This window comes from Lates calcarifer, linkage group LG3 (assembly GCF_001640805.2).
Source record: "Lates calcarifer isolate ASB-BC8 linkage group LG3, TLL_Latcal_v3, whole genome shotgun sequence".
In the NCBI taxonomy this organism is placed as follows: domain Eukaryota; kingdom Metazoa; phylum Chordata; class Actinopteri; family Centropomidae; genus Lates; species Lates calcarifer.
Window position 1 is genome coordinate 9,926,473 of NC_066835.1, and position 211,834 is coordinate 10,138,306.

The 211,834-nt window shown below is 40.9% G+C and overlaps 2 protein-coding genes and 1 long non-coding RNA gene across 4 annotated transcripts; 2 read left to right on the plus strand and 1 right to left on the minus strand.

The window, feature by feature from the left end:
• Positions 1–6,756: 6,756 nt before the first annotated feature.
• On the plus strand, positions 6,757–30,145 carry elp2 (elongator acetyltransferase complex subunit 2). Its single transcript, XM_018697577.1, is given in 23 exon segments — positions 6,757–6,779; positions 7,305–7,376; positions 7,472–7,616; positions 8,824–8,901; positions 9,209–9,273; positions 9,371–9,437; positions 11,863–12,009; positions 12,308–12,369; positions 12,371–12,404; positions 13,616–13,716; positions 19,247–19,378; positions 19,949–20,098; positions 21,056–21,247; positions 21,487–21,556; positions 21,738–21,833; positions 23,390–23,447; positions 24,463–24,535; positions 25,104–25,232; positions 25,234–25,297; positions 27,835–27,956; positions 28,095–28,237; positions 28,951–29,064; positions 29,449–30,145. Coding segments are annotated over 20 exon segments (2,076 nt in total). The 5' UTR covers positions 6,757–6,779; positions 7,305–7,376; positions 7,472–7,616; positions 8,824–8,840; the 3' UTR covers positions 29,645–30,145.
• A 6,506-nt stretch (positions 30,146–36,651) lies between these two features.
• gabbr2 (gamma-aminobutyric acid (GABA) B receptor, 2) lies at positions 36,652–211,550 on the minus strand. 2 transcript variants are annotated; one of them, XM_018697593.1, is made up of 20 exons: positions 211,381–211,550; positions 209,824–209,891; positions 155,090–155,227; positions 118,062–118,232; positions 109,102–109,203; positions 102,505–102,570; positions 101,905–102,093; positions 100,915–101,157; positions 96,140–96,200; positions 89,744–89,824; positions 88,764–88,914; positions 88,275–88,407; positions 86,415–86,522; positions 82,997–83,119; positions 51,364–51,474; positions 48,899–49,123; positions 48,484–48,666; positions 47,671–47,800; positions 43,030–43,147; positions 36,652–40,561 (listed from the first exon to the last, which is right to left on the minus strand). In XM_018697593.1, the coding sequence occupies exons 3-20, from the start codon at positions 155,162–155,164 to the stop codon at positions 40,396–40,398; spliced, it is 2,436 nt and encodes an 811-aa protein (XP_018553109.1). In that variant the 5' UTR covers positions 155,165–155,227; positions 209,824–209,891; positions 211,381–211,550; the 3' UTR covers positions 36,652–40,395. The 2 variants fall into 2 exon arrangements, with proteins under 2 accessions (XP_018553109.1, XP_018553108.1); XM_018697592.2 differs by lacking the exons at positions 209,824–209,891; positions 211,381–211,550 and adding an exon at positions 202,991–204,069.
• LOC108897805 (uncharacterized) lies at positions 43,173–82,942 on the plus strand. Its single transcript, XR_001963353.2, has 6 exons — positions 43,173–43,472; positions 47,245–47,336; positions 47,561–47,604; positions 75,934–76,064; positions 77,940–78,075; positions 78,171–82,942. It is a non-coding gene; the product is annotated as an uncharacterized LOC108897805 (long non-coding RNA).
• Positions 211,551–211,834: the final 284 nt, after the last annotated feature.

Below are 211,834 nucleotides of genomic sequence, written 5' to 3' on the forward strand. Positions count from 1 at the left end.
GATCATCCCTCCATCCATGCAGATTTCAGCAGGACTGTGCATCCAGTGCCCTCAAGAGAGAGGAGCGATGCTTTCCTCACAGCGCAGCTCCTGGTTTGATCCCCGAGACAAAAAATCCCATATTATCCCCCAGAGTCTGAGAATCCCTTATCATCCTCTCCAAATACACACCAGATATGCCAATCAAAGCCGGCTGCACTAAGCCACATGGGACAGCTGCACTGACTGGAATACAGTGCTTATCCTGAAAAAGTTGCCAACTTTTACCTTTTGTTTGTCTGAAGAAGGCTTTAATTCTCACAATCTTACAATCTGAGGTGCTGCAGTTTACCCGTGGCCCAAAAACTGTGGAAGAGGCCCATAAATATCTTTGTGTGAATTTAGGATTTCGCACTGCTCCAGTTTATGCTGAAATCAGTAAAACTGCAAACAAAAGTTGCCGAAAACACAACAGAGTAGCTGCTGTTGTTTTGTTATCTAAAACAATCTGGAGCAGACAGATCTGGCTGAAGTCTTTGTGCTCAGACTAACAGAAAATGATCCTCCACAGACACATTTTGAATAGATGACTGGTGTTGAAAATGCTTACAAAAGCCTAGCATGAAACCATCAATAAAACCTATCATTTCAATTAAGGGTGTGTGTTTGAGATGTAGACTTTTTTTTTTTGGCAGGATTTGATGCGTGAATACACAGGAGCATAAATCCTCCTTTCCCTATTTACCTGTTACCAACAGCTTACACACCCCCACATCTCTCCCAAATTCCCAAAACTACTTTCGCAAGAGAGATCTCAAGATAAGAAGATGCCAAAAGGGATAAACAAAAAACATCAGCAATACAATAGATCCATCAGTCTGTGTTGATATAAGTCTTTGATGCATGAATAAGATTTTGCAAACAGGTTTATTTCTGCTTAAGATTATAATGTTCCCGAGGGGAATGATGGGATGACATTTCTTTTTAAACAAACTGACAGACTTGCAGGCCAAGATGACTCACATGGATGTTATTTCTAGATGGAATAATTTTTTGTGGGAATGAGAAGATCCAGCATCCCCTGCACAGCAGATATTGTTGGGTATTATCTGTATTTGGGGTCCTTAATCTGTATAATATGTCTGTGTCATAGGTTTTTTCAATCTCAAGGATCAAAAGTTTTATCCTAACAATTCATTGCGCCTCTTATTATTCTGTGACCCAGTGACTTGAATCCATAATATAGCTCAGTGTACTTTATTGCTGTCTGGATCTGAGCCTGACCCAACTATCGCCAAATTCTTTGTATCCTCAAGTGGCTCCAGTAGCTATTTCTAACTTTTACAAGTGCGACCACTGGATGACAAGCGGTGAGTAACACTTCATATTACAAACACAGCAGATGGCTGAGAGCAGATATGGTTCATAAGCACTGTGGCACTGTTACTGAGGGCTTTTGCTGCCTGCTTTATCATCAACTACGGTGGCTGGCTAGCTCTCTGTGTCAGCAATGGAGACAATGGCTGTGTGTGTGTGTGTGTGTGTGTGCATGTGTGTGTGTGTGTGTTAAGACTGTCTGCCGCTCTCAGGCCCAGCCAGTATTTATTTAAAACCCCAAAGCTATGCTTTAGTTTAACCCTCCCTGTTTACATAGGTTTCAGTCCACACACACACACAGACATGAACGCACACAAGCACACACATACTTACACTGCATCATTATGAAGGCATGCAAGCAGTTTGGCTGCTATGAGTGGACAGGGTTGTGTTCCACTTTGATGAATGGCTTTACTACTAACCAGATAATATCTGTGTGTTTTTTGTTAATCTGCTCTGAGGGTCTTTTCCAAGTGATAAGATGATAACAAACTCCTACTCTGGCTACTTGCACTGTGCTGTATCAACTTGTGTTGGCTGAAATGATTCTGGTCACAGTAGATAATGCAAGAGGCAGAATGAGATAAGAAATGTGATCTATCCTGTAACTTTTCAGTGGAAATAGTTTAGTTATCATCTGGACAAATAGCTTCCAATCCACACGCTTAAACAAACACAATAGTGTGCAAATTCTCACCGAGTTTGTCAGTGGCATACTCTTAGCTGTGAAACGGGCTTGTTTTTCTAAACAGTATCTCATTTGTTCTGGAATATTCAATATTTGCTTCTCTGCTTCTAATCTCTTTTAGGCACATTGCATTTTGACAATTTGCCTGAAAACCCGTACAAGCAGGAAGTCCCTTTTGTGTATACTCATCTGCACAGTCCAAGGGTATTACTCATTAAATAAAAGATGCTTATGCATGGTGTGATTGTGTTGCTAACAGCTGCTACTGTCTCTCTCTGTGCTTTTAGAAGTGCTGACTTCTCCTCTCTGTCTTCTTCTCTCTCTCTCTCTCTCTGTGGATCGTTCCTTCTGGCTGTGCAGCTCTTGGGACAGGAACTGCTGAGCCTAAAGAGATAGTGATTTTGCACACTGTAAGATGTAAAATGAGTGCACTCAGTCATATTCCCCTGTTGGATGAGTACATCGAAAATTTGGGATTCAAAGAAAGGATTGTGGTGGAATGTTGAAGGATTTTTCCCCCCCCTGCATTTTAAAGTGATAGAGAATTTCCAGTTCAAGAAAACAATTCAAGTCTATATGAAAAAGTCTGCTTTTAATGCACATATAGTGTTCTTACATGATTGTGGCCCTCCTTATACATAAGCTGGTATTCAGTGGTTATTTTCACACCACAATTCACACACTCTCATTTGCCTCTAGGGCAACTGTAATAACCCTAAGCCTCCTCATCAGGTAAGCATGTTTGGAAGAAATATCACTCTGAATGCTTTCATGTTCAGCTACTGTGGCCTTGACAGAGACCTGCAGCTGAACTCAACCCTCTTAGCGTGATACAGTGACCCAGGAGTCCTCTGCGAAGGAGTGGAGGTCAAACTGAGGTGATTTGCCCTGGTCGGATGCTTAGTTGGCTGCTCTGACTGACCCTGAATAGTTTTACAGTTTAAAGCTTTGGGAGATGTTTATAATTTTAGATGAGTTTAATCCTGACTGGTTTACAGGTGTTTATGTCAATATGGAGTCTTGTCAGGAAAAAATTTCACTGCTTCCAGGGCCAATAATACACACAACAGAATTAGAAACTGGATAGAAATCAGACATTTTAATATGCTGAAATAATTAAAGAAAAAAGCAGCAGCGCTAATAAGGAGCAGGTCATCTGTCTGTCATTTGCAGCTCTCCTTCTGCCAAGTAGGCACCCTCAGGGACAAGGCTAATTTAATTCCACGTAAACACAACCAAGCAGCAGCAAAGTGCCATGCAGACACCCAGCCCAGCAATCTTGGCTTTTCTGTGTCTCCATTTCTGCTGTTACATAATTGCGGACACCTCGCATGCACTCATTATCATTCAGTTTCCATCCAGCACTTCCTTTGTCTGAAGGCTGCCTCATTTGTCAGAGACGCTCTCTGCAGTTTGAAATAACAGCATGTGTAAACACACAGGAATGTGCAGAGATGAAATACATAAATGGACACTTAATGCATGAGCATATTTCTACATATGTAGGCGTGCAAAGATAACACACGGTCACTACTGATTGTGAAAATGTGTCCATGTACACCAGAGAAATGAATATAATATGTAAGCAACATGTAAAGTCAGTGCTGGTGTCTTTTCACCATACTGACATGGATACATACATAACAGATGCGTGTCAGGAAATATTATCTACAAAAGATATAGCTATTTACCTTATTTTATTTTGTAGTTTGAGCATTCACCAAATTAAATCCAGTTTTTATACACTGCTCAGACAAAGTATACACAGTGAATTGTTTAAAAATAATGTTCTCACCTGAAGTCTTAGAGGTGTAATAGTATAATTATAGAGTCATTACACACACTGTTTCAGCCCCTTTTAACCACAGTGTTAAAAATGCTTATTTGTATGTGAATGAGAAAATGGCTTTGAATGAGACAGACAGTGTAAACACCTGAGGAATATTAAGGCATTAAAAGAAAAGTGGAAGGTCTCTCTATCATCCCTCAGCCCCTTAAGTATGAAGTTCATTATAGTGATTCCCCTAAATTACTATCCACTCTCCCAAGGAGGTTTCAGAGCTCCTCCGGCACAATGAGTTATTGAGCACTTGGTAGCGACATATGGCACAATGAAATGAATGAATAAAACATTTAAGGATATTATCTACACTGTAAAACACATTTAATTTTCTGCTTTCATAAATTCAAAATTAATAAGGTAGTGGGGTGGATTTTCTCTCGTAGGCATTACAAAGGACAGAGTGTCTCCATTTTGGGATCAGGATTACACTCAGGGTCACGATATTAAATTAAAAAATAATGGGAATACAATAGAATTATGTCACACTTTCTGGACTAACAAACTGAGCTTCCCCCCATACTTTAATAGAAATAAAGATATGCCATTCTGTATATTCAAAGTAACACAACTTTCAGAAAAGATTATGAAACCCAGATTTATACATCTTATATTCACTGTATCAACAAACACAGATGCTATAGCCTAATTACTTATCACAAGTCCATACATAAATAATGCATAAATCTATTGGCTAATTGAAGTGTTTTCCTCGTATGACCCCATCATTGCTGGGTTTTACAGACACTGTTAAAGAATGTGAATAGCAAGGGCCTTTATCACCCTGGTGCAAAGACATGTCCACAAAATGTCTCACACAAAGGTCCAGTGAAAATAGGGCAGGATCTTTCATAAATCAACGTCCTCTTTCCTGCAGTGACCTATTACATTTGATCAAATTAATCCTGCGTTATGTAAGCAGGTACAGAGATTTCACCACAAGAGAATGATAAATGCTTAGTCAAAGCGGTACAAAGATAATAGAGATGTGTTTTTTCCACAGATGCAGCTGTTTGGCTGCATCCCAGCTATCGCCTAGCTGCCATTCTTGAGATGAGAGCCATAGATGCATGGGTATCCTCCGCAGAAAGGTCGTCTCACCCTGCCAAGTCTGCCTGAATCCTGTCTCACTGAGACTAAGCGAGGAGGGACAACAATAGCTAGACGATCACACAATCTATTTTTTACCCAAGTGTTGGTGACAATGTGTCTGCTTTGTCTTCGTCATGCACATATACCACAAGTCAGCACGGTCAGAGGCGACCCAGGCACCCCTCCTTCCCCTCTCTATCCCCTCTCACTTCCTCTTTGGCACTATCCCTGTTTGTCTTTGCTACATTGTCATTTATCATATCGTCTCAAGGGCTCACAGATGCCATCACATTTTTCCCCGTGATCATGTCAAGTAGGTGCTTGGAAACTCCTTGTGACAAAAGTGTCGCCTCAACCTTTGAAATCCAAAAGGCCCAAGGGCTTTTTTTTTTAACAAGCAAGGCTGTCTGGCTGGCAGCTAGCTCAGCTGTGACCAGTCACCCTCAGTCAACACTTGGCACAGGGATAATACAGTGTGACATAGATGTGTGTGTATACTGTGGCATCTTGATTTTTGTTGGAGCAATTTCAAAATAATGCAAAATCTGGAAATGGGTTTATAATCACTGCAATTTCTCCTAGCTTGATCAGACCAATGTGAAACACAAAGAGAAGAGAGAGAAGAGAATTATGTTCTCAGACCCTTCAAAGAAACAAAGTCTAGTTATCAACTAAAGGCAATATTGCCATTTCCTGTTTGTTCACAGTTCAGTAAATGCATGTTTTGTCTTCAGTGCAACTTACACTAGACAGATGCAGCAGGGTGGCTTAATGAATGTGGGGACCAAGCTTGAGCCAGAAGACCAGTGTTCAAATCTCCACACATCCATTCTGTTGAAAGCACTGCTTTAGTCACAGAATAAAAGACTCTAAATCCCCAAATCCCCCGTTATGACCTGACCTTTGAATTCCTGCAGGAGGGGAAGGGAAAAATATATATAGACAAATAAATGATTATACCAATATTACTCTTTTTTACTTTATTTTTCAGAGTGAATTCAGATACATTAAAATTATAAAATTAAATACTACAATCTACTTTAATTCCACCAGGTATTTTACAGTAGGATTCTTACAGTGCTGTCCAATTATGTTCTTAAACAAGTTCAACCGCAGGGTTTGTAAAATATTAATAAGAGAGAAATGGGTAATCGATAAAGCCCTTGTAAACCTTTTTAAAATGGAGTAGCCTTTCTAATTTTGTGATTGACTTACGCCATCTAGCGGACAATACACAACAGTGCACTTTAGTGAGTTAAAATACTTTGGTGTTTGCTTTAAAACATGCTAAATAAAACAATAAAATGATTGCTTTGAATATTGTGTGTGTATGAACACGTTTATGAAACAATATCATAATCAAGGTTTGTTGAACTGTAGACCGCTGAGAGCGGAACCTTTGTTCGCGCGGATTAGTTTAACTACAGCCACAATTACAGTAACACCCCAGTTTCAGCTTCCAAGATGGCGGCGCCTGTGATTGAAACATGCCATGTTGCCTGTTGTGCCAACAGGACACCAAATGTTGTTTCTTGGAGTCGTGGAGGGATCATCGCTTTTGGAACATGTAACTCAGTGGCTCTGTACCACCCACAGGTAGTAAAGTCTATCTAAGGTCTCCTGTCAAGTTGTCACAGCTAACAATAACCGAGCGTCCTGTAACTGTAAATAAACGCAAATATTGTTCGTTAATTTAATAAACATATCATTTGCTGGTTATTTAGGAAAGAAGAGTTGTCGCTGTGCTGAATGGACACACAGGCAGAGTGAACGCAGTCCAGTGGGTTCACAGAGAAGACTGTGGTGAGTGTGGAGAGGGAGCAAAGAGATGTGGACCTGTCAAACATCAGACTCACACCTGTTTATCAGTCACGACCATTTAATCTGTCACTAAAACAAGTGTACAGAGGCGTGTGTATGATATGTTTTACTAAGAGTTCTAGCGATCTAAAAGTGAGTCACTTGTGAAAAGTCTTCATCAAGTCTTCTTCATTATGCTCTGAAAACGCTTAGTAGTGTCACTTACAGGCCTTGTAATTGTACCGTACATACACTACATTGCCAAATATATGGACATCTTCAACAGCACCAGCGAGGTTGGATGCTCCCCAAAATGTGTTGGATGGGGTAAGGTCAGGTCTCTGTGCAGGCATGTCTATGTGGAGCTCAGAGAACCTCCCCTAAACAGTTGCCACAAAGATTTATCTTAACTGTAACTAAGTGGTATAGGCCAAGCCATGAAAAACTTTTCTTCCAATAGTGCACAAGAGTACAGTATGCCATATGTGTGGTGTATCTGTAGGTAAACCGTTGTTTTTGTTGTCACAGCTCTGGAGAGTCATCTTGTCTCAGGAGGCTCAGACAATCGACTCATCCTCTGGGAGGCTTCAAAATGACGAGGTAAGCCACCTGCTGTGCAAATTTGTGTTTCTGATTCAAAGTTTTCCGCTTCTCTTCACAGATATATGCTCTAAAATGGTCTCCGCTGTCTCCAGTTTAGGCAGTCAGTGGAGTGTAAGGGCCACACTGGTCCACTTTGTGCTGTGGATGCCATCTATGTGGAGGGCTCAAAGATTCTGGTGGCCTCCTCAGCATCGGACTCCACAGTCAGACTGTGGCTCTGCAATGAAAACAAAGAAGGTACGAGACAAACAAAAAATAGCAAATACATTTTAGTGTCCATCAGTCCAAAGTGTGTTACTTTGTTGCCATAAGAATGTTGGAAATGGTACAGAAGATCAGTGTTTTAAAGTAGTAAGTAGCAGTAGTTGTAATTTGGGATTGGCTGTTGGTTTGTTGGTTGTTCTCAGATTTTTTTGTTTGTGTCTGTGCCCAAGAAATCATTTCATGACCTTATAAATTTATTTTGTGACTGCCTTGAGGAGTTCACACAGCCAAGTTAGAAACCTCTGTAGGATGTGGTCAGTAATTTGTTTTAAAAAAAGTTTCTTGAAAAGCCAGCTTTACAAGAACAAAGACTGCTTAATATCCCCACCTGGCACCCTCCATTTTTTTATTTTGGCATTTTTGAGATGTGAGACACCTAATGTATCCAGAAAGTAGAAGAGCCACAATATTACTTGACAAGTAAATAGTCAATTCAGTCCTTTATCCACTCACAGTGCAATTTTCTGCCCCCTAGTGGCTGCTAGAGGGCATGGCAGTGTTTACAAACAACATGATCACTTGCTTCACCTCTGCAGTGGTGCAGAGTTGTTAAGTTTGCATCACATCTATTACGTTACTTCTGTATTTTTACATACACTTGCAATATACTGCCTAATTTAAGGATGACCCAAAATGTTCCATACGTGGAAGTCAAAACAATCTGATGTGTTATTTGGACAGAAATACGACGTAATCTCTTCCATTTTTATTCCTGAACCCTGTAAATTGTCAGGTTCACAACAACTGTGCTAACTGTAATGTTGCTTTAATTTCCTCATGTAGTCTAATATCACTGTTGTTCCAAGTTGTTATCCATATCTTTTTCTTTTTCTTTTTTTAAATCAAGCTGTCACCCGTAACAGCTTCACATTGTTGAAAGTTTATGTCCACCTGTCAGTACAGATCAACACTGATGCTGTTTGACAGTCACAGAGAACAACTGTGTGTGCGCGCTGGACATAACCTTGAGGAGCATTCCCTGATAATAATACTAGCCGTATTATATTTGTGCATGTGTACAGATTGTGGCAGCTTGATAGACCCCTGGCCTCTACCTATGAGTGGAGGCAGAGGAAAAAATGTATCTTGTGGCGAATATTGCAATATATATATTTTTTGAATTGAGTAATGTAACTTAGTGTCTGAGGAGTTTAATTCCTTGTACATTTGTGTTCCTCAGTGGAGTGCCTCCATATCATGTCATTTGGCAGCGGTTTCATGATGGATGTCTCTCTGGCACTGTTGCCAGGCAGCAGAGGTAAGCCTAAGCTGTTCCTACATAGACATCCTTTAAGTTGTGAGCCGCACACACTCACTCTCTCTCACACACGCCCACACACGCGCACACAACGCACACACACACTCACACACACATACTTTTCCTCTCATGTCTTCTATCTCAATTTGCACCACTGCTTTAGTGCCTGTAATCGAATGTCATATTCAAAATGCTCTGAGAAGTATAGTAGATGCAAATGTATGCAGCCTGCCGTGTGTGTGCGTGTGTGAGTGAGTGAGTGTGTGTGTACTTACATGACTATGACAACTTTAAACCTTGTTTGCAGTTCCCATACTGGCCTGCGGGGGTGATGACTCTCGGGTGCATCTGTATGTGCAGTCCAGCGGACAGGTAAGCTCGGATCAATACTCACTTGGGGCCAACTCTTTAATTTGAATTTCTAAAGTTTGAAGGCAACATTTGACCTTTTTAAATTGCTCTACAACAGCTCCAGAAAGCTATGTCGCTGCAAGGACATGAAGACTGGGTCCGTGGAGTGGCATGGGCATCTATAGGTGAGTGCTATTGTGTGGAGTAATGGTTGTGTTATTGCTTCAGGAGCAGAACCTTGAATCAGTTCATACCACCTCTCACACATTACCAGCATCTTCTCAAGCACAGTCAGACAGACTTTCTTGACTACTAGGGCTGAGATCTTTATTACAGATGGTGTCAGTAGTAACAGCAGAATCACCAGGGATATATTTTAGCAGGGATTACAAAGGAAACAGGCCCAGACTGCATCAGATTCCTACATATACTGTTGTAATGTTTTCTTGACGGCTAATCAACAGCTCTGTAGATAGCATATAGGCAAAAGAGTACTTGTTACTTTCAGTGAAAGTTATACCTCTTTCTTAGCTTGGTGTCAGTAAACTGGGGTTTTTCTGCTGTAAGCCTATTTAATTAAGGCAAACAACAACAGTTTCAGACACTGTAAATTAAAAATTAAGATTCTGGGTCCAGATGTTCCCTTAAGTAAGTAAGAAAACATTTTACTCAGGATGTTTTCCAATTGAATGCATGCATTGTAATAATGAAATTTGGTACAATTGCTCTGTATATGGGGATGGTACTTGTCATTACCTGCTTGTTTCTAATATGGTGGCTGTTGTTTCCTGAAGGCCGAAAAGCTTGTGCTTGTTGTTTTCTGTGATCTTTGGTATATCTCAAGCAAGCCTGATAAGCTGGGTAATGCAGTTATTTGGCTTTGAAAGACTCAAACAACATGTCATTGGATGAACACTGTGTGATAGGAGGAGATTTCCGTTCACAGCCATCAACCAATTTGATGAGAAAGGCTGAGAAGCACACTTTGGCCTTCTGAAAGCAAGAAGCAAGCATTCAAAAAGACAGATTTCTCTTTTTAGATCAATAAAACATTTTTAAAAATAAAATCTAGACTACTGATGTTTGTCTAGCCTTTTTCACCAGTTATTTTCTGTCCTGCCTCGCCAACCAGTGTGCTGTTCTCAGTTTTTCGATAGCACATAGCAATGCATGGATCCAGTCCAGGCTCTACTAATTGTGTAACCCTCTTCAAGGGCACTTCATTACTGCACTGTTCTGACTGTGTAAAAGCTATTTCATCTCCTTAACCAGCCCTCTCCACCAGCGTCTCCTTCCCACTCACAGTCTATGACCTACTCCACGCTGCCAAACTACCAGCCCGAAAAGAGAGAAGTTTGTTTGTATGAAATATCTCCATAGGAATGAGAAAGTCCTATCGCCACCGTGATAGCAGTTAAATAAATCTTTTTGTTCTTTTACGACTTAGCAGATGGCTAATTGCAGCAGTAGAGGTACAGTTTATCATAGCTGTTAAATATTGGGATTCAGAGCATGGTGCTATTTTTTGTTTTAGTGTTTCTATGTTTATTCTGTTTTCAGAATCATATTTTTATTTCAGCAACCTAAGCAGTAGATTAAAATCAACACTGGTTCAAAATCAGCTGGTCATCTCTTAAAAACCAAAGGGTTTATGGGAAAAGGACTCAGCTGGTTTAGCATTCCCCTTTAAAATGTATGTTTATTTGTCTGCAGCATTAAATTACCCATTTACATTGAAAAAGACGTTGATGAAGCACCACAAAGTCGAGTCAGACAGTCTTAAGAAAGTCACCAGTGCAAGTAGCTTTGGCAGAGTTTCAGGCGAGAAGCAAAGCCAATCAACACTGTCATTATCATGAGTGTCATTACAGCATGACTGACAAACTCTTAATGCCCCCACCCACCCCACCCCTGACATTCAGGAGGCCTTAGGTGGTAGTGACAGAAGACTTATTATAATGTCTGTTTATCTTGGCACAGGCAAAACTGGGCCATCGGCCATTGGACTAAACCTGAAACACATAATGTGAGAGACAGGGGCTCTCAGGGACAGTGGCGCATACTTTGTTTACCACCTGTCTGTGTATATTTGGCCTGCACTCCTGCTGTCTTGCTGGCTACATCACAGTCAGGAACAATCTTCTCTTGTGCCTTGATTACAGTTCTAACAGATAACCGATGAAAACCGAAATTAAAAGTTTATGCCTCACAACTGGAACTAGCAAACGATTTGCTCCATATTATAATTATGAAACGATACTTGCAGATGAATTTTCTGTTGGTCAACTAATCAATTAATTGACTGATGATTCCAGCTGTGATCTCTACAGCAGAGCTTGTCAGGCTCCGCTCACACATTTCAGATTTGAGCTGAATGCTAACATACTATGCCCTGTGTTAGCATGTTAACATGAATGTTATTGCTATTATAGTGCTATTAAGTGTTAACATGCTGATGTTCAGCATATAATACATCTTTGTAACGTTTTATTTAAGCTGCTCTAATAGGCAATTAATACAAAGTCAGTTTTGCTAAATGTGGTGATAAGGTAGTTAAGTTGACAGAAAATGTCTTCTCAGGTTTTCAGCTTCTCTCTTTGACTCATTCAGGTGGGGAACTGTTATTAGCCAGCTGTTCACAGGACTGTCTCATCAGAGTGTGGAGGCTGTGTGCCAAGTCTGGGACAGACACCCACACAGAGGACGATCACACCATCATCAAAATGAAAGAGGACGTTTTTGAAGTGAAGGAGAGAGGTGAGTAGGCCACGCTGGCTCGATTATAAAAAGGGTGCTAATTAACCAAATGAAGAGAGATGCTTTTTGATGGTTTAATGGCACATGGTGGTTGCCGACCTCCATAAAGAATCAAGCGTGTGTGTGTGTATGTGTGTTTACCTTTATCATGCTTAATTGATTTCTCATGGAGCATTTAGAATTAGTTGACCACAAAGAAGCAGAAGATCTATTACCTACTCAGTTCATTAGCTGCATTTCTCGTGTTTATAGCATAAAAGTGATATCTTCATCTGGCCTCTCTGTCTCCCTGCTACAGATGTATCTGCAGTGTTTGCTGTGTCTCTTGAGACGGTCCTTGCAGGACATGAGAACTGGGTCTACTGGAGTCCACTGGCAGCCTCCTTTCTACAAAGGTACCTTGATTAAAAAACTAGGGAGGGGATCACTCACTAGTGAAGTCCATTACTAGGGACAATCTAACATTTCACATTGATTTTAGAAAATTGCTAGTAGATCCTTGTTAGAATCTTTTAGCAGTGTTTATCGATACTTTTAGAATCTGACACAGTTCTCTCCAAACATTTCAATAAGTTATTATCTTTATACAGCCTGTGGAAGTAAATAGAAGTAGACATTGTTTCTCCACCTTTGTCTTACAAGAGAAAGTGGCAATTTCTAGGAAAAAAACAAAAAAACAAAAAACGGTGTGAAATGTTATTGGCTTAATTAGTTCTCCAGGGAGGGGCTGCTAGATGTGCTAAGTCTTCTCTTTAAACTCTGGTTGCCTTAAAAATTCATTATATCAAGATCATTTTCCAACCATCCCAGCTTTTGTGTACATCACACATCATTATGTTTAGATGCTTTAAATAAGGCTGTGCAACTACAAGTGCAGAGGCCGCCACAGTTATTTTGATCACATTGATTATTTTTTAATTATCATTTAGCACAGATTATAGTAATTATAATATGACACCACAGTATGCAAATACAAATTAACCCTCTTCATGAATCCCTACATAAAAATGGAGTTGTACTTTCTTTGCAGTAAGGAAAATGTTTCTGCCTGCAACCACTACTGTGTTTGGTAAACAACCACCTGTTAACCATAGAATCCTTACCTGTGATTAGTCAGTCTTTTTACATATAAAAGAACTTGATTTGATGCACCACAGCATGCACTGTTCATACACTTTGTCAGTCTAAATATTCAATATATTCATTCTGGAGACAAAATCATGATCATGGTTACTGTGCAGCCTTGAAAATAAATCATAGAAGGTCAAATACAGTGGTTGAGATGATTAACAAACACAAACACATTTCTTCCACTCAAGTGATGCAAATTTTTCTGACCATTTCATTTCAATTTTTGCTATTTAATTGTAAAGTATTGGGTAGTTTTACTTCTTCAGGCCTCAGAGTGTCCAAATGAAACAAACAGCAGCTCATAACTCATACATACATAATCTGTGACAGGAAATGTGTATAGACTTTGCTTCAGTTCACAGCTGAAAAATACTGAAAGCCACTGGCCCTGTAATTGACTGTTGTCCAATGATATTTATTGACCGTGTATGCGGTTCCAGAATTTATTCCAGTATCTCATTGTCTCCCCCTGCAGGTGGCGAGCTACAACAGCCTCTCAGACTGCTCTCTGCTTCCATGGACAAAACCATGATCCTCTGGGCTCCTGAGGAGGGATCTGGAGTCTGGGTGGAGCAGGTCAGTGTTGACTGGAATACAAGCAGGGTGCATGCAGATACACAGACACTACACACACAGTCCCTAAGGGGAACACACATCATAGACCCAGACACCAGTTTCCCACTCTATTTCTGCTAGCTTCCCTTTCAGTAGCTCTTGACATGATCCGGAGCTTGAGCTCTCCCCCAGTATCCTCTCTCCTGCTGTCAGTGCCCCTGTGTCGGTTTCCACTCTCCCTGACATTGAGGTGTCAAGAATAGAAGTGATGGACAGTGATGAAAAGGCGCAGAGCCCGGCGCACCACTGTGAGTTTAGACAAGCCGAGGTTGTCCTCCCCCATCTTCCCCTCTATCACTCACTCACACTGAACCCCCTCTTTTACGGCCCATTCCCCAACACATCCGACAGAGGATGGAGAGGCCGGGTGGAAGACGTGCCATAGCCTCTGCACTGCCTGTCTCCTCATTATTATTTTTTCCCTCCATGATTTGTCATTCCCTTTTGCTCTGCACACCCGCCTTCCATCATTTTCTGTCCTCCTCCTCTTCCTCTAATTCTCCAATGCTTGCCCCCTTTTCTCTTCTCCTGTCTCATCTCCCTCTCTCACATTATCTCTCTCCTCCTTGCCTTTCTCTCCCCTCCACCTCGTCTCCCTGAGCTCCCAACAGCTGCTGTTGTGCCAGAATGGGGCTAAATTTAACACAAGTGTGGATGGCAAAGAAAAAGCAGTCCTCTGCCCATCTGCCCCACAGTTTTTTTTTCTTTTTCTTTTTAAATACGACTGGCAAATTCTCAGGTGGTTCAGTACGTACCTGACAGAATATACAAACACTTACTCATTGGGAAAAAGTTACAAAAATATTAGACACAAACTACTAACAAAGACATGCTCACACACGCAGACACCCTAGAATATGTCCCACAAATACACACACACATACACATATACCACACATCACGTTGCATAGAAGTGGTTCACCTCGCCATGGCAGGCACCTTGAGTGTGATCACACTCTGAGGTGATGAGAAGGATTCCACACTTGATCAGTTACATTTTTGCACCTTTGATCTCATCATTCACATCCACCGTGACGAGCAACAAAGCCCACAGAAAGGAGCAACCATGAAAGCCTCGACTCTCCTCTCTGACAAAGGGACGATGATTAGGGCCTGAAGCCAGCGCTGATGTCACATATTCTTCTTAGTGTGATTAGACAGAGGAAGGAAAAGCAGCAGTAGGTGTTTGAAATCAAGTCTGGTGTGGCCAGTCTCCTGCCTCAGCTCAGGGTTTTTCTCTTGATGCCAAAAATTTAAAAACTGCATATAAACCCTGATACCTGGAATAACTTTTTTTGTTGATTGTGAAAGTGCATAGAATATGAGTCTCCTTTCCATTTCTCTTTCCCTCTATTTCTGTTCCTTCTGACCTGTTTTTTTTTTCCTTTCAAATGAGAGCCAAACCCTTTGAACTGACAGGCTCCCTGCCTACAAAGGAAGCTTAACCTGTGAAGCCCTGTCACACACACACATACACATGCAACAATGAAATATCAGTGAATAAAAGTGTATTTACATTTTGGCCCTATTTGATATGTTAGACAGGATTAAAGGCCTTTGGTCTCTTCTGAGTGTTTTCTGTAACTTGAACAGACTTCACAAAGGCTTTTCTATGGGACATTGAAGGTTTTGGCAGAGCAGATTCGGCAGCGCTAAATGACCAGCCATGTGTGTCTTAATTAGCCGATTTTTACAAAGAAGTGCTCCACTTCTTCACACTGATTAGAGTAATTGCTGAGATTTAATGGAGAGCGGGGTTAGCAGTGGGGTGGCCGGGGCCCACCGCTGCGTAAAGTACATCTTACTAACGAGACACACTGGTAATTAACATCTCAGACTGACCACAGCGGGCCACCACAATGCCTGGAGGGATTGTCAGTTTGTGTGTGTGTTTGTGTGTTTGAGAGATAACCTATTTTCAGACCTCAGCTTGTGTACTCTCTTGGAGTTAGACTTGGCTGCACGGCAGATTGAGAAAATGCACTATAACCAAAATTAAGTTTTTGAATGAGGAATTTCTGAACAATGTGTGTGTGTGTGTGAATGTGTAGATGGTTGTCTAGAAATATTTGATGGAATTGGTGAGTTTAATGTGATTTCATGTAATGCTGAAAGCAGTGTTAACCAAATTATTTTGAGGAAAGAAAATTTTGCAGTTGTTAAACAAAGCATTGCTGAGAGCAGTTCAGAGGGGTTGAGGTCAGGATATGTTTTGATATGTCATTTATTAAACAAATTGCAAGAGCATTTGTTAATTTAAATGACTTGAATATGAAGATTTTCAGCTTTTCTTTTTTTCATATTAGTGAAAATTGAAAATCTTGGGGTTTGGATTGTTGGCTGGACATAACAAGCAACTTGAAAAAGTCACACTGGGCTCTGGGACATTTCTCACATTTTTTTATATTACATATATTTATATATTATTTTAGTATTTGTGATGGCTTATGTATATACATAATTAAAACAAAGCTGAATAAACAAAAGAACACATAAAGGCATTTAAAAGATAAATGGCATGGAGCACCATTGTTTAATATTTGTATTGCTAGTCTTTTTCCAGTCTTTTGCCATGCAGAAATGTTCTCACATTTTATAGACTAAATTATTAACGATTAATCAAGAGAAATCAAGAGAAAGACAAATAAAATAAAGGTAATGAAAATAATCATTGGTTGCTTCCATTGCTCAGAAGAAATTGAGGGCAAGGGTCAGTCTCTGACTGTGTCAGTCAGTATTTCAGCCAGAAAAAAGTATTTGAAAACCTGTGCTCTATACTGTATGGGTTTTCCCGGCCTGCCCAAGCTTATCCGTCGCTCGTCACCTTTTTTCCCTCCCTCCGAGAATGATATATGACTTCTCTTCCTTGCTGCCCTTGTTCTATTCTTCCTCCATACTCTCGCTGGCCAGCGATAAGGCACATTGTGCATCCATATTGTTCCTCCTCTCGTAAACAAGACAGATGACGTCTTTTTGCCTCTGTGAGTTTTTGCATGATTTACGGCCAGCTCTTCTGTGCAGAATTTTAAAATCAATCTGCTTAATGTTGCATCTCGTTCTCTCTCAATCTCACCATCTATGTTTCTCTCTCTCTCTCTCTCTCTCTCTCTTCTCTCTCTCTCTCTCTCTCTCTCTCTCTCTCTCTCTCTCTCTCTCTCTCTCTCTCTGGATGGCTGGAGGATCGTGCCATTCAAAGTGAAGTCATGCCTTTATCGCTGCCATTAGTTCCGCTGTGTTTCAGGCGTTATTTTGAAGGTCATCGATGACCAATGCAAGCTCCCTAAGAGGGCCGGATGATTGAGGACACTGCTTTACTGCTACGTACAGTAGACAGGCTTAGCAAAGTTATGCGCATGCCTCTGCTGGTTTGTTTATTTGTAGCTTTTCAACTTGTTTGTTTAACATGTAATGGATGTGCACACGTTGGTATGTTCCTCCTGACAGTCTGCCTCAAGTCACTGCCGCAGCTAAACATGCTCTCACTTCCTACTTTAAGGAAAGATAACAGGCTAAGCTGTACATCTTTTCAGATTTTAATCATTTGAGTATGAATTAAGCACTTCTCATATTTCCTCACAGCCAACGTCCATATCATTTAAGGCACAAGCTAATTAAAGATGGAGGAGATATAACATAACCGTATCTGGATACAGACCACAGTGGTGCTGAGGGAGCAGTGTAGCACTCTCTAGGGCTGATTCTGCTGCTATCGATTCGAATAGATCTCCCCCCCTGGGCCCAGTTTACCCCCAAGACCTCAGGGTCCGATAAAGCTTTTAATTGTTTGAGTTCCTCGTAGCAGTGAGAAGTTGGCCTGGTCCACAGAATACTCTGAAAGTCCTTGAGTAAATAGTTTTTCTTTGACTGCTATAAACTCACAAGAGCGATTAGATAATAATGATAATTTCCGACATGACTTTAACTGAAAGCCATGACTATAAATGTCTCTCCAAACAGGGGTATAGAATTAATCTCTTGCACAATCCAATATTTTTCCAGGATGAAGCTCAGTTTTTATTGTATGAGCGAGTTGCAGGTGAAACTACTGACAGCTCATGGTTTGAAAAACTCTTTGTAGCTTAAAAAAGAATTTGTGTTTATTCAGATTTTTTTTATATTTCAATTAATTTCCGCATTGTTTAAAGTTATTTTCATCTAGTCCCATGATCCTGATGGTTATGCAAGCAATAGGATGTGATATTAAGACTGTCCTGTTTCCTGTATTTAATATGTAATTTCTGCTCTCTGTGGATATTGATTTCAGTGAAAGGATGACTGAATACTGCAATTAATTTCATACATTTTTAGAACAAATGAGAAGCTTTTTCATTTCTCATTATGGTTGAATATTGTTCATTTTTAGTCGTCATCATCCTGCACTTCGTTTACTTTAAATGTACTTGTTTGTTTCTTTTCTTTTTGTGTTCTCCACCCTGTTTAAAAAAAAAACTTTAAAGAAACTTGATGTGAGTTAGAATGACCTCAGACGGAGTTAAAACGGGTGCGTTTTCATTTGTCAGTGTAATTGGTATCTGCACTTAAATCAAAATGAGCTTTCTGCCCCAGGGAGGTGATTTGAATCCACAAAATTCAATAGAGAATTGTCGTGACAGACAAAAGCAAGGTGCCCAAGACTGGGCAGGTAGTGAAAACCATAAAGGAGCAATTTAAAAAAATAATAATTCTATTGTTCTGAGCTGAGTTTATGGGTGTTTTTAAGTTGTATTGGTTTTTCAGTGGAAGCTCAGACCCCCACAGAGGGTCTCATCTACCATATAAACAGGGCTCGCAGGCTGTCACCCAAATCCAGTTAATGTAAATCCTTCAGTGTTTTCAAGCTTTGCTGTTTTTCATAATTATTTGTTTAATGTGATATGCTGTGCTGCAATGGCTTTCATTTTCTATTAGACAAGTGTATTTTGTTAGAAAAAACACAACACGGTTTATTCAGCTCTAATAAGCCTCATTTTGCATAATTTCTCATCTGACTTGGCACCTTAATTTTCAGTTTTTTTCTGCTTCTAGCCACCATTATGGAGGCGGTTAGTTAGTTGGTACGAGACTGAGAACAGATTTGACAACCCTAACTTTTTCTCCCTCTCTCCTTTTTCTTTACATCTGAGCCTGAAGCCTTTACAGAAAACCCAGGTGTGTGACAGAGCAGATAGACTATACAGAACACCATGTTTCTGAGTGTCACATAGGAGAAGAGAAGGCAGGTGCTAAATTCATAGCTCTCAGAAATAGCTGCATTAAAAGAAAAATAACCCACTTTACTCAGTTGCTTTTCCTCCATATGTGGCAGTTGATGCACATTTATGTCATTTCAGGTTACTTTAATCTTTCTCTCAAGTCAGTGACTCCGACCCAGAAACCAAATGTTCTTCACCCACCTGATGTCAGATACCAATGTGTTGAAAAGGCAGATGAGTTGATCGTTCTGATCAGTAATTCTCACCCCCTCAACATTTTTTTTTTTCTTTAACACCAGGTGCGTGTAGGGGAGGTTGGTGGCAACACTCTGGGTTTCTACGGCTGTCAGATGAGTCCAGATGGCTCCATGATTGTGGCTCATGCTTTTCATGGAGCGCTACATCTGTGGTGCAGAGATCAAGACAAAGAGGTGAGAGCCATGACCTCAGCTGCACCTAACCTTTCAAATCATATTATACAATATTTTAGTAGTTTATTCAGTTACAGTATACATGTTGCAGTTGTTTTGCAAAAAGAAATGTCTGACTTTTCCCTGAAGTAGGAGAACGAACGAGATAAGATTAGAATGTGTTTGAAATACGATTGAGTGTTTTGCTACATAGCCACACAGTGTGTGAGAGACGGTGATTATTGTAATTAGTCACACTGAGTCACCTGTCTGCCACTCAATTTGACTGGCTTAGCATGTATCTTTGTTGGGTGTCCCTGAGAAAGAGTAGAGGTCTAAAGTCACAATGCAAGTTCAGAGATAACTGCACTGCAATCATACCTGCTTGACGGGTGAATTTAAAGTTCAACGCAGACCTGAAGGTGTTGATAACTAATTCAGATTGACTTCTCAGACAGCCAACACCTAAATTACAATCACCCACTCTGATGTAGTCACCAGTAATACATCACGTGGCAGGGGTAGTGGTGGTCTAGGGGAAGGTTTAGATGGTAATTCCGTAAACTGACTATTACAATGCTCTCTGTCCAGGGAGAGTGGAGACCTGGGGTTGTTATATCAGGTCATTTCAATGCAGTCCAGGACCTCAGCTGGGATCCTGAGGGTGAGTTCATCCTCAGCGTGGGCTCAGACCAGACCACCAGACTCTTCACTCCATGGAGGAAACAAGACGTAAAACTGGTAAAATAGGCTCAGAATCTCACCTATAACACGTTGAAGGAGAAGGAACTTTGCAAAGCACATAGTAAAACACTGGTATTGGTGGTTTTCCTCTTAAATGATCTTGTAGTGTAAATGAGATACCACACCAGCTTCCTTTGTTCATGAGCCATTATCTAAAACAGAGGTCACGTTTCACACACAACATCAGCATGTTGACACTTTGCATTAAGAATTCTTTGCCATTCACATTATTTGCCTCTCTTATTTCTTATTGTCTCTCGCAAGCAATGGTTACTTGGTATGCTTCTCTCATTTCAGCACCAGCCAGTTGTATTAACCTTTGTGGGATATAGTCAGTACCTAATATATATTCTACTTGCTGCCTTTTGCTGAAATATGTTTAGGCTCTGTTCCTGATTGAAATTCAGTAGGCTGTAACTTAATAATAAAGAGTTTCTTTGAGGTGATCATATATTTTTGAGGGAAAGACTCTGGACTTGACTCACTGGGATTGATTGATCACCCCCCGGCAGTACTGCAAGATACACTTTAGATTTCTTGCTAACATCAGAATAAAGGGCTAAACCTTTACCACATTTAACTTCACCTCAAGTTTATCCAGGTGAAATTGTTATTGGTAAAACATTTAGTTTAGGTAAAAACATAACACTAGTCTCATATTGAATTTTTCAAGATGCCACTTTGGATTTTTGCCACCTCATGTCGGTGCCAAAAGAAATCCGGTCATTGTAGTGGAGGAGCCTTCTATCTTCCCTTGTGAGCACACTTTGCGTCTTAAGCTGGAAATGTTGTATTTAAATAGGAGAATCAATTTTGTACTTGGCTTGTTTTCAGATGCATGGATTTAGGTCCAAAGTCCGTCCACAACATCAGAGGGTCTACTGAAGCCTTCCCTGGCAACCACAGCTGCTTAGGATCTTAACAAAATCTTTCTGTGTCTTTATCACCTCGCAGGCAACCTGGCATGAAATCTCACGGCCACAGATCCATGGATATGACATGCAGTGTCTGGCCATGGTCGGAAGGTTTCAGTTTGTGTCTGGAGCTGATGAGAAGGTCCTGAGAGTGTTTCAAGCACCTCGTAATTTTGTGGAGAACTTTGCTAACATCTCTGGGACGTCAAGAGAGAAGCTGCTGACATCCAGTGTGAGTGCTAAATTACTAGCTATGATAGATATAATAGATATAGCAATTTAACTCCATGACCTCTAAAGCCACACATTTGTCCCAAAGATCAGATCTCACCAGAACTTTCTTGGTAGTTTGTCTTGAACTTTGTTTTCCAACTTTAAAATGTGCTGAGTGGACTGCCTGCTCAGTTATTGATGTGTGTGTGTGTGTGTGTGTGTGTGACTATGTTCTGTCATTTATCTGCTCATTGCCAGGACACTGCCAACCTTCCAGAGGGAGCCAGCACACCTGCCCTGGGTCTGTCCAACAAGGCTGTATTTCAAGGTAAAATACTTGCTCAGCTCTGCATCTGGGTGTCTCAGTGCTCCGGTTGGGGCCAAGTTTCGTCTGATAATCAATTTTCTTGAGACTGAACTGTTTCTCATTAAATTGAGGGTTTGCTCAGTATTTTCACTCTTTTTGTGTAATGCAATAGTAGAATATAAAATGTAATTTTAATTTACAGGTGACCTTGCCCCAAAAAACAATGAAGAAGAGGAGCAGTTCAACAGTGTATCAGATCAATACCAGGAGTCTTACTTCCACCCACTCAACATGACCGGTACTGTACAGTTGCACAACATACACTTTCAGGTCTTTTTGAAAACATAGTAGTCATCTGAGTAAACCCACATTCAATTTAACCCTCCCTGATAAATAATTCTGAAGCTAAATTGTGCCCCTGTCTCCCTCTACAGCCTGATAGGCTCATTCATATTCCTCATGGCCCAGCAGCCTCAGCAAACATTCAACAGTTTCTGTCTGCCTGTCACTGGATGTTCTTACAACAGGCAATGATATGCAGCCGGACGGACACTTAGTTATTACTCTCGGCTCTCGCCATGCTCTGCTCCCACAATGCCCGAGGTCTGCTGGAGGCCGATGGTATTACAGTTGGAGTGGGGATGAGAGGGGAGGGGTTGTGGGTAGTAGCAGAGGAAGTAGAGGTGACAGGAAGCAGTGATTTAAGCAGAAGCAAAAAACAAAACAAAACAAAAAACAACCAAACAAATAAACAAAAAACTGCAGGAACAAGAGAGGAAAAATTACCCCATCAACTGAAAATCTGAAAAAAAGTATCTGAAATATGAGACTGGTTTGGGAAGGGAAATTGCATTGAATTGATGTGTAGAGAGCACACAGGGGAAAAACAGAAGCAGAAAAACAGAACAGAAGCAACAAAGGAAAACTGGAGAAAATAATTGTAGGAAATGGGCAAATGGGAAATGGATGAGAGTTAGATGAAGAAAACGTAGCTCTGCACTTTAAAACCCCAGGGGCTAGAGGGTGTGAAGGGCTGTCATCAGCATGATTGAAGCCACTCCTTAATCTGGAATGCTAATTAGAAAGCAGGCTTATGTGATTGCAAAGTTTAAGTATCGATGACCCCGGGCTATGTAGGGAGCGACCAAGTGCGGAGACTGTTGTTAACAAAGTATTTTCACTCGTTTGATTGGCTTCCGCGGGCAGGGAGACAAATGAATAATTAGGTAAAACGGGGAAGCCGATGACCAGTAAGAAAAACAGAGTGTAGCTTTCAATTACATGCAATGCAAAGGCAACACAGACTTGTGCAAAGCCTGCAGTGCGAGGGAGAGGATTGGCACCCAGGCTAGATTTGATCCCCCTCAAAGCTGCCAGCCGTTAAGAAACAGAGATAAAGCTGCAGTTGTTTCAAAATAGCTTTTTTTTTTGTGGGGGGGCAAGTTTTCAGAAATGAGGATTTTGTGCAAGCTAAATGCTAAAAGAAGCTGTACATGAATGTGAGAGAACATTGTCTCGAGGCAATCAATCGTGTTCTCAGTCTAGAATGCAGCTTCAGCTCCTGTCTCTATACGATGCCTATTCTGTCTTTCTTTTTCCCATTCAACTTGCATGTCTGTCACATACACACATGCACATATTCTGTCACTCTCTGCAGTAACAGTACAGGGATTTAAAAGAGGGAAATTATAATAGCCACTTGGTTGTAATCCTCGTTTAGTAAATTGGAAACTGGTTGTGTTTGAATTTTCTAACAGCTCAGTTTTCTGGGCTTTGCAAATGATACTTATGTAAGAATTTTGAAATCTGTGGTTAAGTGTGTGTGTGTGTGTGTGTGTGTGTGTGTGAGTGCAGAGCCCCCACCAGAGGATCATCTTCTCCAGAACACACTCTGGCCTGAGGTCCAGAAACTGTGAGTACTGAAATGTTTCTCTGCTAACAGTGGATCCAAACCTTCTGAGCTGGTCTTTTGTTTCAGTTACCTGTCAGTACAAAAACCCAGAATCCTGACACAATTTTAAAAAATCATAATCTACACAATATGTTTCCACTCTATATACCTCCTTTCCCTACAGACATAACTTTTCATATCATGCTTAATGAAGCAACATTTCCAGATGGAATTGTGTTTGTTTGGTTTTGCCCAGAGGGTTCATTGTTTCTGAAAATGATGAACTTCCCAGAGCTCTTGGTTGTCTTCCCCCCGTATTCATCAGCCAATCAAAACTGAGCCTCCTGCCATCCCATGAGCTTTTTCTCCAGGCTGAATATATTGCCTCTATTTGTGGCCAATGTTAAATCCATTTACCAGTCAGTCCACCATAAACATGACGTATCGCGTGGCTGTTTATTCGAGGTGTGGGCATTGTGTGTGTTGAAAAGCATTTTTCTACCTCCATTTGGCTTCACCCTCTTGAGTCATTTAGTGCATAATAGAAACATTAAAATGAGTAAGTGGACGAATTATTTTTGTGGCATAAATAATACTCTCACCGTCAGTTGCCAAATTGCTGCAGCGTTTGAAAGCTTCCTGGTTGGGGGAGGAATTTCTCTCAGTTGAGTTGCAACCTGCAGTTTCACTTTGTTGACATTTTAAAGCAACCAGGTGATAGTGAGCAAGCTAAAAGTAATTAGGCTGTGAGTGATTAGCCGGAGCATCATCATTGTTCATCTCTGTCAGCGGGAGAAGGACCAGTCATCGCAAATCAGCATTTTAATTTCACACTCTGCTTATTTACCTGTCAGCAAGCGGCAGTGGCTCGAGCCTGGGAGCTTGTCGAAAAACAGAATGCTTAATTTACTGTCAGACTGGGAGCGTTTTCTTTTGTTGTTGTCCACCCTTTGTCTGGCTTTCAAATCTTTCCACATAATCAGTGTGCTAGTTCATGATTAATCTCTGTGTGATTTTTCTCCTCCATCTCCTCCAGGTACGGCCACGGCTTTGAGATGTTCTGTCTCGCATCTGACAGTGCCAGGACGGTGGTGGCATCCGCATGCAAGGTCAGCATTTGATAAGACTGAGGCCAGAAACCACGTCGTAGTCCAGGACTGCTTGACATCCCTTGAAGAAAGGGCGTTAGATCAGAGAATATAGAGCAACGTGACACACACACACACACACCAAGCAGGGTTACACTGTGCTGTCAGTCAGGTATTGATGGTACCTACCTTATCCTGACCTTGGTTTTGGCCCTCTTTGCTTTATTATTTTCTCTCCTCACAATCATGTTCCCTTTTATTCCCCACAACAGCCATCCTCATCCCTCAACCTCCCTCCACGTCTTTTATTTTTGTCCAACACATCATAGCTTGCAAGCAAGCTTTATATAGAATTTTTCACAGCAGAAGTTACAAAGTACTTTACTGGATGAAGAAATGGCAAAGAGGGAGATAGGAAGGGCCAAGAGGACAGTAAATGAAACAAGAAGAAATAAGTGTATAACCCACAAAGTAAAAGTTATAAAATCAAAAAGAGAAATAAAACATGGGTTTTAAGAGACTTTTTAAAGATGCTGTATTGTGTATTTTTTTAAATCTTGAGTTACAATAATCTAAACTGTTTTTCCAGGCATCTAAAGCCGAGCATGCAGCAGTACTGCTGTGGAGTACGGCTACGTGGCGTCAGGTGCAGACGCTTCCGTGCCACAACCTCACTGTCACCCAGATGGCCTTCTCACCTGACACGCAGTTCCTGTTAGTCCGTTTCTCGCGACCGCACCTGGTCTTTATGGAGACGGAACCCGGCCACATCCGAGAGTCCAGGTGAGAAGGGGGGAGGATTGGACACTAAGGAGGGGTCCCCCTTAAAAGAATTGTGTTGCTGAGTTTGTGTGCAGGATTGTGTTTTCAGTTGCACTGTGGCTCAGGTAGATATAGTAGTTCTTCATGGTGCTTTGTAAATAAATAGATTTTTTTTTATTAAAAAATGTGAATTTCAAGACAAAGAGACATTATTGGAGCCTTAATGACAGACAACACAAGCTCCCCTAATTCAAATTAATTAAAATAAGGTAAACCCACAGAGCACATTTGTTCCAAATCAAATCTAAGCCAAGCTGGCCTGATTAGAAGTAACCCGCTAATAAACACTGTGAGAGCCAAGTGATGCACTGACTGAAACTAGTCCAAAAAGGAGCTAGTAAAGGAAACCTTATTTATTTATTTATTCAGTTTTAAATTTAACAGCATTCTCTTCATATTCATGTGAATTGACCAATATTTGAATTTCTCTAACCGTCCCCTTACAAAAAAGGAATTCATATATTTATTGCAGGTAATAACTTTGGGTAGTAGATTCAACTCTGCTTTGAAATGGAGGAGCTTTCAGATGGACAATAACTATGCAGAATACAACAGATGCCCTCCTGTATATTTCATTTAATGTCATCTGTTGCCCGAGGGCTTGTCAGTATAGGAAAGTTGCAACGGACTGCGACAGCTCATCAAATCTGTGCTTGTGTACATATCATGTCGGGATCAAGAGGAAGGAGAAAACCAGTTCTGTACATGCATCTAGAGTTGTACAGCCCTCGTCTGAAGAAATAGACGTAAACGCCTATATGGAGGCTTGTTTTCAATCAAGCCAGTAACGTACTCTGTATATGGGCCCAGATCAAGTTCTGGCCAGATGTGAGCCATTTACGCATAATGCTGTTTTTTTTTAGCGACTGTCATGACATAAATACAGTTCTAAACCTAGAACCTAGAACAGAAAACAGAAAAAACAAGCTAACATTGGATCAGTGCATCTGCTGGCCAATGCCCTGAGTCAGTAAAGAAAATGTAGAACCTGTGCTTCCTCGCTCTCCATTCACCTCCCACAGGGTCTTTGTTGTAAACAAGAGTGTGGTCCTGGAGAGTTTGTTTATATGAGAGAATCTCAGCACCTTGACTCAGACAAATAACCTGCTCCCGTGTCCAAGGTGAGCGGAACACGACGTTTAAGCTCAGAGGATTACCTCACACCTGCACCTGGTAACACATCTCCTTGCTCTTTTGGCTGCTGAGCGCGGTCTTAATGGGCACCGACAGAGGCTAACCAATCCTGCGCTCTCCTGTTTGCTTGTATGGTGGACTGCACAGAAGCAGAATGTTGTGTGTGTGTGTGTGTGTGTCTGCATGTGTGTATGAGAGAGGAGGGGGAGGAGTGGAGGAGGGGTTGGGTTCCGTCTGTTCTGGTTGGCTGCTGAATCACTCAAGGTGATTGTGAAGAACGCATACATACACACACACACACACACACACACACACCACACACACACAGTCTCACAAACCAGACTAGGGAAGGTTAAACGAAGTCAGAGTCGATCAAACAAACCGACTTCCTCCATCCTCACATCTTCTCTGTCTCCTACCTGTTTTGTCTCACCACATCCTCCTCCCTCCATCTTCCACTCCCTCATGGGTCAAACACCCAGACATCTTCATTAAGGAGACACTGTTACCTTTCTCTCCTCCCTTTTCTTCTTCTTTTGTACAGCGTTCTGTCTTATCTGTGTAGCCTTTCTCATGTGCTGCTCTTTTATCTTCTTGATGTATTTTGCGACTTGTCTCCAAATTGAATACGTCTCCTCTTTATTTTGCCCGTCTCCATCTCTGAGTGATGGGACTGATCAGCCCAGCATGCCCCTCTAGGCCGTCAAAAGAGAGTGTTAATGGAAGGAGGTCCATCACCTCTGTGTCCCAGAAAACACACCCTCAAATATGTGTGTGTGCATTTTACAGAGGGGAGAGTGTTGTGAGCGCACAGACAGACACGACATGGTGGTTAACTTAAGACTTCTGTAGCGACACTGTGGTTTTACGGCTGTGTGTACATGTTGGCTCGGTTATGTGTGTGTTTGTGTGTGAGTGCCAGTGGTGAGCATCGCTGTCGTGGACGCGTAGACAGGCGGCTGCCAGCAGCATACAAACAAGCTCTCTGGGGAAAACCAATCTGGGGTCTGAAATGACTTAGGCTGGGGAAATAAACAGCAGCAGGTCATAAACCAAAACTGACTGAAATGGAGGGCTGGAATGAGGTTCTCTGTCTTGTTGGGTTGTTTATTTGTCACTTGGGAGAGCCTTTGTTGCCTCGGAGCACCAAGGCAGCGATCTAGACATGCTGATGTCATGCTACAATAATCATGACAAAGTTTTGATGATCGGCTCATCTCTTGTCAAAAATGGAGTGTGAACATGTTGACCTGTAAATGAAATGTGACAAAATATATGTAGAGTTGGGGCTGGTGTAGGAGAATTGAATTCATTTTTTAAAAATGTAATCCCTGTTCTTGTTTGTGTTTGTTGTTTCCATGCAGAGCCGCAGTTCACGCTACACGCACACACAGGGAAGGATACAGCCATACACAGCCGGATCATCTGGTCATGTGACTGGAGCCCCGACAGTAAATACTTTGTGACATCCAGTCGGGACAAGAAGGTTATTTTCAGATGCTAGTGTCATTCAGAAACAAACAAACAAACAAAACAATTAGCCTTGAGGGTGAAAGTGATGGTAAACTGATGAACTGATGGCACGTTCAGGTTTTTTATTTTCTCTGTATGTGTGTGTATCCAGGTGATAGTGTGGGGCCCGTGCAGATTAGAGGACACTGAAGACTCTGTGCTTCCTCCTGAGATTAAACCCTGTTCCTCCATCTTGGATGTGGGTGATTCTGCGACCGCTGTAGCTTTCTGCCCTGTGCTCTGCTCTAATAACAGGTACACACACAATCACGCAGGAAAACCTTTATTAATAACTATCACCAGTACCGACAACTCAGGTCATATGGTTTTCTGTCTTGAAGACTTTTATTTTCAGTAGATGTTATTTTAGGCTGTAGAAAACCTCAAAAATAATAACCAATAACCTTTGCTGTTTATTTTTATCTTTTCATTTGAAAGATGTAATAATGACCCAGAAATAGGTTTTAAGACAAAGTTAATAGCAGCAGAAGATGGGTTGAGGAGATGAGTTACCTAATGATTAAAATGGCTCACAGCAACAAAATATGTAAATTATCTCTGCAAGCACTAATACACAGAGCACACTAGTTTTTAAAACTTTTTATTTCAATTGATTAATTTTAATTGATTAATTAATTCTGTATTTTGCTCCAGTCTTGTCAACCACTTTAGAAAGACCTGGATTAATTTGAGGGCATTTTAAACCAGTGGCAAGGCACTGATAAAAAACAAAGCTTTATCTGTCATAGTGTAAAGCATGGACCCAGACTTCTTTTACTGCCCCTGATGAAACATCTAAATCCTGTGATAGTAAAATGGAATTTAATTTGGTTAAAGGATCTAAAATTTCAATTTCAGTTTTGTTTCTAGGTCACTGCTGCAAGGTGTGAGCTGTAAAAATGAATGTAGTCTGTGAAAATTTGGTCTCCTGTAATACATGGTGTATGTGTTCTGGTGCTCTTCCACAGCTACCTGCTCTCAGTTGGCTTGGAGTGTGGCAGAATCCTGCTGTACAGATGGAGCCCTGGCCAGGAGCCTACTGGAGGGCACGACTGGAGCAGCTGTGGAGAAACGGACACCTTGTATCCTTACAACACATAGACACACAAAAACACACACAAAAAGTTCATCTGAGGTTCATTAGTTGCAACACTGAAAGGCCTCCAGTGGCCACTGGCAGCTCATGTAAATGACAGCAGTGCTGGCTTCAGTTTGATGGCTGCTGAGAGGCACACGCTTTTTGTTATATGTCACGGAGAGAAAAGCAGCAGGCTGCTGGAACTGAATGGCAGCTCTCCTTTAAACTCAGCTGCTACTTTTTAAAGAAACTAAACTCCTTATTATGTGTGCGTGACCAATAATGCATGTGTATGACCAACTATAAAACTGTCAATTTTCGGATAATCATTCTCATGCTTATTGCTATCCAGTATCCTGCTGTTTCCTTTCATCACATCCTTTCACAGACAAAGCCATGCTTTGGCAGTCAAGAGGCTCCGCTGGAGGCCTAGGGCCGGCCGAGCAGGTCGAGAGAACAACAAGAAGGATGGACAGACTGACACAGGGAGTGAAACTGAGGAAGAGAGCTCCTGGGTCCAGCTTGCCAGTGCCAGCGCCGACCACTCTGTCAAAATCTTCAACATCAACAAACTGGCTCTTTAGCACCACCAACACTGACACTATTATGTCCCTTACACACAGAGAGACACTTGGACTGAGGGCCACAGGCCTGACTGGGGCACCAAGGCCACAGCTGCTCGCTGGCAAGCCATTCACTCTGTGTGACAGCCAGTTAAGTCATGGGTCAGTCGCAGGACAAACCCACAGCACACATGCCCCGCAGTCTGTCTGCGCACAGCTGAATGGATTTGATGGGTGGAAGCAAGATGGTGAAAACACCATAACCTTAGGGTGGTATTTTGCTGAGACACTTCCATGTGTTTTAGGTTCAGAGAAGAAGACACCACTGGACTGGAGATCACATATTTACGCAAGTAAACATCTATATGGTGAACTGTATGTTTAAAGCAACAAAACAAGAAAGGATCAGGTCAGTATGATCATGGTATTCTCTCTGGCTGGTTAGCATATCATTAATCACACAGCTTATATGGTTTTTATTCGTTTTATGACCAATTAATTAAATGTTTTCTGTATCTACAATTGGACTTGTCTTTGGTCTCTAATTGAAGCTCTAGTGATCGCAAGATCATCAAACTCTTAAAAACGTGACAGTTTAAGATCACACAACATGAATAGTGTGTAGATTTCCCATAATGTAGAGAACCACACCTGTGTATTTTTGCTCATCACTGGTCATCACTGTTTCTACTTATTGTGACCAGTTGAACCAAAGGGTAAAGTTATCCCCAAAAAATAAAAAGCCTGAAAAGAAATTAAAATTTGGTTGCAAAAATATTTAATATCTACTTTTCTTCCTGTAATCATCTTGTGTCTCCTCAGAGTTATCTTATGATCCTTTGTGGGGGTCCTGGTTTGGGAACCAAATGCATTTGAAAATTGTCAACAGTAAGTATACATGAGTTGTAGTCCAGCAAATAAAACACAGGTATGGTCCTTTACAGGCAGCATTAAACATTACAGCAGATTAGGATAAATCAATGCAACACTGCCCAGTTATTGAACACTGCAGCTTTAGATTAAAGTTAGATCTCCTTTTGTAGACTGAGTAAAGGCCTTAACAGAATTCTCAAGGACAGAAGAAGTACGTGTCTTGGATTTACTGTGGACTCAGCTGAGTGCACCGTCATTATATGTCAGCCATAAATTTATCTGCAGGAGATTGTAACTACTGGCCATAACTCTCTCTCTAATCACGTATCCTGGTATGTATGGAGGCATCAGTCAACCCAGGCCACACACGCTCCTCCGGGAAATGGCTGTTTTTCAAACAGTGAAATGAGGTTTTGGGACAATATGGCCATAAATCAAAAGATTTTCCACATCATATATAACATAATGTAATTATTGAATCATTATCAGTGATGTTTCAATTTAAGCATGAATGATCATCTTGCTGGGGATTTTCATCAACACATTTGTGTGAGGAGCTCTCTCAGCTCTTTGCTCTGACCAGCATACTAATATGTAAGGCATATGCTTCTTTCTCAGATGTCTGCTCCAATATGCCCTTGACCACTCATCTTGATGAGGTTGGATTGCCATAATGTGGTACTGAGGAAGGATTAGAAGTCACGTCTAAAAATCCTTGAATGCTCCAGATTAATGGGGAAAATGGTGACCTGTGGCACAGGTAATAAACCACTAACAAAGGTTACTGAGACCTCAGAAACACTTCCCTAGAGATGGTTTTGAATGAAGGAATACAGGAGATGAATACATCATTATGATTCTCAGACAGTCAGTTCTCCTAGTTGAATAGTCCATGATTTTAAAGGAAATTAAAAGCTCCTTTTTTGAGCAGCATTAAAAGAATGACATTTGAGCAACTGTAAGATACACATAGAATGTGACAGACACATTTTTAAGGCAGTTCTGGTTTTATTGTTAGTGTGCTGTAAGTGTGTGTGTACAGTATGCACCATTGCCTTACTGTGGGTTGTGAATGAGTCATACGTCAGTGTAAGTTATTATAGTGTGTGGGGGTGTGTAATACGTATTTTCCTGCCTCTATGCTTCCTAAAGTATAGCGAGGCTCTCTATAGTAAGTTAAACTTAAAATTAGCTGAGCCAGATTTCAAGTCTGGATCAAAGATATCTCATGAATACAAATGCTGACTTTTATGTGGTAGCCCTGAGGGTCAAAGCACAACAGCATTTCAAAAAACACAACATTTCAGATCACAGAAAGGGTGGGACAACACTTCTTGTTTGTGAAAGTGATTCTCTTCATGGGAAGCACTATCACAGGCACTCAAAATGCCTGCGGGTTGTGTTGTTTACAGTTGCTCAAATCGATCAGATCGAGAAATCATGAGAAGTTAATAATGAGAAAAAGCAAACTGAGTGGGTGAAAAATGGGTGGTCACCCAGCCAAACTATATAAGCTGGTGTCTGCTGTCTGCTGCTTGGCTGGATTGATCAGCAAAGCCCATCTGGTCAAGCTGGTTTAGATGGTTAAGATGGTTGGAAGACCAGTCAGTTAGACTGACCAGGCTGCAGCAAAAGCCAAGCAAGGCTTATAATCCATATAGTCCAACTTTCCCATGAGGAAAAAGCAAGTTAAGAAAGTAAATTAATGAGATTAATATTTTGGGACTGTCTCAATGCCTGTGATCCATTCATCTCATAAAGAAAAATTAAAAATATGCAAAAAGTATTTTCCCAGATTGACTACCTCTGTCGTCCCCTCTCTGCAGCAGAAACAGTCTGCTGACAGGTTTTGATCCAGTCCTTTGAACATAACCTGCTTCAGAGAAGGTTAGCCTCTCAGCATACGTTACCATGGCGATTTACCCCACTTATAAGTGAATCACCGTTATAACCCTGAAAATCCAGGGTTCAACCTGAAATGACCTCACTAACCTCAAATCTTGCTTCACAGTACAGGCCTCTGGTCATGTTCTTCTGTTTATGTCTGTGATGTTGTCATATTCAGACCTGTGGGGCAATAGTGGTAAAACAGTGCATTAGATAGATAACTTTTGGGAAACTAGGACAAACAGACACATCACCAGCTTGTCCACAATGCAATTTAAAACATATTTGAGGCTTCAATATGTGTTATGGTTGTGTAACTGAGGGCAAGTTGAGAAACATATCTGGGTTTCCAGTATTGTAATATATAACTATTTGTTAGGATTACACACATTTTTTGTATCTGCCCTGTTCACGAAAGGCTGGAATACTACATACTTATAATAATAATAATGGTAATAATGATCATGTTAAAGCAGATATTGATATGTGCCATAATTCATACCAATGCTCTTATTATTAGCTGCTTCTCTGTGTTTAACATTCTCTCTTTTGATGACTTGTGTCACAGTTTTTACATAGAGATTGTGTGTTGATTACAACAGAGTTAAATTATACAGGAGGAATAGAAAATAAATAATGCATTAAATAATTACTGCCTTGTTTTTGGCTAATTTACGACCCAAATGTATGATATTAACACAGCATGTAGTTTTCTCTGTAACGGTTGTAGCTGATAGAGGGTAGTAGATGTGTGAAAACTGTAATATACATGTCACGCATTCTTCTCCTAAAAATCCATTAAAAAAAACACACTGTACATCTAAATCAGTGCTATATTCATCTGCTGCACATTTCAAGGTTTTTTCAGTTTTCAGGTTGGGTGTTCGACCCTTGCACCTGGTTAGTATCGAGCCCTCATCCTCAGAAGTACGAAGCAGGTGTCATATCAGTCTGAGCTTTTTATTAGCTGTTTATTCAAGCCCTCGACTGTTCACGTTTGGTGTTGGACTTTGATTGCACAAGGTAAGAGTCAAACTCATGTGTTCAGTATTATCAAACAGCTTGAGTCACTCAGTCAGATATTTAAGTGTTATTTCTTCAAGCCTTTGAGTGTTTTGTCTTGAACTTCAAAATTGATTGAGACTCGTAAGAATTGAACTCACATCTTTAGAACTACCAAGCAGTTTTCTAACAGCCTGAGTCACTCAACCAGAGACACCTGTTCATTTCTTAGATTAATTAAATCTTTCATCTGGGCCATGGCCTTCAAAACCCACAACCTTAAAACTAGAGCAGTACTCATAAGGTACTCAGACACTGTGGAGATTTATTTCATGGAGCATTTGAATATTTACTTTAGGTGTGGAGAAGAATCAAACCCACATTCTCAGAACTTCCAAGCAGTCCCTTAACAGCCTGTTGTTACAGTCACACTGACGACATATGTGATATATCAAGGATTTAGACAGTGTGGTTGTAGATGCATTGTCCAGAGCCCCTTATCACTAGTCTGACCTATGTGTATGCATGTTAATTGCTTGTCTGCATCTTTATCTCTCCTCTTACCTCTTAATTTGCCCCCTTTCTCAATTTCCAGATCAATGAAGCTTTTACTTGGACCAACCAAGCCTTCATTTCTCCAATGGAGCCACTCTCATGTGAAGGAGGATACATAGACGCTCCCGTTCTTCTGACACCCAGGTCAACTTAATCAACCCGCCTTCCATTTGCACAGCATGATCCCACTGAGACAAGAGAGAAGGTCAGGCAGCATTTACACACACACACATACTGGAGCATATCTGGAAGCAGCTCTGCAAAATCTGTGGTTATCTTTGAATCAGTAAGCAGCAGCAGAGGCATCATATTGGATTTGAAAGCTTCATTTCATGTCCTGCTGAGTTTTATGAACAACAAATTCATCACAAGGTTATCAGTTGTGCTATAAAGTCAAACAGAATATCTGCAACTTAAAGGAATAGACATTTAGGGAAAAATACTTATTCACTTTCTTGCAGAGAGTTGGATGGGAGGGAAGATGCCACTCTTATATCTGTAGGCTAACTATGGGGCTAGCACTGGGAAACAGTAGCTTGGCTTAGGATAAACACTGAAAGCAGGGGAACAGCTAGCCTGGGTCTCTATAACACTTAAAAATATGCCTAATAGCACCACTGAAGATCATTAATTTACAGATAACTCTGGCTCCACTTTCACCTATATTGTGTTAGAGCTGAAGGAGAAATCTATAAATCTAATTTCCCAGAACTGTGGCACCTAAAGTTACCTTAAAAAAGGTTTATTTATGTGAATTATTAAAAAAAAAAAAAAAAAAAAAAAAAAATCACCTTTTACGGACTGCGTATGCCTCTTTTGTAATTTGGGTAAAGTGACCCTTTAAATTAGACAGCTTTGAACACTTCATGGTTATTTTTGTTTGGCAACATACAGTAAAGGAGCTCTCTTGATATTTTGTGTCTGGTTGAGTGTCCTAGCCAAAGTAAATTCAAAAACATGTACAGTGTCTGTTACTTACAGTCAGATGACAGTAGAGGATTTGGTCTGCCAGAGTCCCAGCCAGCTGTTCCACTGCTTCTCCATGAGGGACACAGTTTGAGTCTGTGTCTACCATCCACATGCTAAATATTTGAAAGTGAGGATAAAGAAAACCTCTGATAATGGGACACGTGTGCTCTCTCTCACACACACACACACACACACACACACACACACATGGTTCATATACAAATGACACACAAACGCAGATGCAAACACACAGTGACACTGTCAAGAACACATTCAGACACACACCCATCCCCTCCATCCTGTTTGGCACTGGGTTTCTCCTAACAGTTCAATTATTTATTGACCTCAACATACAAGGCTTTTCATTAGAAATTTATTCTTCCTTCGCAGCGCCTCTCTGTGTGAGGGCAGCAGGCAGCTCGCTCACTCTGTGTGCTTTTTGGTATGCCAATTAAGAGTCTTGATGTTGACTTGCTGCTGTATCACACAGTGCACATCCCTCCATTTTTAGTTATCTGCCTTTGGGAGTTTGAGAGATCAATGAGATTTTCACTCAGCTACAACATTTTTGACAGTGTACAGAGCTCTGTAAGGTCACTAAAAAGCACGTGTGTAAGTGTGTGTGTTTGTTTTGTGTTTTGGTCTTACCTCAAGGACCTAGCAAACCACAGTACACATGAAAGTAAGTTGTTGCTGTATCAAGTAAGTAAACAGTGGAGTTGTTTCTTTAACTGTGAATGTATTCATAACAGCAGGGTTGACATTCATACTAACAAACACTATTTCTAACCAACATTTGGAACATTGCCACATGAATAACTAAACTTATGATGGAAAAGCACGAGTCTAGATAACGTGATTAATTATGGCTGTATTCCATTTAGCTGGTTCAGTTTCAGGGTCCTGATATTGTTCACACGGTCATGACTTACTGGGTCTTACTGAGCCTTTAGTAACACCTGTGCTTTTACTTCTATGACAAGTCAAAATGTTTTCTGTGAAAGGGACTTATTGCAAATATTTCATTCAAAATTAAAAGAAAACAAATTTAGGCTGTTTGCTGTTTAAATTGTTTGTCTGCAGGAGCTCCCAGTGTTGCTGATAAATGTCAGTTTTCTGTTAACTCAAGCAGCCGCCCCTTTTTTGTGAGCAATCAAAACTCCCAATAATTACTGACTATGGCTATGCACTTGTTTTGCTTTCTGTATGAAATGAAAATCAAAACAAAAAGGGAAAACGCATACAGAGTTGGCCTTGTATATAAGTAAACAACCCAAACTTTACATTAGCCACTGAGGCTAATGTTGAATATAGGAAATGCCCACTTGCTAGGGCCTAATGTTTTACAAATGGCAGATGATATTTCCCTGTTTTGAAAGGAATTTGTCATAAATGTGAGACATGCTAACTTTACCTTACAGAGATTGTACTTAACAGCAGAGTATCATTTTATAACACAGGATAGATTTCTGTCTCTCTTTAAAGTAGAAGTTAGCAAACTTCATAGGGAGATTCTGGAGGACATTACATTTATTTTTGGTGTAATTTCCAAGGGTTGCCACCAGATACTACTACAGAGCGACATTTTGCTGATATCACCTTAAGCAACTTTAAAAGCGTAGATTTGTGGACTGATTGATTTACTGCCTTTATCAGCATTATAAATGCAAACATACTTCAGAGAACCACAGATATGATTCTACTACATCAAAGACTTGTGTGCAGATGAAACAAACATTGCGTTATTTTCAGTCTCACTTTATTTAACGATGATGTGAAAAGTAAAGGCTGTCCATAACATTCAGACAATAAAAGAAGAATGTTATTCAAATCCCCCCATAACAACTAATGGCTCCAAAAATGTTCAGGTGTTCCAAGTGTGATACTTATTTTATACAACTTTTTCATATCTATACCTCATCTGTACATAACATAGTTACAGATACTGTAAATTAAAAAAATGACTTCCAAGTATTCTTGTGGCGTTCATGTGAAATATTTCCTATGTAAAAATGAGAATGTACGTAAAGATCTTTACATATACATATATATAGTTCTCTATTCTTTCTGTAATAAGAAAACAAGTTATTGCCCCTCTTGAACATGTTGCATTTAACATAGGTATTGTTTACCATTTTAAACTCTTAATTGAACTTAACGCCATGTGATATCACATATCTAACTGACAAAACAGTAACAGTATGGACCTGTGTGTTTTTCCACTTAATATATACGTCATATTGTTATATTTTTGGACATGTATGTTTTCGTGTTCTCCAGAAACCCTGATGATGACACATACAAAGATATAATTATATACGTATATGTCACTTTGATCTGCTAAACTAAAAAGGTAAAAAGACCTGTGGCAAATACAAACCATCAGCATGATATTATTTATTACAGGAAATTATGAGCCCTTGACCTACCACAATTGCATTTGAACAATTTTTCATCCATGTTGAAAAAAGATTGAAATAAACAATAATAAATGACAAAAAAAAAAAAAAATATATATATATCAGGGCACATTTGAAAAAACTACAATACCTGATGATCTGCATTTGGCATTTTGGATGGACTAAAAAAAGCAATTTGGTAATTTGGTAAATGCCAGGAGTGGGTTATAAAGATTGATCGTTTGCTACTACCTTTACTTTATTGCCCTCAGTGAATAACTGCTAAACCAGTAGCATAGTCAATATGATGATGTTGAGTTTGTCCACTGAGAATCTTGGCATCGACATGTGTGAGCTGATCAACAGGTTAAAAGAACTCAAATCTTGGTATCGTAAGGAAATATACGTAAAACCAATTGTAGGTGAGAGGATGAAACAGAGTGGATTTGTCACAACAGTTGCAAAAACAGAGGTAACTCTGTGAATTATACATTTTATTTCATGCCATCTTGAGAAAGCCAAATACCAAATATTCCATACATGGACACCATCATCAGGGTATCAGCAAATTGTACACAATCACATATAATGTAATATATAAAATGTGTGGTTGGTTTTTCTTCTCTTGAAGGAAGAACCAACCCTCTGACAATGTCTCTCACTCACTTGTCAAGTGACGGTGATTCTCTGGTTGGCAAAGGTGCGGGACAAGCCGTGACTCCTTGGAGGTCTGTGCTCGGGATTTCCTTGCTCCCGTTGCTGCTGTCAGCAGGGGCTGGAAGGGGGGGGGGGCTCTCACAGGGAGTCACCCTGATATGTCCGATAGCAGATGGATCTCTGCTAGCTTGTCCCCCACTCCAACTCTGTATCCTCCAGTGGCCTTTCAACTGAGGACTGATTGACAGTGTTTTGATCAGACACAAGCTTGGGGAAGAAATCCACCCCAGCTGAAGTGGAGCTTTCACCAAGTTTTCCCACACTGTCCCATGCATTGAGGCATTGAATTAAAATAAATCTATGACACGTACAATTTACAGATGTGTGTCCAATGATGTTGTTTGCTGGGTCAGCGCCATTATCACCCTATTATGTACTGTGGGTCCTGCAGGCTACAATATAAGACAACAGGCACAGCGCTCAACAAACGCCTTAAAAACTAAAAACCAAGACACCAATGGTGAAACATATGCTGAGAACAAACTTTCTCACACTCGATAAAAAGTCCTTTTTTTGTTTGGAGTCCCTGTTTGTTGTTCTCCTGCATGAGGACAGTTTTACAAAAAAATGACAACATTGTGTCGATGACCGTTTTGCTCAGTGCAGCCTTCTTGGGCCGAGTTCAACGGCACTGAATTACATTTCCATAGCAACTGAGGTATGTTCACTGTTGCTAAGTGTGAAGTGATTTTTCGTGACACTCAATATTATCTGTGAAAGAAAGCCCTGTGTTTGTGCTTTATGCTCTATCACTGTGACCAGCAGTGGTGTCATCACCGTCTTGGAACTGAAAGCTACAGCCGGTTGGGGCTTATTACACGACACTCTTGTGTGTTCGTTGTCTTTACTATCACTCATGGAAATTCAGGTCAACCATTTAATCCAAACTAACTGTGGAACTGGTAGACCTACATCCTTTCCACCATCACTTCTTGAGTTTTATTTCTTCTGAAGAAGTCATTTTCTTTCCACCTGGAGCAGTCTCGTGCCCTTTTGTCATTGACATGAACCTCATCGCCCTTAACTGTGCTGGTTAGCTGTGAGGGCTGGATCAGATGGACATCTTAACAGTCTGTAGAGACCACTCTGTGGGGATCAATATGACCAGGTCCTGTCACTAATGCCTTGTCTGGAAAGCACCTGAATTCATAAGGTGCTGTCTTGCGTTTTAAGTGTACATCTGAATGTGTGCATTTCTTGGCATATAACACACATAAAAGACAACTGTGGAACACTCTTGTGGTGTCTTTTAGCTCTATGTTCTAACATATGCAGCCTTGGAGACCTGTTGAAAGGCATAGCATCAATATTCTGTTTAACATGCTTTCTGAGGACATATTAAGCAAGTTGTAAAATATGGAAGGCCTATGCAAAGTCTGATGTGAAATCTCTGACGAAAAACCAGTGGTGCAAATTTAGCAAAGTGGAAAAAAGAGCCATGTGTGTCGTACTTCAAGGAGGAATGGCCCCCTGGTGTCTTTTCATGTTCTTTGACTCACAGGCTTTGATGTATCTTACTTTGCTGCTAATTTATCAACAGTTACACAAACTAATCCATTTCTCTTTCATACATATGTCTAATTCTTTGTAGGATGCCATGTTTTATAAGCCTCTCATTTGAATTTGACATGACTACCTGCCTCTGTTACAAACTCCACACTTAGAACCCCTTTAATTGTCCATTCACAGCATATACAAAGCTTACAGTACATCAAAGTCAGAAATGATGATATTTACATGTCTCCACGAGATTGGGAAGTGGAACGGGGTGTAAATTGGATGATTTTCTTTGTTGGGTTTTGTAAATTCCACATCTCCACGCTGGTATCCAGTCACTGAAGCAGTGAAATACTCAAGTTAGATGACAAGCTCACATGTAGCTGTGAGCACGTACATAGAACAGATAAGGAACAGAAACAGACAATCCCCTCTTAAGCAGATAAGGCTACACGTCAGGTCAGGGCTGGTCCACCGCTGCTCTGCTATTGGGGTGTCAGTGTGTTTGTGCATGTGTGTGTATTTGTGTGTGTTTGTGTTTGACTGTGCATATGTGTATATGCCTGGGCAAGGGGAGCAGATGAACAAGGGGACATTGCTGTGAATTGTGGGAGTTTGATAGGGTCATCCAGTGCCCACTCTGTCTCCTCCCACCCCTTCCTGACTGAGGGTTTCAGTTCTCAAGAGAGGCTGGGGTGAAGAGGTACAAAGAGTGAAACTCGGCCCCCCACCCCCTCCCTCTCTTTTCCCCCTGTCCTCCTTGTTCCGAGACAAAATACGCATATACGCTGATGATATCAGTCTATTTGTTGTAGAAAAAAATAACCATACATGTCTCCTCTGCAAAGAGCCAGGTGGGGGAGTGAATGAAGCTCACAGGCCAGAGACCATTACCCGGTAGGAGGGGGGCATGTGTCTGTGCCGTGGGCTGGAACCAGGGCTGCCGCTGGGGCTGGTGCAGCTGGCATCCACCCCTCCTATGGAAGGTAAGTAGGCATGGTGCAGGATGGGAAGCTGCAAGGACAGTCGACGTTGTATGCTGCAGACAGAGAAGGTAAGATTCAATGTAAAAGGCAGTCATGCAAAGTAACTAAGTAACAGTATATTTACTGATTTTGAAATTCTGTCTTTTTATATTTACTCCACATTTCTCTGAAAACTGTGGTTTTCAGCCATTTTCCAGAATATGATTTTACCAACCTTGATGTCAAAATGTTGATATTGGATGATTTGGCAATTTACATTCACTCATGTTCTGTTTTGTTTTTCAAGTGACATGACTCAAGTTTATAAGATGCTGTCATTATGCACTTATAGGAAGTGTATTTGTCATGCATTTAACCTTCTTTCAGTTGTTCACATTGTTAAGGCTAGAGAAAGAACATGCTTTTAGAAAATAAATAATGGTTAAGTCTGTAGAGTAAGGTTAAGACTGTAGTTACTTAAAAGAAAAAGTCAACATTAATTGGTCATAACTTGGTCTGTGACGGTCTGACACAAACAGTGTTGCTGTCCTTGGTGTAGAAGTTGGAAGCCCTACAATCCTAATCACCACCCTGACCTAAACATCCTTACTTGGTACCTAGCTACCTAAAGGGCACTTTACTTTCTGCATCAGCACTAAATTTTCAATTCAATTGAATTTTATTTATATAGCGCTGAATCACAACAAAAGTCATCTCAAGGCACTTTTCACGTAGAGCAGGTCTAGACCATACTCTTTAAAATATGGTATTTACAGAGAGAGACCCAACAGATCCCACCACAATGTTGACATTGCATGTAAATTGCTGCAAAATCATCCAATATGAATGTAATTCTTTGTGTTATGACATTTTTCTGGGTTTATTTCTAGACCTTGCATATACTACACAGTGATCAAATTTACAGTATATAAAGTAGTCAAGACTAAGCGGAAATGGTCTTTTAGGATTCTACCATAGCCCGGAAGTGGCACATGTAGTAGACCTGCCCAGTTCACTGTTAAGATTACAATTAACAATTCTCACAGTTTTTATTTGGTGTTGCTCAAATCACACCCAGCTACAGCAATAAAAATGGACAGACAAGCATAAAGGATGACTGAGAACAGACAGGCAGAGCATAGTACATGCAAGCCCTCAGCAATTCTTCTAATTGTTTTCCCTGTATTCTTTAGCACCCTCTTTCCGTTCTTCACTTCTCCTTACTAAGTACTTAATCCACCGTGCCTCCCAGATTCTGGGATCATCTGACAAAAAGAACATTTCATGCTTCCGCCTGGTGTGACAGTTCGCACCCTACCTCGCCAGAGCCAGTGCCAGTGCCAGCCGTTTGCAGGGAAATTACATAACCAAATGCGAGTTATGTAGAAAATTAAGAGGAATGAAATTCAAGCTCAGTCAGCGATAGACCTAGAAAAATGTCTTAATTAGGTGAACTTTGAAATATTAATAGTCTTCAGGCTTAGTCAGTTATCCTGACCTGTCCCATTTCTGATGGAAACACAATGTTGCTTGCTCATGAAGGATTTTTTTTTTTTTGGGTGTGTTTTTGGTGTTTCATGTATGACGCTGATGCTACCACTTGACAGTTACGTGCACCTGGTGTGTGACTTTGCATTCGTCATGTCACAAAGTGTTAGCAGTTGTCCTCCTCTACCTTTCTTCTCTTCATACCTCTTTCTAACTTCTTTATATTTGTCTCATTCTTTCTCACTGCCTCTTCATCTCTCTTCCCTCCATGTGATCAAACATTCATGCGGCATGGGAATAGCTCTGAGTGTTCCTTTACTTCTGTTCTCCTCCCTGTCTATTTTCAGAGCTGCTTCCAATGTGAGCTGTAAATCACTGGTTACATAAGCCTCCGTGAGTCTCTATCTCTTTCTTTCTCTTCTTCTCCTTATCTGTCTCTCTGTCCTATCTAAACATCCTCCTTTCTTAATCCATCTTCTCTCTGTAACTACCCTCTACTCAATTTTTTTTACCCTCCTTGTCTGACGTCTCTCCCTTCTCTATTTATCTGTCCCACTACATTGTTCATTCTTCTCCTGGTTCTGGTTAAATGAGTGTGGGAAGGAGAGCTCTCAATGATGTGTGAAGTGTCGCCCCCCCCCGAAGTCGAATAATAATATGAATGAATAATAAGTGAATACACATTTGTGTTCGTTGCATGAGTATTGTGAGAGTCCAAGACCATCTTCAGTTGCACGTGACCATGCGTACGCTGTACATGCACATGTGTTTGTCTGTGAGTGTTTGACTGTAAGCCTACATTCTGAAGTAAGTCTAGCATGGTGGGAGAATACATATACACTCTACGTGGTTATATGTATGTTGATGTGCGTGGGAGAGAAAAGTACAGGGCTGGTCCATGCTTTTGCAGGGCTCTGTTGCCAGAGCAACCGCCTAAGAGCGGCTGGTGGTTGATATACGTGTGACGTGTAGTCTGATGAGAAAGCTGACAAGACAGAGGGAAGCGGAGGAGGGACATCAGGGTAGAGGTGCTGAAAAAAATGGGAGATCTCACTGTTCGGGTGAGTTGATATCCTCCAGGGGACCTCTGTTTATCCTGGAAGGATCCATGGAGCCCCACTGTGCTTGAGGCTTCTGCTCCAGGTGGTTCTTGAGTATCGACTTCTCTCCATCTGTGTTGAAAACACATGTAGGCATCATAAGATACAGGCTGTGTCATACTTGACTGCTCAGCTGTTATAAGCCGCACATGCCCAGCACCTGAGACACAGCTTTAAGTCATTTTCAAACACATTTGAAAATGACTTAAGAGGAGGAGGGGGATCAGCATGAAAGACGTTTGATTATTATGTTATTATGGTCCTGATGCCATGCAAAAAGCAATAATCAATTAATCCAGGGTGCATGACATGTAAAAAACTAACATGATTTCTGCATTCTCTTGATGTTATAGGGGGATGCCGCTGTTGATGAGGTTGAGACATGATAACAACTGCGGTAAACAAACATCACTTTTCCTAAACTGCACCTGGAAAATAGTGGAATGATCCTTTTTTTCCTTACAGAATTTTCTCTCCAGTTGTCCCAGATTTCCCAGCACTTTCTGACCTGATTCTGTGATCACAGCGCTCCATGCTCTGATTGGACATCTGAGCATGCTCAAGTATTTCAGAGCAGACTAGTCCTCTTTTCATTTTGAAAAAAGCCTAACCTTGTAGCTCTCCAAGCTCTGTTAAAAGCACAGACACAGATATTTATATACTTCATTATGGATTCAGACACAGAATATATGCCACAAAGAAGGTATCAGGTGTTAAAATATCACTACTGCCCACAGTCCCAGACTTAATGACACCTTAAGAAGAATACAGTTAATTAGGACTTTTACTGTAAGATAATACTTTAAAGTTTGAAAATTAAAATTAATTCATTGAAAGTGCAGACTGAAAAACTGTACAAAAATATTATATATATATAGATATTTTACTAAAGTAAGTAGAGCTGAGATGATTAATCAATTAGTTTATTATCAGAAAAATAATTGTCAAAAATTCTAATTATCATCATTTAATTAATTTATCCAGGAAAAATTCTAAATATTAGCTTGAATATAACATTGTTTATATTTTCTGTTCTCCCCTGCTTTTACCTCTGTCAGCTGAATATCTTTGGTTTTTAGACAGCTGGTCAGACAAAAGAAGCACTTAGAAGCCATAGTCTTCAGTTTCACAACTTTCTGACCCTTAACAGAAAAAAACCCTAAGCAGCTGTTAATTCACCAGTAATTGGGGTTGACCATAACTGTTTGGGTGCTCTACAATATTACTTTCAAAAGCAGTTTATCTGTACAGTAATAATAACATACGTACACATACTGTAAGTATAAAAGATTTAACATTAAATGTAGCTCACAGGCATACAGAATGCTCAGGTTACTGTGAATCAATGACTCTAGCTTCTCAGTCTAAAATCAGGCCTCAGCTGTCAGAAGACCACACCTTAACTATCATCTCCAGCATCACCATGTCCTTGTGCAAATTCATGAAGAGAGAGAGAGAGAGAGGTGGAGTGTTGCTTCTCATCCTTTGTGAGTGAGCGTAATCGCTGTTGACACGGCGTTCTACTCTTATAACAGCCACTCATTCACGGCCCCCAATACATTTAGACCAGCTCTCTTATGAATACTGATGACTACAGTTAGGAGCCGACGATGATGATGATGACTGTCAAGCATAAGCAGATTGAGGCTGGGAAAAGTTTATATGCTGGTGATCTTTAAAGGAGGCTTAATGACCTGTGATTTTATTTCCATAATGTGTGTCAGATTGATGTTCGTAAGTACCACCTAATGTGCTGTCTCTCTTTGTCTGAATTCAGTTTCCTAGAAGTCTCTTTCTCTGATTCTCTCTTCAATAGCTTGTTATTAAGGACATTTCAACAACCTAGAGACTGATATACTTCTCTCTGTATGATTTTTTTTAAAGTAATGGGTAAGTCAGTCTGCGGCTCAATATAAGACCAGCCACGGATGAGTAGACTGGGCTCATCATATATGCATATGCAAACAAATAAGTGACATGTAAAGAGGACTTTAGCAACTTTCTATACTTGTTCTTGTTCTTTAAGCCAAATACAGAAGCACAATTTTTCTACCAGAATTTTAAAAAAATGTACCTGTTATGAGCAACATTGATATAAAAATACTTTATTATTACAGATTTTTTCCCCAAATTAAAATGACAACAATCTCTTTTGCCACTAACTCCTGCTGCTGACCCGGAAAAAAGCATGCATTTAATGTTCGTGTATCCAAACTGTTTAAACAGGTTTGTAAATTCCTGTATTTAATAATCTGATATAAATTTGTAGATGACAGATAAAGATTGTTGGTCACATTGTGTTTTTCTTTCTATAAAAATCACTCTATAAATGCATATTTATGCTGAGAAGTCTTTGGTTATATTTGTCTCTGTTCTCTCTTGACAACATAACCGAGAGAGCACAAAGATTCGGCCTAAAATAGCTTTATTTCTATGAGCCCACACAATGTGAATTTTAGTTCTGTAAAGACAGCCTGATATCAGCTGCCAGCCACTGCCAGCACTTTAGAGAGACAAATGGAAAATGTGAGAATGTGTCTACTTAAATTAGGCTGGCTAATTGTTCTCAGGTAATATGCTGCTATTTTTCTTTTCTATGTCAGGATTTTTTGATGAATGGAAATATAGTCTAATGTCTATAGGTTTTCCCATGGTAAACAAAATCCAACAGTGCACTGGGCCATAGCAGCTAGTTAAGATGTCTTGTAAAATCTTTCAAACCACTGACAAATCCCATGACTAACAAAGTCTGATGCAGTGTTCTGGATAGGATTCTTTAAAGGATAAATATAGGAAGGTCAAAAATCTCACAGATGGTAGCTCATTATTTACTAATTAAAATCATCTTGGCACTGACTTCTCAACACTGAGCTGCTCCAACCAACAGTGCAACAACACAGACATATTTTTATTTCAAATCTATCCTTGCAAGGGTACCATCACATAATATCAACCCCCCACCTCATATCATTTTAAAGCCAGACAATATTTGGACTAAAACAGGAGGGTGTGTGTCTGGTGTATGCTTATGTGTGCGCACTTGCATAAGATGAGAAGCAGAGAAGGAGGAGGAACTGAAGGAAGCAGAGAACAAACTAAAACACAAAGAAGCATTAGACACGTCGTTCTGTGAATGTACTCATTAACTGCTGTCAGTTCATTGCGTAACTATGAACTTTCACAGATGAGAAGCTTCTCAAACAATTCCGACATACTCTGCTCCCAATCCGCAGAATGAGCGCAGCTGTTTTTCTCTCTTACCTTCCCCAAACTCAGACAGATCCATTAGACACCCCTGAGAGCAGCTTTGTGCTGGCATGTGCATCAGGCAGGCTGGATCTGGCTGCTGTACATCACCATCACCCCTACATCTGTTAAAATGGTGCCTAATGTAAAGCGATGCTGCTGGGGGTGTAACGACTCACTGATTGAATTTGAGGAACCCGGCTTTCATAATATTTAAGTTACAGCTGTGTCAATTAAATCGAGCAAGAGTTGGGAGAGTAAACTGACACAGGAAATAGACAGATATGACATGTATCTTTATATTTTAGCGCCTGATAGTTTACTCCTTGTGATTCCATATGCTTGTCTCCCCCAGTGACAGTTCACCTTAACTGCTCCCTCCCTTCTCTTTACTCTTCCCTCAACTGTTTTCTCAAGTACATTGTTCAACAGTCAGCAAACAACAGTCCAAACATCGAATAATTAGGTACAAAATCAAGTGTGGACACACTCTGGGCTTTATAATAAAAGGTGAGAGAGTGTGACTATACAAGCAGCCCTGGAGTATTCAGGTGTTAATCTCATGACTCATTCTAAGAGACGTCACAGACTTGCTGTCAGACAGAGCGCTCCTGTGTCCCTTCTTCACCTGCAGCTGACAGGAGCTCTAGCAGTTGGAAAAAATGGCAAAATATTCCTTCAAGCTGCTGCTCAGAACTCAGCTTTAAAATCCTTTCCTGAAGCCACTGAATATACAAACATACTTTATATATTATGAGGAATTATTATTAGATAATGTGTGAAGGGATTAGCTTTCTATGTCTTACCATTAACAAATTCAGGGTGTTATGATAAACATGAAACTGTGATACAAACCATTGTAATGTATATTATTCTCCCTAAAGTGACACAACAGACTGAATCACTGCTCTTGGTCTTTACAGACTGCTGCAATATAGTTCTCAGCCACCAGCAGCAGCACTGACTGAGGATGGAATGATTCACCATGGGCTGTACTGACCATAATGGAAAGCAAGTAAGTCATGTGTACATCAACATTGTTCCTTCTGACAGGTCACTGTGTGTGAGATTGCATTTTCAGCATTTGCCGAGTAGGTCAAACAAACAAAGCCAAAATCAACAGTCCCATCTCAGAGAAAAATTGCCCACACAATCAAATAAAGTTGAAGAGGCCACATCTGCGCTGACAATATGACTGAAATGTTCACTTTTTTGACATATTTTTTCACATTTTGTCAGCTAAAGACCCTCCTTATTTTTCTGCGAGATGGAACATTTTTCAGGTAATAAACTTTAGTGTTAGGTCCCTGGATCACACTGCAAATGGAAGCATACAACCAGTTTCTCACCTTTGCCATCTGTGAAATTGCGTATGCTGAGGATGTTGTTTGCATCCGGGTAATGGTTCTGTTTGATGTAAGGAGTTTTTTCTGGGGTGTCCTGCAGCTGCATGGTCACTTCCTCCAGCTCCTTGTCCAACTTTATAAACAGAAAAACAGAAAAATGATTAGTTGATGTTGTTTAGTTTTTCTTATAGCTAAAGTAGCTAAATAGATGATAAAGCAGAGAAAGCACATTATGAACCGACGACGCAACAGTCTTTGATTATATCAAGTTTGCATACATTTTTCACAGATAACCAAGCTCAAGTAGGCCACAAGGTTCTCAGACAAATATTATCCAGTGCTGAGTCTGATCAATGTACAACAACCTGCTGCTACTACTTCTTTACACTGAGGAGTATGTTCCTTATTTGCCACAGTCATGAACAAGGGCAGGTATAATGTCAGTAATTCATCTCTGAAAGATGAAGCCTGCTAAGAGATTTTTTCCAAATGTCACTCAATGTCAAGCGAACATTTTTAGAAATGAAAAAAGAGTCTAATAAGAAAGAATCTATAGTTTGGTACAAAGCCAATAATGACTTGGTGAAGTGATCAGAGTTGCTTTTAAAAACTAACAAACATTTCATTAGCAATTAATAGAATGACTGTTATTTGTAAATGAACTCACCACAGGTGAGCCAGTGTTATTAACTTTTCAAGTTCAGTGGAGTTAAATGATTAAAAACCTGGCTACCTGGGGCACTGTTGTCTGCCTGTAAAATTCTGATTGATGTTAAAAAAGAAGTAAAGCATGTCTGCATGCTCTGTGGATCAGACCTCTGTTATCCTCATGCGGAGGCGGTGGTTATCAGTTTGAAGCCCATCCAGTCGAGAAGTGTTAGCCTGGTTGACGCTAGTGACCGAGGTGGAGGTCTTGGAGTCCTCCTTCTTCTGGTTCTGGGTGAACTTTAACCTCCGGTTCTGGGTAGCTGCATCTGGGTTGGTTCTCATAGTGATTAACTGGAAGAGGGGTTATGAGTGTTAGTCACAGCTGTATTTGTGGGATAAAATTACATGGACTAAAAAAGCTACACATATCTGTTTACGCTGAATTTTTAGTATTCAGGGCTTAGTAAAGTGTGGTGTGTGAATGTGGTGAATAATTAAACACTCTAGTTTTTGGCAATTCAGAGTTATCCACTTGTATTCTCTCACACACACACACTGTCTCGTCTTTCACACAAATACTGACCTTGGGAACGAAGACCAGACAGAGCGTGATAGTGCTGCAAAAGATGATCACAAGCGCTACAATGCAGAACTGGACATTGGGCTGGTCTCTGGTCAGAAAAGACACGGCGGCACCAATGATGCACATGATGCCCACGTTGTACACGCTCATCCCGATGTATTTGCTGTCATTGAGGGCAGGGATGCTCACATTCCTGGTCTCCCATGCCAGGAAACAGCCAAACAACTATCAGGGAGAGAACAGATTACACAGACATCTCAGGACAACTGAAAGCAGTATTTGACTTTGGTTACAGAGAGTCTGGCCTCGTTTCTCTGGGTCAGCGCACACACAGTCAGTCAACAGTATCAGTCAACCTCACTATTTTAAGACTACGCAGCCGTCTTTCAATTTGCTGTGCTAGATTAGATGTTGGATTTTCTCAAAATAAAACAGGGCTTATTAAATCTTAATGTTTTTTGTTGTTTAGTGTTCTTCATAAATACTAATGGAGTGCAGGTTTCACTTCGCTTTGAGAAACACTTTAAAAAATCAAACACAAATCGACTTCATTACGTGATAAAGTCTTAAAGGGGAGCAAAATAATCTAAAGAGACCAGTTTAAAGCAGCCTGAGGTTTCATGCCTGTAAAATGTTTATTTAGTGAGAGTGAATTAATTGTTTGGTGGAACATTAGAGTTGCAGCAGCAGCCTGCAGAGCCTCCTGAATAATTCACTGTGTGCTGTGCAAGGTGGCCTGCCTGCTTAGTCTAAGTCTAAATGAGAGTTAGTGGAATGACGAGCAGCAGAATTAAAAGAGCAGTCATCAAGGATTAGTGCACCTGAGGTATGTGTGTGAGCGCGTGTACGTGAATGTGAGGTAACGGTGAACTGTGTGTGCATGTATCCATGAGTGAGTTTGTGTGGTGTGAATGAGTGTGTATGTGCAGGGATGACAGAAGCTTTAATGCTTCTTTTTGCTGTGTTGTCCCCTCTGTATCCCTCATACAGATGTGGGGTCCTGTCAATCACTTTCATACAAACTTTTCTACCGCTCCACTTCTTTGTTCTTGTCTTATTATTTTACATCAAAGCCCTTTGACTTGTTACCCTACAATTTTCCCACTCCCCACTTCCATTTCACTGTCTGACATTTTTCAGTAGTATTTTTTTACTGAGCATCCTCTGCATTCTCTCAATCTGCTTAAGATGATTTACTGCCGTGTCTCACTCCTTCTCCTTTGCCTCACCCATAAATGTAGCAAGGTTTGCATAATTTACAGTTGGCTCTTGCTTCACAGAGGTTTTAAAACACACTACATGGTGAGGAAATGGAAAATTCCTAAGGTATATTATGGCTCGATTAGAACCGCGCCTCTCGCACATTGTGACAGGTACATGCCAATATACAGCTCATAGGCTCAGGCCTCTATCCCACTCACCCTATCTGTCCTTAAGTGGCCCTGTGAACTAAATTCTAGAAATATTAATATTAACAATGATAATATACATGTAAGTAAATATTCAGTGTCTGCCTGCAGTATCAACTCTAGTCTACTCTACTGATGAGCTTAGAATAATGAACAATATTCAAATGAAATCAGTGAGCACAACTATTTATTCAACAGTAAATCAGTACTACTGATCTATCAAGACAAAAAGTTAAACAATACTCGATAATAATGTTAGGAGACTGTCAAAACTATGATGTCATTTTAATTTCTATATCCATTATAGGAGTTACAGTGAGGGCTAAACTTATATCACCATAATGTGATAATGGTTATGTCCAGGACTATTTCTTGAGCGGTATACTTGAGTCTGTCTCTTGTGTATGTGTAGTATGGGTCTTCACAGTGGAGAGGACATCACATGGTCCATGTCCTTCCAGTTTTAGTGGCACTGGGAAGTTCTAAGTTTTCACAGATCCATATTGTTCATATATCCACTTTATATTGTTATTCTTATTCTCCATATTTTGCTACTGTTATTTTTGTCAACTCTGTACACACTACTGTCTATTGCGTTTCTGTTCGTACTGGATCCATCCCCAATAGATCCATTCCTGTTACAGTGACCAAGCCTTGGCTTTGATAAACCAATTTGAAAATTTCTGACTTTGGCATCTTGGTAGTATTATCGATAAAGACACTGTTGCTGACTGTAAAGAAGGCCAAGATGGCTGCCCTGTGTCATTTTGTGTTAAAGGATGGCAGTCAATTGACATACAGGCCTGTAAGCCATATGTTTACACAGATCTGTCAAGAGGTTTAAAGTAGATATTCAAGGTTTAGTGCTGGAGCACATTTGTGAAACCACCTTACATGGCATGTAACATGAAAAGAAAGGCATTAAGCCTCATGCATGCACATTTATGAGGCTATAAAGAGCCACATCAGCAGATACTGTACATTTGTACAGTGCATTTACACTACATTTGAGTGAAAATGGAAGTGTATGGAAATAAATGTTTTCTCTCCTCTCACCATTAGCAGTCCCTTGTAGGCATAGACGATGCCCAGCCAAATGGTCATATGGGTGTTCTCACAGTGCTCCAAGAAGGGACGGATAGCAATGTCTCGGCCTTGGGGGTCCGCCTAGTGACAACACAAACAAAGAGACAGAAAGAGAACTGACTGAAACAAACACCCAAAAAGTACTTAAGCAAATTAGACAGATAAACAAATAATGTGAAGCAAGTGCTTCCTTCCTCTGAGGAATGGTAAATCCAACAGAGAAAACCAGTAAGTGAGCCCAAGAAGGAGGAAATCTTCGTAAGCCTATGGACCGTTTCCACATTAGTCTCTTTGCAGGTGTTCTAATTTCACATTCAGGGCTAAAAGCTACGCAGACTGTCCACTGGTAGTCAAAATGAAGGGTGTCAGTGATCAAACATCCAGGTGTGTAATCAAACTGTGTCCCATCATGGCCACTGGGCTTCCAAAGTCGGCTGAAGTTAAATTAATCCGTGCTTAGGATGCTAATGGGCACAACTAATGAAGCTTATTCATTAATGTGATTTACACCCCCTTCTTTCTTAGTTTCTCACTCAGTCTCCGTCACACTATCTCTCCATCCTGCCCCCGTCGCTCCATTTTCTCCCCCTGCTTTCTTTTTTATTTCCACTTGTCTTTCAGCGCAGCCTGTGACACAGGTGACTTACAGGGCAAATTAGCACCTGAGGTGGATATTAATATGCTAAAACACATCAACTCCTTTCTCTCTTCCTCTCTCTCTCTCTCTCTCTGTTAGGCAGAGCTTTAAGAAGCCTTTAATAAGAGCATTAGTTTGGCCTGCATGGATTCATCTGCGGCCACACCAATATATCAACTGTGAGACACCTGGGGCAAGGCTGGGCATACTGCCATCCTGCTCCCTAGGTGTGTGTGTGTGTGTGTGTGTCTTCAGGCTTATTTACAGTAAGACATATCTAATGGCTCAGCAGATGGTCTGTGTATGAGAGTGTATGTGTGCACAGGCATCTACAGCAGAGTGTGTGAATTGATGAAATTCAGTTCATAAGCAAATTCCTTTAAGGCAGAAAGCAAGATAAGAAGAAAAATACTGAGATGCTGGCTTTGTTTCTGTCCTCATACATTCTGCTCTGTGTATCTGCTTTGTTTAATGTATACACGCAATGCTCTCATCACTGATAATGCACTCACACAGATCCCTCTAGGTGCTGCAAAATATCTCTTCCACAAGTCACTTTGACCCCATATATTCTTCATTCAGCTCACATGAATGGAAATTGCAACTATTCATGCATTTCTCTATGACCTTGATGGGCTTACCACATTAATGGTTCTCAATAGGATGATCGCTTGAAATAGGAAACTGGTGCTTTAAGAGCTACACTGATTCACATAACAGAGCTGAACAGAAATGGCCTGTACCATATAATTTCTGGATATCCTTGAAGTGCTGTATTATAGTAAAGTTTTCTAGCTTTAATTCCCATGCCTCTCTGCCTTGAAATACAACTTTCACACTGTGTTCCTCATCCAGCTTGCGCTCATCATCTTTTGCTTTCAACTTTCAATTCTGCCAAGGATTATGTATCACACAGGAGTTCGGAAAAAGACACAGTGGCAGCAGGTGGAACCATCCCTCACTACTCAGATGTAGAGTCAAGTTTTCCACCATCCTCCTAAGATCTTCAAAAACTCAGATGTCTCAAAACAGAAACACAATAAACAGCAAGGATCGCATCTGTGGCAATGAGTTTACACACACTGTCAAATTGCTCTTGTAACCCCTTCTGAGAGTTCCAGTGACAACCACATGGCTTGCACTTCACTCATATCTGTGAACATTTTGGGACTTGAGTAGCAGACTCTTGTTCATTTAACCATAATTAGCTGACACAGTACAGAAAACAGACCCTAAAACTCAAGCATGACATTTCCATCATGTAACTACAGGTAACTTCTTTATGAAAAATTTCTTTCAGCCTACTTTTTATCTAAGTAATGTGCTTGGACTGAACATGAGAAAATCATGAGTTATGTATGAGATGTCCTGATTTGGCCAGTTCTCTGGGCAGTAGTCAGTGGCAGGAATCCTCTCTGTAGGAAGTAATACAGTTACACAACAATCTGTACAGTGAATACAATCATTCTGCAATATTCCCAGTTTGCATTCAAGAAACCTGTAATGAGGTCAGAGCTCCTCATCTCTTTTCTACTGAAAAGCTTCACTGCTTCATCTGCATCTTAGTCATTTATGTATATTTATGATTTTTGGCTGAGCGACCTCTTATTCAAAAAACAATGCTCCAAGAAGTCACACTTCTTGCAAATCATTTTGTTCAATATGAGAGACACATTCTGCATCAGTGCTTTTTGCATAGTCTCAGCTTGGAGCAAACTTGTGTCACTAACAACAAAATGATAAGACAAAATGAGATATAATGCTTATTAGGCTCGGGTCTCTATCACAACTGAGCAGACAGGAGCTCTCGCCTTTTGGAGGGAAGCTGTCTGGGGAGTTGCCAGGCAACAGGGCTGTAGGCGGCAGGCGGCCCCAAAGCGGTGGTGATGGCAGTAAAAGTGCCGGTTCACTGTCATTTTTCACAGCATTAGCTCTCTAACGGGATCACTCTGGGAGGGCTGGAGCAGGGCACAGTACTGGCAGATTGTCTATGGAGAGATGGAGCGAGATGAGGCGATGAGGGGGGTGATGGAAGGAAGAGGGAGAAAGAAATGGAGGGTGGGGTGGAGAGAGGATGGGAGCAAGAGGTATGGATGGGAAGATGGAAGCTGAAATGTATGGAATAACAAAGGGATAGCAGAATAGATGGGAAGAAGGTAGAAATGATGGTGTGGAGAGGTAAGAGAAATAGATGCTGTCAATCCTGTTTCCTCTAAGAGATATGGGAAGAATAACTTAAAGTGAAGGAGGAGTGGAAATTCTAAAAGGAAGAAATAAATAGAGTAGCGAGGGTGAGTGAATACATCAGAAAGAGCTATGGGAAGTTGGGGGCAAGATTAAGGATAACTTGACTGTAAATTCCAACTATCTGACTATCAGATGTGTTCTTCTAGACACAGTTGCTGTGTGATCAATATGGATGTTCAGAGAAACACATGGGGGTAGGAACAGAACAAAGTGTATTGTTTTTTTCTTTGTCACTGAGCTTGTTTTTAGCCCTATATAAATCTCCCAGCTTGTTACATAAATGCACTGGTGGAGAGCACTGACATCTGAGACTTGAGAGTTGGCTCCTGAAAATCAAATCAGAATGTACATTACCCTGTTGACAATGTCCAGGTTTGATTGTTTTGTCCATTGGATTCGAAACTTTGATGCTGCAACAAAGATTGTGGATGGAATGCTGTTCAGCAATTGGCTCTTAAGCATTCAGTTTCCATGCAACAATGTACGTACCTTTGCAGAAAAATAAGACTAGCTGTGTATGTGTTTGTTTCAAGTCTCTGCAAGTTGATTTTTATACTGTACTAAATTAATTAGAAACCATGAGTTGCCTGGAAGGAGAGAAAACAAATTAAAAAACTTAAGATGTATGATGTGTTTTGGAAAGTTACTGCCAGAAGATTTGTGGTAAACTCACTAAACCCTCATTAAATACTGGTATTATCCTTCCAAGTGTCATTTAAATGTTAAAAAAAAAACATGAAAAAACCCTTAAAAACAACAACAACAATGACAAAAAACAGCCACATCCTGCATCCAGTTTACCCCTGACTCCACAATCACAGCTAACGGGGCTTGTTTCTGGATATGGATCTCGCTCTGACTACAGTATGTTATGGCCTCTGGCCTGGTGGAAAGCAGGGAGAGATAGCCCAACAAGTGAGAGAGGAAATGGAGAGCTCACTCATTGTCACCTGCAGCTGCTTCACACAGTGTGTGTGTGTGTGTGTGTGTGTGTGTGTGTGTGTGTGTGTGTGTGTACACGAGCATATGTCCCTGTGGGTGCCAACGTGTGCACATTCTGTGAGCACACATACGTAATGTGACTGGACTTGTGTGTGTATGTGTTAGTGATAGTTTTTGTTCAAAAGTGTGCGTGCATGTATAGATGAGCTATCAGGCAAACACTGACAGATACACTCCATCACTCATACTGGAAATTACAACCGAGGAGATCCCACCATGGTGAAAGACAGGGAGAGAGAAAGAGAAAGATGAGGACAAAAGATAGAGGTTGTGGGTGGAGCTTTGGACTTTATGGCAGCAATTTATGTTGCTGTAGTATTTCTAAAAAGCAAAGAAAATGATGGAGGGTGAGTAGCACAGGGGGAGAGAAAATGAGAATCACAAAAAAACAGTCTAGAATATATATTTTTTTCTTTCTGTCCTCAGGGGAGATTGTAAAAGTTTTATCATAAAAACACTGCATAAAATTACTGTGTTGTGATTACTCCAGGGATTAAGTAATTTACATTTATGTACGCTGAGGCTATCTGAAATCTCTCAGAACACTAAGCAATGTCATGTGTTATATATTGAATAATAAATAAATTTGGATTTTCTGATTTCTGATTGGTAATGGGTTGAATGTCAGCGGGTGGCATGGTGTTTAGCTGATGCCTAGGGTTCCAGCCCCTGCCAACTGTTTGCCTGGGCACAGAGACAGGGAGAGAAACACACTGCAGTGCTGTCTAATGGAGATGTCACAAAAACACAAACACATTATCCTCTGTAGCGCCAACTGTTTTCATACGTGCAAATGAAGACATTTTTAGCATTTTGTCGTGTGTCACTTTCAGCCTGTCTCTGCCATTTTAAGGTAATTGCTGTCATTACAACAAGCACAATTAAAGTTGTGGCAAAAATCACATCATGTTTGTTGAAAGTAGTTTAGGAAGAGAGACCCAAGAAGTTTCACAGTCTCTAGGACTGGGGAAAGCAGGAGAAGCAACTGTGGTGTATTGAGAAAAATATTAAAAGGATGGAGGTATTTAAGGAATGAATAAGGGAATATAGAAAAGCCACGATAGGAGATTAGGAGAGTGGGGGGGGGGGCGACATCAAGAGCACAGAGGGCAAGGAAGTAGGGAAGATGAAAGGCATTATGGTGCCACAGTAATTTGTACAAAATCATTTGAAAAGCAGCGAGCACCGTTTTCACAGGCCCTCTATCAAATTCTGAACAGCAATAATGGCCTTTAGACAAGCAGATAGGAGAAGTGCATAGCGGGTGATTAACTCAGCTGGTTGGACAGGGAGGTTGATGCCTGTGATGCCAAAAAGAAAGAGTTCATACCCAGTTAGGGAGATATTTTCTTGTAGACTCACCACACAGTAACAACTACATGTCCACCCAGAGCCCAGATGTCAAACCAAAGTCTTAAGTTAAAGGCAGCACTGACTGACTCATTCTGACACAAAGCAACCCCTGATCCTAATTTTTCAACCTTTTTTTAGTTTTTGCCCTAAATTATGCATACAGCTGGCTGGAACTCCTGCAGCTGTAATTGCTATACTTATCATATTTCAAGAATATGCACCCAATTTTCCCCTCAAATTCATATTCTTCCTATTTGTCCTATTTTACCTGCAGCCAGTAAGTAGTCTTTGTCACAGTGCAAGCAGGCTGGAAACTGCTCTTACACTGGCTGGCAGCTAGCAAACATGCTGTTGCCAAAATGTTGCTTTTTACCTTCACAAAGATGGACAAAGATAGTACAGACAGTGCAAAACCTGTGTGTTTGCTGTGTGCCAGTCTGTGATGACAGATTACAACCAACTTAAAACTTCAGGAGTTTGGACCAACTTGGGAAAAAACTTTATATTTTTTGAGGAGAAATGGGAAACACTTTACTTATATGTGGTATACAGTACATACCGGTCTAGTTTGTAGCATGGACATTGTTGTCAGCTGCATGTGAATACAATAACAGCAGCTTGAAATGGCACATAAACATAAGGAATCACTCATGTTGAAATACTTGAGCATGGTCAATCAACTGCAGATTAGTTATCAACTGACTTTTGACTGGCTATGATATCTAAGCAAATTGCATCATTCTCATACACTGCACCATGGCATCTGCCTCTCACCTGATGAAATAAATAGAATGTTATTTAAAACCAGCTCTGCCTCCAAATCTGATAACATCAGCCTCCCCCACTGAGGTGAGATTATTAAAGGCTCTTTTCTCTGTTCCTGATGCTGGTGTGGGTGCAATAACAACAAAGCACCTGATTCCATCACTTCATGAGGCTAAGGATTTGAACATCAGATGACAAACATCAGATGATGCACAAACATCACCTGTCTGGGTCTGAAAAGTTCTGGATGACTAAAATCAGGAACGAGAACTTCCCAAGGAGGGAAGGAGACTTGCAAACAGCAGCTTGAAATGCAAAAGCTCTATTCACTGAAAGTCTGCATTACCTCTCAAAATTTTTCCAAAATGTGTCTGGTTTTATAACCAACTACACTTTGGGAGTTCTGTTGTGTGAAGTGGCCCATCTGGACTGTATGGAAAAATTGTTTGTTTATTCATTATTACTCCACTGAAATTATGGGTTATTTAGAGATGACACCAGAAAAAATACACATAGTAGAACTTTGTTGCTGTCCAAAGAAAATTGCATATCTCCACATCTTGTGATTTTGAATTTTTTGAATGAACTGAAAAAAAAAAAAAAAAACTGTTGAAATATGCTTTTCTGATAAAAAATTGGATGATTTGGACATACGGGATTTCTACATGACAGCACGTAAAAAAAAATCAAAAGAATTTCAGGCCTACATCTAGGGGAATAGCAAAGTGAGGGAGTGAGAGAAGGGGGGGGGGGGGGGGGGGACGCCGCCGGCCGAGGCTGACCTACATGCAGAGGGGCCATGGTGGCAGGGCAGCAAGACGCTGCTGGCACTCTGAGCCGTGTGGGTCTCAGCCATCCTACTTCACTCTGTGTGTGTGTGTGTGTGTGTGTGTGTGTGTGTGTGAACACCATCTAACTGTATAAGTGTATATGTGCGTGTGTGTGCCTATGTGAGAGGGCTTGTGTGTCTTTTACTGTAGTGTCCTCATCACACCGGATGGGTAACCAGGATATTCCACTCCAGTGCATCATCACAGATTTTATTCTGGCTCACTTAAGAGCAAGAGAATGAAGTAGAGGCAGAAAGAAAGGGAAAGTGGAGGGAAAAAAATGCAGAGATAAGATAAATTATAAAAAATAAAACATAATGAAACATAATTTCACAATCTTTTATTCTACGCATAGACACACTCCTCCAAATCTTTCAATCCTTTTTTCCTCTCTCTCCTTACCCCTTCCTCACTAATGATGATAAAATGATCTCTTTACTTGACTGTGTCTGTCTGCATTTAAATATTTCTGCTCTCTTGCTTGCTTGAGCATCCACTCACTTTTCTTCCTTTTTTCATACAAGCCTGTAATCCCATTTGAGGACTAATCCTTCTGATAGAACTGTGGCCCAACGACCTTCTAACCACCACTGGGCCAAATTGGCAGTGGCATGATGAAACTGTTTTTTGGACAAAGGACTGATTCTGTGTTGTTCAGATAACTGGCTGACCTAAGAGTACACTAAGACTGGAATCAAACTGCAGCTTCATGCAGGGAAATTAACATCTGACTCTGTTTTCTCATTTTATTCACTGATTTTGTCTATATCCTTGCTTCTTCTCCTTCCTCTTCTTCAGTAGAAGTTGCCCAGCATGCTTTTCCTGGAACTGTTAAATTGAAAAAAACATGTAGATCATGCCTGTCAAGTTTTACATTCTACCTGAGAATCACATTTTTGGATGGCTGTGAGAAAATCTCAAGAACTGTCACACTATGAAAGAAAACATAAATGTGTTGTAGTCCCAGTTCAGTGACACTCTCTGTGTACTGTGTCAGTTACTGCACTCCTGACAGCACTGTCAGCAGAGGTGGTGAACACACTGGCCAGCAGAAAAGCTGTCCCAAAGTAATTTTCATGGTCTGAGTTCTGCCTCACAGAGTGAGGAGAGGTGTATAGAGTATAGAGATGACAGGACCAAACACAAGTAGTTTCTACATGTTGTACACCCTCATTGTTATTTCCATTAGAATTACATGTAGAGAGAAGTATATATGTGTATGTGTAATGCAAGAGCAATCAGTAAATATATATATATATATATGATGGGATTTGAGGTGAGTAAAACAACACAAGACACAGGAAATAATGGTAGGTCAAGTTTTAAAACTGACAAGTAAAAGGTGGAGAAATACAAAATCTAGTGAGTTGGTCATACCACATCTTCAATAGAAGAAACTTCAAAGTAGTGGAACAGAAGGTAGTATCCTTTCCACACATGCAGAAACCATGAAAACACACCCACACACATCCACACATCCTGTACACCTATCTTTGTGGGGACCCATCAGAGACATAATGCATTCCCTAGCCCCATACCTTAACCATCACAACTGAATGCCTAACCCTAACCATAATCCCAAAACCAAATCTTAACCCTTAAATTTGTAGGATCCACCATTTTGGTCCCTGTGAAGCTGTTGGACCTCATAAGTACAGCAGGCTCCTGATTTTTGGAGCCCACAATTATAGTAAAAGAAGCCCACACACAGACAAATTAAAGAACTGGCTGAAGAAAAAAAAATGTACACACACACACACACACACACACACACACACACGCGCGCGCACACACACAAGCTGGCACAAGCATTAAGACAGAAACAAGCAGATAAGTGCTCACAAACAGACTTATTCACTCACTTATGCATTCTCACAAAATTACAGCATAATGGCACACGCACAAATACACAAACCTACATTATAATGAAATATGCAGTCAGTGAGATCAACATACACACACACAAGTGCAGCTCCCTGGGCTCCAGCAGGGAGCTGCCTTAACTGATTTATTAAGAACTAAACGCGTCATTAGTGTAAGCGGCTAACCCTGAACATTGGGCTCATTAGAATATGCAAATGCTGCGGTATAGCCTGGCAGTCTGCTAGACTGCGAGCTGAGGCTTTTGTTATCATAGGCTCCAACTGCTTTTATGGCTGCTATTCTTTAACATAACTCCTTGTCATAACGCGAGCTTTCATCAAAGCGCCCATCTGCACACTGCGTAGCTTAGGGCTGTATGTTAGGTGTAACTGTAACTGCCTTATGTCATTGTTACCACGGTTGTGGAGGAGGTGGGTACATCATTATAAGTTTGTACAGAGCTGGGGGGGTTAGGTTTATTCCTTGGGAGGTGGTATAAAGCCAGAGAGGTGGGAATACTGTTAATGAGGTCGGTTTACTGCGGGGAGGAGGGTGCATTTTTTTTTAGAGGTATGGTAGCACATTACTGCAGAGGTGGAGAGCAACTTTCTCCTCCTGGGGTTATACACATGGAGGATGACACTGAATGTATGAATTGAGAGGTAATCCAGGTCTTTGAAGTGTAGTAGTTGATTAGTCTAAAAGGAGAGTTAGAGACTTTACTTGTATCAACTGTCATCTCTAAGAAACTCCAAATACGCAGACTCCACTCATGTTTTTGCTCACTTGTCACAGGAAGGTCTCAGAGTATCAAGCCATTACCTTTGGTCCCACTAGGATTCTATTTGTCTGAAGAAATAAAGCAAAGCTGAGGGTTTTTAATTGAGCTCTTTACATTATAAAGCACAAAAACCTCTTATATGATTTGATTGCTCGTGACATTCTGTAGTTTGCTAGCACTAGCCCATATTCATTATGATAAATTCCTCTCTGGCATACGGCTATTGCTTTGCCCAGTCTGCAGCAATAAAAGAATGTCTTTATTTTTAATGATTTCCTTAAAACAAAAATAAAAAATACTGATTGCAATGTTGCTACTAGGTGGGACGATTTAGGGCTTGTTCATGCAATTTTTCCAGTTGTTGTCTCACATGTATGTGACAAAATATACAACATAGCAGTATACACAGGCAACTTGCACTATATGTTTACCTCAACCCGAGGAATATTTTCTTCTTTTTTTTCTTCTGTTTTATGTGCTGCTTTGGTGTAGTTTAGACACTGTCTTAGACTGTCCAGGATTTGTGGAAATGAGCACTCAGTCTACATTTTCCACACACATGCCCCTCCCCATTACCGAAGGAAAATTAAACCATCCAGTCCACACAAACACACTCCCTTTAACACCTGGGTGTCATTCTTTATCTGAAGGGCCATAATCAGGATTTGTAGCTCTGAAGAAGCTCATAAATCCTGGTTGAATCTGTGACAAATGGAAAGCACCAAAAACCGGGGATAAGCCATCAGATATGACAAGTTACTCTCACACATCACCTCACCCTTAGGTATTTCTCCTCTTCTTTCTCTGTCTTTTTCACTCTCATTTCCCTTCCAGCTATCTCTCTTTTAGCAGCTGCCTTTTTCTGGTGCTTAAAACAGGTTTCATTTTAGCCTGTTGATGACTCAAAACCTCATCTGCAGGAGGACAGGCAGTCCACTCCAGGATAGATGGACCCTCATTGTGCCTGTTAAATCACCAATCTTAGAGATTAGTAGGAGTGTGACTAAAGCGATGTATAACACACAAGCAGCACATATTTTATCCTACATTTTCCAACAACAAACTCATACACCTCTGCTCCCTCTGCCACTGAAAATGATACATCGCATAAATCTCATTTTAATGGTAAACTTCTTATACATCATTCTGCTCTAGTGCCTGATTGAAGAGCTGAGGATGACATTCATTGATGACCTTTTCCCTCTTCTTATCTAATCACTTGCTACACTCTTCAACCCATTCTTATTCTCTCACCCTCTTTTCTCCTCAAGGTGATTATTTTTGATTTGGTTCAATACCAGAACAGCCTTTGGTGCCATTGCCCTTTATGTGAGAACCAGTGGTAGTAATTATGGACCACAATACGCCGAAATAAAAGCCCAACATCATTATGTCAGTAATAACCCTTTTTCATTTTACCTGCTTCACTACATTTCCCATCATCCTTTGTCAAATAAATGCGTGCCAGAAACTAGCTTTACTGCCAAGAAATAATTTCCATTGTTCTCCATTCATTTCTCTCCCTGCCTGTTTACACTGTCTGATACAAGACCATCCTATTATATCACATAATATCTTCCTCAGGAAATTACTGGAAATGATCTGCCATGTTAAACATTAATTGAACAGGCGGACCTACTGTATTTAAACCTGCCATGAGCGAGTGCAATATGTTCACAGAATGAATTAATTTGCTTGCAAATACTTGCCGCTTCAGTACCTAATAACATCAAATGCAACAGTGATTCAACACAATAGGAATGCATACTATAAATGACCTATTTCAACCTTTTGCAAATGCTCATTTTTCTTATCCTTTATGCAGAAGGAGAAAATTGGCTGTGGAAATCCCAACCAGGCACTTCCCTGTTAGAAAAAGCAAACAACCGAACACCATTATTCTCTGGAAACACCATCATCATGATATTTGATTACCCATGTTGCATATGGACAGCAATAAGAATCTCTGTACTTCCTGTAGAGGGAAACCGCACTGTCCTCTTTTGAGGAATGTGTCTCCCCGTGTCTTCGCTTTACTTCTCCCTCTGTTCCAGCAAACCCAGAGCAGTAATTGAGTCCTTTGAGGCCTCGAGTTGCCATGAGCCCTGTGTTGTGGCTGCTTAATTGGCTGTGTTATTCACAAGCGAACCACTGAGTACTGTACTGTATTCATGGTAGAGGCCTCTGAGTGCTGTTTGTCTATTTTTCCAAGGGAGTAGATGGCAATTTTTATACTAACCACAATTTTGCATCGTATTCTATGCATATACTATGTCGTTCTATGTCTTTAATGGAATCTGTGCTTCTACAGCTTTTCTTTTCTTTTTTGTTGTTATATAATCCATGCCCTGCCTCTCCTATTCTTTCTCTATACCACTGTCATCTTTATCATCTCATCATCTATCTCTTCCTCCCCTGGTGTCTCCTCTGTCTCTACTTCACTTCAGTTTCTTTACATACCCATCATTTTGAATCCGCAGCACTCCGTCCGCTGGCCTCAGCTATAGGACTCGGGGTTTGGAAAGCTGTGACATACTTCTAAAAAAACGGGTTACTGTAAATGAATTATGGAATTAAGTGATATTATCTTGACAAAAGTGAAGTGGCTAACCTTATGTGGTCTCTTGCTTTGATTAAGGTCTCTCAGCAGGAGGAAGGAAATTAAAATTAATGAAATTATTCCACTTCACAGGCAGTTATCATTGGTTTTATGATAAGTAAACATTTTAAAGGTTTAAAATTTAACTACACGGTTTTCATATTTCTCTTTCTCACACTTTCCAGCTTTCTCTCTGTTTGTTTCTTCTCTGTCTGAACAGTTGTGGATATTCCTCTCATTCTTTTCCACCTTGTCCTCCTCTGGTAACTCCATCTCAATTTTTTTTGTCTCCCCTTAATCTTTCTACTCTCAGTTTCTCTCATTTTTCCTCTCAGTTAGCCACATGTTTCACCTGGTTCCTTTGCTTTACATCTTTTGCTCCTTAATACACTGTCCTGTTTTGTTTCCTCCTCTATTCCTATCCTCTCTCCATTCTTTCTATTCTCTGGTCCCAATCCATTGCCTGTGGGGTCCGGCTTCTCGCTCAACCTTAGGGAGAGACCTAATGATGCAGAAATGCAGCAGTGCTCCACAGGAGCTCCATGATGTGCTGTGAGAGCATGAAGGAAGCACACGCACAACGTAGGCACGCAAACAAACACATATGCTCAGGCACAGCTGCATAGGCACAATTGCAAACATGCTTCCGCATGCCTGCGCACACGTGTAAGGGGCAAGTGGTGACAACAATGTGGCCAGTATGCAACACTGAGGGCAAGGAAGAGAGTTATATGATAGGAGCATCAATAGCAGCCTGCAGGAGCTGACACAATGAGTTCAACGCCATTGGCTTAATATGACAGTCCTGCCAACACCTCGCACCCTCTGCATGGAAGACGCACGCACACATGCACATACCCACACTAACACGAGTGAGTCAGACACTCCCAGGGGCATCTCTCCACCTTGCTAAAGCTTGGCTCTGACAAACACAACACCTTATGGTTGCTACTGGTGCCCAAGGAGAAAGAGCAACACAGGCACCATCCTAACTCCATCCCTGTACTATCTCTAACAGTGCGCACAGCATGACAGTGTCTTAACATGCTTTGTATACAGTACAATATACCAACAATTAGTTAGGCTTTAAACAAAAAAGATTCACACCTTGTATGGCTTGTGTTCATCACCTGGCTAAATGTGCGTGTAAGAGCGAGATGGTGTATAAACAGCAGAGTGCGTACAGTACAGGCTGATCAGCCCTCTGCTACACCAGCAGCAGGCAGTAAATCCATAAGAGCTTAACAGTCAATTACTTCAACTGTCATTGCCTGCCTCCCCAAGGACAGCAACCAGTAGCACCCAGGAATGATGCAGCGCTACCAATCACAGCAGAGGAGGATCCCACCTGCATGTAAACAGTTAATTAACCCAGACTACTAGACTACAAGTTCAAAAATATCAATAGTGTACCCTGTCCCTGCTTGCCTGAGGCGGAGCAGATTCTGTGCCCCATGAGGACAGAAACTAGTGCTTATATTATAAAAGGAAAGATGCTGATATATTGCACAAAAGCAGATTCAAGGTAGATGAGGTCATATACATATCTTCTGCTGAAGTGCACCTGAAAATGAAACTTTGAGCGTTTCATTTTCAAGTGGGCTGTCCTTAAGGTAGAGATGTAGTCAGCAGCCATGGGAGCTCCCTTTTCCTTTTGTCAAGTATAACACACACACACACACACACACACACACACACACACACACACACACACACACACACACACACACCTCAGTGGTGGCCTCTGAAGCATGTATACTCATATACACACGCTCAAGCACACAACACTTTTTATCTAATTCTGGTCCATTTCCTCACCAATCCAATATATCTGTGCTATAGCTCAGAAAACAAGCCCACTGGATCTCTTTCACTGATGGCGGCCTTCCCTCTGGTCCTGTTAAAAAGGGGAAAGAATGCCAAGAAAGCGCCTGTTTAGAGAGGAGATCAAAGCTCAAGACAAATGCTTTTTGGACAAACAGTGCGTCACTGTGTTCCTATTTTAGCAGGAACACATGCTTTTCACAGTGATGGGCTGGACACTGTTAAGAGTAACAGAATAACTGTGCAGCCGAGCACAGTGTGTCCACACACCCATCCACTCTGTCATGAGTAGCTTTCTAAGATGTTTTCAATGCATCGAATCAGCAGACATCGGCATTATCTGATGCACAAAAAAATAACCGTCCATCTCATTTTCATTTTCTCAGGCATCTCATTTTGTTTTTTTGTTTTTGTTTTTTTTAATCTTTTTTGAACGCACATGACATATTCCAGCCATGGAAATTTCACTGCCACTCACAGTCATGCGTGTCATTATCTTTCTGATTTGTGTCATGTGCCATCTAAATCCATCACAGTGAGAGCCTCATGCAAAATTCAGGAATAATAGGTAGTGCATGCATGATAAATAGAGGTGATGGTGGTGGTGGTGGTGAGGCAGCCCAGTGACAGTGCCAACACTTGTTGTAGAGAAAATTTATTTTGGTGTCTTGTTTTGGTTGTTTTTCTGCATGAATCAGTATAACATCGACCAATTCAATGAAAAAATGATAGGTTGCACAGACATGTGGGAGCCATAGTTATACAAGTCTAAGAGGACAAACACTATGAGGGGGAGACAACTAAACCATGTTTTAAACAACTTCCCAGGGGTGATGATTAAAGTGGCACTTAGTACTGCACATCCTTAAAGTTGTGATACTCACAAGAGTCAGACTTTAAAAGGAATGATCAAGATTGGAGCAGCAGAGGCTGACATATCCTAACTTTTATTTCCTGGTGAGGGCTAAGCTCCACAATGCAACTAGACAGAAACCCTGATGACATCATTAAGGTTATTTTCTCTCCAGAGCTATCCAACCACTGTCACAGGAAAAGGAGTGCTCCCAATGACAAGTAATGACTTCATGTGTAAAATCCACAGTCTCCCTTTAAAACTGCTTATTATGATCTCTTGTCTTCTTTCAATTCATGATATGTCTATGTGTGACCATACTGTTGATTCCCATCAAGAAACAGACTGACAGAGAGGCAAACACAGGGTGTAAAGGACATTATATATCCAGAGACAGAGCGATCTCTATCCACAGTGTATAGCATCAACCGATCGAACAGGAGATAGACGTTAGAGAGAGAGTAAACCCCAGCGAAGCAGAGTAATAGCTTCTCTCTGATGTCCCGGCCACATGGAGCTGGCAGTGTGACAGAGAGATTATTATTATTGTCAGATGGTCAGATGGTGGTTGTTTTCGAGGCTCAGCTGGTTGAGTTTGGCCATCGGGATCATCACCAGGTGCTGCCACGTCCTCCCTGGGCACAGTCCCACCATTGGAGGGCACTGCAGGGTTGGCACATTCCCTAGCAGGCGAGGTTGTGACTAGAATAATGTTGGAAACCCACAACACCATATTTTTCTCTTTTCACTTACAGGATGGTGCCAGATTTAGATCAGATCAGAGTTTATCTAAATGAAGAGGAATAAAAAAAAGGAGGTAAAGAAAGTGGAAAGGCACAGGAGAAGAAATGAGGAACAAACAACAAGCATACCAAGAAAAAAGAAAATAGGAAAGAAAGCAAGAACACGGGGAGGGAAAAGATCAGGAGTAAACAGCCTGTGGACTTTGTTGTCTGAGCGCATGTCCTTGAATTAATTTAGTCCAAAATGCAAGAATAGAATTCCTACTCTGATTGAGGCAGATTAATTAAAAACCAAAAGCCTTGTTAATTATACCCAGCTATCTCAGACAGATGAGCCCTCTGATGCGTCGTCTGTCCCTCTCTGTGACGCTCACCTCAGCTCCACTGGCATTGTCCCACTTTCAATCCAGCTCCTCTGTCTCCAGTACATTTATACATCTGGGATATAAGTTCACATTGTAGATAAAATCATCAGCCCTACTTTGCTTTGTCATGGGAATTCCTGCACTTCACTGCCATTCTCACTGATTACTTGTACCTTACATGGTATGCGTTAGTAATGTGTGGGGTTTTACACATTTTATTTCATTTCTTTACCATATTATACATGCTGGAAAAAGCATAATGCAAAGTACTTTAGGGTTGAGTTGGGACTGCACTGCAACAAAATGCTACTACTCCCTGGCTGCCACTTCTCATTTCTTTCCTTTTATAGGTGTAATGAAGAACAGCGAATACATCTCTCTCACTCTCTCTTTCTTGCTCTCTCTCATCTCTCGTCTCTCCATTTCTCTGCCACCTTATCGATCCCCCCAATCCAATCAGGCTCTTGTGGCTACGTGAATCTCATTCTGAGGACATGGCAGCACATTTAATCTGAGCACAAATCAATAGAAGTGTGTCTTTTGAAGGAATGCAAATTGTATATGTATTTATGTATCAAAAATGTTGTAATGCATGTATATAATGCATATGCACAAACATAAATCCGGTCTTGAAATAAATAGAACTGGCTGTGTGTCAGGTGAGATTAAAAATAGAGCCTATAGTGTAAGTTTGTGAGGTAACTGAACCACAAACATGGCTTAATAAAAAACAACAGCATCAGTTATCAACACATCTACCAACATATTACTGGTATATACTTTTAACTAATCTTAATATAAAGTATTTCAAACTAGTCTAATTAGGAAGGTGCTATAATCGTTTTTTGAGAATTACTCTTAAATTCATAAAAGTAATGTATAAAAAGTAGATATACTGTATACATAGATGAAATGATACAGAAAGATCAAGTAACAGAGGAAATGCAGCTTTTCCACGGGTGCATGCAACCTGACACCTCACTGCAGATACAGTACTCTCTATATGAGGAATGCTGCACTGCTGTTATGGGTATTTTGAAACTGCAGGCAAAGTCTTCCATCATTCATTCATGCATACACACATATATAAATGCACAGAGGGTTTATAAAGTGCAGACGGGGTGAGTCTGCATTTCTACCTTCATTCAATATGAAATATCAATGTGCTAGTGTCAGGTAGAATCCAATATTGCTGTTTCACACCTTCTTTGCTCTCAGTCACACTTCACCATCTTCTTCTCCCCCTCTCTCAGTAGCTATCATCTTATTCAGTCTGACCCTCCCTTCTCTCTCAACCCTCCAAGCTGTCCCCGTCTGCTTTTAATGACTAATGAATGTAAATGAAGGAGTTGTGTAAAGTTGCAGCACAAATACCGAGCTGTGTGCTCTCTGATTCCGCTCTGCATCAGATTACATCACAGCAATGAACACAGACGTGCGGTGTCACACATAGAGAGCAGACACATTCATTAGGATCAGAGCCTGGGACGTAGACACAAGAAAGTGCACAGGCGAGCAAAATGAGAGACAGTGGACAAAAGCACACACACACACACACACACACACATACACACACAGTGATTCGGCGAAGGGCAGTAAGGCAGTCGATGTTGGACAGTGTGTCAGTCAGGTTAATTATGGGACAGATGGCTGTCAGTGAGGGTGGGTGGGTGTGTTTGCTTGGAAGAGGGGGGTTGGCATGCCTGACAGATAATGACACCTCTTCTGTAAACATACACATGTAATGCATTTACATAGCCAGGCGATAATGTGGACACACATAAGCAAGGCAACTGACAATCAGGAGATTCCGCTTAGAGCAAGCAACCATCTCTTCACTGCAATCTAATCATCTCCCCGCTATTTTCTCTTTTTAACTCTAACTCTCTCTCTCTCCACCATCACCTCTTCGTGCTCTTTCTCTCTTTTGCTGTGCTCCTAACACCTCCTCTGCATTGCTGCTCTCAACTAATCCACAGTGACACATCTCACCATTCAAATCTCATGCAGAGAGCGCCTGCCTCGCTGCAGCTGATAATGTGCAATGCGCCACAGAGAAGCAATCAGACGATTTAACACAGAAATAAACAAGCGGTTCGCACATGACAGGTAATTCATCATTAATGACTGTAATTTTCAGTAGTCATTTCTAGTTCTGGGCCTTTATAGTTAATGTGTCAACATGCTGCTGTTGCTCTATTGCATGGTGACAATCATTCAGTAAAAAAGCCAAAAGCATTCATGCTCAAGTTATAGCATTACGCAATGTTAAATGAATCAGTGATGGTTGGTATGGTGCACTTCTTTTTTTTTTTCCTAAACAGGAAATTATGCAAACTAAGATTACTAAATGTATGAGGTGAGCAGTGGAAGATTTCATGCTAATGCTGCAAGATGCTACATATTTCAGTGAGGACATCAACTGCCATGTTAAACTTGAGAGGTGTAAGATTTCCTCAAGGGAAAAAAAAGGGAACAAAATGGGATGCCATGCGGCCCTGTAAGGGGCAATAGCGAAGCTAAGTGGATGGGGTACAGTTCAAGTAGTGCCATATGGTTTACATCCTGCCCCTCCAGTGATGCACTTTCTGAGTGTATTGATCCAGGACATTCATAATCTCCCACTGCTCTTTGCGTTTCCGGAGGTTTGCGGATGGCAGAGGTGGCTGCTGACACCAGGGGGACAAAGCAGGAGGGAGGGGAAATGAGAGCTGAAACCAGGCCCAAGGACAGTTTTTTACACCCACTGGAGTGTAAAGAGGACTGTAAATATGGGACATTTATTGGTACATTAGAAAAAGATAACTATCAATTGCGATACAATGATGGTGTGAGCAGAGTTCTTGGCAGCAATGACATTGAGGAAGGCAGGAGGCACTTAACAGCTGTGAAATACCTCCTTAGCTTTGTGAGGCTTAGACTATAAATTTGGTTGAATTTCCTTAAAATGAAGATATTGATGGCTTAACACAGTAACCTGTGTGGTTGTTATTCCACTTAGAAAACTTCACATCAGATTACCACTTAATTGGAACCATTTTCCGCCTTAAATGTTTTGTTCCCATCACCTGCACCACCCCTTCTTTTAGATTTAAAGAGCATTATTAATAATGCCTGAAGCAAAATTAATGCTCTAACTGCCAAGCTGACAGCAAAAAGTGTGCGGGCTTGGTTCTAAAAAAAGATGCATGCTAAGATCAAAGTAAGCAGAAAATTCACAGGGGTCAAATCCAATCTCACCATGCTCCACTCATAGTGCCAAAAAAGCTCCACCGGGCTCTTTGAAGAGTCGACTTTGGAAATGACAGGAACAAAATCACAGGTTGGAAGAGGAGGAACAGAGGGTTTAAACAGAGGTGAAATCCACATGCACGCAAACACCCATCACTCAGATAGGCCAGAACACATCTGTCACAACATCACATCACAGGCAGATGAGAGAATGGCGGATTATTTACTACATGTATCCAATGACAACTGACTGAGTGAAACTGTAAACCTGCAAAAGAAAAATATCTCTCCAGAGGACTAGGTTACATTGGCTGGGCACCTCCCAGTGGTCTGACAAACCAAAAAGTGAAAGTATTGCCACCTTTAGTGACTGCTTCAATTAAAACAGCCGCTTATATAAACTGTACACACAGTATGTGTTTTATTCTGCTCTTGCTGTTATCAGTCATGCTACTTAATATTTGCAATACCAAATTCAGCTCTCATACTGTGCAGTCTTTTTGGGGCCATTTCTTACATATTCTGTATGCTTTTAACGCACACATATGCACACATACATTACACTCCCAATACCAGGAAGCACAAACACCCATAATAACCACAGTTTGTCTCGTCCAACTCCAGTGAGTTAGGGGCGGGAGTGAGACGGGCGTAGTGCCAGCTTGTTGCAATGGCGTTGGGTTTAATTATCTGACCTTCCCGTTGACTGGTTCTCAGGCTCCCTGCCGATGGCAAGTGCTAATCAATGTCACCCTCGGCAGTGTGATGATAAGTAGCCATGACACCCCTTATTCTCCCCTTCTCTCTCTTTCACTCTGCCTCTCATCACATATCTTCAACTTCATCTCTCCTAACGTCGCTATCTCATAGTTATAGCTGGTATGCTGGCAGCCCTCTCCTGTTTTGGCTCCTTCACCCTGTAGCTCTTTTTCCCACCCTTGTCTCTCTCTTTCTATCTCTCTTTTAGCCTCTTCTTCCCTCTCACATGCTTCCTTTTCCCCTGTCCTTTCTTCACCTTTCTTCTTGCTTTTCTTCCACTCTCCTTTCGCCTCTCTGAGTCACCCTAAGTCCCCTATCACTTTTTCCCTGTCCGCCCATCTCCAGCCCTCTATACCGTTAGTGTATAAGTCTGCAGTGTGCAGAAGGCTCAAGGTCTTGTGTAAAAGAACTCTTTCACTTAGCTGAATGTATTTGTATTCCTGGGCTCAGAGTGCTGAGGCAGCACTAGTACTTTGTTCAAGCAGTGGCAAAGTGTTCTCATCTCCCCATCACTGGCCGACCTTGGTGGTCTCCTATACCTGACTCCAAGGAGCAGTTGTGTATGTGTGCTTCATGTGTTTATCACTGTGTATGTGCGAAAATGCGTGGTATCAGTGATTAACCTCTCTCTAATTGAGCCCTCCCTCTCATGCAATGTCATTGAGGAACTAAAGTCTCTCTGAGGCGCCTCCTTGTCCTTGAGGTGAAGCAGTGTCAGTGCAGTGCCGGTGCGTGCAACAGCTTGTGGTTTCACATGAAAAGTAATTAGGAATGACGTGAAAAAAAAATCATCACCAGCAGAATTTTGCAATAACACAGTTCTTATTTCAAACAGCTGCTAATTTATTCATGGATCCTCACTGTGCTATCCAGTTTACACCATATTCTAGCTGAATTACATTACATACAGAACAACACTTGGCTCATTCAAGCTCTGTCAAAAATTTACTATTGAAAATAATGATCATCTACATGAAATGAAATTAGTTAGGTGTGATATCATTCTGCCACTCATGTTGTTTTGGGTATAATGTGCTAATTGGGGGCCAAGCACACTGTCAGAGACAGCACACTGTTGTTTAAAAAAGTACCACAACTAACACATAATAGGCATTAGATGCATTTTAATGCCTATTTAGTTGCTGTTTGTTATGGTTACAGGCACAAACTTAAAGGCCAAGTTAACGTGCACTGAGGTCAGTCGAGGTAACACGTTGATTGAGGCTCCTGAATGTTACAAAGGAAAAAAAGCTATCCTCCACCTGTATGCAGTCCCTGGCAGAGGTATTTTCAGCTCGACCAAGAGCTGAATGGAAAGCCAGCAAAAGTTTCACATTATCCCTAGAACAACACTAGCTACTAGTACTGGTTGGTGTTTCTATTGTGTCTCATGCTTTGTTTTCTTTGTCCTTTTTTTTTTAATGGGCTTCTATTGTAACACCCATTAAACTAAATCCCAACAGTTGTGGGATTTCTTCCTGTGTTCCAGTAGTATTAGTCCCACATAGACTAATTAGGTGCCACATTGGTGCCAATCATTTTCCAGTAAGTCAAGCAAATATTTTTTAGTTGACGAGGACTCTAACTGCCCATCACTTAACTGAGTAAAAAGGCAGCAGCCCTGCGCACCTTTGCTTCATCCCTGAAATACCTGTTTATATTCCAGAAAAATAAAAACAAAAGCAACAAGAGTTGTGCACTAATTGGGCTACATGCTTAAAAGAAGGTTAAAAGTAAAATAAACAAAATCCCTAATGAGCTACAAGCTTGCCCAGGAAAAGCACCTGCTGGGAGTAATCTGATTGGGTAGTTGGTTGAGCTACATTCACATTTGCACTTTCTTATCAAGAAGAGCAGCTTTCTGAATGATAACAAGGTTAATGACGGTCAAATGGATGGAGGGGTCAAACAACTGTGAAAAAACATTTGTGTCTAAGTGCACTTCACCATCACCTCACTGCCTCTGGGACCACCATCATCATCATAATCATCATCATCATCATCATCATCATCATCATCATCATATACACAACAGAATCACCGCCATCATCAAGAGCTGCATCACTATCTTGAGTTTCTAACTAATTCTATCCCTGCCCATGGCCATACGTGATAGAGCCGCCTTTTTCTAAACTGTGTGTGTGTGTGTGTGTGTCAGCTGCTAAGCCATAATGGAATCCTCAGGGCTGTGGATGAGCAAAGGAGGAAGATCATTGATGGATGTGTCTGGTCACTGGTGGAGGGTGTCTCTGGTATGAAAAAGAGAGAGAGAAGGACGGAAGGTGGAAAGAGAGGAAGAGAGAAATGTGTGAAGGGACAGGAGGGATAGGACAGAGAGAAACAGAGCAGAGAGAATAGAAAGAAGGTAGAAAGAAGGACAGAATTATATTGATACAAACAGAAGGAGGGGAAGCTGGGTAGCATAGCTAAGCATATATGTGTGTGATCAAAACTAAACCTCCAGAACACACACGCGCACGCTCAAGCACACACATACACAGAAATATACACTTACATGCATTAAACTTCATTTTCTGTGATTAAAAATCTTTTTTTGAACAACAAAACAAACTGAAACAACACGTGCGTATGCACGCTTGTGTATACGTGCATGCATGCATACAGTACATTAATCAGTGTCCACTTACACACTGGATAAAGCCTTAGCTGTAACTGTGGGAACTCTTGACACCACTTTTCATTTGGAAGACTTCTAATTGGTCAATTGCATACCCCTTATGCTCAATCAGCCTGTTGCCTAGCAACTGTAGTCCAGGGGAGCAGAAGGAGAGGAGCAGAGAAAAAAGGGCTGGGCAAAAAGTGAGAGAAGAGCAGAAGAGAGGTGTGGGTGATGGTCTAGGTCGGGGGTAATTTAGTGTGTTTGTGCTTATTTTGTTAGACAGACAGAGAGAAAGAAAGATATACAGAGAGGTGAAAAGATAAAGGGAGGGGGAAAGAGAGAAACCACACAGCACATAGAGATGGAGATAAAGTAAAAAAAGAAGGTAAATATTGCCACCCAATTCCATTTTCGACAGATTCAGTTGAACAGGCTCAGCAATGCACAACCACATGTCCAATTTACCAGCTAGAGTGTCAACAAACACGGCAGCTCTGAAGCAGTCCTTAGAGCACTTTCCTGCATGATTCACTGATAACTCTGTCAGCTTACACATACCGTACACTGTTGTCCCTCACAAGACAAATACCAGTGTATTGCCAAAGCATTACAAAACATACTGGGTAAATATTCCCCACAAAAATGATGAAATCCTGTGTAAACTGAAACCTCTGTTGACTTTGGTGAGATATCTAGGTTCCCCTCATCTTACCCTCAGAAAATATATCAAGGCCAAAATCTAGACAGTACAAAAATGCAACCAACATGAAAATGCTTTTAAACTTTTGAACAACTTTATTGATTTAACACGCTATGTTGCTGAACTGCTGCAGAGATAAAATCACTAACTGCAAAATCTAACTTTAAATACAGAAATGAGGCGGGTCTGCCTGATCTTGCTCTGGACTTTGATTGGGTTGTTGTGTGGTTTAGGACTAAAGATGTTTTAATTTGTGTCTTATTTTGTTTTTTCTCTTATGCTTTCTTTAGGTGTAACATAATGATAATTGATCACAACCAAGTACACATAAAAACATTCAGTATTCATTTTCATCAGTTCGTACAGCAGCGCTCTTTATGTAGGTTGAGGTTTTTGTCCTGTCCAGGTGGAGTTAAGTCGTGACTCCTTGTGCTGGCTGGGACATGTAAAAATGGGCAAGGCTATAAACAGAAGCGGGCGTCCCCAAGGTAAAACCTGTGACACACTTACTTAGGATACCTTGGAGGACTTCAAAATAACAGGCCAACGTCAGAGGTATGTTTTTACCTCTGAACCCTTCACAATAACAGCAGACAGAACTACAAGAATATGTGATTTCCAAGAAGACAGTTAGGATACTGATGTGTTTATATGGTCTCACATCACCAAGAAGATCATTACAAGTGAGCCTATAAGTTGTTAAGGACAAAGCTACTTACAACATAGATACATTCATACAATACTAGAAATTGAGGCATATGCAGTGACAATACCTTACTATGACCATAACAATGCATAACCACCAGGCAAGCTCTCAGACACTGCTGGAGCCATACAAATAACCAAGAATGTGTCAGGTCTATGTAGCCTTCCCTTTTGTTCTCTCCCTCCCTTCCTCTTTCCCCCCAGAGGTGGTCAATGAGAAAAGGCCTTGGTGGGTGGTGGTTATCCCTTTAATGACCCAGTTTACTTTGAAAAGGCATTGATCTCAGCCAGTGCTTTACTCAACACTAACAAAGGAGCCTCATAGCCCATCTTAGATAATGCTGCAGATGACATCGTTCTTCATTCTACAGAATAAATACTTTATGATTCTCAGTTCTTGTCATATCACATCTTTGTCTCCGTCACTGGGAATATGATTACTCCTGGATAAATCTCTGTGTAATTCAATTCAGACCTTGCTTAATCTAGCCAAATCTGAGATAATGTAAGAGACTGTGGATGAATTTGAATTTCTGTGTAGTTTTTCCAAAGAAAAGCATATACAGTATGTTTAATTTTCCAAAGAATACCATTTTGAGAATGAAGAGCCAACTGGATTAAATTAAATGTAAACAAGACTATCCTTTCCGCCCACTTTCACAGAGCAGACTGATAGTGAAACAAGAGCATCGTGTCCTTCAGATGGCATTCACAGAATCAACAGTTGATGGAGACTGCAGTGGAGAACCTGTGTGAGAGTGCAGGGGGAGGGAGAGGAACAACACCATAGGAAGGTGAGTATATGTGTATACATGAATGTATGACTGCACTGTTCAAAGATCAAACAAGGGTTTTTGTACAAAAGCAACTACTAGGCATATACTGTATAATTTAAATTACTGCTGACCATTTCACAAGCATGCCAAGTCGTTTTGTTTTTTCCAGTCTTTAGGCAGTGACTGATGTCATCCAATTTGACTACAATGTTGTTTTCAAACTTCCTCCATACTGGTGCATACAGATGCTCGTTGGGAATACCAATATCTGAGATTGAAGGATAGGCTGTTGTATACTGTAGCATTGCAATGACAAGCTGTGTTGTACAAAATGTTCTTATTAAAGATAATTTGGTCGCAATGTTGCTATTAATTTATGGCAGTGCTTCCCACAAGCACATGAACACAGCCACCATGAGAAGGATAGATTATCTATCTCAAGCAAAAATTTGAAGTGCCTGTCCTAAAAGGCAGAATAAGAAGGCAGAAAAACTGTGTCTGTCAGTCAGAAAATTATGATATATGCAGCAAAAATGGACACCAGTAAAGTAAGGTAAATAAAAGTTGTGGTAGTGCAAAAACATTTGAAAATTGGTACTTTACATTATGGTACTTAAATGATACCTGAAACATCTGTATGTGCATATTGCCTGGCTGAACTCGACCCATATAGAATCCCAGAGGAGCAGGACACTCTCACTGAAAGCCACACTCATCATCTGTCTGGCTAGAGGAACTTTGCTGGCACATGTTTTACTCCCTTTGGCTGCACCCCCCCAACTCATCCTCCTAACACCAAATACTGGCTGGAACTGAGCACATGCCTGGGTGTCTATCCCTCTCTTTGAAAAGGTGACATGGAATTGGAAAACTGATAGAGCAAGAGATGGTGACTTGGCAGGAAAAAGATGGTGTCAGGGGTAGAAAAGGGACAGAATAAAATGAAGAGAGGAAGAGAGAGGAGGAGGTTGAATCACAGGAGGAAAGTGGGAATGTAGGAGCTGGTCAAACGAGGAGAAGCAAGACAGGGATTGTACAAGATGGGGGCATGAGGTATGGAATAAAGTGTCTGCAAATAGAGGGGAGGCTGGTAACAGACTTAATACTTGACTGTGTATTGAGCTACAGTGAATTGAACTGATTGCATCAGTGCTAGTTAAGTATTCATATTCATATATCATAAATAGTGATTTATAAAAGATGGAGTCACAATACAATTACACAAAGAACAACTGATATCAGGTGTCCGCTGTCAACTTGGGCTGATGTAATTATTAACAGAAATTACAACAGATGCAAAAACTGGCCTTTTCATCTGTTGCCTACATTGTATCTGTTGTCTACAATGACTTTTCCCTCTTTTCATAACCTGTGTTAATAACAATGTGTTTTCTCCGAATTCCTATGAAAATAGTGTATGCAATTATTATGAGAACAGATGGTGTTTCACAGCCTATCAGCAAGAGAAATAGCGATATAATCTAAGCATTGCCACTTCATATGTGTTTTAATGGCATAAGTAAAAAATGGCTACCTGATATTTGACCATAAGATTTATGTTAAGGCCAGGTAATGGAGACCTTTACAGTGCCCTTTAGTCTCTGGTCTGATCAGTGCTGCATCTCAGGCCTCACCTATTTGCCTGAGCCTGGCAGTGAGATCTTCACTGCTGATAATGAGGGCTCACATTCAGCCTAATCACCATCATCTCACCATCAACTCATAAAGAGGAATATTTCCACATTAAATGCTAGTAGTGAGTCATACATTGGCTTGCTCCTGCAGTGATATGATACTGTGAACAGATGAGTGTATTGTCAAAGCACTAGGATAACACACCCCCTTCCTCCCCCCTTCCCCTCTCTCTCTCTCTCCTTGCCTTCCTGCGTACAGGTGGGGGTGGCAGAGGCAGGGATGCAGAGGGAAATCTCTGTGAGCACTCTTAAACTTCTGCCTGGAAATATGCGCACATGAGTGTACATGTGTATTTTCACCTTTTCCATTCCAATCGGCCACAAGTCAGCTCAGCGTGTGTATTTCTTTATGGATATTTAACATCTTTGCATGTGTCGCCATACTGAAGGGGGTGCCCTAACCTGCTATTTTTGTCTCATGGATCAACAGTGCCGCTCTCTGCGTTATGGATGTCAGAAACCATGGCTGTTGCCATGGTGATGCCACACTGCAATATTCTTTTGCAGCTCGCCTGCCTGCCGATGCTTGCAGCACTTCCAGGCTGGGAAAAACGACAGAGGAGGGAGGGGAAGGAAAAGGAGACAAGAGGAGAGACTCAAGTAGAGGGGTCTGCAGCAGGATCCAACAGAATGCTAATCATCCTTTCACGACAGTTTGTCCTTCATTATGCAGGAGACAATGCCCAGGACCACAAGAGAGGACGTTAATGCGTACGTACACACTGAGGCATACGTACAAACACATATCCATGCATGAGCGAACACATACACTCCACATGTGCATATACAGGCTGAGACACACAAACAAGGTCATTGCATGAACACACAGACTCACGGTGCAGCAAATACAGAGATGAATAATCCACACACACTAACACGCTTCAACACACGTGTGTGCATGGACACTGCAACATGTGTCAGTACTGCGGGGCTTAATCTGATGGCAACCAGCAGTCTGCCCTGCTGCTGAAACATCCACGCCATTAACAAATGCTCAATTATTAACGAGCCACAAAATGGATCTAATTGCTCACTGCAGCCCAACATCTCCATGAGCATTCTCAGGATGTTTCTGGAGCAGCCAGAGTTATTCCTGCTCAGTAAGCTCTCCGGGAAAAAAAAAAAGAGACACTGATATGCACAATATTCCCTGTGCTGTCAGGATTTAGGGGTTAGACCACTGTAAAGAATATGGGAAGAGGGGGAGATGCAATTACTATCCTGGCAAACTTGACTTTAATCTCAAAATCTTTATTGAATTCAGCAGAGACGGTGTTGTGGGTATGTACAGTCCACACTGAAGTACAGATCAGAGGCCAGGCCTGGTTTAAAGAGGTTGGGGACAATGTCAAGGTCACAAGTCATCTCTGGTGAAAGCACATCATCTGCATACTGTAATTAAAACTGCGAGCTTGAAGTGAAGTGCAGCCAGAAAATAAGACTCAGGGGTCACTCTCCTCTCATTTTAGAGACTCAAAGACTTAACTCCCTGCATGATCTCTGGCCCTTCTTTACTTTTATTTTGGAGGGTATTAAATCAGTCATCTTTTATGAAGCATTCCACAAGGATCTATTGTCAGCCTCTTGCCCTCTTCGCAGTTTCATCTTCTTGCTAATGCTAATAAAGGATGCAAAGGGGGATGCCCTAGTTTTGCTAATGGTAGCTCATTAAGCTTAGCTTGCTGGATTCAGAGCAGAGGGATCACCCCTGGTGATGCAGAGGATTGACTTTGTCCATGTTTCCACTTGGTTATAAAGTATGAGCAAGATCATTTTACCCACAGTCTGAACTATAGCCAGTTATCCACTTATAGTATTAAGATGTACTTGTATCTGTGACCAGGGCATAGATATAGGCTGCATGCAGGAGAACCCTCTTTAGTTAAATACATTTCTCTCACAAACACATGCCAGTATTGATGATCATTCCACAGCGTGTTCGCACTGAATATGTATCTAAACTAAAAAAGTGACTAATATTCCTGTAAACAATGCATAAGTACCCTTGTTGGGTCTGAGTCAATAAGTAAACCCCCCCAGTGTGATGGTTTACACAATAAATGCGGTGGACTAGGCACTGTGGCAGTTCAATAACACCATGTTGTCATTATTCATACCCTTGGGTACAGCAGGTAGATACAGCTCTGTGAACTCAAGGTCAATGTTACTACCAATTGTCCACAGTGGGGGAGGGAAATGGCAAGGTGGGTGGAAGGGAGATTCTGACAAGACATGGGGGGGAGAGAGAAAGAGAAAATGAAAAATAAAACACACAGAGGGGAGTTGAAAAGGGAGGGGAGAGGTGGTCCAGCGTGATGTGAGAGCTCACAGGAAACTGGGTAACTAATGGTCCTTCTCTTTGCGCCAATTACTGTTAGTCAGTCAGAGCTGGTTTCACTGGCCCTATGGCCATCCACCATGGTCTCACCCTACCCCCATCCACCCCCATTCCACCTAAATGGGTCTTCCAACCAAAAATAGCACTGTGTTAAAAAACACAAGGGGCTATGTTGGTGGGGGCGTGTTGCTACAGGTAGCAGGGAGAAAATTAAATACGATCCATTAAGCCCAGTTTGACTAATCTGTTGAATTTCCCTGCAGCAAAAGTTGAGCCAGGTTCAACATTTTTGTGGGATGACTCTGTGTTTATTTTGTTTGGTTGGATCTTTGCGCGTCATGACCCCTGCTGTGTCAACACAGCAGCCTTACAGAAATGAATGAGGAAGCAGTGTTATTTGATGGAGTGATAAACCATTGTTCTTTACACAGTGTAACTCTCCTCTGTCTCTCTGATAATATGTTTGTTTCTCTTCCTTATATTTTTAATTACCTTAAATACAGTGTTTCTCTATACTGTGTTTCACCCCAGCCTCTCTCTTCTCCTTACCCTATTTCTGGGTATTTGGGTTGCCTTCTGGTTTCTGGTCCCACCTGACAAGCATGGAGGCCCTAGGCACAGAGGAGCTCCAGGCTGCCTCTCCCCTAGCTGAGCCCCAAGGGTCCGCTGCTGCTGGTGCTGGAAATCTGGCAGGCTGGGCAGGCACAAGGAGCCTCAGCCTCAGCCCAGGCATGCAGATCCATGACCCCAAGGGGAGTGTGCAGACTACTACACAGAGTGGTTAATATATTCACAACACTCCCCTGGCCAGGGGCTTAGAGTCTGAGAATACTCCATGAGGACCCAACTGCATACACTAACAACATTCACAAATGAATATGTTTGGCAAGGCTTTGCTACACCCTCTTGGCAGGCTTAAATATATAAGTGGCTATCATCACAAAGGAAATACAAATGTGCAAAGTATACCTTCAGAATATGGCGAAAGGAGCACAAGAATGTAAAAAAAAAAAAAAAAAAGTCTAGCAAGATATCATGTACAGGTTTCGTCTTCAGGGAACTCCCACAGGAATCTTTTCATCAAGGACTGAGACAGATTAAAAACTCAGAGAGGCTGACCTGCTCCCACTGTTCTTGGATAAGTACTATTTATCACTTCACAAGATTTTCATTTAATCAAAGACATGAAAAAGTCAAAACTGGGTGCAAGACAGTGTCAGACACCGTTCCATCCCCTGCAGGACCTGAGCAACAAGCAAGCAAACAACATCCATTCAATACAATCAAAAGAAGTCTCCATAAAAATCCACCATTAGACCCTGGCTCCACTGCAGTGACCTTCTGATAACCTCTGTTTAGTAGAAGGGTCAATGAGGATCCATCCAATGCCGTCAACTTCTAAGGACTTTGGGCTCTTGGGAGGCAGTTAACAGTCTCGTGGCCCACATACAGAAGTCTAGGGGACTTGAAAGACAACTCATTAGGGAAAATCTCCACTTAGCTGTATCCATGGTCTGTGGTCTTCAAAGACAGATGATTTAATCTCAGCTGCAGCGGAATAATTGCTCCTGCTTGTCGGTTGTTAGCAACAGCAGTAAAGTAAACACAGTCTTTTCTGTTCCATTGAATTACTTGTCAGCACATAAAGGGAATAATACATAGCAATGTAAAATAGATTTTTCACCAATGCTATTGTTACTTTAACAAACCCAGTGACATGGACTTATCCAGTAAACAGGTAATACAACAAAACCTAACAGAGGCCTCAAGGTGACAGCAGATAACATGTATTGATACACTCACATTCAACAAAACAGAGCTGCAGTGTACTACATTACTATCCATTCAGTGTCACATGCAGATACAGTACCCATCCCATTTGCACAGTATCCCTCACTACACCAGCTCAATCCATTTTACCATTACACTGCATTAGTTGCCCTCGGCTTAATGCGAGCCCATATTTTTTGTGTAACAACTTAATAGATTGAGGAACGAATGAGTTCCACAGCCTCTTATGTTTAAGCAGTGGAACGCTGAACCATCTATTTAACAGCGTGAGCAGATATTCTCAAAAATAAAACAGAAAAAAAGACTAGACCCAAAGCTATTTTAATATATGCAGCTTGAAATCTTCCTGACTCAAGCATTTAACCCTCCATCTTTAAGCAGTCTAGTGGACACAGTGGTGGTAAGCTGTGCAGAAAGACAGAAGGACAGCTGTACAAAAGAGTAAGGCCATGCTGCAAAATATTTTACACTACAGCAATATTGGGAAAATAACAACTCAATCTGCCACTTTAGCCATAATGACTAAATCCTCTGAGAAAATAAATATGCAGTTGTGCCTTGCTAATTCACAGTCTGCATTCCCTTAATACCACTGACAGTTATGGGCTAATATGTCACGCTTAACTGAAAACACTCTTCACACACCATCAACCAAGACACAGTATGTTCATTTTAGCCAACTAGGCACACTGCTGGACTAATTCTGCACCAATCTTGGGCAATCTGAGTCTTCTCTAACCAATCGCAGCAAAGCAGAGTTCATTTCTACTCTACACCATGCCACCTCTCCAGCAAGGAGAAAGTGATGCCAAGTGCCTCTTTTCCAACAGGCCTTGCCAAAGTCTCACATCCAAGCTGGCAAATGTCCGGCCATGGGATGAGCACAGGAGGCAGCAATGGCTCACATCCTGACCCAAAAATAACAAGCACAACAAAGATGCTCGCGCTACAGCCCAAGGCGGACATTTTGTTTTGCCTGAACTCCAAATATAGAGGCAATTTTTAGTGAAAATCTGTGTCACTGGGATTCTCCCAGCTGAGGCCAATCATGTTATATCAACATAAAAAAATAAAGTGCAAGTCTAGATAAGACATGAAAAAAAAAAAACATCAAAATGCACACTGACCTCCAAGCTGTATTCTTCCACAGTCCTCTTAAGCGGGTCCACAATCTGCCAGCAAATGAGGATGCATAAGTCGATTAGCAGCATCCCGCCGACAATAATCAACAGCTTCTGGTCTTTTATGATCTGGGGGGAGAAGAGAAGATGGAATCCTTGTATTAACCCAATAGCCCACACCTGCTAATGTTATGTAATAGCATGTGTGTCTGCAGAGCCATTTCAAACAACATCTCTCACTGACCACTGTAATTATGTGAACCAAGTGATTCTCACACCATCTTAGGACCCAGACCCCTGCTGGTTTCATTCTAACATCTAATCATGGACTGATTACAATGCATTTAGCTGCAATTAACCACCTACTAGGATAGGAAACCAGCCAAACCGTGAGTTCAAAGACCAAGACCTTGGTTCAGAATTCAGTACTGACACTCTTTCACACTGTGATACGGGTTGTATATTTAGCAGATTGTACTCTATTGCCCCAGGACTGAGGACCACTGGTGGGCATTCAGTTCTGTCACCATCAAGCTTGTGGCCAGAGATTGTGGAAAAGATCCACCAAACAACAGCCAATGCTGTCAACCACTAAAGCTCCTCTTTTGTACCATGAACTTTAGAGGGATGAAAGCTGTGACCTGTTTGTGATCTTTATTTATAATAGCATTTGACTGTCTGAAACCACAGATCAAAAGAAAGGTCAGGGAACACAGACAGGGCTGTGTTTGGAGAGTATCACATAGCCCAGATGTGGCACAGTGGTCTAGCACAGGTCTCCATCCGTTGGTGGGCTCAGGATGAGATGCATGAAGGGATTGTGTTTTTTGATCTGCTGTCGTTTGATGGTGTTGGCACTGAACAAATATTGGCAAGGCGAGGCAAGGGACATTTCTTGTAGAAGTACTGCTACACTTTAGGGCAGGCCAGAGAGGAGAAGCAAAGCAGGTCAAATGTCAAATAGCTGCTTCAAAGCCAGTGAAGAAATATATTTGATGCCAAGATGGACACAATCAAAATACCTGCATATAAAAGAAACACACTGTGGTAAAACCTGGCTGATGAAACTAATAATCTATGATAACAAAAAGAAATAGTTGTAACAAAGATATGCAACAAGATGTGTGATATTTAAGGGAAAATTACAAAACAAAAAATAAAAAGCTCTACAACACCATCTGCTCAACTGTGATATGTTACTCTGCCAACTGAGTCTGCGATGTAATGACTCTAAATTACCTGACGTGTTATCTACTATTTTCTTTCCCCCAGTGATATTGGCACTCTGACATATCACTTGGGTTCTAATGTCTTCGTTTCTATGGTTGAATTTGAGAAAAAAAGACCAAATGATTTGAAAAAATACTGGATGTGAATAAGAATAAAAATATAGACATAAATGTGTCTCTCTGCTCCACATAACTAAGGAAACTCCTGCTGACCATGACATGTGGTTCAAAACTCTGAAAACTAGTAGGGAGACCTTTAGCTATGATGACTACTGCCTTCAAGGTCAAAAATGAACATTCATGCTCAACTATATTATCTTGAAAAATTGAAATGGTGGTAAAATAATTTTAAAAGAGTCTATATCCATTTACTGTGGAGTGTCAACCAACAAGTGTGAACAATAATTATATATGTGTGCACACACACTTGATTGACAGCGCCCTACCATCACCACACACACACACACACACACTGTCTCTGGCACTGAGCTCTTTAAGAAGTGAAGGAGTGCCGGCCGCAGCCCACCGAGTGGAACCCTTATCGAACACACCCCTGATTTACAATCTGTGCTCTCCCTATGTACAGGGAAAAAAGATGTAGGGAAGGTTGGGGGACAGAGTGAGGGATGCACTGCCAGTCCTACTGTTTGAAGAAAATATGGGGAACACTTGAGCTTGTCCCTCCCCTGACAGTGGCTGGCAGAGATTTCAGGGAACCAACAGCAACTATCAGTCTACTGAAGCCAAAGCACCTGCACTCAATCAGTGTAGACGAAGTGGTGTGTGTGTGTGTGTGTGTGTAGCCAGGGCCTGAACCAACAGAGAATACATCTTGAAGTTTAAGGGCTGAAGTATACGGTAGGGGTGAATAGTGCTTCTGATGAAACATCTGTTTTGTCTCTGTTCAAGGGAAAGAGGGTGAGAGATGGTGAACTGGGCAGAGATACAGTAATTGGCTGTGAGGGGTCAGGGCAAAGTTACTGTGCTCAGAGAAGGAAAACCATTTTGTTTTCCTCAAATGATTACTCTGAAAAAGATAATAATTTTAAAAAAATGTTCAAAGGCCAGGACCACAGTCAGTCATTTAGAAATAGCTGAAAAAATATGGTGTCGATGATCGTGTGTTGACCTGACCACAAAATTACAGTAGCAACAACAAAAGTAGAGCTCATCTTTTAACCTGTAATCTGGACTCTTTTTAACTTCATCTATCCTTTACCCTTCTTTTCCCAGCTTTCCCTTTTTCTTTTCACAGTGCTCAACCTACTTTTGTTGCCATTTGTGCCACATTGTTTGTCTTGTCCCTTTTTCTGCCCTGCTTTGCCTTCCTCCTTCTGTCTCTCCACCCTCCCTTCTGCCACTACATCCCTACATCCCTCCAACCTTACAGACTCTTTGATCCATCCCTCTTTCCTACCTCTTGCTCTCCTTCTGCTCTCTGTCTCTCTCTCTCTCTCTGGCAGGCCACCCACACTTCCTCCAATATAGAAGAGGGTGAGAGGGAGAGAGACAAAGAGAGGGGGAGAGCAAGATCTATAAATACAAAAAGGCCGAGCACAGTTACAACACTCAGTGAACTCAGCACCACTTTATATAACTGGGCCAGTGAAGCAGATTGTGTCAGATGTTTAAAAAGACATTTGTATTTCTGAATCTTTTTTCTTCTTTTTTTCTTAACAAAAAAGATTCTGAAAGCAGGTGCCAAGGGCTGCCAGTCTTTCATAGTGTTTATTAAAAAGCATGAGTCTGAATACAAGCACCCACACACCAGCGCTGGGCTTTCAAAAGACATATAAAGAATCGCCCCTTTAAGAGAGATCAGATCAATGTGTTTCAGTGGAGCTGCTTGTGGTTATATGAACTAGTAGTAGTTCTTCAGACAGATGCACATGGTGTGATAAAAAAAACACAAAGAACCAGATTTAACCAGGAAGGATCACATGTACCTAGCATGGCCATTCATAAAGATAGCTGCCTCCAAACTGTTAAAAATAAAGAAATAATAAAGCACATTTGCCACGGAGGCATACAAAGTAGCAGTCCGTGTAACATGTTTCATACTTTAAACAATAAAATGTATCAGTAAAAGGCCACCCACACATCCTAATACCTTTTCAAAATCTGGAAATAACTTTTTAATCACTCTGAAGTTCCTCTCATGTATTTCTTTTAAAATATATAACACTTTTCTATACCTTCTTCTTCATCTTCACATTTTTGAAGATGGCGTGCACCCTCCAGGTCTTGGCAAACATGGCGCCGAAAGCTGTGGTGTATCCAACAATGAGAATCCATGTCCGAACCTATCAGAACAACAAGAACACACATAATTGTGTCATGTCTTAAACTGGTGATCAAGGCTTTAAACAACATCTGATGTGACAGGTATTTGCATTTTGCACAGGAAGTTCATTCAAAATAACATTGTGAAGCATTCTAAAAATAAGAAGCTGTCAGATTTATTTTTCGTCTCCAAGTGTTGAGCTCTGAGAGAACGTCCTGGACCATGGAAGCTGTCACACTCCTGAGAGCATTTCATCTTAATGAGAAACAAAATGTAGACCTCTTACTGCTTTGGCACAAAGGACACCGCTTAAGTGTTTTAAAAGCTTAGAATTTGAATATAGCCGACAAAATCCTAATATAGCCACAGAGTCTGCATGTGCATATGCTTGTGTGCTCCTGTATACTTTGTGTTTGAGTGCTGCATGTGATACGTGTGTTTGTTTTTCTGTGTGAAACCCTTCTGCACCGTACATACTGTATGCCTCCACACAGTTACACCTGGCCCTCTTCTCCTGACACTCTCTACCACATCTAGAAAGCAATAAAGCCAGGCAGGGACAGAACACTGGGTAAAGAAGACAGCAAAAAGCAATTACAGCATCTATTCTCAAGGAGACAAGCACATATTGATTGATGGTGAATGGATCAACCTTGGTGCTTCTTTGCTGTAGAACCTTGTCTGAGGTGACAAGCTCTGTTTGGGCTCTGCGGCAGAGCTTCAGCCAGGTGGTGGCAGCTCGAGACATGCCCTTCCTAACATTACTTTGCTGTGTGTGTGTGTGTGTGTGTGTGTGTGTGTGTGTGTCTGTGTCTGTGTCTGAGAGGGTGGTATCTCAGTGGAAACCAGTTATCATTGTAATCAAAACTCTTTAATTAATCCAGCATGTACATAGTCACACAGTAATGCTACCTGGGGGGAGACTCTTAATGTGCTCTGTGCTAGCTACAGACCCAGAGAGAGAGATTCAATCAGTGTTCACTTAGAGTTAGTCACACAGTTCATAGGACTGGTGCTTCAGCAGTGTATTGTAGCTCATTTTACATATGAAGTAAGAAATTAAATGAAATTCACATACTGTATGTAGAGTATTGGATAAACTGAAAACACAACTACTGTGACTGAATAATAAATACAAAATCTACCATAATCACAAACAAAGAAAAAACACCATCTAAAAATAAATAAAATACCCCAGTGTATGAAATAATATCCAGAGGAATTTGTTGATCTACCATGTGCATTCAATGATCAATGTTAATCTGGGTAAGTAAGTGATTTTTAAGTGAATTATTTGACTATTCAGAGGATGTTTCAGTGAGTTGGGTGTTCAACTGTCAGCAGTAGCAATCAAAAAAGTTTCAGAACTCAAAATAACTGCATCTGAGCTTTGACAATTTGTTGATTAAATGTCAGTAGATCAAGAGAGAACTGATCATCAGCTATTATCTTGGTCAAATAATTGTTTCAGCCATTTAAGTTAAATGCTATCAATTCTCTTGTTCCAGCATCTCAGTTACAAGGATTTGTTGCCAGTCTTTAGCTTATGTGACTGTAAACTAAATATTTTTGGGTTCTGGATGGTTGATCAAAGGAAGAGTGCAATTTGAGGACATTACCCCAGGCGTTAGGAAAATGGAACTGTGAGTAATTTACATTTTACAGAACAATAAATAAATAAAAATAAAATTCTATGGCGCCTATTGGAACTGACAGACATCCAAACCTGACATTTATTCTTGTATTAGTGAAAAGTATTGAGGAAACTCACGGTGCAGAGGGTCTCAAACTCATTGTCAGAGACAAAGCCTCCATCCAGACCAAACAGGAAGATAGAGGCATAGGAGAGCATGCCCCCTAGGATGATCAGATTGTTCATGTAAGGACTGGACATCTTGATTAGTCTGGAGGAGAAGAGAAGGTTAAGTTAGAGTGGATTAAAATTAGATTAGACAGAACAGAAGAGAATCAATCAGTTTAAAATACAAGTAAGGTGTGATATTCTTGTATAGAGAGTGAAATGTTAAATAATAATGTACCTGCAGATGGTTAGAGGTTAATCATCACTCTCATGCTTCAATGTTCTTTCATTTCAATACTGCTCAATTTCCCATGATTCCCCCTGTCCTTCATTCATCCCTCTCTTTCTCCTCTTTTAACACCAACCCCTCATTTGCTTTCCTGCTGCACTGTGCGTATATCTATTTCACCTTCAATAGCTCCCCTTGAAAGCAGTGCTTCACCAGTGCTGGATGCTGACCTGTGGTTGCGATTCTTAATGTTAAAGAACAAGAAGGCCCCCGCCATGAGCATGCCCAGTATGGTGATGGTGGACAGGATGCTGTACAGGGGCACGTTGATGTGACGGCGCTGCAAACGCACAAACGTACGATCTTTGGGAGGCTCCACACCTGTGAGGGAGAGGAAGTGTGAAGCAAAAAAAATATTTTAAGTCAATCTCTCAACATGAGTGAGCCTCTAACATAATGTAATAGTGCGTGCTTTTTCACAGCAGATTATCCTATCTGACAGTGGTTTTCTGGACATTTGCAGTTTTTCCTTTGAGGTTTCTTAAGACCTGCCTCCTTCAAATCTTTTTCTTTTCAACTACAAAACAGTGACAGCAGCAGACATCCAGTTATTTGAGACCCATTTCCTAGTCCCCAGTTTCCTATAGTTGAGTGCATGTATCTCAAAGCACCACAGTCAAGTTATTGTGGTTAGACCCTGCACTTTCTTATCTTTTGCTCTATTTTTCTCCTGTCAGTGTGCCAATCGATCGCAATGGCATCATCTTACACGTCTCCACTTACTGTGGTCAGGGATGTGGAAACAAGCATTTTAGATGGTACTGTCCTAGAGTTTCTGTATGTGGGGCAAGGGTGGTGAAGGGGAGAACAGCCAGGGGGATTGAGCAAATTACAAAGTATGTCAACACAAGCAAACACAGGAGGGGTGAAAAATGGACTGGTAAATAATTTAGCTGAGAGAGGACAGTTTAGAGTGGTAAGGGAGAGCGGCGAATCTGAGTGGTGGTCGTGTCTGTGTATGTATGTGTGCTAGATTTGGGTTCAACTGAGTGAAGTGAGCGAGCGAAGAAAGTGCTGAGGTGGTAAGTGATGGGCCTGTAACATATATAAAAACACACATTAGATGCTTCTTGTTCAGTGAGTTTTACGCCTTTCAGTCAATGCTCACACAAATGCAGGCACGTACACTCACATCCAGCCTTCTACATACCTTGGAACCTTATGGAGTTGTTGATGAGGTCCAGCACATCAGCAATTGCGTTGTACTCTCCCACCTTCACTTCCTGTCCCTCTGTTAAAAAAAACACACACATACATGTAGACTTTAAAACAAATACTTGTAGTTAACTTGTCCAAAACTGGGAACTGGATGCCAAACCCCTTTTCCTTCACTGTCTGCACTGTTTTTACACTTTCCCAGCAATTGAAGCTGCAGAAAATAGTTTTAAATAAGACTAACAGGCTACAGCAATGCTAGCGGCTCTGTGACACAAAGCAGTGCTCTGTGATAAATGCTTAAGTCAGCATGCTAACAGGCTCACAAAGACATTTTATTTCAGTTAAAAAAAAAAAAAAACAGACACAAAAATGTCACTTAGCAGTTCAGTAAGCACAAATGATACAACAGTGAACTCACACTCATGACAACAGATCCCACCACCACTACTAGCATAGAAACAAATAAAAATGTTGCACTAGATGAGAAGTTGAGGCATTACCAGAGGTTTTACAACATGAGTGAACAGAAGATGAATGTCTGTACCAAATTTCAAGGAAATCTATCCCATGGTTGAAACGTAAGTGTCCATCACATGGTGGTGCTGGACAAAAAAGTCAGGGGATCACTAAAGTCCTTGGAGTTGTGTCGCCTAAGGACTAAGAATGTACAAAAAGTTTTGTGACTATCCAGCTATCGAGCAGATGTCGAGATGTTTTGGTCTGGATCAAAGTGTTGGACCGACCAAGTGACAGACCAACATTGCCAATTAAGTCATGCCACACACAAGGCTAAAAATGACATGTATTACCAACAGACCAATTACTGTAATAGTTACCCCACTTTTGGAGTTTTCTGGCTTGATTCTTCAGCAAGTTTTGTGAAATATTTCAGGTCATCGACTTAATTTAATGTAAATGAAGTGCTAAAATAATGGCTCACAGATACAAAGCAGCTTGCTGGGTTTATAAAATGTAAGCTCCAAAGATCCTTGTTTGGAGAAAATGTAACAGATGTTACTTAGAGTGAACACGTAAATCTAATTCAAACAGTAATTGGACACAGTGAAGAATGACCCAGCTTTAAGCTGTACAGTCTGGTGCAGAGATACAACCTCAGAGAGAGCTCTAAATCACACGGAAGATCTTCCAAAACCCATTAGTAAAATAACAAAATATCCATAACATAGAATTTTAAGGCACTCAGTAAGATTATCTTTTAGGATTCTCCTTTGGTAGCTTTCAGATGCAGTGTAATATGGTCAGGAAATGGTCCTCCTGTTTTATACTGCCTCAATTATCAGTTTATTTTACCTCAAGGAAACCTAAAGGGCAATGAAGAGCAGATATCACAGAAACCAGCTCACAGGCAAAGACATAAAAAAAAAACACAGATATAGCAAGCTCAGACTTCAAATGCACACTTTGAGAGGAATCATCAACTAATGTGGTGGAAACAACAAATAAATGCAATTCTACTTTGGTATTTATATTGCATTATATGTTGACTTAAGCATTTTCCAGATACAGTTAAGGGACTGTAAACTGCTGTGCACCCCAGCCTGTACACAGTCTCTCTGGAGTTCTGTTCAAATACACCTATTTCAGAATTTAGTGTTTTCTCTTTTAGAAACAGCAATGAGTCCCTCAGGTGTAATATCGGAGGAAGCATGACCTTGTCAGAAAAACCTGGGCCTTCACTCTTCTTCACTCATAAAGATTACTCACTTAGGGTGTACACTAGGGAGGAGAGAAGCAGGGGATGGGAGGAGAGGACAGATTATTCTGATTCTTTTTTTTTTTGTAAGCACTACAAACAACCTGCAATTTCTTCTGGTGCATGCACACAAATCTCTCTCTGCTTCTCTCTATTATCACTCTTACAGGCCCATTGAACTCCTCTGTAGCATTGTCCTTGGCTAGGAAAATGACAGATAACATCAGCTTTTGCAGCATCACAGGGCACCGCGTTCTCCTCTCCTCTTGTCTCGGTGAATCACCTCATTTGATCTCCAATTTCTGGCATCAAAGCATCAGCAAATGCCGAAAATGTTAGACTATATGTGACCATCGCAGTGCAGTAAATTTTATGTGCATACACAATCAGGATTTGTGTTTCTCAAACTTCTCAGTGCTGAACGATCAATGACTGTGTTTCCCTTGACCACATCCTTTGTTAGGATCTAAACAGAAGAAGGGATTGTATATCAGCGCTCCGACTTTGAGATGTTAAAATACTATCCCAGCACTCCATCCCCACAGGGAATATTGATGGCTGCAGCAGGCTGGTAAAACTCAACCTGTCGCTCAGCCCATGCAGTCACATCTCATGCCTTTTTCTTTGATTAGTCACTTTAAACAACTGCATGATTTTCTCAACTTGGTCAATCTTTAACTTAAAAAAGATTCCTGATATGACAGACTGGACAAATAAAGACTTAAAGATGCTGAAAATGCATTTATTAATAATAAGCTTATGAGTGACAGGATCCTACATGAGCACACTATTTTCACACGATTTTAAAATTAGGACAGTTTTTGTTATTATACATGAAAGATTTCTGCATCTTTGTTTATGTCCTTGCTTTTCTCATCAGTCTGAAGTGTGCAGAACTCTGAAAAACAGCAACAGCGTTAGTGCCTCAACCAGGATTTAGCAACGTTTGAATCAAAATTTGAAGACAGCTGGCTTTTTCTTCCAGACTTTGACACTGATCATGGATATTTAATATCAAGTTTTCAAGGGCTTTAAACTTAAAACCTGTGGAAATTTCTTGTAAACAAACAAGTTATGTTCACATTTAGTGTTAATCAGCAAAACTCAATGTGTATCAATGAGAGCTTACATATGATTTAAATGTATTTCCTTGTTCATAAGACATTTGTGAATTTGTGATTTTTTTTTTTATACTTTAAATCCAGACTGTTTAGATCAATGTTTACTTGCTCAGTTTTCTTCACTGCTATATTTCTCTGCATCTGCTACCACCTGTTGATCAGTGGAATAGTGTGAAACCATTGGCAGAAATGTATATTGTGTCACCCACATGCATGAAATAAACCAAACTCATTTGTAAAAACACTGCTCCGTAACACTATACACTTCTGTAGTGACAACTGCTCCTCTTTTTTCAATCCAGTTATCGTGTGTTTACCATAATTCTCAAAACTGTTCCATTTGACATGCTGAGAAATTAAAAAACAAATCCAATTTTTTTTCACTGATGCACCTGTAACTCAAGCACAGACGACTTGGCCTCGTTGGAGAGAAGCCTCATGCTGGTTTGAAAACTCACACATCAAAGTGGTTGTTGCCGGACCTCATTTACAGCATCTCTCTTTCATTATGCTGATCACCAGGCATCTTTTATCAACACAATCTGACCCATCTTTGTAGCAACATTTGCAAATATGATTAAGATCATTTAGAGTTATTTTTCAGCAAGGTTCACATTAGTTCATCTTTGATCAAGTTCATTTTTATTTTGTTTCATGTCAGATGTGCAAAATTCTAACATGGTGAAAAAAATCTGCTGGTTCATTTAAAAACATTGGTGGTACAGCTCAATGATACTCTTGTGAGCTATTTAAGTTGAAAGGACTGTGAGAAGACTTTTGCCTGGAGGTGAACTGACAGCAATGAGGCTGTTACTGGTTCAAATTCCCATAGCAGATGATAGAGAAGCAGGAAATTAATTCTTACACAAGGGGTGTTGTAGGTAGTAAATCCTGTCATATATCTGTAAAGATCTAAAACATCTCAACCTTTTACCCACACATACACATCACATCTTCACCTTGCTGATATATATTATTATTGAACCTCTCTTCTCTTTATAGAATGACAAAGGCCACATTTCCTTATCTATCAAGCCTGATAGAAGTGCATTGATTTAAAATCTGTATCCAGAGGGACTGCAACTATGATCAAGACTCTGTAGCGAGCTATCTCTTATCCCCATGAGAGACAGTGGGGAATAGGAGCCATCGAGGCCCCTGACTAAGAACGTCTGACAGGGTAAAATGGAGGATCAGAGGCTGAGGACAGATGATAGGGTCATGTTGAGGATCACTGCCTTTTGAAATATTCAAGCTGGGGCTGTCCCTCCTCTCCTTGGCACCCAGCTCAGGCTCTTGGTGTGTCAAAAGGGTGACAAATTCACGATCCCTGACAAGTGAGGAAGAAATGATAGAGTGAAGGTTAAGGAGGGATGGAGGAGATGTAATATGGCAAGGAGGAGGATAGTGAGAGATAGCTGTAATATACACTGTAGGGGAGGATTTGGTTGTGGAAAGTGGGTGTTGGAAGCAAAGTGGGAAACAAGCTGTGGAGAAGGGAAAGAGATGGACAAGGAGAAAAAAGGGGGCAACAGTGTGTTACAAATTAATAGAGATATGTGGCTATGATTCAGGCTAAGACACTGATGTGCTTTTTTTTCAAAATTGCTCAGAGTCAAGCTCTAACATTCTGCATTTCGGTCATGGTAATATTTCTTATCCTTGCATATCAAAAGCTGCCAAAACCAAAATTAGACTGGTTGCGCCATCATCTCCCAGCCAAACAGGTCAATCTTCCCCAGAGGACCTCTCTCTCTCTTTCTCCCTCTTTATTACACACACAGACATACTGTAGTCCCACATAAGCACTTCCCTCTAGTCTTTTCCATTTCATCACTGTCCAAACATATAGTTTTCTGTGACAGGATTCTGTCCCTGTCAGTGCTCCTCCTGCTGTTTGGTTTTATTCTTGCAGGTGACCTACAATACAGGTAGAGATGAGAGGTCAACAGACTGGATATTATGTTCTTCCTGTGTCTGTTTGTTGGCTCTTCAATCTGTCTTCTCTGTTGCTGTGCCCCAGCTAGTGTAGTGTGTTCACAGTTAAAAAATTGAGACAAAAAATCTATATATGTATTGATTTTTGAGTCTCCTGCTGATGTACATTAGTTGACCACAATTCAAAAGAAAAGAGAGGAGTTACTCAAAGCCGCACTTGTGAGACAAAAAAATAACTATTACATTTTTGGAAAATAATTTCGCTTTTTTTTGAGCTTTAAATGATTGTGTCATTCCATTCACCATTGAATTAATTACTGTACACATGCATTTTCTATTATTCTCTGTTATTGCCAGTATTGATCTCTTGTCTATTACTGTAAAAGTATACTGTGACAAATGGTATAAAATAGATACTCTGCACAATTGTTTTGTGATATGGAAATAGGACACAGTATCTGTCACACTCACCATCTTCTACCTTGATTGTTAGTTTTTGTAAATTCTCCTCTTTTCACTATTGCGTAGAATAGAAACCCCACACATGCTCAGTCAGACATCAGCAGACACACCAGCATATGAATGAGCACACACATACTGCCTTCTATCTCTCTCATGCTCTAAGACAAAAAACACACACTCACACAGAGTGTGATGTTAGCAGCCAGAGGGATCAAGCCCCTCTGCAATGGGGAAGATAAGATGGTTAGGCAGACAGGACTGAACAGCACCATGCAGTGTGCTACATACAGTCTGGGAAGCCTAGGAGCTGGGAATCCCCTGCATGGAGATGCAATCTCTGGGTTATTCTGCCACGCAGCAGGCCCTGCTGACTCAAAAACAGCCACAAAATGATGCTATGAGGACAAACAGTACTGAGGCTTGCTTTTACATACCAACCTGTACCATCTATACATATGTCTTACCACCACAGAGGAGAGCAAGCACAGTAAAGTACCATGGACTTTGTATTTTAGAGTTTTATTTTCACCCAACCTGCACCCATACAGACACAGAACAGAGAGATTTGTACAGAAACACTTGTGTAGACTTTCCTCAACAAGGAAAAACTGACAAATAGTCTAAAAGATTTATGTTCTCTGACAAACAACCCTTGCAATTGTGTGATTCCTCTCCAGAAAAACAACCATGAGATAAATATGTTTACAAAGCATTTGACTTTGAAAGTATGAAATCTTTCGGTTCCTTCAAATATGACTCTGCTGAAAGCTTTCCTTAGGTCTTTTTGGTCAGGATCCATTGTACCAGTATCAACCATGGCAACCTTCTGGCTTGAGAAAAATTGGGACATGGCGCAATAGTAGGTTTTAATGAACACAACTCAACTCCAGCTCAATAGAGTCAGGACAAGAACAAGTGTGGATGGATGATGATGTGCGGATGGGGGAGGTGTGTCTGACAGGCGGAGTGAGGTGAGCGCAACAGGTGCATCAGTACGGCAAAACAAAGTTCTTGTTTTTCATTCAAAACAGATTGAGAAAAGGTTAAGGTTTATAAACCATGTAATCAGGGGCCCTCAAATGACATGCAAAACCTGAAAAGGCAGCTGAGGGGGTTTATTTAAGGAGTGTAGCAACAGTAGTGTCCCACGTACCTTGAAATTGGTTGAATTTTATGGTGCCCATCCTCTCTCCATTCCGAAACATGACTTGACCCTGAAAAGAAGGAAACACAAAATATATTATATTTTCAGTTCATCATTGCAAACACACATACTATAAAGTATCTTAAGTTATGAAAACATTCTAACTTCTGAGGAAGATGCAGCATAAGCAGTAAAGTGAATATGAGTAGGAAAAAAAAGAGCTTAGTCCAAGTAAATTTATGCACAGTGCTTTCCTGATACTGGCGCATTGGCAGGCAAAGGGCAGAGTCTCGGCTCCTGCACACTGCATCTCATTTGATTAGAACTGGCCAAAATTGATCTGTTTATAGAGGTAAACAAAATTATCTTTCAGCCAATTCATTTGCTAATATCCTTGGAAGAACATCAGGTCAGCAAGGCTGTCCGATTTCAGCCGTGTTCGTTCACTTAGCATTGGTACAAATCCGGGCTCAGACAGCGTTTAAAAAGCAATTCTTTAAGTGAGACTCACACTTGGCCAAAAGAACAGTGTGTAGTGGTCAGTGGATGTTCCTGAGATTTTATTCAACTTTTTATTTCTAAATATTGATTTCTCCCTAAAAGGGTGTGTTTATCGGTCAAACAACCTCCCTAAAATGATGAAAAAAAAAATACAACAAAGGAAAGTCTCTGATTTAAACTCCACAGGAACAAGATAAGCAATTTCAAGCCAGGGTCTGGCAAAGACAGACAAGGTAGACAAAAGCAATTCAACTTTGCAGTAATATTGTAAGCCATATTCAAATCAATTTTTGGCTTCTGTTGCTTTATCTTCTTCTGTAGTCTCATTGTTTCTCTCTCTTATTCTATTTTCTCCTTCCCTCTGTCTCTTTATCGCTCGCTCCCCCTTCATCTACCAAGACTGTTCAATTAATTCAGCCCACCATCTGCATACAGAGCTCCTTAATTACACATTTAACTGGGTTTATATATCACTGGCTTCCTAACAAAACAGGTGAGTGAGAGTGAGAGAGATAGATAGATAGATAGATAGATAGATAGATAGATAGATAGATAGATAGATAGATAGATAGATAGATAGATAGCATTTGCATTGGCTGATTAAAAGAGAGCTGAGGGGGAAATACAGGGAAGGAAGCTAGGAGAGCCAATTTTGCCTCAAAAAGATGGCAAGCTTTGAAGTAGCAGCGCAGGATCCCGCCCCTCTGTTTGAATCCCAGTCTTTGTGTGGCATCTTTGATGTTTGCCTGAGTGTGTGCGTGCATGCATGCGTTGTCTGTGCACTATGTGTATGTACTTAGCATGTCGTCGTATTATGCTTATGTGTCCCTGATGATGTGCATGTGTGAGTGTGTCTGTGAGCTACTCCTGGGACAAGAAGTCTCCAATGTTGCCTTTACCCCCAACTGCAACACCGCAGTGTCAATCTGACTTGTCAACACTAACAAGTTCCTTTTCGTCACATACTGCTCTTTCCTATGATATGCTATGCAATTATGCCTAAGTAGGACAACGGCATGCACCTCAGTTCAGCTCATTAGGTATTACATTCAGATAACAGTGGTGTGTAAACAGGGTCAGACAATGTGGGTTGAAAACAGGGGAACTTGACTTGAACCCATAATAACTGTGAGCATCTGTATCCAGGTTTCTAGAGTAGCTGCACCATCATGCTCTCCCTGTGCATTAGCATCGCCATCGTAATTACCCTTCACATCAGCAAAAGTGGAGCTATGGTAAACCTTATGAAAACAGCGTGTAGCTATTTTAACACGCCCCGAATTTGTTCTCTCAAGTGTAAACACAGTTTGTAGAATATGCAAAGTAGATCAAACATATGCAGTGGCACTGACTCTGACATTCTTAATTGGAAATAAATGTCTGAGCTGTAAAGATTAAATTCTTTTGACCAAAATTCAAAAGAAGCTATTGCAAAGCCTCTTTCCACAAGGTATTATGTTCCTCTGCAGCCTGGGCAACCTCACAGGAGTGTATTGACACAGACAGGTGTCCCTTGTCTAGTATTCAAAGGATGTTCAATCCTGTGTCACATAGGTGGCTGATGGATCAACCACTGTGTGTGTGTAAATGTGTCTTTCTGAGGTGAGACAGGGGAGGTATCACTTTGTCTGTGGAAGTGAGAATACTGTCAGTGACAGGAGTGCTGGGGTCAAATGAGATGTCAGTCTGTGGGCTGCAGCTGTGACATCCTCTGGGTTTTCCTGGTTTTTGGCAGGATGTGAATGTAACTGTGATGTGCACATATACACATGTGTGTATACATACACATTAACAGAGGAAAACAGATGCACAAAACCCTCCCCCTCTGTCTTGCCTCAGTGTGTCTGTCTGAGGTGACTGTCAAGCCTAAGGCTGTGCTACTCACTGTTACACAGAGAGACACTGATACCTACCAACACAATGACCACTGACCACAGATAAAACAACAGTGAAACAAAGCCAAACTCACACACTTGTCATCCCCCAGTCACAACCTGTTGTGTCTCTACCCATCCAACCCTCCCTGGTGAATTCCAGTGTACATCATCCTGTGGTTGTAGCAGCTATCTGCACTCTCTATACCCTGGAAGTCTCTCCCAGCTAATGTTGGCCTTCTCTGTGGCCCTGACAGCAGCCAGATCAATACTGTGGAGCCCTCAATGATCACTCTCCTGCTGCTGCACCACTGATTCAATGGCAGGGCTGATATCAGCATGGAACTGACATGGCATGGTCCCATAAGGCATGTGTGTATGTGTACACAGCAAACAGAAAGCATAAAATCGTGACATCAGGAAAGACACAAGGCTCAAGTCGGGGTATGGTCTCATGTGATCAGGCGCACATGCACACATAACATTTTGACTAAGGATAAACAGTCAGAATTTGCCATTTCACTGGTTCTTGTGCAGGGATTAATTTCATTGGAAACACAGTAGAAGTTATTGTAATTAACAAGTGAACTGTGTAACAGCTGCTTTTGACATCGGGATTCGAAAATAGCATAAAAGATATATATGCAGCGTTGAAGGGAAACTGCCCTCCTACGTCTTTGTTTGTCATGTGTGGGTGTGCTAAGCGTGTGCTACATAAGGGAATGCTTTTGATCTCATTTCATGTAATCCCTTAAAAGAACGGCTATAATGGTCAACAGATCTAAAATCTTTTGGTACAAAGATCCATTTAATTATATTGCAATGCTGTTGTCTTCAAACAACATATTTGTTTACCACATGGACATTATTCTTGCTCAGAATTTATTTTATTCTCCTGAGGATTGTGCTTGTCAAAATAAAAAAATAAACATCATTATAAAAAGATTTAGCTTGTTAAACATTGTTCTGTATGTAACTGATGTTTCTGTTTTTTTTTTTTCTTGAAGACAAATCAGAAGCACGCAGCTTCAGTAAAAGAAGAGAATTAGAATTGCAAGACTTTTACTTGAGTACTTTAAGTGTTGTATCACTACATTTTCTTAAGTACAGGATTTGAGTACTCCCTCCACCACTCATGTCTACATACTGTATGTAGGATCAATATGAGTCAATACGGATATGAAATGGGAGAACAAGATTGCTAGTCTATTCAAACACAACCTAGTCGGACTTCATCATCTTTTGTGCGCATGGAGTAAAAAGTGAATGAACTGTTACATGGTCATCAATATTCCTGCACTGCTTTGCTTCCCTGAATCTCTGAGGAAAGGCTCAATGTCAGCCTGCTCCTGACCAGCAGCCCTGATTGGGTCTGTGCTGAGAGAGGTGAGAGTAGAAGGATGAGAACCCAAAGGTTTGAACACTGCTCCAGTGTAATTTTCAGTAAAGCTCTTTCTCTTTTATTCTCAGTTGCACTGTTTAGGTCATTTGTTTGTACACACAGTTATGAATATGATCTAATACGAGTAATGTTCCACTGTATAAGGGCCCTGCATGCTTACTGGCAGCCAAGTCTGGGAGCAATGTGGCATCCTCTACTAATGGAATGGCCTTTGCAGGGGAACAGGAGATATCCTCTAATAGCTCAACAGGAAGTGAGAGTGAGAATACATGCACGCACACACACACACACACACACACACACACACAGCTTGTAGCCAGCATAGCCACCAGGATCAATCTTCAATGCATTGGAGTGAGTCGGCAGCACCAAATGACATCACTTTAGGCTTCATACAGAGACAAGGATGGCTAAACAACCCTCTCTGCAAACAAGCTTCCAGCTTTACAGAGCAGTAATTAATGCCTCTGTGTGTTGTTCTGACATTTGCCTGCTCCATTCAAACATAGTACATATTTCACTTAACATACAGTGTTTACATGCATGAACAGTCAAGCTACTCATTTGAATTACTCCAGAAAGACACTTATTCATCAGCTTTAAGCAGTGTTTTGATCATGTTGCTTTAAACAATGTTTGTGTCTGTGTATATACTGTATATATGAGTGTCTTTCCCCTTTCCCTTACTATATGTCCCTCATAAATATTAACAAAAACATTTTGCCTGCATGTACATGTAAATGTACATATGTGTCTAGAGATAAATGAAAGCCACTTGAACTTCTAACATGTCTGACAGTAATCTCTTGGTACCATATTTTTAATTCAGTTCAATTCAATTTATTTATATAGCACCATATCACAACAAAAGTCATCTCAAGGCACTTTTCATACAGAGCAGGTCTAGACCATACTCTTTAAAATAGGTATTTACAGAGAGAGACCCAACAGATCCCAACAAATGTATAATGCTCATGATTGGAAAAAAAACCTGCACCATAACTTACTGTAACACCGTAGAAGTTGGTCTCGTTCATGACATCCAGCACCATCTTTCCCACTTCACGGTCATCCACAGTGAAGTTGTGGTAGGTGTTCTGCCGTTGTTTTATTCGGAGCAGTTCCATTACTCGAGTCAAGGTTTTAGCAATGACCCAGATCCCGTCGTAGGCGAAGCCGTGAAACTTACTGGCCTCCACACCTTTCTGCTGAAGCTCTCGGCTGTACTCCCTCTCGTACTCCTTAGGGGTCTGGAAGATGGGTAGAGGAGAGGAGATCAAGTCAAGAAAATGTACATCCCCAATCATTTTATATATGTTGTTTCTAGAAAAATAAATAAATGTTGGATTATTTCAAATACTCTATTATTGGTGTCACTTGGTCTGGGGGGGTTATTTTCCACATAATTTGAGATACATAGTTGCTGGAAATAAGCCTGTTTTGGGATCAATGCACTTTTTGTGGTAGTGCAGAAACAAACCCTATGATTGATTGTGGTTGTGATCTCTGGTTTAAAAAAAATGCATCTAAGATGGTTTTTTGGGGACTCAGTTCTCTACTTTCCCCTGAGATTTTTCTAAAAACAATTACAGGAACACTTTCAACAGATGCTCTCAAATACAACCACAGGCGCTCTTCATGTTACAGCCAGAGGAGTGTTATAATCAGACAAAAACAAAACAAAAAGTACAAAAACTTTCAGTGATGACTAAGCTCTGGCCTAAATAAAGAAAACCAGAGTTTGGCTGAGTTTGAGTGAAGGCCTTCTGTTATATTGTGCACCATAAATTCCACCAATGGTACAATTTAACTACACATGGCCACCACCCAATTTTTAACAAAATACCACTGTGTATTTGAGGTTAGCTATTTGCCTCACTGGGACAATAGATTTTTCTGCCTTGTTTTAATGAAATGTCAACTTCAAGTCTCATGTCACATTAAATTACTTGTTAGCATGTACATTCATCTGGAGTACAACAGTGGGTTTTACTCACCCTGCCAGAAATGCCCTTGATCTGCCGAGCACTGAGCGGCTCAAAGTCCACACTGATATACCCCTCCATGGCTGTAAGCAGCTTCTTGGTGGTGCAGTTGGTGGTGTTGGCCTGCTCCCACCAGTTGCCCTGGTACCAACCTGGGATAATCCACTGGTATTTACTGCCAAACATATTCAGGTTATATGCCTAGGAGGGGGAGAAGAAATGGAGGTTGAAGCAACGTCACAGCAGGGAGAAACAGTATGATATATTCTGATTACTACAACTTAAGTGTAATTATTCTTGCTGTCTTTCCTGATAGTTTAGATCTAGTGCCAAATGAGCTTGGTAAATTACTGTTAAATCCTGGACTAAGCCCCAAGGGGCAGATCATAAAATGAGACCAAACCATCTAAAGTCGAAATTATGTGAAGCCAAACTGTTAAGTGAGAAATTTAGCTATGCCTAATTCTATCTGGGCAAAATTAGTTTCTGTTAGCTTTGGACATAAATGTCACATTGTACTACACATTTACAGTTTACCAAATCACATAGACAGCACTGACAAAGTTGATGCATAAAGCTTTTAGTTATAATGAGTGTGGACTGAAGACTTACACAGCAGAAGACTTTGGAGGCCAGGTTCTCATCAAACTGGCCAATGATGATTCTCACATCATTGTCCTGAAAAAGGAAGAATACACATTTTTTAGCATAACACACTCATGCACACAAAATGTTACAATGAATGTAAGGTACCTCTACAGTGTGAATATAGCATTATTATATCATCAGGATTTTATTGCACCGATGTCATCATACAGTACAGTGTTCGTTATACTTTTTATTGTGATTTTGTGACCCCTCTGGTTTTACAGTAATGTGGCAATACATGATAAGCATTTCTATTAATGGAAGTCTTCTGCTCCATACCCTGGAGCTGCACTTCAGTCAATACAGCCATTAAGATAAAAAGATTCTCATCATTCTGCAACATCACACTTTATTAACAAATGGACACAAATCTGACATGGTGGTTTGCAGCATGGGGGCTCTGCATGGAATGGCTCTGTTCCTTTTCACCCTCTACACTGCAGACTTCCAGTATAACGCATCTCACTGCCACCTGCAAAAGTTCTCTGATGACTCTGCAGTTGTCGCACCTCACAAATGAGGATGACAGGGAGTACAGAGAACTGACGCAGGGCTTTGTGGACTGGCGCATACGGAACTGCCTCCAGATCAATGCAGGGAAGACCAAAGAACTGGTGGTGGATTTCCGCAGGAGCAGACACTCCCCCCCAACACCAGTGAACATCCAGGGAAGAGACATTGAGATGGTGACATCTTACCTGGGTGTTCAGGTGAACAATAGACTGGACTGGTCAGACAACACTACCACACTTTACAAGAAGGCTCGGAGCAGACTCTATCTGCTGAGGTAAGTCAGGTCCTTTGCAATGCAGGGGGCACTCTAGGACATTTTACAACACAGTTATGGCATCAGCCATCTTCTATAGAGAGGTCTGCTGGGACAGCAGCATCTCAACAGTGTACAGGAAGAGACTGGACAAGCTAATCAAGAAAGCCAGCTCTGTCCTGGGGTGCCCCCTTGACCCCGTGGAGGTGGTGGGAGAGAGGAGATGGTGGGCAACAAGCTCAACAGTCTGACAGCACTGAGCAGCTTCTTCAGCGATAGGCTGCTTCACCCAAAGTGTGTGAAGGAGAGGTATTGCAGGTCATTCCTTTCTGCTGCTGTCAGACTCTACAACCAGCGCTGCTCCTAGTAGACCACATACTCACATGGACCATTTCGCTAGGTTCTGCACTTTAATTAATTCATCCTAATCTAAAACAGCTGCTATCAGTCATTCATTGAGTGCAATTCCACTTCAAAATGTGCAATATCTGTATTTAGTTCATTTTCTGTCTCTATGTATAAAGTCCCATGTATATTGCTCTTCTGTTAATATTTTTTATTACATTGTCATGTTTATACTGTTCTTATGTGTATATTTTTTAGAGCATTATCTTGTCTTTTACTCGTATTTATGTCTTTTTCTATCTTTTCAATCACTTATGCTGCTGCGACAAAGTAAATTTCCCCATTGTGGGACTAATAAAGGATTATCTTATCATATCCTAGAATCTGCCATGTTGTGTTTACTGTATTTTCATCGCTGTGTCTATCTCGTCAGCGGCTACAAAATACAAGGTAAACCAGTGGCTGAGAGACCAAGGCAATATCAAGTGGCAGAGAGTCGATCCATAACAACGGAGACATTAGTGTCAGCAGGAAGAATTGCCTTCCTTGCCAACCAGGCTGGAGAGCACAAATTTACATGGGGATTCAGAGCACATGGCCTGGTGATTGACTCTGTAAATAATTCAGATCGCCCGGGTGGAAGTGCAGCATGTTTCATGGTGGGGAAAAGAGATCAGGCTGTGGGGCCAACAGTCTGTCATTTCGTGTGCAAATGCATGTGTACAGTACAAACACAAGCGCAGGTCCTCCAAACACACACATATGCACACGAGCAGATGATCACAAACGCTCAAAACAAAAACACATATACACACATGCACACATCAAAATCAAATCCAATATTACGGACATGTGAATTTACATCTGATGCACTGAGGAAAGTCTGCCATAAGGCCCTTTATACAGCCCTGACAGAGCCTAAATCTAGAGCGGTGGTTCTCACTGAGCAATATAAAGGAAATTTAAAGACTGATAGCATCACTGATGTTATTGTACTTCACTAAATATTAGTGACAGCAAACTGTACTACATTATTTTGGTATTTGTCACTAACAGTCATCATGTAACAGGATTCTCATTCTTTGAGAAAACATACTTAATACCGAGTGTGTTTTCTATGGTAATGTCATGTATTTTAAGTGCAACATGCAGTTCTCAAGTGTTCAGTTCCCTCTTGTATCGATTGGGTGAAAATGCTATACATTACAAACACATTAAAACCTTTTAGTGGCATAACTGACTTCAAGCAGGTCCTTTCTGAAATGCAATTATATAAGAGAACACTCCAAAAACATGTTTTACATGTTGGGTTGAACTATAATGAAAATTAAAAACTAAAGCAGATTTAAAAAAAAAAAAACAACAACAATGGAGTGACTGAATAATGAGAAACCTTTACAAGTACTCTTCCTTCAGACAGTCTGCCATGTGTCATGCATCCACAGATAAGACAGAGCAACCAATCACTGTCATCTTAATTCCAATTCCTTAAGGTAGTTGGACACAGCTGAACTACTCAATAAATAAATAAATAAATAGTTCAGAGATTTCAGCAGCTCTACAATGAATTTCATCACCTTCATCCCTGCAACCATCTATATGGGATACACACGGATACACACACACACACACACACACACACACACACACACACACACACACACACACAAACACACACACACACAGACACTTGCATGTGAAAGGATGACAGTTTTTAGAAGGCTGAGCAGCTCAATCAAAAGGCTTCTCTGGCGGTTTCTCATCAGAGTCCAGAGAGCATGCTGGGACATTCAAGGGGTCTTTTGTACAAAATCCTTACCACTGTTCTGCTGCTCTGGCTCCGTCACAATGTGTATGTGTGTGTATGTGCAAGAAGGACAGGTAACAACTCTGCACTCTTGCATTATTTTTGTTTGTTTGTGTGTGTATGTGTGTGCATCCATGCTACAGTGTGTGAAGTGCCGGTGGCTACTCAATGATACTGCTCTTCCCTGGAGGAAAGGCACTTAACCCAAATGACTCCAGCTATGGCCAAGGACCACAGACTCAGTATAAATTCTGGCCTGCCTGGCAACAACATGAAAAGACTGCATAGTTGTGGGCAAGGGCACGAGTGAGTGTGTTGTGTTTGTGCACTGCAGACAGACTGGGGCAGAACAGAGCCCCAAATTACGTTGATTGCTCGAGCTTTTATATAACTAAAACAACAATAATTGTTCTCAAAGAGGGTAGTGAGGTAGAGCCTTGACTGCTTTCCCATGACAGGGTTGTTTGTAACGTTATCATGGTGATTTATATGTGATAATGGTTTGAGTAATATTCTACCTCATAAGCCCAATCAGGCACTGTTAAGGCTTATTAAGCACACACGCATATTCATACACACACACAAACACTGTACTAATGATGGTCTTTTATGAGCTTGTGGGAGATGTGATTTGTAGACTGGGCAATGTGTTGCATCTACCAACTAAAACCATCCCCCTGTCTGCGTGTGATGATTGCGGTGCAGCGAGTTTGCGGTGTGCAGACATGATCAAATACATCCCCTCGCAGGGGACATCTGTGTGTGCATTTGATCCCTAATTGATCCTAGGTGAGCATTAAACATTATACACACGGTTATGACCACAGATCTGCTGGCACTGGTTCCTGGAATGGAATTAACAGGCTGCAGTTTTCAAAATAAAAGTCAGTGAAATAATGTCAGTATCCACCAAAACATTTAAGCGTTCCTGACCTCGTCAGTAAACTCCTCATTAGAGGAGAGCTAACTCAAGTAGTCTGAGAACTGTTGGGAGTCTCAGACCTAGAACTAGGTGCTGGTCCTTAAATCTGGATGTGAGGTGGTCTGAGGGTTCACTTTAAGCAGTGTGAGAGACTTGCTGCAATTTGGCACTATTTGGGGATTTGAACTGGCGGAGGTGCTTCATCAGTTTGAAAAGAGAGCCAGAAAACCAATGTGGTCCAAGGGAGCAGCACAAACTGTTCAGATGGTATTATCAATAACAGACCATACGAAATGGACAAACTTATAATGATAACATCAATGGAACCCATTTGTCTTGAGTTGGTCCCCTTTGTCTGTAGCTACACAACAGACAATGTAGCATACAGTCATTCTGTATTGAAGCAAGTTTTATGTTATGATTCAGGCCTTCCCTTTAACACTAGTGATGCAAGTATATGCTGGTGAAGAATTGTGCATTGATGTGTCAAGCTGCAAGAGAAATTCATTCATTCATTCATTATCCATACTGCTTATCTGTTAAGGGTTGTGGGGGGGGCTGGAGCCTATCCCAGCTGTCATTGGGCGAGAGGCAGGGGCAAACCCTGCACGCATCGCCAGTCCATTGCATTGTGTAAGAAAAATGATTTTTTCGATCAGAGTGTAGCTTGTGAATTCAGTGGCTTCTCTGTCAAATTTCGGAGCTTATACCACCACAAATACATTCACAATCTGTGGGGTAAGCAGAAATCCAAACTTAGAAGGTGCTCTTTAAATGATGTGGTACCTAAATGGGGGAAAATAAAATTAGTTTATAAATCAACCATATTTGAGAATATAAGTGGCAGTATTAAATGCATGGAGGGCCCTTTGCCATCCAAAAATTGGCTGCATTAGCAAGGCAAAAAAAGGTCTTAAGAGACATCCCCTGCTACGTCATATCGGAGAAGCAAGAGTTCTGAATGTATAATAAATAATTAAGTTATAATAAATAATAAAGTGTTTCTGGTCTTGATTTAGATTTCAGGACTTTTTTTTTCTCATGTGGTCCCTCCATTGAATGCAAGCTCCCTAAGCTGTCTGTCAGCCACAAAAATCTTAAAAAGCCAACGTCTGTAAAACATCTGCTACCATTGTTATTTTGTGTACAGACAGAAAAAGACTAAACTTCATTGTTACTAAAATTGGTAGGTAAGTGTGGGAGTATGTGTGCGCATGTGGGTGGGAGTGTGAGCCTGCCTTTGTTTTCTGATTATATTTTATCCAGCAACAAACGGGGGACAGGGAACGAGACATGACAATGAAAAAAGCAGAAAGTGACAGAGAAGTGTTGCTTTGACACCCTGCAGCAGCAAAGCCTGTCTGCTTTTTGAATATTCCAATTGGAATATCACAGAAGTGAGTGCTCTATTTGTGGATCACACAGTGACGCCATGTCCCCCTTAACCGCCCCACCCTGCACACACTCACACCTACACAATCAAACGCGCAACAGTGTACCAAAAAAAGACCAGCCTTCACAACGAAATCTGTGTCACCCTCTACCTCATCATATTACGTAGCTGTCGGGGGGAGACAGCAAACCGCTGTTGCGAGATGAGCAGGGAAACAGACCATTAGGGTGTCATAGGTGCCCCCCGCCCCCTCCCGCCCACCCCATCCAAACGTTCCAAAAAGCTTTCGAGGCGACGCTGTGATTTGCATATTTAGAGTTGATCAAGGAAGGATGGTGTCAGCTTAAAACGTCAGCCCTCCACATGCAGAGTTACACATATATTTTAGGAAAGACAGCTTATGTTCCTGTTCTGTCCTGATCCCTCTGTCTCATCATCTCACTGTTGCATTTCTTTCAACCTGCTCCGTCTTGCATACGTTATATCTTCCACTTAAAAATCAGACCTCTCCTATTCTCCTACTCCATTCTCTTCACTTCCAACATCTTTTCTGTCACTGTGCCATGTATGCCACTCCCTGTCTGGAAATACATTCACGCTCATTCCATTGACAATCTTCCCTATTATAAATTGTAGCACTGAGACGTTGTGTCTATACAACTGGTAGAAGAGGCTAAATGCATCGCTGATTGCCTCTGGAGATAGTTTGGATAATTTAGCCATCACACCTGACTGCATTTACATCTGAATTTCATGCATTTCCTCTTTATCGTAGCAACGTCCGCTCAACCGTGCAGGTTAACGCCAGGAGTAAATGGTGTAAAGACGTACAGGACTAATATCTCAATATTGGCCCAATAATGGTCTAATTACATTCTGTCTCATCTCATTTGAGAAGAGAGGAAAGGAAAGGAAATAAGAAATCCCGTTTGCATGTGTGTATGTGTATCTATATGCTTAAATGCTCATCAAACATCCATTAGATAGAGCAGGTCATTAGAGGTCACTGTGCAGATCCCGCGGCCATTACAGTCTCCTCATTAGGGCTCCAACACACTCACTGAGAATTTCCCCTCTCTGCTCAGTCAAAGTGAGAGACAATTCTTGGATAAATTATTCATGGTGCAGCATTCACCTTGAATGGCATCAACTCATACACAAATACAGTATTAAAAAAATATAACTAAATCAACAGGGCCCTAGTCATTCGGTGTATCTGAGAATTATTTGAATAAGTCTGACCTTCAACCACTACAGTTGTTTTTTTTTTTTTTTTTTTTTTTTTTTAGTTAGACTGAATTGTGAAGTGCCCAGGCTGGATCGCTTACCTTGAGCTTCTTAACATTGACACAGGGGTCGTTGGAGAAACTTTCTGTATCTGCGATCTGAATGTCCGCTTTCTCAAGCTCATTAGTCAGGTCATTCCTCACCTGAGAGAACAGGAGAATAGAGAGAGAGAGAGAGAGAGAGAGAGAGAGAGAGAGAGAGGAGGAAGAAAGAGAAAGCACATGAGCATGGCTGAAAATTTACAATGTGAGAAACTCACTGCTCTGCTTTTTATTTATCATCCAACCCATTCCTATTTCTTGGCAGGACTGTGGCTGCACAACTCTCTTTACTAATACTCACCCTTGAAGACGTAGCCTCAGTCTTCTTTTAGTCTGTACTAACTGAGCTGTATTCAGAGTTAAGATTTAGGAATCATTACATATGTTAGAGTGTAGAGAATTCACTCAGGCAGTCAAAAAATAGCCATACCATATGACCAACATCACATCCCTTAAGTCTAAAAACACCAACAGGCAGCTCCATGTTAGAGTAAAAAAAATATATATAGTGATTAAGTGAGCGTATGTATTTCTGCTTGTTCAACTGAAATTCAGTCATGATCTTCAAATGCAAGCAGTAACATTTAGTTAAAACACATGCTTTTTCAAACATACAAGCATATCATGTGCTTCTCTAAATTTACATAATATTTACATAATATTCTGCTGTCAGTTTTTCGTTTCATATTGCAGTTTGTTTGTTTTTTCTCAGAATGGTTTCACTGTGCCATACATATTTACGCTTCCAGTTTGTTTTCAGATCTTACATTTGCATAAACTGCACATATATGCGGTATGCACAATGCTGTAAAGATGCAGGCTTTCTGAACTTTACAACTGTTTTCACGTTGTACTTTAAGTTGTAAATGAAAATACAAGCAGCATCACTAAGATTTCACTGACTGATGTGAAGTTGTAACACTACATTTGTCTCAGTGATATGCATTTGTTTTCAAAATATCTTGAATGGTTATCCGAGGCTTGACAAAAAGCAGACATATGTGGAGTACTGTAAATGTATCTGCAGCAGCTGTACATCTGCTTTGATGTATTGATTCAGAGGAATGGTGGGTAATGGGATCTGAGAGGAGACAGGATGAAGCAGGTATCCCACCGTGATGGTGAGGTTGAGGTGGTTTATCATACTGCCTCTTACTCCTTCTCCCCCGTCACATAGTGTGATTCATCACCTCTGGCTTCCCTCCTTTAAGCCATAATCTAAATAAAAGCTTTTTTTCTCTCCTGCACTTGTTATAGCAGGAAAAGCAAAGGTGTTGGCTCTGTTCCATTTATTTGTTCCAGTAAGGGGTGCCAGTAAGCCAGCATGCACAGTACCAGGCCCCTGGCACGGGAGCATCTAAATGGAATACAGCCATGATTAACACCATCAAATACGCCTGAGACTAAGGGGTCAAAATGTCTGCCATGAAAACAGTCTGTGGTTTCCTCTTATGACATCTCCTCCTCTCCTCTTTGGCCAAATTTTTCAAATGTCCTGAGGCCATGCCCCGCGGCTGTCAGCCCCTCCACCCCCACCCGAGAGTTTCTGGCATTAGGGGGCATGTTAAGACATCAGAGAGTGTGTGCGCTCCGCTCATTTCCAAGCTCAGCTGGCAGAGACAATGTGTGACATGGAACAGATGAAGGCCCTATGTGTTTGCCCTATATTTGTATCTGAGTGTGCATGTGTGCCATAATATATACCCATATTTAAGATTACTGCCTTGGAAATGAATAGAATGCACACACACGTTTATATACATAACCACACAGCTCCTTAAAGTGACTGCTCCTATTCCAGCCAAACTTTTAGCTTGAAATATGTCTCGGAAAGGTTTGAAGTTTCCTTATTGACAAAGAATGGAGGGTTGGGTCAGCTTGAATTCATTTTATTTATAATGACAGGTTGTCAAGACAGAGAAAAGGCATCAAAACACCCCATAGAAACATTTCAAACCAGTCCTGCAGGATATGCTTCTTGCAGAACTTAATAAAGCAATGGAAGGCAACCTTGACACTGGCAAAAATTAAAAAGTTTAAAAAAAAAAGTATTTAGCCATATTTTGATAAGAATAAAACTGAAACAGACAGCAGAGGTTAAATCATGCTAAGGGACTGGTTTGATAACTTTCTATGGCCATTTCAATAATGTTTTTGAGCTGTTAATTTTTATGATTATTGGAATCAACTGTGGAGTCAAGCTAACAAAACCCTTGTTTTCTGTCAGTAAAGAAGCTACAACCTTACAACACTAGCGATGTACAGTGAGTGGTGCTTTCTGTCTACAGAACAAGAGAGGGGCATTAAACTACACACCAGATGGAATTTGGTGAATAAATAAGACAGCATAATCATGTAAACATTCATTTCTATTACACCTACATGGTGTGAGTGTTTCATACTGAAAAGATGGATTACTACAGCACAATATCAAAGTGGTGTGACAATAGTGGTTAACACATCCAAGCTATGACTGCTACCACAACCACTATTAGTACTATTACTAGTGCTACTGCTGTTAAAATTGTTGAAACAACAATACTGTGTAATCAGCTACAGGAACGTTGCCATCTTAAAAAAAAAAAGTCAGAACAACTTTATTTCCCTCATGCCTCTAAATGTCTGCTGTCATAATCGCCTCCTCCTCTGGTACCCTGGAGGGAGCTCTAAATCACTCTGTACATCACTCACTCCTGTACAAACATTCCCTTCAATGTACTGCTCGCTGAGCTGAAACAACAGGGAGGACGGAGCGGATCAATACAACCAGGTTTTGCTCTTGAGGAACAATTGGCTTGGTGGTCTGGACAAGCTACAGTGTCCTGTTATGTTGAGCGTTGATCTAAAAGGCTTGGCTGCTGCAATGCTAAAAGGAAACTGGCTGGGACAAGAAAGGGGTGGCAGCTGGGTGGATGGAATAACAAGAAAGAAATCATATATAGACAAGACATACAGTATGAAGATGCAAAATTTGTGCTGTACAATAACACATACTCACACACACAAAGCCATTCACCTCTCCGAAAACCTTGTCACAAGAGGATTTTTCTTGGTTTGATTTTGTGTTTCCCTCCGTTGAGATGGAAACGAACACATGCATTTGTGTTCAGCCGGACTGAGTGTGTCAGATAAAGCGAGGGAGATGGAGGGGCGGGGGACGGATGGATTGAGGGACAGTAGGGAGGGGAAAAGTGAGCAGCTTTCCTGTGTAACAAAAACATCCTCCATTGTCTGGGGCAGCCTGGGAATCCCCAGCAGCAAATACAGGAGAGAAATAATCCTACTGCACATCTGAGCATGCGTGCACACACGCACACGCACACGCACACACACACACACACACACAAATATTTAAGTACACACCCACACCTGACATTGACAGTGTCAGAGTTATATCTCTATAAAGCAACAAGGACATTAACAAAACAGGATTGTATTTATATGCAGATCTGTGTACCAAAGACACACAAAACAAAAACAAACCATACAACCCTAACTAAATTAAGATGAACTGACCAGCTGAGGAAGTTGAGGCATTGTCTTTGGGGCATATGTAACAGAATGAAGTCTCATCCCACACCTATTCCATGTCTGTAGCCTGGAGCATGGCACAGAGTGAATCCTCTATAAAACAGATGCTCTGTCTGTCTTTGTTTTTGTATTAAGTGAACATGTGTGCTGCATAGTGAAAAGGGCATTAACTGTTAAATGTACTATAAAGTTGAACTTAAATATGTACTTTAAATCATCAGAGTTTTAACTTAAAAGAGACGTTTCTTTATATTCATCCATCATAAATATTGTAGTTAGCATAAATAATTTTTAATGCACTGGCAGTAAGTTTCTGTTGTTCATTCAACAGATGCTCTATACACGTTTTCATATTTTGTGGGCTTCCAAGAGATGATTTAAAAAACAGTTCTTGCACACCTCAAAGTCTCAGTGACAGGAGCACAATGTCAAAAAATCATAACTAGAGAATGCAAGACAAAAATCTGATACACTGTCTATCACTTGTACTCCCTTTATTAACAACGCTTTCCTACCTTCATCAGGCAGATTAATCAGTTTTGATGAAGGGAGTATGAGTGAAGGACAAGGGCTGGACAGTGTCTAATTTTTTAGGGCTGTAGCAGAGGATTATTTTCATTTTCAATCTATCTGCCATTTCATTTCTCAATTTATCATTTGACCAATAAAAAAAATCAGTGAAATAGCCTAGTACAATGTACAGAACTCCCAGACAACATCTTCAAATTGCACGTTTTGTCTAAAATAGTCCAAAACACTAAGATATTTCATTTACTACTGTGTCTCATAAGGCATATAAGTTACATAAGGCAAAAAAGCAGCAAATCCTCAGAACTGAGAAGCTACCATTAGGAAATGTTTAGCACTTTTGCTTGACAGTGACTCAAATGATAATTTTCTGGCGCTTCATTAATTGATTATTAAAATTATTTTTTCATATGTAATATTTTATAAATGTTACAGCTCATCAATAACACCTTTTAAGAATGTTCTCAAGATAGAGTGAGTGCACAACAAACCAAAATCCCACCCTTAAACAACTACAGACAGGCTAAAATGAATGCCCTGATGTAGTGTAAGTGAGTAGCTTTTGATGATTCAGATGGCACCGCTATGACACTGTGAGACAAACAGACACATCATTTCCAGGCACGTTCACAGTGTGAAGCCCCTCTGCAGTGACGGGTGTGACTGCCTGTGTGTGTTTAATAGTGTCACACATACCAGAGTGTTAGCAGGTGCTTTTTATCATTCCATCTGTCTGAGCTTTGTGCGTGTGTATTTACGCTTTCATAAGGCATTTGTGTGTCCATCTGTAGATTTACAGGAGAGAGTCAGAAGAGGATGTGACAGGTACGTTTTCATGCAATTTGGCTTTTACAAATGTGGCAATGTGATGGGTCCTTGCACACATCTGTCTCTCATTCTGTGTGCTACATCACTATACAAATCACCATGCAAATCCCAGAGTTCAGACTATAATGCCAGTCATGTGCTTATACAAACTAGCGTGACAAATGGTTGAGCCGCAGCCTGATGACAAGCTCTCCACTGGCTTCCTCTCTCGGCCTTACATGCCCCGTACAATGGCATGAGTGAGTCATTCTGAGGAGGAATTTATACAACATTACATGGTTATTTGTGATGAACAGCAGCTGATGGCTATAGAAAAACTGTGAAATGCCCAAACAAGGATAACAACCAAGCAATTTTTAGATTGTAAGCAGGATTTCTGTGAAAGGGAGTGAACAAGAGAGCGGAACTGCTAGTGAGTGGATGCTGAGAGAGGAACTTCTGCTAGATTTATCAGTGGTCATAGTGTAATTAAACACTTGAGCTCAGAGGGTTCCAGGCAGAGGACAGAGTCCTAATCCTGTTCTCAGTCAGGTCTGTCATCTGACTGACTGACGATGGCTGCTCCGTTCCTGGGTGAGCCCTGTTTGTCTGGCAATCTCAATAATGTTGATTGCTGTGTGTGTGTGTTTGTGTGTGTCTGTGTGTGAGTGTGTGTAGTGTGGACAGACACCTTTAAGGTAGCAAATACCTAGCCTTTACTCATTCTCATCTCTCACTACATAAACCACACCACCCCATTAATGGAGCATCAGTGTCCATCCACACACAGGAATGTGTACGTGTACGTGTGTGTGTGTGTGTGTGTGTGTGTGTGTGTGTGTGTGTGTGTGTGTGTGTGTGCGCGTGTGTGTGTGTATGTTTCAATGGTGCTTATAAATAGAATTGACAAGCTGGCTTTAGCTTACAGGTTACAGTCCCAGGGGACAGGATACTGTATGTGTGTGCGTTGTGCATGCCACCGACTGAATCCTTAACAAGCGTTACATAACATTAACCTTGTGAGCAGTCTCCCTGGGAAACAGCACTGTGGATCAGTAAGGGAGAGAGAGTATAAAGGGGAGAAAAAAAGATAGATGTAGAGGTGGTGGAAATGACAACACTGTCAATAGTATACTCATTATGCAGATACAAGTGTGTATGTGTGTACACACATGCATGATGTGTTGTGTATACAGTACAGTACAAATGTGCACACATCCAATACTTAACAGAGCACAGGTTAGACAATGTACTACATGTACACATTTGTTTAGTATTATTTGTGTTCAAAAGTCTCTGGAGAAAATGTAATCCACTGAAAATGTTAAATGTACCATTCAAAACCAAAAATTGTTGAATAATGTTGCAGTACTTCCTCTCTTAGCATCTACCTTGTTTGGTCCAGACCTTCACCTCCACCAAAATAGCAGGTGTGAAGGGTGACCTCAGACCATAGGACCAAAATTTGGTCTGACCAAAAGAGGTGGTTTTAGAGCAGATTTATACAATATAACAAAAGTAACAAAACATGAACCTTGGTCCAGACTTTTGTTTTTTTTTTGTTTGTTTGTTTTTTTTCCTTTAGGGATGTTCACTGTCTTTTTCATGGATTTCTTAGGATCACTCCACGTGACTTTCACTGGTGCATATAATACTAGGTAATACTAGGATCTATTTTGATGGTGTGTTAAAGACTTCCCTTGCTTGTAGAGTGGGAGGACATTTGCTATTATAAAACACTGTATTATTAGATACTTGGAAAACACAGCATAATCAGATAATTGACCATTGGTAGTAAGTAACACAGGCACATCCACAAATAGCAATTAACATTAATGTAGACAACACACTATCCAACCTAATGGTGCAGTAACAGCTGCATTTGAAGGTAACCGACACTTTTGCGTTTCATTGTTACATCATTTTTCTCTTCTTTGGTGGCATTAAAACATTTACTACTTTGCATCTTATCAAGCATTCGTCTTGCTGCACATTGCCGTGACTTCCCAATGTACCAAAACCCAGCGTGCTCTGAACCTGACAGAGGATTGTACGAATCATGAAGTACGGAAGCGATGCTTGCATATTTGTAAATCAGGATTAGAGGCCAATCTTGTGGCATGTTGATTGAATCGGGCCGTCCGTCTTCCTCCCGTCCTAAGCCCCTTGGCGCTTTCAGGAGGGGAGAGATAAAGGGATTTGGGCTCTCTGAGATTTGCAGTGAGACTTCGTATACACCCCCCACCTCCACCTCCCACCCCCAGCTGCTGAGCAGATTGTTTTCAAACAGGGCCCTGAGGCAAGAGCTCACAATATGTTTCTCAAATTTATGCTTTTAATACCTCTGACATGGCTTTTTTTAACTGAATGTTCCCGTTTTGCTGATGTGATATAATGTTTGTGCCATGATTTTGATTTGTCACCAAAGAAATGACGAATCTGTATGTTTTGTTTGTGTTCAACCCTCCTGGAAAAAAGAAAATTAATTTGACTAACTAGTCAGCATTAATTTAAACTTGATTTAAACTTGTACATCTTTTGCTCATGGTTTCAATCAACTTGATCGACTGGAAGGTCACGTCATCTGTTTCTCCTTTCTCCTAACTGAGAAATAATAGAGAAGACTTTTTCATGGAAAATGCAAACGTGTGTTCTCCTGGACCTGAGCTGAAATCCAATGTACCGCAACTTTCAAACTAAGTCCTCTATCTTTAAGATTAATTTCAGTGCTGGCATGAGAGAGTTAGCTACAAGTGCTGAGACAACACAGATAACACAACTATGCTCAACATTAATCATAGTTCCAGGAATTACTTTACCCAACACTAGCAATGTACAGTGAGTGGTGCTTTCTGTCCACAGAATAGAGAGGGGCATTAAACTACACACCAGATGGAATTTGGTGAACAAATAAGACAGCAAAATCATGTAAACATTCATTTCTATTACAAACGTTGTACTCTTACTTCTGCTCTCATCTGTTTCTCTGGTACTAAAGTGGATGGAAATGCCATTTCTTTCCAGCCAGCAAATTATCTTAATTCATTACTAAAAATATGAAACACAAGTGGTAGTAAGGGTAGGATTAAGCTCCAGTTTTACTTCAAAAAATCTTCATATTCCTTCAGAATCCAACATGGGATGTCACGTGGGTGGATAATATAAATTCAGTCAACCAGTGGAGAGTAGGTTGAATCTAATTGATTGCCACCCACTCAAATCATGCTGGCATCATCTGAATGCTAATTGTAAACTAATGTCAATCATTGTTCAGCACTGTTACTACTCCCATTCTCTGCATCTGTATAACAAATACATACAAATCTCCCTGACGCAGAATATGTTCAGAATTTTATGATAGTGAGATGTTAACCTTCACCTTCAGGAAACATTTTTTTCCATAAAGTTAGGAGGTTGTGAGGGTGCTAAGGCTAGAATGAAAAAAAAAAAAAACTAGGCTGTACAACACAAAAATACTGTTTTAGGACAGCTGTAAATAAATGTCCACTGGACATGGGTCACTGTCAGGACTGTGTGTTACAGCTGATAATTCCATACCATGTTAGCTTTGTTATATTTACACATCCGCTGCTCAGTGTGTGATTTTAACTGCTTTTCTACAGCTTTATATTTACGTGTTTGGTCTACTTTCTTGATGTGTCAAAGTTTTCTAAACACATTTTTATGTACAATAAAGAAATATGCAGAGAAAATGAGACCATGCACTTTTTCCCTCCTGCAACTTAGGCTACTATTACTATGAAGCAGAGGTGTAACAATTCACCAAATTTCTTCAGTTGAGCAAATTCTGTTCAGTTATTGATGTGCCACTGTCACTGTTGTCATTGGGAGAAGTGATATATCTGACTGAATTAATGGAAACACTGCATTTGCAAAACTAAGATGGATTTTAGGGTGCTTTTTTTTTTTTTTTTTTTTTTTTACAGTATATCATTCCTGTTATCTTTCACAATATACAAGGCAGTGCTTTTGGACAGCAGTGTCTAACTCCAGCACCTAATGTTTCTTTTTCGACTATCACAAGAGTTTACGCTTTAAAATGTGGACTCTTTAAAGAGTAAACAAGAACTGACCTCTGAGAACCTCTGCACATCCTGTGTGAGTGTCCCGACGCGGCTCCAGTTGTAGTAGTTGAGGAACTTTACCACAGCAGGGTTCACAGCGTTGTCTGAGGGGACAGTGCGGAAGAAGTTGGGGTATTTTTTCTTGTCTGCCAGAACTGGAGTTGTAGCTGCGAAGGACAGCTGTAATGAAAAAAGAGGAAGAAATACAGTAAGCACTGAGTTTAAATGTTAGGGTTAAATACAACAGTCATAAATAATCCCGGCAACAAACTGTCAGATTATGTTGGTTTCACTTGAACTGTTGGTACAGTAGCACTGTTAAGTACTGTGTCACTGAACCTAAAGCACTAGATGACAGATCTCAGGTCTGCCCTTGCTTTGGTCAGTGACGAACGTGCACACACACATACACACATGCACACACACACAGTCATTCATAGTCTAAAGGTGTGAACAAATCAACTCTTTCAAATTACTTCAAATGTCAGTGAAATACTACCTTCAAAGTGTAACTGCGAATAGATATTGGTAAATATTGGGAGGAACTGATGACCCTTGTATGCATGACCTTTTAAACTGGCTTCATACTGTGTGTGTGTGTGTGTGTGTGTGTGTGTGTGTGTGTGTGTGTGTGTGTGTCTTGGAGTATATATAGATGTGCAGTCCCTGTTTGTGTGTCTGTGAGTGTTTTGATGACAAGAGAAAAGCAGCTTAGCAATATGATTCATCTTTGGGTTTGTAAGTTAAAAGCATTTCCGTTCTTCACATGGAAGCAGTTTGAATCAGATTCCTCACACACACACACACACACTCGTCACACACAAACACGCATACCTAACTAAGAATGTGCTGAACCTCAAACACTAATTGCTTTTTAACGCATGCCTATTATTCCGTTCAACCACTGCAACCCAAGCGAATTTGAAGCACATCTCCTGTAAATCAATTCATGCTCACAAAAAACGGAGAGTGTACCAAACTTTGAAAGGCAAACTTTTAAAGTATTTTTCCAGAGCATTAACACACTAATGAACTAAATATGATGCAGCAAGCACAAACTCCCACTGAATGCAATATAGTTGGAAAAGTTGTTTAGAGTGTGTAACTTAAATTCAAAACTGATATAGTTAAAGCAGTTACTGAGCAATTAATATAGTGCAGGCATGCTCATGAAACATGATCAGAATGTCTATAGATGTATTCCGCTGGTGTTCTGCTACATTTATGGCTACAAATTGTTAAGATTTATTCCCCCTGTTGGTGCTTCTCTACTGCACAGTTGCCACTACATAATATATAAATATATAAAGTATAAAGCCATCTCACTCTCTCTAAAGCACACACACACTCTCACCACCCACAGTCACAGTTGTCCTCATTCCCACCTTTCATTTGTCATTTCTATGCTAATCAAGTTTTGCTCTCTTTCTCTTCCACTTTGTAGCACATTTTCAGCAATAGGTCACTAATTTTCTCCAGAGGCAAAAAGAGCCGTAATTAATTTTTGCTATTAAGATTAGAATTTGCAAGTCTGTACAATGTAACAACCAGCATGCGCCAGAATAGACAAAGATCTGCTGCTTTATTGTTTCATTTGCATTTTTTATATTGAGTCTGAATGACTTCATAAATAATTGTTACTGGCAGCATCACAGTGTTACACTTGTAAAACTTTAACTAATCTGTGTGTTGCAGGACATCTTTAACAAAGTCTAAAGAGACGTTTGTAAAGACGCATAACTTTCAGGAGCAGAGGTCTGAAAGATACTGAATATTTCGGCACTAGCAGCTGAGCTGAGATAATAAAGCACTGTGCTCTATTTTCACTGTCCTATCTGTGTTAATTTAATGAGCGATATGAATCAGTGCAGGGTTAATTACATACTTTGTAGAGATTAAGCAGAACTTGTGATTCATGATAGTGATCAACACACAGATATTATAATTCTGACTGAGACCAAGAGGTACACCAGTAGATTTCCTAAAAGTGTGCTAAAGCCTTGAGGAGTTCAAGCACCTCCTAACTTTAGGGATGACTGTGATCTTCTCATTAAGCCTCTATCCACTTCTAGACATCTTCACTTCTCATTAATCACAGTACTGCTGGTATAATTGTACACTTGTTGAAAATGATTAGCGTTGAATATGTACTATAGCGTGTTTGAAAAGAGAGTAACTGAAATGTGAGAACTGTATTGAAGGGTCAGAGGACATTCAAATGGTAGGACATCATTTTTAGATAGCACGACTGACTTCCTGAATGTGCAGTTTGACTGTATTGGGTAGAAGTACAGTCAAAGCAAGATAGATTTCTTAACATTATGCATGGTGAGTATTTCCATTTCAGAAGGCTGTCCTCTATATACTATATTAGCAGAGAAATTAACCCAAATGGCAGGCCTGTCCTTTTTTTTCAACACCCTGATCAATGTCTATGCTATCACCCAAGTCAATTCATTGGATTCCTAAACCTACAAGTCCTCACTCAACCAGTGGGAAACCCTCAGCTTGGCCCCCTAAATTACCACTTTCTGCACAGACCCACAGGGTTTGTGTTCACACATCAACGAGACGGGCTTTTAAAACAACACATGGATTACAGCCATCAATTAAGCAGGAAGAAAGGCCTTATCTTGCTACCACCGCTAAATCCAAAATCACCCATGCACCAGTCTTAGAGGGGTCTTTCCAGTGTTGCCTTAATCTCCGTTTAGCTAAGGCTGTTTGCTACACCCACACAGGGAGATGCTCCTATGGACCTCTAATAAGAACTAGTGATTTTCTCAAGCCAAACTGACTGCACCAGTCTTCTCACAACTGCACTGGGAGGAGACTTCATGGTTGGAAGCACTGTACAACCTCAACACCCCTTCCTCCAACCCGTACCCCACCCCACCTCTTCAATGTTTTAGGTTCACCCAGGTTATGCTGTGTTGTAGGAGTTGTTTTTGCTGTTGGCACATTTTTATTTGTTTAATCTATTACAACACTACAGAGAATCCCAGAAGAACTAGAGAAAAAAAATATTGACCAATAAGCATGCAATAACTGAAAACTGAATTTAAAACTTAATGGGAGTTCAGGTTATCCACTTACTTTTCTTTTGGAGGGAAAATATAGTAAAGTGAGTGGTAGATTTCACGGGGTCATGAGCAAATGCAGGCAATTACCCTTTTTTACCTGACCAGTTTATGAGGTCAGTTAAAGGTCAGTGATTGAAATTTTTAAAAGCATAAAATCAATAATGAATAAATACTTTCTCAGATTAAATTCACTCAAGATTGTTCTATTGGGATATTTTGGTGATACAAATGTGTAGAAGAGTATGGTGCAGACTACTTGCAGTATCAGAGAGAAAACACACTGTAACAGCTAATGCTGTTCACAAAAAATCCAAGAAAAAAAGATTATGGCCATATAAGTAATCAATTTTTCTAATTTCTTGCAGATAAAACTCAAGTCATGACAAAAACCCTCAGGTTCAATGAAAATGAGATATGTGTGAGTAAAGGCCTTGATATAGGAGGATCTAATATATTTTGTTCAACAAAGTAACTGTTGACTCCACTTTAGTTTGCAGAACATAATATTTGAATATTAATGTCAAGTCATGGCATTAGACAAGTATAACCAGTTTCACATCTGTTTCACATCAAAGCATATCTAGGACAGTGACAAAAATACATTCTAGGGGCTAAAGTTTATTTATATAAAATATACTTTTTTTGTTGTTGTTTTTTTTTTTGACATCTCAGAGAAGACAAAGTCTGTGGGTCAATATAAATTAACTATAGCACAATTTTGTGTGGACAGTGTATTAAGACAAGTCAAGATGAGAGGGAGCCCCAATGTATTATTTAAAGAATAGGCTAGTCTTTATCTAACTCTGAACAGCCTTTTTCAGCGGAAAAGCCAAAAATAGTTCCATGATATCACACATCTGAGAGTAGTGGCTTATGTAAGAGGGTTTTAAAGAGGGCCGGCCCAAATGGGATGGGTCTTTGGTGGAGAGCTCTATACCAGTGTCAGATTTACACATGCAGTGTGCACACACACACAGATCAGGCACAGGTTAAAGCACATGTATTCACACACTCTCTAACCACAGATCTCGCTGGTACACACAAACTACAGCAGCCTTTCTTTGCCAGTAGTAATTAAAAGTGTGGCAGTGGGCTCTGGGCAGCGTCTCACTCTATCTCACTGCAAGGTCACTGAGGCTGCCGGTGATATGACTGAGGATCCGCCTGGCCCCACTGAGACGTAAGGTTTTTGTGAGGACTTGAGGTGAATCACTGATACCATCGTGGTGGTGATCTGTTTTAACATTCTGTACACACAGTTGCTTACCATATTCTGTTTGAAGAGAGTACAAAAGCTTTTGCTGCTTCTCTGTTTGGGCTAATACAAGTCACAACCAAAATGTTTTTATGTTTATGTATGGAAGAAAAGAGAGAGAAGGGCCCAGAATAGAAAAGTAGAACATAGTGAGAGTAAGGTGAGATGTTTACTGCTGATTCACCAGGTATGCCACAAGTAGAAGAGGTTTTGTGCATCTGATTCCATGACACTTAAGTGAGTGAATGGATTATATTTCAAACTCCCTGAGTCAATCACCAGCTGATTTTTTGTGAGGCCTGAGGACTTGCAATATCACTACCGCTGGCTACGGTGCTGATGATTATGGAGCTCTGCTGAGCAGAACCAAGGCAAGGATCCCACTGGTGGGGGATATATAAGCAACAGCTTGCGTTGACAGATACACTTCATGATTTGCCTCACCTGTTAAGCTCACATATCCAGGTAGTTGAGTTTTGGGGCTTTTTTAGTTACTTATTGCCTTATGTCTGTGGCCAGTTAAATCACTTTTTCTTGCCTATTCTGACAATGGTTTTTCACGTTTTTGTGTTGACATCTGGAATAAATATATCAACTTTTTGAAGGCTTGAGGTTATACCTCTGATGTGTTCTCTGCACTTGGGCCCTGTGAAGCAAACTGGCAGCAACCACTATGTACTAAAACCACACTAGCAGCTCTGTGAGGCTGTATTGAGGGCACAGCACCGTATAGAGCCACAGCACACTAACATGCTTACAAGGACAATGCTGACATCACAATGTTTACCAGGTGCAGTATAAAGTTTTTCATCATCTTAGTTATTATTAGTATTAGTATTAGTCATTATGATTCATCATCCAGGAACCATGCCACAAAATGTCATGATAAACCATCCAGAAGTTGTTGAGCTATAACTGCCTCTCATTTAGTTGGCTATTAGTGATCTTTGCAGGAGCAGTGCTCTTTGTTGTGAGTTATTGGGTAAGATAGAGGTGGTTTGTCTTTCTGATCATGGCATGACGCAGAAGATTGCTGCAGCTAAAGACCTAGATATAGTTGTTAAAGCCTTTATTACCAGCATCCACTGCAAAATGTCTCTTTGTTTACATCTTCTGCAATATACCTGCCTGATTTCGCATGGGATTTGGAATCAATGGTGCATAAATTAAAGGCAACAAGCCTTATAACCTTTCCTCACGCAAGCGGTTTGAAGGAGAAATAAGGAAGATGCAAGAGTGTGTCTAATCACATTGACGGATCTAATAGCATTGATTGGTCCTGGCGGGACCGCTTCGCAATAGGATCTCCTGGCGCTAATTGTGTGGTTGCCCTTTGAATAATGAAGTGCCTATCATGGACAAGCTAGATAAAAAAAAATGAATGCTAGGTAAATATCAGCTCACTCACAGTGTTTTGCTCATGCCTTTCATGTTCATTATACCAAAGGTGTTACTTCACTGACTAATCTGAAACTGTGGATTTATAACCTGGCAACATCACTAATGTATTCTAAGAGAGGAAAACTGATGTTTTAAAATATAATAATTCTTTCTAGTAGTTCTGGTTACAGAAAATGAATGTTACTCCACTAATGTTTACAATTTATCCAATAGCAAGTGCTTAAAACAAGGTGTCATTCTTTGATTAAGTATCCAGGCACAAATATCGATAAGACCATTAGTTTTACGGAAAAGCGTGATCAATATTTCAACCACACACTGACAACGTACGAAACATCCAAAAATAAACACTGCTCTCTGCTTTAAAAATGACCTCCTAAATCTACAGTCTTTACTTCACAAATTCTGCAACAATTTTGAAAATGTCTGATATTATTTTCCCTTTTTGTGGCATTGATGCAATACAAGAGCACTGCAGCAAACGCTTAAGGAATATCAATAAGACATGATTAGCAGGACACAAAAAGGTCACCCATAAAGTGATAGATGACCTACACTAACATCAGTGATGTTCAGTCCAATGGTAAACATGACAGGAAGCACATCAACAGCAAGCACATTAAACATACCACTGAAAGAGGCAGCATTCAACTGGATAAAATAGTCAATTGCTATGACTTCATATGAATGTGGACATGTTTTGCAACATTACTGAATTCCCCCAAAAGAGATAGAAGTGGTTTCTATGAATTTCCTTTAATGTCAATCACAATAGGACCTGTATTTTCATGGGGTAATCTGAGATCACAGTGAATTTTACACATGTGCAGTCAAGCCCATCAGATCTTGACTGGATGCATCCCAGAATGACACACTTTTGAGAGGTGCTTTGAGCCAGCTCCACAAAGTTATAAAACTGAAAGGAAAGGTTTCATAATCACAAGGGATAGAATCAAACAACTTCAAACACTCAACCCACCCATGCCTATTATCTCTACCTTCGCCCACAACAGACAACATATTCAAAGCCCATCCATCCTGCCGGAGCCCCCGGACCCCGTGCGGAGTAATAGCTAGGTAATAGTAGTGCTGTTGATCAGGAAGCACGGAGGAGGTCCTGGGGTTTATTCAATATTCAAGAGAGGCATTTGGTGCACCGTGGGAGAACCCAGCTGGAGAGGCGGCAGTCAGGGAGAAGCTTTGGACCCCACACCGACCACATCTAGAACTCATTAACACCGGGGTGGATGAGGGAGAAAGAGATGAAAACTGTAGGAATTGAGTGAGAGAGTCATGTACAGAGGAGAGACAATGGAGGGAGTGATGCAGACAAACAGGGAATGTGAACAAGAGAAAGAAGAAAAGATGACACAGGAATCATGTGCCAGTCATTAAGTGTTATGTGGAGATCTGATTATTGATTCCAGTGTGTGTGGGTGGCATGAGCGTGTGCAGACAGTGTACACATTATGCATAGCTACTACTCCAGTTGATCATATGGCTCAGTCAAGCATGTGTTGGTGGAAAACAGCAAACCAGTGTCTCTAATTATGGAAAAGAGAAGCGTGGCAGCGTGGTGAAGTCATCTTTTAAAGCTGAGGGGTTAAATGGAGAGGGGTGAAATCTGCTCGACTCCACTGCAATTTAGCTTTGCAATGTGAAAGTGATGGAGAACATATTGCTACATGGATTTCCTACTAGAGGAGGGATCAGATGTACTAGAGCTCTGGGTGATGGGTGGAATCAGTGTAATCAGATATTATATTTTGTGAATATCAATATACATATCACAATATGGAAAAGGCATTGTAAATCATGTATTAATCAAAACTGGATTACATTTATGAATGCTCTCCACTCCTCTGCATAAATGACTCACCAAAATTTGCTTAAAATAATTACAATCACAATATAATTCCATCAAAAATCAATTATCATTACATATTGGATTACTGTACCACCCTCCCCCCACACAAAAAATAAGAATGCTGCATGTGAGAAAAGGCTCCATCTTTTACTGGACACTTACACCCTTGACACACTGTGTATATTTGAAGGTGGGCATCACAATCAATTTAACAAGGTATTGGTTTTTCATTTTATCAAATAGCTGGCAGCTATTTAAGATGAGACCCATTAGCCATGCTTGTGTGTCTGTCTGTGTGTGTGTGTGTGTGTGTGTGTGTGTGTGTGTGTTTGTGTGTGTGTGTGTGTGTGTGTGTTGGCAGTCCACACAGAAGCTGGAGGACAGGAAGTGGAGGCTGATAGCAGTGGCGATGGACAGACGATATGAGCACATGCAGACATGAGAAGAATCCACAGTAATAATTGAGACCATTTAACCCCTATTACAGTGGTCATGGTTGGCACGTCCTATTTAAAAGGAACTGAATATGGAAACATGAAGAGAAATAAAATAGGGATAAGGAAAAATCTCCCTGTTACCTTTGAAAGAAGATATAACAGCTAAATGAAATGGTTAAATTAAATTTTATGTTAAAGCTCAGCACCGCTGCTGCTGTCCTCCTGCACATTATACTTCAGGAGTAATACTTAAGTATTTGCTTATGGAATACTGTGAAGCCAACATGTGAGTATTTTTTCCTAGAAAGAACATTAATTAAAAACTGTTTTGTCAAAAAGGACAAAATATAATAATGGAGGAACTGACAAAAATTTGTACCTTTTTTTCTGTGAAGGCTTCAAAATTGTGCACACAACATAGAATACTGCCAATTATAAATGGTATTTCATTGTCAGTCTTAAAATACAGAATCACATTCCAATTACAAGAAAGGTGCAAAGGATTTCAGAAAATGTCAAATGGAGGAATTTCAATGCGTAGATAGAGACTACAAATCCCATATCCACACAGATCAGTTTCAACATCAAAACAACTGTGAAAGCCATCTTCATTTGTGCAAATGCTAGATTCTGACATGCACTCTGCTATACTGTATGACAGGGTACTGCACATCATCACATAATATTCCCACTAACTGACCTCTAGACAGGTGAGTGACGTGGCAGTCGCCTCCTCTCTAATAGCTTTTGGTCTGCTGCAGCCCCTGCTCTCACGTCAATCATGTTATAGCTAATGCCAACATGTATACACCCACCCACACGCACTCACTGAGTGATGTTCTGTTTATGCTTTGCTGCACTTGCACAACATCCTGCCACATCACTCTTATCTCAAGTCAATCGTTTTAGACCTGGTTTTGATCCTCTCTGTCTCTTCTCCCAGTCCGTCATTTTCAGCAGTTACATCTGTCCCTCCTCATATCTGTAACTGGCTTCACTGACTGGGGACCATTGTCAAGTATGAAGCACCATTCCCGTGCTGTGTTCAACGTTTGGATTGCCCAGTGCAAGCATTCAATCATACATGCACTGCCAGCTGAACCGCTGTTGTGCGAGGCCGAGGTTTTTATTTACGCGCCGCAGGTTTTTCAATCTGCTGCGAACGGACATCTCATCTGTGCACACAACCCTTCCTCTTCTGAGGCTCCCTTGTTCAGTTTGTTCTGACTTTTCCAAGTGTTCAAGTGTTATAGTAAGAAGAACAGGGTGTACAAAGAGAGAGTGAGCAAAGGGCTGAGAGGGTGGAAAAGGAGACAGCAAAGAGAGAGTGAAGACAGAGTAACCTGTTCTACCACAATATGTGAGCTCAAACACTTTAAACCAACCAAATTATTCTAAAATATTACACTCAGCCTTTAGGGTTAAGGCTCCAGTTAATCATCACTAGGCTGATAGTTGCTCATCTCACATGTTAATGCTGTGTAAAGGAGTTTGAGCTAAGATTAAGATGCTAAGCTCTTCCCTCAAGCTGACCACTTAAAGCTTCATCACTGACACAGGCTGAATGGTGGAGTAAGCTTGAGGACTCTCCTCTAAGGTTATGGGTGACCTTAGTGCTTGGCTCGCCTCCCATCAAATGAGTAAAATAGCTGTAGATATATGCCAACTTAATATGTGCATTAAGTGTTCTCATGTCAGTGGCAAAAAAATATTTTTATGGTTATTAAGTCATTAACAAAAGCTGTAAATCAGATGAGAAACAAATATGGATGCACCAGACAGTCATCGTCATTATTCACATGGGCCTGTCATAGAATATAGTACATGCTTGGCATGGTAGATCTGGTAGTTCTATGGAGCGTTCATCAACAGAAGGTGTCACTTGTCACCACCGTGTCATTTGGAGTGAGAGGCAGGAAAGATGGGACACCACCCCCCCCCATCACCTCTGCCATGAGAGGAAGCTCGCAGGATTCTGTCATTCGTCATACGGCCATCTGTCGACAGGTTGTCCTTGAACGATGGAGATGAGTGGCAGCGAGGCAAGCAGCTATCGCAAGCAGCATCAGGGGGGAAAGCATTTTCCTATTGATCCAGGTGTGGTGGAGTGAATGGCAGTGATATTGACAGGATCGGATGCGAAATAAGAGGAGAGGATGCAATGCTCACTTAAGCTGCAGCATGAGGAGCACTTTACCAGAGCATGTTCATGAGTGAGTGCAAGGGAGCAAATGACCAACAGCGATACATCTGTACAACAGGGGACAACTCTCTACTCTTATTTTATCATATGTGACTGCTCCTCATTTCCAAAGTCACTTTTGGGGTCTCAAATAGTATGTGTAGATAGTATCACTGCATGCTGGCCAAACCTTAGATACAGAGAAATCAGTGAATGCTCAGGCAGGAGGTGGGAGGAGGGGGCTTTGACTGATGGTAGTCTGCCGCCTAGCTCCATGACTATTCTATTTATAAATTGAGATTTGATACCGTAACCTGAAATCTCACTGTGCTCCCTGCTGCTGCCACTTGGCTTCCTATGAATGATTTATGAGCAGATGCTGAACTGTAGAGACCATTATTGTTCTTTTTTCTCCCTCCCTCCCTCTCTCCCTCCTTCTTCTCTCCATCCATCGCTCTATACACTGATTCCTTCAGGGAGGCAGGGGATTACATTGCATGAGCTAGTATTTTTCTCTGCTTACTTCGCCAAGTTGTGGTGAACACACTGCAAAAAATGTCATCATATTAAGAATTAAACTGATGTTCCTGCAGGCATCAAACACCCCCTGTAGACTGTAAAGGTATGATCAGCATTAAAAGCCTTAAAAACGTATTTTGATGGCACCCTACATTAAAAAACTTTTCTCTGCCAGTGTCAAAGAAGTTTTGGTTATTTCATCTTGAGTTTTTTGTTTTTCTTTTTATTCCTGTGGGTGGGTCTCAATTGGATTTATCAATTTCTGTTCACCAATCAGGAATTAAGCACATTTCAATTAGATTCTGATAACAATTGGTGAGCTATTTCAAACCACACCCACACAGATAAAGCAAACTATAATTAATATGCAATAAAAAATAAATTTTGTAGGGCGATGTACTGCTGTTCCAGATTAAGCCTTTTTATCAACAAATTGAGGGAACAGCTGTAAAGTGTTTAACACAAAAGTTTAAAAAAAAAATCATTCACTGGTTTACCCACAATATTGGCACAAGGAAACTAAAGTTAAACAAACCTTTCATGTTTATGCTTAGGGAAGTCAAACTTCCTTCCCTGAACCAAGTGTTTTAGCAGACTAAAGCTAACAATACTTGGAATGCTCGATGAGAACCTTGATGTGTAGTGCTGTGCTTTGTATGCAAAGCCATCCATCCAACCTCCTCCCTCCAGCTGCTATAAAGTGTAACCACACCACAGTTTCTTGATTCAGCTGACATTTTTGAGGTTTTTATTTTCTGTTATGAAAATTAGTTGCTATTAAAATCCATCATTACCGACATAAATCAAGCTGACAACAGCTGCTGTTTTCTGTAAATGAGGAAAATATAGACTTTTTCTAGCCACAGCTTATGTTTCCCAAGGTGTAGGTGTGCCACAGTCAAATCATTTGGGATTTGGGATAAGGTTGGCAGCTCATTTCACCCTCTGGTATGAATTTATGAGAAACAAGAGATGAGAGACAACAAAATGAGACAAATGACTAAATGGGCACCAAGCTAATGTCATATAGTAAATCAAGATATTTCTCACGTGGCTAAATATGTTACCTTTTTTTTTACACAAAAGCTCTTTTACTCCAAAATGACATTTTATCATAGCACTTAGCCTGGCCTCTTAATGTCTTCCTTTTCCCTCCTACTGTTTTTAAAATCTAGTAACCTTTCATACCTGTATTACCTTCCCTCTACCACTTTCCTCTAATGCTGGCTCAAACACAGATCGCAAGTGTATACACATGGGCACCCACACAGATTTCCATGTCCAAACACATATTGTATGTCTCTGCTTTAAGATGATGTTTCATATTCCAGCTAGAGAAAATAAAATGGGGGAAGCTGCAGGAAAATTGCTTACTGAAAAGAATCTGTAGCCCGTCTTTCCCTTGAGGAGGGGCGTGCATGTTTACTGATGCTCAGTAAAGTAATAAAATATTTGACAGAACAGCCAATAAATTGCACAGTGTAATATTCATTCTATAATAGGTTATGTATGGGCAGTGCAGGGGAAGCCCACACACAAGCGATTCATGTTGTGAGTGGGCAAACATTTCACTGGAGACAGCCAGCATTTGCAAATTACTATCTTTTAAGTTGGCAGACATCTCGTTTTCTCTCTCCCTTTCTCTCCCTCTCTCAGGATAAAGCATTTACAGTCCATACTTATGGGATTCTATCTGTCCCATTTGGTCCAATAATATTCTGATGTGACTCTTCCCCCTGCTTTTCAATTAAATTGTTAATGAAGGCAGTGATAAATAAAGCATGGGTACACAGAACATTCACGGCATGTAGGAGAGCAAGGAAAAAGAGAAAAACACAGCCTGTGTGCCAAAGCGAGAGGATGATGCTGGGAACACCCAGATGGTTTCATGAGCAACACTGTCTCCCTCTCTCATTTTCATTCTCCTGTACATTCTCTCTCTGATTTTTTCCACCAGTCTCTAAGGACAGTGGCATCTTGTTTTCATGCAAAGCAGGACAAGAATATGAGAAAAAAAAAAGTAGAAGACGCATGCTGATTGCTCATAAACAGTCAAAGCTCAGCAAAATAAAACCAAATGTTTTGAAAAAGGGAAACAGGTGCTTTCTGTTCCGTTGAGAAATGAGATGCATTCAGTCACATTTTATATCTCTCCCTCTATGTTTGTAAGCGCTGTAAGTTGTCATGAGGTCATGTCTATATGTCCTATATTTTTTTTGCTTTAAGTCATTTACATAAAGTGCTGTTTTCTAGTTTGTCCACCAGAGAAGGCACACAAGTTTATTCATCTGTCAAATGTCTAACTCAGTACATCTATGTACGTATAGTTCCAGTTCTGAGAACATGCATCAATTGATTTTTTTGGCCACCTGGGGGCAACGCAACAGGCACAACACAAAACAGTGATTAAACACACGTAAAGACAACTCTGAAATACTATCAACTTAGAAAGAAACAATAGCTTATTTACAAAACCAACACACACAAGGAAAACATTAGCATTCATTTTAAGTCAAATGTGAGTACAATATTTACTCTTCTTGTAGCTCTGTTTTGGTTTCCACCACCTGAGGGAAATATCTGCATCTTTGCCTGATAAATGCTGCACTACGTTCACCAGGTAGTTGCTAACTATATCTGTAGTTTGGTGCTGGGCAGGTAGTATACAGTATACAGGCGGATAATCAGACTTTTCACTGGCAGACAGCAAAAAAAAAAAAAAAAAAAAAAAGGATACTGAAACACACTTCTCATTTGTAATACAAAAATATTGATTACTGGAGCTTTAATACCCAGATTTAAGGGATCCATATCGGCAAAACAAACAAACAAATGGAAAAACATTAGCAAACTTTACATCCTCGTCAGATTTTTTAAACTCTCAAATATCAATATAATATACAGTAGCCTGGGTATAGGCTTCATAAATCCATCATCTGCCTGGCTCTAATGTCTGTGCCTATGTGCGTGTCTGTTTGTGTCCTGTATACCTGCTTATGTGTGTGCATCAGTACCAGAATTCCTTGGTCGCTCAAGCAAAGGATTCCATTACAGAGGTTAGGCAATAAGGAATTTAATACAGCACTGCAGCACTGCTGGAGTCCCAGTGACTTGTCCCAAATCTGAAAAGAAGCTTGTGGTGGGAGGGCCACTATAATTGGTTATACATCCTTGAAAAAGCTCCCCTGAAGTCAATATTACTCAGACCACCAAGCCCATTTCCCTCTTTCACTTGCTCTCTTTCTCCATTCACAAAAGAGACAATAATATAATCCTGCAGATTTATCGCGACGGCTCGCACCCTCTACTCCCTCCTCCTCTCATCTTTCCCTCTTTCTTCATCTCTCTCCATTAGACGGCTAATTTGATTTGCAGGCTATCACTCCTCTACTTAGAGCAAGGGAAAAGATAGCCAGGAGATATTAGTCAAAAGATGAAGAAGCACAACATGCTTTAACATGCCAGTGCTTCCTTTTGACAAGAATTATTTATACATGTGATTATAGCTTCACACAGTCAATAATTCGGGACAATTTCTTTGCAATTTAGCATTTGCACTACATTGCAGAGCCAAGCAAAGTGACCACGGTGTACATGTGTGAATGTCTCCCTCAGACTGTGATGCGTAAAGTTTAACTTAGATTTTGGGGACTGGTGGTTGATGACTTGAATTTTCATTCAGAATATAATAATATTATATAGGAAAAGACTGTGGTCAGTAGATGTATAAGTCTGTGACTAACTATAAACATGTAATGTTATGCACTTTGCTTTCCTTCCTTTCCAGTTGCTCCACCTGACATGACATTATTTATAACTTTACTATCATAAATCTATGAAGCTGAGAAGTGGGACACCCTAGAAAGATTTTTTGTTGTATAGGAAAACTAAGTGAATATCTAAGCTTTCAACAGTATGGCAGATATTAAACTGTTGACTTCAGTTTTGGCACATTCACAACACATGAAGCATACTTCTTCCATCATATTCCATTCATCAGGAAATAGGGGGAGTGCAGACACCTCCTCTTTTGTTGTAGGGGGCTGGAATGCAGTGCTATCTCTTGTCTGATCTGAAATGAGTCTCACAGCGGGCGCCGCAGGAAATGCATTATCAGCCCACTTAGAATACACTCCATTAAGATGTATTGGGAAATGACAGTATTTTTAGACAATACACTTGTTCATATGTTGATCAGTTATATACTTAAGCTGGGTGCTGGATACGAGACACACGTTGAAATGTGAATGCAGTTTCAGTCAGATTCATGCTCATCTATACACTCATAGGTATTATAAGATAACATAGCTTTGTCTTTGCAGAGTTTGAGGAGTTTTTGAAAAGATTTGTGAAATATGGAAATTAAATATGGAAAATGAATCAGGCACAGTGGAGAACACAGGAAGTGGAAAAATATCTGCAGTTATGTTTGAAGTACAAAAATAAGCTGCATGTGACAGCACACTAAGGAATTATTCTCAACACCTGAAACCTATTCTTGTGACTCACTGATCCTGCAGTGACTCAGTGTTGAAACATGTGAAAAGCATGCATCCACACTGCATTACTCACACTCACACTCACACACACACAGACACATACATAGTAATACACTTGTGCCTCTCTGATTAGTGAAAATTGCCTCTTAAAAAAATCAAACTGCTACCAGACAGAGTCAACATGCTCTTTAATCTGCTTACATCCCAGCCTTACTTCCATCAGCAGCACAATGTGTGAGGCTGGACGCAAGCGCTCAGAATAACACTGTAGTCGAATAAACCATGGGGGAACAGAATTGAATAATCAAATGTGGCTCTTCACTCGGCCCTCATTTCCCAACATGTGACCCGGCGTGGGCTTGCTGGATTATTGCTAACAGATTATTCCTCCAGAACCAGAGGGGAGTCGTGCCCTACGGCCTAACACAGCCAGTGACGGCACCCCCCCCCCCCCCCCGAGATGAAAACGAGGCAGAGGCTGGATATCAGCCTGGTTTTCAGGGTTTCATTGCATCACAGTCAGTGGTCATCTTTGCTTTAACAGGAAAGATGCACATTACATGCACATACATGTACTGGGACTGTGAAATATATACTTATGATTTCTGTACTCAGTGACTCCCCAAACCACTCTCTTGAAGCCGTGAGTCCTGCCTCCCTGGGGCTTCACAATGCCTCTTCTCTCATGTCTCTTAAACATAAAATTAAGCTTGTAGCATTACAGAAATCACCTGGACAGTAGTGAAATGAAAAAGAATTGGATTTCATAACTGGCGCTGCATTTTGTTTATTACACCCAGCAATTACATAACATGCTTTGCTGTGTCAAGTGGCACTGCAGAGGGCTTTATTTTTGGGGGAAGGAAGCACACTTTGTGCACATGTACATAATCAGCAGCCATCCTTGTTGCCACTCTAGTTATGTACAGTTCACAAACTTGTGCAAAAGTATTTTTTTCATCATGCAATGTTACTTTTTTTTTTTTTTCAAAATGTCATCACTAGTACTTCCCCACTGATCCTGTATGTCAAACATAGCACTCATTTGAACAAATAGAGGGAAGTTGACTTCATGATATCAAGGCTAAAATAGGCTAAATTTGTCAATAACAACCATCATTGAAAAATTATATTCATGTCCTCTGACTGCACAAAATGATACATCTGTCATACTACAGTACCTAAATTTCACTGTGCTGTGTGTTTGCTACCTTGTCTAGACAAGACACAAAATATGAAGGGTTGTTCATAGGATATCCCATTTTCTGTAAAGAGAACATCTATATTGACATCCTATATTGGGACCTTGCTCTCTCGCTGTCTGCTTACCTACAGTATGACACACTATCTCTCTCTCAAACAGACTTGATCAATGCAGTCAAATTGGTGACAGATAGGTAAGACTGGAAAATTGGCATCTATTTCAACTAATTCACTTTGGTTGAGTCTTGGGAAAGCCTTTCTAGCTACCCTGTTCTCCGACTATCTTTTTACTTCCTCCTTAATGCTTACAGCAGCTCTTCTAGAAAGGAACAAAAAGAAGGAGCATGAATGATGAATAAAAACAAATACAAACTAATTGAATGTATCAAATCAAATCAAACACAAGATCTTAGATTCTGGGGGGTGTATTGATTTTGTGTAGGTTTAGGTCTTTGGGTTTCTAAATACAATGTTTATCAACACATAAATGGTGACATACTGCGGTAGCTAATTCAACAGTAATTGTGTCCATATTGGCCATCTCTACTGTATAAGTATATCTACGTACAGCAAGTGTTTACCTGCAATATAAACTCTTTGTAGGTAGTTACATGCATAGAAGAGTAGCTGTGGTTGACTAAATTAACAGTGAAAGAACAGAGAAGTCCACAGGGGCAGGGACTTGGACAGAGAGAAACAGAGAGAGCAGACAGTCTGAAGAATCCTCCCCATGTAAAACATCTCTTCTGGGGCCACTAGGCCACTGAGACCGGTCCTGCTGTACCACTGATCACAGCCATCTGCTTTAGCCAACACATTGTGATTGCACTTTGCAGTAGTATTGACTTTGTGTTAAATCCTGGCCTGTCGCAGAAACTCACAGCAAGCACCTCCTGCATTTCTCTCCACCTCCTCCGCCTCGCTTTCCATCTCATCCTGCACATCCTCCTCAGCCCATGTCCAATCTTCTCATATTGATAGGTACACACTGTGTTCTGAAATGCCTGTTTTTTTTCACATAGTAGCCAGTGGGCAGTGGTTAACGAACAACTCCAACAACTTGGGAGACTCTGCTGAACAACTAGAAAAGATTTTCCACTGGTTAATCATCAGCTCATTACTGAGTCTGTGCAGGGTGCCTCCACCTTAGAAAACCTCTTGCATTGTTCCTGAAGCAAAGATAGGGTACCTGTCCTTAAATGATAGAGATGGTGTTTTAGTTTATCTTTTCACTAATTTTGATCCAAACCACTCATTCTCTGCTGTCCAAAGGTATATGTTCTTAACACGTCTGACTAAATACACTGCTTCTGTTTAGAAGATCATGCATTACCCCCTGGAGATCACAAAAAAGAGCATTGGTGCATTGGTTTGCAAACATTAAAGCATCCGCCTCCTGCTCTTCCTCTGCTCCAGCCCAGATCACTCATTGGTATCTGATGGTCATCTGATCTCCCTAAGCGCCACCTACACACCCATGCACATAACATTGTATCATTTATTGAAATATCCATCCTCAAAGATCCTTCCTCACATTGTGGATTCTTACATTTTCTCAGCTGAAGCTGTGACATGACATGTGTTTCTGACTTGAGGGTAAGATAAAAGAGTATATCAAAACCCTCGCTGACACATGCAAATACATATGGACACAGGCAACATGCATGCGTTTACATTTGGCAATGAAAACTTCAGGCTCACGCAAACATTTTCATATGGTATCACCTCTCTCTTCCACTGTCTCAGTTTCTTTCCTCATTTCAGCTTTTTCTCTGCTGTCTGACTGTATTAGTACCTTTATTTGATATTCACAAAATGCATTACTGTGCAGTACAACCTTCCTTACCCTCAAGGGAGGTTGCACTTGCCAGTTTCTCCAGAGAGAACAGCAGATTTCCCTCCACTGCTCAACAGCCGTCCAGTCCTCCGGGCAACAACTCCGCCGCCTCCCTGCTTGTCAGAACACCTCTTTGCCATGCAAATTGCTTTATTTAATTTTTTTTGTTTTGTTTTTCGACACTCTCGATCTTCCCAAGCATCCCCTTTGAGCAAAAGGCAGTTTGGAAGGAGAAAAAAAGGTCTTTTCTTCACATTTCAAAATTCAGCCTTTGAAACAGTTGGAGCCCATGCTGATAGGGGAAGTGCTATGTCCTGGAGGATTTATGACCACAGGGTCAAAGGGCTGGGTTTTCCAATTGGGAGCTTTTTGTGGTTATGGGATGGAATGACTGAGTGACTGTTTATAGCTGGAAATAAAATTAGCAGTAGAGGTTGGTTTTAATCATGAGTGCCTCACAAGGTTATTGATTACTGTATGTTTCTGATGTTTGTTTCCTTTTTGGGTCAGCAGAAAAGTGTTGGTCCTTTGGGAGAATATTAGGCCACTTTCACAGCTGCAGCACATGATGACACCTTCTAAGCCATTGACACTACGTCATACTACATATTGTCACTGGGCACTGAAGTAGAAATAAAGTTAAGGTTTTCCTCTTTTTTTAAATTTGGTGGGTCACATGATTTCTGTCAGTGAAACTTTAAGGCATTTGCACACAAACGCAGTGTGTGTGGTGCTGATATGTGGTATCTGATAATGTATTCTTTCTCTCAACTTGCCTCACCGTCTTTCAGTCTACATTTCTTCTGCCATTTTCCCCTCTCACTCACACATATACAGAGCATAATATATAATAATTTCTCCATGCTAGTTTATGTTAATTCTGTGTGGATTTGTGCAAGTGATGAAGCTTTGAAGGGGAGTGGAACCAAACTTCACTCTCCCTGAAGTGTGGCTGGAGGGTGGTGAGCATCCTCCCCTTCTGTGACACTCAGGTATACATACTACAAAGCAAATGCCCAGGTTTTCCACTTGCCTACGTCAACCCCGGAGGAGCCCTAAGGTGAAGCCGACATCAATAACACTGTGCAACACAGGGGCCATAAAGAGATACTATCCAAAACTGAGAGTCACTCCTCAAAGGTGTTTTCTACTGTCAGTCAACAGGCTATAAAACAGTGGATGGTAAAATTTCATTTGATACCATTAAACAGAATGACTTCAAACATTTTATATTAGTTTGATTTTTAATTTTTAGAGAAAGAGGTGAAAGACTGTAGTTGTACAAAGTACTTAAGTAAATGACAATGATGTTGAAAGGCCTGTGTGTGTGCTATGCCAAAATTCTGAAGAACTTAATTACCATTACTGACACTGCTACAAAGGTGGGTCATATTAGGTTTATTTGCCAATTAGCAATTTTTGTTGCTATGAAAGAGGTCTTACCGCTTTGATGTGTGACTTTTCAAAGTGACATGCGGCAACTAACAAAGCTCTGTAAAAGCTAGGTCATCTGTGTTTACAATGCAGATGAATCACTAATACAGATAAACAGTCTTGATAACAATTTGCCATACACAAACTGACAGACTGAAACTGCACCACTAACAAGAAAATCTATTCAGCTTAATGCAAGGTAAAAAATACTTTCAAAGTCATGCAACCTAAAACATCCTTGGTATTAGGTGATATAGGCCTGACTGTCATTGCTGTTAAAACTTGAAGGTTCTGGTTGTTAGCTTCATCTCTGTACTGTGATACATAATAAATCTACAGTTGCTATGGCCAGGATGATAACCTGAAATAAACATTTGCAGTGTCTGTAGATTGCCCATTATGCACCCATGCATGTTAAGTGCTAAGAAATCTTTCCTGGCCTTCCCTGCCACTCTCACTGATAGATGAAGAAAACAGATAAAGGTAAAGCGAGATAAAGGTGCAGGTAATGAGAGAAAATACACCCACACAGGAACATGATAGTTATATCTAGATGTCATCACAATAAATACAATCAAATGTCAACCACGACATGTAGCTAATCAGGAAAATGCCTTTTTATCCTCACAGAATTGTTGTTTGGAAGACCTTCAGCAGAACTGGCAGCCACCACCACCCCTACCCCCTCACCGCATGCCCCCTCCTCTCCCTCTGCCTTTCTCTCACTCTCTTCTATAGTGTGACCATGATTATAGTGCCATACAACGTTCCGCTACAAACGTGACTTGGATGTTAATGCTCTGTGTTCCCACACTCAGCATGCTGGGTATATATCAGCGACTCATCTCCAAGACAGAGGCTCCAAGGTCCCTCAATGTGAGACATGCCATTAGGTCTCTCTCTTTCTCTTTTCTTTCTTCGCTTCAACTCTCAGATGTCACTGCTGTAACTCCTCTTTGGTTTCCTGTGTGGATGTCATTTCCCTTGATGTTGTTTTGTGGAGAGTATAGAGGTGAATACCTTGGCCTACATACTGCATCAGTGTCATAGTAGATGATTAGGGTGCCTTCTTTCAACTAACAAAAATAGCAATATTCTGCTGCTGGGGCCTATGTCATGCAAATGAACTTATATTTGATTTAGTAATCACCAGAGAAGCTACAGTCTACCAGTCTCATACTTAAACATGCCTATGTATTCACCTAAGTGTCCTTCAGCCGTGCTTGTTGCTCGCCTCTAAACAGGTGGATGTGTGGCAACCCTCTAAAGGTATCCCTCCCTTGATCAACTGTTCAGTTGCCATAAGGACAGGCAGTAGAGCAGAAGGCACCTTGAGCACCTAGCTCTCAGTCACTGTGGTATTAGGCACTTGAAAAGAGCAGAGTTAGGGGGACTAAATAACAGGACTGGAAGAAAGCCAGGGTTTAAGCCCTTATTTAGTGTGTAAATTACACTACGCATAGAATTTTAAATCATTCTCTGACTTTTTTTGCATTGCTTAGCAATCATTCCTACCCACAGAGTGGAGATAAGGAAGGGGAACAGGAAGAAAACTGTAACAAAGTAGTAATAGTAGTGCACAAGATCTTAGCAGAAACAAGAGTCTGTGCAGCTGTACCAGTGCTTCGAGCTAAATATTAACATCAGCATGCTAACACACTCCCAGTGATGACAATAACATACTGATGTTTGTCAATTCATCCTGTGGGAGACATGAATGTCGGTACAAAATTTTATGACAATCCAACCAGTAGTTATTTCATAGGTATTTCATTTTGGTCCAAAGTAGTGGACTGACCAGATCAGCGCTGCTATGCATAGAATCAGTGAGCTAACACGGCTAAAAACAAGAACGTGTGACACAGAATGTATTTGAGCATGCACAGCTGTTTGCAAAAGTTTGCTCACCCCTGGGTAAATTACATACTTTGTTGATTTTTCAAGTGAAAAGAAATAAATACAACTCCTGCAGCAAACTGACATAACAAATTAACATTTCTTCAAATATTAATGCACTGTTACTTTTTAATTCATGAACTTGGAAATTTGAAAATAATCAAATAGCAATTGTGCTATGACCAAACAGGCAATGTGTACAGTATGTGCATCTATCTACTATATGTATATATGTTTGTGTAACTGTTCTTTCGTGAGGATCAAAACCAAACTATCCAAAACTATGTCAGTACTACCTCAGTGCAGCACAAGAACCACCATACAGCACATATGTGGGTGCTGGTCTCACAGCCTAGCAACTGAGGAAAAATTAATTACCAAGGGTCTGAGTCAATCAGCCATGGATTTTCAATTACTCTTCAAATAGTGGCCATGAAACAGCCTCAGCTGTGAAATATGCTGTAGAGAGGTCTCAGAAAACAGGAACCAGGTCTGGGGATTCATTTCAATGGACTGCCCTCAACACAAGCTGAATTTTTCAGTGATGGCATCTGATAGTATCTGGTCTCTGCTGTGGAGGAGACAGAGAGAAAGAAAGAAAGAGGGAGAGAGAGAGAGAGAGAGAGAGCGAGAAAGAGAAGTGGCAGAGATCTTGCTATAGGGGTAACACAAAGTGTGTCCAGCTATACAGAAACCTCTCTCCCTCTCATGGCCTCCCTCCATCTTACCTCAGCTCTCTTCTTTACTCTCTCTGACTTTTCAATTTCCAGAGACCTGCAGGGGCCAAAAGGCTAGCTCAAAAAGGACTAAATTTTTAAAATTCCATCTCCTGGGTTGCGAGGGAGACATGGCCAGTGTCTGAGGAGGGCTGGCAGTCAGACATCAAGTAACATGAAAAACCCCTGAGCACGATGACACCAAAGACTGAATACCACTCAAACCTTTGGTTTCTGCAGGGCAGTGTTACACTTGTGCAGAATGAGATTTTGCTAAAGAGGTGGAGGAATATTGGAGGGGTTGAGATGAGTGTTATATATCGGATATTTTAAGCCTGTTCTTCAGATCATGTGGAGGCTCATCTGGTTTTAATTTAAATCAATTAAAATCAAATAAATTATGATTCATGAACCGACCTTGTCTGCTAGAAATTCCATTTGGAGTGATGTAACATCTGTATCTTGAAACAACTTTTTAGTTGGCCTTAGTCCTTATATTTGTAAAGAACTTGCATTTGCTTATTTGGTGGCTTTGTATTGTAGTAAGCTTTAATGATTAAAACTGGGATTTAGGGAAGAATACTGTGAGATGACTCACAAGATGCATTAGTAAATTGAACAAAAAGACTGGTCAATGGATTGGAGCATCTGTGTTCTCTGTTATGAACATGTGCTGCAGATTATAGCCCCCCATTCAAAGACAAAGGAGACCTAGTGAAACGCTGACGGGAAAAACTTTACCCCCATAATCTGCAAATATCCGTTTAGAAAAGCAGAGGCGTGTGTTCAAGGGTTCACCGCTTACCCCATAATTATACCAATTAAGCTGATTACTCCCACTGTTCTCTGCCGGTGGGGGAAAAGGAAGTAGTGCCACAACAGAGCCTGAAATCAAAGTTTACCTCTGCAGGATAAACACCCAGTCCAAGTAAAATATCTATCCAGGCCCCATGTTCACTCCAGCTCTCTCTCGGCCTGATGGATCGATGAAAACAAGTTGAAGAGTTCAAGGAGGAGGGGGTCAGCATGGATGACAGGGTGGGGAGGGGGAGATATTTAGGAGACCAACTGATGGGCAAAATAAATATTTCACACTCACCAGTGACCAATTGTTGTCTTTTGATAGCCTCTATGAATTCGACTCTCAAGTTGTCTGTGATAAGTCTCACACACTTTGTCATCCCGTAAAAATCACTCTGGAATGGATAAGAGGAAGCTGGACGAGTCGTAAATCAACGCTGTTTAGGTTGCCAATAAACCATGTAAGAGTTGGGTGCTCTTACATTTTCAGGCACCATCAAAGGCTCGACTCTGTGTGTGGTTTTTCCAGTTTGTGCTAATGACACCACAGAAAATGTCAAGATTATTATTGGACAAATAGTAAGCCAGATAATGTGCTGTTGGCTCTGGATTTTCTAAAGTGTGTGTGTGTGTGTGTGTGTGTGTGTGTGTGTGTGTGTGTGTGGGTGGGTGGGTGGTTGTGTGGGGGGAAAAAAAGAAGAAAGTGCCAGTGGTTACTTTCAATTATGTCCTTATTCATATTTAATAGTGTTTATTGGAGGTAAAGGTCAGTGGTGGTGTGTTAATGTGCATTTCCTAACACTGAGGGAGGCAGCTGGCATCCCGCTGGTAAGTCTGTGCTGTCTCTTTAAAAATGCACAGTGTTCCACCACGGGAAGCAGTGACCCCCTTGGCGTTAACCTATTGAGCGGTAAATATCAGGTAACATGGCCAATGAAATTCCACATCTCATGATCCTCCTCTTCCTTCGCAACCTTCTACAGCGATCCTTGAGTAAACACAACAGTAGCTGCTTCATTTAATGAAAGGAATCCATTAAGGATCCCTGGAAATTTGGAGGGTTGTATTGATTTCCTGTGCATATGTATGTGAGTTCTAGCTCTTGACATACTGTATGTATCATACTGCATATCCAGATGAGCTGGCTGTGACAGATCTTGTTTCAACAGGGAGACTGATTAACCAAGACAGGAAGTGGTATGAAAGGCCAAGTGCTGGGGTGTGTGGGGGCAATTTTCTCACTGTATCAGCATTAAGGGAGATGAATAAATCCTGGATTTTCACTGTGATCAAATTCCAATGTACCTGTATTTCATGCCTGATTTCATACATCTGGGACTTGAAAGCACTGTCATCAGTTTATGCAAAAATATGAGTGCTACTGTTCAAGCAGCACCACAGGACACCTTTGAACTGAAGATTAAATATCATCCTCCTGACTGCAGGAGATGGTGTTAAATATTGGACTGAACTTACTGAATACAAAGCTTTCAGTGAAAAAAAGATGTGACCTAAAACATCAAAATCTGAGAGGTCAATGTAAAAAGAAACAACAACAACAACAAAAAAGACTGTATTAGGGCTTCAAGATGTATTGTGCTTTGTTTAATATTGAAAATAAATCAAATGAACAGATGCAGGTAATTAAGGGATATGACAAAACTCTTCACCTCATTATATTCCTGAACATCGTTAACAACCATTAAGACTGTACACTAGAACTATACAAATAAAGCTAAAGCTAAAGCAAAATAAATAATTGATTCTGCAACTACGTGACTACGTCTGCAACTACGTTATTTTAGAAACGACTATTCGTTGTTAGTTTTCCAGTTTTCAGTGGTTTTAATGTTTTTTTAGATTCAAAAGCAACACCTTATAATGTCAGCTGCAGCTGGTTTGTTTGACTAATCAGGTGTAGAAATGTATGAGAGAGCTGTCAGTCATTTAATGTACAGCAAACTTAATGTACTTATGTCTTGCTCAGTTAACCAACCTGTTAAATATTGCATGTTACAGATAAAACCTGGGTTGTGTGTAGGCAAAAGGGAATGTCCCATTGGTTCACAACAAGACACAAAAAAGTTTTTTTTCATCCACTAAAAATTGTCCTGATGTGGATGCCAGTTCTAAATAACATTATTATAACAGACAGGACAGCAGGAGGTAAAAAGCAGCAGTTGTTAAAGGACGACAGTATGACGAGAAACAGTTCTGATGCATTTGGATGCAGAAATACCCAGCACTACACAAGTCAAACACAAACTTGCTTTTAATACCTCAGGGGTATTTATAAATTTAAAGGTTGGTACAAGTTGGGAATGCATCTACCCAGTCAGTCTTGTCTATGCGTGTCTGTGCATGCGTGTTTGTGTGCGTGTTGTTGTACCATATGTGCATTCTTTGCTTAGTGTTGAACATTCTGCCCCACTTTCCTTTTTTTCTTCTGCTAACCTGTGGAGTTCTGTGGTCGTCAGGTAAGCCTATGAATGTATGAACTGGGCGTGCGTGGTGGCGTGTGTGTGTGTGTGTGGTGTGTGTGTGTGTGTGTGTGTCTTGTGTTCACATGCTACTGAGACCTTTTGAGTGGAACAAGTAAGTCTCTGTGACTGTTTATGAGTCTACTGATGGTGATCATGTCACCTGTGTGGCTGTATATACATATATAATAATGTATGTGCACATGTGCATGGCAGAGAGAGGTTCAAGGACAGACAAAAATCCACTCTGTACTAATGAGATAGCGGTGCTGCTCTCTGTTTTGTCTCTCAGGTCCTCCTGCTTGCAAACCACTAAAAGGTTTGAATTAAAAATTTAAACAGAGCTGTGCTGTGCTGCCCGCATCTCAGGACATTTATATATAAAACACACTTCACATAACCCAAAGCACTATGAGTCATATAGTTTTTGTGTTGTCTGTCATGGTGAAAAACTCTTGCTGTGTCCTTAAAGCTGTTCAGAAACCTCAAATACTTACCAGTAAAACAATTTCAGAATTCGTTTCAAGTCTATGTCAATTGCTGTGTCTATTTCACTCTCATATTGTTCAAATAACTCTAAAGTGGGGTTCACACTAAAAGAACTTTTCAGCCTGAATCCGCCCTCCTGACCAAAGTCAGCACTACTTATCTGATGGTTCTAAAGATTATCTTGCCAGATTTTCCTGTGGTGTGAGATGTTTTAAGAGTGATTTTACCCTCCCCAGTCTGCTCAGAAGACGATCTGGGCCACCCTGATGAATATCAAACATGTTTAATATTTACAATCAGAAATCCTGTTATGTGGGGGGGTACAACAAGGAAAGCCGGGCACACAGTCTGTGGATTGTCACGTGGACCAGAACAGTAACCAGTCAGGAAACAAGCTGACTGAAGACAGAAGCACAACAAACAAGCAACATCGCCATCTGCCATGTTTGTTCACTTTTAAGTTGCGTTTGGTTGCGTGAGATTTCAAGTTGTGAGAGTCAAGACTGGTGGATGGAATCTTCTCATTGCACACCACACACTATAAGAAACAAAAACTGTGAAATCTATTATTCATTGTCATGTGTGTGGTCTCTTTTCAGCAGGTTTAGCAGATTTTTAAAATCTTTTTAGTGTGTGCCAGGTTTAACACATTCTGCATGTGACAATGAGCCACACTAGTGAATTTATTATAAGATAAGATAATCCTTTATTAGTCCCACAATCGGGAAATTTACAATTATCTCTTCAATGACGGATTTAATTTACATATACTGTACACTACATATTACATGAATTGAAGGACAGTATAATAAACAAATGGTCTGGTGTATAACGATGTAGAAGTACCAGTCAGGAACCATAAAAAAAACCTTAAAGGGTGCCATTTGAAAACGTCTATCTTCATATTACATGAAGAAACTGCTCTGTCATTTTCAATATGCACATCATGCTACCAATTTACATGTAAATGTGATGCTGTGGCTACAAAACAAAGATAAATGTTTTGATAAATGTCACACTATAAACGTATCATAATGCAGCAGAAAGCATGTTATGACTATTCATGAAAGTAGTTTCCATTCCATGTCGCTCCGCACTCTGAAACAGCACAAACCTCTATCTCTGCCAGCGTAATTAAAATATGGGACTTCCTTGTGCCAAACGCTTCACCACATCTTCGCCAATTATAGCAGTTCCTACTTCGTGTGCCCAAGGGTTTCTGAGGCCCTTTGAAAAGGAAAACCCCTTTTGTTACAGGAGAGATGGGGGCTGGGGGGGGTGGGGTTAGAGAGAAAAGAAAGAAGAGATAGATGGAGTTTACATGGAGTGAGAGATATGTTAGGAAGTGCCAGCGGTAAGACTGTCTGAATGCAAACTGAACATGCACATCTCTGCTTCTGCATCTGTGCATGTATGTGCATGTTCATTTATCCATCTGAACAATTGTTTGTCTGAGTCTGAGTGGCACAGCTGTTCAAAGAGGACACCAACTGGCAGTGGGATTTGGGATTCGAGAGGAGAGAAGCCACTCGCCTACTGTTCCCCGTCTCAGAAAAGAAAAATGAGTCTCGGAAAACAAGTCAAATTTACCCACCGGCAACAATTTAGGTAAAACCAGGATAGAACAGAATGAACACAGAATCCATCTATCTCTAACTCTAACCTGTACTCATAGATATATGCATTTTGTCATACAGACAACAGTAAGAAGACAAGTGTTTTTTTTGGAGCAGGACACATGACAACGTTGAGATGCACAAGAACATAAAGTAAAAATCTGTTTTAATTAATCAGGTTCTTTTTTAAAAAAAAAAAAAACAACTCTTTTTTAAATATCTCTAAATCATTGAGAAAATCAGTAAACTGAAAGAAACAAACCTTGATTTGTTTATGGTAAAAAAATTCAATTCATCATGAAAGTCGATAGTGTTCATCCTCCAGGGTCTATGAATGTTCATATAATTTCACTGCAATCCATTAAATAGTTGTTGAGATTTTTCAGTCTGGACCAAAGTGATGGATTGACTGACTAATACTGCCAAAACCCTAGAGTGATAGAAGGGCCAGATTATAAAATAGTGAATCATGAAAATTAAACATATGTATTCACATACGCACATAAGCAAAGACCCATGCAAGACAGTTTCCATTCTGTTTTGGCATTTATGTCAATTCATTATGTCAATTCATATTGCGATTATGTCTTTCTTGATGTGGCCTGGAGCTTAAAAAGTCATTGTCATTTATCCTGACTTATCAATCTGGATTCCATTTTGCAGCCACAGACTAAAAAGAGAGGTATTCAATGACTGCACCAACAGGGAATGAAAATAGCATTGAGCTCAGTATCAACCTCAAGGAGGCTTAACGCTTCCGTATTCTGATGCCCCGATAAAGCGAAAGAGGATCGCGTGGGAGGAAAGAAAGACAGAAAAGAGTGACACAGAGGAAAAGGAACTTAATCAAGTAAGGAGGTGGAAAGAGTCTTCCAGCTTTTTCTGCCTGGATCTGTTGTTTGTAACACAAAATGCTTTGATCAGTTTTAAGATAGATGCAATTCAGTGTACTGGATGGGATGGAAGAGTCTGTAGTTAACATAGTTAAGGTAAATATGGCCATCATGCGAACAACTGAACAGTGTTTTACTGTACTGATCCCACATGTTACTGTATATACATTTAACAGTAGCATTATGAAATTTAAGTGTGAAATCTTCTAGTTTTTTCAAGTTAAACCAGTCTCGCTAAGTCTCGGTAAAGTTGTGAGAGTATAATGCTTACCCTCCTATGAGGTTCACTTAGTCTGTCAGGGTGTGTTTGCATAGGGTTTGAATTATCCAATGGGCTAATCTACTGTGGAAATCAAGTTATATCATTACTGTACGTGTATACTCTACAGCAGGGAGGAGTGAAAGAAGGAAGACAAGGAGGAGCAATGGAGAGGATGGAAAGCACTTTGTAATGATCTCAAGAGTCTTTCTCTCTTTCCATTTCCTCTCTCACACACACTAACTTTGCCCTCTCTTCTCTCTCTCCCTCTCTCTGAAGGGGAGTTGATGTTTCAGATATTAGTGAGCTGTGTCAGACAGTTAAACTGCCCTTTATCGATCCTCTAAGCTTCACTCTTTCCAAGCAGCCGTTATGGTTTTAATGGCTTGTAATGGAGCTGGGTCCTCTTTGATGTCCAATTGCTCAGCAAGTCCGCCCTTGTTTTTGATATTGTTTCAAAGGATCCTCCTAATGCTGGCCTCAGAGAAGCCAGTTTCCGACACAAATTTTTGGGTCGATGAGGTGCCCGGCCCTGTGATTCTAAAATGTCCATATATTTAGGGGGAAAAAAACTGAGCAGATAGAGGTTAGGGGGAAAGCAGGATTTTGTAAAAACTCACTGGCAACATGTTGGAGTATTAGAAGAAACTTATTCAGACAACACTGAAAAAAGAAATTGATTTACTCAGTTTACATCATCTGACAAGACACTGAAATCATTGTACAGTGTTATTATCAAAGTCAGTGGCTCCAAATCAGTCAGGACTCCACCATTTGGTCGCAAGTCAATGGGGTCCCAAGATAATTAACAAGAGAGGAAACCCCCAAAAAAACATATTTCTAGAATATAATTCCTGTAATTTCCTGTAATCAATGCTTTTTCTTGTGAACTGCATTTGTTTGTGAAGTAGTTTTTCTTATTTGAGACTTTTTTAAACTGGTCACAACCAGCAGACATATTGATGACAGTCAGAAGCCAAAAAGGTTGGGAAGAACTGGTCTAAGTCAAGACATTTATTAGATAGATTTTACTTTTGCTTTTCTCCTTTTTGCACTTAAGCACTGCACCATCTCTACTCACATATACAAAGTTATTTGGTGTCTAAAGTTAGGTGTAGCTCTTATCAGAGTGGAGCCCCTTCATTTGCACTTGTGATGTGAAATTAATTGTATCCCTGACACCCTGGAGCGGATATGTGCAGTCAGACTTTCTCAATCATTAAACGCAGCCTCCTGCTATTCCTTATATTACATTTGTCTGTTTTACCTCATCTTCTCCTCCTTTGATCCTTTTATTCTCTATAATGTGCCGCCAACTAATTTCTCTTTCCTGCTCGCTTACATCTTTTCCTCTTATGATTTCTTTTTGACAAACAAATTGCAAATTAAAAAGATGTATTTTGGCCTCCACAACTAAAGCCAAGTCAACCTCTACATGCATCTGAGGTTGATTTATTATAGTAAATTAATTGTAGATGGAGATTAATTACAAATTCAATTTATCATAGGGTTTTTCTCGTTCAAAGCTTTATTTTCATCTAGAAAGTAAAAGTTGTATACACCCAGCCAGCTCTTCAAAGTGCTATGGACTCTATGACCTAAATAAGGAATATCAAAGCCTGGAAACCCCAAAAGAGAAAAAGGGAAACTGGAAGAGAACCAGGATTTGGGGGCACCAAAAAAAAAGAACTTACAGTCTTCACTAGATAGGTGTGTATGATAAGTGTCTGTGTGAAACATCAAAAACAAGCTCCAACTATTAATGTGTCTAGTTTGTTTATTGTTGCTGGTGGCTGGCAGGTCCCGCACCATCATTAGTGCTGCAAGTGTGACACACTGATTTTCTTTTTACTCACCCTGTTTCAGAAAACTACTGGGGGAATGATAGCACTCGAACGCAAGGGTAGAATTCGGCATGTATTCATCTTGTATTCCTTTTGAATGTGCCTCACAGACCTTGGTGTCAAAGACGTGTCGGTGGTAAAAAAAAATAAAATAAAATAAAAATATGAATGAAGAATGAGAAACTGTTTCCATTTGTTGTTCCTACTTCCTTGGGAAGAACAGAAACAGAGAGATGTTCTGTCAAAGCTCTTGTTCTTATTGAGTGCGTATGAACTAGTATGTTTATTCAATATGTGACACCAACAGTTGCAATCCGTTAGCAGGTTGTATTCAACAAATGTTGCTAATTAGCTAATTACTGTGTTTCCTGTCAAATGCGGCACATTTGGGACTCTGAATAGGTACAACAGCATGTGTGAGCTCAGTTTTAGAGAACATGCTGATGCATTCTACAAGTAAAGGCAGCATTCATGACCAAAAAAGTCTGATTAATGCACAATATGGCGTATAATTAATATTTTCTTCTGTCTCTTTCTGCCTCTTTTTTGCCTCCAGCGATAGGAGAGACACAAATTGTGACAGAGTCAATGAGAAGACATTTGGAATTAAGAGGAAGTCTTTCCATTTTTATATCTGTGCAGCAGGCTCATTTGTCTTAGAATTAGCTTTGCTTTAAATGTCAACATTCGCCTTGTTTAACTTCATCCGCAGTCTGTCCCAGAAACCTGGAGTGTAATTTACAGCTCGTAAAAAGGATGTTGAGTCTTCCTCCCACTCACTTTCCAAATGGTACCTCCAAGCATACACAAAAGAATCAAGTCTCTGCCCATTAAAAAGCAACAGTGACATCAAGTTTTTCACCAGACTTGGACTGAGTGTGGGGCACCATTTCCTTTATCCTCCGGGTTTTGCCTAGAAGCTCTGAGAAAAAAAATCAGACCTAACTGCCTCTCTCATGCATCCTGTCTTTTTCTCTACAGCCCAGTCCTGAGCCGCACTCATGGAGAAAGAGAGACAGAGAAAAAGAGGTCAGAAATTAATCCACAAGACTGGACCTTGTAGTTCTAAAGACACACAGACGTGCGTAAAACCAAATATAAATATGAATGCTTTGGTGTGAGTCATTAAACCTTTAGGGAACAATTTATATAACCTTAAGTTGTCAAGTGGGAAAAACCAGCACAAACTCCAAACTCACAGCACAAAGAAGTGAATCTGAACTTTACCCATAATGTTGATTTATGATGATCTATTGTGATGCTCACACCATCTCTGCCCTTGCACTCTGAGATTTTAGCCTAAACTTTGGAAGTCATGAAATATTGATACGGTACACAGGAGGATTTGACGTAAGTGAGGCAGAATACTGCAGTGCTAGGCATCACATGTTTTATTGAAGCATCCAGTGTAGCACTCAGGGAGAGTGAGAGAAAGAAAATGGGGAAAAAAGACAACCCTAAAGAATTGGTGGAGGCTTCAAAAAAAGGAGAACACTGCACTGGAGGGAGGCAGGGATGCAACTTCCCTGTCCCTAAATTGCCTGGTTTAATGAAGCATTGACGATCAATACGACAAGTGGTGAAGAAAAATGAGCTTCATATACAGGTAAATATTAGCTCTATGTCCAGGTCTTGACCATAATACTTTGAGAAGGTGCATCCACTTTTTCCTCCTCTTAAATATTGACTTCATTATTTATTGTTCCTAAAAGATAAATGAATCAGAGGGTTGGTGCTGAAGTTTTGCAAGCTTCACATTGAGGCACAGGGCACTTTTAGACAAAATAACTACCCAAAAGTGAAAAATAAATATTTGTGGAAAAAATACTGACATAAACTCTACCCTCTATAATGAAAGTCCACTTCTACAAATTATCAGTTTCATAGGAATAACGTTCTCTTGTCTTCTTCTTCTCTTCCAAATTACAAGAGGCAAAATGATCAGGAAGCATAATTTTTCATTACACACTCGATGTGGCTGAAAATGAACAGTGCCACCACTGATAGGCCTAATTGGTGAGTGAGAAGGGGCCAGCAACTGGCAGAGGGGAGGGTGAGTTGGGGCTATTTCCTGGCACGCAATGAGCCATTTACAGAAAATAGACACCACTGCTGCAGAGAAGAGAGGGACCTCTCTTAAGTTAAGAAAACACAGTACAGAGAGTGCAGGATGTTGACTGGTTACAGATACATGTGGCAGAAAGTGTTTAAGAAGCTCACCAAATGCTTACTAAAATTATGTAATGCAAGATTAATCACACATCAAGATGGCTGCCAGGACAATGACTTCAACATTCATTGTCTTGAGGAAATAAAAACACAGCAATCAGTGGCATTTGTGGCTGACAGCAGCTCACAAACACAGCTGCGTCTTGCCCTGTTTCTTTGAATTTCAATTTTATGCCATCGCAGTCTGTGCCTGCTTCTGTCTGTCTATTCCTCCATCGTTCCCTCAATCCACTCCTCGCCATCTGTCCATTGGCCCTGGCAGCATTCTTATCCACCATTTTAATTTGCTTGGGCAGTCATTTTAGCACATGTACAGTGCTGTGTTACAAAATGTGACTGTAAGTACAGAGCCAGGTGGAGCTGCTCAGGGAAGGAGGTGGACAAACGAACCAGTTAAACAGCGACACAAGACACGAGCCCGAGTCAGAAACAACAGATCAGTACTTACAGAGAGCACATAAAGAGCTTAACAATGCATTGCTGGCAAACTGATGACTGTGGCCTGCCATCTGTACACATGCATGTGTGTGCTTGTCTGCATTGGTCAGTGTATATTACAAGGTGTGAGCACAAGATTTATTGTAACTTGTGAAGTACTGTATGTGCAGCATTCCTGATACTGGGCTTTAAAACAGCTGTTGTTTGTCTGAACTGATGCAGGTTTTTTAACAACTGTATTTATTTTAGAATTTATTGATTTTACTCATTTTATTATAAACACATTTTAGTCAGTTATTAATTGTCAGAATTTCAGTGATAATACAACTCTAATACGGGACCTGCAAAATAATTGATATTAAAGGGATTCTCAAAAGTGGTTTGTAAAACCTGACTGACTTGAGGTTCAAAAATTCCTTTATTCATAATGGATTTTTTTTTTTTTTAAAAAAAAAGGTTAGCTCGCAAAAAGTTTTGAGTTTGTTACTCTCATAATTATTGCGTAACACTGGAGTTTAGTTTTAGAATCATATTAACTTTATATTGTTGAAATCATAATTTGTCAGTCATAATTTATTCTGAGGTGAAAGAATGAAGAAACAGCAGATTGTTTAACACGCTTTACTATGTTTTCCCTTTTTGGCTCAGATTTTCCAAGGACAGTTGTTTTATGAGCTTCTTCACTGTTTAACCTCTGCTACAGTACAAATAGACAAGCTAGTAAGGCTGCTGAAAAGTAGCCCACTGACACCTTTGGTTTTTTCCATGGTCACATGACCCTCACCTTGCAGGACATAGCCTTTTCTTCTTACTTGATTTTCTCATAATTAGAATTGCTAATATTTAAATGCATTTCTTTTTAGATATCATTCCTGTTACCTATTAGGAATAAAAAAAATACCATTGGCTTTTACTCCAAAATATGGACACTGATACTACCCTCCTATAACTTTGCTTGCTCTGCTTTAAGTATGAGTATGTGCATTCAAGTGTGTGCATGGAGCATAATGAATGGGTTTACACTGGGAGTTTATTTTTATTGAACCTTTCAAAGCTGACTTCATTAGGCATCAACACTGATTGAAAGCTATTTTTATGGGTGTATGATAAGCTTTTTTCCAGGAGTGGTTGTTCTCTCAGTTATCTCAACTGTAGATAGTATCTGCCAGCTCCCTGTTTTGATGTGGAAATGATGAGCTTGTTAAGCCTGGCCCATAAAATCACCATGGAAAATTCTCTATTTCCTTCCACAACAATTCAAGTCTTGCAGACGGGATGCCAGGGCTGGGTAATAAATATGCAGGGTGACAGAATTCACAGTTTTAAAAACAGATTCCTGCTGATGTGGCACTCTAAACACTGTGGGGTGCAGGATTCAAAACTTCCAATCATCTCTCCTTCCCTCTATACCTTCCTCTTTGTTTCAGGGAGGCTCCTTCTTTCCTTTCATCCCCTTTTTCTTATTCTCCTCTGTCCTTCCGTCAGACTAAAGCATCTTTCTAGCTTGAAGCAATGGCTAATACCTCCCATCACAGCTGTTGTCAAAGCACAGGGTTTTTTGTCAGTCATAAAAACACTTAAGCAAACACTTCCACGCATGCACAATTTCCACACATGCTATAAACAAACACACACATTCAATAGGACAAAGTGAAAGTCAGTCGGCTCAAAAATGGAACAAAGAGGCTCAGGCTGACAATCTAGCTGTCCTTAAGCGCAAGGACCAGCTTGATAAGTACACGATAACTAAAGAGAAAGCTGCCACCTCACTGTGCCTTCTTGCTCTGTAGAACAACCAAAAGCTATCTGGTGAGTTGTTTACATCCACTGATGGGTCTTACTGCAGATTTCCAGCAAACATTATAGTTGCTTGGTGACTCATGCTCTGATGAGGATGTAGCTCAGGTCTGCAAAGACATCTTGCATCTCAGAGCAGTAATGTCTGCTTCTGATACTGTACCTCCCCTAAAACCAAAAATATAACGACACACAGTTATACATCTGCTGGCCAGAAGAAAGTAATTTAGTTGTTTGTGGCAACAGCAATTATAGTTTCCCTTGGCACTGAATTCAACTGTGTACTCTTAGGGCATATCCTTTAAACACTAGAACTAGAAACTGCATTCTAGGTGTTTTCATAGCCATTTATCTTTACATTTTCCCCCCAATCACTAGCTCACTGGTATTCAGGCAGCGTCACAATATATATTCAGGATCAGGCCAGCATAAATTTGTTGGTGTTGGGTCTGTGTATTGATAGCAAAAAGAGCCTGGTTGGTAAAGTGCTCTGGGGAACACACTGTACCAAGCAGAGTGCTCTGCAGAGCACAAGATTGCCACTGCACCTCTCACAGGTAATCACTGCCAAACAAGCCAATAAATAGAGTGGAACACACACACACACACACACACACACACACACACACCCCTAAAGACACACACATACACAAACTACAGAGACAAACACTTAAGAGGACTTAACATTCAACTATGACTTGAACTTCTCTTTCTAGACTGAGATCATTACCACCGAGAGGAAGTGAACACAGAAACAAAAAAATTACTCATCCTCTCATTCCCTCATCCTGCCGATCTTTTCACTCTTGAGTGACCCTGACAAGACAGGCGAGCAAAAAGGAACATGAAAAGCAGCAGATTCACAGTAATTGCAAGAGGAGGAAATATGCCACGTAATGTGACATTCAGTTCAAAATACAGCCTCTTGAATTATGCTATCTCTTCCAAGCACAAGCTTCACTCCTTTCTTATCTGTGCCTGATAACCTTTGTAGGGTTTGCAGCAAATGAAATGTATTCTTTAGAAGCAGGCATTTCCCCTCTTTGGTACTGCGGTACAGTACACGGTCAAAGAAACTGTAAAGCAATAAATGAGGGGGTCAAAAGTTTACCAGATGCAAGAATGAATGGTATTTAATGCCTACAGTGAGCAATCACAAAGCTCTGCTAAGTTAATGGCAGCAAATGCCATTTAGCAAGCAAGAGTGTAATTGAATAGTAAAATCTATTATATGAATATTTAGTAGGTCATTAACATTGACTGACCTGCATAGAAACATTTTTATTGGCTCATATTGATGACAAAACACCCCAAAAACATATCTTCTACTATGAGTGCTGCATGAAACAGTATTTCACTGAGAGAGGCTATCAGTCTGTGTTATAATTTGATAACATGATTTCTTAAATATCAAGTCCAAGTGCTTATTGGAAGTTGAGCTCAAATTTTTAACAACTGATTTCATGTGCTGTACAATGGGTTTGAGCCATTTTGACTCAGTCTCTGATTGTAAAATGGAGGGGGATTCTACAGATTAGAGCAATGCCAATTAGACACTCACCCTGGCAAGGTTAATGAAGGATTAAGCCATGAGTTGGGCCCCCTGTGAAATTCCAAGACCTATTTGCACATTGCAAAACTGAGGCACGAGATTTTTTGGAAACTCAGTTAAGGAGCAAATTCAGGTTTTCAGGTAGAAACAGAGAAATAAGAGGAAACCTTATATTATGTGAGTAAGTACACAGGAGTTAGCGTGTCTAGATAATCTTATTCTACCCACTGACTGACCTGGCACAACGGCATACAGGGTTCCCCACCACTGTACATAGGCTATGTACCACACACACATATACGTCTCCTACCTGCACCAGATTCCAACCCTCCAAGGACTCCGCAATGATGGAGGTCACAGAGGGGCAGACGCCGCCAAAGATCATCAGGTGTTTGGGACCATAGCATATAGCGTCAAAGAAGGCCCTCAGCCCCTTGGCGTTGTCACACTGCAGATGCAGAGAGAGGTTGATGAAGGTGGAGGTGAGAGGAGGGATGAAGAGAAAGAGAGACAGAGAAGAGAAGAGAAAAGGGACATTTTGATTAACTGTTGCTATGAAAACAGGAACAACAGAATAGTAAGGGGGACAAAGAGTCGAGATATATTGAATTAAGGAACGGTGAGCATTAGAGTGCAGGATATAGGCACAAAGAAGGAAAGTTATAGACCCTTAAAAGGCAACATTAGGTATCCTAGCCTACTCTGGGCTACCTATGTTGCTGGCACACAAGTGAAGAACCTGAATCTCAATTCAGACCTTGTGCTCCACTGCAAAAATTATAGGTTACAGATAAATAGTAGATTCTTTTTGTTCATTTATGTCAGGAGAATAAGTTGTAGAACATTTCTTACAGCTTGAGGATTGTAAGATGGCATTCAAAGAGTTAGAGCAATACTTTACCCTAATCTGTGAGTCAGTCAGTGAATCAATAATTGCCAACTGTACAAGAAGAATCACTGTGCGCACAAGGTCATTATACTTCAACATACTGTGATGGATGCACAACAAACCCAGCATACTCACTAGTGTCAGTTTACAGTAACGTATACTGTTTATGAAAAACTATGTGACATTTAAATAACATTTAACTTGTGAGACTCTCTAAGTGCTGTGGCATATGCTAACATAATTGCAGCCTTGTGTGTGCGTGTGTGTGTGCGTGTGTGTGTGTGTGTGTGTGTGTGTGTGTGTGTGTGTGTGTGTGTGTGTGTGTGTGTGAGTTTTGAAACCATCATGTAAAACAATGTAGCTCACTAGCGGGCCCCCGCTCTGATCCAGTGCTGCAGAATGCAGCCATTTCACATCACTATAGCAACCGGAGGAAAAGAGTGTGCAAAGAGGAGAGAGAGAGAAATGAGAGAAGAGAGAGAGAGAAAAAAAACAGTGTAGGTTCCTATTGATTGCTACATGAACTGGCTAACTGGTTTTGCTGTGATTCCCTGATTTCCACAGTTTGTAATGATATTCCTATCAGCAGTAAACACTTCTCTCCTCAGTCTTCTATTATTGCCACTCAATTCAGGATGTATTCCTGTGTGCGGCTGATAGATAGATGGACTGACTGACTGCCTGAATGGCAGGTGGTGTGTGTGTGTGTGTGTGTGTGTGTGTGTGTGTGTGTGTGTGTGTGTGTGTGTGTTTTCCGCCTTCTGACACAGTCCATCTCATCTGGAGAGTCATTTGACCTTGTTAGCCATCAGCCGGCAACTGAATGAGATTTCCCACTGAACAACAGCACAGCAGGCCCTCCACAGCGCAGATTGAAAAACTGAAAATCGAATGAGAAGGAATGAAAACTCCTAACTAGACATATAGGACTGTATGTTGTGATCTGTTGATGACTTTATTAAGAGCATTGCAGGTGTCATGGCTGGAGGGTTGACATGAGTTTACATCCTGTGTTCTTCTCTTTATCTTTTTGAGAGGAGGATGGGAGTCCTGTAGCCCTAAATTTATTTACTGCACAAGTTGAAAGTGAGGACACAAACAGCTACAGCCATCTTCCCACAATCTGCCACCCCTCACCAGTAAGACTTAATCATCAGACTCTTTTTGAAGTAGAAGATCAATATCTGGTAAAAAAAAAAAAAAAAAACACTGTTTCCCCTGCGCATGTACATTTGTGCCGTTAGAGAACAATGTATGCTGTAATGCCAGTCAAAAATAGACTAGATTGCGGATATGCCTCAGGTGAAATGAGAGGGAGAAGATGTGATTAGACACAGTGGGGATTCCTTATCCTGGCCACACAGCTGAATAAAACAGCAGGCTATTAAAGAAGATATCCCATTTGCATACTCTTATCATTCATTTCTCACCAGCTGGCCATAACAAGGTGGGTTGGTAGGACTGTGACTCTCAACTGGTTACCATGCAACAGAAGAGAAATGTGGGGCAACTAAATTTGTCGGCATGAGTACAGTAGAGCTTGGTGATATTGCAGGTTTAAGCTGATTTATTTACAAAGAGTGACAATGTAGTGTAGGTGGTCAAGAATGGTTATATTCCTCTCTCCTGCTGCAAAAGAAAAAGTAATTTACAGCATCTGAAACCCAACAACAGATGGTCTACGTGTGTGCACGCTGATTTTAAGCTCATTGTGACCGCACTGTCTGAACAGCTGTTTCATATTTTGGATGGAATACACTTCTAACCTTCTTAAGCCTTGTCAGTCCTCAAAACAAATTTGCTTTTAGCTTTAAAAATAAACAGGCTATGAAACAGACCCAAATGTCAGTTTATCTGCAGATTTATTTTTTTAAATTAACTGATGAATCATTTTGGTCTATAAAATTTAAGAAGTTTCCTAAAGCTCAAGGCAGTATCTTCAAACAGCTTGTATTGTCTATCAGTTTAGAACCCAAAGAAATTCAGTTTACTATCATGACAAACAATAAATGACAATGATAAATGACTGAAATGATTTATTGATCACCAAAATATTTGCAGATTTTTTTTTTTCTTTTGGTTCACTGACTAATCTCAGTAAGTGATTTAAAATCATCAAACTTAGAATCTCCAGCTTTACCTTAGAGGAAGTAGTATAGTAAGAGATGAAGAGAGAAAGCAAAACAGTTTCAAGTAAAGCTAAAAAAAAATCTACCTCTGTCTTTCTTCTCTGTTCCTCTGTTCACCCCCCCCTTCATTCATCCTCTCTTACTTTTGCCGGGCTCACATGCACACAATCTGTTGTGACTGCTCAAAGAGCCTTGACTGGTGTGTTGTCATGCCAACGGTGTGACTATCCACACTTTGTGCGCTAGATGAGGGAGGAGGCCGTGGCAGGGCCGGTGTAGCGATGGCTATATTTAGCCTCTCATTAGGTAGCACAACCACTCAGACATTAATCAATACTTATTCAACTATGGAGACCCTGTAAGACAGAGAGACAAAAGTAGGATAGAGGGGGAGAGAGGCAGTGGAACAGAATGGCACACAAAGGGTAAAGGGACATAGAGATAGTGATGGTGATGGGGGGGGGGGTAGTTGAATAGAGAGCGAGAAAGAGAGGAGTGAAGAGGTATTAGGCTGACATTAACCGTGCACTAATAAAGGCCGAGTCAACCAGTACGATAAACCTGCCCTCCATTATAACCCCACAATGGAGTAATTCATGACCGTGAGATTGATTCAGTGGCTCTCTATTATGCTCAGCAGCCCTGCATTTGTCTACCGTCCCTTGATTGTGGAAAAAGTTTATTTTAATATCAAATCTAAGGCTATTTTTGATTGATTGAAGCTCGAAGTTCAAATCTTATCTTATTTTTTCCCAAGTACACAAGCCCACTCCCTCTCTCCTTCTTCTCTGTCTGTTCAAAAGCACAAAGACATTTATGTATTTTTCAAGGATTACCAAGCAGTCACTGTGAGATGTGGGTACAGGTTGTATCTTACATTCCAATTTTCCCTGAGAAATATGCTCTAAACAAGGTATAAACAGAGATAAATATCACTGTCCTAAAAAACACAAATAAGTTCTGAGGAAAATCCGTTACAAGAAGGAAGCATAGCAGCACTTAACTCCCAAGTCGAGCTGCAAGAAATACTACAGCACTTTATTTCTCTCTTCTGCAGTCTGAAATCTAATTCCTGGCATTTGGAGGCCATTTGGTGCAGATCGATGGGGTTAGCGCCCGTAGTAATCTGTTTGACCGCCTTGGGAGACGGCCAAGGAAGGTATGTGTATGAGGGGTGGGGCTAATGGCGGAAGAACCTGGAGATGGAAACTCAAGGGAAGAGTATAACCCTGTGTAATGCTGAATGTAAAAAAGAGAGTGCACCCTCCTTGAATTCTCATCAGGACATAGTAAAAAATCATTTGGTCCTCATCAGGTCTTAAAATTAGGTAAATGCAACTTCAGATGAACAACAGCACATGACATATTACACAGCGTTGTTATTTATTTAACAAAAACTAGGCCAAAATGCAAAAGCAGTGTGTGAAAAATAAGTACACCTTTACTGCTTCCATAGGAATTAAGAGGGTTAGTAGCAGCCAGGTGCTGCTAATCAAATGCTCTAAATGAACTGATCATCAGCAAGTTTGACCACCTCTATAAAAGCAGATGTTTTGTTAGTTTGTTGGTCTGGAGCATTCAAGTGTGTGTTAACACAGTGCCATGGAGGAGAGACATCAGCAACGATCTTAGAAAAGTAAATCTTGCTGCCCATCAATCTGGGAAGGGTTATAAGGCCATTTCCAAACAATTGCAAGTCCATCATTCTACAGTGAGAAAGGTTATTAACAAGTGGAAAAGATTCAAGACAGTTGCCAATCTTCCCAGGAGTGGACGCCCCAGCAAATTCACCCAAAGGTCAGACCATGCAATGCTCGGAGAAACTGCAAAAAAACCAAGAGCTACATCTCAGACTCTACACGCCTCAGTTAGCATGTTAAATGTTTAAGTTCATGACAGTGCATTCAGAAAAAGACTGAACAAGTATGGCTTGTTTGGAAGGGTTGCCAGGAGAAAGTGTCTACTCCTCTAAAAAGAACATGGCAGCACAGCTTAGCTCTGCAAAGTTGCATCTGAACAAATCACTAGACTTCTGGAACAATGTCCTTTGGACAGGCAAGACCAAAGTGGAGATGTCTGGCTATAATGCACAGTAGCACATTTGGTGAAAACCAAACACAGCATATCAGCACAAACACCTCATACTAACTGTCAAGTGGTGGAGGGATGATGATTTGGATTTGTTTTCGCAACCACAGGACCTGGGCACCTTGCAGTCATTGAGTCGACCATGAACTCCTCTGTATAACAAAGTATTCTAGTGATGTGAGGCCATCTGTCCGACAGCAAAAGTGTGGCTCAAATTGGGTCATGCAACAGGACAATGATCCCAAGCACACCAGCAAATCTATAACAAAGTGGCTGAAAAACAAAATAATCATGGTGTTAGAATGGCTCAGTCAAAGTCCAGACTTCAACCCAATTGAAATGTTGTGGTGGGACCTTAAGAGGGCTGTGCCATAAACTAATGCCAACAAACCTCAATGAACTGAAGCAACCTTGTAAAGTAGAATAGGCTAAAATTCCTCCGTAATGATGTGAGAGACTGATTAAGTCATACAGAAAACCATTGCTTCAAGTTATTGCTGCTAAAGGTGGTTCTACAAGCTTCTTTTTGTGAAATAAATAATGACACAGTAGAATCTTTGTGAGTTGTTTTACACCTGAGGTTAGATTTAAACAATTTTAGAACCAGGTGAGGACCAGATGATTTTTTTTTTTTTTTTTTTTAGAATGTTCTGATATGTAAAACCATAGTTTTCAAAGAAGGTGTACTTTCTTTTTCACATGACTACCTGTTTTCAGGCTATGTTACCATCTTTAGTTTTGCAAAATGTCTCCTTCTCAGCTTGACATTTCACTGCAGTGAGTTTGCACCACTACCCTCACCATTTAGAGGATATTACTGATGGGACAGCTGGCCAAGGAGGAGTTTATTTCAAATGCTCCTCAATCCACAGTCTCCATTACATTTCATTCACTCTGACCTTTACACAAAGCTACTGAGATTCATCCATATTGATTTATCATTACATGATGACATTAGCCTACTGTTATTATGCTACTGATAAATCATACTCAATTAAGGATAAATGTGAGGAAACAGCTGCCCTGGATTTTTTTTACCCATTATTTAATGTTTCACATGATAATTTGCATCTATTTTTTATCAACGTTCTATAACGCCTTGGAACAGCATATCTTTAAAAGGTCAGCATCCACACAGGCCTGTAGATATAAGTCTTTTTCAGAAAATAAGTTTAAAGAGCATTTACTGCAATAAGTTACTTGTTATGAAGGCTTAAACACATCCACATTTAAAGCTTTTCATCTGAAAGGCTGTGACTGTATATAGTGAAATGCAGTGCTTTAGGTTAACAGAAAGGTACTTAAAACTAGAGACAAAGCAGACAACCTGAACAGCAGCTGAAAATACGATATTGCCACGTACCCTTTTCTTGGAGAAAAAACCCAACTCAAGCCCTGAGGTTTAGGTGACAATTAACTAACATTTTAATCATATCCTTAGGAAAATTAACCTGCCCACACTTCACCATAGACCATACCTGGAGCCCTGTCCTTCATTTACAAGCCAATGTGAGCTTTTGAACCCAAATCTTCCATGTCACCACCACTGTATGCAGAATGACCCTGTAGAGACCACATTACATGTGTGTGTGCGCATTTGAGTGTGTACATTTGCGTGATATTGTGACAAGAACAAGAGCTGATAAGAGCACCAGGCTGAAGCTAACCATGATGAAATGCCTTGTTAGCGCTGCAAACAGAGGCAGCTGCACCTGTCCCTTGTCTAATGGCAAATTACTGCACCCAAATCAGCAACCTGAGGCCCAATACTGCACACACATACACACACATAAACGTGTGTGAGAGAGAGGGAGAGAGAGAGACAAGAGATAACAACAGAGAGACACAGAGAAGAGAGAGCCTGATCTGATGTCAGAAGCAATCTGCTCTTCACACATTGCGTTTGTTCATGACAAGGCCAACAGCACAGGTGATTACGGAGAACAAAATCCCACCACAGAATATGTGTCATTATGGGTTAAGGTTGGATGTGTATGCGTATGATATGTCGCCTCATCTGTCAAGATAATGTGTTGTCATTTACCCCAAAAACAGTGAATGTATTACAGCTTTAGCCACTTGATGTGTGCGCGACAATGGTTCTACTTACTATCCAGTAAAAAGAAATAATTATAAACTTCCACCCCTGGTTTCATTTATTTTTCAGTCTTTACTCAGTAGATTTTACTTGTTAAGCTTCACTGAGGATACAGGGATAACAAGAATTTTCATCTGTGAACAACGTACGAGGGACAGACAACAGCCCAGAGACACCCCCACACAGCCTTGTATAATCCCATCTTTGTGGGGACCCATCACTAACATGATGCATTCCCCAGCCCCTTACCCTAACCTTAACCATCACAACTAAATGCCTATTCCTAGCCAAAACCTGATTCTACTCCTAACCGTAAAACCAAGTCTTAACCCTAAAACAGCCATTTAAACTTTTGAAGTCCAGCATTTTGGTCCACATGAAGCTGTCGGACCCCAAAAGTAAAGTTGGCTCCCAGTCATCAAACCCTACATATATAGTAAAACCCAACCACACTCATATACAGTATTGTAATGAAGAATAAACTCTCTTTTGAGAGAAAGATCTTACATGTCTACAATACATCACTCTCATTAAATGCCTCCACAAGTATGACAAACAATAAATGATAAGATAAAACAATGGTTCCAGGAGCTACACACATCTGTCAGCATAAACCCATTAAATTATACACACTACACTGGTATTGATGTAAATTTTTGCACTGACAACAGTAACAGCACCGTCACTGTTGAATCCCCCTAACAGAGCAGATGTACACATCCATCCTGCTATCATGCTGCATACTGTCCTGATATGCTGAGCAATGCAGCAGCAGTGTAGCAGCAGTTGCAAAAAGCTGGTCTTGTCTAACAGCCACATCTGCCTCCTGCATGCACTGCTCATTGAATTACTTCCACATCTCCAAGCCAGGAGAGGACATGTGAGCCAGGCTGAATCCAGCAATTGCTAAAACATATGCTTGGCATTATAAAGCCCTATAGAGTTAGCAGGGTGCAGCCAATAGGTCAGATCTAAAGGAGATTATCTATTTCTCCATGTACAAACCCAACTAATCCTCTAAACTCTGTCATGGCTGTCAATACCAACTACTCTCGGAAGAGAAGTACGGAGGGGGGTGTAGTGTATGTGAATCAGTCTGCAACAGTTTAGTGAAGTTTTACTATTTCAGGGTGAAGGCAACGTAACTATATTATCTTTGATTATTCTAATAGAATATCAATACCAATGATAAAGTGGGCTCCCTTGAGTTCACTGGGGTCAATTAAGGTCAACAATCCACACTTCTGGCTAAACTTCTCACACATCGGTGGCAACCTCATCTCGCCTGCTACCATCCTCACACACAGAGACATGAGATCTTCAAGAAGCTATTTGTTCCCCACCAATGAGCCCTTTGTGAGGTCCACTGGGGTGTAACATATCACTCTCCATGCCTTCTCTTTCGCTTTCTAAATGACCAGAAAGACATGGCTGACAGGTAATTCACAGACTTAAGGAGCCAATGCAAAAAGCAATAGGTAGCGCTTTAAGTGAGATACTTTGACAAGAGAGACAAGGAGGAGAGAAGAAAAGGGAGAAGAGGTGAGGATGAAGCTGAGTTGCATTCAGCAAGCATCAAGGCTCCTTGTGGTAACATTTGGACAGCAGGCCCTGGAGTACCCGAAGAGAGTACACATTGATTGAGTGAGAGTGGATGAAGTAAAATTGAGAGCAGGAAAGAGTGATGGAGTTGTTTTTTTCAATCGGTTCCTTTCACAATGCATACCTGCAACGTGGAGAAAAAAAAACTTGAGGAATCCACCACTTGTCCTGGGAGAGACTGGCCTTTAAAATCCACTGCGACAGACTGACTGGGCTGCTCAAGCTGATGGCTGTTTGCCCTCCATCTCCCTCCTCTCTCCCTGCAGTCTGGCTCTTGTTATTGCACTCAATCTATCTCTTGCTTTCTGAGAGCTCAGATGGCCAACAGGATAACCATGATGGCACGCTGGAAGCCTCTTCGGTGGTGTCAAGTCTCTTTCGCTCTTTTTCATTTTTGCTCTCCTACACACACACACACACACAAAATTCTCCCTGTATGTACATGCTTATTTTCAAACACACATCCTTAAGAGCGAGCCAAATCACAATCATGAACAAATACACATGCATTAACACACGCATAGACACACATATACACACACACTGGCTCACTCTCGAATCAGAGATAAGCTCAAATTGGCCAAAAATCACAATAAACACATTGCACCTTTATTAGCAATCTGTGCTGTGCAGGAAGCAGACACTATGTTAAGCCTATTACAGGTTGTTGTGCTTTTGACAAGGCTTGACAACAGCTGGAACATGTTACACTAACCAGCGAGGGGGGCTGACCAAAGTGTAATCCCACTGAGCCAATCAGTCCCGGAGGAGACGCTGGACCGAGAGGAGAGGAGAGGACTGAGGGAACAATCAAGGATATATATCCAATCAAGAAAAAATAATGAGACTGAATTGCTATTTCATTTTCACTTCATTATTCAGTCTGACATTTTGTTAACTTCGGTGTTTTCTGTTTAGAAGTGGTTATTTTGCCTAAACCAACATTAGCAAATGAGCTGTCCATCCTGTCAAAGTCATTTTTCAGTCCACACAGAGGGATAGCGATTTCAATGAGCAGTTAACATTTGTCATGTTGATCACAGAAATATGCCAATTTAAGCTCTCAAGATACTTGTTCAACCAGCACAACACTAGCCCTATTTGAATTTCTGACAGAATGACCCAGGCATGTGGACAGCAATTTATAGGGCTGAAACTGTAATTGGCAGTTTCATCCACATTAAAAATAGCTCTAGGTATTCTGCAGTTTTTCCATTCAAGTCACTCAAGAGCAAAAAAGTCAATGTACACTCATGGCACAATTCTGAGAGTTTGAGTTTCTCTTGAATGATAACTCTGGCCTGAGAAGAGGAAAGTCGTTTTCATACCTGCCCAATAGAACTTGAACACAATGGTCCAGTGATTATAGTGAATTTTTTTCTTATTTAATAAAAGGTCTTAGCAACCACAGAGGCGCCCCTGCTGGTGTATCTGCTAACTAGTATATGATAAAGACTGGGACAGAGGGGATGTGGACAGAGAGTGGAGAGAAGTAAAAGAGAGGGAGAGAGCCCATTATCAGGTTAATTGTTTCCTGGCCCCGAAGGTCCTCCACTTTCTCCCGTGGATGAATCGAGTAAGTTGGGCAGGAAGGAAAGAAAGAGGTGGAAAAGAGGAGGATAATTCTGGTTAATAGTACAGCAATAAATGAGTCTAGCATTGGGATGGGTGGTATGTAGATGTCTAAGGCTACTGCAGAGAAAAGATGAGAGAAAAACATCTCTGCAAGTCTGTTAGCAGCTCCTCCACAGTCTTCTTGAGTCATGATATCTGCAGCTACAAAATGCATCGCAGTCAATTTTGACTCAAGGCACTCCTCATATAATTTTTTTCTTCTGTTTTATCACTGACAGCACAACCCAAAATGAACTCAAAATGAAAAATTGCTACCCTTCAAGATACTTGTTAGATTATGTTTGAGTTTTCCCCAACTGAAGTAGCCTATAAACTGAATAATAAGGGAGCACATAAAACCCCTCATATACTTCTTGTCAATTGGGGATATTAAAGGTTTATGGACAACAAGTGTGTGAAAGTTTCAACCCAATCATCCCTTCTCTCTCACACTCTCTCTCTCCTCAGTCTTTATGAGAACAGAGTTGAAACATACACAGACTCGATCGTGAGGGCCTGCATCAGCTCAGTTGCCCAAAAGAGCAGGAGCTGAGAGGCAAGGAATAATGATTGTGTGTGTGTTGTTCAGTTAATACAGGCTAGTATGTGGTACAGGGAACCTGACGAAATGCTCAACAGTTAGAGTTTGAGTCATTGTGTTCTGCCAGTTATGGGCAGTAGACATTTTGGAAAAAACACTTTTATTTCTTGATAAAAAGAAGACTGATACCACTGTCATTGTCTACTGAATTGAACATGTAAGAGTGGCATCATACAAAGCTAACAAAATCAATGTACCAGTGCCACTAAAGCTCACTACTTACCACCTTGTATCTCATTTGCTTATTCCATACAAAAACCAAAGTGTTAAAACAATAGTTTAAAGGATATAGAGCACATAGAATATGTGCCTAACCAGTTCCAGGATGGATGCAGTGGCTTCCACAAGTCTTCGTTTCCAGTCTTGTGCTAAGCTAACAGCTGAAGGCTGTAGCCTTATATTGAATGGACAGATGTGACAGTGGTATTGATCTAATCTAACAAGCATATTCCACAAAATGTCAACCTATTCCTGTAAAGTGTATGTTTATGTTTTTCCTACAATGTTGATATTGAACAAACTGTATCTCTAAGTATTTACTTTCTGTATTTTTGGTTGGACATTAAATCAATATTTGTGCATGGCCTTTAAAGTGAATTGCGTTTAAAACCATTTTTTAAGAGTAGTCCAGCAATAATGCAACTTGATAATGTATTTCATTAGTCCTTCCCATGCCCCCGTTTTTAATGCATGTTTTCTGTTATAAACCTATTGCAGAAGCTAAGATATCCCTGTTGACATCATAAGGGTTATTTTGTCATACTTGACAAAGCTCTTCCAGAGCAACAGAGGACATTATATAGCTGTTTTCGCATGCTGAATAATACTCTCCATCACGAGTAAACTACTTTTTATATCTAGTAAAAGTAATTCCCTGAACGCTGAAGAGGGTTGATGGTCATAGTTAAATGACAGGTGGAAAACAAGAGGCACAACACTTGATTACACACTTTGTTTAGCTGCGACTTCACCTGTCAGTCACTGTGGTGTGATGTTTTCATTAATTTCTAAGATGTAACACGTAATGGGAGTTTATTTTAGACTCAGTTTGACATTGTCTCATGGAAGGGCACTTTTCTCACCACAATCATCACTCAAGTCACGTTTGTGAGTGTGTGTGAGTGTGTGTGTGTGTGTGTGTGTGTGTGTGATATGACATTGCCAGTAGTCTATTCCATGATTGGTTGTCTACTAATGACCATTTAAAGGGTGGGAAAAGGCAGATATTGCCATTGACATTTAGTCAGGTGTGAAAAGGGCAAAACACTGGTAGATTACTCATCCTTCCCCAAATTCAGGGGACTGTCTTTTGAGAACATTGAGAAAAGCAGGAGAGGAGAGCAGCACCTGTCTTTACTCCACACAAGACAGATGGGATGCTTGGAAGTGTAGGCATGCTGGACTGTGGAGCTGGATTCAAAAAACTGCCTGTCATATTGGGTGAGTGGGTACATGGAGGTCTGCGTTTGTGTGTGTGTGTGTGTGTGTGTGTGTGTGTGTGTGTACTAAATAGGATAGAGCAAAGCACAGTTCAGACCGGCCCTCTCTACAGCCTAGGGATTCTTCTGTCGACGCACATCAATCTTGTTACAGCAGAACGCCGCCTCCCAGGAATCCTGGTCTAGTCTCTGTTTGGATTTAGGACCCCTCTTTCATTCTTTAAACCTCTCTTCATCTCTCCCCATCCATTACTTCTTTCTCCATTTCATCATCATCATCATTCTTTCACACACACTCTTTCTCTGTCTCACAGTTACTTGCGCTGCCCTCCTCCTCTCTGTCACCCACCACTCTCTGTTTCTCCCCCACCACTTCCTACCTCTGATTCATCCCTTCTCTCTCTAACTCTCATCTCTCAGCTCCTGGAGGTTTAAAGTTATTAAGGGTCATGGCTGCAAGAATTGCATCATTAACTCATCTTCTCTGGATGTTAACGTTGCAGTTTTCTGCTCAATCCAATTAATTTCTTAGTTAATCACCTAACCATATTTTTCAAAGGATGCTTTGAAAGAGTGGACAGACATAACATGGCAAGCAAATATGCTTATCAATCATTAACATTAGCTGAAAATTGATTAAATAGTCAGTGGCAGGAGAGCACAGAGGATTGCAGATTAGCTGTTGAAGGTAAATGAATAGTGACATCCAAGTGCAGTGAAAAGATGCAGGGGTAAGGTGTAGTATGCAGCATGAGTGGAGCTGTGATTTATTCTGAACAAAAAAATATTTCAAGCCAGCCTTATTGCCCATCTAAATATCTGATTTGTTTTTTTGACTCCTAAACCCACCACCACGCCCCAACATATTTTGTATTCTTTGGATGTTTTTCAGAGGCTTTGGACCAGCAGTACTCCACTTTGACTGGGAGGTCCACTGCCACCAGCACACATGCACTCACTGTCACCAACACATGCAAGCACACACAAACACTGTGCAGCATAGCATTCATCAACCAGTGAATATTTAACCAGGCTGGGGGCCATGCCAACACTGTCCACAAACAATCATCAATCACCAGGAGCTACACCACACACACATGGTCAGTGCAACACAGACAAAGAGACACACACACACACACACACACACACACACACACACACAGAGCATCCAACCAGGTGGTCAACTCTTGTCTCACAATAGCTCATTTCCGGGCCAAATAAACACTCCAGTTGGAGGCATTGACTGTGAGTGCTTGTCGTTTCTAATGAATCGCTTATTGACTAGTCTGTACTGAGGTGACTGGAAAGACATAGGAGCAGTGAGAAAGAGTCACTCTGCCCCCATCTCTCGCTCTCTCTCTCTTTCCGTCACCCTACAGCGTGACAGTTAAGCAGGAATGTGACAGCCTGAGCAATCGGACAATGCTGTCTCGTTCAAGAAGCTGACGTACAACACTGTGTTGCCATAGCTACCGAGAAAGAGAGAAAGGGGGGTGTGGGGGTGATGGGAGAGAAGGGGCTAGACTGCAAAGGAAAATTAATTTGTGTACAAGGCCATGTCGCAAAGAAAATTGCATTTTTCCCTTAGATGGGGACAGAGGGAGAAGCCGTTAGTCCACTGCTTGTGAGGATAAAAGTGAATGTGGATGTCTGTGTGCATGTGTGTGTGTACATGTCTACAGCCTTCCAGATGCCATCTCAGTGGATTGTGGGCATAAGTGTTGCAGGATGTCAGAAGGCTCTTCATTACAGAGCCTTTTAAATAAAACAGACTGAAAGGCTTAAAATAAGATGCAGTCCATGGAGCAGGATACACACTAATGCAGAGTAAAGAGAGAAAAGAAGGAAAAGAAACACTTGAATTTACTCTGTGTGTGTGTGTGTGTGTGTGTGTGTGTGTGTGTGTGTGTCATGTCCCTCGCACACGAACACCAGCAGGCAGAAAAGAACATGCGCAAGACCACGCTTTGCATACATCTCTCTGACACAGAGAGAGAAAGATTTTTCTCTTTTTGTGGCATGACGAGTCGTTTGAATTCCACGGCTCTCTAAGTAGGTCATGCAGCCTTTTCAGAGTTCCACTCCTCCCCACGCTGCATCAAAAATGCATAAATCCCTGCACATTCTCCCTGCTAGCAGCTTCCCAGGCCGGCTAAAGCACATCTTTAGTGATTCTAATCCCATCAAAGGTGGTTCTGCTGGTATGTAAACACAACATGGGATAAAAATGCCTTCTCTGGCAGTTGCATTCATGAGAGCTCCTCATCTTTTGGGGATGTTCACAAAGTTATAATGCAACAATCCACTAACTGAATAGGTGCTAGTGTTGATGGAGGGGGCAGTGCACATAGAAAACAGAACCCTGTGTTTGGCTCAAGTTAGCTTAAAATAAAAGCAAGCTGAGCATTTTGGTTCCTGCCAGCAGAGCTATAGGCTGGCTGGTGATGCTATCTCCAAAGAAACACTCCATTGTCAGATGAGTCAAACTGGGGAGGTACAGAGAGAATGCAGGTGAGATAAGCTCTAGTATGCCTCCTGACAATGGAAGAGCAATCAGGAGATGCTACTTTTACACAGTGTGGAGATGTTCAGACTGATGCTTACAGGGCCTTTTGTGAGTACCATTTCACCTTTTGCAGACTTAGAAGGTCATGTATTGCAAATAAGATGTCTTCATTATCCTGCATCCGAAAATTAAATAGATGACATTAAAAAAGGTACATAGCAGATGTCCCTGTTGCCTTTTTTAAAAGGTCTGAATCCTCTGCGCATTTAATTTGTATAAGAGTCATGTTAAAATATAGATGGACATTTTACCTTTGCTTGGGCATATGACAGCAAAGCTTCATGTCAACCCAAAGTTCCCCCTCTTCCACTCAGGGTATTGAGTTCATCCATAGATGAATAATTGAGTGGATCACAATAATAGTCTTCCTCTGTTACATCCCAATCCCTGACCACTGAGCCACCCAAGGGACCACAAGTGACAGTCATCACCAGTGACTCTTTATGACTGCATCACCTATCATGGTGCTCCTCTATGTATGTGTGTGTGTGGGGGGGGGTGTCTCTGTGTGACTGCATGCATGCCTGAATAATTTAAAAGAGAACAAAGTGCCCATTCTAAATTACATGTAAGAAAACCACATAAAGGAAAGCTGTGAATGCACATCTGAATGGGCATTACATAATGTTCATCAATTTATCCAGTCTATTTATAATTCTCTTCAAAGCTTGGCATCTCCGCCACCATCTGAAATGTTAGACTCTTACCCCAAAGCCATTCTAATTTCCTGCCATGTCATTTATAACACAGTGATCCTTATTGATTTTTTTTGTGGTGCTGGCTGAGACCCAGCAGAAGAGGAGACTTATTTCTTTTGTCACCAGAGCAAGATGCTTTTTGCCTGGCCTGACCTATTACATCAAAACCGAGTAAATCAAAGGTAGCTCTAAGCTCAAGGTAAACACTCACCAGACCAATCTGGCTCTGATTCATGCACTTAGTACACACAGATGTTAAAAAAAAAAAAGAAATCTTCTCTACACATAGTTATCAATTTAGCCTCACAAATTTGCCACCATTTCCACAGAAAAAAATCACTTCCTGTCTTCCTGTCAAAGTCAGGATGAGTACTGAGAATATTTTAGTGAAGTAGAAAACTTTATTTTGGCTGCTGTCCTCTGGGGATGCATATCTGTCAGGATGTTAAAATGTAATATTAATGAAGACCACAAATGCTGTCAATAAGCATAGACTACAAGAGGCCTTAAAGACAGGCCTAAAGCCAGTATTGAACTCCACCTCATAAATAAATCTAGTGTTAGCCACCTTCAGTTTCTCAACCAAGAAAGTCTTCAAGCCTATGTATGTGAGAGCCAGAAAAGATGCTGGTGTGTGTGTGTGTGTGTGTGTGTGTGTGTGTGTGTGAAGAAGCAGGGAAGAGGGAAGCATACATTCTTTTCCTGATGTGTCACTGATGGACAGTCAGTACACACATACTGTCCCTAACGGCTAAGCGTGGTGGCCTCTGTGGAGAACGTCACAACTTGCTAACATCAAAGCCTATCTCACACATTCTCAGTCTTCTTAGAAAATTGTACTGTCTACTACTACAACAGATGCCTGATATGCAGCTATTAAACACTGGTACTGTAGACCTTGTGTGTCAGGTCATGCTCACATCTCTATGCATCATGAACAAGGGTGTCTCTGATGAGTAAATTTATAAGAAACAAAGAAATCAAGGCCAGGTGTACAAAAGCATCAGCAGAGGCTGAATCACTATGGCAGACCTTCACCGCTGACCTCTCTGTGAATGTGAAAAGCAAATTCAGGACTTCTGCACAGGAACCAATAAAGGGTCAGATCTTCATCCCTCATTTCTGACTATGTCTTACAATCTGCTAGGACAAGCAGAGTATTGATAGAAACAATACAAAGGGTTGTTGTTGTGTTTTATTTACTTGAAGTGCTGTTCTAGACTGAACTGCTGTCACTTCATTCATTCAGCCTTAAATTGTGTGCATCAACCGTTACTAACTCACATGACAATGGTGGAAATATTCAGATTAAAGAGTTTGTGCTGTACGCTGACTTACAACGACCTGCGCAGGTGCTTCAGTCTCATCCATGCTTATCACCAATTTACTGTCACTGTCTCTCGTGGATGGGGCTTGGTAGCTAGCTAAGTAGGACGATGACATCCCCATTTACACCTACAAAGTTTTGATTGGCGGTTTGTTTCTGTGTCAGTGATGCCACCCTACTCTATGTCTTCATGTTCAAAGGGAACTGGTGCAATATGACAGAAGCTTTATGACAAAAAGAAAGTGAGTGATGGATTTGCAGACATTGTATTCAGAAAACAATACCCATATGTGTAATCTCATATAGGCTTTAGTTATATCTAGCTTATGCACAAACAGACTAAATAAATGAGCTGAAAACAGCTCCAAATCAACTTCAAAATGGCATTTGATTACCTATATGTAAACCAGATATACTGTTGTAGTAGTGTGTCTGTTTTTTTTATACATATAAACTTTCCAGTGAATGATTCATCCCGATTTAGTACCAGGAAACCCCCTGGTTTGTCATCACTATAATTAAAGAGGCCATTCATACATGGCAAAACATCCTGAAGACTACATCAAGTCCAAGTCATTCAGGTTGACATACCATATGACCTGGATGACTGAGAGAATTCACAGCTGCATTCATTTAAATCTAAGCACATTCTGAGGAAGAGTAAATGTTTTAATTGGAGGGTATCGCTTGCATTCAACATTTCAGCACGATACATTGCATCATCACCCTGAAAAATGGCCACTGAGTCTTATGTCTTCCCAAGCCAGACCACAGTGAAGGCGAATCACAACTTATTTCCATCTCAGGAAGAGGCCACAGAGATATAGTATAATTCAGAGGTTGTTTTTTTGCCTGCAGGGGGAGGGACAGGCGTCTTCTTCAGTTTGAATCTCCCAAACTTTTACTGCACAGGCGGCAGAGCTTAATGAGTGTTGTTGAACTACGGTAAGCATGGGCTACCAGGCAGTTACAGAACACCACACTCGTTCGACTCCTTACCTTCTCTCTTGACTCTACAATGCCCAGTGGCTTCTTTTCTTTCCCAGCGAACCAACAACTCCTCACACGCAACGTGTCATAAAAAGACGAAGAAGCAACATTGAAATAACTACACCTCCAGGGCCTGAACACAGTGCTCTGCTGCCCCTTTGTTCTCGCTACCTTTTTCCTCTGTGTGTTTCTGTTTGCGCATGTGTGTATTTGAAATATACTACTGTTTACTCAAGTGAGAAAATCCGGAAATCCTCAACAGCAACTGCCCAAGGGTTCTCTCCTAATTGCCCCCCACCACAAGCAGGCCAAAGCAGTTCATCTCAAATTGACAAAACAAAAGACAAACACAAAGCAGACGCGTACCACCGTAGGCTGCCAGGGTTCTTATATCTCCATTTAATCCTCTGAAGGCTTCAGAGCTACTATTTAAAGATGTGTTTAAAAGCCTCAGGCAACCATAATGAGTCTAAGTGACATGCCATATAAACAGTGGCTATATAGAGTAGATAAACAAGAATAACCGTTATGAGACGAAAATAATGAACAAAAAAATAAGAGGTTAAGAGGAAAGAGAAAGGAAAGAAGATGAGAGGGAAAGCAACACTACATAAAAACGTGTTCTTCTGCCCATCTGCCCACCTGATTTCCTTTGTGTATGTGTGCCTACACTGTATTCAGCGTATGTGTGTGTCTGTTCCCCTCTCCGACAGGCCGTAATGAATAATATAACAGTGGAGGAAGATGAACTACTTCCTCTGTGAACTCATCAGGCAGACATTGGCATGCACCACTGCCTCCAAGATGGCTGCATCTCTGCCCCCTCCCTGTGAATACTGTCTGCTGTAGCTGACAGTGGGAAAGCACACTGCAGGTGAGAGCATGGTAGAATATGCTATGGAGGATGACACACAGAGGATGTCCATATGAATTTACTGGGTGGTGGAAATGGAAAGGTAGGTTATATTTTTCCCAATAGGCTATAGCATGGAAAATATATCTGCACTGCTCAGGAATAACAGCTTTAGTACTTAAATGTGATGTCTGCCTTTGTGAATGGCTCCTCTGGTAAACTTGTTGAGAGGAGCATTTAACTTCTGCTTACTGATCTGATCAAATGTAAAACTTAGAGCTATTGCCACATTTAAATATGCTTTAATGCCTGCGAGCAGCAGGAAATAACTGTCGCTCAGGTATGATGATAAATGCAGACTGCTGCGATGAAGGCAAAAGAGTGTGACTCTGGAGGTTCTTCTTTCATGTGTTTGATGTGTCTCCTGGAGGATGGCAATGCCCCCAGGGGAGCAGGCCAGGCCAGAAGGCCTTTGATGAGGCACCTCCACTGACTGTGATCGGATAAAACTGCTCCCCTCTCATTCACCTGCCCCTGGAGATGATGCTATAACTCTGACGGTGGAATGGATCTATTGAATAATCCAGGGATTCGGTGCTATTGTATCTACAGCTGAGCTTTGATACTGTGTTTTAGGAATATTTATAAGGAAGATCAGAATTCAGAGCAATAGGCCCAGACAAATAACTCAGAATTTCAGATTCTGTAACTGCAGCTGAAATGACTGTATCGCTCTTTTTTCTGCCACAGTCATAACATGATAATTGCGTCTTCTGTTACATCTTTCCTTCAAATGTTAGATCAAATTCACTAATGAGTGCTTTACTAGACATGAAGACTCTTTGACGACATTACAGTGACAGTGAAAACTCTTAAAACCTCATATGCGGTCTCCAGAGTTTTGCTGTAGCGGAGGCATATGGCGGAAATATACGGAAGCAGATAAATTCTTTAGAATGTGCTCTCCGTCAGATACGACAGCACGAGGGTGGGATGGAGGGACAGAAATAAAGCAAAAATGTCAGAAAGAAGAAGTCAGAGTTCAGAGATGACAAATGAAAAAAGTGCGTGAGAGAGGGAGACACAAATTGCGGAAGGAAGCGTGACAGATAGAAAAAAGGGAGAGAACATGTGAACAGGAGGTAGAAAAGGAGCAGAGAGTGAGAAAACGAGCAAGGGAGGAGGTAGAAAAGTTCCATCACTGCTGCGTTGATGTGGGTGGAAGGCAGCGCGTGGGCAGATTCATGGGAGAGAAGAATGCAGAGGGAACTGGCTCATGACTCTCTCTCTCTCTCTCTCTCTGACTCTCCTCGCATCAGCTCATCCATAGAGATGCAGAATGAGCATGAGACTGTTCTCTTTTCATGTCTTCACATTCCCGCACACAGCCACAAACCACTGGTAGATAATGATGGCTGCAGTCATTAGGGGAACAAGAGGAACTGTGCCTGTGTTTGTGTGAATGTGTGTGTGTGCGTGTGTGAGTCAACTGCTTTCACAGAACAAAGAGTCATGTCAATCACTGACGAGCGATCACGCCCCTTACTTACAGTTTGTTTCATCATTGGTGGGAATGATGAGATACAAAAGCAGGGTGGTGAGTACACTGATGAGATCTTAACACGTCCTCACATAAACACACATCAGCTCATTCACTTTCTACACACACACACACACACACACACACACACACACACACACACAGACACACACCATTTGATGTTTCTGCATGTCTCCACTGGTCGCCAAGGAAATGGGTTTTTCACTCACATCCCGCTCGGTCAGCCTGCAGCATGTTGCCATGGCAACAGAGAACCTGTTGAAGGGGTTAACTGCATCACCGGAGTTGGGTAGATAGGTTTTTATGTGACGGCATTTGCAGAGATTTGAACTGGTCCGCTGTCTGAAAAATATGCATGTGTTTGTGCATGTGTTAAGTGTGTCTATCTATGTTTGTCTGACGCAACGTGCACTGACGTGTTTCTGCGTCTTTTCTTGTCTGCATGTTTGTTCGTGTGTGTGTGTGTGAAAAGAGGCTGGCAAGGGGTAGAGGGAGAACATGAGTGGGAATGAATGAGTGCAAAATCAGCGAAATGCTATTGTCTCCATGGTTGCAGAAGTTCAATATATTTTTAAATGAACCAATTCATCATAAATCTGTGTTGAGTGTGTGTCACACGGTCTCCCACTGAGTTCATTGCAAATAACCAGAAAGGTTTCAAATGCTAGGTGGAACTGCAATTAGATGCATGACTGCCATTATGCAGCCCACTTTACACACACACTTTCACATACACAAACACATGCAAACACATGGATCAATAAACTGCATTCGAGTGCATGAAAATGAAACTGAATATCACTCAATAAGCCAATTTTTATCTGTATACCTGAATCAGTACTTTAGATCATGGACCACCAAGCCAGAACTTTGACAAACAAGACTTTGATCTGTGATGTCACTCCTCCTAAAGTAAAACTACAGTGGTAAAGTTGCTCAGCAAAAGACCTGTCCTGGTCAAACAACTCATTAGTCAAGTAGAAGTGCACAAGAAATTTGCAATGCACAACTCACTAATCATCCATGATTTACATCACATTTGCACCACACTAAAAAGTGCCCCCCCCCCATTTTCAAAGTGCATCTCGCGTCTTAATGAGAAGAAAAAGTGACAGTTTCGCAAAATTGAATTATTTATTGTTTCATTATTATCTACAATAAGTGCTGACAAGCAAGTTAATCTTAGGAAAATCAACTCTGTCAATCTGAGATATTTGTCTGCCTTGTTTACACAGTCAACATACCTCACTACTCTCCAAGCCCAGCAACTACAGTACAATACTGTATGTAGACCAACAAACCCAGTACACACACTCTTCCAGCTAGCTCCCTTTTGTTAGTCATCCAGGAGGGTAAAACTAAAACATACTACTAAATCAAGGTAACATGCAAAAAAGGGCAAGTAAGCTTTGAAACACTGATTTCTTTTTTTTTTTTTTTTTTTTTTTTATAAAACAATATTAATTCTACCCCTAAACTGTGAAATGTTTGAGCCATGGATTCACCAGTGAGATTTCTGTGGAGATTTGTTCCCAAAGTGTCAATTTATGAAAAACGTGTTCTCATACTGTAGATCTAAAAATATTCACCTTTTGTCGTATAAAATGAATAACACCTACAATAATTTCTCAACACAAGGAGAAGTCATTAATTTAAAGTTCTGCCCAAACACAACAAAGTTCATTTGATTTTGCTTTCTGCACCATGCTTCACTTGCAGCAGTGCAGGGCAGCCTGCCTTGCCAATACAACACGTCATGGCATTTATGTCTTTGTGGTTGCTCTTTTTTGTTGCACAGCAAAGTGCTGGAAATGCTGATACTGTTGTTTGTTGCAGGGAAATAATATTAGTCACACAAACAGAAGTTTACTGGTCTTCGGGGGTCAACTACAAGCACTTCTTCAGGACTATTGCTGACATTATGCATCATGAAACAATAAAAGACAGTTTTAGAAATTGAGGTTGGTTTTTTGTCTCCTTCTTTATCCAGACTGACTAATTTGGATAACTTTACTTATCAATGGTATTCTGAGTTAAAAGCAAGCCATGGCAACTGACAGTCCACCACAGTCACTACTGCAATTCTCAAAGGCCCTTTATTTTGTTTTTCATTGCTGCAGTGATGGATGACTAATTACCATCATTCATGTGATATTTTTGGTTACTGGTAAAATGTAAGAGAGAACTGAATATAATTGTTTCAACATCCAGTTCAGACAGGTTTTAGCCAAAGCATTAAAGGTGCTTTATGTATGTTTTTGCTATCGCTGCATAGCCAAAATTAGCTGCATTCCTTTACTCTCCAAGAAATCCACAATCAATGCTCGATCACTCTTTTATTCTACTAAAGTCAGCATGCCAATCAGCTAGGCCCCTGTCCGGCCCATCTTGTAATACCACTTTGCAATAGTGAGTCACTGTAGCATCCAGTCTGCCCTCAGTCCAACATGAGAGGGTGTATTCCAGCCTCTTGTCTTGTAAATGCAACAAGTTACTGCTAAGTAAACAGCCGTTAATGCATACAACCTTTAAAATAACACCAAGCTAACACTACGGAATACCACTGCAATGCTTCTCCTAAATGATACCATTTTGTATTCATAGTATACATTAAGTGTTAATGTGATTTGTTAATGTGATTCAGTTAATTAGCATTAGACAATCAGATGATGCACATAGTCTGTTAACACAGCACAAAAGCTCCATTTCTGGTTCACTGAGTATTCATGTTTTCCAGCCTCTTTCAGTGCTCTATAGTGTCACCACTGCTGGTCTCAGTGAAGAGTGGAGTCAGCCTCAGGCGCTTCTGTACAGTGTATCTGACCCATCCATGCACATAAAGTGGGAATGTTGTAAGAGGCTGTCTAAAACACCATACAGTTTACAGAGCTGATGAGCTTGGGAATGGACTGAAGATGTGTGTTCAGACACAGGACCAATTGCTTGCATCCCGCTGATACTGGTAGCAAAAACATCAGACGGCACCCATGATGTAAAATCAGCACATCTTGGTTTAGCACTGGATGAGATGGTTTACAATATGGCCAGAACTCACTCCGCCTGTATTTGTGTGATGTGTGTCAAACATGACAACTGTACACTGCACTTTTCTCAGGGGAAGTACAAATAGATGCATGACTCATTACGCAAGGCTGTACAAATGCACACACTGAAATATAAACAAGGATCAATAACAATCTCATTTTTCACAGAAAATGCAAACGGAGTCTTTTTCCATAAGCACATCTCTCTATCTAAATGTGTGCCTCAGTGCCTCCTATTACAAAACATCCAAAAAACTCATCCTATATAGTCTGTGTATTTTGTTCCATTTGCTTCAATCTTGTTGTCATCAAAACTTTCAGTAAGACCGATGTCACCTGTCACCTCTGTCTTCTCATGTTCATGACAACAAAATCTCAACATTAGGAAAATAATATGGCAGAAAATACACTGAAGACATTGAACAGCACAAATGATTTATGGTCTATAATCCAGATGTTACTTGTAAATATAGCAGAATGGCCTCAGGATTTTGACAGCAGGAAATGTAAACACAGAATGTATAATAAGAAGTGCTGTTGTCTACAGATGCACAAAACTTAGTTGAAGATGAAAAATATACCATCCTCAGGTGAACTCAAGAGACTTTAAGTCCTCAATACCCTTACACACACTGAGCACAGCAAAGACATGAACCAATTACAGTGAATGACATTGAAAAACACGCTGTGTGATCCATCTCCAATTTAGATTTGTCCTCTTTTTTCCAAGAGAAGGACAGAGACAAAAGCTCTGACAGTGATGTGTCCTGACATCCCCAAAATGTAACCTGTGTCTGTCTGCATGTGCACATCTGTGTGCGTGTGCTAGCCTGTGTGTGTCTGTGTGTACATAGGGATGTGTGTGTATGTGGTTTATTCATCTGGTGGTGAATCACTCAGCTCTGGGGGTCCCGGCTGACTTCCTTTCACCCTGCCAACTCCCACTGATCTTTGCCTCCACTCTCTCTCAATCCCTAGTTTCCTGCCCTCCATCGCTCTGCTGTCACAAGAAAACACACTGAATTCTACAAAAACATCAACATTTCAGGAATGAGAAAAAGAAGATGCCTGATAAATGTCAAAGTATTTTTGACACTTAACGTAGGGCTTAAAATGTCTACCGTAAGAGGGGAAACACAGAAATGGACACTGAAAATTGCAAAACTAAATCTATTTTGCAGCAACAGAGATACGCGGAATAACAACAGTAATGAATGGCATGCTTTGTTCAGGGTAGGTACTCTATGTCAGCTGTTGTGTAAACCTAACAATCTGCACAGAAAAGATTTTCCCACTCCTTTGTAACCCCTCTGGAGCAGCCTTTTTGTGGCTTCGTCACAACCAGCTGACTGCTCCATTCCGACACTGCTCGTGAAACAGGATGTTTTATCAGGCAGAGCCAGTGGGGACTTGTACTGTCTGCCCTCTGATCTGTGTTCCCATCAGATGGGCCAAGCTGCTGGACTAATGGGCATCTGGGCAGATATTAGAATGTTGTGCTCCACAGTTCCCTGCTAACTTAATGAGAAAACACTAGTTCCCCATACTCCTCCTGACAGAGGAGGCAGGGAGAAAAACAACGAGAAACAACGAAACACCGGAGCGTTAATTAGAGAGGCAGAAAAGAGGAGATGTAGAGGGGAGGGAGCCAGAATGAGAAGGTGATGGAGAAGATGGATATACTGTAATTCAGATGAGAAGGGCTAAAAACAAATGAGTGACGCAAGAGAGCATGTGAGATGCAGCATTTCCATCCAGCATCCCATCAAACACCACCCAAACCCAATACCTCTCTCTCTCTCTCTCTCTCTCTGGTCTCAAATCTGACTATCCTCTTCTAGCTAAGTTGGTCAGGTCTGATGAATAAACCAGTGCTGTGACTCTCAGCCCAGGAGAGGGCCATGCATTACTGCTATGAAATGTTAAATGGCTTGCAGAAGGAGCCTGGGCTATAAAAGCAGAAGCAGCAGCACTTGGAAGGAGAGGAGAGAGAGGAAGGAGAGCTGGCTCCGTTTGCTCTTCCTCTCCTCGGCACAAGTGTCAGCTGCGCTCCCCGTCTTTTTAGCCACTGGTGTGGAATGGGGCCCGGCTTGTTGGGGGTTTGAGCAGCGTGGGCGAGGAGTGTGTGTGTGTGTATGTGGGAAAAGTTTGGGGGTGTGTGCGTGTGCCTCAATCTGTTTGTGTGTGTGTGTGTGTGTGTGTGTGTGTGTGTGTGTGTGTGTGTGTGTGTGTGTGTGCGCTACAACTACAGCCTCAGCTGCCAGAAAAGGGCCCCTCCAGCTGGGTTCAGGTGTGTACGATGTTTCAAACTCTCCCTCTGTCTTTATTTTTACTTTTTACTCTTTTTAATCTCCAGAGGAAACCCCTTTTTTGTCCTTCTCCCTCTTTCACTGTCTTCTCTCTCTCCCTCTACGTAGCTCTAGGATACTGACTGAGTTAATGAAACTTGGGACTAAAAGCTAGGTAAGAAACACACTCGACTCCCTCCTGATAACTGTCATGTTTATGCACTACAGGAGAAAGATCTTCTACTGTCTTCCATACACACAGCGAGACAAAATGCGCACACACATACAAAGATACACAACAACAACACACAGAGCAAATTTTCCAATCGCAAGCACACACAAAAACACACACTTTAGTAGCAATCCAAGCTCATTAGAGCGTTTCCCTCTCTTAGCCCTGCAGGTTAAAAACACTTCATATTAGCTGGGCTTCAAACAGCCATGCTGGAGAGAGATAGGGGAGAAAACTTACAGGTTTCCATTATTCATGTTTTCATGCACGCTGCAATTTGCACACCCAGCATATTGCACAGAGAGAACATACATTGTATGTTCTTTAAACACACACATGGGTTTAGATGAAAGAGGAAGTCAAGTGAAGGCACGAGGACCCACTGACATTATGTGTATATAAGGTATTATTTGACAGGAAATATAGAAGGAAAGCCCAATTAGACATCAGTGCAGCTACAGGGTATGGAAGTGAGTGTGTATGTGTACTGATGTGCATGTTGTTTAAGTGTGTATGCACACACATGCAAGTGTACCTATTAGAGAGAGAGTCAGGGTTAAAGCAAAGAAAGAGAATAAAGAGATTAAGAAAATGATGTAATGAGGCGAGGGCGTAACAGAAGAGATGCTATATTTACACTGTACTGCACGCAAGCGCTGCTAGCCAGGCAGAAGACTGAGCTTTGAATCAGAGCTATAAATAAACTGTACCACTACTGTACTTATGGCAGTTGTGAGCCAAATGAATAGGCTTGACCAGGCAAGACAAATAGGGCTGTCAAATGAGGGTGGGGGGGGACCCTTGACTCCGAGTCCTTTCAGCTGCAGATCCTCAAGGGAGAAAACCCCAGGAATATCCTTTCATGTCATGTTTGTGTAGAGAAAGTCCCTCTGATCCCCCCAAGAAAAATAGAGTTGTTCATCACTCTGTGTGGATTTGAAAGCATGGAAGAGGTGAGGTGAACTTAAACCCACCCTGAGCTGTTTGGCCTGCCTGGGATAAGTGATGAAGTACAGGAAGAATTATAGTTGTAATCAACGACCCTCAACTCAGTTCAGACATCAAACTGAAATCCATCAGCTGGGAGCAGGTCTCAATAATAACTGGCCCACAGATAAATCTGTGCCTGTGGAGGATGAAAACAGAAGTGCTAGTACTTGTCATACAGTGGGTTGTGACATTAGTTTCTTGAGTGACAAAATGGAAAGAAAGTGTGACTCACCCTTTTTTAGTTCCAATAATTCAACAATAGAACATGAACTGATTTACATGAGACTGATCCTTATTCCACCCCCACCACCCTGCTGCGAAGAACTGTAGAGAAAAAACATATTTAATTTCACCTTCGTCACCTTCTATTGTCAATCTTCACTACAACCTGCAGCACTGTTAAACTCATCTAATGTGCAAAGCTGCTGGTTATGACGATATAAGCAACAGTTTTAGCCTGTAGAATTAAGTCATATCTCAGCTGTGTGAGAGGGAGCTGTGATCAAGTGTGTTGTCAACAGCTTCATTAAAAAAGGGCAGGACATCATGACCTCCACTAGCCCGTGAGGCTCGTCCATCATAACGAAAACCCAGCCTAAAATTGCTCTAAATGAATTCACACAACTTCATGGATTTTACCTCACAAATCAAGACAGAATAAGGCTTTTCTTCCATGTGTTCGGTAGCATTTTTTCCCCTCTCTACTCAGAGCTTCTGCATTCTCTTCCCTCCTCCATCTCTTCTAATCAGCTCCCTCCTCCCTCCCTGCCTTCTTGTCTCTATCCACCCTTTTTCCCCGTCATCTCATCTCTTCAGCTGTTCTCTCTCGCTCTCTCGTTCATTCTAAACCATAACCCTTAATCTCGCCAAGAGCCAAATCAGCAGATTAGATAGAGAGTGACTCTCGCTCAGACTTTGCCGAGCAGTTTAATGCTCCGTTCACAGAAAGTCAGAGGCAGATTAAATCCAAGAAATCTCTTTTCTCTCCTCCCTTTTTTCGATCCTGGAGCACGGGTGCAAACATGCAACAAGCATCAACAAAACTTCCTCAATGCCTGCTTGCTGATTATCATATCACACAAAATATTTTAGATGTAGTGTGATTTTTCTGATGTATAGACAAAATCTTCACCTTAAGCCTTATTTATTATCATATTTATATATATTATTATTTATATTTATTATTCCAGACTTTATTTGCTGTAAGTAACTATTGATTAACTTAACTGAAGGGAAATTTTAGTAACTTATTCACCAAAATTTGTGTTTTGAAACAATTTATGTTGTATCCTCAGGCAACAACAGCAACCTTCACTCTCTGTGTGTGTGTGTGTGTGTGTGTGTGTGTGTGCGCGTGTGCTGAGACTTAACTGTTAAAAGTGGTAAAATGTTTAAAATATTTATTGATATTAGATTTGCATTTATTCCTTAGCTTAAATAAACAGTACTCTCCATACACATTGTAGCATTCATTGCTCAATAAATAATGCACAGTTTACAGAAAATTCTTCACAGTCCACTTGTCACCACATACAAACTTCAACTGGAAAATCCATTAATGCTGTCACCCCCTCTAGCTGTGACACATGTGAATAAAAGATGCATTACCCTAAAGGCATTGACTGTGTGGGTGTGTTAATCAATAGTGCAACAGGTTTAATGCATAGCAGAATGAGAAAGAGAGACAAATATTTACAAAGCGACACCCCCCGAGAGTGGCGGCAACCTGCCTCCATGACAAAAATGGTTGATTCCACTCAAGGGTTAATCAATCTGTTGAACAATAATCAGGGGACATGACAGTACTAGGGTGCCTGGCTTAAACACAGGCGTCCTTGGGCGTATAATGATGATGCGTGACAGAATATTTCCTTCAGGCTGCCGTGTGCCGCACGCAACAGACATCCATCACAACCGAGCGCAGGGTAGAGGTGGTGGAGACAGGGGGAAAGGAAGGAGTGATGGGGAGGACAAAATTAAAGGGGGAACGAGGGATGTTGTAATACAAGTGTGGGGGTGTGGATTGCTGGTTGCCTTGAGGATCAAACAGCAGGCATGACGGCTGATGGGGAAACGGTGGTCTTCAAAGAAATGTGGGCTGTGTGGCAAGTCTGTGCATATGAGTAAAAAATAAAGCTTTGTGTTTCTGTGTGTTAGCGCACACTCTGAGCACACTGACATATGTTGAACATTACATTCAAAAGAGCGTGAACACACATAGCAGCCAGGTTTCCACTGGAGAGTAAAAAGCTCCCCATTTTCCCCTTTCATAATTTTTATTTTCCTAATCCTGCTGATCTTTCTGCTACTCTCTCTTGCTCTATATTTATAATGCATTTTTAAATATTTCTCAGCTGAATCTGAAATGCAGAAACAATCAATTTACATACTGAATGTATTCCCCCCTTTTCTGTCACACGCTGAGCCTCAACATATCTGGTTTCCTTTGATCTTACTTGAGATGTCTCTTGATCTAAATGAGACTGGACATTGTTTAGAAATGCACGCACCTGTCAAAATGGTCCCACCATTCACAACCCATTTCAAAGCAGGTAACGTTTCCCCCCTCCCACTATTAATACGTATCACAATACAACAAATGTAGGCAAAATCATACGGAAAATGATCAAACTAAAATGATCAAACAAGGCAATGACCTGAGCTAACTAAAAACTCTTCACATAGATAATGATCAAAAATATTATTTCAAATACATCAATTCAAATGCATAATTGTGTTAAAACAATAACACAATATGATCATGTTGTTATAATACAAATCTGCTGAAAGAAGGTCATTGAGTTATCACCTAGCCTTACTATGGACAGAACTGATCCAGGAAGCCAAGTTCACTCTATTCTACTGAAGATGTAAATCTTTTAAAAAAAAAAAAAAAAAAAAAAAAACTGTATAACAGCTGGACACAGATTAATACACATTTGTGATTGCAGCAGGAAGACATTGCAAGGGGGCTGACTTAAGATAAACTACAGTGTCCGTGTCCTTTGGGACATGTCACCCAGTGCGACAGGGCTCATGATGTGCTGTTAATGGTATTTGGACAACGATGTAAGGAATAAGGATCATGTTTTGGCTACAGGCAATAATTCTTACTAGGATCAATTTGTTGTTGGTCTTTTCATTGGATTTGTTGACAGGAAAAGAGATATACAATAACACCAGTCTTACCCTTAAAGGGAGATGAGAATCCAGTGACCATTGTTAACAGTTTCAAAGTCCCTCAGCAGAGATGGAATACCCCGTCAGAAGAACAAATAACTCTGCTGTGCTCCATTCAACACAACTTTTTAGTGAAATAGTTTGAAGGAAACTTGTCCAGTTCTTTTAATGGCACTTAAAGGACTGATAGGACAGCGACTTAAATGCTGACAAAAAACTGCTTATCAGCTGGCTAATACTGTACTGGCCTTACAGTACAAGGAAGCATGGTTATGGCAGCATTGCGCCATGTGGATGACCGTTCTTCAGCTGTAAGCCCAGACCAGGTCTTGGTTAAGGGAATGACATATGAGGCCAAACGCAAAAGAGGTCCTTGACAAAAACCTGTTCCAGAGCGCACATGACCTCAGACTGGCAATGAATCATTTTCAGTGTTATCCAGCGACCTACTGTACATAACCAAAACAATGCAGCTTCAGGGCGAGTTTATCAGTGTCCATTTGTGGAGATACCTAAACTCTCTAAAGTTGTGCATTTCCCACAAATGGGATAAATAAAGTCCATCTTATCTTAAAGGCTTCTCATCTGATTTGCCACAGCCTAAGAGGGGTGTGCAGTGAAGGATCATGAAACCAAAACCCTTGTGGTGCCATCGAATGCAAAGTAGTGCATAAAATGTCTTATTTAGAGGAGTTATTTCTGAATTCTTTTAATACATTTGCAGAAAAAGTGAAAAATCTGTCTGTCGTTGTCACTGTAGGTTACCATATACATACAGTACATTGAGTGTGTATGTATCTCTTTCTTTCTCCCTGTGGCACACACAAACAGAGTGTGCTACTAGTCTGATTGTTAGTGGCAGATCCATCTCTCTGTGTTTTATTTTTTCCCTTTGATAAAGCCTGAGGAAGAAGCGCCAGCTCCGCAGCCATCCTGCTCACCCAGCCCCCACGCCCACAGTTCCCGGTGGGTGGTGTTTTCCTCGCCCGCCTGCCGCTCGCCCGCTACTGTGCCAAGCACGACATGTGACAGTAGCAGCACATGGCTTCCCAGCTCACACACCCCCCATACCTCCGCCCCAATCCTCTGCAGGCCTGCCCCCCCCTCCCCGACTGTCTGAGAACACCCCGCAACAAGCTTGGCACACTTGTCATGTTCCTTCTCGCTCCCCAGCCAGCAACCCTAAATGACTATCTCGGAGGCACGCACATGCCCACAGCCACACATACGATACGCATAGACAGATATCTGTGCAGTTAAACTCACATAATGTCACACACAAATGCAGAAATGTAGGTGTGTGAACATTAAGCCACGTGCCGGAGAAGCATAAGCTATGTCTGTGCGGATCAAGCTGTTGGCAGATGCAGAGATGTTGTGCCTGTGACTGACTGTCACTGCACACACCTTTTCCCAGCACTGCTCTCATGTCATTAGGAAGGGGTAAACATGCCAGGTTGAGCTCATACCAGTCATATCCAGCTATCGTACAATTCTATTGCTATCCTCCCCTTTGCAAAATCCTCTTTTTTCTATATGTTCTTCACGTTCACATTCACTCCATAACCCTGCTGTTCTTACTCTCTTCACTTGTCTTTTCACCACAATCTTACCATTATTCAGCCTCTTAATTATTAAAGTGTTCTCCCATAAAGAACATGTCAGCTCTCTTTGACTGCTGGTAATTCACACACAGAACAAATGTGTATCATCGACAAATTCTTTGCATGTGCACATGAAGTGAAGTGAAAAACTGTCCAGGGACCTTTGTGATACACATTTCCATTCAACACAGGGATTATAAAGTGAGGGATGGAATCTATGTGTAAATAAAACATAATTTCCTTGGTGAGTAGAGCGGGATGTGAGCATTGAAGACATTCGGTCCCCAGTGTCTAACCAGCTGCGTTAATATTTCAATTGCACTCATGAATAAATGAATTAAAAACACAATGACATTATTCTTGGTCTGCTTTTGTTGTAGTGGGAGGAAGCTATGACAAGCCTCTTCAGTCAAAACCTTCTTCTCATATACTTTCAGACTGGAGAGCTGTACTTCCCACAGTGATTTGAGGGATACAGATGGGAATATTCTTCTCAAAATTTGCAGCGTTGTCTTTTTATGATGGATTTCAGGAAAAAAAAGATTTCTAGATTTCTGTAGAGGCCCAGAAACCAATGATGAATGACAGATGATAAATGGTTATATTTTCACAAGCTATGATCATTGAGATAGTGTTGCACTTCACTGATTCTTTATTGCCTTTTTTATCATTGTTATTATTACTTAGAAAGGTTACATCTGAACTCTGACATTTAAGGCAAACCATGACTGATCAATAGTGTCAACAGAAGATCTAGATAGAAATCAATGGCTACTACAGCTTTCAGAAAATAGATTCAGGGTAAGATTTTCACTTGAAAGATGGTGACCATCATTTTTCCTTGTTCACAAATCTAAAGATATTATAGTTTAATTGTTTTTTTAATAATAGTACAATAGCTCATCAGGAGACTATTCTACTGTATGTTACATTTAGTAAAATAGTATTACTTTTTAAATTCTGCCTTTCTCCACTATTCCTCATTTTCCTGTTCCTCCTTCCAGCATTACTTCTCCTCCTCTCAGCTTCCCCTCCATAAATTGTAGCTTGCAACTGCAACTGCATCTGTCACAGCGTATTCCGTGTAGCATCAGAGAGTAGCGGACCTTTCTTTTTCAGACATCGCTGACATTTACATTTGCCCTCTATCAAAGAAAGAAGAATGGTCTTGACCCCGCGGTTCCCTTGCCATCGTTGTCACACATTCTGCCTTGAGGAACAACTGAGCTAACACTGATTCCCACATTGATGCAACACCACTGACAGCATGAGTGGGTGAGAAGAACATGTAGACACCACAATTTAATACAGAAACATTTTAAGCAATCTTAAAACTTGAACAGTGATTTTAGACTCATTTCCCATTCAACTAGGAGTTATTTCCATTCTCTGTGCTGCTTTCTTGAGCAACAATTTCCCTCATAAATTCCTAGTGGGCCTTAAACAGACAATAATAAGAAAAGCAACTGAACTGAAGAAGCCAAATAACTGCATACTTTAAGAGACACATTTAACAGACAAAGATGGGATGTTGCACACAATGACAGATGGGAGGCCCGTTCCTGAAAATGTGATTCCTGTGAGCTGTAGAAACCGGCATGAAGGCCTTCTTGAAATCAATAGAAGCTCCCCTGTGTGTAAGAGCAAGTCAACAGAGCAGAGAGCAGCACAGAGTCGGGGCATACAGATAATATTTATGTAGAGGGAGGCTGCCAACAACCGCCAGGGACCATGTATAATTCTTATTCATACATCTTGAAAGCAGTGATCTAGTAAATATGAGGCACACTCATATATTCAATAAGACTACATCTAGCAACAGGTCAGCACTGGAGAATTGTTTAGTATGCCACCTTTAAATATTTATGCACACAACCAAGGGACTGTGTATCTTATTCTTTTCTAAGTTCAGGGGATGTCTCTGAACACACAAAAACACACATTCCATTTATTCACATCTGCATACCTTAGTGTGTGGAGTGAGTGAGAGGCTCTGTGATCACAGCTACGACATTATGTGGGACAGATCATGTGCATCCATGTCATTAGTTGTGTGTGTGCTTAGTCCAGTCAACAGCATCCACGATGGATGTCTGTGGTACATACAACTAGCAGGTTTACCAACCTCATGAATAAATGCACAGCGTGTGCTCACTGCCAGCTCTAATTGATGTCCCCTTTCCACACAATTTACATACATTAGAAAGTACAGCATTGCCAAAGGACCCCCCCCCCCTCCCCCCTTTTACACATTTGTCTGCCAAGGCCAAAAGGTGGAAATGCAAGTGCACCAACACAGCCACATAAACACAGATTAAAACATACATTTTAGCCTCATTTCTGTTTTGGTTTTTTGCTTTCCCCCCACAGGAGATCCTTATGGTTTTAATGGCTATGCTAATAGCTAATGTTCCACTAGAATACTAATAAGCGTAGTAATTAGTGTAACATGGGCTGTAGCTCAGTGTGGACAAGAGTTGGTTTTGCCTTTTAAAGAGCCTGTAAAATGGAACTAAAATCCCTGGCAGGGAGTGTCTGTTTAAAATTAGCATTTGGTTTTGTTTGGCAGATGCTTGATGCTAGCAAGTTTCTACTCTAAAAGCTACTGCAACACCAAGAATGTCACACTTGGCAGTATGGAGTCCTTTCCATCAGATCAGAAATAGCTAGCCTAACACGGTGCTGGCCAATTGATGGCTTGTTTACAATTACATCAGCACAGGGTTGTGATAGCTCTGTCTATGTGAATATAAATGTTGATATGAATACGCCTTAGGAGTAATGTCCTCCATCCGTCCAGATGGCCCTTGGAATTATCTGCTTTACGTGGGATAATGAAATCTCACTCACTATCCAACTGCTTTCTATTGAATTACTGTGATAGGCATCCTTCCTTCTCACAGCTTGGGGTGTCTTCAGCCAACCAGCATTCCCCGTTCATTGGGCACATCAATCACTGACAACTGAGGTAATAAAAGCTCACGCAAAGCCCCAGTAACAGTACAAAAAGAATGAATGATACATGGCAGGGATGTTCTTGCCATACTGTAAAATGGGGGACAAACTGCATGTCACACTCATGTCATTGCATGTGCTCAATATAGTGTATGAATTACCTTGGTAACTTAATTGCTTTATCTATCTTGTATAGTGTGTTGAAGTGGCTGAATATGGCTGGTGACGTTCAGTCCCTTGGCGGTCTTTTACCTTGGAATTTCAAACATAATGAAAGGGTTTAATAAAAGATGGCTGGCAGGGGAAGAGGCGGCCAGTATGTCTTGGCAGCAGTGGTGAAACCCCCAGAGTGCATTCCCCAAGCATCCCATTGTGACCATGAAACATCACATTATGGAAAAGGTGTTAGGTTAAAAGAAACGTGGTGGACTAAAGCCAGTGAAAACAGGATATAATGAAAAGACTACTTCAAATACGATTTAACTGACAGCGTGTAAGTGATGAAATTCAGGTGGAGTTGAATCCATACTGTCAACAAGCTGCCCATTTTTAAGAAGCAGAGAAAGGGTGGCATCAATTGTTTTTGGATCTTTCCCAAAAGGAAGAATAAAACAGGCACTTTGCCACCACCCTGTTTTAAGCCATGAAATCAATACACACAGTTGGGCAACATGAACGAAGGGGCTGCTTTCTGGCAAAGATTGTTGTGTATTTGGACGGAATCAGCAAAAATCAGCATGGAAGTAGGAGCATCTAATCATGTAAATAGTGTTATCACCAGATAAGACTGTCTGAGATGAGGATTATTAGATTATACTAAATATATCCCCCCTCAGTCGCCATTCAACATGTCAATTATGAACCAAGATTTCCAGGTTTCACATTTTAAGAATTATTTGGAGATTAATGCAACAGAAAAAGATTTTAGCAGGCTCTGTTTTCATGTGCACAAGTCAGACGAAACTTTCAAAATTTCATGTTTTAAATAAGTCCTGCTGTGGTGCTCAAGGTGTCTTGAAAAAAAAAAAACAATATGTCAAAACAAGTTTATGTGCCATGGTGACATTTCACATCAGTGACACAAGTCCCAAAATGATGAAAAACTGTCTATTGTGATTCTCAAATTAGTTCTCCAACAATGAATTTAAAAAGATTGATTTTTCTACATGCATACTGCTAACAAATCTCTATTAACAAATGTACAAGTGACTAATGATGCATACATTAAAAAATGCATGCATTTTTATTAAAATTGTTGTTTGTTTTGTTGACTATTGGAGAGAAGGAGGAGGAGAAAACCTGCTCTAGACCATAGAGTGCATTTCATAATTGCGCTCATCCTCTTTAAGAAACGAAATACAAATACAGATCGTCTCCTTCAGTGTGCACTGTGGGGTCCTTTTGCCTCTTGAGATTGTAATTTATTTGTGACAAATGTCAAACAAGTGATTGCATATTGCAAATATCAGTTTGCATGCTGCAAATTTGATTAAATGGGCCCAAGAGCCCAAACCAACATAGTTTTAATAACATGGCTCCAGACTGCTGATCGACGTGAGGCCTAGGTGGAAATAATAGAACACAGTATCACTAGTGATTTGTGCCTGGAGCATACAGGAGAGCAGCATCCAATCTGTTCAAGCACCAACAACTGGAGAGGTTAGCATTTTATTTAAAAGCTAAACCATGCAGATTTGGTCAAAAGTACATCTAAGAACCACTAAGAACCATTCTTGCAGATTTCTGAGCGTGCTTCTGCAGCTTAACACCAAACATATTCTGTTAACCAGGATAGGCCTGACCTCATTGAAAAGAAACAAACACTGCCCCTGCATCTTATTAAATACAACATTTTAGCAAACTGTCTGCTCCAGCAATCAGATGCCTCCGATCAGATGCCTCTGGTTTACTGAGAATAACCATGAGAGACAACAGTTCCTCAGGGAGAACTATAACCCCTGTGTATGTGTGTGTTCTTATGTACACCTGTGCATATGTGAGTGTGTGAGTAAGTGTGTGTCTGTGTGTATTGCACGAGACTGACTATTAAAAGGGGACAGCAGGCCAAGTGATCAGTGTACCCTCTTCTGCCTATAAAGAAGGCAATAAAAGGCTCCTGCCTTACAGTAACAGTTCATTAGTCAGGCAGCCAGCCGCAGGTTCGTCCAATCAGGACCCCACCTCATCTATCAGCTGCAGTCTGACACAGGCTCTGTAACATTAACTACTCTTTACAGCCACAATTCCTGCTCTGTAACCTATGACATAGTTTATTTAGGGATGTCTTAACCGAGAGAAATGACTTCATTACAACATGTAGAACAGCTAAGAGCAACATTTACAGTGTAACTACTTCTGAGTGCAATGGTGTGAGAGAGAGTGTGTGGATATGTAGTCATGTTTGTTTGAGTTTGGGGCTGTGGATTGGCATCTGCTCAAATCAAAATGCAACCCACTCCTTCATGTTCAGTTTTGTTTCCATTGATACAACATAAGAAAACACAATTTAATCTGTTTTACTATCCAATTATCCAACTATCCAGCTGACAAAAACACACACGGACACATACACACAGACATACATACATGCACAGAGATTAGGACTGAGCCACTGCAGATAGAGCTTGGTTGCAAATGATCTCTTATCATCATTGCACAGGCTTTTGTGATTGTATGTGGCATGATTGCCTGCTCTGGATGGCCACAACAGATGTGTATACCACTGCTACCGTGCACAAGCACTTAGGGAGTATGGCAGGGCGTGTGTGTGTATATTTGTGTGTAGGTTACATCTGTGATTCTACTGTCTGTTGTTATCGCTCTTGGCACACAATGGGCTCACCAACTGCTTTCCGCTAACAGGCCCCAGCAATCACGGATGGGGAAGCAGTGGCCACTATGAGTGGGCAGCAAATGGACAAAGGTCTGATGTGTATCAGAGACTGCTGGAGCAAAGAGCTGCAGTGTGCCACATGGTCGCGTGCTGAGGCTCACTACCACCAACAAATCACAACAGTTACACTCACAGACAATACCTTGAACATACAGTTAATATGTAGTCAGTTAAAGCAGGAAAATACTGGAAAACACATGGCAGATTACAATGTTTGACGACCACAAAATCTAAATGGCACAGACCGTAAGAGGGAAAGTAAAACTCAAACTGACAGTTTGTTTCCTTACAGCTGGATGAGCACAAAAGCATGAGATATTGCTCAAGGAAGCTTTAATGTATTAAATCCAGCAGCCTATTTCTGTAAAATAATAACTGTGAAGGCTGTGCTTCCGACAGGTGCTCCATGACGGTCCTTATCAGTTTCACTGAAACTGTATAATCGCTCCCTCAGCTGAGCATCTCTTTCTAGAGAAGGACAGGAGGAACAGCACTAACAATGACCTGTTCTGATATCCTGCAAAGCAAACCTGTGTGGCAGACAAAAAGTAGAGCCCAAGAGGGTGAAAATGTGTGATAGTTAGAACTGCTACCACTTGCATACACTTGTGCTGATCATGCCTGATCATTTATATGAGATAATAATACATGTATCTTTAAAAAACTGCTGTGTAAATATTGGATCTGGCTTTACTTTTTCTTAAGAATTTTAAAAGGGATTATTACAGTTCTCTGAACTCATCATTGCAATATATTATAGACAGTTCAGTTTTCATCTTATTGTTTAATAGTTTAATGGCTTTTTAACAGTGAGAAAGCCCATTACAGGGTCCACTGCCGAGTGTGCTGCTGGAATATTTCACCTAGCTGGAGAGTGGTTCTCTTGAGGCTGTTAGTGAATAAATGAATATGTGTTGGGATGGTTAAAACAAAGGAAAAGCTTTTGTATGAACATATATTGTATTAGTATAGAACACGTGTAGAATCAACCATCAGTAGTAGTGTGTAGAGGTGGGTCTCTAAAACACCCTTTGAGCACAATAAGACTGTGACCAAACTGGACTCTTTTATTTCCTTTGAAGAGTGACCTTGACTGGTGAAGTGTAATTGTTATAAGTAGGAAATATGTGTTAGTCGTTGTTTAGTCTAAGGTAAATAAAAAGTGACAATTGCATAGATGTTACTTTTTTTAAAGCCAGCTTAGGTAGGGCAGTGCCCTCTGTTGACCAGTCACAATGGGTATACATGTCTGTTGACATGTGGTTGGGGTTTTGTGTGTGTCTAGGTGTGTGTGTGTATGTGTGTGTGCAAGTGTATGTGTGAGGGAGGAAGACTGCTTAAAAAAAAAAAAAAAAAAAAAAAAAGAAAGAAAGTATAAATGTGTATGGTGCATTGTCATGGTGACAAAGAGACAAAGCAGGAAAGCCCATTATTCTTCTGTGGCACCTGCCTGAGTCTCCACACATCCCAGCAGTGGCCATGACAGCCAACCTGCCCTCTGGGAATATGTGTTAACTGCCATTCACCCCTGGGAACAGGACGTACACATGCTACAATCATGTGTACACATTGCGTGCTGCCAGAATCACGCAAATGCACAGGTACGTACACACACACACACACACAGTCACAGACCCTAAGAGTCAAACACATACTGTACATGTGGACGCATTCAAGTACCAGCATAATTATTTCCTCAATAAGAGAGCATGCTCGTACACACCGCATTCACATGTGCACCCACATGCACACACACGCACACACCTTCTTCCCAAGAAGACAATGGTTGGCTGCTCTTTTTTTGTCCAAGAATTACATGAGCGTTTAATGTAATTACAGGACTGACAAGGACAGACTCTCTCTGCTTATTGCTCTGTGCTGGGCCCCCTTGAGAGCAACAGACAGGAACATGCACAGAGTATTTGTCCAATCTCTAATGACAACGGCACACCCTTTCCACGATAATCCTTTCATTTCTGGCCACTCACGAAAGAGGGACAGGGAGGCACAGAGGTGAATGTGTTGCTTGTGAGAGTGCATGTGTGTGAATGTGTGTGTGAGGGGGGTGGAGGAGTAAAAGGAGCAGACAGTGACGGAGTGAGGGGGTATGTAAATTTTTAAGGATTAAGGCATAATAATGGCTGACAACAGCGATGTTGAGTAGAAAACAAGTCACCCTTTAAAACGGTCATCTGGAATAGTAGCAACTTGGTCAGAGCCTGCTTTTTCTAAGGGTTAAGGTCAAACATCATTAGAAAAGAAGCAATATTACAATATTTGAAGCCCATCACACACATACAACCTTACTCTCTCCTTTGCCTGTCTCTCTCACTCACACACACACACACACACAGCCTTTTAGTGATGGAAATTCTCCAGACGTGCAGCAGCAGGGCACCTCTCTTGGGGCTGGTAACCATAAGCACACAAACACATTCTCCTGGATCTTGTCTACAGAAAAGCAAGTTCAGTAAACAGACTACAACATCACAAATATCATTATGAAACCATTTACCAACCAAAACAAAAATACCGAACGCATCCTAATGCTCAAACCACATTTGGGAGTTAGAAAGAGTGATTTTTTTCCAGTCGTTAGCAGTGAAACAAGCTATAACAGCGGATAAACATTCACTGTGTTAATTGTTTGTGCAAATGGCTTGGCTGAAGATCAATGGCAGCTTTATAGATGCACCAGCAGTAGCAGCCAGACAGACTGACTTAGTGTTGCACTCAACATGGCAGCAGCCATCTTGTCAGTATTTTCGGCAGCAGTGAATAAAGATGGGAGATTTTCATCCTAATGCCAGCACTCATCAATCGCTACTTTAAAGCTGCATTTTCACCGTTTCTCCGTCCAGTTTATCTGCTTCACCTTCTACATCTCAACTCTCCACCTCCCCAGTCTCGTCCTCCTTAAGTTCCCTATTTTCTGGCTCCCCCACCTCTTCATCCATCCTCCTACCGTGTTTCTGTCTCCTGGGTGATTTCCCAGTGGGTGTCCCTCCCTCAGCACCACGGTACAGCCTTGTGAATCAGAGTAACTGCTTGTTTAATGTTAATGGCAGCCAGATGCCTGGTTCACCACCTTTTGGAGTCATTGTGCAACTCAACAACAGCAGAGAAAAGAAAGAAAAAGATGAGGAAGGGGGCATGCCAACAGATGTCTCATCGTAGCATCTGTTGGGAAAACACAACAGGACGGCACAAAGAAAGGAAGATTAAAATTTGACAATGACAAATTCATTTGAAACCCAATTGATTATCACAAACTGAATTCATTAAAGCTTTTACTACACAAGCGTGTCAACTGCTTGTAATTAAGATGCAATGAATTCAGGACAACATATGCAGAGTCTTAGATACTGTATTAATCTTTTCAGAAGAGATATTATGCTAGAATGTATAGTATTTAAGTATATTGGCACGCCATTACTAGTAGTATTATTATTCCTATCTTTTAGTAGGGGAGGTTGCCCTTCCTGACACTGATGTATACTGTACTCTTTTCTACTAAGTTGTCATGAATTTAACACCACGTAAGTGATGCTGCTCATCACAGTACAGTCCACTGACCACACCATGAGTCTAGGCTGACAATGGGGCACTTGACTGTATGTTATTCCTTTTAGTGGGCTAACAAAGAGCTAAATTAGATTCTGGTCAGTTACATTAAGGCAGATTTACCAGTGCAGAAAAATGACAGTAATGACAGTGACACCCTAAACAACAGCATTCTGCTGTGTTGAATTTTTAGCAGAAGGCTTCAGTGTAATTGCCCTAAATCTTTAACATGATCAGTGCAGGGTGATTGGGTCCATCTCAAAGAATCAGATTCAGCAGCCACTGATTCACATAAGTACCTAGGCCCACACATCCACTGTATAGGCTATTTTCCATCCTATCCCAACCGGCAGCACTCATGGACAAGTGCACATTTTGACTGCTTTGCAAGCAACCAACGGGACTTGCTTAAGGTGCTTTTGAAACTGAATTCAGCCGTTGCCTCTCTCATGCGATTAGCCTTTGACTTGGTCAGCACATCGGGCCCTGCAGGGTGACTCCATATACAAGAGATAATGCCAAACACTCTCTCTTCCTCTGTCAAATTAGCAACATACTCACACAAACAATGAGATTCAGTCAAACACACTGTAATCTACTCCAGGCAAATGCAGGGTGTTCTGTGGAGAAAGCCAGAAGGCTAATTTGTTTTAGTCACACTTGAACTCACCTTTTGAATATTATGCTCGGAATACCAACATTATATCAAATAAAGCATTGTGTTGTTAACACATTAGCAAGAAGGTGTTGAATGATCTACCAGGGGAGAAGTCAACTTCCCTCTCATTTTAAGCTTCAGGAGAAACCTCTGGGATAAACAGGAAACAGCAGTCAAGATGTCAGGTCTTTTGTGGTTAAAAAAGCATTGGTGTACAAGAGGCAGGAACAAAGAACAACACGTTTTGAATTTGACACTAGTGAGGATGCACAATGCCCAGGAGGTCTACCATATCTCTTTTTTATTAAAAAAATAATAATACTTTAAAAGGTACAATTTTATTGCCTTTGATGTGATCTGTGCATCATCAGATTTATTTTACATCTCTTGACCAAACAAAATTAAGCGAACTGTGCAATGTAAGAGATATAGTGCAGGTATATAAAGAAATAAACCTAAAAATAAAAATGCACAGTATAAATGATTGATGTAAACTGTTTTTGTTTAGGTAAGGTTTTTGACTACTTCCCATAGGGAGGGTGGATGGGTGGAGCAACTTCTGTGCTACAAAGCAATCCAATGATATTGTGACTCCATTTTTGTTGGGGTGCCAACAGAAAACAGCCAGGACCATATGTGGGAGTGAATGTGCTGTGGGGGGGGTGTAGGTCTGTGAGTGCAGTGGTGTGTTTGCATGCTATATTATATATTATGTGTGCGCTTTTGTGTCTCTGCTGAGTATCTGTTATAAAGCCAGCTTCAGGGCACACAGAGCCTCTTTTATGAAGAAAGTTCACGTTTCTGGTTATCTTGCTCGAGCCCTCCAGGCCACTGGAAGCCTGACTCAGACAATAGGTCAGCAATTAGTGCTCAAATTTAGTAACTTTATAAAACAGTGAGCCATTTTTCTCAAATTTTGAGTGAATCAGAGTGAAAAAACATTATAATGGTATAAACACAATACACTCATGAACCTGCAAAACAATATTACTGATATAACATCATAAGATCTTGGGAGCCTTTAACTGATCTAATGCTCATACCTCATTGCATGCAGTAATTGCTTTTTTTCACATGGCCATTAAACTATGTAGCCTCGGAGAAACAACGCAAATGGCACTACATTATGATCCAATAAGAATTAAGAGGCTGGCCATTTCCTCTTCCTGCACAGAAGATGATATAATCCTATTTCTGGATCTCCATCTCATAACCCTACACATCTCTTTCTCTCTCGCCTCTCTCTGATTCTCCCTTGAGATCCTGTACGTTTTATGAGAAGGGCTGCTGCACATTGATCCCCACTATCTGTGTCGGGTCAGTGGATACAGCCGTACTCAGCACTTTCTGTATGCCTAGAGAGTACCCAGACTGTCACAGGCTGCTTTTTGCTTGCTATCCCTGAATATTTACCCTCTCCTAGGAACAGTGACAGGTAATCTTTGTTGTCCCCCCTGGGTCACTGCTACAGCGCAGAGTAGATGTCAGATATTTAGATAATATGTGGCATACAATATGAGACTCTGGCATACAAGATGTCCAAAAGGCGCTGCTTCATTTGGCCCACGTCAGATGGTTTTACACAAAATGCTCAGAGGCGAAGTACAGTTTGTGAATCACTAATATCGGTAAAAAAAAATACTTATTTTGAATAAATGTTTAAATGACTTCCACAATAAACAAGTGATGTATTGCTTAAGCAAATTCTTCTCAACCCTAAAAAGACCAACAACCTTGAACCAGCTAGCTAAGACTTAAGACCTATGTTTAGCAGCACTCTGACCTCCATTATGATAATGCCTTTTCACAGAAAGCGTAACTTCTTCTGACAAAATGACAGAATGCCTTACATATATACGCTCAGGGGGGTGCTGTTCCTCCTGTGAACAAGTGTACTGTACAGTGGTTTCAGGCTCGCCAATATGCGCGCAAATGTGACACGTTGCATTCTAGTCCTCTGAGGAGAGCAGACGGAGTAGTTGATGCTGTACATATCTGTGTGCACCATCTCTGAACATAGGTCATTCCTAACATAGTCTCAGGAGGCTCATGGTATTCCATGGATGGACAGATAACCATCTGCATACTGTATCTGCTGCACTGGACATGAGCAAGATCTGCATCTCCAACTGTAGACTCTGTGTCTTTGTGGTTGTATTGATTTGTCTTTAAAATACACATGTTCCCTTTTCTGTGACTGCTAGAATGCAGGAAACATGATAGCAAAGGCAGGGCAGCACATTCCCTTAAAGTACATTAATTGAATTCAAGATTTTTTCCAAGAAATGGCGACTGTTAAAATGATCACAGAAGTTTCCAAGAGTTGAGAAAGGGCATCAGCCACAATGTTATCATATCCTTTTTTATGCTTATCACAAATAACTTCCCCATTCCACAACTGACAACAAGAGGTGTTTACTGCAGATGCATGGGTGGTAGGGCTGTCACTTCTTATTCCAAGTTCAAACAACTGTTCAAATGTGGGCAAAAAAAAAAGAGATATTCAATCTGTAATGATCTTACTGAACTGTAAAATTCACAGCATATAAGCACAATAAGCTGCACCTTGTACTCCAAGGGGTGTCTGTAAACTGCACTGTCACTGTGAGCAGTTCTCTTTAACGCAAAATGGAGGCAGTGGACCACATTGAATGGATCATGGCACCAAACCATTTGAGACATACTGTATTGTAGCATTTATTTGAATTTGACACAATGTGTGGAAAAATAGTGGATAACGTTGAAACTGCTTGCTGCCTTTTCAAAACATGATGACCTGTAGTAACACAACCCAACAATAAATCTGAAATCAGTTGTTTAGCTTGATGCTCAAGAGAGGCAGTGGACGTACTGCAACTTAAAAAGACCACATCAATTTTTTAACGTATTAGGTTTGCTTTTAAATTAATCTGAAAGAATTGTGTGTTAGCTCTCATTCATTCAAACTTGATTTTTTGGAAAAGAGTCAAACCTAGTTGAAAAAACTGTATCTCTCATTCTTCTACAAGGCCCAATGAAAGGATTCAGACTGTCTTTGTCCTCCTCTCTCCCCATGCCCCTCAATCTGTTACACAGCAGGCCAATATGACTGGCCACAGCTGAACACTAGATAACAATGATTTCAAAAACTTTGCCCACCACTGTTCACCATTCACCTAAAAAGAGTGGCCCCTCTCAAGGGCCTGTCACACATCCTATAAGCTCGTGAACTAGCGTAGCTTAGCCTAGAATGCTCTCACTGCCCAAAGTCTCCCTTCCATCCTCTTCCAGTGCTTCCCGTCCTCTCCAAAGCTTTGATCCTCTAAGCCTGCAGAGTTACAGTATCAGTCCTCAGTTACACTAAAACCCACACTCACACATCTAGAGCTGCAGTGGAGGACCAACTCTGGCTCCAGCACTAAGCCTCCCAGTTGATATAATCCATCCTGCTTCTTTTCTACCTGCAATGCTCTGGTTTTAAAGCAAAAAAAAGTATTCTGCAATTGCCCCAGCCTGCTACAATGCCTACATAAGTGAAACATCTTCCTCAGCCTGATCAGGCCAGTTTCACTCTATCCCACATTAGCTCATCATCTCCAGGCATTCCACATCAGGACATCTGTTAATTCCAGTTACTGTTTCTTCAATCCTCTAAGCTCCAACTCCCTCATTCTAGCAGCACTGCCTCTCAGGCCTTTCACTGTGGGACAGCCCCCCCCACTGCCTCACCATCCATCCCCATTATCAGCACCACTACCCAGCTCCACACCACCAGGGGATGGACTGGGTCTGCTCGGTCTACCCATGGCTCCACCGACAGGGGATAAAGGGATAAAGAGCCTCTGCTCAGGGACTGATTACTTACATCTGCCAGACCAAATCCCAGTGCCCACACGTACACACACGCACATGTGTACAAACAACACACAATCACTTGGCCTACTGCTAGCTGCAACGAACGCACTGATGCATGTTTTGTTTTCTGACATAAGCATGTGGTATGTGGGGAAGCTGTGTGCGTGTGTAAGTGTGTGTTCAGGACTTTTATTCATGTGTAAGAAAGAGATTATATGGCAATAAATGTATAATGAACACATGTATGGTAAATTGTTAACTGCGCAGCCGTCACTAACTTCATATTATTGCTCCTATAAACATGTCAGAGGCTCCAAAACCAATATAGTCAACACTACAGCAATAACCGTGTCCGTGGGCAAAGGTCTTCTCTACCTGTAAATGCTCATGAGGGTTGAGACACTCTGACCACTTCAGACATCATCTGATACAAACAAACAATAATAGCTTCTCATACCTTAAGATGTTATTGCAATCATGTTTCTCTCGCTAAAGTCGCTGTTTCTTTATTATTCTCAGCAAATAGTGCATATAATAACAACATTCTGCTGCAGAAATATATTGCCATTTGCACTTCACACTGCTCTCTATGGTCCCTTGTTGACTTTAACCATGTCAGCGTGTGCCAGATGATTTCCAGTAGCTTGTAAATATACTCTTAAGTTGTTGGCAAGGTGCTTTTTTCTTGGGAGTTATTAACAGACCAGGTCTGGCCAACGTCTGGCCAACTCTTTAACACAATTCATCTAGAAGTAGTATATGTCTAGAAGGTCTGCCACTAAGACAATAATGAATAAGGAGAGGTGTGGATGATATATTTCTGTATGTATATGCACACTAAGCAAAAAATTGTTATTAAGGGAAAAACACTGAGGGTTTTCGTGCAGGGCATGGAATATTTTTGTTTTGACATTTCAAAAAACATGATCAGAGTTTGGATCTTCAGATGACCTGTATACAAATGTCAAATACCACGGGACTGGCAGTGCCACAGTCTAACAGAGTTTAGCCTTTGACCACAAAGTCATCAAATAACACTGTTCTCATGAGTTCCCATTGATTGCCAGCATTAGAAATCTGGCATCACTATCAGACATTCCCAGTGAGCGGATGTAAGGCTGGCCCACTGACCTCTCGTTTCCAGCTCATCTTTCTCTCCTGGGGAATAGAAGGAGAAAAATCATAACTCTCATAAGAGCATATTAATCCCATGGTCTGAGCGCATGCCGCCTGTGAGGGCTTACCTCTGTCAACAGAGATTTGTGTGCTCTTTCACACAGACACACCTGTGCACATACAGTATACTGAATAAGTGCTAGACAGGAAAAACCAAAAGAGTAACAGGACACATCTGAATAAACCTCAGATTATGAAGTAGATCATAAATACAGAAACAGTTTATCTAAGTAGCAAGTCAATGCCATCTTATCCAACAGATCTTTCTTGTAACTGGATTGTTAAACACATCTGTCAAATTATCAACACCCATAAAAGTCTGTAGGCAGCAGCTTTTAACTCCTCAACTGCCTTGTGTCCTCAAATGCATGTAAATCACTAAAGCCTTGAAGGCCACTACAAGTACTGTTGACTGAGTCAAATAATTCAAGTGTAAACAAATTATGGAGCACACGCCTACACTGTCAAAGCTTGCAGAGATTTAGGTATGACTAAACTTAAAGAGGACTACAGCTGGAGTGGTATATTATCGTTTTTATTGTTATTAAATAAACAGATCTTTAATTTGGAAGCAGAACGCTGTGAGATTCAGCTCCTTTCAAGGGTGCAAGGAGTCAAAAGAAATCGTACATCCAATTACCGCCATCTTCAGGCACGATGAGAACCAGCTCTTTAATCGTCAAAAGATACTCTAGATTCGTGACTGCAAATCTTTACAGCACACGCCTGCTTAAGTAATGCACACATCTTTTAAAGTGACGATTACAAAAAGACCGAATGCGGCGTTTTAGTTTAAATCCAAGTGGATGAGGGCGATGAATGACAACTGCATAATCAGACAGTCTATGTTTCATCCTGAGATTGCGGTAACCATTTAAAACGTCCAATACAGGGAGACCGTGAGAGTGTGGCTCTGGGATGCCCGGGTGATGCCAGTGCCTTCTGATGCCAGGGCACATTTAAATGCACGACTTTAAAAAATAAATTTTAAAAAAGCCAGCGACAGAAGCGAGATAGACGAACACGGGTAATGGGCACTAACACCCGGCTGTCATTTGGGGGGGGGGTGTAAAAGCGACAGCAGTTGACTTTTGCGCAATGAAAACATGCTCACCAACAGCGAGGCTGCGCAGATACCAAACATAGCAGAACCCAGCGTTTCCCCTTGGACGCACACTGTGTGGAGCGCTGCGGGGCAATGGCGCGCGCGTAAACACACGTGCACATAGACACAGGCACGCACACACACACACACATAAGCCATATACAACTGTTTTAAACACGCCTGGGACAACCCGGAGCAGCTTAGTGAAAGGATTAAATCTGTAGTATGTTTACCTCGGTGTCGTAGATTTTGGTGATGAGTGAGAACGAGTACTTCCTGGACTCGCGTATGTGCTGGATGGCCAGCTGGACCGCCGGCTCGATCCCCTGGCTGATGCTGCTCATCAGGGCCGACTCGTTCATGGGCATAAGAACCATGATGGGCAAGTTTTCACCGTCCCTGGTGAACCAGCTGTTGTCCTGTCCGTGTTTGGTGCGGTCGTTGCACACCTTGGCCAGGGTAGGGTGAAATAGCAAAACAGAGAGGAGCAGGCATCCCGTCGGGAGGAACATCTCCCAGCCGCTGCAGTCCCTCCGGGCTGGAGCCATGCTACCGTGCAGGGTGACCAAACGAGATCCCACCGTGCTCTCACTGTTTGGGCATCGCAAATTCGGGCTCGTCCGGGATACTCAGACGCCCGCCCGTCAAGGAAATCGTATTTCAAAACAGAGCAGACGGGAAAGCCGCAACAGCCCCTGCAGTGGGCAAACTCGTCCTATGGATTATGACTGCAAAACTGAGAAAATATTTCTACTCTGTAACACTGCTTCTGTAAGAATATTCCAAGGACGCAGAGATTTGCGTTGCAGAGGGAGAGCTATTGCCTCTCGGTGTCCGTCATCCAAACGATCTCCTGTCACAGCCCTCTGATTCAAACCCCCTCTTTCACCTTTAATTTGAAGCACTTATAGAAGCACAAGAATGTCCTGAAGCATGCACGAAAACGTGAAGATTGCCCCCCGTAAGTGTAGACGGAAATCAATCACTGGTTGACAGTTGGTGCGGATACGAAATCACCTCCGAAGTAAATTCCCAGCCAAGAGATGTCAACTGCGGGCATCCCTGCCAAACGCAGCGCCGAATCTGACAAATTACGAGACAAGGAGAGGATATGGAGAACAGACTAAAAGCGCATGCAGTTGATGCTGAAAGCTTGACCGCAGAGGTCCTAGGGGGAGATGTCGAGTGAGTCTTCCTTGACAGCCTGTGGGACTGGGATGCTCATCTTCGACGGTGCGTCAGAGAAGCGCTGAAGCCGTTGTTGCTGCTGCTGCTGCTGCTCACCGTGCGCGCAAGAGGGAGCACTGAATGTGGAGGAGGAGAGGAAACGGGGAGGGGGGGGGGCGGTTACAACAGCCTGGTGGAAAGGCTGCATAGGCTTTGAGCAGGGCAGACTCATCAGCGGCTTGACAGCCAAGGGTGATTTACTGGGCTTTTATGTTACAGGAGACAGACGACGTTTCAGACATGCACGGAACAGGCTAGTTAAAATATATAGGGCTGTATACATGTGTATAGACCTTTTATGTTGCATGTCACATAACAATCACATCAAAAAGAAAAACACTTCTTCCAGCTATATTTTTAGAGACTCATTATAAATGCTGACCCTAGGGGATGGTGAAAATTGTTCCCACGGGCAACTTGGGCTTTGATTCGCTGTGTAACCGTATGCAGTACCTGCAGTATCCTGGAGCGTCATAAGACGTGTGTGTGCGTGTCAAACCAAGGATGAAAAGAGAATTCCCACCAGGACCAGTAATAAATATAGAAATATTTAGAATAGTATATTGTATGTGGACATACTGAAAAGGATTGGGACTATTTCTATGTGCGTTGATTTAATGCCTCATAAACAGTGCCATCTGGCAAGCAGTTAAATAAGAATATGCCAGAAAGTAGCCTGAAGTTAGGTTCAGACATCACCAGGCGTTCTTGTTTGAGGATGTCAGCTCATTTTAACGGTAGAAGTGAACTTTATCAAGCCATTGCAACTGAGGATGTATACAAATGACCATTATTATTATTATTATTATTATTATTATTATTATTATTATTATTATTATTATTATAGGTTTAACTTTCTCCACTGTAAACTAATCCTAAATATACGTAACAACAGAAACAGTGGATTCTCAACAACAAATTCAGCAGAATTTCAGCACCATGGACAGCGAGCCATGCTGAGAAGTCCCTGCGCTGTCCATGGTCCTGAGCTGAACCTGTCTCCTCCAGCTGACATGTGCACAGAACATAAGTTAAATAAATTTTAAAATTATTTAACATGTACTTAATAAAAACAGAGATATGTCATCAGTAACCGTAATAAATAAATCAACTTTGCAAAAATGAGTGTATCCCTAATTAAATTCTACAATGTCATATTCTAGAACTTTGTGTTTCCTCCTCAAGTACTGCATTAACCTGTCTTGGCACTGAGTGTACAAGTTGATGACATGCTGTCGCATCTATCCTGTTCCACTCCTGGAGGATGACCTCCTTGCCTTGATGTTTGATGGGAAGTGCTGCTCAACTTGTCTCTTCAAAACTACCCACAGGTGCTAAGTAGGGTTGAGGCCGGGTGACATACTTGGCCTCACAGCAGCACTCTCACCATGCTCTTCTTTAAGTGTACAGCGATAGCCTTGGAAGACAGCTTAGCATCATTATCATCTCAAAAAAGTGCCTGGTGACCCAGGGTCAGGAGAGAGGGTAGCATCCTCTCTTTCAAGAGTTTGCTGTACATCTACTAAAATAAAGACAAACAGACTAAAAGTCTTTTTCTCTGCCAACACCCAGTCACTTAACAACAAAATGGACTAATCTGCAACTGCAGATTACTTTGCGATAGTTTGAATAACTGCACGATGACAATAACAGAGACTGAACACTCCAGACGCTGCTATTGAACTAGCAGGCCACACCGTCTACCATTAACTGCAGTGAGAGCAGAGGAGGAGGATTTTGTATCTACTTAACAGCTGGTGAACAAACCTCACAGTCAAAGACACTCACTGCTCCCAAATACCTGATGTTACAGTGCAGACTTGCCTAGGGAGTTTACATGGGTCATTATAACAACTGTTTATGTACCAGTGCAAGCCAACACCAGGTAAACCATGGAGAAGCTACACCACTCCTTAGCCAGCATCTGTCAGAACAACCAGATAGTTCACTTCAATCATGCTAACTTGAAGTCTGTCGTGCCCAAATTCCAACAAATACATAAACTTCCCGACAAGAAGAGAACACTTTAGATGAGGTCTACTGCAACATCTCACATGCTTACAAAGCCACATCTGGGACTCAAAAAAGCAAAACACTCTGGACCACACACACATCCTCAGGAAGTTAAAGCAAGCTCACCTCCCTCATCACCTGCTAACCAACTTATATTGGTCAGCAGTAGACAGCCTCCTGACCTACTGCTGTATGGTGTAGTTTACCTGCTGAACAGAACAGGAGGGACCTGCAATGGGTGGTGATGGGCATGCCATTGGTATGACACTACCCTCCCTCACAGGCATCCACACTGGCCAACTTCAAAAGAAGGCCAGCTGTATTTTAAAGGACCCCACTTATTCTGGACATCACCTCATCCCTCTACCCCCTCTAGTATTGATATGTTTCACTGGTACTTGACACACTAGCACTGCTAGAACATTGTAGGGAATCCCAAATATGTGTAAAAAGAGTTAGCTGGACTTGTTATTTTGTATACTGTATATTGGGCCTTTACCTGTACTTCCCCAGATCAGGGTATACACATTTTAATTAATTCTCTATGTTCAAGAATTACTGTCTCCCGTGGCACAGTGGTCCAAAAGAACAGGCAATTATTGCAATAGTTTGCAACACAATTCATGGTATTGTTAAAGAGGCGTGGGAAGAGAACAGAATATGCTGCCGGGGGTAACTGTTCTCCACATGTGGGAAAAATATGAAAGCTTTTCAAGTCATCAGCTGCAACTGTACTTCAAAACAGAGGCACATACAGTTTGACCTATGCAATTATATCACATGCACAATTACAATCAGCGTCAAGGGGGTTTGTTTAAAAAGCACCTGAATGAAAGCACAAAAAAGAAAGTAGTGTGTTTTTTTCCAGTTCAAGATAAGGATGAATATGGCACATGGCCCAAAGATTGCCTTGGTATGATCAGTGTGTGGACACAGATGTGAAGTAACTGCATTACTCTGCATTTCCCACACCAGAGATGTTCAAGCTGAAGTCCAGAGTGCAAGACATGATGCAAGTCTTCATTTTCAATCATCCTAAAAAGGATGATGTCAGCATATGCAGTGCTATGAAATATGCCATCTGCAAGCATTTCATTTTTTCAAGATTGATTCACTTTTCTATCAGGAAGAAATAAATAATGATGTAACTTAGCAAATACACCTAATCACAATCACCACTTTGATAACACACCCAATTTCCTCAATCCTCATTAAGCATTTAAAGTATAAAGCTGTCATGGCTGATATGGCAGAGCTGACCTTCCTGGCTCCTTAAAACACAGGTCATTTATCACGAGGCCAAGCAGGTCCATGCACACAACAGACGAAGGAACTAGCTAGCCCTGGAAGATTGCTGGAATATCTAGCTCTAGCTCGCGCTCACTCTCTCATATAAAGGATGTGCTTGTCAGAGAGAGAAAGATTTTCCTAAATCAGGCATCTTAACTCCTTAAGGAACACAATATGAGAGGGGTCTTGTTACTTCTGGTCGATTGTGGCCTGTGTGCATATGTCTGGGTCCCAATTCATTTATGAATAACTGGCCAGGGAAGGCACAGAAGGAAAGTTTGCTGTAATCAAAGTGCTTGTACAGAAAGCATGTAAATGTGGTCGACACAAAGTTAAAATTAAAAAAAAGAAAAAGAAGTAAGCCAAATCAAAAAGAAACAGCTGTGTTTTATGCACTTTGTATTCATCCACACAATAAACTCATCACACAGTGCTACGTTCACTCCCCTCTCCATAGTCATCCTTCTTTTCTATTCAGAGTGGTCCAGATGAAGAAGTAGGTCAAGTTGTCGTCCCATCTGTTTGTTTCGCACAAGACAACATCCCTCCCTGCTCAAAAACATTCCTCCAACACCCAGACAGCAGCGCACTAGAAATATGAGGTAGAGTACAAACAATGTAGACTACAACAGTGCATCCAAGAGCAAATGAAATTTTTTAATTGCAACTACAATTCATCTGGTAATGAAAGGCTTTAAAAATTTGCTTCTCAATTAGCACATAGTATGGTTTATATTAAAACAGTACCTACAGACATTTACAGGTACAATCAATCAACAACTCTAAATTGACACTGTTAAGTTTTTTTCTTCTAAAGGTAGAAATACTACATGTCCACCTAATGATTGTTGCAGTCGCCCAAATTAAAATGTCCATTTCATTCCAGATTATGAATCATTCATTAAGCTTTCAATCATGGCTCTGCAATCTGCCCGTCCTCACTAAACGAGATGTCAAGCCAATATATCACCACTAATTGGAACATACTTGTGTGGTATGAAGGGCGCACAGAGAAATAATTATGCAGATGTTGGTACTTGAACAATCACAGATGAAATTTTATATTAAGACTGATTCATCTAGCAACTTAGACAACAATTCTCAGATAGTTTGAATGTGTTCATTTGACTATATCAAATTGTTTTGTCTTATGGTACTGACTGCACTGTGCTGCCAAACACCTGACATTCAATGCAGAAAAGACTCACAAATGCATCATCCAATCCACACATACACACACATATACACACAGAGATAGCTGGCATGTCCCTGTTTAATGGAGATTAATGGGGTGGCCTGAGGACATCCCTCACCAAAACTCTGACAATGCACCATAATATGCTCTATGAATTTTAAATGCCAGGTATTCACAACAGCATGAATGAAAAATGATATTTATGATGCTCTCATATTTCATAGTTCAGACGGTCATGCTGACAGAAGAAATATCCATGTACACTTATTGTGAGTTGTTTACAGAATGAGCAGATAAGTGAATGGCCTAATGGATAATTAATCCACTTCATGTCACTTTCATGCAAGCTCATTCTGAAACATTCTTTGTCTCTTGTAACTATTTTTGATCACACTACTCTGTGTTAATATTCCTGAAGAGTGTGAGTGAAGGAAAGGAAAGGTTAGTGCATTTATCCATTCATCCAGCCACTAATTCCCTGTTTAGCTGCAATGGAACATTATTTTGTGCTATGTTCATATCTAGGGAGGCTTGGTTTGATCATTCCACATCCTTGAACATAAAAACAGCTTTACTGTGATCTTCTTAGCTCACAGACATATGCACTAGAAGTAAAAGCTAGAATAGAGAATTTCATTTATCCCAGATCAACACCTGACTTCAGAGTCATCTCACACATGACTGATCTCAAAACTCCAAACCAAGGACAACAGAATATCTCAAAATGGCGCAGACAAGTAACTCTACTATACAGCAGAGAACATTTTATTATGAATCTCTGAGATGCTCCACTCCCTTGTTCTCGACACGCTTGCCCTGCCAGTTACAGTGGCAGCTATTTGAATAATTGGTTTCAAAATCTGGAGTCACAGTCCTGTGGATTCCATGCATAACAAGAAGCTGAGGAGCAATTCTTCAACAGGGCGTGTTCCACACATGGCGGTGGTGAATGCATGTTTTATGAGCTTGGAAAACATGAAAACACTGCAGACTGTCAACTAGGAAATTTCCCCTTGAGATAAAGAGGAGGGATGACTCGCATTGGCCTTTGTTGCAGGTGCTTGGAAGTGAAGATTCCTAATGACAATTTTTTTTAGTTGTGATCTAAAGAAGTCATATATGCTATGTGACAGTCTCTGGACAAAACTGGCGCTGGTCATCAATATGGCTGAAATACGAAACCGAAAATGCTGCACTTGTCATCTTATTCACAATAAACATGTACATGGAATGTGGTATTTTACAACTACAAAGCAAACTGTACTTTAAATAATATTTGCTACATCTAAAGACATAGTAGTCCATACTGGTAGATTATTCCTACCTGACTCAAAGATTTACCTTGAAAGGTTCAAGAAGATAGCTGCAACGTTTCTCAAATCTCCATCAATTCACCATCCACTGGGTGTCTACAAATACAAGACAAGAATTTAAACAGCACAAAACATAAAATATAAAATGGACAAACAGCCTTCTTATGGGCATTGGGTACTGGGGTCATGGCACTCCACATCCACACAAGTGTTTTCACTTATTCTGGCTGAACAGACATGGCTCAGGTTGAAGGTGGACAGAGCTGTGCAAGAATTAGGTGATAACACCAGACCCCATGTACTGCCTTTTTAACAGCAGACATTTTGACTTGTCATAGTAGGAAAAGCACAGGTGCTACTAGTGACGTTAACTTTTCTATTAAATTTTTCCAGTGATCCTTGACAGTGTCACAGTGAGCCAGTATGAACATTAACAGGGCCCTGAAAATGAAGCAGCTAAAGGAAGTTAGGAATCCTTTTTATGTAATAATTTTCATTATTATTTACACCTGCACATTTCCTGCTGTAACATGTCAAAATGTCCTCCAGCTCAGGATTGTTTACTTGTCCTATCCTAACAGGTGGTGAGGGGGATGTCAATTAAGCCCAGTCTCTACAAGCCCACTCAGTCCTGAGAGGAGGTCTAATCAGCCAAGGTAATTAAAATCACCTGGGCAGCTTTAAACATGGATGTACAGGCACAGGGCCTGTGAGAGAACGGTACTATAGACCTTTTTCACAGCAGACATATTATTTGAGTTATTCCACTGAGCTAGCATGCAAAATATCAAGGTGTCCTCAAAGCATAATTCAGTATTAATGTTATTTAGTACACCTGTGCTTCTCCCACTATGACATGTCAAATTTATTACTGTGAAGAAGGTCTGTATGTTGGGGTATGATAACTTAGTTAATACAGATAGCATTATGAAACACAGGATTAATGGGGTGGCCTGAGGATTTCAAATCAGGCTCCAGCAAACATCAAATTACAGCAACACTAAAAACAAAGAGGATTCACAGTTTTCCATAATTAATGGTCCTCTCAAGCTCTGCTTTGAGTTCAAAGAAGATAGAGGTTACTGGTTGGGAGGCTCCTGCTGATATCCCTGCCCCTTTTTAAAAAAAAAAAAACTGCTATGTTCATGTCTATATGACAATGCTCAATAGAATTACCATCTTTACAATGTCATGAATAATAAGGATAAAAGGGAAACAAAATTGCTTGATAACTAAATTTTGTCACCTGAGCTTGGTTAAACCTGTAAGCTAGTCATTTCAAACAGCTGTGGCCATCTTATGTAAATCATCTGGTTGCTATAATTGCTTGGCTAAGACTCTGTATAGCAAGAATTACCCTAATATTTACTGTCACGCATACCAAGCAAGTTATCAAACCAGTTAGGCAACTAAACCTATGTAGCGAATGTTACCAACTTAACTAACGTAACTTATGCCGAATCTTACTGATAAAATTAACTCCAGTTTGTGCTTCTGACATAACTCCTAAACACTGTTTTCATAGTAGGAATTTAAGCTGTCAAAGATAAAAATCACACCATATATGTCATTTGACAACACTTACCTCTCTTCAGAAGACAGTTACGAACTCTTCAAAAACTCCTCTAGCCACCTGGTACACGCGTTACTCCGTGGACCGCAGGGGAAACAAGTTTTTTGTTGCGTTGCGACAATGGCAATATTTTTGCGACCTAACGCCTTTGTTCGCCGTGACTGTGACTGAAATGGTCGCCGGAAGTGACATCCCTTTTAGAGGACGCGTTGCTAAGGCGCTATTCCATTAGCCTTGCTGCTAACAGGAGGTAGCATAGGAGCTAGTTGCAGGCATTTATTTATCTGCATGCAGGTGCTTAGAACAGCTCAAGTACCTTACCTAACCAGGTACTTCACATGAATTGAAGCTCTATATTTAGCTCTATATTACTATCAGTTTCATCATATGTTTTAGTATTTTTTACATGTAGGGTTCTGTATGAAAATAGTTCATATTTTTAATCCATTAAAACTGGAAGTGTCAC

Excerpts from the sequence above, each read along its gene's own strand:
- gabbr2 (XM_018697592.2), bottom strand. The coding sequence starts at position 203,305 with ATGGCTCCAGCCCGGAGGGACTGCAGCGGCTGGGAGATGTTCCTCCCG. Across the intron at positions 109,204-118,061 it reads ATGTGCAGAGGTTCTCAGAG|GTGAGGAATGACCTGACTAA; the intron begins GTCAGTTCTTGT and ends CTGTTCTCTCAG. Across the intron at positions 102,094-102,504 it reads CCTCCAAAGTCTTCTGCTGT|GCATATAACCTGAATATGTT; the intron begins GTAAGTCTTCAG and ends TCCCCCTCCTAG.